Genomic DNA, 287,038 nt, shown 5'->3' with positions numbered 1-287,038 from the left:
TGGCCTTTGTATCTTTTCAGGTACTTAGCTTCAATTCTTTGAAGAGATTGGAGTGTTTCTGGTTGTTTTCTTTCACTTTTGTGTTCATATTTGTATTTTTTGAGCTTCGACCGAAGAGCTGATCGAAAAGTTTTGATAAATTTACAGACCAGATATCTTATAAAAGCAAAAGTCAAAAATAAATCTACAGACTGTACATAATGCGCGCATCAGATTGTTTTTTTTTATCTTTTTTCTGTTTTATTTTTCTGGTCTGGGATTCGAATTTCAAATGTAAACATTCCATTGAAAACGTTCGAAACGATCGTTTTTGCGCGCACATCAATGTCAATCAAATTACTCGCCAAGATTTCCTTTGCTAACCGGAAAGCGGTTGGTAGATCATTAAGCAGACCTATACTACCTGTGGTTTAGCCTGGATATCCAAGCTCAAAATTTTAGAAAAAATAAGTTTTACCTCAGCCAGACAAAGTTCTAAAATTATAGAGCTTGGTTCACCTAGAAATCAGGTGAACCCCTGTTGACAGATTTTCCTGCATGAATCCCATGGCTGCAAATAAATATATGCACATAATGACATGCATAATTGCAAGATGGTACCCAAGCAGTGATAAATCAATTTAGAATGGCAGCCTTTACCATAAAATATAGACAGTGTGGTGGAAAGTCTGTTAGACAGAAAAAGAAAGTGCAAAGTGATTTTTGGAGAAATTTTTTTTTCAAAATCCAACCCAAAACAGCAATACAAAATTGGCAAACAAAAAAGAAGAATTGAAGCAAAATAAAGATATACCTTTAGTTCTTTACACGATGCAACCAAGTCATTATAAGAAGATTAAAACAAGAATATCTAAGCAAGTAGATAATTGAAAAGAAAACAACCAGAACATCTAAAAATTCCCATGTTTTGATCTTCACACTTCTTCCCTACCATTATTGTTATTTTTATTTGGATGCGTGGTCAAACACCCAAGGGAGATAATTAGCTATTCTATTGTTATTTGCTTCGAAAAAGAAAAATCAGGGGGATTTGCAGCGTACGCGCCTTGCTGATCGCCCGCGCGGTCCATCCTTTAGGCGAACACTTCAAGTCGGCTCGCATAATTTCTTATACGCGCGCCACCATTCAGATCTCTGATTCGCTTGGACCAACCAATCAGAATATCCGCATAATCATCCTCAGATGAGAATGCAGACGATCTAGGTAAACCAGACCGTAAACATAAGAAATATCAAAATCAAGAAAAAAGTTTACGGGCTGGATATCCAGGCTACCTGTGGTTTTGTAGAGGTCTGCGATTCAGACTAGGAATTCCCGCGTCTCAACTCGAACCATTTCGGTTTTTGAGCTTCGACCGAAGAGCTGATCGAAAAGTTTTGATAAATTTACAGACCAGATATCTTATAAAAGCAAAAGTCAAAAATAAATCTACAGACTGTACATAATGCGCGCATCAGATTGTTTTTTTTTATCTTTTTTCTGTTTTATTTTTCTGGTCTGGGATTCGAATTTCAAATGTAAACATTCCATTGAAAACGTTCGAAACGATCGTTTTTGCGCGCACATCAATGTCAATCAAATTACTCGCCAAGATTTCCTTTGCTAACCGGAAAGCGGTTGGTAGATCATTAAGCAGACCTATACTACCTGTGGTTTTGTAGAGGTCTGCGATTCAGACTAGGAATTCCCGCGTCTCAACTCGAACCATTTCGGTTTTAAAAAAAGTCGACACTAGGCAAGCAGTCGGGTACATCTAGAAAATATGATCTGTATTGCGCATCCTACATTATGCTTGGATAACATATTATCTGAAATACGATTGTTGAAAGTGGTAGAGTAATATTCTGTGATCTCCAAAAACTTTTCATTCAGTTGAGACCGACTAGACTAGTAGAATCAAAAACCTCCCAGGCAGCATCAGCATGATGGAATGATATCTGAAGTAGACCAGAGGCTCAGGCTCAATTCGGTTTCATTTGTCCTTTTGGTGGTAATGTATAGATTATTTTTTATGACAGACATCTGTTAGTCTAAATATTCATGATATGCACCATCCATTGGCATAGACCTTTTTTTAAAGAGGCCACCACCCTGTTGAATAATTATGTAGTCCAGCAGAAAAACAATGATACAGTCATGCATAATTATTGTATCATGCATATTGTAATAATTATGCATGACTGTATCATTGTTTTTCTGCTGGACTACATAATTATTCAACAGGGTGGCCTCTTTAAAAAAAGGTCTAATGCAATCTGCAATGTCTTCCACGAACCCAACAGCAACACAGCTGATTGGATTGGTTGAAAGTGATGTATTGTGACTGATTTAACGTCACTTTCAACTAATCAGCTGTTTGGGTCTATGGTGTGATTGGGTGTGATGTTGAACTAATTGCTGTGGTGCATATCATGAATACAAATAAGCGTTTGGGTAATTTGTGGAGCATGCATGTGTATTATGAGCCCCCCCCCCCCCGCCCCCCAGCGGCACCCCTAATCATCACGCCATCACACGAAAAAATTTTCTCCATCACGCATCACAAAAATCGTTATATAAAATATATCATCACGCAAAAAATAGCGAAAAATAGCCCAAATGCAAATCACGCATCACGCCTCAAATTTTTGCCCTATCACGCATCACGCCAAAATCTTGATCACGCCATGATGCCAAAAAAAATCACGCCATCACGCAAGAAAAAAGTCCCAATCACGCCATCACGCAATCCGCTGGGGGGGCTCTATTATTTGCCAGTGGTGAAGGCTTCTTCATAAAGACGAAAGACATGTATCTATTTTTCGGATCCGGTATGCAGGAATAGTGTCAGGACCTGCAGGCGACCTGGTAGGGTTGGGTATGGGTGTGGTTTGGGTGTGGTTACATATCAGATTGGCTAGGAATTGGGTTATTATCACTATCAGTTAGGGTTAGGGTTGGAGCTCGAAACAAGCACTCTTTTGTGATTTTCTCTTAATACAGTCTGGTCTGCAGTTTGTACAATATAAATAGCCGTCAGAAGTGCTTTCCTGGCATGAATCCGTGGCACAGTGGATAAGACGACAGGTTTCAAAACATTTCGAACTTTGCATTTAGTGGGTAGGTTCGAATCCCACCGGTGGTGATCTGTCGGTAAGTCATTCAGTAAGTTAGAAAACATAGAAAATAACTCACAATGAACGGAACCAGAAAGTCAAAAACTACAAACAAGAGACTGGAAAGTACAAAATAAGTCCAGATCTGTCTTTCGTCTTTTGAAGAAGCCACGACCTTTGCCAGTCTGGAAAGGAGGGAAATGACAAATGTTACGCCGGAGCAGGCAGCGCCAACTTAACTCGGAAAAGTTGAAGGCAGCAGATATCTCAAACCTCAAATCTACGCCGGAGAAACCGGCGCACAAGCCGCAATTTCCAGACTGGATTATTTGCCAGCTGGCAACCCAACAGCTCTTTAAAAAAGTATACACCATGAGATCGGGTATATAACTTGCATCAGTGGAGGCTAACATGCATAGCCCTCAAATGAATGACCTGGCTGGTCATTAAAAAACAAAGTTAAATCAAAACAAAAATGGTAGGAGTAGATAGAGCTGCAACCGGAGTTGCGTAGTTCATTTTGTTTTGAAATTTTGCTGCTTTGATTGGTCAGTCATTTGATGGCTATGTTTCCCTCCACTGATGCAAGTTACCCGACTTCACTGTATGTTACAAAACAACGCTTTTGGGGGATTTTTATCAGTTTTATCCACTGCTTTATTGTATTTTTCTGATATCAATACACTTCATTGGAAAGTTCCCCTCCTAGAGGAGGAATGTTGCCATGTAGCATGTAACACTTTTGCAGAGGTAAACAAATCCAAAAATGGTGGATTTCTCAAGAGACGACCCTGCTTATTCCCCATACAATACAGGTCAAATGTCCGGGGAACAAAACAAATATTTCTATCCCTGGACATACCCCTCTGTTCTATCCTAGAGAAACATTAAAAACAAGCCAATCAAATTTCTTAAAAGCTGTTTGAAGTTTTAAAAGTAGACTGATTCACTTAACTTGAAAAAGTTTGACAGAGCCTCCATCCGACACCATAAAAAAACATTAATCATGAAATTAATGCTACTTTAGCTACCAATACTACCCATCATGCTTAACATCACCCAATCAAAATGTGCCACAGGAAAATTATCAACTTTGATTGACTTGGTTTTTTTTTGGAAGATCTGTTAACAGCGGCCTATCTTATTAAAATATATGAGTGATTTGTTTTGTTTGTTCACTGATATTTATTCTCTGGCGTCAATCAGTAACATAAATAAAGTCTGGAATACACAGGGACGAGGTTGAGTTTTGATAAGTTTATTATTTATGGTGTTTGACCACGCCGATGTTTCTTTTTAAGTTCTGGAAGAGCCCCTGCGAATGTTAAAATACGCAGTGCGGACCGCACATTCAGTCTGGGGTGTCCGTGGTAAGTCTCAAAAAAGTAATGTTAAAATCCCCGGACGCGCAACAAGAAAATCTCCGGAGTCCGAGGAATCTGAATTTCAAGGAATTTCAAGCAAAAAAAAGCCTAACAAAATCTAACAACTGACTGAGGCAATTTTAAGATCCATCAGAGCTACTACAATGTATAAATACATATCTGATCAAATATTTTCAGACATAAATTGAAATATTTTTCATAATAGGAAAACGAATATGAAAATTTGCATGGGAATAATTCTGTTAAATTGTATTATTCGTCAGGTACTATGTGAGCATTGTATTGCTGTATTGTTGGAATAGGAAAGAGAAAAGAAATCTAGCCTAGCCTATAATCATCAGCTATCAGGGGGTGTTAAACAAATATAAGAGCTTATTTATATAAAAAACGCACAGTTTTTCCAAGCTGATGAATGTGGGGGAAATTTCTGTTTTTAAATAAGTCCTTAAAAGGGGGGCTAAAGTAATTTGACAGATGTGTGCCCACAATATAGACTCCCTAAATCCCAGACTAAAAAGTTAGTAAAATATGAGTTTTTAAAAATAGTCAATGTACGGGTAAAAAAATGGAGGTCTTCCGCGCAAGAAGTGGATATAAATTGTTGTCCTGTTGTCCATGAATGTTTTGAAATCAAAGTATTTATTATTTGGTCTTATAATCCGCGTCATGTCAACCTCAAGTGTATAAAAAAAGCAAGATTTTTTATATATTTTCTCATTCTTTTACACTAATGATACATTTGATGCTCTCAATTAGACGTTTTACTGTTCAATAGGTTCCCGTTTTCGATCAAATTAAAATCGCCTTCAAACTTCCTGAAGAAACTCTCATAAGTGGCAGTTTATTATTTCCTAAAAGCTAATTTTATGGTGAAGATAATCCCATTCTCTTTCATTTGAAGCATAAAAAAGTATTTACAAGAAATTCTCACACTACTCGATGTACTCCTGTGGTTGATGAAAACTAATTAAAATTCCCCTTAAAGATAAATTTAGAGAGCATCAACAATACCATCTTTGTCATCCTAAGTGATTTTGATGCGCAAGCACTGGCGTTTGCAATTAAGGGAACCCTATAGTCAAATCTGTCGCAAATCGAAATTAAACGGCCTGCTTCTTTTCTGTGTTTATGTAGACAGTCCGTAACAACGGTCCTTGGATTTCACAATACGACTAGGGAGATAATAACACATTCCTCAACCCATAGAAAAGGATTGGATATTAAAACTCCATTATATTTTGAACTTGGATTCTTGCGCAATCAATAATTGAAGTAAAGATGGGGGGGTGAAGCAATGGATAAAATGGATGGAGTTAGATAAAAATCTGACAATTTTGTGACTTTCTGACTCAGAAGATTCATAAAAAAATTAAAAATTATCAGGCATTTTCAGTTATAACTCGAGTTTGGTTCAAGAAAATGGCTTGTAGTTTTCAAATCATATACTTCCATTATAGAGTAAAATTTTTACATAAAGTTGACAACAATTTTGAAAGCCAAATTTGAAATTGAGTGGTAGGAAGACAGGCATATGCGTGACGGAGGGGACGCCCTGTCTGTCACTGATTTTTGCTAATATATATTTCAAAGACGAAATAAAATATCAAAAAGTGGCTTAGTCCTGACTGATACTTTCAAATCAATGGTAATAGCTCCTGAAATAATAGAACTTTTGCCATGAAATGTAAATTCCTAACTTTTATTTAGCTTCAAAAAAAAGAAAAAAGATTTGACACCTACAAATTTTCACACCTTGAGCATGATGGCATTCCTGACAGAAAGGTGTCATAAAAATTAACACTGTTTCAATACAAATTTATTTTTTATGTCTTATCGTTTAAATCGTAGTTTATTGAATATTTAGGATAAAATAAGCATTTTAGACTTTAGGCTTAACTTTTTTCTAATACAATAGCTATTTATAAGAAAAAAGGAAATTTTCCGTTTTTGCTCACTTTGGGCATGATGAGCGACGTCATCAAAAAAGTTTTTTCGTCAAAAGTTACCTTATGTGCCAAATTTCATCCAAAAAGACCAACTAGATAAAAAATTAATAGGATCTTCACTGTAAAAAGATTCTTCCCCTTAATTTTCACATCAATGTAAATGTTTAGTATTCCAGAGTATTCCCCTTAACTTTTTTTAAAATTGATTTAAGGGCTCTGGTCATAGTGAAAAATCAATTTCAGAATTTGAAGATAAAACCTTATGTTTTCGCTTCTTTGACATGTTGAAGAACAAACTGCTTTTGAAAAAATGAATTTATGTAGTTGCATCATGACTAGTATTAAGGAATAAGTGTGGCATGGACCTTAATAAAACGTCATAACGACGCTATTATACTTTTCACAAAAAAGCCTAATCTCCTTGGGGAAATCATTTTATTGTTTCAAACTTTTTTTAAGTTAAGACAAATAATTTCTTTATCTCGATTTTTTCGGAAAAATTTTCTATTTGGCTACATCCCAAGTTATAGCTGTTTTCGTAAGGAAATTTAGTGGAGAAAATTGCCAAAAATGAGGTTTTTTGGAGATTTTAAAGGAAAGGTACTTCCACAAAAATTTTCCGAAATTATATTTTTAGATACTAAATCTATTTAGTATCTATAGATTCATCACCTGAACCAAAAGAAATTCCAAAATGTTTGATCTTTACCGAGATCTTTTTCGATTTTTAAATTCTAAAAAGGTAGGTTTAACAGGACATTATAAAAAAAGTTATTAATCTTTTTAAAATGCAGAAATTGCCATTTAAGTTGGTGTAAAATCGAAAAATTGGGTATGTCCAGACCCCTTAAAGTTTGAAGAAATGCAGCAAAACTAAAGAATTCTTCATCAGAGCCCAAAGCATTTTAAAAACACATTGCTTACCACCTCTTTGTGGTTTCACACTTTCTATCTCCATCTATTTGTTAAGTAGCATAAGGTGTGAACCCATAATCGCCACATAGTTAAGATTTTATTGCTTTCAATATAAATGTTTCACGATCATGGTCCTGGAAAATTAAATTTGATCCTTGTTTCCTTTCCTCTTCATTGCTTAGAGTACTTTTAACGGTCTCCATCGTCTGTTTACAAAGATTTCATCTTTCCGAGCACCAGCATTCTGTCTTGAGTACCTTCACTTCGACACGATTTTTCACAATTTCTTGTATATAATCCTTGTCATTGTCGTCGACACATTTTTCCTTCTTCTTTTTGTCCAAAAAGAACAAAATGATAGTAAGCTTCTTCACAAAATATAAACGTTTATACACTTTTCTTCTGTGCCAAAATATATTCTTTAAGAATTTAAACATAAAACTATAGAAATATCACTGAAACATTTTTGTTGTTACAAAGCTAAGATTGAACGGACAGGCTGTTGAAACTCGACTGGAAGACTACCTGGACCTGGATCACCATTTCTCAGATAGATTCAATATTGGGCAGTATTCTTGAGTTTTCCCTCAAGCCACAATTAAAATTTTTGTTTTACAAAAAATGTAAATATAGGAAATTGATTTAATGACTACAATTTATTACAATATTAAGTGAGTAATGCCTCAAGTCAAAGAGTGTGTGGAGTCATAATTTACAGACAGGTCCAAAAGACTTGATCTAGTCTAAGGAAATTTCATCAAATTTTGAACAGAATTGTAGGGTATTGATTACTTTCAAAATCTGAAATTTCAAAATATTGACTAAAAATTACCTGTTTTACCAGCAGTATCAAAAAAGAATTGGAAACATTTTAAAGTTGGATTTCAAAAATGGATAATAAAAATGCTTGATTAAAAAACTGAGTGTCATAAAAAAAAAAGTTCACCCTATTAAATCACTCCAGTGTCAAAGCATTTCATCTGATTTGTCAATATGCACCCAGTCTGAATTTTCGTGTTGTTTTTCAATAATTCATGGAAAGTGCTGACATTGCAGAAAAGGAAAAGAAATTGAAATAAAAACATTGGTTCATTTGTAAAGAAGATGGCTAATGGTTCATAGCTTTTATTAAGGTGGTGATATTTTGATGTAGTTATTGAACTAGAAACTACATTGTTTGTGACTTTTTCACTGACATGAACAGGATAATAATGATTCTTCAAGCACTGTCACCTAGAATAAAAACCCTTTGTTTTGGTGGTATTTTGAAAAGAAAATACATCAAGGAAGCTGTGCTAGGTCATTTCTTCAAAGTGTTTACAGAAAAAATATCCAAAATGATTTTCAGTTAAAAAAAAAAACTTTTTATACACGCAGTAAAAAGTCTTTTTACTTTCTGTCGGACTCAACCTAACAAAACAAGACTTTTGATGTCCCTGACAAAATCAGCAGCTAGCTCAAGGCCTTCATTGAAGAGATTTGATTGCGATCAATGTTTAATGACTTTATAATCGAAGTCAAGCATTTCTTATAAAAATTCCACAATTTTAAGGCATTTTGAATGAATAAGACGATGCACATCTAACATATTTGTTGTCATTAAAATTAATAAAGGTTATCAACTCCAATCATAGGTATAATTGACCATGTTGTTTGTTTGCTTTATGTTTGATTGATTTTCCGTTGGTTAAGTAAGTGTCTATTATTTTTGTTATTAAGAGCTGATTTGCATGATTGAAAAGTTTCTGTGTTATTAAAAATTGGATTATTTCAGTTTCTTAAAAGGAATCTTTCCCTCCTCATTCGATTGAAATTGATATACTGAGACATTAGATTACACATAGTTCAAACTGTTATGAAATGCTTGATATAGATTATATGTTTTCGTAAGAATTAACTGTGAAAAAACGTTATTGCATTCACTTTAAACTATTTCGCCTGTCTAGTAATTTCTCTCTATTTAGTTTTAAAAATGGTTTATGATCATAAACTTTTTAAAGTATAGCAAGAAGCGATGATGCATTTTATAAACGTGTGTTAAACGTAGATAAAGCAGATTTACTCAATCAGTTTTTATTTTGATAAAAAACAATTTCTATTTGAATTGATAACTGGTGTCTCTTAAGAAACACAAGTTTTTACTTGAACGTATTGCAAAGAAAACATTTTTGTGGCAATTATGAGAATGACTTGATAGAATATTTTTGTGATAGGTCTTGCTTTGATTATCTTGCTTTGAACACAAAGATCTTTATCTTACTTCTTTCATTTTATTTTGTAAAGTGCACTTTTACATGAACCTAATTAAAAAATAAAACACCAAGTCAAATGGATCTACCGTCTTCTGGCAATGATCAATATGACTATTTATACAAGATAGTTTTGACTGGGGATTCTGGCGTGGGAAAATCCTGTCTTTTATCAAGATTCACACGTAATGAGTTTGATGTGGAATCCAGATCTACTATTGGTGTAGAATTTGCTACTAGAAGCATCAAAGTTGCCGGGAAAACTATAAAAGCACAGGTATTGTAGGTTCATTAGAACCATTATGTATATCCTTGTAACCATAAAAAGGAAGCTCCAATTACCTCATATTTTTAGGTATTTTACGAAAGAAAATGATATTCAAAGTCAACTTGCATTTAGATTTACCTCTGACTGTCTTAGAGAATGTTAAATTTCACACGGGATTCCTTTACGCCAGCTACGCCTGGCATTTCATGTAATACAACAACCTTTCATCTTTCTGTTTTCTTTCTCCAGGTCTGGGATACAGCAGGCCAAGAAAGGTATCGAGCCATCACTTCTGCTTATTATCGTGGTGCAGTGGGGGCACTAATCACCTATGACATTTCAAAACTAAGAACATTCAACAATATTGAACGTTGGTTGAACGAGTTAAAAGAGCACTCTGACCCTGATATTGTTATAATGTTGGTTGGAAATAAAACGGATTTGAAGCACCTTCGTGCTGTTAATACTGAAGATGCTAAAGAGTTCGCAGAACAAAATAAAATGATGTTCATTGAAACGTCTGCTTTGGATGCTACAAATGTTGAGTCAGCATTTATTTCAACTATACAAAAAGTTCATGAAATTCAGCTGAGTAAAATTAAAGATCAAGTACCCCATGTCAAAACTGAGACCGTTGAACTGTCGGCTAATGGTGAAAAGAAGAACTGTGCTTGTTGATCTTGTTTTAATTTTATGGATCTTGAAAGTCTTTAAGAAATATTTATGAGAATCACTTTACTACTATTCATCCAGTTAAAGCGCCTCTTGAAAGATATCTTTGCGACTTTTGAAATCTTAGGAAATAAAAACTACTATAAAGACTACAGTTACTTCTTTTCAAAAAGTTACATAAAGATCCTTCAAGAATTATTCTCTCTTTCTAGTTCTTGCATAGTTTCTGCAATCTTCAGTTTCCCTTCATAACCTTAGCAAAATATTTCATGTAAAATAGAACTTTTTGTAATATTATCGACATTTTATTATAGTTATTTTTCCATTTTCTTTACATGTAACACGATGTATTTTTTGATATTTTTGGTAGAAGTTTTCACAGCAATTTCAATATTGTGTATAAAAGTTTTAGTTTAATATTATAATTATAGGGTTAGTATCATCATAAATTGGTATTACAACATAGTTAACTGTATTTGAAGGAGTGAACAACCGATCGAATGGGGTGCATTACAATTAGCCTTTTCCTGTCAGAAGTTTTTTTTTTCTAGAAATCTTATTGAATAGTTCGTCCAGTTAAAAAGCATCTTTTTGGACAGCTATCTCTTTTAGAACTTGAATTTTTATAGTTATAAAATTTTATAGAGATAATCTTCTGAATAATTGCAAAACAATCTTTCCTTTCGTTATTTCTAATATTATACAGTGATTGATTACATAGTTACTTTTTGTTCTGCATATATTATTCTCCTTGGAAAAACTCTTCTTTTTTTTTGAATTGTTAAAAATTGTATGTTGTAAATTAATCAGAATAGTTATAGCTCATTTTTACTAGAAATCATAAAATTGTACTGACAACCTCAAAATGACATTTATGTGGCAATAAGTCTTACAAATTCCCTTAGATAGAAAATTCATTCGACCCTTGATATATCATGTTACGAAAAGTAAATATTGAGACTTATGAAAGTATATTGATACTTTTCTTGAAAAGCAGAAAAAGTTTTGATTTGCTGGTATCAAATATTTTGATGTAATAAAACTAAAAGTTTTAATGGTTTGTGTTTCGGGGAAAGTTAATATTTCTTGTCCCTGTTATCAATTTTGATTTCCTTTTACTTTCTTTTTTAATTTTGTTAAGTATAGGATAACCAACTTTCAACCCATCAAATTTTGCTTCAAATAAATAAGGACATCTTGATAATTGTACATTTATTGAATTTATTTTTAGTGCTATAAAAAAAACGAAAAAATGAATGAAAGTGAAGTTTGGACATTTGGATGTACTTGGCATTTATTTCTGATGAATTTGTTTTTATCGCTGAATGATTTATATTGGTAAGAGTGAAAGAAAGCATGGTGCCATGAATCTGGACCTTACATATGAGAGACCTTTCAATGAATGGATTTTTGAATTTCATGATTTAGAATTAACGATTTTTACGAGATCAATAAAGGCAAAAGGAATAATATATCGAGACAATGATATTGTTACAAGAGAGTCGAGCACAATTGAAAGGCTTTGTAAGTAGATTCTTGCGTTGAATGTTACTTTAAGCTACAGTATCTACACTCTTGTTTTAAGAAGAATATAAGCAAAACCTGACTAGTATACGAAACATGTGCAGTGTTGGTCATAGGACACAGGTCTGTCTACTCTAAACCGATGATAGAGCTAGAATGTCCTATTTCATTACCATTACATGCACAGCCATGATAGGCTTGCCCAGAAAAGTGAATTCGTTGTGAAATACATATTTTGTATATAAGAACATCCAAAATATGTGAAGCCTATGTTCTTAACACGTTCTTATTTTCATCTTGTCCATTTATCTTGTCCATATCGAGTGCTTTCTTAGCTTTTGTTCTTATAAAAAGAAGGAGTGTACTTCAAAAAGGTAATTTACCTAATAGATATCGAGAACAGTTTATGGTGTAACTTGTTGATAGTTTCATTGTTATGAAGAAATGCTGTTGTTGTTCGCGATAAAATGTGATTTATCTATTTAAAAATGTACAGTAAGCTTTTCAATCTAAATTGAGATTTTTTAGAAACTGCTGCTAATATCAAGTCCGCAAGTCGCCGATCTTAATTTTATCCTAAACCAATTTTCCAGTCAAATCAACTATTTTAAATATGAATGGCAGTAAAGAAAAAGATTATGATTTTATATACACCCTTGTCGTTCTTGGTAATATTAACACCGGTAAAAGAATCGTCCATGCGAAGATCTGTCACAGGGAGAATGAATCTTGGCTTGGCGATTTTGTTGTATTAAACAAGCAACTGGAAACTGGAGAAAGATTGAAATTGAGAGTAAGTTAAATGTCTTTGTTTTGTTTAGATTTCTTTCCTTATCATGCTTTGCTTGTATTCTAACAGCGCCAATATCTTTACTCTTTCGTAGTACCTTGATCCAATCAAATGCCTTTGATAGCAGGTTGGACATCTCTTTTTTATGTTGGTAGATCAAGAGAAATTAATTTGGTCCTTCTCTTTAATTATATTATAGCTTAGTTTGGAAACTGGTGGCGAACGTTGGACTCACAGATGTATTTCTGACAGAAAGTTTGCTACTTATCAAGGAATATTTCTTGTTTATAATTATTGTTTGAGAAAAACCTTCGACATATTGAATGATTGGCTGGACGCTATCAAGAAAAGGGGTCCAGAAGACAGTATAATTATGATTGTTGGTAACAAATATGTTCACTCAAATATGACAGATGAAAGGGAAGTTACTTTTGAAGAAGGACATAAATTTGCATACCAGAATGGGCTTTCATTTATGGAAATCACTGACCATAATCAGCAGACACTTGTTGACGAGAAATTTATGGATCTGGTCTGTAATGTACACGAGAAACAAAAAGATAAACCTATAGTCGAGAAACAGAGAACCCAAGAGACGCTATCTTCCAATCGCACAAAATGCACTATCATCTGAATTCAATGAATGTCCGTTTTTCACATTGTTCGATCGAAAGGCTGAGGAAATGTTACTCCTGACTACAAGGGAAGATGGCAGCTTTAATTTTGATGTTGAGAAGAGCTTTATACGGCAAGTGTTTTTGCTGATCCAATTCCTTTGGATTTCTTCCTGCAAACGCTCGGATAATTTTTATTTCTGCTCTCCTTTGGACTTAAGTGACAATGAGAAACACGAACAAAAATTATGAAACAAGAACCATACATTTACCGCATAAAACATTCCTTTTCTATGATTTACTTTTTTTGTACGCAGAAAAAAACCTCAATCGTGAGAGAGTTGTCAATGATTTAGATCAACATAGCGAGATGTTTAAACTTTTTCACATCACTTGTTTTTGTGAAGGATTCTAATTATTTTTGCTCGCTCTTGTACATTTATGAAAATATATTGAATTTTGAAAGAAAGCTTCATTTCGATTTCCTTGGGACTGACTTGTTTCTGCCTATCTGGCTGATCCTTATAATATTCATATATAGTTTTCTCTCTACGGGATAAATCCTTTTTGGCTGTTTGCTTTTTTTTTACAGCAGAACTATCTTCTTCTTATTAAGACACACTAAGGAAAAAGCATTCTTTTATAATAAAAAACCGTTTGAATGTCGAATTCTCGATCCTTCTCATTTTGGCTCAGGGTTAAGCCTTCGGAAAACCGACGTTTCGTCAGTGCCGGATTGACGTATAGCCTATTTTTGTAATGACTTTACGTATAACAAAATTCTAGAAATGAATTCAAAGCAATCTTTGCAAAGGATCTACCACAGACAGAGAGCGAATTCGTGTTTTAACAACATCATCAATTTTTTGAAAACAAATCATGTGTTTGTCAACGAGGCAAACTTTGTTCGTCATTTTCGTGTTCATGGAATTGTTTGCTGAAATGAAAGAAAATTGTCGAGTGTAGAAAGATAGATGGTTTTTAGTTTTAAGTTTTGCTACCAGAAGTTTGAAAAACTTTTTTTATAGGTAACAAAAAGTTAATTTTTGGTAAGTTCTTTTCTCTCAATTTTACATATATACAGTAAATACATATAAGCTCAATCAAGTCTGATTTAGAAAACTTGCGAGACTCACCTGATCGTAGTTTTCGTAATTTTTAAAAAGTGTACCTTAATTGCTAATTACGATGTATGTTTAAGTTTGATTAGAGTTTTATAATAATTGCTTTTAATGATAATCAATTTCCTCAAGCAGAAAAAGTAGGAAATCATCATCTCGCATACATGTTACATGTTGTATTAACGTATATCTAACCGTCATCAAAAACTTTTTTTTTTCTTCTTCTGAGATCGCACTTTCTGGTAACTGTGGCGAGAGTTCTTTTGGTAGTTATCGTGTTACATGTTTTTGCTGTTTATTTGACATTTAGATTTTAAATGACTATGACTTTTACATTACAATGCTCATTTAAGCCTGATAAAAGAAGAGATTAGTACTTATTGCGTTTTATGTTATTTTATTTGTCATTTTAATCATTTTTATATATAATGATTATAATTAACATGTCAGCGTTATGAAGGGGTTTACCCCGCCTATTTATGACATGGTCGAGCAGTTTGTGCCAATGTTGGTTGACATAACCTTTCAACTTGTCTTTACATTTGTTTTTGTTTTTTCTGTTTTTATTTATTATTTGTTATTTATTTTTTTTATTTTTTGTAACAGTTTATTGGTATATCAGTAATGGAAGTAATAACATCAGAAAATGCTTAGGTATCAGATGAAGGAAATTAACTTGAATAACATAATTAAACTGGAAATGGTTTGTGATTCATAACCTCATCCAAACTTAGATTCTAACAATGTACAACAGCTAAAACTATTGTTCTTCACTTTACAGAGCCATGAAAAACAACAAATAAAAGATGTGAAATATATTTTAAAAATTCAAAAATGGGGAAGCCAGTATGCGATCGTCACGAGTATCAATATAAATTTGTTCTAGTGGGTGAATCCGGTGTTGGGAAGACCCGATTATTTGCGGAACTGACTGGACGTCCGCATGATATCGGATCACGGTCGACAATCGGTGTGGAATTCGGATCGAAGTTAATCGAGAAGAAAGCAGTTACTCTCAAAGCTCAGGTATAAAGCGTATTTGTCTTGAACGTTTATAACAAAAAAAATGTTAAGACATTTTATTTTAAGGAATTTTTTACCAGATAAATTTGCGAAAGCGAATACCAACATCACATCATTGAATTCTGGAGTTCCTCATTACTGTCCAATCACTCAACTCTTCTTTTTCTTCTTCTCATCAGGTATGGGATACTACTGGTCAAGAGCGTTTCCGTTCCACCATCCGCCCGTATTACCGTGGCGTGTCTGGGGCGTTAGTGACTTATAATACAGCTCAGAAAGAAACATTTGATAATTTAGCCTGGTGGATGGAGGAGTTACGTTCTCATTGCACGACTGACATTTTATTCATGCTGGTAGCTCACAAAATTGATCTTAAGCGGCCGCCAGCCGTAGACCAAGTAGTAGCAAGAGATTTTGCAGACCGGAATAAGATGGTATACGTGGAAACGTCACTTATTGATTCGTCAGAGTTTGAGAGTGCGTTTGAGTTGATGGTCCGCAAAATACACAAGAAGCGTATGAGACAATCGTGTGTAGGTGAAGTGACTTGCATCAAGTGTTTGAGGAATGCAAGGAAAGTTTCTTCTGATGAAGAAAGTGGGGAAGAAGAGGAAGAACAGCCGAAAGAAACCAGCTCTTTTTACGTGTAGAAACCAGGTGGTTCGGTTGTTTCTCATTTGCCTTGGAAATGGTCCAAGATAAATCATGGAATTCGCTCTTAAAGTTACTTTCCCCTTTACTAAGAATTTTAAGATTTTGGACCAATATGTAAACGTCATTGGTTCCAAGATTCATTGTGAGTGTGGTGTGGAAAAAACTTTTTCAGTTTAGTCCAATCAACTTGTTCCCGCTTAACACGAGCATTAGAAATCATGAGTTATGGCGTTTATATTGGTAAACGAAAATGTTGGACTCGCGTTAAATCTAAATACCTTACTGAAAATTGTTATTGAAGACAATTACTAAAAACGAAATTAGAATTAATCAGCTTAAATTCGTGATAACGAATTGGGATATTTTCATTCGTGATAACGAATTAGGATATTTTCATGAACTTCTTGATATCTTCGTGAACTTCAGCTTTATGAACAGCCTCCCTTGTTGGCGTTTACTTTTTTATGATTTTGAGCTATTTTTGAGAAGTAGGTCATGACTAGGATTGATTAGTTTTCTTTTATCATGGTTATGACCAATTGACAATACCCTAACTAAAGAATTGAGCCCTCTATCAGTATTATCGCACGATTGGGGAAGTTCTGGGGCTGGCCGATGAAACATTGTGCTCTGTTGTGGTAAAAATTACAACCATCCAATTTGTGTTGACAATCATATATTTTTTTACAGTTGATTGGATTTCTTTACATTATATCTACTTCAATGTGTCAACTTGTGTCAAGTGAATGCTATATAACGGTGATGAAATACAATCTCTTTTCCTTATGTAAGTAGCTAGAATTACCAACCTATACTTTATTTAAACGACGGGTTGCCATCATCAATTGCTGCCTACCTGTGTCATAATGCGAATAGCTTGAAATGTAAGCGGGTCTCTTTACGTCACTTACTTTATGGTAACATTTATGCTGGCATAAATGAAACATAATATCATTCCAATGGATCCTTTGATTCGATAAAGTGTTAAAGTCAGGCTTGAATACAAGTTATATCCAATAAAAGTAGAGTATAGTCTTTATGGGATATTGTGTGCACCTATTTACTCTCGAACCAAAAGTTGTATCTGGTGAAAATTTTGCGCAGGTTTATTGACGGTAAATACTCGGAGTTGATACCTTTTGTAAGGTCAGGTTTGATACGTTAACTACAATACAACAAATCTTCTCTGTTTATCAGAATAATGTAAATACTATTAATTAAATTTAAAGAATTTTCCGTTTCATTTCGTACTACTTTAGTATGTAAAGATTTTATTTTACGCCCAAATTCTATTTTTGTTAACATTTTTGCTCAATTTTTTATTTATTTTTCTTTTTGTAAATTATTTCAAATTTAACTCGATTTATTACCATAGCAATGATTACTACATTTTAGGGATAAGGAAATGTAGTGGTAATGATACCAGCATATTTCAAGGATAGTATATTATTATGCCAATGGGCTTGATAATTTAGGCCACACAGGGATTATAAGAAAATATTTCTACCAACTTTAACCGCACTTATCGCTTATATTAACCCCTCCGAGAGAAAAGATACAAAGCTTCATTTTCTGAAAATGTTATACTTTTGAGGATGCACTAATTCTTCAAACAAATCGATGTTTGGCTTTTGTGTTTTTTGAGGAACATTTTCTTGCTGTCAGAAATGAGGCAAATCCTTCTGCTTTTAAAAAAATGTTCTAATTAAAGCGTATTTTAAGCAAATTTTTAAAGATAACATATCTACAGCCAATAATAAGTCTCATCTCATCTGGACAGATTCTTAATGATATTTTAGGGTTCATCACCATAAACGAACTTCTAATTATAATTCTCTTTAGATAGATAAGTCAATCGAAGATTTTTAATTAGAAAACTCATTATCAGATTACTCTTAGGTATGTTTCTATGTATATTTGATAATCTTATAGTTAACATTTCACCTTTAATTAACAAACTATTGCCAAAGTGAAATGTCTAAAAGTTGAACATCGCTTCGTCCCCAAACTTTGACACAGAAAACTTTTGTCAAAAGGATAGGCGAAAAAGAAAAAATGTATGCCTTCTTTATAAGATATAGAACTATTGCTTTTAAATACCGAATTTAATTTTTAAGGAATTTTTCCTTCTAATTGAGACCAATGCCATTGAAATACGGAAAAGATAAAAACATGACAATTTAAATTTGATCTATTTTTCAGATAGGCTTATTGCTAACAAATCCTCTCATCAAAAATCAAAAATTCAATCTTCATTCGATAGACATTTGGTACAAACAACATTGGCTTTGATAGAAAGGTATGGTTTATTCTTTATTCTTTATAAAAGATAGCCAGTAATTCATCTCTTGTCTTAGATACTGAACCTTTGGTAATGAATGTGATGGTTTGCTAGATTGAAAAATCCTCAATGTCTGCAAGACAAAGGTGTAAAGCTGTAGAAAAAATTGTTTCTGGGTAATGTGCAATGGAAACAAATACATTGTGAGTTTTCCACAAATTTGGTTACCTTATTACACGAATATTACTAGTCATTTTATTAACACGAATTGAAAGATTTCGTGTTAAAAACCTCCTTAATTAAAACCAGCCGTGGTGTCCTTGAAAAAGCAAATAAAATAATTTTTTTGTGTGTTAATTTCAAGGCTGTTGAATAATTGTCTAGTAATATTCGTGTATCGAGGAATTCGCGAATTCGGTCCGGCTAAAAGTTATTTACGAGTGGAATTTATTTAGGTTAGATAGAAAAGGACTAAAAAATGACTAAAAACCCAAGATTTATTTTGAGACATGATTCCTTAGCTTTATGATAACTTATTGTAGCACATGTGCCAATCATGTTCAATTTTGATCATCATTAAATAAATTGAGATAAACTTTCCAGCTTTTATACGGTTGTCAATAAGGATATGTATTTATTTTGGATTAAACGTATAAAATCGTCCCTTCTTCGAACATTTTGAGTCATAAGGAAATTTGTAAACTAGTTGTGTGAATAAACATCGGAAGAGTTTTGCTTGTTGAAGGATTTCACATTTACCATCATCGTTTCTTGTCAAAACGTCTTAAAAGTTAGTGAATGACATGATTTTGAAATGTCTATCGGTTTTGATGAAGAGTTACAGTTTTACTGGAGGCGTACAACAAGTTCATGTACTGGTTGTGTTTAACTTAACATTACCTTGAGTGATTTTTGGATATATTACACTTTTCTTCAAACCAGTGGTCGATTTTTAACGGGACTATTTGTTAAGGGTTGATTAGTGTTAAGTTAAAGATTTTGTTCTATTTTCCCTCTTTTTCACCTTTAGTTTATAGGTATTGAAACAATGACAGATTTCCACGATTACTTTTACAAGATAGTATTGATCGGAGATTCAGCAGTGGGAAAATCGTGTCTTCTTTCTCGATTCACTTACAATGAATTCAATAGTGAGTCGAAGAGTACGATCGGAGTGGATTTTGCAACGAAGAGCGTGATCATTGATGATAAAGTTGTCAAAGTACAGGTATGCTGGCTCGTACATCATTTTTTTTACGTTATACTGTTGATCCAACATTCAACATAAAGACACTTATAACAGATTTGAATTTAGAGTAGTTTTTTTTCGTTTGATGGTGAAAACTTAACAAAACATGCCCGTCTGACGTTTCTTAAACTGTTACTTCTTCAGATAGGGAATTAGATAGTGGAGGAGTAGAGAGGAGACAGTCTTCCCGTTGAACGAATCTACATTACTCTGAGAACTCGTGCTCGCGACACAAAAACTGAAGATCCTGGCATGGTCAAACCTGTTTTTAGCAACCACACCGTAGAACCATGCATATCTCCTCACACTCTTAGAACATGGTTCCCCTCGCATGGCGTGGGTTGAACCGGGCGAAGGTGTATTCACTTGCCATGTGAATCATAGCACCGAATAGGCATCAAACTTTCTGCACGAAAGTCAAGGCTTATAACTACGCTACAGCGCCTTAAAATTGTTTCAAGAGTTAATCGGAAAGAACTTTAGCCGTACAAACTTTGGCGAGCAGAAACTTTGGAAAGTTCATTGAATTGTGTTATTGCGAAAAGGAAATTATTTGGATCAAAACACCAATTTCTCTTTAAAAATCTTTTTTCAAAATGAATCTTCCTTTTTTTAGATTTGGGATACCGCTGGGCAAGAGCGATTTCGTTCTATATCACGTGTCTTTTATAATGGTGCCCTTGCTGCCATGGTAACGTATGACATCACAAACAGTTCTTCTTTCGCTAATATCACCACGTGGATGAATGAAGTTCGAAAACACACAAGTGAAGAAATTGCGCTAATGATGGTCGGAAATAAGATGGATTTACGCCATTTACGAGTTGTTAACACAGAAGAGGGCGCCGAATTTGCTAAAAACAATGATATGTTATTTATTGAGACGTCTGCGCTTGATTCAACGAACGTTGAGGAAGCTTTCCATGAAATTATACGAAAAGTTCACCGGAAAATGAGAGTGAAAAAAATTGTTGAGGAACATGCAAAGGAAAAGGAAACGGTACATTTAGATCAGGCGGATGGCGCGCCGAATCAAGCAAATGTCAAAACTAACAATTGTTGTTGATCAGTGTTTTTAGTTATCTTTGGAATGGAATCGATTCATATTTACATTTTAACTATCACCCTATGTGATAGAGTCCTAAGGATCTGGTTGGTACGCAGCTTCAATTTTCGTAGACCGAAATGTTCGATTTGAAAAGTGGTTCCAATTTTGTTTTACATTGTCTTTGGAGTGAAAACACACGCTGTCAAAAATCTAGTTGAATTTTGTTTCACTGTAAAACTTATCTTCACAATGTTATTATGTGATACAATAAAGGATTGAAAATTTAATGGAAACGTTTCAAAAACTTATTTGTATGTGGAGACTACAATGTAAATGTGAAACTTTATACCAAATGTCTAAGACGGGACATATTGATATACAGTTGACGCTCTCTAATTCGATTTTCAAGGGAAATTAGATTTTCATCGAATAAATGAGCGTATCGAATAGTAGAGCGTCATTTACGAGTATCTTGTTGACAGTGGCTTTTGTATCGAATATTAGAACGTCGGATTTAAGAGCGTTAATTTTAATTATTTGGAGTTTATTATTGTTTTTGTATGTATTTTATTTGTATTATTTTAATCAGCCTTCAGATTGCTAATACTCATATGGTATCATACACACATGGTATGCCAGATAAACACCCCTCTTTCAGTGACCCGGTGAGATCCACTCTGGTGCTACCTCGGTGAAAAGAATTGCCAAAAACCTATGATTGAAGAGAATAAGCTTTTGATCACTGGTCTCGTTGTAAAAAAAGAACAGAAACCCAAACAGAAACTTAGAACGAAATGTAAAAACCAACCGTTTTTTCTTTGTTCTTTTTCGTTCTTTCTCGTTTTTTCTTCGTTCTTTCATGGTCTCTTATGGTGGTCTCCTTTTGGAGCTTACACTCCCTCCCTCCAAAAATTGAGCTAAAAATTCTCACCCCAGTGAGTTTTTTTGAGATCTCAAATCCAAATCTGGTGAAATTTATTTTTCCTTTATTGCCAACTCGGTAGATTTCAAAGCTTCACCGGGTCACCGAGACAGGAGTGTAGATAATGATTTTTATGGAAGAGCTATGACTTCGAACCAAAAAAGTCGTACTCTGTTTCGTTTTCACGAGTTTAAAATCGCTCACGACACCTAGGTAAAATCAAAAATTCATCAAATTACTACTTTACATTACAAGACTACATTGGAGTCTTATAACTCAAACATACAAACGGGGAACGAAAATTTGTGTCATCACAAGCGACTTTAAATACAAATAAAATGGAACGTTCCAGTAAAATGAGCAATAAGAAACGTTCTTGAACATTCTTGAACATTCTGAACATTCCTGGTCATTTTCCTTTATTTACTACTTTGAGATTTTGTTTTTCGTTTTGTATTTTGGTTGAGTTGCAGGAGACTTTGAGGCCTATTTTCGCAACTATAGACGCTTTCAATGAGCGCCCCGTCAGCACCTTGGACTGACTACCCAATTCCCCTCACATGGCATGGGTTTACCCGGGAGAAGGTTCATTCACTTGCCAAGTGAACCGCTGTGTGTGGGAATCGAACCCTAGTCGCCTGCAGCAACCAAGATCAAATACCACAAAATGTCACATAACGTTCGGGAACGTTCCAAAACGTTCTTATTGAGTTGAATATTAACCTTTGGACGCAAAGAATTCTGGAACGTTCCAGAATCGTTCAGGATCGCTACGAAACATTTTGGAACGTTCCCGAGCGCCCTTAAACGTTCTGGAACGTCTCAAAAACGCTCCATCTAATTTACACTTCAAATCGCTTGTGATGACACATTAGTTCGAGTTATGGAAATTTTGAGATATGGAGTAAGCTTTATAATTGTTAACTGAAGGGGCCTTAAAACTTTCTCGAGTTCAGGAGACTTCGAGTTATAGAGGTTCGAGTTAAAGAGGTTCGAGTTAAAAAGACTCTTCTGTATTATAAAAGATCAGAGTTAATCTGGGTTGGATGTTTCATTTTAATCGTGGTCTAAAATAAGTGGTCAAATTTATAAAGGTGACTTTCCTGCAATGACCTTTATTGACGTCAAATAAAAATTTGTACAAAATCGAAAATCAACTATCGAAAGAAATTATTGTACTAACAACTTTTCATCAGACGAGAGCATTTCTTCAAAGCAAACTCAACCAACCCTCCGAGATGTCGTCCCACCATGAAGTAACCAAAGGAAATATTCTAAAAAATAATCCACGCCTCAAACAAACAAGATTATCAATGGGTCCTGTCGTTTTGAATAACGCCCTTCCCGCAAGTTTCACAAGGCGTGCAACACGGGCGGAAATCATGGTGGCGGGAGCACCCACTGTGTTGGGGCATGATAGTACGACAAAGAAAGAAAGACTTCCCGAACAATGGGTGCTGGTTGATGAGATCAACGTTGAAGGACGCAGTGATAACAAACAGAGATTGGTACATCATTTTCCATCATTTCGATATTTTACATTTTTTCTAATCCATCTTTTTGCCCTTTTTGGTGCCCTGAAACTCGATTTAGATGACCAACTTTCTCTTTTGTGTAGTTTTTTACTAGTTCATGCTTGATGCTGGGACCACAAAATTTTCGCTTGAAGAAGATTAAAAGGTAGCAAGCCATCGAGGCTCTCAGTGAGTTTATAGCCCTGAAAGGATTAGAGATGAATCTTCAACCTTTCTAAAGCAAAAAAAAAAGTGAAGCCTTAATTTTGCCCCGCATTTAGAAATTTTGTTTCAAAAACACTTGTTTACGTGTTCTGGATGGGAAATGAGTGGCGTAATTTTGTTCGAACCTTGAAAGATATTTTCATCTTCTCAATTTCTAGAATTGGAGAGAATGCACCTCAAAACAGATGGATTATTTATCAAAACAGCTGGTAAGAAGCAAAATTTTCATTTTAAAGTTATTCAACTTGTTAGTTCGAATGAATAAACGAAGTTCCTTGAACTGACTTTGCTTGAACTAGCATTTAGCAACTTTCACTAACGGAAAAAAGTTTTCCTTTTCTTTTCGTTTATTTTCAAAAACGATGAAATTCCGTTTTATTATTAAATTAACATTAAAATTACTGTACGAATTTTTCGGCAAACCTGTTTTGCACATTTAACGAATTTTATATTATAAGAAATATTATTATCCATATAGCGGTCATTAAGTAAGCCATTAAAGATTCGAACGGCGGGCGGTATAGGAAGTTTCTATGACTCAAATAGTCATACCCGTGCTGAGAAAACTAAGGCGTTGCGCTTCAGAGGGCTGAAATATCATTAACCGCCCTGGTTATAGGGCGATAACCAACCTCGTCTCCGTGTATCCCAGGCTTTATTTACGTTACTGATTGACGCCAGAGAATTATTATCTAGCACTATCAGTAAGCATCAAAAAGCTGATAATACGCAGGGAACGAGGTTGGGCGATAACGTCATTTGCGGCCCGCTCGGAACTTCATTGAAGTCTTTGCATTGAAGCGGTGAGACTAAACCGATGTCAGAAAAAAACACTTTTTGGTTATTTACGGCCCGCTCGCAAGGGTACTCCAAACTTGTTAAAGTCATTGCATTGAAGCAAAAAGATTTGGCTGACGCTAGAAAAAAACGTGTTGTTTGAATGTTCGATATGGATAATAATAGTAATAGCGTTAAGCTTTCGTTCGTTGTTGTCCTTAATTCTGCCCTTGCAGTTTGATTATTATCCCTCTAGTGCCATTTGCCCAAATGACACTCTCAGGCTAATAGTCAAACTGCGCGGGTAGAAAATAACAACAACGACCTCAAACTGAACGCTATTGTTATAATAAAAGCCCCTCTCTTGAATTATATTTTGTTCTTCATTCTTTTCTTCATTCTTTTCTTCACCAGAGAACATCACTGGCCAAACATCCACATCAAATGCTCAGCAACAAAGCTAAAGAAGAACTAAAGAAATTTTTGTAGTTCGTTTTTAAAACTTAAAATAAACTTACTTACTTAGTTCAAATCTAATTTTATCTTGTGTATATTTTTTTAAAGGGACCAATAAATTTTTACTTTGGAATATGTAAGATTGCTAAACTTTCTCATTTCCGGGATGATTATGCTTTTCTTTCTATGCATACCTGCACACCGGGGTCCACTTCAGGCTTTTTGATAGACTAGATGACGCGATTAAGTGGTCCGGTAGTAAATGACGTGACAGTTCTATTTTTTGAGCTTTTCACTTAACAGCCCACCAGATTCTATCTATATTTTATTAGATCTATCTATTTCTTCTCATCAGAAATGAAAAAAGGTTGGAGATGTTTTCATTAAGGTCAGCCAGACCTTTTTACATTAAGTTTTAAGTCTTGGTATTTTTTCCGCTGTAAAGTTGTGACAGGAAAGACTTACCTGGATTGAGAAAGTTAAAATCATCCTAAGGGCTACGAGGTTCTCCAAAATTTTTCCCAAAAAACTTTCGTTTGATGCTCAGTCTTTGCACCCTTACTGAGCACTTTCTCTCATATTTACAAATTTCGACCCTTACATAGCCCGGGGTCCACTTAAAGCTTTTTTTATAGACTGGATGGCGCGATTAAGTGGCCCGGTAGTATATGGTAATATGCTTTTGCCTAGGTGGACTGTAAAACAGTCCGCCAGATTTATATTGTTTTTGGAAGGTAAAAACAGTATAAAGCAATGTTTTTATTTGAGAATAAGGGATTGCAAATCTGTTAATCCTGTTTTTTCTCATTTTTGATTATATCTTTCAACTCTATGTAGATTTATTGTTATTTGGATTTTTAGCATTTTTTTTCAAAATGGCGACCTCGCCAAATGCTCCTAGTCTACTTCACTGGACTCAGCGTTATAAAAAATTATCAAAAGGCAAAGTTCAGCCAAAAGTAGACTCTAGTCCAACCCTTACAGGGCACTTTCTCTCATCTTTGCTAATTTCGACCCTTACAGAGCACTTCTCTCATCTTTGCTAAATTCGACCCTTACTGTGCACTTTCTCTTATCTTTGCTCATTTCGACCCTTACAGTGCATTTTTCATTTGATCTGAATTCCCACCGGAACACACAGTTTCATGTTTCATGCATCAGTGATGCACCAGGATAATGGGTGGGTTTACATCTGTAAGGGGAGAATCGATTAACACTCCCTTTGTCGATAACAATTCAGAACATAAACAAAAAAAAAGCTCAAAATCACTTTTACGAATTCTTTTATAAACACAATCGATCTTCCCCTCGTTATTGCCATTGTTACAAGAGGTAGGTTTGGGTACCTCTTAAGACAAAAACTTGGAAAATGATTTCGATGACGATGATAACAACTATGCAAATTACTTTTTGATCAAGCTTTACTACGCAGCATGAACTTGTATATGGTGTCCAGTTGAAATGTATAGACGGTTGTTGAATATACAGGGTGTCCCTAATTAAAGTATCGAGTCGAAACACAACTATGAGTAGAAAGTTTTATGTGCGTGTTCACAAAATTGTATTTTAAGCTCTCCCTCTTTTTTCTTTGTCATCACGATTAATTTATAGGTTGTAACTACCTTTTGTAATAAGCCTGTGTGATGGAGAACGTTCTTATATTTTAGCGATAACACACACAAACTTTTCTACTCAATTGCATGTTCAAACTCGATACTTTAATTAGGGACACCCTGTAGAAAAACCATATTCGCATTCTTTAATAAAGTTTGAAACCAATCAGAAAGCTTAGGGAAAATCAATTATGACTTACAAAGGAATCGTGATGGAATCAGATTGTATTTCTTAATCGATTCTCTCCTAGATGTAAACCCACCTAATGTCTAGTAAAAAACCACAAGAATAAGCTTTTAAAATTTCTTCCGATACAATAATCTATGTACAAGTTCAATATGATACAAAACAATATACTATACTTAGTCTGCTCAAAGACCAGTAAAATAATTAATGACAGAATATAAAATTAACATTGATATTAACAAAAACTCACGATAAAAACAACTCTGGTATAATCTTAAATGTACGCGCTGGGCGAACTTTGTAAGTTTCAACCCGACAAACAGAGGTGTGTCCTTGTGACGGCAAAACCATCAAATCAATGCGTTCTGGTCATGTTTCTTTGTGTCTGATTCATCGCGACCACAAGGATTTCGACTTTTCTTTTTAGAAAGTGCGAGCTTCTGTTATGGTATTCAAAGAAGCGTTATTGAATTGCTCGCTATCATGATATCTGAGGAATGTATCACGTCTTGATAACTTTCCGTCTCAGAAACCTTCTGCACACTTTCCCGTACGCTGTAGTTATTTGAACCACCTTATTGGGAATGCACAAGCAATTTGTCCTCTGATGTGTTACTTCCAAAAACAACCGTTTCTCTGCTGTTCTGCTTCTTCAACTGTATTTCGGTGGAGCATCCTGAAATTGAAATTAAAATGATTCTCAAAACTCGTCAATTTTAATGGCATTCTATTTTAACCGCAAAAAATGAAATGGACAAAAATTTTATTTTCAAAACGATAAGGATAAGATTTTTCCAGATTCCCATTTGGACTTAATCTCGCGGATGACACCCGAATCCACGAAATCCACGAAATTTAATCCCCGCGTTAATTTATTCCATTAAAGTAAAAGAAAATAAATAAAAAAAGATGGTCTTTAATCACTCTTCGTTTATTAATAAAGTTGTTGTAAACAAAATTTAGTAAGGCTGTTCGTAAAGGTTTTCTCTTTGGAATTTAGGAACTATTGATAATTATTTTTACTTACATCAGAAGAATGCAAGGACCACGTAAAACTGTTCTGAGTTTTTGTGTTCGTTGTTGAAGATAATGAAGGATTTGTTAGTCCATCTTTACAAGAGTCGATCGAAGATGCTCGTTTAATCCTTGTTGGAAGATCACCTGACATTAGAGTTGCTTCTATGATATGATCACTACTGCTTGCTGGATATTTCTTCGTTTCTATACGCGCGATACGTGGCATCCGCCCATTATTGTTGTTTTGAGGACAAGGCGGGTAGGGTGGAGATGATGAGGCGCTGTGAGATTTGTTATTGACGCCCGATGAGGGGTATATAAGAGGTACATCGAGTTTGTGTAATGGGTGTGATACGATCTGTGCGTAGCATATTAACTGAAAGTTTTGAAAGAGGAAGTGTTTTTTTCATTAAATGGTAAAATTCTAGTTTTTTCTTGTTGAGTTTTTCCAAGATTCTTTGAAATAATACTTCACAGAGACAAAAATATCAATATCTCACGCACGTGCTTCAAATTTGAACTTACTTTCTTTTGTTGTATTTCCATGGTGCGTTTAGCTTCTTCTAATTCATGTTCTAGTTCAACATTCCTTCTGCAATATCGCTCACGTATCCTCTTCTCTTCGTTGAAGTCGTCTCTGTACGCTTTTAACTAAAAGAAAGAAAATTGAAAACAATACACATTTTGACTATACTTGAATCTTCACTGCTACACCATACTTTTTGCTGTCCAACAACTTTCTTATATTTTCTCTCGAAATTGGTTGAGATTAAGTTTCAACATACCTTAGGGAACTAATTTTGGCGAGAACTAATTACAAATCTCCTAAGGTACATCCTTGAAAATACTTTGTGAACGAGAGTAGTCTGAATTGAGTTACAACATTGCACCAATGGAATGTTGCTACACCAATCGCACTCAAGTAGCCAGTCATGGACCATTCTGAAGGCAGGATACGTTCTCAGTACTCAATGTACTTCGTCGAACATTTATGTAACCTTCCTTACAAATCCATCTACAGATTACTGTAGCCTTCCAGTTAGAAGGTGGGAGTGACTTTTGTCTCAGACCTTCCCAGCAGCCTAGGCTCCTTAGGTGTACGTTCGCTCACATCATAATTATACAAATAGCCTACAGACAATCAAAACAGTTTTGTCTTAATTTTCACTTGTGGTTCATGGGGGATTTCCCAAATGACAAATAGTAAAAACCCTTTGAGTATTTTCAAATCAGATTATATTCAAGCCTTACTTGTTCTCGCATGAGATCTGAGTCGAGTGTTTTGGAGTTGAGGGAATCAATATCTTGGTAAGAATTTTGTGTGTTCTGTTGATGATGCCTTTGTTCGTCTAACTGATGCATAAGCCTGTAAAAAAGAAGTTTATATAATACTCCTGTCTCATCGTTGCACAGGTATAATGTATTAGTCAATGGGGATGGCAGGGTATAAGCTCTTTTGGTTTTAATATTGAGTTGATTTCTGTCACATTGTCATTGACGAAAGTCACAAATCTCAAAGAATATTTCCATAAAATGAATTAACAAATCAATTCACCTTTCCCGCAGAATATGCTCTTCCCTAAGTCTTTTCAAATATAAATTGTTTTCTTTCCGTAGATACGTGGTTTCGAGAAACATTCGATTGTTATCACGCCGCAATTCCTCCATTTCGTGTTTTAGGTAGTCTACCTCATGCTGATCGTGTTGTGTAGAAGGGTAGTCTTCTTGGTATGGCTGTTTTGTGTAATGAAAGGTCCGCCGGCGCTGTTGATTTCCGTTGTCCTGTGTACCGCAACTTTTACACGCCATTATTGTTTTTGAGAACTAGAAAAAAGAATAAGAAATGAGATAACTTGGGGTTGATCAGAAAATATATAAAAATGAGCCGAGCTCCTGTTAGCCTTGAAAAAGAAGCAAGATAATCTGATAAGAGCGACAATAAATAAACTTTGAAGTAAGATTTTCCTGAATTGCCCACAAGAGAAGTCTGTTTCCACCGTGGAACCTTGATTATGTCGACATAAACGAAAATTGTTAAAAAGTTGATCAAATTCTCGAAGATTCTACCAGATTTTACTTTTGTATTTCACGGGGATCAAACTCTGAAATCCTATGACGCTATTTTTCCCTCGACCTCATCCTAACGTTTTGCAATATCTTTTCTGTTTGTTTTTTTCACTTTTTTTAAACCGTACGGCTCTATCCCAGAAACAGAAAAAAATGAGATGGGAATTGTCGAAGATGTCAAATTTTAGAACAGAAAACTCGCTTCACTATTCTTGAATAAGGGAATGTTCATGCTAAGTGTTGTAGGATAATTTTCAACCGTCACGTGATCTATTTCTAGCCATTTGATTCGTCAAAGACTGTGACGTAATGTTTGAAAATCCAACCCACCTAGCCGGGCCAGCCCGCCTCCATTATTTAAACAGCCCCTCAAACGATGTTTCTTCTTTGCCTATCTTGGCAACTCTAAGTTCTTTTTTAAGTAAAAAGAATTAAGGATAAAAAAATATAAAATGTTTAACCGAGTGTTTAACTACAACCCTGTAACAGCCAAGCCAAACTTTTTCTACTTCTCAGTCTTCTTCTCGTAAATATACCTACAACAGCGGTATACAACGTGTCCCTTAGAACTTTATTTCTTGATTTCATTGTTCGATGTTTAATGGCCGAAATTTGCGTTTCTCTCAATTCCAAAAAAGTGAAGTTTCAATATAACAAAATACCCTCAAAGTGTAACAAGTAAATAAGAGAAATAATGTTAATCTTCTTCTTAATTTTTTTAGTCCAATATTTTACTTTCCATGACTGTTTCTTTTAACTTTTCATCAAATATAACGCTCCTATTCTCTTTCAAGTTAGCAAGGACTAAAGAACGCCGTTTCTAAATGAAGAAAAGGCTTTTCGAAAATCCTTTAAGAAATTAAAAAAAAAAACTTTAATTAATATTGTGGAATTTCTTCGGTTCTTTTTAAAATTAAAAGTATTTGGCTTCTACAGTTCACTTCGCATTATCAACCAAAAGCTTCAGTGAGAAATTACAGTTACAAAACGTATCTTAAGAAGAACAACAGCTTTTGTACTGTGACTCAGCAACTTCATTTCATTGTTATTGTCTTCGCCTTTCTTTTGTTTCATTTTTCTTTCTACTCTTTCGATGACGTTCAAAATATGCTAAATTCTCAGAATTTTCATTTTATCTTTTCATTTTATAAATTTAAATATTAATCCAGTCTGAAACTACTAGAGAAACAAAACCACGAAATATCTCCAATATTGTAAAAGATTTACCAAAATGTCTTCCCTGGCGAGAGAAAAATTCTCAAATTTTATCCCTCAATGAAACTATAATGTACTGAACTTTTATTACCAGCCAACGTTACTTTAAGTTTGAGAAACCCCCGGAAGGGTACTAGGGTTTGCGTATGAGGGGTGTGTGCGGGAGGACCAACAAAAACCGACTCTTAGAGAGACTTTTTTACAAATTTTTCTCTCAAAATCAAAAATGTTTTCTTAAATTATCGTGAGTCTTCTGACCCTTAGAGGAGTTTCTTTGAAATTTTCTGTTTTTAGAGAGACTTTGGAAGATGAAAAAACAGGCCTGGCACCCGTCTTTGCCTAAGTATCCCCCTTCCTTGGAGAAAACACGCCGTATTTCAAGCTGCAAAACAACAAAACAATTCTTGATATTCATGACGTAATCTTTCATACGGAAACACACGAAAAACACCGGGCGTTTGCTACCAGTTTCATTGTTTTAATTCAAGACTGGTGGCAAACGCCCGGTGTTTTTCAGGTATTTCCGTATAAAAGATTACGTCATGAATATCAAGAATAGATGTAATCTAAAATCCCCCAACGTTAAAATAACATCCATCTAACGTTGGAAAAAAGCTTTCCAAGTAAATAAGATGATCGCACGTATAAAACATTTCATCTCCTTCAATATTTTTCCCACTTTCGCAAGCTGTACATGGAAAAAATGAATTTAGAGAGTGAAAACCACAGTAACTGAAACGTGTTATCATCAAGGAACAGAAACTATTTTTCGTTAATCCTTTTTATCTCTCTCAATCTCACATTTACCCCTCTGGTTGTATTCTATCGAGAAATGAACCTTCCCCTAAAATGTCAGTATCACTCATTTTTACCCGTGTAGTGGACCTGGAATTTCTTTACGACCCTTCCCAGCCGGCACTCGACGTCGTATCAACGTCCATTTGGCATTCATAACGTCCAAATAACGTAAATTGAACGTTAAAACAACGTTGTGTGCTTGCTGGGTTACACGTAACTCTGATACAGTAGAATAACAAGTTCAACATAAGTGAACAAGTGTCCTAATTTTTTGTCTGTTACATTCTTTTCTAATCAATTGACAGGGGATAATTACATAAATCTGTGCAAATGTTCCTTCAAGAAAGAAATTGGCGATAAATGATTGTTTTTCATTCGCCATCAACTTCGGAAAAGAGTTCTCAGCCATAAAAAGTTGATTTATAGTAGTGGTGTAAAAGAAAGAACATGTCCTAAAACGCAAATCCTGTGAAATATGAAAATACTAAAAGAGCGATGCTTGAATTTCGATTACGCTTTTGAATCTTTTCTCACAACCCACAAAAATCTATTCTCGTTAACGTTATCCCACGTAGTAAAGGTCTTAAATGTCTTTTTCACGTATACGAAAAGTTCCAACATTTTATCCCTTGAAAATCCATGTGAAGTTTTAAAGGTGTATATTTAAACATAGTCCAATAATGCTGATTTCATATTTTAAGCTATGCATATTTAGGCCATCTACACAGTTGAAAATTATTTTCGTCCCAATGACAACGAAATCTATTACATCTGCTCTCTTACCCACACAATGAATAGACTTGCTATAAAATAGTCCATAGTCCCTAACAATCAAATCCTCCCTACGTTACTTTTCTTGTACACATGATATTGTCCATACCCCTTACCATTAAATTGCTAAATCTCACTGAATTATCTCCGAACAAATTTCATATCAAAAACCTTTTTGCACGATCCTCTATCATCTACATAGTAAGTCTTGTTTTTGACAGTAACTATACAATCAAGGGGTCAATTACATGGGCATTCAATTCTAAATAATGATAGATTAGCCGTTAAATGTTCCTCAAGTTCAAAAGGTTGAAGGGAAAAATGCCACAGAAGAAAATTATTCCGTTAGAAACTAACTTTAAGTTGACCTTTCAGTTGGTTGGTGCAACATTCCGCAATTTTATCTTTACGATCTCGTGGCTATTTATGAAAGAGGCAATTACAAGAAAAGGGAAGGAAATTCTTGAATACCTAAAATTAACTGTAATTTAGAGTAAAGGAACCTTGACCACGTGATTGACCTCTTAATTATGATTTAGATGACCTTTCTCAGACCTTTTGATAATGTTTAGAATAGCTTAAGATGTAGCTGTAAAAACAACAATAGCCTATAAGGGCTGCTCGATAAAAGGCTAATATGTATCCACCAGGTTCAATGGTATTTTTGATGTGGTCAAGGTTCAAGCACCTGCATCAAATGTTTAGCCAGAAAATTGAAAAAAGTTCCTATTTGAACACCCTTATTTCATAGACCCACTGGGACCCCTTCCAACTGGAAAAATTTTCTTTATCCCGACTGAATTTTTTGACTTGAAAACAATGGAATTTAAATCCCAGTCGTAAAAATATCGGCAATCCGTCCCCGTCGAGTTTCAGTCCGATGGGTCTGTGAGAAGGGGGTGTATTTGACATTGTTATAATTTCACTAGTCACCGAGTTTTATCACAGATATTTTTGCCCCCGCAGGAGCGCAGCGACGAGGAGGCACTCATAGCTTCACGCATATATATTGGACTGGAATCTCGAATCTTTGCGTTTTTGTTTGTAATTTGATTTCCGGCCAATTAAGTGTTCCGCAAAAATATGGCGGTAAATTATACAGCGGTAAATGTTATACACATTTTCATATTACGTTATATGCTATTACCATTATTATATATTACATTTCGTTAGTTTTGATTTAGCATTGAAAAGCTGAAACGAGTGTTATAAATGCAAATTATAGAAAAAGTATATAATTACACCATAACACGAATTACAATATTACTTTTGCAAATCAAATCAAACAAAATGGCAGACTGGTTATGATGATTAGCTGATTCTTTCGTCTTTGACTGGCAAAAGTGTTTTGTATGGCTAATTTTGTTTCTTGTCTTTAAAACTGAATAAATACTGTAATTTAGCGTTCATTTCAGTTCAGTTCATTTCAGCAATGATTTCAATTCTTTTTCTGGAATCTTTAAAGAAGTTTGCTCAAGTTTTCAAATGTACATTTTGTTGATATTTTTGTTCAAACTGTAATTTATCTTTGTTTGTTATTTTATTAATAACTACCTTTATTGTTTATAGAACTTCTTGAGCTTTAAAGACCATTATATGGTCGTAACTCAGGAATGTCTTTCTTAACTTGGTAAAATAAGATACCGGCAAAGTACAAAAAAGTAGAATGTATGCATATGAAAACAAACTTTTTTTTTGGTCTTCAAAATAGATTTACCTCATTAGAGTGTTTTCACTGTTTGTTCAGTGTGGTAAATCTAAGTTTGTATAGGCGTACATTCAACTTTTTCAGTTGTGATAGCCTACGTAATAACTTGCGCTCCAGTAGTTTGGTAAAATAGCTCCAATTCTGGCTTTCCAAGTTAGGAGGGACCTTCCCGAAGGCATTTAAAGGTGGTTAGACTAGGCACACAGACAGTCATACAGAAACACCATGAAGTGAAAGTATATAGCTATAAACTCAAAAAGTCTAGCTTCCTGAAGGCACGTCTCTTCATTGTCTGCGCTGCGATCATCTTAATCCCTTAATGGATTCAATCCTTTCAGATTGGAGAAAAGATTGCATCATGAAAAAGTACTATGCACTTTTAAAAAAATTAGGTGCATTTCAAGATTTCTCGACTGAACGTCTGAATGGACCACAATGGCATTCCTTTATTTTTCTTTTGACCAACAACATAAAAGATTTTGCTTGAGAAGTGCAATCACAGCGTAGGCGAGTGGAGTCCGGGCCTTAGCTAGGATTGATTTTTTTATTTCGCCCTATTTAAGATGGCGCAGAACTTTTTGATCAATTTTATCCGCAGTATCCTCTTGACTATTGTTTATTAGGCAAAGTAGCAATAGAGAATCAATCAATCAATCAATAATTAAATCATACAATCAATAATTAAATCAATCAATAATCAAATCAATTAATTATTCCTGATTATTTTTTATGTTTCAATCTTTAAAGCATTAAAAGCTTTATAAATCTTTAAAGCATTAAAAGCTTTATAAGTGCATGACATGACCTTTCAGTGGGGGCATTTAGTGAAAGCTATGACTAGTTACAATTTCATAATTGGCGAAGTTTCATCGCAGAAATCTTTAGGGACCAATAATGAGAGGAAGAGACAGCCTTGGTCTAAAAACCGTTTATTGACAAATCTCAAATATGGAAACTTTCACTGACTTATTGGAGAAGGAAGTAAAAAAATCAAACAGAATTGTAGACTATCCGAGTGACTGCTTTTAGCGCCGTCTAGGAGTGATCATGAAAAAAGGGCTTGAAAATTTTGCTTATTTTTGGAAATGAAAGTGATTCAAAACGATATGAAAATTGTGTTTGATCCTTTAACCCCGGGTTTACTTACCATCCTGGGGCGTAAATATTGACTAATTTACCTGATTTTTGAAGCGTTGTGAAACTTTCCAAACTTCTCGTCAAAAACAAATTTTAGTCAGAATTTTTGGATCTTTTAGTAAAAATATATTTTTGTAGCGCTTGTAAGAGGTTTTCGAGCTGTAAGAAAGATAATCATTTACGAATCACCCCCAACCCCCCCTGCAACTTTGTGGATAATCTTAACATCAAATGAAGTATCAACTGCATTATTCTATATTTATCATATGTTATAAAATAATTCCAGCTTCACCACAGAAAATATCTACTGGCAGCCAGCCTTTTCATCAGGCAATACGTTCTACTTTCGAGTCAAGAGGCATTTAAAAGACATAATACCAAAAAATTAGGAAAAACTGAAGAGGTCCTCACCACGTTGTAAGCCGCAACTCGAAGCAAAAAGACAATCGAAGACTAAATTGACCTAACACCAAATATTTCACGATTGTGCAATGTTGCTTATTTATTTTAGCATTTTCGGTTGCGACCACCAGAAGCCTCTTTTTGCAGTTTGCGAGTACGCAAAGTAAATTCTAAAGTTTTGTAAGTCGGCTGTGTTGATATATATGAGAATGTTGGTCTAGCTTTAATAGCGTCAAATGAAAGAGAAATTATGAATGCTTGTCAAGGGAAGAACTGGTGTCTCGTGTAAGCTGAACCATCTTTCTCAAATGATCATCTTCTTCATAAATTCGAAAATGATTTTTGATTAAAGGAATTTGGGATTCAAAATTCAAAGGTACAATAAAGTTTCTTAAATGGACCAATGAAATAGAATTTCTGGTCCGCAATTTATACGGATCATTTAAAATGGATTTCTAGAAGAGATTATAAATTGGACCAACCTGTCTGATCTTCTGGCCGAATTCATCGTGGCCACCGTCAATAAGGCTTTCATTGTATGACGAATGTAGTGGATCGAAATATTTCATATCGCTCATGTCAATCGAATATTGCTGAAAAGAAGAAAAACAGAGATTGAAATTACAATTGAAACAGGGTTATCATCAGTTGTCAAAATCTATTGTTGTAAACTCGCTTTCATGCTAAAAGTGTTCGTGTAAAATTTATAGGTTGAATTCTGATCGTGACTAAGAATACTGTGAGTAGAATATTTAAAGATAATTTTCATTCCCAATAAAAATACCCATGATGAAATGAAAAAACACCATTCTTATAAAAAGATATAGTATAGAGAGATAGCAAAGCTTTGTTTTGTCTGTTTGTCTGTTTGTCTGTCTGGACACGGACCGAAATGATGTTAAACTTTCTAAAGATTATTAAGCTCATCTTCTTTCGAAAGTACAGTAAAAGATTTAAAGTATGTTTCAAAGTATAATAGCGTCGGTGAATTTGGAGTTTTATCAGACACACATACAACTTTAGGATGAATATCAAAGTCAATCATTTTAATCGAATAAAACTTTATCACGCAATCACACACTTTGAAATCTTAAATCACGAAACCACGAACTTGAAAAAACGCCAATCAAGCCATCACGAAAACCTTTTGGGCTTCTTTAAGCAATTTATATTTTCATACCGTAAGTTATGAAAAATAAAATATACCATTATACGACAGGTTTTTAAGTCTCCAGATTTAAGTAGGCGTTTCTCATAATAAAATACTTTTGACGAATTCAACTCGGTAATCATTGATATTTTTGATCACTCATTTTTTGAAAAATCTGCCCAAGAATCTTTAAACGCTCCTATATCCCAGCAAGCACTATACACAAAAGAATTCTTCATAAAAATGATAAAAAGGAATATATATTCATTTTACCCCAAATCTTACGTTATCTTCCATCAACTTCAACCACATCGAACAAGAAAATCAAACTTCTTTCTATGATTCTATATGATGTTTGCATGAAACCAAAATATTTCCACCAGAGGATCTTTCGATTCGAAAGCGAAGACTCGAAAGTATATATTTCTCTTTGTCTGTCCGTTTCAATGGATGAAAACTCGCGCTCCCCTGGTAGTAACATTCCTTTCGTTTTCTATTATATTATTTATTCAGATCAGATAAAATATGAGAGTTTCGAAATACGTTGCTGCTTAGTTTCTAGTAGTGACTTTATAGAAAAAGAATTTTCTTTTTATTCGAAAACAAAAGGAAACTTTTTTCGTTGCTGACAATAGACAAACTATGCTTCCTCCTTTTAAAAATCTGATTTCAATCCTGCTTGCTTCTAAGGATCAAAATCGTATCCACAAAAAATTGTTCCGCTCTCAGTGAATAAACACGGGGTCAGCAAAACACTCAGATGTCATTTCAAGTTCTCAAATGTAATCTCTAATCTCCTATGTAATTAGCTCAGCACAGCAAATTATATAGCAGAGGTCATGGAAAAGTGTGTTGATTAGAAGCTTTTCCATGTGATGAAGATAACATTTCGTTAAATCCTTCAAAATCTTTTCCACTATACCAAATTTACATACAACCCATTTTCCTCTCCGTACTTTTCTCAAAAACACTATAAGTTTGATTTCTCTCGGATGTTTCACAAAATCGATTTTTTAAAAGCTTTCTCCAACAAAACATTGGTGGATAAGAAAACCAAACTTACCGAGTTCAGCTGAATCTAAGACAAGCGATACAAGCTCTATCGAAATGAAGAACCCCTTCTCGTCATTAGGAAATATTCTTCACTAAGCATCGTAAATGAATAAACTTTTATAACTCATCCCCATACACATATATATATATATAGAGATACTTATCGAAACTTACTTTAAAACTTAAAGAGGTTTTAAACAACAGTGTATTATCACGCAAATAAGTCATCTTTCGAAAAACCTAACCATCACGCAGCGACCTTTAAAAGACTTTCGAGTGGCAATGTTTTGATTTATACTTTCGTAAGAAAATATATTTGAATGAACCATTTCAGACATGCAAACTTTGAGCGAGTGTGGAACTTAAGTTATCTAGACGGTTTAATCACTATTAGAAGCTAAAGTATCAATAGCGACACGTCCCCCGTCACTCTTAGCGACATTAGCATGAAGCTTCAGCTCACAAGATTGTTGGTTCCACCCCTAGCCGGCTTGCACCTTCCTTAAATGGTATCTGGTGCCTCTCTGCCTGATGTTCAGTAACTAAAGAGACAAACTGGGGTTAAATGGAGAACAGTGGGAGTAGGAGTAGCGTCTTTATGATAGACAGCTAAACAAAATGGATACTCCGGGTTGCTCTTGTTTACAGTCGCAAACTTACTAAGAGACCCCCGTGTCACAGACCCGCTGGGAGCCCAGCCCAATGGAAAGATTGACAAAAATTTCGTTCCCGTTGGGAAAATACCTTAGAATTTCAGCCCCATTTGGAAATTAACTTTTATTTTATTCCCAATTCAAAATTCAATGTTTAACGGTTGGACCGGACCTGATCCAGAATTTTTATCCCCATTGAGGAAAAAAGTTCCACCGGGGCTCCACCTACAGAGGTGTTTACTCTAAGCATCACTTCCTGGCTGAATGAACAATCTATAATAGATATCCCATTTACATTGGAAGAAAAACTGCTGGATACTTATTTCGCCAGCTCAGTTACCTTTCATTCACATCCAAGCCTTTTTCTAATACCATTAGATTGACAGGCTGGAACGAGCTCTAATGTAAAAACAGCATAAAACTGGACTTTATTGTCTAGTTTACGTCTAGTTTCGAAATGTTTCAAATATATTTTGTTCAGTATGGCGGAAAATTACATTTTTTTTGGAAAAAGCGTGCTGTCTAACATGCCTGATATAACAATGATGTTTAGTCAGGCATTTTTCCAAAAAGGTACTTGAAAGTTTTACGTAATTGGACGATAAATATTTGCTTTTGTGTCTAAAGGACTGTTGCAAGGGGGGGGTTTCATGGTTGGCGGAGGAGCGGAATCGGCCGTTTTTTCGGACGGAGTGGCGGAATTTGGCGAAAATTTAGACGGAATTACGGAAATTGGGTACTCTGACGGAGACGGAAAATTAGACAATTTTAGTGTGGAAAAACGGAATTTAGCAGAATTTCGGAATTGGTAAAAGATATTCAAAATTTGCGGAATTTTCGACAAAAATATTGAATTTCAAAGGAATTTTCGGTGACGGAATTTTGGTTCAATTTAAGACGGTTGGACGGAAATTGGAGAAAAAATTGACGGAATTGCGGAATCGGGTACCCCCTGAAACCCCCCCTTGCAATATTAGACATTCCAGACGGTCGAGACACACTCAACTTCACCATTAGACTCCCAGGCGAAGTTTATGTAATAGTGAGTTTATGTATTCGAGATAAATCGAGTGGACAGTATAAAGCAAAGTTAACATGTCTCCAAAATCACCGTCCACTTTGCTCGACGACGGTAAAAACACCAAAATACTGTCGTCTGTTCAGGTGAGCAATTACGATATAGAGCCATACATCGACTATCGACTTTGTTTTGTATCGATTTTATTTACCATCGCCCTGATATCCTCCGATACATAGACTCGGTAATATCTTATTCAACGCGACTTCAGTGAGAACGAATCTAACCATACAGCAATTTCCAAGTTCTTCATTGAAGCCTGAAGGAAGCTAGAAGGTGGTTGACAAGGTTAATTGGCAACGGGCTAAATGTGTAAACAATATTACCTACCAACAACTTCCGCAACAACTAACAAACTGGTCGTTGATTTTTCTTTAGTAGGAAAGTGCTAGTTAAGTTCTTGTCAAGTGTGGATGAGGTTCAATAAAAGTGAAAAGAATGGATAAGAAACGGTCGCACGATGCGACGGTTTTATAAATTTGCATTGCTACATTTTTTGCACTTTTCTTATTTTCTAAGACTTTTATTCTTTGTCACTGTCATGGTTTCACTTTCGTTTTCGATGTACGAAATTATGAAATTTTACTGTATAGTCTAGACATATACAAAATAACTTTTGTATTTTTGGCGAGGTCGCCGTGATAAAAACCCAGACTTCAAAGGAGATTTTAATACACCTTTTCGATCGTAGTCGCGCGGTCGGGCGCGTGCCACTTCATTATTTAATGATCTCCCTAAACTCGATTCAATGCTTTTTTACAACTTTTTCTATTGTCTATAGGTGAGAAAAGAGACTAGGATGGTTTTAGGGGGGAGAATCGGATAAATAAATGCCCGCGCGGCAATTGGCGGCTACAGTCGAAAAGGTATGTTACAATGGAAAAGTGCAAAAGTCTGTGGTCTCGTGTGGATCAATTCAGACTCAAAATTAATTGCACTTTTCAATAGGGTTGAAATTTTCTGAAGTCGGGGATTTTATGTATTGGGAATGATTTGTGGTTGACTAAAGCTTTCGCATGGCAATCAAAAATACAAAAACAGAGAAAAAAATCTGAAGGAACAATCGTTGAAGTTTCAGAATATTTATTTTCGATTGCTAATGATTTTTTTCCATTATCAACAAAACCACAACATAACCTTGAAAAAGGTATCGAAAGATTATTGCATCAGCTTAACACATTTGTGGTTGAAAGGCTTGTAGCAATTATACTTAAAAAATTTAAATTAAAATCAATTACTGTGATATAGTTCAATCGTTTAGTAGTGGATGTTCCCTCAGCAGAGCACCTCTCATCACCAAATTACTTCATATATTAGTCCAACTTGCAAAAAGAATATTGAAAGGTATCCCAAAATCGAGGATGATCATCATGCCAAAAAAAATTGCAATCACTCAAGAAAAAAACAATCACACCATCACGCAAGCCGCTAAGAGGGGCTCGCAGACTTTTTAGGCTGTTCTCTTTGGCATCTGAAACTTTTAGGGAGATTTGTTTATAAAAGATTACATGTTTAGTCGGGACCAGAGATCATATATCACAATAAGATAAGTATCTTCTAATCCTAACATCTTTTTTTAGGAACTATATAATGATGTATCAATAATACTCCGTTTTTAAATCCAAGAACAAATCGATTTCGTGTAAACCTTCCAAAAACACCCTCTTCTCACAGACCCGTTCCGTTCCCTTCCAGTGGAAAAAATGTGCCAAAATATCCAGTGGAAAATTATAATTAAATTTTTGTCCCCACTAAAAGTAATCAAATGAATGAATTTCTTGACTTCCTCAATCATAAAAACACGCGGGAATATCAATCCCCAACGAGCCCGCATTTTTTTTTGTCAAGGAGAAAACTGATAACCTTTAAGAAGAGAAAATAATTAACGAAATTCTTTTAGGCTCTTTAAACATTCTTAGAACTTTGCAAATTTGATCTTCATAGAATTTATAGAAAAAGTTCTTATAAAAATATCGTGTATTACTAAAATATTGGAAAGGAATATTGGACTTTTTAAAAAGGTTTTTAAAATTCACTCTGACCCCTATTTTCGTGACCCAGTAAGAGGGTACGCTTGGATGGGCTCGTATAATGAAGATGAAATGCCAGGATTTCAAATTATATTGTTTATACAGCTGAAAATTAAGTGGGAATTTTAGAAGGTTCATCAATATCGCCCCACCAATGTCAGTTCCAATAACTATGTAGGCTAGAATAAGTTCGGATTAGAAAGTTTACTGTATTCCTAAATTTTGTTTCTTTGAAATTCTTCAGGAAGCAGATTTATTTTCAATGCTCAGTGTTGCATTTTTTAAGTGACCTAGCTACAATCAGAACGGATGACCTAAGATTTAAAAATGAAATTACTTAAAAAAAGACAGGTATATAATAAACCAAAAGGTACAGTAGCGAAACTCGGCATGAGATTAAAATACAAAACTCATAAAATACAGAAAATACACTTTACTAGGTCAAATGATTTATTTAAAAGAAAATCTTAAACACGTACCTCCAATAAAAAGAAAATGGACACATGGACACAGTTCACTCAAAAAAACCATCAAATTCAAGAACCGTTTAAAAACTGTATATCTTCTCTGATATCTTTTAGAAACTTAGTCGAAACTTTCGATAAATTTTGCTTGAGCGTGTGTTTTTATGTTAGGGTTCTACTACTATTTCATGACTTTCTTATATGTCGTAACAAACAAAACAGAGAAAGTGATTTATCATACGGTCATCATTTTCCATGACGTCATTTTTTACAAAACAGTCAATAAGTTAAACACGTACTGTATATTTTTTATAGGAATTTTGAAATGTTGAATACTGTTTTGGACATCGAGACAGTAAATGCAGCTCAGGACGTTCTGCTGAGAATTTGCTTTTGACCTTTAACGTAAAAGCTAGCATTAGCTCTGAATTATAGTGTACAGTCAAGGTCTGCATTGCCAAAATACTCTTATTCCAAACATAGAATGCAATGAATGGACAACACTCTAAATGTGTCTTTGAGATGATGACATAACATGTAAACAAAGCCCATCTTTGATAATGTTACAACCTTTCGAAACGAGAAATGAGAATGTTTCGATTTACTAGAATATGAAATAATTTCTTGTAGGAAATCAGTTTTGTTTCGACTCATGAAAATGTGATTAATAAAATGCGATTATTCGTGCCCCTCTTTTCGATATCAACTTTCGTATTGACCCTAAGGCGAAACAGAAACTTTGATCAAAAGCTGTCTTTATGGCATAGTCGAAGAGGCTGATAGCTTGATGAGTATCATACTTAACCGAAAATCAGCAAAAGCATTTTTAAGAATAAAGGGGAAAACTTTTATTCCTACTCTGGCCTATGCAAACATGAATGCAGATACATTCTCCTCAACCATATTGAATTTGAGATAAAAGCGTATTATGAATGGTGCAGAGTCATTTTCACCACCTTCCGATTTCCTGATGAACGTAGGGAGTATGGGTTCTACTTTGCGAGTATGTTGGTGAAATACTTTGGCAACATCAACAAAAGAAATGACTACATTCAATGCTCTTATGCAAATCAAAAATGTAACCAAAGTCAATAGAAAAAGCGATCTAATCCACAAGCCCGGCCGAACAACTGTAAAAGTGGGGAGGCTGAAGGCTTACCAGCGAAAAAATTCACTCCTGCAAATTAAGTTGTATGGCAACCCTGCCAAGGAATAATATGTTGACACTACCAACACTGCTGGGCCTTTAAGCTGCTTGGGCTTTCTTGTTTTTTGCTTGAAAAATGTCAAAGATTCCTCTCTAGCCCTTTCGGATCTAAACTGAATGGTTACAACCGTATAAAATTCTTTCTAATTGATACTTCAAAGTTTTCCTCTTATCACTCAATTTTCCTCAATATCACTTTAACTTAAGTGTGTCATTTTCTTCTTATCAGAGGTGACTCACGTAAAAGTTCAAAACAACCATCGAAAGATTCCAAGATCGCCTTTTGTTTTCGATTTGTTTTTATCAAGACTCAGACGTATCTGACGTTACGCAAAAAGTATTTGGTTTGTATTTGCCATATGTCGTTGTTTAAACTTATAACCATGGTAAAAAAATGAACATAACTTTATCCATTGATGAATAAAGATTATCCCCTCTCCAAAGTGGTATGGTAGACGATGCTATCGTCCGTTACAGGGATAGTAAAGGGGGGGGGGAAATGTATATGCGCAGAGGTTCAGCCGTATAATAGTGGTATACGGAAAAATGGTAAATCGATGGTAAATTTTCGAAGAAACAACCGTCAAACTCTACCAGCTGTAAACTCTTTTCGACAAAAAAAAACCGTTTGTGAATTCTCTTCAGCTTTCGGGCTTATTTCTGAGATAGGGATTTGTCTTAGACTATAGAATACAATCATGGTCGTAATATTTGAGAAAAAGGGAAATCCACCGGGATGTTTTGAAACCACAATCGATTTGTAAGTGCTCTAAAGTAGGTTGGAAGGGTAGAGTTTTAACTCTGAGTTTTAAGGTGAGACTTAAGGCTTAGGACCTTAGAATCTGAGGATCCAAATGTTCAAAAATGGTCCAATAAGGCTCATAATACAGCCTGGAGGTCTATAAACCTGAGCCAAATTGAAATATCCGATTAAATTTGAGAGATGGCCCAAAATCGACTTTCTCGCCCGAACTCCAATTTTCGAAAAACGAGGAAGCAAGCTTAATTCTCAATAGATTTCGACCATGATTATAGTCTATCAAAATGGATACAACAAACTCCAGGAATTATTTTTAGAATCTCCCTCACGTATTCGAAACTAGATATTTCCTATCCAAGAGTTTCTCTTATACCTTCGGGGTTATTGCTGTAAGGACTTCTTGATCGTCCTTTTTTTTGCTGTTGCGCACTTGGTCGATTTATAGATCAAAATACTCTGTTCCCAAATGAATTTTTAGTTCTTCTAAATTGTGGCTCAGAGTAACAATGTGTCAATAATACAATAGTCGTGAATTTGAATCCAATCCGATCTAAGTTAATGCCCTCCCAATGAATGCATTTTCTCGTCTTAGAACTATACGTATAGCAGATTGTATCCCTATTTTGTTTCGAGAGAATTTCAGGAGAATACTAACCAAGTTGGTTATTAACATGGCTGCTTGACCTAACACAAAAAATGATAAAAAGGATGCAGATGAATACGTAGCCAAAAAACTCATAACACAAAACACAAATCAAAACAATGTGCAACCTCAAAAGTGGAAGACAAACAGGAAAAATTATTCTAAACATGTTCTGCGGCTGACCAATTGGCCATGGCATGTCCGGTCTTTGCAGGATCCCTGTAGAAATTACGTGCTATGATAGATTTGTGTTTTACAATTTATATTCATATGAATGAATCTCTTTAAATGGATTAGAATGGTTTTATCCAGGAAGGATCAGCTTTTGTTTACCCATGGCTCAAATTAATGGACAGGCTAAAAAAGATTAATTAGCAAAAATCTCGTCTAGCAGAGACGTACCCTCTAATTCCTTCAAAAGTAAGTTCATGATATTGTACAACTCTAAATTTTATAGAGCTCCGATCTCTTTTAAGGCTTGGAGATTGATTGATTTTTAGGGGACTATAACTAACATTCTTTATCATTTACTACACCGCATGTTCTTTTAATACGCAAATAACTTTGCATATATGTTCAAAAAGCCGCATGTTTCAGTAATTACTTCATCTAATGACCAACCAATTAATTAGCCTTGCGGAAAAAAACATCAGCATAACATGATGATTGTCGAAAATCTGAATGGAGTTTCTATCTTTTTCAACAATTAAATTAATCTAAGAATTTTCCTATAAACATTACCAAGAAATCCAAACTTTCGTTAAAGAAGAAACTCTTACTTGAGCTGAAAACAACTATATTGGCTCACGGAACCCTGAGCTCAGAATAGTCATTTCAAGATCAGAGATATAGGGATATTCAATCACAAAATAAAATACCCGATTAGGATTTAAACCCAGCTGGCACACAACGTTGTTTCAACGTTTACTATCTAACGTTCACAACGTCCATATGACGTTAGTTGAACGTTGAAACAACGTTTTGTGCCAGCTGGAAACGTAAATATCGGATATCCATTCCTTACAGGATAATCAATTCATATGCAGCATTGCAATGTTTTCTGACATTACATCACGGACCCAACAGCTGATGTAATAAGTGGCGTAAAATCAATCAATACATCACTTTCAACCAATCAGCTTTTGGGTCCGTAGAAGACATTGCAATGGTGCATATCATGAATACCAACAATTGTATTGTTTTGTTTTCAAATCCGATTGTCATATTGAAAAAAGTATGGAGAATACGATTGGTTTTAAAAAAATGTCAGGCCCTTGAGATAAGCGTTGTGACTAATCGTGACACCATCCATATATTTTGTACACTTTTGTATTCTATGGAAAAATTAAACTTTAAGCATATAAAAGGGTACCTGTTTGCAGCAATCCATAACGGCAAAAATAGACTCCAAAATAACTTTGAAAATAATGTCCAACCGAACCTCAATATCAAATGCAAATGCTACCTCTGTTTATATCAACAAGGATGTTTGTATGACTCTTCAAAGAGGAACTTCTTTCACTAACATCCAACTCACAACAACATTTGGCCGACCAACGTGTGAGTTTATCATCACTCCTTCTAATAGTTCTTGAAATAGACCTCCATTTAAACATTGCTAAAAGCGGAAAATTTTCAATCGCGTCAAGTTTTTTTGTCTTTTATCAATATTTCTCTTTGAAAGTTGTTGTTGTGTTATTATTTTTGGTGTCTTGTAAATCCATGATTTTGCAACGAGGAAATTTTACACATCCATAAAATGCGTTTTAGTCTTTACGGATTGGTTTACTTTCCGTTTCTTGTTTCGTTTCACCATAGTATAAGAAAGCCGCGGCTGGAATATGTACCGCATTGTCTTTTCAGTTAATTGCTGTTCCATCTCTGTCTCCGAGCTTTATAAGAACATCAAGATGCTCAGTTTATTATTGGTAGAAAATTTTTGAATTTTTCCTCTTATTTCCCTTCACAAAAAGTTTTTTAATTGCTAAATATCTTTAAATCTGTACCTGATAGAACACTTGAACTAATTTGGACATATTTTAGGGGTATTTTGTGGAACAAATAGTTTTTCGCCAACATTGAAATTATAAGAACCATATTCAAGATGACAACTTTCTTGTCAGTTTGAATGATAAATTTTGAAGGTGCTGTTGAAACTTTCACAGTATTATCTAGATGTACTTTTTCATTGATTTCTAAAAAGATTTCACTGAAATATTGCGAAGGCATTCGAGGCACTTTGTTTATTTTTGAGTTCTTTCAGCCCAGCCATTTTGTGCTTGTTTAGATTTCTTATTGTTGATCTTTCCTTTACAATGATTTTATAATGCAAGTGTATTATCAAGGGTATATCATTAATGTCTAAAACACACTGAGAAGTAAGTATTAACGACAAACCAATAAAATTTACCATTAAAGATGCTACATTACTGATCTCTTGATAAAAAAATAGTCATCAAATACGACAGAGATAGAACAACAGAAGTTCAGATGTTATCATTCCAGCCGCGGCTTTCTTATACTATGGTTTCACACTATTAAACTGTTAAAAGCGTGGGTGGAAGATTTTCTATAACCGTTGTTTTTCTCAATCCAAAATTGGCGAAAATTGACAAAACAATCTGATCACGTTCTGCTGTTGATCAAAAAAATGCCGTGTTTATTTACCCAATAAATACCATTGACATCGTGTGAGATCGCCCGACTTTTACAGTCCTGGCTGCAACTTTTATTTAACCTGATACATAACTAAGTCAAAAGTTGAAGGGCTTTCTCAGTTGGCGTGTGTATGCGCATATTTGCAAACAAACAAGAAGTAACAAGGCGCCAACTTAGAACACTGCTTGTTCAAAAACGGACTTATAAAGACATGCTAATGAAAGACCCAATGTTGGGCCAATACTTTTGCATGAAGAGTGAGCAGGAATTGTGAAAATACCACCCTCTTTTTACCCTGAGATGAGTAAAATGTTGGAATTGGATTTGAAATCAGCTAAGAATTTTCCTTTCCAACACAGCAATATTGAATCTAAACATTGGAAAACAAACAAATATTTGTTTCCTAATTTCCTTGTTATTTATTATGTTCTCATAGCTTAGAAATGCAATGGAGGTGCAATGCAACGAAAACATCCCCGGTGCGGGGGGGAGTACTCATATGGTCTGATAATTGATACTGTAAGGGAACAAATATTTGACTATAAAAAAGCTTATGTTTCTGGGCTTCATGACGCTTTGACTTCTTGCTGTACCCAATCGAATGAATTTGAAAAGTGCGAGGTTAAAAAGATGCCCATTAGAACTTATCAACGCGGAACTGAATTCTCCCAACAGATTGACTATTGAGTAAAAATCAATCAACTGCGGTTCACCAATTTTTGTTTTCATTTAATCCACAGATTTTGCGGCATCGAATTCATTACGGTGTAAACATGTCAATTTGATGACGCAATCAACTACAGGCAAGCGAACCCTTCATTTGGGCACTTTTTTGTATATAATGAAAACGAAAAGCATCATTAAGTTGTGCACTGCGAAAATTGACGTACTGTTACTAACAAGAGAGAACAAAATTAGATAGAGATATGGTGGTTCCCCACCGGAAAATACCATTTTCAAAGTTTAAGAATTTCAATGACTTAGAATGACTGCTGATATGTCCAACTTTTAGAAAAAAGCAAAAAGATTGGTCAATTAGACCTTCTTTGTCCTTTTCTTGGCTAAAATGTAAAGAAAAAAATTTAAACGTGATATTTTCTCCATTTAATTTTTAGAAAGTCTGCAGAAAATAACCCAAGAACGGTTTGAGTTTTTCACTTGAAATTTTCAGGGAATGTTTATATTAGAATTATGCATGTTCCCTATAAATTTCTTTAAGACAGCAAAAAAATTGAGCTCAATGTGACGATTTGAAGTTTCTACAAGTTTTGCCAAATTAATAACTGCGTACTTAAAATAGCATAGCTCAACAAAAAATAGTCCAAACTCTTAGAAATTTATAGGGAACATGGAAAATTCTACATAAAATGCACCTGCAAAATTTGAAAACATTCTGATTGAAATTGCGTCCTCCATTTACTACAGAATGGAGCCCTCTAAATGGTTAATAAATCATGCTCAAAATGAGGAAAATTAAGGAAATTGAAAATTTAAAAAAAAAATAAATTATTTTTACCTCAAGTACTTTCATGTGACCAAATATCAAGTTTATTGGACCAATATTGAGCATTTTAGCATTTCCAGTGGGGAACCCCCTTAACTGCATATGAGGTGAAAACTTAAACACAAAGTACCATAAAAACGAAACACAAAAAACTTTTGAGATACCTTATCGGGGTAACTTTTCACACCCTTCGAAAATCATTCCTTTCAGACTCTTCACTCCCACCATTTCAAGGGAAATTCAACAGAGCAACGCTCACAAAGAAGCGGACCTTCTGTAATACCTTGCGGATGTTTGAAAATATTCCCGTCTGATTTACAACTCTAAGGAAACTAAAGTCTAGACAGTGTGGCTAAATTACTATTTTAAGCCTGTTAGGCAATGTCCAAAACACCCTTATTTTACCCACATCCATATTCTGATTAAAAAATACTGACCAAAAGAAAATCAATTCCTGGTGAAAAGATCTGGTAAAAAAATCACTATCGAAAAATATTTCGGAACATTGTTCTTCTTGTGAAATGGATCAAAAAGACTTTTTGTCGCAGTGACCGGTAGTATTTTAAAACCACCACTTTCGGGTGTCTTGTAAAATTCTTTAGTTTAATTGCAAGTAGAAAAATTTATTTTTTACCGTTGTGAAAACAAAAAACCAAGGGTTGGAGTTTCTGGTACTGTTCCAGTTTTCCCAAGGATACGGGTTTCTATCAAGGTCGATAAATAATTTCCAGCTTCTCCTGGGTTCCAAAATTCCAAACTTTACAGATATTTTAACAGGGCTTTAACTAAAGAAATTATTTCTACTGAGATATTTTTGATCACGTGTTTAGATTAAAGATATCGCCAACATCGCTGAAATTATTCTAACTGATAAAAGCACTATTGATTATAAATGTTTTGAGGAAACGCACTACTTTCATAGAGAAAGTGCAAATCGAAACTTAAGAATTATTTAGATTCAGAGAAATATTATCCACTTAGTTATAATCATATTTTCACTTTCTTGTTTTGGCCTCATGTTTCGTATGTTTCGATTTCTATTGTCAAATATTTTGAATTCCTGTTTCCAGAGATCTTCAAGACCTTCGACCTCTAGAAAATAGTTGAAGAAAACCTTTAATTGCCTTAATTCAAACCGGAGCTCTACTGAGGTTAGTGTGTCCAATCTGGTATCTTGGTATGTCCCCCCAAGCTGTGTCCAGAATCAGAGCATGTTTTCCTTGCACACAATGATATCCTCCGTAAGGATGAGCACATGGTAAATACAAGGAAGTTAAAGTCTGTTTATAGCTATAGAAAACGAAGAGACGTGATGTGTACGGCGACAGCCAGAAGCAAAAGAAGTTACGTTAAGACTTGCAAGCAATGTCAAACATAGCGTATAAAGTCATATAGACATGCTCTATCACAGAAATTTCGAACTTTTCCGTCAATTTATTTTCTTGGGCGAGGTGTCCTACCTTCTCACTCCTAACCGGTGACTACGCCTCTGTCTACCGGAATAAGATTTAGTAAGTTGTTTTGGATTGGAGTGCAGAGTCCACGCTATGATATGGAATGTAGAGGGGCTAAAAGTAAGGTGGCTAAATTTCGAATTTGGCCAATAGACCTTTTTCGTAAATTGCTTCTAGGTGTCTATTGATTTCCAAGTGGAAGACTAGTGATGAATCTCAACCTTTCTCATGCAAGAAAAAGAAACTTCTTGAAATTCGCATTCTAGATGGTGGGTTGTCTGTACGCTTCACGGTGAATGTAACTTCAAATGCAGCGCTAGCATTTGAAAAACATGTGGACCATGCAACTTATGTAGTAAATAAGTAGCTTCAAGCTCTCAGGCTCGGATACAGAGGGAGGCTATATAACCAATGGAGGAGAGTGTACTTTATTATCGTATTACCTTATATGGAAACTAATTACTCTCCATGAATAAGATAGCCTACCTCCTGTATCCGACCCTGGAGGCTCTACATAGGAGATTCATTCTTGTTTTTTTACGCCTTAATATACCTTAAAATGGCCCTATGTCCGACTGACTTTGCCCAGATATAAAGGTATTGAACCATGAATCGTGTGATATCTTAAAAATAACATTTTATTTGGTGGCGTGAGCCTCGGAGGATTCATTGCGTATCCTCCACTCAAGGGTTTGAAATGCTAGAACAAACAAAGGTTTTAAAATAATGTAGTTCTGGTTTGAATCAAGTATTCCTTTTAGATTATAATCGTTTTACATTTCTCCTCACGTTGGCAAATCAAATTCCGCCATGATCCGAGCAAACTTATAAAGGGCTATATATAGATGTCTTGAAATTCTCTGATTTTCATCACTTTAGTCTACGTTAAGAGGCACCAAGCTGAAATTTACAGGTAAGGTAAAGAAAAGATAGTTGGCTTTCTGGTTATTCATGTAGCTCACTGTCATGCGGCAAATGAATGTTCAGAGACATTTGCAAGACATTTCTTCGAAAACTATTTACAGCCAACTCGAACGAAACTCTTTTATCAATGAATCATTTCACTTTCCTGTTTCTCTTGTTTCAGATAGCTTTTTCTCTTGCACGAATAATCCCTCTAGCTGTAAATTAAAGAGAGACAGTTTCTCATCCGTCAGCTGTAGGTCCTAACTTTGATTCTTTCCTGACACTGGTGAAAATGGAACAAGGTTGCATCAGTTTTGGGCTCAACATCTAACAGACGAAATCATGATAGTAATTGTTCGACTTCCTGAAAGAATTTATCAATGAAATTGAGATAAAATTAATGAAAAGCCTTGGGCTAAGCTTCCCCATAGGACTTCTAAATGTGCGTGGGTCAAATCGAAATACAATACAGTGTCAGTTAAACAAAGTTGTTGTCCTTGATAAAAAACTCCGAAAAACATTTGATTGGGCGAATTGCACAAGGCAGATCCTTAGCGCTAGGATTTATAAAGCTCGATGCGTATATCATATTTTGATCTTTTTTTCTAAGAAAGAATCTGGATAGGAAAATTCCAATCAAAAGCCATTTAATGACATTCCTACATGGATATTTTCAGCGTGATAGCTATAAAATAAATATTTTTTTGGAAAATCACTTCCGTTTACGTCAAAAATACATCACAATTCCCTTTTCGGAAAATTTCTTCGCATTTGAAAACCTTGTATTATAATGTCATCTCAAAAAGTGATAGGCCATTTACTTTTGAAAAATTTAGAAAAAACGCTTTTTCTGACGTCAGCATAAAATTAGAATGTTACTCATTCTCAAAATCTCCATCAAATTAACTTTTAATTTTGCCTGAAGATGTCATTGGTTTGTCAAAATAATCACAAAAAAAGTTAAGGTGTTACCAAAAATTAGCAATCGTTTTTCCTGGAAAAATATTGACGCCATAAAAAAATATTAAAATATTTTTTTTGTAGAGAAAGCAAAAGACATTCACCAACTCTTTGCTACATACCAAATCTAGTTGTTTAAAGAGGAGGTTCTTTGGGAGAGGTTATTGGAGTATCATAAACTATAATCAATTCAGATTTTAGGATATGAACAAATCAGATCAATAATTTTTTTGTAAATTAAACGGATATTGAGTGCGGAAAGAGAATATACCGTGGAATACCTTATCGGCCAAAACTTAGTCGGCCTTTAGTGACTAAATTTTGGCTTGGTGACTAAAATTAGAGCCAACTAAAAATTTGGGCAGACTAAAAATTTGGGCCAAATTAACTGTAAATAGAACCTCAAGCGGCCGTTAGTGACAAAATTTTGACGAGGTGACTAAAATTAGGGCCGACTAAAATTAAGGCCGACTAAGGTTTGGCCGATAAGGTATCTTACATTGATAGATTAATTGAGTTCCACACTCTTTTCTTGGACAAAGACAAGACTGAAATACAAAGAGAGAAGATAAAGATGGCCAAGTCGTCAACCAGCAGCTCCTCAAATCTCTTCCCTCTTTTATTGGAGTAAGTTGATGTATCTTAGCTTTCTGGCTTTCCTGATTTCTAGGGAAACTAATTTGTCAGTACACTTTTAGTTATGTTTTCAGCATTTTGATTTGTTGGAAAATACATATTGATGAAAAACTACAACTGTATCGTGTCCTCTTCAAATGCTTGCTACACATTTAAATCAATATTAAAATATTAATAATCAATTATATTATTGTCAAAATTAAAATAACAAATCTTAATACAATAAAATCGCCCATTAACGGACACTCTAAAAGATTAAAGGCGCCGGACACCTCTGATTAGTAGAAAATACTATCTGAATAATCATTCTCTTAATCTGCCAAGTCCTAGTGTCTCTAGAAAAGCACTTCGGACCAAAATTTTATATACTCAATTAATAGTACCTTATACCAAAATTAGAGCACAGAATTAAAAAGTTTTTAAGGGCAGATACTTCTGATTAGCGGACACTAACACTATTCCCCGATGGCGTCCGCTAATTGGAGGTTTCACTACTGTACACGTGTATTAGGCCCGCTTTGACGAGGGGAGGTTGTTGCCTTTCTGTATGCAATAAGGAGAAAATATGTTACCTGTGACAAGCTTGTAGATGTTGAACTACTGTACATCGAATCTACTTGTACGCTCTCCAAGCTGAGCGATTTCTTGCGAAATAATTTCTTTCTTGTATTCGCCATTGTAAGATCTTTGAAAATGTGACAGTTTTTTTTGTGTGTTCAGTGTCCTCGAGGCTCAATGTCTGTAGACAGTTCTATTTTAAACAGGTCTTAAAAAGTAAAATTATTCGAAACAATAACAAGTCAATAAGGAAGGTTTCTTCTATACTTCAACGCCAAGTAAGGTATAAGTAACTTCAATCAAAACAAACTGTCCCGTACCAGCTTACTACTAATTTGAGTTTCTTTACATCAAAAAACAGATTACAAAAATATCTCATCTCAAATAAATTCGAAAGTAATTTGCTGTTTGAGTTTCCATGATGAGGAAGACGAATATTTTGTGCAATTTGTGGTCAGAATTGCCATGGCAACAAATGAGTTTCTTATCATATCCATATTAAAACACTTTCATTGATGAGGTCTGCATAGCTTCGAAAAAATGCATAGCCTGCGAAAAGATATTAAGGCTAATCAAAATGTATTGCTTTTGCTTTTATTCAATAATTTTATTCAGCTTGGAACACCAACGGTTTTTCCAAATTTATGAAAGTAAAAGCATAACAGCCAATATATTATATAACAGTCAAATTTTTCAATTCCAACCCCCTTGGGATACTCATATGCTCCGACCCGGCATGTGCCGCCCTTAAGGGTAGGTTTTTCGAGACCCCGAAATACACTGTGTAAGTGTATTTTTGATATAGTACACTACAAAGATGTTCTTTTAGCTGAATACACTGTGAGGGTGGATTTGTTTCAGGCTCATTTTCAGGTGATTTCAGTAAAATAAGATATCAAATCAAACTACACTGTAAGGGTCAAAAACACGGTCAAAAACACTCGCTAAAGTGCACTGTACGAGGATACCTTTTCCCTGCTGAAGGGCAGCATTGTGAGGGTCCGATTTCAAAAGCTCTTTTTTTGGCGGCACATGTAGTATCGGCCACTAGGGTGCACTGCCCCCTCCTGCCCCTCTACCACCACGCTACTAGACACACGACGTCGTTTAGAAATCGAGTGTGCCCCGGGTTCCAGCCACTGTTAGAATAAAAATAACTCTCAGTCATTGATGGGCCCCTGGTGGGTAAGGTCATCGGCAATCGACAATTCGACTATTCCATATTTTAAACGCTGAAAACAAATTTCTTTTTCAAATGTTACATGCTTGTACACAATGCTCATCCTGGTCGCACGTTCAGACCATTGAAACCGAAGATTTAGTGGCGAAACAGGCAAGAGAAATTGATCCACTTATTTATCCTTACCCTGGATACCAAAGGTCAAGTTTTCAAAGAGAAATTATTAACTATTGTTAAATTCTAAATACCACGAGTGTGTATTGTTTCCATTTTACTTCGTATAAAATTGTCTCTAACTTTTACTGTTCATTTAGGAAAATAAAAAATAGGGATGGTTCACTCTTCATCCTTGAAAGATAATTTACAGATATCTCTTTATGAAGAGAAGTATTATAAAATGATAAACTTGTCTTCTATTTTGTGGATTAAAAGGGCCTTGCTTTTCGGGGTCTTTCGTCTTCATAAAGTATTAAAATGGTATCAAAAGGGACTGAAAAAACATTGCCCTCACTGATCTGGATCGTACGTCAGTTCGGTACAGTTGCAAAGAAAATCTAATTGAGTTAGCAAGCTATCGCTAGTTCCCTACTGACATAATCGTTCCGCCTTTCATTTTTCTCATCACTTGTCTGAAAAAGCAAATCAGACATGATCCGCAACCTCATCTAAGCTAAACGCTGAACTGTATCTACTTTGCGAGCGTTCTTATACAAGATCTTCCTCGATCAACCTCGTCATCAAAAGTCGATATTTATTCGAGCTGTCTCGAGTAAGTTATGGCATGTCTTAACCCTATTAACCCCAACCTTTTTTGACTTTTGTAGCCCCCAAGGGGGGGGGGTAGAATTTACCACCCTCGATTATTTTTTATCTAGAAGAGCTATGGCCATGAAAATTGGTGCAAATGTTCTCCATCATGACACAAACTTCCAAGAAAAAAAATTGATGACGACATCCAAAAAGCGATGACGCCATCACAAAATTTCCACCAGTCGGAAAAAGCAAAAATGTATGGTTTAAAAAAATGCCTCTCACAGTCGAAGCCGAGTCGAAGCAATAAAGATGTTGAGATTTTTTTTTAAATTCTGAAAGAAAAACGGTTGTCTTTTAAACAATATTGCTGGTTTAGTATTTCCATTTAGATTTTTTGTCAAAATCAATGCTGAAAATGAGTAAAAGTTTCAAAATTTGATGACGTCATAAATGATGACGTTATTATTTTCAAAATGTTTTTTTAATTCTTTTTAAATCACATTGTTATTACCTATAACCTGTCAAAATTTGAATATGATTGGATCAAAACTTCAGAAGTTATCGCAATTTTAAAATTTTAGCTTGGTTTTATGTCATGTTTCACAATAAAGTCATTAAACATGACCTAGAGAACCTATGACCCTAAAAATTTGCACAAGTACTTTTAGGCCTTTTAATAAGATTTTATTAATAAAAGTCAGAAAGTTTCAAGTCGTCTCAAAAAAGTTTTTTCCGAGCTATACACAAAAGAACACCAGCGTGGTAGATTCTACCCCCCCCCCCTGGGGCTAAAAGGGTTAAAATTACCATAATTTTTACTAGATCGCATTGCTATTTGCCAAAATGACCAAACAAATGACTGAACATGAAGGGTACTATGGTGAAGTTTCTAACCTAATGTGTAACCTAATTGTTTTCTCGCTGATTTTCGCGAAAAACCGCAATATCAGTTCTATATCAGTTGTGAAAATTACATGAAATCAACCCGGAACACATGTGAATTTCCAGCTGGAGAGGATTTTTCCAGGGAACAGCTATGTATTTCCAGGAGCAAATTTTTTGAAAATTTCCCGGAACACCTTGGCCATTTTCAGCTTAGGGACACTAGGAGGGGTCTCTGGAACAGCCTTTTCATCTTTTGCCCCCGGTGGCTGCTTTCGCTAGCGCTTCGGACTTAAAACTCAATGGAAATCAGGCCTATCTTGCCGCCCATTATTGCTTCGGGCGAACCGCCCTGGATATCAGATATAAATCTCGGGTGACTGGTGACGTAATCTTGTCGTCAACGACGAAACTCGGATGCCGGACCCAAAATAAATGGCGGCAGCTGCAATTTGTTATTTTTTCCCTATTTTTTCTATTTTGCTGGCCCTGGTGATGCTATGCTTGCTCTGATTTCCCACTGTATGGTAACCGTAAGTCTAATATACATTTGGATTGTAGGGTGAGATTCTACTAGATGATAGAGCAGATTATGTCATTATTGTGCATGTTTCCCATCCCATATTACCAGTTACCAGACGATCTCAATCGAACGGAATCGACAATATCGAACCAGCTCGTACCAAATCGAACGCAATCGACCATCAATCGAACGCAATCAAATATCAATCGAATCTAAAAATTGCAGTAATATTCGATTGAGATTTGATTGCGTTCGACAATCGAATTTCAATCGGTCGATTGCGTTCGATTTGGTTCGACTGGTTCGATCGTCAATTCCGTTCGATTGAGATCGTCTGGATATTATTTTTTGTTTTTTTGGTTCTGTCCTACCCCAGCCCGGGTTAGGGTTAGGTAAGATAAAAGTTTAAAGAGCCTAAAAGTCACATGAAGAAATTGAAGCTATAAAGAAGTCTAGAATAAATCAATCGTTTTAAACAGTGGCGTGGTGGCAAGAGAGGTCAGCAAACCCAGGTCTCAAGTGACAAGTGGCAGAAGCAACGAGCCCCCATTTCCCCGAAATATCTGTTTCCCTTTTCCAGGAGAGAGCTTTTTTTGAAAAATGGGGTTAAACAGATCTGATTTTCTAGGAAAGACCTTTTCCTTAAACTATCTGTTTCCCCGCTCCAGCTGATGACGTCATCAGAGCTAAACCCAGGCGGTGTCAATCGAACTGTTCGATTATCGAACTAATCGAACTTCATCGAACCCTATCGAACGATAGCTGTTCGATTACCGAACCCAATTGAACACCTATCGAACTGGGAAAACTTTCGTAAAGTTCGATGACTGTTCGATTATAATGATTATAGTTCAATCAGTTTGATTAAGATCGATGAAGTTTGATTAAATCAATTTATTACCTTGCCGCAGAATTTTTTATTTATATTCCGAGGGCGTATTGGCGGCCGTCCACGAGCCATTCCTATATCTATCCCATCGGATGGGACAAGCTGGAGCTTTTACAGGCTCTTTGGTCGTTAATTTGTAAAAAAAAGATTTTAATTTTTATTACTTTCTTTAAAGAAAGTGTCATCTCTATTATTTGTTTGCATACAGTGCCTGTGTTTTGATTAAAGAACCTCGTAACTTTCTGAAAGGTAAAGAAAAGTAGAATCAATCCGACACAATCATCGAACCACATCGAACTTAGATCGAACTCATCGAACATCAATCGAACTTCATCGAACAAAGAACATCATCGAACTAAATCGAACTTATCTTGATAATATCAAGAAATTTTCGTAAAGTTCGATAGCTGTTTGATCGGGTTCGGTAATCGAACAGCTATCGTTCGATTTTGTTCGATAAAGTTCGATGGTTTGATAAGGAAAATCGGTTCGATAGGGTTCGGTTGACACCGCCTGGCTAAACAGATCAATATTTCTAGGAGATGATATAATAAATTGGGAAACAGATATCTGTTTCCAAAAAGACGATATAGCATTGGACAGCATTGGAAACAGATTGAACTTTCTGGGGGAAAACATATATCAATCACAAAAAGCAAGCAGGAAACAGTTGAAAATTTCCAGGAGAGGGAAACAGATATTATCCTATTCCTTATAAGTTTGGCGGAAGCTTGGGAGAACAGTGTGGAAACAGAACAAATTTTCTAGGGAAGATACTTTGAGATTAAAAATTTAGGTTGTGAGGAGAAACAGATCTTCATTTCTAGGAATAAGAGTTTTGAAACTTTTGGCCAACAGATCAAATTTTCCAGGAAGGCTACTGTATGCCTGGGAAACAGATGCTTAAAAAAAGGGTTGGATGGTTTCCAATTAGCCCCACTAGTTTCATAAGCTATTTCACCGCTTGGTGTCCTTCTTTGAAACTTCCCATCAAACATTTAAAAAACAAAATATAATTAATACTTATACATGCCTACTGTATATAATTATAAAAATATTAGTGCCTTTTTATGTTTCATCTTTATTTTATTTAGTATTTTCAACACTTTCTCTCCTTGAGGTCAGATCTCTGATCTTCACCATATATATACAGTAAAACATAAAAAATTTTTTTTAAGTAGCTCATTTTTAAATGTACATTTCCAGTATTTACAGTATGGAAAAATATATCTACAGTAATCTATCACTATCAGGTGCCAGGCCGCCGCTCTACTTCGAAAGGGGGGGCCAAAAAGGAAAATCTTATTAATTTCGTAAGCCCAGCTAAACAGCGCTCAATAAAATGTGAAAAGGTGCTCAATTATTATGAAATTGCACCCTTGCACAAGTATCTTGTATTGTTTTGGGTAAAACATAGATTTTTTCTGCTCGCTTCCTTCGCCCCCGATTCAAGTTTTAGCTCAGTCTGAGAAATCCTCTTAAGTGCTGGCTTGACTCCCAAAGCTGTAAGTGCGCAATTACACAGTTAAAATTTACACATGTGTTCAATTGCAGGTTGAGATTGCTTGAGCAGATTATAGAGGGTTCAAATTTTTTTCAAAGATAGTCAATTCCGATTTCAACAAAGCGATCGGAAGCAAATAAAGGTTTTTTAAATGACAGACTAGTTAAAAGGAAGCAATTGCAGTTAGTGGAAGTACTTCAATTTGTGAAGCGTCTTTACGTCACATAGAACAAAAGAAAATATCAAAATATTATATTTATTTGTAGAAGTGCTCAGGTCTATTGACCTGTATGAAACAATCTTACATCTTTACAATTTATAGATACAATAGCTTATAGAGTTTTTACAGTTAGACACACACTGGGCCTCTAACCCGCTCTTGTTATCATGTCGTTTCTGTCGTAAATTTCTTTTTTTAAATAGAGTTTAGTCCTAGGACTACCTCTCACTTTCCATATGACTCTTGTCTTTTTCTTTTGATGTTTTTTCTTTTGCTTTATGATGCCATTGTTTTATTATCTTGCGTTCTTTCCTCGAAAAATCGTCTGATACTCTGAGATTATCTTTATCTAGTTTGTGGGCTGATGCAAGGGTTCTAATCCTTTCCTCTTCACTCTCGAGAGTAACTTTTAATAATCTCCATCTTTCATTTGTATACATTTCATCTTTACAAGCACTTATGCGTTCTACCTTGATTATTGTCACATCGAAACCCATTTGTTTTTTCAGCATTATTTTTATAAAATCTTTGTCACCAACTCGTTGCTCTTCTTCGTTTTCGTGCTTGTTTTCACCTAAATCATGCACCATGATGTTGCACTTGGTTGATTTGAGCCAATGCTCCTCTTCCTTCACTGATTTGATGAAACTTTTTATGGTCACCTCTTGTTTTTGTAGATCTTCTTTGGTGACTTCTGCATATAATTGTTTTTTTGTTTGTGCTTTTGAGCTATGTTTCAGATCGTTTGTTGTTCCGTTCTTTGTTGACGTCTTTTTTAAAGCAGAATTAATATTTAGGATTTGGCATTCCAATTTTTTAGATTAAAAATGGAGTTTAATAAAAAAAAGAACTAATTAAAAATCTTGTTTATTTACTTAATTATTTAGCTTTGAAGATTGCTCTTTTTCGGCTCTAAGAAGGAGAAAATTACACCCTTCCCTCTATTTTGTGACGTAGTTTGCGTGGATGAATAAACATAATGTTTTAAAAGTCTGCAGTAGTAAAAAAGAGACAGGCTTGAAAGGAGTTTTACATGAATGTTATATATGATGAATACTCGTCAGAGCTACTGTTTGTAGACGAAGAATCACTGGATCCAGACATGTCTTTTCGTACTTTTCACAATCTCAGAAAACTCTTTTCACATCAAAAACTAAAAATACTCTCTCTTTTTGGACCTACCCCGGTGGGGTGGAGGTACTATAAATTAACCTTCGTTCGTTCGTTCGTTCGTTCGTTCGTTCGTTCGTTCGTCCGTTCGTTCGTTCGTTGTCGTTCGTTCGTTCGTTCGTTCGTTCGTTCGTTCGTTCGTTCGTTGTTCGTTCGTTCGTTCGTTCGTTTCGTTCGTTCGTTCGTTCGTTCGTTCGTTCGTTCGTTCGTTCGTTCGTTCGTTCGTTCGTTCGTTCGTTCGTTCGTTCGTTCGTTTCGTTCGTTCGTTCGTTCGTTCGTTCGTTCGTTCGTCGTTTTCGTTCGTTCGTTCGTTCGTTGTTCGTTCGTTCGTTCGTTCGTTCGTTCGTTCGTTCGTTCGTTCGTTCGTTCGTTCGTTCGTTCGTTCGTTCGTTCGTTCGTTCGTTCGTTCGTTCGTTCGTTCGTTCGTTCGTTCGTTCGTAGCTTTCCTCGTGATTGGCTCATTAGTTTTTTCTGATTTTTTGCACAAAGATGTTCAACTATAAACCCTCGAATGTGACGGAGCCTGATTTTCGAAAAAAAATTTTTGGGCAAATTTGCGCCAAAAAACGGCTAAAAAACAGGTTTTTTGGACTTTGTGAAAAATGGGATCGTTAACTTTTTCTGATTTTTTGCATGAAAGTAGGGTATCATCATAGGTAAAAGATGGCTCAAGCAGATTTTTTCAAAAAAATTTTGTTGGCTCAAAAAACGCATGTTTATCTATAAGAATCACTATTAATAAGCATACATCAATGTTCTTAGTTAAATTACTCATTTTTTTTATGAGATAGATGTTTTTTTTGCTAATGAGGGCTTACTTTTGAAGAATGTGTGTGTTTAGACATGAAATTTTGGTTGCGTGGCGTGTTTTTATACAAAAACTGGCCAAATTTGATATTTATTTATAAGCACATTATCAATTACTTAGGTATTAGCTTTTCTCGAGATTGGCTCTTTGATTCTTTATGATTTTTTGCCAAAGATGCATAACTATAAACCCTCGAATGTGACGGAGCCTGACTTTCAAAAAAAAAACTGGGGGGCAAATTTGGGCCAAAAATTGGCTAAAAACGGGATCATTAATTTTTTTTTGATTTTTTGCCTGAAAGTAGGGTACCATCATAAGTAAAAGATGGCTCAAGTAAATTTTTTCAAAAAAATTTTGTTGGCTCAAAAAACGCATGTTTATCTATAAGAATCACTATTTAAGCATACATCAATGCTCTTAGCCAAATTACTCAATTTTTTGATGAGATAGATGTTTTTTATGCTCACGAAGTCTTGAATATGAAAGAATATTTCAAGAGCATGAAATTTTGGTTTCTAAACGTTTTTTTATAAGAAACAAGCGACTAATTTTAATAGATCATCACTATTTGTATTCTGAATGATTGTTTAATGGTCACGCTCACATAAATATCAATTATATATGTGTTAAATGCATAACCAGGTAGGTCCATAAAAGTATCACTTGTCTCTCTTTCATTTCTCTCTTTTTTTTTGAAAATCTAAAAACCTACTCACGCGCATCATATGTCACACATTTTCTTGCCATGGTGATATAAGGGAATTTATAATTGTCTATTATTCGGTATAGAAAAAGTAAACAACTATGAATTATATATTTTTGGAATCGTGTTAATGAGCTCTTTAAGAATATAATCATAAGTTTCATTGAAAATCGCACATATTAATTCCCCTTTAAACTTATTGACTTTCCTTTCTAGAGAGGTTATTCTCTCGTTGAAACCTAATTTCAATCCATGATGTTCATCTTTATCTGCTTATTTCGTTGTGATGTTACTGCGAGCTTTTTGTCTGCTTGTTTTAATCCTCTCAAGTAAGAGTGTAACACAATTTCCACATTCAAAGCGCCGACTTTTATATTGCAGACAAAGCTGAATCTGATAGGCCGAGAGCTCAGAACAAGCATAATGGACAAGTCTATGACATCTCCTACATTGCAAGGTGGTGTTATCTGCTATGATGGTGTTTGTTAAACAGTTATTGGGTGTGCAATATCCATAATTTTGTTGAATTTCCTTGTTAGAATTTTCGTTGATTTCTGCCATAATGTTGCATTTTCAGGATCGTGGCAGCACAAAAAGAACAAAGGAATTACCCATAGCCACCATTTCACAACCATGGGGAATCGCAGCACAATTTTATGGAAATGGGAATCCTCATATGGAATAAAGCATCTTCTGAAAATTTCATTCTTCTTCCCCATAAATGCAAAAATGAAAAACGAAGAAGTATTCGTTTTCTAATTGTTTTTTTAATCTGCCATGAAGTGTTATAAAATTCCTTATAGAAAGACACATTCTCCTACGCAGAAGCTTAAAAAAATTACGTAGAAAAAAGTTTTTAAAAAGTATGTCATTTATCTTAACAATTTTGTAAACTACGTCACAACCATGGAGCGCTTTCTTTTAGTTTTATGACTTGCTCTCACTCATTTGGTTACGGTAATAAAAAGAAAGTCGTTATTGTGAACTTTGAACATATGCTTAAAATCGAGGTACTTCCACTAACTGAATTGCACCCACATAAATAGCACCCATTCAAATAGTGATAAGCATGTAATTGCACCCTTAAAAAATTCTGCAATTTTGACAGCCGTAATTGCACGTTTCACAGGAAAAAATGTTCCATTTCCAAGGTTGGAAATTCGATATTTTTGGGTTGGAAATTTTGGTTTTATAATTGAAGGTTGGAAATTTGAGCGATTACTTTAAAGTGATTTGGAAAACGTAAATTACCCATAGGTTTTGTAGAATAAACCAATGCGCTTGAAAAATCAAGTGAAAAAAACCAATGTAGAAATGACAATTTTCCAAGGCTGGTTGGAAAACATGACTTTTAGGGTGGGAAATTTTTATTTTCCAAACAGTTTGGAAATTGAAAAAAAAGGTCAAAAATCGATGTGAAAATACATATTTTTGTAAATTTGATACCTCAGGTTGAAAAACTAGACTTTTTGGGTCGGAAATTTGTGTTTCTCCCAAACAGTTTGGAAAATGTTAAAATCCATGTGGAAATTACATTTTTCTAAGATTGAGACCCTTTCTTGGAAAACTAGACTTTTTGGGTTGGAAATTTGTGTTTCTCCAAACAGTTTGGAAAACGTTAAAAATCCATGTGGAAATTGCATTTTTATGAAATTGAAACTCTTTCGATTGGAAAACTAGACTTTTTGGGTTGGAAATTTTTGTTTCTCCGAACAGTTTGGAAAACGTTATAAATCCATGTGGATATTACATTTTTGTGAAATTGAAACCCTTTCGATTGGAAAACTAGACTTTTTGGGTTGGAAACTTTTGTTTCTCCAAACAGTTTGGAAAACGTTAAAAATCCATGTGGAAATTACATTTTTGTGAAATTGAAACCCTTTCGATTGGAAAACTAGACTTTTTGGGTTGGAAATTTGTGTTTCTCCAAACTGTTTGGAAAACGTTAAAAATCCATGTGGAAATTACGTTTTTCTAACCATTTTCTGCGCATGCTCCTTTGAGAAAACCACAAGCGATTTTTCGCTCAAAACTGTTTTGATGTATAGCTAACCTGGATATTAGACTATAATGTGAGCAGTCAAGCTGTAAGTTTCCGTCAGGTGAGGCGTCGCTTCGGAGCGGCCCCGGTCAATCGCAGTGAGTTCGCACAGTGAAGCACATAGGGTACTTGTGTCATAGTTTCAAATAGCGCCCTGCTGAGCTGTGTGAGTGATCTAAGATCAACCACGTATCTGTGCGAACAATAACGAGAGATTGATCGGGAGCCATCGAGCCTAGGCTAGCGAGTGACTGTTCACAAAAACAATAACCTTGTTTAAGATCTCTTTTCCACATCTCTGCCATCACTTTTTGGATTTTGGCTTTTTTCAACCTAGATTTTCGAAAATTCCAACCTTGTTAAATTTGGATTTTGGCTTTTTTCCAACTGAATTTTAAAAAATTCCAACCTTGTTAAAGTTGGATTTTGGCTTTTTTCAACCGCGATTTTCGAAAATTCCAACCTTGTTCAAGTTTGAAGTTTGAATTTTGGCTTTTTTCAACCTCGATTTTGGAAAGTTCCAACCTTGTTTAAACTTGGATTTTGGCTTTTTTCCAACCGAATTTTTAAAAATTCCAACCTTGTTTAAGCTTGGATTTGGGCTTTTTTCCAACTGAATTTTCGAAAATTCCAAGCCATGGAAAATGCAACATTTCCAACCTTGGACAATGTCCCACATTTTCAGGTTGGATTTTCCATTGGATTTTATCTTTTTTCCAACTAAGAAAACTTTAAATTTCCAACCTTGGAAATCGAAAATTTTTTCCTGTGTTTAAATCTAGGAAGTTAAGCGCGCAATTAAGAGGATTTCCCAGACTGTATAGTAGGGGATAGAAGGGACCAGAACCAAAATATCTTTAAAGTACGCCAGATTTTTGCTCCGCAACCCTAGATAGTTTTTCCCAACAAGCCACTAGACTGTTAGGGGAAAATAAGATATGAAATCAAACTACACTGTAAGGATCAGAAACGCTTGGCAAAATGCACTATAAGGGTACCTTTTCACTGCTCAAGGGCTGCACTGTAAGCGTCTGATTTTGGAAGCAATTTTTTTGGTGGCGCATGCCGTTGTTTAGAAATCTTTCTAACTTATGAAACCCTTGAAAAATTTTGCCAAAAGGACCCTTGAAACCCTTGAAAGTGGTCCTATAATATGGGTGGCTACCATGTTCATTTTCGAGGAAGGCAAGTTAAAGGGGGAAGTTGAAAATGGTACCAAGATTTAGCTCATGATAGCTGCCATGATTTATACAAACTTTGAAAGCCCCTGTATATACTTGCTATCAATTGTAATTGAAGGTGATTTTCTTTTGTTCCGCACAACAATTTTTTTTACAGAAAATCAAAGTTGCACATTCCGCAACCCCTCTAATCTCGTTGATTTATCTCACATTAACCTGAAATTAGATCTAAGTCAATTCATAACTTTGGTGTAACAGTTTTGGAAACACAGAGTTTGCACAGATTCTCTAGTTTTATCAAGTTATTGATAACTCTTGTCTTAAATTTGAAAGCAGGCTACACCATCTGCACCCCAAAATGTTGGTCATTATTTACTCGGTTTCTTGTTTTACATTTAAAATAGACAAAAGTGCTTTTAAAACGGATCTCAGAATACATGTTGCTCCAAAAAAAAACCCGTTTGTAGGGCTTGTCTCTTTTAATGGTGAAGAACTAGTTGCTCTGAAACCCAAAACTTGATAGAAAATTTATCTCTATTTTTCGGAAATACTCCCGTTCGTTCGTTCGTTATTAGCTTTCCTCGTGATTGGCTCATTAGTTTTTTCTGATTTTTTGCACAAAGATGTTCAATAAACCCTCGAATGTGACGGAGCCTGATTTTCGAAAAAAAAATTTTTGGGCAAATTTGCGCCAAAAAACGGCTAAAAAACAGGTTTTTTGGACTTTGTGAAAAATGGGATCGTTAACTTTTTCTGATTTTTTGCATGAAAGTAGGGTATCATCATAGGTAAAAGATGGCTCAAGCAGATTTTTTCAAAAAAATTTTGTTGGCTCAAAAAACGCATGTTTATCTATAAGAATCACTATTAATAAGCATACATCAATGTTCTTAGTTAAATTACTCATTTTTTTTATGAGATAGATGTTTTTTTTGCTAATGAGGGCTTACTTTTGAAGAATGTGTGTGTTTAGACATGAAATTTTGGTTGCGTGGCGTGTTTTTATACAAAAACTGGCCAAATTTGATATTTATTTATAAGCACATTATCAATTACTTAGGTATTAGCTTTTCTCGAGATTGGCTCTTTGATTCTTTATGATTTTTTGCCAAAGATGCATAACTATAAACCCTCGAATGTGACGGAGCCTGACTTTCAAAAAAAAAACTGGGTGGCAAATTTGGGCCAAAAATTGGCTAAAAACGGGATCATTAATTTTTTTTTGATTTTTTGCCTGAAAGTAGGGTACCATCATAAGTAAAAGATGGGCTCAAGTAAATTTTTTCAAAAAATTTTGTTGGCTCAAAAAAAACGCATGTTTATCTATAAGAATCACTATTTAAGCATACATCAATGCTCTTAGCCAAATTACTCAATTTTTTGATGAGATAGATGTTTTTTATGCTCACGAAGTCTTGAATATGAAAGAATATTTCAAGAGCATGAAATTTGGTTCTAAACGTTTTTTTAAAGAAACAAGCGACTAATTTTAATAGATCATCACTATTTGTTATTCTGAATGATTGTTTAATGGTCACGCTCACATAAATATCATTATATATGTGTTAAATGCATAACCAGGTAGGTCCAAAAAGTATCACTTGTCTCTCTTTCATTTCTCTCTTTTTTTTTGAAAATCTAAAAACCTACTCACGCGCATCATATGTCACACATTTTCTTGCCATGGTGATATAAGGGAATTTATAATTGTCTATTATTCGGTATAGAAAAAGTAAACAACTATGAATTATATATTTTTGGAATCGTGTTAATGAGCTCTTTAAGAATATAATCATAAGTTTCATTGAAAATCGCACATATTAATTCCCCTTTAAACTTATTGACTTTCCTTTCTAGAGAGGTTATTCTCTCGTTGAAACCTAATTTCAATCCATGATGTTCATCTTTATCTGCTTATTTCGTTGTGATGTTACTGCGAGCTTTTTGTCTGCTTGTTTTAATCCTCTCAAGTAAGAGTGTAACACAATTTCCACATTCAAAGCGCCGACTTTTATATTGCAGACAAAGCTGAATCTGATAGGCCGAGAGCTCAGAACAAGCATAATGGACAAGTCTATGACATCTCCTACATTGCAAGGTGGTGTTATCTGCTATGATGGTGTTTGTTAAACAGTTATTGGGTGTGCAATATCCATAATTTTGTTGAATTTCCTTGTTAGAATTTTCGTTGATTTCTGCCATAATGTTGCATTTTCAGGATCGTGGCAGCACAAAAAGAACAAAGGAATTACCCATAGCCACCATTTCACAACCATGGGGAATCGCAGCACAATTTTATGGAAATGGGAATCCTCATATGGAATAAAGCATCTTCTGAAAATTTCATTCTTCTTCCCCATAAATGCAAAAATGAAAAACGAAGAAGTATTCGTTTTCTAATTGTTTTTTTTAATCTGCCATGAAGTGTTATAAAATTCCTTATAGAAAGACACATTCTCCTACGCAGAAGCTTAAAAAAATTACGTAGAAAAAAGTTTTTAAAAAGTATGTCATTTATCTTAACAATTTTGTAAACTACGTCACAACCATGGAGCGCTTTCTTTTAGTTTTATGACTTGCTCTCACTCATTTGGTTACGGTAATAAAAAGAAAGTCGTTATTGTGAACTTTGAACATATGCTTAAAATCGAGGTACTTCCACTAACTGAATTGCACCCACATAAATAGCACCCATTCAAATAGTGATAAGCATGTAATTGCACCCTTAAAAAATTCTGCAATTTTGACAGCCGTAATTGCACGTTTAAATCTAGGAAGTTAAAGCGCGCAATTAAGTGGATTTCCCAGACTGTAGGGGATAGAAGGGACCAGAACCAAAATATCTTAATAAAGTACGCCAGATTTTTGCTCTGCAACCCCAGATAGTTTTTCCCAACAAGCCACTAGATTTTTAGGGGAAAATAAGATATGAAATCAAACTACACTGTAAGGATCAGAAACGCTTGGCAAAATGCACTATAAATAAGGGTACCTTTTCACTGCTCAAGGGCTTCAATGTAAGTGTCTGATTTTGAAAGCAATTTTTTTGGTGGCGCATGCCGTTGTTTAGAAATCTTTCCAACTTATAAAACCCTTGAAAAATTTTGCCAAAAGGACCCTTGAAACCCTTGAAAGTGGTCCTATAATATGGGTGGCTACCATGTTCATTTTCGAAGAAGGCAAGTTAGAGGGGGAAGTTGAAAATGGTACCAAGATTTAGCTCATGATAGCTGCTATGATTTATACAAACTTTGAAAGCCCCTGTATATTTATATGCTATCAATTGCAATTGAAGGTGAAAAGGTAAGTTTCTTTGATCTTTGACTATTTTCTTTTGTTCCGCACAACAATTTTTTTTACAGAAAATCAAAGTTGCACTTTCCGCAACCCCTTTAATCTCGTTGATTTATCTCACATCAACCTGAAATTAGATCTAAGTCAATTCATAACTTTGGTGTAACAGTTTTGGAAACACAGAGTTTCGCACATTCTCTAGTTTTATCAAGTTATTGATAATTGTCTTAAATTTTAAAGCAGGCTACACCATCTGCACCCCAAAATGTTGGTCATTATTTACTCGGGTTTCTTGTTTTACATTTAAAATAGACAAAAATGCTTTTGAAACGGATCTCAGAATACACGTTGCTCCAAAAAAAAACCCGTTTGTAGGGCTTGTCTCTTAATGGTGAAGAACTAGTTGCTCGGAAACCCAAAACTTGATAGAAAATTTATCTCTATTTTTCGGAAATACTCCTTGATGGGGAAAATGAGCAAATCAACATTAAAAGTAATCACACACTTAGAGGCTATCAGTTAAAAGGGTTTATTCAACCTCAAAAACATATAAATAATTATAGAGAACATCAACTAAAAGCCTACATTTTGGGGTTCAAGTACATTTTGGGGTGCAGACAGTGTACTGAAGATGTTGGTGATAATGAACTATGAAATTTAAATGAGATTTGGGATAGAATCGCCAACTTTTTTAATATAAATTTTTTGAAGATATGTCTCATCATCCATATGAGATTTGAATCACAGATTTGGTAAAAGCTCAAGTTATCCCCATCCTTTCTAGTAAAGGTAGATCAGTTGAACCAAGTTTTAAGTTGGGCTCTGGAGATTCCATCAAGCATCAAAACGGTTTTTTGATTGAGTCAACTGACGAACTGGTCCAAATATTTTGCAAGAACTGTTTTGGAAGTGACCAGGAAGTCTTTTTCAACTTTGGCTAAATCATATGACAAGTGGTCAGATTTGGTCTAATATTTCCAAGAACAAGCTATTGTGGCAGGTACATAATGGATAGTTTAGTAATTTTTCTTTTATATGAAAACCATGGCCCCGTTCTAAAGTTACTTTAGAACGCCATGATGAAAACTGATTATTTTTGCTAGCAAATACCAAAAGTTTTTGATTCAAAATCAACAACTAGATAAGAAGTTAGATTAGAATAAAATATTCTAGCTACATGTTTGTTGTCTTGGTGATAGACTGTTCATATTAATCTGTTTGTATGAAAGTTGCACTGATATTATGATTTGCTTTTTATCTCCTTTTTTGATCTAGCTTGTCCCCTATTTTCAGTTGTATTTTATTATAAATGGATGAATGGTGAATCGAACTAAAAACTACTTATTTTTTATTTTATGAATAGATCTGAACAGATTAATTTTAATTTCTTGATTTATTTAGATCACTTTTATTTTTCACAGTCTGTCACAAATTATATAACATTATATGGTTTGTAAATGGAAATGGGACTTTGATGTTCTACCGTAAAGGTTGTATGTTTTCCATGATCAGATTCTTTAATAATTTATTTGATGTGTATTTGTTTTTGTTTTTTTTTACTTATGATGAATAATCATTTGTAATCTTGCCGTTCAGTAAACCATTTTCCTGAATACTCTCTAGCTTTTTATCTTTTTTTTTGCCAATGTGTAAGGAGCAAAATAAGGTTTAAAATCACCAGGCTGTACTTACCATTGATCTGAATCTGGATTGATGAAAAAGAATTTTAAAAAACAAGGGAAAAGAGATTTTCAATCTCAGAAAGAGAGACTAGCTAGCTTGATGAGGTTAAAGCTTGCTGATGAAAGGCAAGATCGTTTTTTAGGCAAAACTGATTCGGTTTTTCTTTCAAGGAAGAAAAATGAGAGAGTCATATCCAGGTCACAGCGATTACAACAGATATAGTTTAAACTTTCAATGTGCTTGTTTCTTTCTTCATCATAATCGCGTACAACTTCAGATCCAATGTTCTTTTATAAATTCAAAAAAAGTTGAACAAAGTACAATTTGTTGTTCTTCATGAAAAATATACTCAGCCTTCCAAAGACTGCATTGGCATTGACTTTGATGCAAACTGGAAGCATGTTTTTAAAAAGATTTTGCATGCTATATGCTAAATTGTTGTGAGATTCTGAGAAAAAAGCCTCTTTGATGGATTTGATATTAGTCACTTCATTCAAATGCTAAAATAATTACTTATGTAATGATAGCCTACGGTATTTAAAAAATGCTTTCATTTTTTTCTTATCAGATTAATAGAATAGCATCTATAAGCGTTTTAAAAAAAGAAAAGGTCAGCTTTTTTTGTATTTGTAAAAATGAAAGCACGAGATGTACTTTATTTGCAGTTTTTTTGATAATTGAAATACCACTTCAACTCATTTTATATGTTGTTTGTAAGAATTTTTTGATCTTAGAAAAATTCTCCAAAGATCATCAATCTTACTTGCGTTGTAAAATTGTTTTATGGGGGTCCTTCTTATTGTTGAAATGTTGGATTTTAGTTTCAGTATGGTGTTTGTTTCAAAGTCCTGTGTTGACGAGCGCAATTACTAGAGAAGGGAGAAAATGGAGACATTTTCCATTCCAAGATGGATTGTTCACAATAAAGGAATCTCCACAGTAAATATTTAATATATTATATTATTTTAATCATTTCTCCAAGAAATTGTGAAATAAATGACAATGATAATAGACCTTTTCGCCTTCCCATCCGCCATATTGAATTGTATGCAAAAATTATGGTGGCCGAATTGCCGTGGTGAAATTACCTTAGAAAGTATGCAAAACGTATGCAAAAAGAAAGTATTAATGTAAAACTTACATGCATAATTTGCATTATATTAAAGTATAATCTTGTAGAAGAAAGATTAAATTTGCTTCTTTCGAAAACTAGAAATAATCAAATTTGCTCATCTCTTAGAACAAGCACTTCAAAAAACCATAACATTAGACATAAACTCAAGCTGAAAAATCACCCGCGAAGGACAGAAATATTCCTTATTCGGCTGACGGTAAATTATTCTCATGGGAATAGAACCATCAGACGATCAAATCAAAACAATGATCTGAATCCGCTGATTGTGTGACGTCATAATTACTGCTTTCAGTTTGCGTGTTTTGAAAGTTTGATGTGTGTACTCCGTCTTGGTGGAATTCTTTAATGGCATGAAAACAGAATATGCAATGTCTTTAAGAACAAATTTCTAAAAGGCTTTTGTTGTTCTGTAAATATTTCTTTTTGGATTAAGAAATTCCATCTTTTATTGTTCTAATGATTATAATATTTCTTTATAAGATGCTTTTTTGTCTTTTAAATCTTTGTGTAAACTTGCATATGTTTTGCATATTTTCCAACTAAATCCAACCACGGCTTTTTCGTTCCTCTATTTTTGCATACAATTCAAGATGGCGGATGGAAAGGCGAAAAGGTCTATGGTAACATCTATCAGTCTATGATTTGAACCCTTTAGTGTGAACAGGCAACTTTTTCTGTTTCAATTAGATTTAAACTTTTGTTAGGAGTATATTTTTAACCCCCCCCCCCCCCCTCAAAAACAAAAGAAACAGGAAGATATAATATATTTTTGAATTAATATGTATTTATCTATTTTTTCCTTATGGAAGTTTATTGAAGATGTTGTTTTAACTATTTCCTTTCTTCTTTCACTTTTTAATATAAATTGCCTTGTTTTATTTTGGAAAATGAATTATACATGTACACAGATAAGTCCTTTTCTGTAAAAAGTTCTTCTCTTCTTATTCTAATTTCGAGAAAAACGTTAGCAGAAGGGGTCTATGACAAAAAGAGAAAAAAATGTATCCTAAAATGTATCTTTCTATTTCTCCATTAATTTCTCAACTTTCTTCATGTTTTCTCTATGCTAATTTGTATTTTTTTCGGTTGTCGACTTTGTATTTTTGGTTTTTTAGAAGCTTTTTCATATTTGTTGAGTTTGTTTTGTTGCTGTCCTGTTTTCGGTCTGCCGCTTTTGTTCTTGTCACGTTGAGTTGGTGATATGATTTCTTGGTTTCTTGGTTTGAATATCTTTTGGACCTACCCTGGTGGAGGTCCAAAAAGGTTTCTCAGGATTGAATCATAGGAATCTTTTGATTTTTGGTACAAAGGTGCAAAATGGTGATGGCCAAAATGTGACGGAGCCCAATTTTCGAAAAAAAAATTTGGGGGGCAAATTTGGGCCAAAAAACGGCTATAAAACGGGGTTTTTTTGGACTTTTTAAAAAATTGGATCATTAATTTTTTCTGATTTTTTTGCATGAAAGTAGGGTACCATCATAGGTAAAAGATGACTCAAGCAGATTTTTGCAAAAAAAATTTGTTGGCTCAAAAAACGCATGTTTATCTATAAGAATCACTATTAATAAGCATACATCAATGTTTTTAGTCAAATTACTCAATTTTGTTATGAGATAGATGTTTTTTTTGCTCATGAGGGCTTACTTTTGAAGAATATGTGTGTTTAGACGTGAAATTTTGGCTGCTTGGCGTGTCTTTATAGAAAAACTGGCCAAATTCGATATTTTTTTATAAGCACATTAATAATTACTTAGGTTATTGCTTTTCTCGAGATTGGCTCTTTCATTCTTTATGAATTTTTGCACAAAGATGAATAACTATAAACCCTCGAATGTGACGGAGCTCGATTTTTGAAAAATAATTTTTGAGGTAAATTTCAGCTAAAAACGGCTAAAAAAAGGGTTATATTCAAGAAACATTGTGGTAATTTGATTATAATAGGATTGGTACCAACAATTTTGTTATTTTATTTTGACAATATATTTCGGATTATTATCCATCATCAGGTCTAAAAGTAAAATGAATACTGTAGATATAGAAACATGAAAAAAACAGTTAAAATCAATCGTCAACATTTATACATACTCTCTAAAAATTACATCCATACATCTATCCTACATCTTCAACTCTAACAAAAAGTAAAATTGAATCATTTTTCAAAACAAATTGAGAAACGATTCCCAGGCAACTTCTCACCTGGGAATAGTTAAACAATTATATTTTCATTGTTAGCATTCTGCTTTTTTACTCATCCTTTTTATTAAGTCCCGGGTGTATTTCATGAATAAATAATGCCTCTAATGTCATTAGTGAGTCCTCTGATTTTGTTGTTGATGCGAGAATCATTACGTCGTCAATTGTGATATTTACATTGCAAGTTTTGAGATTACTCCCCACTGGACTAGATGTGCGTTGATGCTCTTATTAAACGTTGTAGCATGTGCCGGTTCGTTTGTTGTTTGTGTTCTGAATGATTGTTTAATGGTCACACTCACGTAGATATCAATTATATATGTGTTAAATGCAAAACCAGGTAGGTCCATAAAAGTATCACTTGTTACTTTTAGCTTAATATAGCTTAATTAGCTTTTTCAGATATATTACAGATCCATTTCCAGCTGTTTTAGGACAATTCTTGACGAATACAACAAAACCAACTTTATTAACGAAGATTGAGATAAATATATTTGAGATGGCAATTAACTTTAAACACTGTGGACAGTTGAATGACTTTTTATTTAATCTCCTTTGAAAAAAAACACTTTTTGCCATATTTTTTACTTTTTGGAGAAGAATAACAATGTTCTGCATTGATGATATATTTTTCAACTTCATTATTTTTCAAAGAAACTTTTTGCTAAATGTTTTCATAATATAAATGTCGAGGCGGAAAAGTTAAAATCCAACGTTGGTTACAGAAGGTGCTGACGGAGAGTGTTTCTTTGAAATTATATCTTGTCTTTAACTCTTGTTCATGCTATTTTCTCTAATTATGCAATACAATGAATTTCATAAATTAATCTGTTCCAAACAAAAAAATCATTAATTTATTTTCTGTTGCTGCTTGCATTTTGCTTTTTAATTGATACAGTGTTAATTAAAGATAATTTTTGATGAGTTAGTAATTCTGATTAAACGTCGCCTGTCACATGTTTTTTTATTTTGTTATTATGGTGAAGTTTGTAGATACAGTGTTTTATGGTGATCAGCATTTTTGGACAATTTTGGAGCCTTTTGATTTCAGGAACAGAGTTTTATAATTATTTCTTCGGGAATTTTTTACCTTTTTGCAGTTTCATCAATCTACATTTCAATAAAGAGATGTATGTTTTTTTTTATCTCATATTTTTTATTACAATGCTTTTCAGTTTCAGATTTCAGTTTTTAATTTAGAATTTTCCAATATTCCATTTTCTGAGAAGAATTATCTTTAAGATTGTATATTTTTAAAATTAAGATTGTTATTGTACCCTCTTTTTAGATTGGCTAGAGGTGACTAAGGTGTGCAGGGTACCCTGTTTTGTTAGGTATTTCCTGTTTCGAATTACAAATGTTTTTATTGCGCCTCCATAGTGGGCACCCCTCCCCCCCTTTAGGATTCAGGGGGGCTTGAAGTTTTTCCGATTTTTAAAAATAGGTGGGGCTTGGGTTGATGAGAAATTTCAGGTGGGGGTGACCTTTTTCAGGTGGGGTTGGAGGGTTGTTGCCCACTATGCCCTCTTCTAAAATTGATGTTATAGAATTTGATTTCTATTCATGCAGATTAATTAAGCTTGGCTACGGTCCGAAATAAATCAACTTTTTCTTTTTAAAGAAAATCATGAATAAAAATGATACGTGATTGATCTGACGGACAATTTTTTTGTATTCCTTTGTTTGGTCTGGTAAAGAATGGCGTATGTTTTTCGTAAGCTGCGTCTTTTGATATGGAAAAACTTTATTTTACAGGTAGGTTTTATTAGCTAATTTGTTTTTGATGAACAAAAAAATCAATTTTGATAAAAAAGTACTATATTTTGAACGAAATCTGTACGGCAAATTTTCGAAATGAAAATAACTCGATTTGGGTAAAAGTGATATTTTTACTCTTTTCATTCTTGGTGACTCGAACCTTAGGTTATTCAAATCGGTTTGAAAAAAAATTTGTATCTTTTTATCATTTTCCCTTTTTATTGCAGATTTTTTTTATTTCCTCTCTTTAGATCAGACGCCCCATAGGAACATGTGTCGAATTATTATTACCTGTCGCTTTACTGGCACTTCTCATCTTAGCAAGGTACAGTCGACGGTCTTACCGTACATTGTATTTAACATGGAAAATCCTAGGGTGATTAAAAAAAAAAGGGGGGCTCAAATTTAAAACCCCTTGAAATTAATCTAGTAGCTCTTTCTGAATGTTATTTAGGTACACAAGATCCTTATAATAAATTTTCGTGTTTAGTGAAAATATGGATAGAATTTGTCAATCTAGGTTAATTGCGGAAATGAATTTTCATCCTCATACATACCCTTTTTCATGTAAAATATTCATCAAAAGCCAATCTAAAAAAAAAAGAATATTTTTTACCATATCATAGTACATAAATTGTTTTACTTTTTTAGGATTTCAGAATTTTTTCAAAAAAATCTTGTTATGTTCTTTTTTTTCAGAGAAAATGTCGAAGACAAGAATGTCTGCATGTGTAAGTCCGTATATATTTCCGTTCATATTTCAAATCATTTACAAAAGATACATCTACCAACCATCTGTTCGTTAGTTCAATAGTTCAATAGAATTTTATAAGAGTTATGTGACATCATGATCAAAATGTTCATTTTCCAGCCACATATGATGATGTTTCAGTGGATCCGACACCTGGTATCAAAGAATTGGCATTTGAAAGAAAAACATCACATTTCCATCTTGCTTACTATCCCATGACCGCCCAAGGTAAATACTTTTACAGCCTTCGCAATATATGTCGAAATTCCACAACAAGACATCCTTGATTTTCCATTACCCATCTCCAGTGCTCTTTCGTCTTACTCGAATGCGAAAAGAGACGTTTCTGTCCATATTTGAACTTTATGGACACTTTGTTTTGCTTTGACCAGTGTATATCAGCGAAATTGGAACATGATTACAATCCCTCTTTACTTTTTTAACAATTTCTCAGCACCAATTTATACTGGTAGATCAACTTTGGTTACTTTTGGTCTCTTTTTACCTAAAAAAGGATGCGGAATATCTTTCCAACAGTATGTATAACTTTCAATACAAAAAATGGATGCTGAGAAAGTGATAGAAATTATATACATATTTTGAGACAGACTTTACCAGTAGTATTCGTCATTGTTAGCTGGTAGTGTTTCATCAAATCATCTCTCATTCTTTCGAATTCAATCTTCAAGTATGTAACTAAGAATTTTTTCAAAAGCTAAAAATTCAAGCTGAGGGGTAGGGGCGGTGTTGGGGTTGGAGGTACAGTTAGAACGGATTCGAAACGAAAATACAATAAATTTCAAATTAATTTTCTAGTTTTGAGTATTCTACAGCCAGTAGCATCAAAAATTAATGTGACGTTGACCAAAGAGACGAAGTCTGGAAACGTCTTCACGTCCAAAGATAACATGCTGGACACTGTCAAACAAGCTACTGATTATTATCTAGGAGGTATGTCATTTGTTTACTCTCAAAATCCGGTTGGCTTGGCTCACGTCAGAGAGGTCAATAGGAGAAGTTTTTGCAGCGGAATGACCATGTGACGTGAAAATCAGTTTAAAGCTAATGTATTACATAAGAAGGTGTTTGCTGATCTTTTAAAAAACAATAGAAACTATTTACTCGGTTCATTAAAAATGAAGGACATTCGTTTCAATTCTTATTCAACATGCTTAAAACTTGTAGTTTTAGAAAGAAGATGTTCTATTTTCAAATTCAACTGACGTAGCGCGCGCTATTTTGTTTGACGATTCGATTTAAAAACTGCAATTGTTTCAGGCCGGTCTCCACTTTCGCGCGAAAATGAGCGAAAACTTTTTGTCAAATTATTTAATACGTCATCAAAAAAGTTTCGAATGAAAAAGTAGAAAGTTCATAGAATTTCAGCATTTTTTAACCGACTTATTTCGCGTGGAACTGGAGACCAACCTTTCGCAAGCTCAGCATATTCTTCATAGCGATTCAGACTTGAATTGAAACATTGTTAACCCGACTTTAATATCTTATCCCCTTATTCAACTTTCATTTGACCTTTTTATAGCAATCACATTTGACAATGTTGAAGATGGTCAACCCCTGCCAAAGAATGTCAAATACAGTATACGCCTTCATCACTCAACGCCAAAGAAATTGGGAGATAATCGCCGAGATAGCTGGCAAACACAATTTGTTTATCCATTCTTTCAAGCCAAAGGACCTTCTGGAAACGAGTAAAAAAAATTTCTGATCTCCTATACAGTAACCTAGTTTTTGCATTCTATGCTCTGGTCTGACCATTAGCACGTTGGCACACCTATAAATCTCAAAGCATAAAGAGACAGGGCATTCTTTAGGTCCCTTTTCTATGGTCGTTTGTATCTTGGTTTGTTTTGAGATGATATAGGTGGACATTAAGATCGTCACATGATCGCAATTCAAAAAGTTTAATTCATATAGTTTTTTTAGTTTGAGTAAGTTTTGACGTAACTACCATTTTATAAGAAAACTTTCGTTTTTGGTATGGATTTAATAATTTCGGTAAGCAGTCAGCTCTTCAAGTTTGAATTTTTTTTTCCATAATGGTTGAAATTCTTAAAATTACACAACGTTTTCAAATCTTAAAGACTCAAATCATCCCAGAGCTGAGTTGTGTAATCCAGCACACGTCACGTTTACTTTATCACTTTCGGATAATAAAGTCATAAATCAATCGATCGTACAGCCTTTAAGAATCTCTGATCTATCCTTTATGTGATCTCAGAAGCATGACAAACTTCGTAAAACTAATAAGAATGCTTTAAAGTCAAATATGGTTAAGGTGTGATGGTGTGGTGAGGGGGAGTTCGAGTATCAAGTATCAAGCTATACGCTATCACTCGGCAGCATGCATCAGTAGATCCGCAATGCTTGGCTACTTAGTGATTCCAACTTCTAATTTATTGGACCCATTCCCATGTATATATCTATCGATCTGTTAAGTCAAAATTACTTTTGGTTTCATTTCATTGCCATAATATTCTTCTTATTCTTTAGTTTGTATGAGAAGATATTCATGCCACTTCAGTATTTGATCGACTCCAGTATCATTCAACAACAGACTGGAAACCCCTCAACATCAGCACCCAGTCACGTCAGGGTAAGAATGAAACACCTAATTTAAAATGAGCTTTTCCAGAACCCATTGGATATTTTCCAAATAAATTTTGTCGGATAAAGATTGTTGGATATGTGTAAATCCAGCGGATCTCAATAAAGATATAAGAGATAACTTACTTCGAATTCCTTACTCAAGTAGAAAGGCTCATAAATTCCATAAATTACAAGACTTGCCTCGTTTTGAAACATGTTTCGATAAATAAAATGAAATGATGAAGATAATAAATCGAATGAAAATTTATTTAAGAGAAGTTGTTGGGAAACATTTCTTGGTGAAAAAAAAGACGTTGTTAATGTCGTTTGTAATTTTTTTTTACTTTTCAGCATTTTCCTTACCCGAACTACCGAGAAGACACTTTCATCACGATCATTTCGTCCACTATGCCTACAATATTTATTTTGGCTTTCATTTATACAGCTGTCATGATAGTCAAGGTATGTGGCCGAAATTAAATACATTTTCTTAATTTTAAATTATTGTGCGATCCATGGATGAATTGACAGAACATTTTGGCTGAGGCTCGACTGTCTTCCCTTCATGCTTTATAAAATGTTCTTGTACTTTTATTGATGGATTTAAAAAAGGCTTGAAGTCAACATTTTCTTCATTATATTTTGAGACTAGGATTGTTCTTAAAATTTGTACTTTGGTTTTGATAAAATTATTCTTACAAAACGCGTTTCTATTTTGAAGGAGTTGGTAGCGGAGAAGCAGAGCCGTTTGAAAGAGAGTATGAAGATGATGGGGCTTGCCAATTGGATGCATTGGGCAGCGTGGTTCGTCAAAGTCATGGTCTTCTTTCTCATCGTTATCATACTGCAAACCATTCTGTTGAAAGTGAGTGAGCTCATTCGATCAGAAAGTGCTAATGAAACAATGTGTAGCAGAGTCGCCATATCTCAAAATCTTGAACTTGGACAAATCTTTAACTTCCTTAATTAATTCATTAATTAACCCCTTTATATCATTCAAAATCTCCAGAACTTGACCAGCTATTGAAATTTTTCTTCATATGTGATCGAATTATGGAGACATGTTATTCGTAATACTTCTGGTAAATGCGATACTTGAGAATGTTATTAATTAGTTCGTTCAATTTCATTTGGATAATCACTAGAGACACTTTCATACAAGCCTTTTCAAAACAACAAAAATAAAGTGCTTCTTAAAACCACTATCCAAGTGTAACTGGACGGACTCTTTCGAAAAAAGGTTGTAAAATTTATTTTATTAAAGTCTTATCAAAATCAAGATTTCCAGCCTCTAGCCTGTGTACATTTTTTTTCTTTATCACTCCTGAATTTACAGACAGTAAGGAGATGAACAACTCACATTTTTGAATAATTATTATTTGTGTCATCTTCAGGTTGGAAGGATTTTTGAGTTCGCCGATGCATCAGTGGTCTTTTTCTTCTTACTTTTTTACACATTGGCATCTACATTCTCCTTGTTTTTCCTGAGGTACGTTATTCACTCTTATCTTTGCTGTTAGGTTTAATTTTTATGATATAGCGTCGTCGTTGATCTTTCTTTCAAAGAATTGACATCCCTAAAAAAAAATAGGGTGCTTCCGTCTGTACACTAAAAGAAATTTATTCAAAGTAGCTTCTGGGGTACCTGAATAAAAGTTTCGTGTGGACGGTGCTGTAATCGAGATATTTGTACAATATATCTGACTGCTATGATTTAGTCCTCTACCATTTCGAAGCTTTCGGGTTTTCACACGATTGTGATGTTTTGGTACATTTTAATACACGTTTTATTCTTCTTCTTACAGTACACTTTTTTCGAACGCCATTCGTGGTATGTTGTTTGCAGCCGTCTTATGGTTTGGAACGTTGACACCTTTCTTCGCGATACAAGATCCTCAACAATACGAAAGTTTATCAAAGTAAGAAGCCGTAGTAATGTCTCATTATGTAACTTGGTTATCTAGACTGTACATTTTCAAAGTGTTTCTTGTTTACCATAGTGTGCAAGGGGGTTCCAGGTCCCACCTGAAAATTCAGGTCCCACCTTATCCTAAAATTCCCACCTTCAGCCCAGACTCCCAGATCCCAGCTAAACACAAAAAAAAAATACTAATTCGAGGAACAAAACAAAATTTGAGCCGTGGTTATTTTCGAAAACCCTGCCTTTCGCGTTAATAAATTCTCGCACTCATTTTACCCGCGTACTTTTACTTGACTAGTTATATAAGTGTAATAAGGTAAGCAAAAGTAAAAAAGAATCATTCTTAAAGATATTTATTCAAACACCAAATGACCTGTAATAATAAAAAGAAAAGTTTAGCATGGTAAAAAATTATTTATGAAATATATAAAAAAAAAATATCATAAAATCTGAAAATAAGAAATTTTACTTTAACTTTTTCCAAAACACCCAAAGTCCCACCTAAAGAAATCAACTCCTACCTTAACTTGTTTCTCCCACCTAAAACCTGGAAAACCCCAAATCCCACCTGAAAATTTTCGACCCAAATCCCACCTGAAAATTTTCGACCCAAATCAGCAAACCCCCCCCCCAATATTCTGGGGGGGGTGCACACTATGAATTTACTGCTTTGTCTTCCTAAGTTGAAATTGTATTTTATAATTGAAAGTCAAGACATCATCATTTTGTCGAACAAAAGTTTACAGCTTCGATATCCAGGCTTCTTCTTACATATATACACACTGTAGAATGATCGTCGAATCCATTTACAGGAGAGGCTCACATGGCTCACTAGGCTGTAAAGTCTAAATAAAAACACTGCTTAACTGGTCACCTCATTCTAATTCTAACTATTGATATCATTCGGTTAATCATTATTGACTTTTATAAAAGTTGTTGAACCGATGAAATCATGAATTTGAAATGGGAGGATAAGTTATCGTTTTTAAATACGATAATGGAAATTCTTTACCCGAATGATAATGAATGGATACTAGTCGCAAAGAAATTATTTCAATCACGAGTACTTACTTTTATATGATCGATGATGAGGCACGTTCTTGATAAACAAATCTAACTCAACAAGTTTAATTGGATTAGTAGAATGCACAGCCCAATACAACATATATCAACTACTATGATATATCAACTATAATATAGGAGATAGGGGGCTGGGTTAGAATCTACCAAGTGGGGTTAACAGCAAATGTCTGAAATTGTTGCATTTATGCTCTCAACTCGATTCAAACCTTTTGAGATGTTTCGGGTTAATTATGTGCATTCAAATGATTTGCTTTTTCTTCCATCAGTGGAGCGAAATTCGGTTGCTGTTTGCTTCCGAACACTTGCCTTGGTATAGCCATCCAGATTATCTCTCGAAAGGAAAGTTCACAAGTTGGAATCAGGTGGAACACAGTATCTCAAGCTCCTTCTGTTGACGATGATTTCTCACTTGGCAACTGTTTTGGTGTTTTGATTTTTGATTGTTTCCTCTTTGGCTTCTTAACTTGGTAAGAACGTTCAGTTACTTTTCTATCTTGCAAACGATGTTTTTTGCAACGTTTATCTATCGTTATTTGAATGTTTACATGAACGCTCAAGCTTCGGATAGACAATAAACCGATATCGCATGTCTTCATTTTAGCCATTACTAGCCATTTTTATAAGAAACGGTAGAAAGAATATTTACAGCATGATTAAGTAACATCGTTTGGACCTGCGCATAGTTTTTTTATAGTTTTTAATTTATTTATGTTTTGGGGTGAAATTTATGTCAGTTAGGAACAGGCAGCGAGTTTGAGGTTTGCTTAAAGATAGTCCCTAACTGGATTTTGCCAAATCGGTCTATAAAACAACGTAGTATGCCATTTTGTGTAGTTTGCTTTTATTGATTATATTCTTTCGTCCTCTCCGATTCCAGTAACTTTTCTATTTTATCTATACTTTTATATTGTATTTTTAAAGCTAGACTGCGCAAAAATATGCTATAGCAATGTTATCATTTTGAAAATGTTTTATTAGGAATAAGAAGCTCTCCAAAACTTATTATGATGCAAAGAAGTATTGAGACTTTTGATGATTATTTCAAGGTACATTGAGAATGTGTTCCCTGGTGAATTCGGTCTTCCCAAACCATTCTATTTCTTCTTGACGCCATCTTATTGGTGTGGCTCATCCAACCATCGACCGGGAAGTGTAACCGATATGAATGGCAGCAAATCAAAAGGACCTAACTTTGAAGATGAACCTGAAGGCGGAGAAATTGGAGTTTCTATTCAAGATTTGAGAAAAGTTTATAAGGTAAGGGCAATTCATTTGGTAATCTTATTTCTATACTCTCTTATGAAACTCGTTTCACTTTGTCTAGTTGATATCTAGCGAGAGAGCCTATACTAAAATGGGATCTAGTACAGAGTCTGGAAATTGGATCTCTCCTCTGGGCTATCCCGAACAATGCTGTATGGGTGAGTTAGGACTGGCTGAGCAAACTTTAAGGTGAGTCTGCTAAATTGCGTGGGTTGCGTGGGTGCGTGGGTCAATATTTTTGCGTGGGTTAATATTTTTGCGTGGGTCATTTTTTTGCGTGGGTGCGTGGGTCAAAATATTTTTTTTGCGTGGGTCAATTTTTTTGGCGTGGGTCATTATTTTTTTGCGTGGGTAAAAAATTTTGCGTGGGTCATATTTTTTGTGTGGGTCATATTTTTTTGCGTGGGTCATTATTTTTTGCGTGGGTCATTTTTTTGGCGTGGGTCATTATTTTTTTGGTGATTTTTTAGCCAAGTTGTTTTTTTTTACCAAATTAAAACTTTCGAGTTAGCTAAGACGTTTTTTTTGTCAAATTAAAATTTTCAAGTTATCTTATACAAAAATGTGTTGTGTATATATATCTACGAAAACTAAACAAAAGCTCACAGTTTTTATGTAGTAACACCTTGTGGTTTATTTTACATAGCTGCACTTATTTACTATAACATTATAACAAGTACAATCAACACATACCCGTCTAATTTTTGTAGACACACTTCAGGATCACACTTTTGAATTTTAGCATGCTATATTTCAGGATTCCAGTGTCATGGAAATAAACACTATAACTTTAATTTTTTCCTCCCTTTTTTATTGCTTTGAAAAAAAGTACAGCGTCTTTATTTCGTCCAATTTTTTAAATTGGCCTTTAATGTACTTAAATCAGAGAAATTACAAGTGGGGTGGACGAAATAATTGACAACGATTAAATTGTTTAGTAATCGGTCGCCTAATGAATATAACTTTTGTAGAAAATTTTTCAGATTTTGTCGCCATTTGCTTTGTTCTTTAACACTCAAAGGAAACCCAAAAGATTAACGCGTGCTATAAGAAGCTTTAAAGCTTCTAAAAAGATTCTATAAAGCTTCCTCTTATAAAAAGACAGCTACAGCTATGCAAAATAAACAAAATAAACCAAAACGTGTTATGTAAAACACATCCAACATTTTGGATGTGACCAGTTCGAATTTCAATGGAAGGCATTTTTTCGAATTACAGAGAGAATTTTGACCAACGCAAAAATTTTGACCCACGCAAAAAATAATGACCCATGCAAAAATATGACCCACGCAAAAACTATTACCCACGCAAAAATTTTGACCCATTCCAAAAATTTGACCCACGCAAAAAATATGACCCACGCAAAAAATTTGACCCACGCAAAATTTTTGACCCACGCACCCACGCAAAAAAATGACCTACGCAAAAATATCGACCCACGCACCCACGCAACCCACGCAATTTAGCAGACTCCTTCAAGGTTAACACTGCGAAAGTGCTTTACCGCATTTTGATTTATCCCTTAGCTGAAACGTACTGAGCTCTGTACCAGAACATCACCCGTTCGGTTATTTTGAATTGATATTGTTTTGATTACGATTTTTATATCAACTTAAGGGCGTATATAGGAAACGATCACTTTTCGAAGGCCTACTTTATTCCCAACTATTCTTTCTCGCAATTTAAATATGCTTACTGTTCTATAAACAAAGCTCTCATTCGATTTTTAGGGAGCTACTGGCAAGAAAGTAGCAGTGGATTCGTTGTCATTGAATATTTACAAAGGACAAATTACTGCATTGCTTGGTCACAATGGTGCAGGTAGGACATATTTTTCAGTACAAAAGTGACAAATCCCTTCATCGTTGATAAACTGTTTTATAGGATTTTTTTATAACCTTTGTTCTTTTTCTCGTAATGTTCAATATCTCATCAATGAAAATAAGTTAAAAGTGAAGGACCGAGTAAGCTTTACCGCCGAAATATTTCAACATCCTCCTAAAGATTCACCTGATTGCAAATGGTCATAATGGTCAAAAGTTCTTTCACTGACAAATACTTTACACTATTTTTGTATTAAAGTCTTGTATATGGAATTTTCGGTTCAATGAACTAATACCCACAAATTCACATTGAATTACCTTTTTTTCTATCAGGCAAAACAACGACCATGTCCATACTTACCGGGTTGTTTCCGCCTACGGCTGGTACCGCATACATTAACGGAAATAGTATTTTGAGTAACATGGACACTATTCGTGAAAGTCTTGGTCTGTGTCCTCAACACAACGTGCTTTTTGATCGGTTAACTGTTCAAGAACATCTAGAATTCTTTACGGCGCTAAAGGTATAACGATATTTAAAAGTTCTCTTCCCTTAATACACTTATATGACTACTCAAGTAGCGTGAATTAGTTACTCTTATGTTAAAACCTTTTTTAACAATATTTGAGCCTATATAATTTTCAAAAACCCCACCTTTCGCATTAATTAATCGACAAATAATTGTCGCACTAATCTTTCCCGCGTTAACTACTTTCTTAGTTGTACTGGGTTAAATAAGCTATACGTCACGGCGTTTTAAAGTTACTTACCTTACTGAAAATTTTGTCAGAGCATCATTTCTTCCATAAAGAAAGACATATTAAAGGTTTTGTTGTTAAATAAGAGTGATATCGTTTGCTTACTCATCAATTTTATTCACAAGCTTTTTGACGTTGGATTGACACGAATGTGGAGCAAGATGACCAGAAAGAGTGAAAAAAAAAACGTTTTTTGTTTATATCAGTATAATATAACAATAGGCAGACACTGTCCTGATATGAAATATGTGTCTGATATGAAACAGGAACACTTATGTAAAATAAAACCTTTAAATGTTATTCTTCGTACTTCCATTTGTATTATATTATATTTTATATTTTTGTAATTTCAAAGTTTTCCATGTTCCAGCTTTTAAGCTTTTGTTACTTCTAAACCTCTCTTGGGTTTCACGAAGTTATAAGGTGGCTTTTAGTGTATCTCCTTTGTTATTTATTTTAGGGTATTCCGATCGCAAAAGCAAGACCTGAAATCATGCAGATGATACAAGATATCCAACTGTTCGATAAAGCCAACTCGCAATCACATACGTTGTCCGGTGGCATGAAGAGAAAACTGAAGTATGTTGTAATATTTTCACCATAACTAATTGCGTTTACCTGTTTCAGATTCAGATTCCGTCCTAACCATTTGAAAATCCCCACTACTTGATCCTTTACAAATCCCAACACAGATCCCTTACTGTGCTTTTAACATATTTAGGATGGAATAAATACAATTGACGCTCTCTAATTCGATTTTCAAGGGGTATAGGATTTTCTTCGAATAATGGAGCGTATTGAATAATGGAATGTCGTTTATGAGAGCTTCTTGTTGACAATCAATTTCAATATTATCGAATAATGAAGCGTATCAAAAAGTAGAACGTCGATTTAGAAAACATCAACTATATTCGTGTTTTATGTTTACTTTTGTTTACTTTATCTAACACAGCTGCGCAATCGCATTGATTGGAGGTTCAGAGACCATTTTCCTTGATGAACCAACGTCAGGGATGGATCCTTACGCGAGACGGGCAACCTGGGATTTGCTGCAGAAATATCGTGCCAACAAAACCATCATTTTGACGACACATTTCATGTTAGTTCTCACCTAATACTTCTTTTGTTTAAAGCTTTATATAGGGTTGATTTGTCTGGATCCATAATATTTAATGTAAACGGGTTGGTTTTTTCAAAACCTCGAGCTGTTTCTAGATACTAGGATATTTAATTGAACCCCTTTACATAAGAAAATGAAACAATTTAGTAATTACATTTTTATTCAGATCAGCACCAGTTTACCTGTTTTACTCTTGAACTTACGGGTTGAAAGTTGTTGCTTCTCGGGTTTAATGCATTAAAGTGAAAACCTTCTCTCTTTATTTCTTTCTCATCATAGGGACGAGGCTGATTACCTTGGTGACCGGATTGCCATCATGGCGGACGGAGAACTAAGATGTTGTGGTTCATCCATGTTCCTTAAAAAACGGTAAACCCCTTTTCTTCCCCAGGCCCCAAGTCTTCTTCGCGTTCTACTGCACATCAAAGTCTTGAATCGTCCTTGTTATTGTGTCTGTAAATCGAAATTTTTAATGATTTTCAGCTTCCCTCTTGAATCTATTGTGTCTATTAGACGCGTCAAATCTCAGCGAAACATAGGTCCTACTAAATACATACATACTAGGTGTTACTAAAGCTACGATATGATAAAATACAGTGTAGTTTCTTTAATTCGAACCTCTATAACTCGAATATCTCCTTAACTGGAGTTTTATGGTCTTTTCATTTGCCATATAAGCTTACTCCATAACTCGAAATTTCCTTAACTCAAACAAATTTATGTCCCCCGTGCGCGTGCAAGTTATAGAAACTTCACTGTAGTAAAATTTAAATTTGATTTTTAACGATCGATATTTATTGTTTCTTGATATTCAGATACGGTGTCGGATATCACATGACCATTGTCAAGAGTCCAGAGTTCGATGAAACCAAGACTTGTAGTCTCGTCAACACTACCATCCCCTCTGCTAAAATGGTAGGGAACCTGGGTGCTGAGATGAGTTACATCTTGGAAGAATCAAGCACTAAACAATTCAAAGGCTTATTCGAACAGTTAGAAGGTAATATTCAGGAAAATTTTTATCTTCGAAAGTGGAATTCAATTTTTTTCTGGGAAGGGGTACTAGAGACTTAGAGACTGTCAGTTGTATATGTGAACTGAATTTCTAATATTCAATCCTTAGTAAAATTTCTGATGCTTAGCGAAAAATTGGAGACCATTTGAGACAAAACGCTTGAAATAGTGTCTGTGGCAAATGAAAAAGTGACCCCAAAATCGTTCATTTATTTTTGTGAAATTTGCGATACATAGGCTGTGCTGAAAGGACATATACATATTGGCAACCTTTTCATCAATGCATTGGTTTAGCTCATGATTGAAACTGTTGAACTTATTTTCAGATAACAGAGAAGCGTATGGAATCACAAGTTTCGGTGTTTCTGTGACCACACTTGAAGAAGTCTTCTTGAAAGTTGGAGAAGGTGAAAGTCTCAGTGGACTTCAAGATGAGTGAGTTTTATCTTTTACTTGTTACGAAACTTAAAGCTTTGGATATCCAGCGGCTAATAGTATTTAACATGTCAAATTGCATTTTTATACGAAACTCTGTACGAGGTTTTTGAGAATGGCGGATATCATGGGAGTGTATAGGCTTTATCAAAATAAGCTAAATATTCAGGGGGTTGGTGATTGTTCTTAATCCAGGGGGTCATTCGTCAAAACTCATGAATATTCAGGGCTCCATAAAAATAACCATGTCAAATTGCATAAATCTAGAAATCAGGCGTAAATTGAACACCTCAACGTCAACACCCCAATTGTTCTTTTTACGCTATAGATCTGATCCGATAAATCTTTCCAACGTTTTCTGCCCATTGTTATTTAGAACGGACGGGCAAGGTGACAGAGAGAAATTACAACCTCAAAGACAAGATACTTTTATGGATCGTGATAGTAAGTCCCTTATTCTTTCTAGATAGCCATAACCGGCGAAATAATAACTGTTTTAATTGAGCTTCATCGGGGAGAGCTTGGGTCGGGTGAAAAAATTTTTTTCAACCAAACCGAATTTATAATTACGCTTTCTAACCAAACTTAGTCTGGCTGAGTTTGCCGTTTCAAGGGACACCACAAAATGAGGTACTGATTGAAATTGTTTAAACTTCACACACCCCCTTCTCACAGATCCGGTGGAACCATTTTCCACTGGCTGAAAAAAAAACCCACCGGGTCTTTGAGAAAGGGGTGTCTTCACAGAGCACTTTTAGCACAATGTTGTTTTAACTCGTCCTTTCGCTCTTCTTCAGCCTTACTATCAGGGTGTGCATTATTTATATCACAATTCAAAGCCATGTTCATCAAACGTTTCTTGAACTCCAAACGTCAAAAGACGGCAGCCATCACACAAATTGTTCTGCCTATCTTCTTGGTGGTGTGTGGTCTAGCTTTGATGAGTTCTTCTAACGTCGACGAAGATGATCGATCCAGAGAATTGACTCTATCAATGTTAAAAGAAAAAGAAGCCACACTGACTACTTTCTTCGCTGATTTTAGACCAGGGTCTGACCCTCATTTGAGAAAGGTACCTCTTTGTTTTTTAGTGAAGAATCTTATTGATTTTTTACGTTCATGTTGTCATAAGTTTAATAAAACCTTTAAACGTGTCCATGAATCTCGCCATGAGTTATGGGGACACACATGTCCTTTGTTTCAAAATTGACCCCCTCACCTAATTTGGGACACTATGTAAATGCTTGCGCTTGATTCTCCGATCGATCGATAAGAAAGCCATGAGAAACGAGAATCGTATGTCTCTCTACTCATGTTTCTTCATGTTTCAGTTTGCTAGTGACCATTACTCATCGGTCGAGACTGACATGGAGGATATTACATTAGATTGTTATGCCATACAAGACAATAACCTAAATTCACAAATCTCTGTCAAATACGCCAAAGATCCTGTCAACACGACCATTGGTGACCCAAAGAACTGTTGCAAATATCCATTCTTGGTTTTGAACGAAAATTGCCAAGATGCGGTAAGGAATAATTACTTCACAGGACTTTTTAAAATACTTATTCTGCCTTTTTTGTAAAGTATCACAGTATCACTTTACTTTTTAACATTTTCCTCGCAAACACTACAATCAAGGTCATAATATTTGAGAAAAAAGAGAAATACACCGGGAAGTTTTTGAACCACAAGCAATTTGTAAGTGCTCTAAAGTAGGTTGGAAGGGTAGAGTTTTATCATGAGACTTAAGACTTAGGAGCTTAGGATCTGAGGATCCAAAAGTTCAAAAATAGTCCAATAAGGCTCAGAATATAGCCTGTAAGTCTGCCAACCCCTTCCGAATTGAAATATTCGATTAAATTAAAGAGATAGCCCAAAATCGACTTTCTCGCCGGTACTTTAAATCTTGAAAAACGTTAAAATAACCAAAATTATCAAATGACCTTTATTGTAGTCTCGTCGGAAGGATAATTTGGAGAAGAATAATCTAACAGATTAAAGATTTTTGAAAAATTTTAAAAATGAAGAGTTTATGACAGATTATGACACTTTAAAAAACCTTGCTTCTAATTCTGTATTTCGATTTCCACTTGGATAAAAAGTAGGCCCGTTTTTGCTTTTTTTGGTGATTTTTTACCGATTTGATACCTTGTTTTAAAGGGTTGCATTAGAAAAGGTGTGAAAATCTGAATACATATTTGCAATCGATAGGTGCTAAGAAAGTGTTAAAAAAGTAAAGCATGTCTACATACTTTTGTTAGGGACGGGCTTAGTTTCACCATTTTCTTGGTCTACTCTATTTCTTATGATGGTTTACAAAATTTGATGCGTACACATGTACACACGGAGGGGAATTTCTAAAGTTCATTAAAAGTTCATTCATATAAAGAAAGATCGTCGGTAGTAAGTTTGTCATGAAGAATATAATTACTGTAGATTAAATGATTTGGAAATAACACAAATTCCGTATAAAATTTAAAAAGGGAAGAATCTTATAAAAAATGATTCTAGATTTGATTTTATTAGGCGTACAAACTCTCGCGAGCAGAAACTTTCGCGTGGACGAAAAATCGCGAAATTCACGACATTTACTTTCGCGAATTTAACGGAAAAATATATTTCGCGAGCATAAACTTTCGCGAATCAAGACGTATAATTGAGAATTTTCACATGAAAAAATTGGCTTAGAGGGACAAATACTTCTTGGATTGGCTTGAAACTCTTGCTCTTTGACTTATTAGTCTTTTAGCAGGCTAAAAAGTGCCATCAAAGTTACATTTTAATCAAAGTTTGAAGTTTTACAGATTTTCTATTTTGTCAAGAATTTTTCGCGAGCATAAACTTTCGCGAATGACCCTTCCTAGAATTTTTAAAGAAATTTACTTTCGCGAAAAGGGCCAAAATTCGCGAAAATCGCGAAAGTTTCTGTTCGCAAAAGTTTGTACGCCTTAAGTATTGTCATTCCGCCACACAGATCATGTACGTTTGATTTTCCACCTTTCCCTCATTGCTTTCCTAGTGGTGTTTTTCGGCTAGCAGAAAACTCCATAAAATAATTGTCCTATGACTTCATATTTAATGTTGTGGTCAGTTCCGGCGAACCTTTATTTCTGAGAACATCATCCGTCCATCGTCGTCATAATCTCCCCACCAAATACAATCAAACGCTCTCTCGTTCATCAACGCATCAAAGGCTCCATTAAGACTGACATGTTGACAGTTGTGAAACCACCAGGCTCCTTTAAATAGTTGAGCGCAATGCCGATTGCCATCTGAGTCGTTGTCTTGGTCGAATGTCGAAAATCGTTCCCCATTGTGATATGTCATCAAATCACGCACATTACCTCTATAACCACGAAGCTTTAGTTGGTATTTTGTTCCTTCGTTACCTAGTTCGAAAGTTGAATATTCAGCCCAAAGCTTTCTTCCACTGCTTCTCCTGATCAACTCAAAGCGTACAGTTGATCCTGTGAGTAAAGCTTGTCTAGTTAAAAGATAAATATTTTCATTTCCTAGCCAGAACTCCCTCTGTAGATGACCAAATCCATTTTTGTATGATTTCCAATCACGTTGAAAGTTGGTGCTTCCGTCAACGCGGCGTTGAATGACTGTCCAGCCGCCGGAACCAGTTGTGTGGTCACAAAACACTTGAGTCGACGCTCCTAAAGAGAATAATTTTGAAAATTACGTTTTGATTGCAAAATAAAAATTGTCTTTTTTATGCTCATAGATATGAAATCTAAACTGAAAAATAATAATCATATGTTGAAAAATGTTGATGAAAATGAAATTTGTCTTTGGGGTATGGTATACAGTAAAACCTCTAATTAACGGACACTCTAAAAGGCGGACACCTCTGATTAGCGGACAATTTCATTTTCCCCGGCCGTTTCCTAGTCAAATTCTCATAAAAAAGTTTCTAAAAGGCGGACACTCAATTAGCGGACCCTCTGATCAGCGGACAAATTTTTTCGCACGAAATGGCCAAAACCCCTATTTTAGCTCTCCAATTAGCGGACATTGAACATCAAACGGGTCACAAACGTCCAAAATCGAAAAAAATTGTTTCAGATATTTTTATTTCAAACACTTATTAGTCTTATTATTCAAATTATTTCTAAAAATTTCCAGTTTTTCCTTGATCCATTCAACGAATTTAGGTGGGCCAAAGAAATCATAAATCAATGGTACTTCAAGTCCGTACCCACCACCTCGATTTAACCTCTTGCCAGTCACTCGAGCTGTTCTTCTATGGCCTAGTGTCTGCAGATAAGTACTTTAGACCCCAATTTTGTATTTTCGATACCCTGGGATAGCCTAATTTCAAAATTGGAGCTCCGAGATCAAAAGTTTCTAAAAAGCGGACACTTCTAATTAGCGGACACTAACCCCTTTCCCCGATGGTGTCCGCTAATTAGAGGTCCCACTGTACCTTGAACATTGTTGCTGATGAGATAAACGCCATTTATTCTTTCGCCATTTGCATAATGCTCTTTGCAATCCCGTCGTTTTGGTTTGTTTCGGCAATCGCAGTAGAACTTCTCGGCTAGATTGTAATCTTCCTGACAGAAACAATTGCCACATGATGCTGTCTTGATCCGACAATATCCATCTTGAATTAAAATTTTTGTCTTAAGAAATTCCAACTGATGAATCTTCAGGGTTGCTTGGTTCAATTGTTGGTTCTTTTGTGAGAGCTGTTGACTAAGTTGTGTGATTTGCTGAGAAAGTTTTTGGTCAGTAATTGATAAGTTGTGGTCAGTGTCTGAGAGTTTGGATGATAACACTTTCACCTCTGCCTTCAATCGACTGATGTCGTTGGCTATCTGCATAAAACCTGGTGATATTACTGATAACAAGATGATAAGACCTTTCATCTTTGCCCTGCCGGAGTAACCTTTTACTTGATATGACCTAGACGAGGTCTATTTATATGCGATAAAAGTGTTTTGAAGATCTGCATAAGAACTGAATGTTAAAATACTGTCACTAAGTACTCAATAAATTCTTGGAATTTCTCTTTTGTTTTGATTTTTAGTGCTGATGGATGTCGTGGGAACCACTCAAGACATACTTAAAAAACACTCTAGCCGGTCTGAACCGATAAATATTTTGCAAGACCTGAAAGGTTATACTTATATCACTCCACTATACCAGACAGTCACTATTAGAAATTCAGAAAGTCAATCTCTTATAAAAGGTTTTGAGAAGCTCCATGCACGGTCTACATCTCCCTGATCACACTGAGATATTGTTTTACCAAACTTTGCCTTAAAACTTAATGCAGCAAGACCTGTCTTTGTCCATTATCACCTGAAAGCTATAAGAGAATATGATGAAAATTATTTCGGAAAACCTCAGAACTTGGAAAATGTTTTTCTTACAGAAATATTATATTTTTTTCTTATAAACTTAGTTACTAAATATATCAGACTTGAAAATCTCACTTACCTTATTCTGGCTACAAGCCAAACTACAAGATAAAGAGTTTTCGGTATTTTTTGGGATCGCATAGAAATCTTAGGATGCTATCATCAGTCAAAAACTTTTAAAAAATGTAAAACTTAAAGTTTCATGCTTACCATTATGAGCTACGAACTACGTAGCGACCATAGCGACTGTAGCGACCGTAGTACAGTGGTAGAGCATCCGGCTACGGTTCGCAAGGTTGTGGGTTCAACCCCCAGCCGGGTCATAGCAAAGATTCCCAAAATGGTACTTGATGCCTCTCTGCTTGATGCTCAGCAACTAAGAGAAGGATCAAGGGTAAGTGGAGAAATCCAGGGAGAAAGAGTGGCGCCCTCCCCTACCTTCGGGTAGATAGCTATCGAAAGAGGAGCCTTCGGGTCGCCTCCGACTGCGGTCGCAGACTTACTTTTTTACTTTACGGACTACGATAGGTTCATCTGATTCATTTCATTAAAACGTTGTGTATGTATAAGTCTTAAAACTCCTAAACAACCCCATCTTCAAAGCTAATGAATCTGAAATTATTCCTTGTTGGAAAGATAATTTAAAGAAAAGATTCAAAATAGAAGATGAACATTAAAGAAGACAAAACTAAAGACTATACATTTCATATTGATAATTCACATTAGAATAAACTTCATTTCGTCTTTGCAGCTTGACACGACAGAGAAGTTGGTTCAAACGTGTACGAACGCACCAAAGGAATTCGGATATCGATATTGCATGGATTGTGCTCATGACGCAGCGTGAGTAGCTTTTTAACAATACACCTTAGACGTTAAAACGTTAATTTATTTTAAAAAGAAAAGTTATCTTTCAATCCATCAAACAAAACAAAAAATTTTCAAATGAGTACCCAGCTGGCACACAACGTTGTTTCAACGTTTTTCTAACGTTATGTAGACGTTATGAACGTTAGAAAAACGTCGAAATAACGTTGTGTGCCAGCTGGGTACACTTGACGAAAAAACCTGCAATCTACACCGAGCCGAGCCTTAGGCGTCTAACCTTGATTACAAATTTAATTTAGCCTAATTATTTTAATACTTTCTTTGCACGCTCGAATATCGTAATTAATTCTTTTGTTATTTTTTACGCTTATCGTCCAAAATTATTTTTTGTTGTCATGCGTTAAATTAGAGAAATGACGCTACTACAGCAGCCCCGAATATTCATTTTGAGTCTTTGTGTGTAGTTGTGACTTTTCGATAATTAAATAGCTTATCTTTATTCCACCAGTACTCCAGGACAGCCATTCAAGAAGCCATGTGCAAAAGATCCACCGCGAGCAATCGAGGATACAAACTTGGCAGAAGCTACAACGTTCTTTGAAGAATATGTTCTCGAAGATTCCAGCCTAAGTGTAGATGATGACTATTTTAACAAGAAAGTGGCTGGCTTTTCGGTCGATGGCCAAGGTGCCAGAGTATGGTTCACGAGAAGTGTAAGTTGTACATATAACATCATGTAAAGGAACCAACCAACAGTAGCGTAGGGGCGCTAAATTGTGTAGGAGAACAGATTTTTATGCCACTCAATTATCTTTTTGCATTGTGAATAGATAATTATAGTATCATAAAAATCTGCTCTCCTGCACATATGTTGCGCCCCTCCTGTCTACGCTACTGAACCAGCGCAAACTGTGTGATAGTTTTTAAGCGTTGACCATGATCTGTCCATACTTTGAGATTTCAGCTAATTTTAAGTTTTAATTTAAAGGGTTTAATATGCCAGATAAATCTTTTTTTTTAATTACAGGATGTTACTTGTGTTTTCATGCAAATGAGATTTTTCTAACTATTTTTCTAATTATTGAGACATTCGTTTCAGTCATGGCACGGAATGCCGAGTGCACTGAGTGCTGGATCCAACATCATGCTCAAACTATACACCAATGACAGTGCTTATGGAATACAGACCTCCAATCATCCTTTACCTAAAAATGCATTGGAAAAGGTAAAAGTAGAAGAAAAGCCTTCCGCTTCTAGGATAACTTTCGATGACGAAAGGGACATTTGGAGAAAACTTTTTGGGTCGCCTCTATATGGGTTCTAGCAAACAGTGCATGGGTAGGTCCCACTGGTAATATTTATCCAGTATCCAACATAACATAGCCGTTCCTCTTGGATGACTGTGAAGAGCCAGAATATCTTTAAGGCATGGGAGATATAAACAAATGTTTATGAAGTTCATATTGATATTGTTGTTGTTTTCTTTACTATAGTGAGAGTGTTCACTGAACCTCGACCCTAATTTTAACATCCTTCTAAAAGTCCTCCTTGCATTCTTTTGTGAAAAGCACTTCAGAGGGATAAGTCCAACTAAGCTGCTGACACGCTTTCCAAAACAAAAAAAAGTACGCGCTCAAATAAAAATCTATCAAGTTACCTTACCTTGATGGCGCTGAGTTCAGTAAAGTAGACCAAAGGATAACGCCATCTTGAAATTTTTCACTTTTGTTTTTAAAATTCTAAGAAAACAACAAAACAATCAAATTTATTCTAAAACCCCATCAAAGTTTATGAGACTCTATATAGAAACATAAAAATGACTCCCAAATTTGAACAAAAACGGTCATGGTTTTCTGTTTGTGTTTTTCTTAAAAAAGGGATGGATCTAGTGGCATGGAGTTGCTACTACCTCAAGCAAAGCCAAAGAAATCGAGTCGGCCAAATCATACCGGGCCACTTATCCGCGCAATCTAGTCTATCAAAAAGCAATAAGTGACCCCGGGCTACTTTTACGCAGCCTCTAAGCATTCGTACAATTCTTTATCATGAAAGCTCTGTTATTTTATTGATGAATTTCCCAACCTTCAGATCATTAGTGTGTCGGAAGAAAATTTCTACATCGAGTGCCAGATAACAATTATGTATCTTGAAAATTGTTCTTTTTCTTTTTTAGTCATCAGCATCTTCTAGCAGTGGCACGTTGAACTTGGCAAACTTTTTGGCGATGGCTGCTTCATTTATTGCTGCTAGTTTTATCACTTTCCTTGTCCAAGAGAAAACATCCAAGGTTTGTGTTGATAACATCCTTTATAGATACCAGTCCCCCCAAAAGCCGACACCTGATGACGTCAAATTGTCTGTATCTGTAAGTGCTTCAGAGGTGTGACGTCATTCAACCTTGGTAAAAATGAACCCAATTCCTTTAATGTTTCTAACACAAGGTTGGCAAATTTGGGTCAAGCTGGAGTTTTTACAAGGTTTTCGATAATTCGGTTTATGGTTGAATCTTGAGACAAAGGATTTTATTGCTTTTTCTAAAGAACACGTCATCTCTATTATTTCAAATGACCAATTAGTGAAGTATCTTATAAAAACTCCAGATCATCTCGCAGATTTGGGTCAATTTGTGTCTCAGAAATGTTCACTTTACATATTGTAATTTATGTTCCTGTTTCCCGACTCGGACTGAGAATTGGATCGAATTTTGTAGTATCCAAATAAGTAAATAATTTTGAATTAGCAACAATCCATTATTATATTATTGCATTTCCTATTTGTTCTTCAGGCCAAGCATATTCAATTTGTGAGTGGTGTTAGTTCAGTTTGTTATTGGTTGGCAACGTTTTGTTGGGATTTCATCAATTACTTGGTGCCAGCTATCATTATCTTCATTCTCTTCGCTGCTTTCAATCTTGATGAATTCAATGGCGAACTCGGTGCCATCTTTATTGTATTGGTAAGGGCAATTTCTTTTCTTTTAATACATGTGTTGAGTGTTTGAATAGAAGGTTACAAACTAGAATTATGATGCCCAGCCGTTTAACCTAAGAGAGCTTGCCGAACTGTAGAAGACTCCACCGATGTCCCTAGGAACATTTTGTGATATGATTCTACAGAATAACCAAAAATAGCTCGTGCTAAACTAAAAGACTAACTAACGTTTTGTAGTTCATTTTTCAACTAGCTTCAGTCCTAGACCTTATGGAAAAGATAAAAAAACTAAATTTACAGTACATTAAGATAATGATAGAATTTGATAATCTAAGAATAGTATTCTCTTTACTTAACAAAAGAATCGGTTGGTAGTTTCACTAACCCTATTCTTCAATTGTTATATCACTCAATATATTTGATACAATCTGTAGTATTCAGATCAAAATGAGATTCATTTCACCAAAGATTAGCGAAAGGAGCTAATCTGAGCTTGAAATGAGAAATTAGTCAAAAATACCCCTATTTCTTGTTTTAGATTCTGTTTGCGTGTGCAATGTTACCGTTTGTATACATGATGAGTTTTGTTTTCACAAGTTCTTTGATCGCTTACTCAGTGGTGGCCCTCATCCTTCTCGTCATCAGTCTGGTAAGTCAACAATGAAACTACACTAAAGTCGTTTATAATTCGTTTAATACAGTATTATGGGTGTTATATGATTGTTACGGGATAATATCAGTTTGTACAAATTGCAATTTGCCCTTTCCGTGATTTCTTGCTTATTTTCTACTATGGCTAAATGACAATCTTGAAGCATCCGGCTTATCTTACACGTGATATTAAATTATCTATAAATCTTAACTTAACACGTTCGCTGCCGACTTCTCTCTACCCTACACTAGAGAGTTCCAATTGTAGAATTTTCATTTCTTCTTTTAATGTCAAACTTTGGACACAAAATCCCTTTGAAAACACTTCAAATTTCTCTTTTCGTCATTCACAGGCGATGGTTATTGCAGTGTTTATTTTGGATGCTACACAAGAGTATGATATTGCAGACGCGCTCCATCATGTCTTCCTCCTACTCCCCTCTTATGCGTGAGTTCCTCTAATTCTAGACTCTAAAAGTAGATGATTATGTAAATCCTCTATTTATGAATTTGCGTTTAAAAATATCACAAAATTTCATTTCTTTGTGTCACCGATAATCCAGTAATCGGAAGAAGACGAAAGCTCGCGAAATATTTTACTATTTCCGAACTTTTCTATTTTGGAAGTATAAGTTTCCGGCTAAAATAACGAACGTTTTTTGCTTTTATTTGTGATAGATTACCGAAAGCTGTGATGGACATTGGATTGAACAAACAACGAAGAGATTCATGTAACATCGATGCATCGTAAGTCAAACAACAACAGAATGATTTTAATACGCTCAATAACACTGTTCAGGAAATCCTGCTTCTGTAGACATTGAATGACTCATATGATCATATTCATCGACTTTAAGGCCTGAAGGTCTTTTGATAGCCTAGACGGATTTGTTAGTCACCTTTACTAAATTATTCTAGACTACTTCACTTAACTTATTTATCAATAAACAATAGTTCAGCCACAAATATACCAAAGTTTACGTGACATGTAACAAATAGCTTCGCCGAAGAGCTTCTTAGAATTTCGCTTATTTCACTTCATTTATTTTTGAATATTTTCTTTCAGAGCTAAGCGAGAGTGCGTTCGTTTCAACTTGAAATACAGAGACGATACGTTTGATATGGAGGGGCCTGGTATCGGGACACATTGTTTGTTCATGTTTTTAGAATGTATTGTCTATTTCCTGATCGTCATCCTGATTGAGGTAATTTCACTGGTCTACTGTCGCTTTTAAAATGTATGACTTAATGTGTCATATTGTGGCCAGGTAGCTCAGACGATATAGAGTGTTTGCCCTGCAATCTGTGAACTATAGTTTTAATCCACGGGCACCAGTAACTCAGCGAATGAGTAGCTTTAATTGGGTAATCTGTTCTCAGTTGTTAGTAGCTGAGAGTAGGTTTCCGCGCTCCACCCCATCAGTCGATCTTATTGGTTTAGCGCGAAAAGAAAAGAGACTTAAATTCTTTAATGACTTAAATGTCTCGCTGACATCCCACATCGAACAGATGACACTTCCTTAGTTTGCTTAATACGTTGCAATAGACACTAACCCAACACTAACACAAGTGTCGCACAATTGTTTAGTCCTCGACATCCCCAATTCTTATTGTATTTACTATTAAAATGGCAGTTTTGTCAAAATTATCGAATGTTATTCATAGAGAAATATCCTTAACTAGATATGTTTTATCATTTCAGGAGGGATTTTTCTTGGGCAAATGTTTCGGTGGAGGGCGCTCGACTACTTTCTCCGTCAACGCTCGAGAGGTAAGGATAGGAAAAAGAAAATTTTATTAACTTTATTTCGGACGGTGATAATGTCAGCTAACTAGAGCCTGGGGAAAGCTTCATCATTTTTTGTATTCCCACGCGTAACATTTTTGAATGTGTGGATGTATGTATCATATACAGGGTCTTGTGTCTCGATGTCTCGGTTTCCAATGCTATATGCTTTCTGAGCGTTTTACAATAAGTGATTCCGAAGTATAATTTTTAAACTTGTCAGCCCGAACAGTAATTTGTGCGGGTTCGAAAAAATCTTTAAAGTGGGATTTGGTTAGGATTCATTTATAAGGCGGTTAAATCATGTGGAGTTTTTTCAAAAAGGACACTCTTAAGATACAAAGCGATCCAAACAAGAGATTATTTATTATTTTTACAGGATATGGACGTACAAGAAGAACGTAAAAAGATACACAATATGGCACAAGAAAATATCAAAAATTCTGCATTGGTCGTCAAAAATCTCACCAAGGCTAGCCATTCTATCTTCGCAAAAATATCCAAATTTAGATAAAGTCGGGATCGCAGAAGGGGTGAAAAATGGCTGATAGGATTAGAAAGAAACTTTGTTTTTCTCAATTGAAATCTCTGTATCGAGGTTTCGGCTCTTTTTATACTTTTTACGGTTTTCAGAAGAATTTCATTAGACGTGAAAGGTATGGGTCCAAGTCCTCAATTTAGATTTGGTCTGATTTTTTTGAGACAATTCGTTACTTGTTTTCGAAACTGTAATCTTAAAAATGAGGCTGAAAAGACTTATTGTTTACTTCTGTTAAGTCATCATCAAATTTCTTTTTTTTTCTTTAGGTATATCGCTCTAGTGGGATGATGGCAGTTGATCATTTATGTTTCGAAGTTCCGAAGAAAGAATGTTTTGGTCTGCTTGGTGTTAATGGTATGAAAGTTTGACCGGTCTAAAGAAAATCCCTCCTGTCATATGTTAGAGTACTAAGGTCTTATATACTCCAATGTCAAATTTACAATCTATTAATCAAGCCAAACTTTAATGATTTCCATTGGCGCACTCACATATACGGATATTTTGTCATTATGTGACTCTTTTTAACTCCAACGTAGCCTGTTAGGCGAACGAAACTGTTTTTTTAATAAAAGATTTGGTTGATAGAAGGTTTCTGGCTAACCCGAACGTAGTCCTCTTGGAGCGTTGGAATTTGATAGGTGTTTATTTTAACAAACCGCTTTACCACCTACTTTCCAATTTGTTCGGATCCAATCGGTAATAATTTTTCATCCGTCTCTGTTGCCAAGGTTAACCAAAACTGTCAGCCATAAGTTACAAACTTTCTTCTTCCTAGGTGCTGGTAAGACCACAACGTTTGGCATGTTGACCGGAGAGCTTGGTATTACTGACGGTACTGCTTTCCTTGATGGTTTCAATATCCAATCTCATCTCAAAGATGTTCAGCAAAGACTTGGCTACTGTCCTCAGGTAAGGCTATCGAGATTAAAGATTTGGATGATGTGTATGGCTTGAGATCTTTCTCAATCCTCGAATGTAACTTATTTGAAACGTCTACTATTAGTCTATTGAGAAATAATGTCGTAGTATTATTAGTTACACGGTCTTCTCGAGGTGGGATACGGGATATACAGGTTCAGTAAAAACCGTATTGGTGACGAGGCTTGCCGAGTCTCAAGAAAAGACTCAAAAAAAGTAAAAATCAAAATAACTTTTTCAAAGATTTTCTATTTGTTGACTTTCTCAATCCCAACCATTTCTATTTCAAGCCTTTTCAAAACAAAACATTCGAATCTTGATCAAAACATTCGAAAGCACATTCGTCAATATGCAATGTCTTCTTTTTTTCTCAATCGAACGCGAGGGAGACAGGATACGGTTTATATTCCACCTCCACGTGATGTCTTTTGACCAATGAAATCGCGAGAATCTTACTGATGCGGGATAAATTCTTGTATACGGTCAATCAAAGAAATTTCTACCTTATTTCGTTTTGCCGAGAAAGACTGTTCTTTTTTAATGGCACCGTTACTGAAAAACTTTCTGTAATTGGAACTTCGTATGTAAGAAGATGAAGATATAATCAAAGACTGGGAGGGGATCTTCAACCTCTCCCGTCAATTGAAAGTTGTTAGCTTCACTACTAATATTTTTTCTATCCATTTTTGTCTGCAGTTCGACGCATTGATAGAGAAGATGACTGGCCGTGAGATGTTAAGAATGTTTGCTCGATTACGTGGATGTCCTCCACATAAACTGGAGAATGTGGTCGATGAAGCCATCGCTCAATTGAACCTTGGTAAATGGGCTGACAAAATGTGTGGAGATTACAGGTTAGAGATAGTTGAAGGGTAGACCTTAGTCTAGAGATTTTAGTTTCACTGTAGTTTTGAAACAATCTCGCAGGAAATTGCTCAATTTTTCCGGTGTTTAACTTTGACTTTGAAGCGAGATCGTTCCTACGCCTGTTAAAAAAATGGCCTGTGGTCTGGAAATCGAGACTAGCTAGACCTTGCTTTTTTAGTGAAAACATACTTTTACTTATTTGAAAGTTTTTGATTTACGCAAATTTATAGCACTCAAAATTACTTTACTGAGTTGTTTTTTGAATTTATGTTTTGCAGTGGTGGCAATAAAAGAAAGTTGAGTACAGCTATCGCATTGGTTGGTGATCCGCCTATTGTTTTCTTGGTGAGTTTTTTTCAGGATAGTTTGACGTCTTCTTCGAAATCAGGAGAAAAAAGGATACATTATTGATAACGACAAGGAGGATTGGTGATTACCTCTTAAATGCGGAGGGCCGGCCCAGTTCTCACGTATGAGATTCCTTTTAATACCAATTACACTTGTTCATCGTTCATTTATTTATTCATTCATTCATTCATTCATTCATTCATTCATTCATTCATTCATTCATTCATTCATTCATTCATTCATTCATTCATTCATTCATTCATTCATTCATTCATTCATTCATTCATTCATTCATTCATTCATTCATTCATTCATTCATTTTTTCAGGATGAACCAACGTCTGGTATGGATCCGGCATCTCGAAGATTTTTATGGAACACTTTATCTGGAGTATTGAACAGTGGACGATCGATTGTTCTTACTTCCCATAGGTATGATACATTTTATAATGCTGAATAGTAAATGTGTCAATCAGCATTGCTTGAGAGTTTTGACTGGATTCAAAAGTGAAACCTAACTTTATACACGAGGAAGAAGACAAAGCGTAAGAGTTGCTACAGTGACCATAACATCTTTATCCATTGACAACAATCGCCAACACCTTACTATCAGATGGATTTTTAGACTTTTAGACAACAAGACTCGAATTGTTGATAATTAAAAGACTTAAACTAAAATAGATAAAACTTCAGTGATATTTACTGCTTTCTAGCATGACTCATGGCGTTCTTGATCTACCACCTCGACTTGGAGATATTTTATAGATTCTAAGAGTAGAAAAGAAACTCATTCTTGTTATAATACTTGACTTAACTGCTAACACTCACCTCTCACCTATCTCCTGTTTTTCAGTATGGAAGAGTGCGAAGCGTTGTGTACCAGGCTTGTGATCATGGTGAACGGACAATTGAAATGTATTGGAAGCATCCAACACTTGAAGAGTCGCTATGGTCAAGGTTACACCCTCATGATGAAGATAGGATCATCAAACCCTCAACAACAACAAGCACAAAATGATACCATTTATGATGGACCGAAAGCAGAACACCAAAATGGTATGTTTTGATCACTTCATTCTACACTTCACATATTTTGTTACTTTTCTTGCAGTGGAATAGTTAAGAGGGAGGGTTTGAGGGATGAAATTGTTCTATCACCAGGGATGAGTTTTCCACCTAAACTCTTCAAAAATGTTACTTTCTTAAATTTCTACACTGATTAAGATTTTTTGGGTTCTGCTTTTTTGATATTTTATGTGAATGTTTTAATTTGTTTTGCTATGTAGAGCGGTTGCACCTTTTTTTGCATATTACGAAGTGAAATACTTCTCTAGCACACGTACATAGATTAACGTAACGCGTAATTTAACTAAGTTTAACGATGTTTAGATTCTAGTTGTATGATTTGATTTTTTTGTGTTTGTTGTTGTTTAATATCTGTGTTGTGATTGAATTTGTCTTTCACTGTATGTCTACGCTCCTTTTTTATAAGAACTTATTTTATGAGAACAACTAGGCTCAAAAACTAAGCGTTTGAATTACTGAATTTCAAACAATTTTTAAGAGTAGTAAAAGATACATTGACATCACGTAACTGTTGTTGAGGCGATGGACTGAGACGGAATGATAGACTTGGATTCTGGTTTAAAAACATCTACTTTTCACTTTGATATGTGTCGAGTTACCTTATTGTAGTTGGCCAATCGGACGCATTTGTGACACGTGATCGGACGTTTTGTGACAGGTGACTTTACTGGACATTCGACTTACTGTACACGACCGTGAGCACATTTTGAGGTTGCACATAATCTATTGTCAGTCCACATATTCTGTATATTTGTTTTTGTGTCTATTTCTCCTGATATAGGTCAATCGTCGCAAAATTACGAGAGTAAGTGTTCTTCGCTTATGTTTGTCGTGTCGTTGAATGTTGGTAAAGTTATATTCCACTGTTTGTTAGTAATTCGTATCGATCAAAATTATGTCAATTTATTTACGGTCTTTCAAGTGTGTCATAACATCGCATCAATAAAATAATCACTATTATTTCTATTACATATTTTTTGTGGGTATTACAAGTCTTTATGACCCTGGATATACGGATAATTGTCTGAGCCTGTCTCAGAAATTGGCGGTTAGGTAAATTAAAGTTTCATAATAATTTTCTGGTGTACAGAGCTAAAAATATTTCTCTTTATACTTCACGGGATAGACAATATAAATGGTGGTACAAACAACATGAGAACAAAAACAATACACCAATCAATAATCATACGAATCTTATTTCCACTCGTTTAGGTGTAACAAACCAAGCATACAGCGGTGATAATGTTGACAAGCTGCAACCACCACAAAACAACCCGCTGCATCGAGTTCCTTCAGCGCAAACAATCGCTGACAACACTACCAAAGCTATGACGTTCATCCAAGAAACTTTCCCTGGAGCTTACCTCATAGAACAACGACAGGTAGGATTTCATTAAAAAAACTCAGAAAAATATTCTGATGACAAATGCGATAAATAATACTCTCATTAAAAGTCTTTTACTTCAAGCGTTATCATCCGAGTGTAAAAAGTGTCCAACTCTAACGAAAAGTGGTACTCTAATGGTAGCCCTAATTACCGTCATTGGACGGGTGTTCAGTAAATCCAGGGGAGGGGGCTTTCCCAAAAAAGCCTCCTCAACATAGGATAAATCGAGGGGTAAATCACTTGAAAAAAAGGTGTACGATACTTTTTGACTTTTTGAATTTTCATTTGACTTTTTTACTTTTTTTTTACTTTTTTTTTACTTTTTTCAAACTTTCATTTTGACTTTTTCCGACAAAAACGCCCACCGCCTTCGGGCGCCTAACATTTTCCGCCCAAATCTGTCCAAAAACGCCAAACCGCCCATGAATTTTGCTCCACCCATCCGCCCATTCAAGAAACTTTTTGACTTTTCAAGACTTTTTCAAGACTTTTTTTTGACTTTTTTCTAAGAATTCTTGACTTTTTTTTTGACTTTTTTGACTTTTTTTTTGACTTTTTGTAGAGGTGTACGATAATTTTTCGAGTTATTTACCGCTCGGGATAAATTTTGTTTCTGGAATAGCCCATTTCCTCCTTTCTTCTGTATTAACTGGGCCCAAAACTTCCATTAAAGTCAATAATTTTTCATTACATATGATGTCATGAACTAGACCTTCTCTAAAAGCTGTATCACCCCAAGTTAAATATTTTTTATCCTCTCTTTCAGGGTTATTTGCATTACCAAATCTATAACCCTGAGTTTTTTATCCTCTCTTTCAGGGTTATGTGCAGTACCAATCTATAACCCTGAGTTTTTTATCCTCTCTTTCAGGGTTATGTGCAGTACCAATCTATAACCCTGAGTTTTTTATCCTCTCTTTTAGGGTTATGTGCAGTATCAAATCTATAACCCTGAGTTTTTTATCCTCTCTTTCAGGGTTATGTGCAGTACCAATCTATAACCCTGAGTTTTTTATCCTCTCTTTCAGGGTTATGTGCAGTATCAAATCTATAACCCTGAGTTTTTTATCCTCTCTTTCAGGGTTATTTGCAGTACCAATCTATAACCCTGAGTTTTTTATCCTCTCTTTCAGGGTTATGTGCAGTACCAATCTATAACCCTGAGTTTTTATCCTCTCTTTCAGGGTTATGTGCAGTATCAAATCTATAACCCTGAGTTTTTTATCCTCTCTTTCAGGGTTATGTGCAGTATCAAATATATAACCCTGAGTTTTTTATCCTCTCTTTCAGGGTTATGTGCAGTACCAATCTATAACCCTGAGTTTTTTATCCTCTCTTTCAGGGTTATATGCAGTACCAAATCTATAACCCTGAGTTTTTTATCCTCTCTTTCAGGGTTATGTGCAGTACCAATCTATAACCCTGAGTTTTTTATCCTCTCTTTCAGGGTTATGTGCAGTACCAATCTATAACCCTGAGTTTTTTATCCTCTCTTTCAGGGTTATGTGCAGTATCAAATCTATAACCCTGAGTTTTTTAACCTCTCTTTCAGGGTTATTTGCAGTACCAATCTATAACCCTGAGTTTTTTATCCTCTCTTTCAGGGTTATTTGCAGTACCAAATCTATAACCCTGAGTTTTTTATCCTCTCTTTCAGGGTTATGTGCAGTACCAAATCTATAACCCTGAGTTTTTTATTCTCTCTTTCAGGGTTATGTGCAGTACCAATCTATAACCCTGAGTTTTTTATCCTCTCTTTCAGGGTTATGTGCAGTACCAAATCTATAACCCTGAGTTTTTTATCCTCTCTTTCAGGGTTATGTGCAGTATCAATCTATAACCCTGAGTTTTTTATCCTCTCTTTCAGGGTTATGTGCAGTACCAATCTATAACCCTGAGTTTTTTATCCTCTCTTTCAGGGTTATTTGCAGCACCAATCTATAACCCTGAGTTTTTTATTCTCCCTTTCAGGGTTATGTGCAGTACCAATCTATAACCCTGAGTTTTTTATCCTCTCTTTCAGGGTTATGTGCAGTATCAATCTATAACCCTGAGTTTTTTATTCTCTCTTTTAGGGTTATGTGCAGTACCAATCTATAACCCTGAGTTTTTTATCCTCTCTTTTAGAGTTATGTGCAGTACCAATCTATAACCCTGAGTTTTTTATCCTCTCTTTCAGGGTTATGTGCAGTACCAATCTATAACCCTGAGTTTTTTATCCTCTCTTTCAGGGTTATGTGCAGTATCAAATCTATAACCCTGAGTTTTTTATCCTCTCTTTCAGGGTTATGTGCAGTATCAATCTATAACCCTGAGTTTTTTATCCTCTCTTTCAGGGTTATGTGCAGTACCAATCTATAACCCTGAGTTTTTTATCCTCTCTTTCAGGGTTATGTGCAGTATCAAATCTATAACCCTGAGTTGCGTTGGTCACAAATCTTTGGTGCGTTAGAAGAACGTGTTCGTGATTTCGGTGTGGTTGATTACAGTGTCAGTCAAACTTCACTGGAGCAGGTTAGTTTGAGCTTATACAGTGGAGTCTCCATAACTCGAGCCCGCACAAATTTGTTCAGGTTAAGGAACTTTCGAGTTATGGAGTAAGGTTTGTAGGGCATTGTTAAGTAAAGGAAAGAAGAAAAAGTAGGGTAGATATTCGAGTTATAGAGGTTCGAGTTAAAGAGACTCCACCAATGAATTTTTCGTTTAGCATTAAGCAAGGTTGAAATGTTGTTTCTCTACTTTATAAGGTTAACCCTTAAAGCTCTAAATACATATATTTACTGACACTCGCTTCAGAACTACTTCTTAGACTCAACACGTTTCCTGGTCCCTTCAGGCTACAAACCTTTATAAAACAAGACCCTATTTTAATTCGTCCTACGTGTTGGAGGAATGAAGACTTATTTGAAAAAGCATGTGTGTTTCCTAATGGAGTGCTTATACCAGAGCTGATTATTCCATGAATCTTGGAGGCCTTACACAGTCATCTCGAGAACTTTTTTTTTCCTCTTGTAGGTGTTCATCAACTTTGCAAAGGAGCAACACGCTGAAGATCGGAAGTTTAACAAAGGTTGTTGTTCATGCTCCTGTTTCTAACATGAAAGAAAGAAAAGCGAAATTTTTCATAACTATTATCCTAAAACAATTGTATATAACATAAAACGTATTAAATAGAAATTTTAAGTTTGTCCTTAATAATGAGGTCCAACTTTAGGATATTTATATAGCCTCTAAAGAAAGCTTGGCTAATCTAGATTGCCCAAGTATAGAATACTTTCTAAGCTTATACACGTTTTTTTTTTATAAGGAACCTTAACTTTGCTCTGAGCCTGGAGTTCCTTATTTTTACAGAGAATTTCAGTCTCAAAGTTCCTTATCGAGTTCCTTACTACATAGGAAATTTTGAACTTTTTCCCCTTGAAAGATCAAAATTTGGTCAAATTAGTCCCAACAAGGTACATTATTTTCAAATCCACTTATTCTCAGCCTGAGCAGTTCCTTAACAATTCCTTATTTTTTAGACCATTTTCAGCCTCGAGTTCCTTATAAACGTGTTCCTTATAAAAAAAAAACGTGTAGACAATAAGCATTTAATTGATGCGTATCCCGCAAATGCGGAAATAGATACCTCCTAAAAATACTCTCATATATTTGAAATGAATATTGATAGTTGCTTTCATATTGTATATACTACCTATTTGTACTAACAATGGGCTATTTCATTTAATATTCATGAAGAGGGGTGTGGACGAACCTTTTCATGCCAAAAAGATTTCTTGAAAATATGTGGATACCCTATAGAAAAATGGCACGATTTGCATGATAAAAAGACCTTGAAGTAAGGGTGGGCGAACTAAAAATTAGTCTTTTACCACATGGGAATATTATAATATCTTAAACCCCCTGGAAATATTCATACACCCCCTGTTTGGGAATGAGATGGGAAAGCCCAATACAGGATGTATCAAAGTTTAGTTTTATATTAATGCGAAATTTGTTTGTATTTGTATTTGTGTCTCTATTTATAATGAGGACCAACTGGGATGATTTAGTTTTCGGCTGCAATTAAAAGATTGGTAATTTGGAAACAATGATTTGATCTAGATAGAAGTGCACGACTTTCGAAACTCTTTGAAAAGCGTTGAAAAGTATCTTTCGAATTATCTACCAATCTGATTGATTGATTGATTGATTGATTGATTGATTGATTGATTGATTGATTGATTGATTGATTGATTGATTGATTGATTGATTGATTGATTGATTGATTGAATTATGGCAGTTGGATCCTCGATCTTTTTGTAACCTTACTTTTCTTGGTGTTTGAAATTTTGCTTGTATTTATTCGAATGTCTTTTTTAGTTGCGTAATATTTTTTTTTATATCGCTGTTTTTATGTACCTGACAATATTTATTGTATTTTATTTTTATGTTGACTTTCAACCTGGAATATTTGAAGACCTGTATCTAATATTGTTGAACAATAATTACATAACCATACCTAACTTAAAAAGCTGCATTCTGTCTCAATTTTTACTGGTGAAAGATTTGTATACATATCATTACCATTATATTCTGTGGGTTTTTTCAGAGAGACTGCAATAAGCTGAAGGAAAAATACCTCAAGAAGGAGGGGAGAAAGTTGTTATTTCTTTTGCCCGAAAATGTTGTGTAAGCAAATAGTAGGACATGCATTAAAATTTGTCCTTTACCTCCCCTTATCTGTGTATTGGGCGCTAAGATCGTACTTTTCTTTTAATTTTAGATAAAAACTACAAATTCAGAAAAATATAAAGAAAAATAAACGAAAAACAAACGACAATGGATATATCGCTCCGCACAAAGTGATAATGGATGGTCATGGCTCAAACCAACTTCAAACGTAAGTTTGAACACGAGGCTTAAAACTTTTTACTAAATCTCAATACGCAATCAATTATAGCAAACTATAACAAAAGGCTTCGATGGCTAAAATGTTAAGAACAAGTTAAGAACACTTTGATGCTTGCAGACTATTATAAAACACCCAAATTCTGAGGAAATTGCACGAAAGTACTCATAAAATGATGAAAATGAGAACATATTTTGAGGCATTTTTAGGCTCAAAATTCAAAAAGCTAAGAACGTTCGAAGACTTTTTTAGATATTCTTATAAAAAAACATGTATTAGGGTATTTCATCCAAAACTATACTTCAAATTATATCTTTCTGTAGAGTCACAAGAAAGATTATGTACAAGAACAAATATCTAGAATTCAAAAATTGATTAAATCAATAACTTAGTAGATTTATGATCATAGAAAAAATCACAATGACATTTTAGGGAAACACATGACACACTGTAATCTACATGGCCCCCGTCAACGGGAGGGCGACATATTTTTTCGGCACCCTCAATTCGATTCGCACGCCGGGGGCCATGATCTAATGAACACTTTGAGCTTTTGACCGTGCATTAACAAAAGTTGTATCATTTAAAATGTCAGTAAGATTTCTTTATTATTCCTGTAAATCAATGCTTGTAGATTCAAATCTCTCACAAGTCACTCCTTATATTATCATCTCTCTATTTATAAACATTTCAAAAATAATCATCAATCGTCAATACCACATTTACAATATAGGTAACGAGCCAAAACGTTTCAGCTTAACATTATTTCTTGTCTTGTTCTTTGTATCTGTATCTTTTAGTGATTGTTCTGCAGGCTTATAGCTTTTAGTTGTGCTGCTGAAAATATGTTCATTATCTTTAGTTTTGTTGTATTGTGAGTTATTGTTCTTTTCAGTATCTGTATCCAGTATATTGTTTGCTGATACACTGCATCTGATTGGTGGAAGATCATCAAATGACGGTTGTCTCACTTTCGATTTCTTTCTTTTCTTCTTCATTTTATTTAACTTAGGAAGGATGTTAATTTTACGCCAAAAATTCATCCATTTTGCATCGTACGCTCCTTGAGACAATGAACGTCTTTTGCTGGTCGATACTTTCGTGGTTGTATCTTCTTCGTCGGAAGAGTAATGTGGATACGTCTTTCCACGGTCTCTACTCAATTCATTCTTAGCCCAAGTTTTCGGTGACGGTTCTTTAGAAATCTTATTTCGTCTCAATACTAAAGGACTGCAGGTGACCGGTTTTTCTTTTGGAAAGAATTTCTGTAAAAATGCGGATGAATCTGTGGTTGAATTTGAGATACTGAATTTAAGTGCAGGATGCTGATGTCTGGAGCCTTCGTACGATTCATCAATGAGATCTGGGATACTATAAGATTTGGGTTTATAAATGACCGGTAGATCGTCGTCAATTGTGACTCGTTTTTCTTCATAGTCAGAACCATAGTCAACATCAGCCTTGTTTTGATGTAAAGAATTTACATTGATATTGTTCGCGACTTGGTTTGCATGCTGGTTGAAACTCAACTCTGTCATATTATTTCTGTAGTGATGTCTTCTGGTTTTGCTTTCCTTTCTTTTGTTTTTATTTTTCTAGTTGTACTTTTTGCTGTAACGAAAAAAGAGAAAGATATAGAATATGATCGTCACAGAGTTTCATTTACAACACAATTTACATTACAACATATTGTTATAGAAGGCACGAAATTTATCTTCAACCATACATTTTGGTCGTGTGATAAAAAGATATGTCACTGTATTAAATATCAAGAACAATGGATGCCAACAAAAGAAGGAGCAAGAAACCAAACTCTTTCACGTCAGCTTACCAGAATGTAAACAAACGAAATGAAATAATCTTATGATGAAAAACTAGGCAAACTCTTGTTGTCTGATGGAATGATTTTGTTTAGATAAAGTCTTTAAGACGTTTTATAACCCATCCATGCAAAAACAAATAGGGAAATTGAAAAACGGAATCAACAACTTGAGTTACAAAGGTTCATCATGAGCAAACGCAATTTTAATACAGTATCCCACATTAATCAAACAATTTCAAGTTGGGCTTCTATAGCCCATGTTTGCATCAAAGCCTGCCGGCAGCCGCTTCTCGAATTTTCATGATATACAGTAGTTCAAACACCTTCAAAAAATGGACTAAATCTATTGCTTTCTCAATACAAAAAAACAACCGAAGAAAATCAACCTAAACTTGAAATCACAGTTGAAGTTGAAGTTATCAATCTGTAAAAATACATATGACAGATGATGAAATTACAAATTTCATTTACACACACCCTTATCGCCTTAATAAAATTTCATCCAAAAAATTAATCACTCAATGTCTCCAAAACTCAATCAATTTACCCTGAAAATCAACAGCTATCAATCAGTGTGGACCTTTCTTGCTTGACGAACTATATTTTTAATCTCTTAAAAGTTTTGTACCAGGTATTACATTTCAAAAACATGAATCCTCTTTCTCATAAACATGAATTTTCATGATTACATGTGAAAATCAATAGAAATGTATATCCTGTTAAATCCTTCCTTCCATCAAGTGTGATCTTATTGTCATTCTATCACCCTCAAAAACACTTAAACTCTGTGAAGGGGCTCTTTTTTTTCGAGCAGGGGAGCGTTCATCACCTAAACTAATTACCAAACGTTTTTTTATAAGAACCTTAATATGTTTTAAAGCATCCTGTTGTTCTTAACTTATAATGGCCTTAGTATGTTCTTAAAGTTCCTTAATTTGCCTTGAACTTTTCTGTCCTCATATAAAAAACGTGTAGTACATACACGTTTTTAAAAGGAACCTTAACTTTACTCTGAGCCTGGAGTTCCTTATTTTTACAGAGAATTTCAGTCTCAAAGTTCCTTATCGAGTTCCTTACTACATAGGAAATTTTGAACTTTTTGCCCCTTGAAAGATCAAAATTTGGTCAAATTAGTCCCAATAAGGTACATTATTTTCAAATCCACTTATTCTCAGCCTGAGCAGTTCCTTAACAATTCCTTATTTTTTGAACCATTTTCAGCCTCAAGTTCCTTATAAACGTGTTCCTTATAAAAAAACAACGTGTAATGCTATATTAGATTCGACTTAGAAAATGTGACCGTAAAGCCACATAAGCATCCTGCAATATATAACTCTTTCATCAGCGTCTTATCTACACCCTCACCATAATAATAGTATAAATCTACAATTCCAACCGCCATTCTGATGTGTTTCTAATGAATACTCTAAACAAATTTTTGTCACTCAAGCTTGGCATTCCTCAGCTGTGAGAAGTTCTCTTCTCAAGTTGAATAATTGTCAAAGTTATTCACACACTTAAAAATCAACAACAACAACAACAACAGAAAAACACATCAAACCTTAGATACGAAAAAACCGCGCGGTCATCAAGTCCAAAATAACCGCAACTCAAAGAATAATATCCTTTCAAAAGACAATAAGCAACAATAACACACTGTATTCATTTTTATGCTGTGAAATGATATTTTTTTGCTGGCCGTTCGCTGCCGTTCTTACATCAGTATCCAGGATAAAACGAAAAACACCTACACGAAGTGCCACACCATGTCGACCGGTTTAAGTAGCTCTCTTATAATAATACTGTAAAACAACAATGGTTTCTCTTTACTGCAGCCGAGCACAACAAATGATTCGGATACTTCATTAGTCATTTCCCTATCACTTCAACTTTTTTATAAAAATCGCTTCAAAAGATCTCCAAAAGCTACAAAAACAGGAACCATGTATACCACTACCTCTCTTCCAATTCAATACATATCTCATATAGATTATACTCAAGATTCATATCCTGGGACTTTCAATGTGTCGCCACTAGAAATCGCCAGATCTTTCCTTCAAAGACTGCTGTTCACAATAAACCACTTCTCTAGTAAAGGCAAGATCCTTCTTGTCCATTATATAATGTAGTCTGACTTTAATGCCATACCCCTTTTTACCTTCTCAAATTATGACTTCATTGCCTCGACTTAATCTAATTAGATGCTTTGATATTAATAGAATAGTAAAGTACAAACTCTTCCTTACGTCATAGATTTTCCCCTGTTCAAAGTAATATCAAAGTACAGGCATTTTCCCTCTTATCCTTGAATCTGATATCAGAAAGCAGATAAAGCAAATGAATTCAGCATCATTGAGAAAGCTCTATACTTAATCTAATTAATGCTATAGCAGAAAATAGCCTTTATCAATACATTCATGTCACAACGATGGATTAAATATTCTGTATTTTACCCTCTCTTTGATGTGACGACACACAACGTCATCATTGATGGACGAGAGAGTCATCTATTCTAACTCAGATTATAATTAAGATTATTCATGCGGTGAAGTTGAACCATAAATAAAAACCGCTGGAACATGTCCTGTACTCTAATAAAATTATGATAAACTGACCAATAGACCTAAATTATTAGATATACTATAAATCAATGAATAATGCGTAGCAAACATCCAAAGAGTGCACAATACAGTTGTAGTGCTTCATAAATATGTATTTTCCAAAAATCAAAATGTTAAAAACATAACTAAAAGTTTCATGCACTTACGTACAATCATCAGATATACTATAACTACAATTTTAAACATCCTAAGGTTGAAAAATCTTTTTGAAGATTTCTGTGAGTTTTACCTAGTCCTTATGTTATTTTTGGTTTTCCGTTTAAATCTACCGATTTTCAATTCGTATCTTTCCCAACGTTAAAGTCAATTTTTCCCTTGTATGAAACACTGCAGTCTCTGATATACATTTCGTATAATGCTTATAATAGAACATACAAACTTTATCTCATGAAAATTCGTCAGGGCTTGATAGCCTGTCGTCATCTCGTGTCCTTACTTAGCTGCTATGTCAACCTTATCAAAAACACTATGTTTCATCCTGACTGCATCAATTATAAACGTGATGTTTTCTAAACGCCTTATTGGCTGTTGTAGAATGCATTACAAGGTGATTTAAACATTCTGACTAACAACAGGTACCTATGAATCACCTGTGTAGCGATTCCATCTACTGCTACATGTTTACCTCATTTGCACTCAATTACAATTATTTGGAGAGAAAACTTCTTTCAAACTATCAGACCATGGCTATATCAATCTCTTCTTCTCTCAATAAATGCTAGTGTTTCTTCCACAACAAAAATGTCATATATTTACGAATCCCCTGGCAATAGAAAAAGACATTTTCGTCAATAATATCACATTTTTTTCGTCAAAGCTCAAAGCAGCTTTTTAAATTGAAAGAATCGTATCAGCATGATAATGCCTTTGTCTATTACCTCACTCAGCGACTTTACAAAGACATCTTTCTGGCAAAGAAATTAAATTAAAGACATCTATCATTTGGCAATTTATTTCTCTCTCTGTGCGATGAACGTGTTTGGACGCGCTATATCTTCATCTGTCATAATCTCGCTGTCAAAACTTCCCTATGAAAACAGTAAATCAAACAGCATATGTCTTTGTTTTCGACAGACATCAAATGGAAAGAAAGAATACCGTATAATGAGTGCCATCAAATTTTTCAAAACTTGAAATATTTTGAAACATTAGATTCATGATGATGGTCTGAAAATGTTTCAATTCCAGATTCGCTTTGCCCACTTTAAATATCTATTTTGCGTTGAAAACCATAGTGTATTTAACCAAAGTTCAATCATACATCCCAACGAAAACATCTCTACAGATACAGCAGAAAAAATTTCATCAAATAAGTTTTCAATTTCTGATAAACTACATTCTGTGACATATGATAACAGCCATACAGAGTGCTAACTACCGAATATAGATACTATGTTTCCTTTGCTCAATTATGATAAAATGCCATTCGAAAATCCTCGACTTCCGGACGACCCACATATCTCTTGGAATGCGTCCGGAACACGCAGGAATGTCGCAACTGTGTATGGAATTAGAATTTAGATTCCAAAAGACTGGACACACTTACTAAAAAAATTTACCAGTAAAATCTCTGTTACAAATAAGTATCGTGTGTGTTTTAAATTAATATATATTTGCTTTCCTTTTTAGTGCAGGGATGCAAGATATCTATATTCAGCAATGCTCATCGCAATATTCTGTGCGAATTTCGTAACACTTAAACCGACATTTTCGTTTGTGTTATCTTTTTTGTATTTGATTTTGACGGTATTTAAATAAAAATGAAGGTTGAAGCTAATCTTAACAAGGATTTGACAAAAGTGAAGCCAGACATCGTTGTTTGATGTCTTTGATGATTTTTTCTTTCGTTTTCAGTTTAAACCGAGCTGTTTACCTGTTATTTGTCGTTTTGAAAAGGCTAAAATACCGACTCCAAGACTCTTGGTCGTTGATCCAGTGACCATTGAATAAGTATGGGAAATTTCCAAAAACTTTCCAATGGTGCCAAAAATATTTCCAACTCTAAAAGTACAAGACTCTTGCTAGTTTGAAGTTCAGAAGAAGAAATAACTTTACAAAAATACAGCAAAGAAAAAAGGTCAAAATGGCTCTTTTGCAAAACCAGATATATACATCATAGAATACATCAAGTTTCTACACAGTTTGTAGAACCAAAAACTTACGACAACTTTCCTGAAAATATTTGCTAACAGCTTTTATAAAAACCAAAATGTTAACTCTTCAAGAAATACGGTTTTTAAAAACAGTTTTTTTTAATTTGCTAACTTTACAATAGAGTTTAAAATGTATTGCACAAATTTGGGTTTTATTCAGAGATGATGCCAAAAACTTATCCTGTAAAACGGCACAATTAATCACTCGCATATTCGCCTTCCATCAGCACATTACCAACACAAATATCTCACTCTCATCATAATTAATCAAGAAAAATACTAATCCCTTAGTTTTCTATTCTTGGATTAGCTTTTCCCGTTAGTTGAAAGTATGTATTCTGTTAGAAATGAATTAAACAGAAAAATGCAGCCAACTATAAAAACTGCCAACCCACTGCAGCAAGACGTACCATGGTACATTCACACAACGTCAAAAAGATGTATCATAAATATCATACTGTGCTGGAAATTCTCATACAGCAATGACCTCCAACCGGGACAAAGATGTTCTATACGTTGCAGACATAATGTGTCAATCTTTGTTCGCATATAGAATGTATTATCATAGCGTAGGCTGTGCGTACATCACTCAATGCTTTTGACATGTACTGTTGTATATCATTACGGTATTATAAAGGATGGAAAATAAAGCCTATTTGATGAAATCATTTTGTATACAGCTATGACTCACTGTCGTATTTACTTCGGCTACAAAGCCGGAAATACCGACTGTAATGTGATATGGGCTTTATTTTTTCATTACGTAACGCTACTTTCCTTATAAGGAGATTATCGTCATTACACTCTCGGTTTTTAACGAGGTTTGTTATTCGCAAGAAACAAATTCCAAACTACGGCATAATCACAAGAGGTGACTATGACTACAGTAGTCTATATCAGGGTACCCTCGCTGCTTCAAACGCCTCATGAATTTCCTCGATTTTGGGCCTGTGTTCCTTGAAATTCCAGATATTTATTGTATTCCTAAAGTCACTGACAGCAGCCTCGGATACAGAGGGAGGCTATAACCAATGGAGGAGAGTGTACTTTATTATCGTATTACCTTATATGGAAACTAATTACTCTCCATTAATAAGATAGCCTACCTCCTGTATCCGACCCTGGACAGGACTACAAGACCTGCGCTAAAGTCGTCTATATGTTAGACCCAAAGCGTGTTAGATCCAGTGCAATAAGGTAGTGTGCAAAACTTAAGGTTTTTCTTGTTCAAGTATCTAGTATCAATGTTCTAGGAGTTTTATGGTCAGAAATGTTCACGCTTATGGGTTTCATAGGCTGCTACCTAGCGCTGGGACCTTCCAATTTAATGACTTTTCCTTCCTTGTCAAACTTTTTCGTACACTACTACAGAAAGTGTTTTCAAGAATCCAACTTTTGACAGTTTTTCTGTCATGTAGACTTTCTGTCATTTGAAACACATTCGAAAAATGAATAAACAACACATGAAATGTTTTTGTTGTGTTCATCATTCATTCACTTCAATGACGACGGATATATCAACCGCTTGTCGGATGCACTTTCCGTCTTGAATAACATTACTTTTGAACCCTAGCGACCGTAGTACAGTGGTAGAGCATCCGGCTACGGTTCGCAAGGTTGTGGGTTCAACCCCCAGCCAGGTCATACTAAAGATTCCCAAAATGGTACTTGATGCCTCTCTGCTTGATGCTCGGCAACTAAGAGAAGGATCAAGGGTAAGTGGAGAAATCCAGGGAGAAAGAGTGGCGCCCTCCCCTACCTTCGGGTAGATAGCTATCGAAAGAGGAGCCTTCGGGTCGCCTCCGACTGCGGTCGCAGACTTACTTACTTACTTACTTGAATGTAAATCCCTATGTGAAATACCTGGCCGCGTGATTACTCAAAAAAGGACGCAGATAAATCTTTGCATAGAACCTTACTTTAACTAATGATAGGGTAGTATGGTTTGGAAGGTCTTTGAACTAATTTGAAGCTTTTTTAGTTCACTTCCAAAGTAGTATTTCAATAAAGAGTATTGTTATCGTCTGGTTAAAATGTAAAGATATTTTGTACTACTCAATACAGTAATGCTTAAATTCTTCTACTATTCTTTATTCTTTATGTCCTGCTAACATCCTTGCATATACGCGATCCACTGAGCAGCACCCAGCACCTCATCAACATCAAGCATTTAGAAATGAATATCTACAGTATGTGGCCCCCAAAACGTCGATCAAATTTAAAATTTCTCTCAAATCTAGAGGAAAAGAGGTTTTACAAAAATTTTTCCTGCATGAAAAACTTTAACATCTCTACTTTCTTTTCCCAGAAATTCTTTTTCAAAATTTTCAATTTTAACAATATTTTTCAATCGCTTAAAGATAGGTAGCTTTTTTCTAATGGCCCCCAAAACGGAGGTTTGCAATTTTAGCGATTTCTCGAGATATCTTTAAGATATGAATACAAAGTTTTGATCATAGTTTGGAAATGTGATTTAGAGGGTTTTGGGCATGAATTAGTTTGATAAAATTTTTACAGTATACCCCTGGTTGTCAAAATGCAGGTTTAGGGCCCCCAAAACGGAGGTGTAGTTAAAATCAAATTATTAAGCCCATTGGTAATACTGTAGGGGGAAAAACTATGAACATATTTGTGTTTTCCCTTAAATTTACTACCCGATGGATGTAAAATTTATGATTTTTATTAAATATTTCAAGATTTTCGATATTGCAAAGTTCAAACTGAAAATTTAGAAATTTTCAAAATGGCAATTTTGATTTAACAACGTCTTAATCAAGTTTTTGAAAACAAATCTCTTTCGAAAATAGTCCCATTCATGTGTGGAATAAGCTGTGAAAATTAAAAAAAAAAAGATTACCTAAAACTGAAAATATTAAGCTTCAAAGATATTTTTCTCCTATATTTTGCAAAAAAATGACAGAATATGCCGTTTTTGCCGATTCAGCGAAAAAATTTATATATAATGTAAATTTTTTGTTATAAACTATTAACTCAAGCTGATAGGTATGGAATTCCAAGATTTTTTGCTGTTTCTCATATTTAGAATTTTCGGTTTTATCAATGCTGATTCTAGGGCTCCAAAATACTGGTTGACCTTCGAGATGCTATATCTTTTACCCAGCCTCTAAAGTCACTGATGTATCTGCATTTTCTGAACGGCATTAGGTGTAGAAAGTTTCCTATACCCCGTTTTCATAACTTATTTTCAATATCCAGGGAGCTAGAGTGAGTTATATGCCATTTTTTATCTAACTTTGGTGTTAAAATATTTCCTTTAGACACAAATATGTTATTTTGAATCTGTCTCAAACCAGCAAAAACATGCTCATTTTTAAGTATAACCATCATTCTTTCAAAATAAACAAAAATTGTTTAATTCTGATAAATCTACAAGTCAGAATCTTCATTTTAATGACGACCTCCGTTTTCGGGGCCGTTTCCGTTTTGGGGGCCATACATGTACATTAAAAAAGCCTGCAAAATCAAAAGGCAGCCTGTATAAACCAAAGACTTGGTAGAAAGTGAAATTGGTTGATATACATATAGATAAGGTTTAGGGTTATGAAGAAAGTTTCCAGTTTTCTGTTGAAGCACTAAAGAATAATAAGAGTACAATCATAAGTGGGGTTAAGACTGCGTTGTTAACATTTCTGGTACTTTTAGTACCAAAACACTAAAGATATAAAGGAAAGTCACTGTCTGCCCTCTACCAAGCCCCCTACCAAGGAACTCAGAGATTAAATTCCATAAGCCAGAGATGACAAATTTCAAACAAGAGAAGAATCTCAAAGACTGGATTTTTAATTAAGACAAGTAATGATTATAATTCATCACTCTGACATCAAAATAGTTTTTAATTAACCAAAAACAATCTTATAATGAGCATGCCATTATATAATTTATTAACTTGTAATCTCCACAAAAAATTTTAATCAACTCCATATTTAGGCATTTCCTTGTCATTAAAAAAAACATTTCAAAAAGCGTGGCGAAAGCTATCTGAAATGGATCTGGCTAAACAATGATTTATTACTCTGCCAATCATGCAAACTAATTTAGAAATATCTGATGTTATAAAGAATTTCCAGACAATATTTCCAGCTCAGGAAATAAGTGACATCCATGGATCGTTAAAGCGTCCAATATGGACTCAAACATACCAACTGATCGCAATTTCCTTTAATTATGCCTACACTATTAATATGAAAAATGATGATTTTACACTTCCCATGCTCGCGTATTTTTACTTCTGATCGCCAGTTGAGGTGACTGCTAACAATTGTCTCACCAAAGAAAGATCAGACCATTCAAACCCAGTGCAGTATTCTAATTTAAATTCAAGGAAGTTTTGATCTATCTTTTAACCTGTATATGCTGATGAAGTCACGTAAAGATGACGAAAACTTCTAAATAAGCAGTCGCTTCATTTTTCTGTTCTACCAATTTGCTGCCGCTTTTACATTTTAAGTTTTCTGTCTGTAACCATAACCCAGCTGGCACACAACGTTGTTTCAACGTTCACTTAACGTTATACGGACGTTGTGAACGTTAGATAAACGTTGAAACAACGTTGTGTGCCAGCTGGGAATATGCCATGTGAAATCTTTCCAAACTTGACGTAAATAAAACCAACCTGCACACGTATCACCTTCACGGGACAATATATAAAAAGCTCCATCATGTATCTTCGCTAGTAATCGTGTCCAAAGCTGTATGTCACCTGACGTTTTTTTAATACCCATACCGTCGACATACTGTAGCGTTGTATACAAGCTACGATGTTACTTTTTTTTCAGTTTGACAAATTTCACGTGGCACCACCTGCCATCACAAAAGAAGACACGAATCCCAAATCAAAAACACCAACAGACAAAACCAGCAGCAATTTGCAACGAAGACAAGAAGATAATCCTTTCCCATCAAAACATTTCATTGCTGCAATTTGATTGGATATTCTCACTGTGATTGTTTTGGGAAATAAGATGCTAATCATTCGCCATACCAACCAAACTTCTTCGCATCTCGAAGTCAAATTAATTAACAGTAATAATTGCAATTAACGGTGACAGCAGCATTTCTTTTAAGAACTTTTCTTTCAGGCTCCAGTTTCATGAAACTAGAGACAGCTCTGGTCCTGATCCTGAACTAACAATTGACCATAATATCTTTCTTCGAATTCCTGCAATAAAAACCATGAAATTGAATCAAGAACCAAAGATTTTCTGACCTGAAACTCTCTGTGTCACATCTTGCTTATAGAAAAGTTAGAAAATAATTTTAATTCTTCAATCTTTGTTAAGATATTTTGTTACGTGAAAATTTAATTTTCGCTAATTGACCTGTTTTTTACTTTTTTCTACCCAGGATGATTTCTTACTACTGGTCGTCAAAACGATTGCGTAACCTTTGGGACGTCATTTTAACGACATATGGATGTTGAACACACAGCTAATCATCTGAGGTTTGTTTACTTTGGTACATACTCTCTACAAGTCTTAGAATCGAATAGGGGGCCATAAAGAATTTCGAACAATAGCAGCTTCCAGGACGGCTCTGGTGCTACATAACCAGAGATAATTTAACATTCTAAGGCGCCACGAGAAGTTTTCTTTGTATTACATGTAGGTGCGAAGAAACAGTCTGTATTGCTTCAACTTGAAAAGTTTAAAAAAAAGGGTCTTTTCAATTTTCAACATCAGCTTTTTTCAAGTTATCTATCAATTTATGACAAAACCCTGGAAGAATTTAGACAATTTTGATATTTTCTCTTCTTAGTCTGCGACCGTAGTCAAAAAAAATGCTACACTACTGTTGTTCTCAGGCCCTCTTCTCTTGATTTCCGATTCCCAGGAAAAGTTTTCAATCTAGTAATCTATTACAAAATATTAATTAATCACTTTTTAATCAGTTTTTCACCATTTTTTGTTTGTTTTATCTACATCGCCAACTGTTTTGTTTTTCTATTCCATAAATCAGTGGAACGACTCACTCGGGAAAACCGGTGAAGCTTTTGTCAGGATTTTATACAATTATGATGCTGCAATTGTCTTTAGAAATGAATTTGTACTTAAAGCCCTTCTTAAGGAGACTGAAGGAATTGGGGATACTAATTATAATTATAATAATTGGGAATATTTTTGGTTTAGTAAATATCGACATTACAGATATCTCAGTAGTTCAATAAAAATAAAGATTCGACTTCCGAGTTCATTAACAAGTTTATTATGATTTTGAGATTGCATGAATGAAAAAGAGTAACGGCCAAATTTCTTAGTCATCCACTTGAACTGATCCACGCGAACGACTCTATTCAATACTCATAAACAGGATGTATTTGTATATGCCATCGGAAATGATTCCGTTATCTTCGGTCGCGAGTAGATGAGCTGTTTGATGAACTCATTTTGTGTTCCTTGGGAGACTGGAACTCAATCCTTTATATTTTACTTATTGTGATTCTTGTATTGCTCACGAAAGATTGTAACTTGTCCACCATTCATGAAGTTGGGAGTAAAAAATAGTATGATGACTTTAAGATATTGGAATTCGACTATAACTTCGGCCGAAAACGTCAGAATGACCTGTCTATCCCGAAAGTTTAACTGGCATGTATTCACTCTAAAAGCCATGGCTCCGTAAGAGAATCTGCCCAGGTTGGCGCACCGTCGATCTTTTTCATCCAGTTTTGGGACGAATATTAATTGAGATTTTGAGCGCGCTGATTGGCTAAAGCAAAACAATTGCACCAAAATCAAAAGCCAATCATAAACATAAACATCAGAACCCAGTCGTTTTCACTTTCTTTTTCAAGCAAAAAACCACGTGGTTTTGAATGTTTTGGCTGAACGACCATGACAGATCGTCATATTTGCCATATCTCTTTAGAGCAGAGCATGTAATGCGCAAAATGGATGATCTGTTATGAGATTAGTTGTTTTTACTCCCGATTTTCCTTGAAAGGTTTAGATTCGTTACAATGGATAATGCAGTCCTCAAAATCAACTTTTAATTTCCTTGAAATGCAATCAGTCATTCAAACACCATCCTTAGCTTAAGAAATGTAAGGTATTTGCAGTAATTCCTGGTCCGTATTTGCTTCAATTGATTAACTTTCTGGCCTTTCGAATGAATGACAAGGAAAGAAATGTTTTAGCAGACGGGTTTGCATTAAAACGTTATAGCAGACGGGTTGACATTTAAACATTCCAAGACTTGTTTGACTCGCTGACCCTTGTGTTTTATGGTAAATTAACTGGATATAAGACGAGACATCGAGATAATAAGAGCTTCATGACGAAATTTTATCAAAAAACTTGTTTGGATTATGTGGTTGTTTTTGTTGGGATTACATTCAGTTAGTAGAGTGAGTAGAACATTGTTGATTTCAATTATGAATTCAGATTTTCGTTATTCTTAAATCATTTTTTGATTTGATTCTACTTAAAAATATCTTTTCAACGAGGTATTATTTTTGATGTGCTACCTTTTACCCATCAAGGGCAGTTTTCAAAAAAGTACAGATTGTTTCAACAGACTTTATAAAATTATGGTAAAAAAGATGTCTCAAAGATATTGGGCCATTCCATTTTATATCCGTTCAGGGGTTGGACGAACATTTCATAGGGTAATCTGAGAAAAATTTCTAGGGGGTTTTTATTCATTTTTCCAAGGTGGTAAAAAGTTATTCTAAAATTTGCAGGGGGGAAAAATGATTTGAGTTCGTCCACCCTCACTTTAAGGTATGAAAAGATTTTTTCCATGGGTATTTTTGCAAATTTTGCCATTTTCCAGTGGGTTTCTACACATTTTCACCCTTTATGGATTTTAATGGAACAGCCCTTTTCCATCTAAGTAGAAATAACACTTACGAGTGCTGGAAGCAGCCAACTCCGACACTTGGTCAACCAACTGCATCTTCAGGAGGAACCCTTGTTTCGGCCCCTTTTCCTCAATTGTCGAGCTGAATTGGCGGGGCCCCTCCTTTCGAGGAGGTGCATTGTTATGGCTGATTGTTGATGACTGCTTTCTAGTTCTCAAGCCAGTTTGAATCCTCTCCTTTCACGCACCAAAAACCAATGAGATGACCTTTTTGCTGTCTCTTGAAGGTCTTTGACTGCTCCCCTCTTCCTGGTTGGTACAGCAGAAACGTTTCTTTAACATGCTCACAAGCCTTTTTTCGATGTAGCCTCGTGTTCCAACTGCCATATATGATAGTCGACTGACCATCCTTTTTCTTTACATTCCTCGATAATTCCAAGATAACGGTCTGCTTCCCGTTCTTTGACTTGCTTGATGTTCTCCTCTCATGGCATATCGATAAGAAACGTGCCTCAGAATAAACAAATCTCTTGAAGTTTGTGTTCGAACGGCGCCGAAATGAAAAATAGTTGTTCTTTCTTTTGTTTAAGAATGTTGTACAAGCAAATTGTAAAAGGTACGTTAAACGTCCCTTAAAACCGTATACTAAATCTTGACAATCTTGACAATCTCTTAACATCTCTTAACACAAATCGAAGAAGTCGACATCAAAGTGACATTAGTTGTTAGTCTGATTAGAAGTATGGATGAATGATTTTTGAAACCTTCTCCACAGTTCTCAACTACGGCGATGCCCCCTCTACGGCTTGTTGCAGCGGCTTGTACTTTTTTTTATAGTTAAGGGCTCTGACCATAGTCAGAAAATTGATTTTAGTATCTGAACATAAAAGTTATGTTTTAGATTCTTTAACACTTTTAACAAAGAATTGTCCTTATAAATTGCTTTTTAGTCAAACCCCTAAGAGTAATTAAGAACTTAATTGCAAAAATGACGTTATGAACTTTAAAAAGACGTTAATAATATGTTGCATCACCTTCTTTTATAAAAAGTGCTAAGTTTTAATGGGTAATTAACCTTTTTGTTTCGAGCTTTTTTCAAACTGTCCGCAAAGAATTGAACTATTTTAAATTTTGCGGAAAATTTTTCTAAAAGATGTGTCAAAAGTTATAACTGTTTTTTTAAGCAAAATCCAGATGAAAAATTGATGAAAAACCACTATTTTGAAGATTTCGAGAAATTTTCAAAATGTTTTTTCTTCACCGAAACTAAGCTCTTCAAATTTGAAATACTCTTCCTCGCAAAAGTCTTCATTGTCGTCTTCATCAAATTTTTTCAATGCAATTTTTAAATTTTCAGATTCAGGAATAGTTTGTCTAACAGAAAATGTATAACATGCCATAGTTTTGTTGGTTACATCAGTCAGAAAACCCATTTTAAACACGGCAATTATGAAAAATTCACTATGGTCAGAGCCCTTAAGTCTGTGACCAGTTTTACCGTCGATGTCTGCTAATTAAGTAGGAAAAGTAGGGGTCTGGCCATTCCGTGCAAAAAACTTTGTACGCTTATTGGAGGGTCTGTTAATTAAGTGTCCGCCTATTGGAAAGTTTTTTGTAAGGATTTGACTAGGAAATAGCCGCGGAAAATAGAACTGCCCGCTAATTAGAGGTGTCCGACTTTTAGAGTGTCCGTTAATTGGAGGTTTTACTGTAGTTGGACAGAAATTCTTTTTTTTTTACATATAAACGATTTCGATGGTTTTTCTCGGAAGAACCACATCTTTCTGGTCCTGGTTTTCTTGAAGAGATTAACTATCTGACCTTTCAATTTGTTGTAGAGAATTAGTCGGAACAAAATGTCTGGCTAAAGAAGTTTTATCAGACAGGCAAGCATTAAAACATTCTAAAACTTTATTTGACTCGCTGACCTTTGTGTTTTGATAGTAAATTCACTGAATAAATAGACTGAGACATCAAGCACAATTCAACCGCAAAATTTTCTCTTATCACTGATTAAAATCTATATGCAATTTGTCAACTATAAGTTTTATGATGAAATTTTATCATAAACGCTATACTTAAGTTGTCTGAATTACTTGGATTTTCTTGTCGGAATATAGGTATGTCAGAGAGTTTTGTTATTGGTGTCAGTAATTGTAAAATTGACTTGAAGTGTAGGTACCTGGAAGGGGCATTTTTGCGATACTGAAGGTCTTTCCTTGTAGGTGTATCCTATATCCCAGGTGGTACACAACGTTGTTTTAAGGTCGATCCAATGTTAAATACACGTGGGGATGTTTTGTCCTTTAAAAGTCAATGGAACTGTTAAATCGATACGATAGTATTGATTCTCTTCCAGTGAATTGACAATCTGAATGTAAGACCTCTTCCAAAGCCATCGGTAGTATAAGAAGCAAGAATCCGTTTTTCGATGCCAGGAGTCTAGTGAATTGAGTACACTGATTTTCATTAGGTGAAACCCTTCGCCTAACCCCAAATTTGTTTGTACAACTGCTGTTAAGAGCTTCGATAAAACCTTCCATAGAGTTATCCTGTACGAAAAGCTATCTTACGTTACTCGTAGCAAGGTACAATGACAATTGGACCTCTAAGACGACACTTCCGTAGTTTAGTTAGTACAGACACAAGGCTAATGAATGCTGTGTGACATAGTGGGAAATTAATCAGTTAAAGCGCCAAGAGAGAAATGATCCATCCAGGGTATTTAGAATAGCTTTATCGCCCCAACGGTTTGTGTGCATTTGTGAATGGGCTTGAATTGAAAAACTTTGTGTGAACAGAAATAGCGTGAATTTCGAAAAAGGAATTGTGTGATTGCGTTAGTTGAAGATCCGCTTGGAGTCCTCCTTATCCATGGAATACTAGGAAAAGAGTACTCTCAAGGTTTCTGTTTTGTTTCACTTTTCAAACGTTTTCTAACTATTTCAATACGTGATGTTGGGATATCTAAGTATACTAAGCTAACACAATCCTAAAGCAGGTAATAATCTCTATAGGGGGTTGATAATTAACGGCTAATCCTTAAGTTAATTTTTTTTCTTTCTTTGTCGAACTCATATTAATACATTCTTTGTATGACGGTTGTAAGTGACATGGTCCTCTTAGCTTTAGGCTAGCAACCATATTGAAAATAGCACAGAAAAAACTATTTATTCATGATGAATGAGAGGAGGGCATTTACGCTCTCTAATAGCTTAATGATGATCAACAAAATTGGTTTAGGACCATTTAAACTATTTACATGTTTGCAAAATTGCTTTGTTGTGAGTGTTTGATTTTACTGTGTCATAATATTTCATGGATTCTCGTTGTTTTTAAACATCAAATGGACATCTTTGAATCATATCATTCATTCTCCATTCTGTCAATGAGACAATTTGTTCAAATGAGGTTATCGATATGCTTTTTACGCTTTGAAGTGGTTTGGACAAAAATTATCATTGCATTGATAGAACTTACAGCCCCGGTGAGGGGTGGGTATTAGGTTTACGAGATGACGGGTATGTCCGCGAGCCAAAGTTCGAAAATCGACCCTGAGAGAGACTGAATTTCGAAATTTCGTCCATTTCGTCCCCAAAATTTCTGCCACGATTTTCTAATTTTAGTCTAAATTTGAAGAGTTTATTATCCTTCGAGGGAGTTGAATTTTGAATTCCGTAATTTTAGAACCCTTACAGAGACTACAGAGTATTTGGTTTTTGATGGTTTTGTAGGGGTATATTTGATGGACTTTTGAGAATGTGAAAAAAGAACCCTTATGGCTTGCTGATACACGGCACCCATTTTGAGTTTTGATAGTGTAATCATGGAATATTAGATAGAAAGCTTGATAGAAAAGTAAAACCAAGAGATTTTACTGGTTTTTGACCCAGCGTAGCGAAAAGGGCTTTTCAAATAGAAGTGTCTGTGGTTTGTGGTCTGTGGTTCGGTTCGCCAAAAGTTTTTGCGATAACATCGTCTTGTTTTTTTTTTCAATTTCATAACTCTTGATAGACGGTGATATACCTTTCGGTAATTATTTCTCATGAAATAAACAAGGGGTGGCGCACAATATGAGCATATTTATTTTTCTTATAAACATATACTTTATAAGAATCAAATCAATAACTCTCGATAGACGGTGATATAACTTTCGGTGATTAGTTCTCACGGAATAAACAAGGGACGGCGCACAATATGAGCATATTTATTTTTCTTATAAACATATACTTTATAAGAATCAAATCAATAACTCTTGATTGAAGGCAATATACCTTTCGATAATTAGTTCTTACAAAGTAAACAAAGGATGGCGAAAAAGATGAGCATATTTATTTTTCTTACAAGCATCTACTTTATAAGAATCAAATCAATAACTCTCGATAGACGGTGATATACCTTTCGGTAATTAGTTCTTACAAAGTAAACAAAGGATGGCGAAAAAGATGAGCATATTTATTTTTCTTATAATCATATACTTTATAAGAATCAAATCAATAACTCTCGATAGACGGTGATATACCTTTTTTATTTTTTTCGGACATTACTAGTATACATGTTTTTTTTATAACTTATTTATAGCTAAGGACATAAAATTTCATTGGCCAAATTATTTAAAACAAATTTAAGAGTATTTTATATGATTTGAGGGCTCTTTATTAAAAACACCCAATTTAAATGAAGATTGTACAAATAAAATACTCACTAAATGGAGAAAATAAGAATATTTGTAGAACATTTTAGGCATTAGAATACACAGTGTTTAGAACTCAAAAAGTTAACATCCAAGGAAATTTTGTTGACCTATTTATGAAAAAACACAAATGTGAAGCTTTTTTGTTTCACTCAGTTTAAACCGCAGTTTATACTAAGTTTATACTGTTAAAAAAATACGTTGAAATTCATACACCCTTCACTCGTTCGACTGACCCATCTCACTTACCTAATTGGCTCCTTTTTACGCCGGCCCTTATTACGATAAAGCTCAATTCTTTTCCATTTTTAGCGCGTCCCTAATTCATTTTCGATCCCTTAAGCTGTTCCTTATTACGCCAGCGACGAAAAAATTACACCAATAAGGGCCAGCGTAAAAAAGAACTAATAAGGTATATAACTTTATAATTACTATTAACATTCTTGAAATCCGTAAATGTTTTTAATGAGCGTTCATAGGTCATTGTCCACCATCCTCATTACCAGGCCTCGTTACTTATATTTTTCCTTGATAATAATAAGATTTGTGCTGCATCTCATCATTTCATTACAGCTATGATAAGTTACTGAATGTCTCTTCCTTTCAAATAAGATGACTGTCGTCCATTCAAAACCATAACATGTGTCTTCATCAACAATCAAAACATTCCCTTCTTGAAGAAATTTGTATGGATTCTCCTTTTCTGTGAAATCGTTTCGATGTGTAACGTACATTTTCCATTTCCCCCTTATCTGATTGTAAATTTTGTCATGGTATCTAGGATCGATGACTAAAATTCCATCTTTAGTTCGTCTTCGTGCTTCTTTTATCGCATTTCCAAAGGAATCAACAAATATTGGTTCACAGCCTGCTGGGAAGTTGTCCGGTGGCATAACGATACCTTCTTTGTATTGATAACCATTAATGAACGCTTGAAATTTTGTCATTTCAACGATCTTTCGCGAATTACGAAAATTCTGCGAGAGATCGAGAAAGCTGAATTCGTCTTTCCACACTTTAAAGTTTTTGTAGTATAAAATATCAGTCGAAGGGACGATCCACAAGAAATCGACCATCTTCATTATTTTCCTCATCGATTCGTTGTTTTTGGTGTCAAACTCATCACAAAACAGGGCTTTGATGCCATCTTGATTAACTTGTTTGATCAGTTCCTCGTGGTTAGTTTCCTATTAAAGATTGAAAACATAGATATTATTGTTAATATGAAGTTAGTTAAAAGCCTATTCCAAAATATTGGCAGTCTACGCATTTTGATACGTAAACCTAAAAAGAAAAATGTCCAATTAAAAGAGAAAATGAAGATGAACTTACTGTATTTTGAACAGTGAAGACGGAAGGTTAACCAGAAAAAAGGTAATGGCGTATTTAAGAGCTATATATTGTAAAAAGTCTTTCTCCTTAAAATGGCTTTTAAATCTAACTGTGAAAGTCAGATAAAAATAATATACCAAAACCTGACCTGATCATATGTGATGATTTCTTCGACTTTTATCCCGTGTTTTTCCTCCAAATCGACCTTCATTCGAAAGTTTAGCATGGTGTGCAAATGAGAAAATCTTTCTCCCAGTGCGTACATAACTTTGCCTTTATATTCCGGTTGTTTATTCAGTTGTATGGCTTTGTCTCTCAGCAATATACTTTTACCCACACCAAATGGGCCAGAAATTATCAGTCTGTTATAACGTGGATCATTGTTGTTCAACGCCGCCATCTGTTGGTTGGAATAAAACAAAATGTTGTCACTAGTTGAAACATTTTCGATGGCGTCTTGGATGTACTCTACCCAGTTTGAGCTGGTTATGGGTGCAACGAGGTCCTTCTTGGAAACGTGAATCGAAAACACGATAATCTTCAACAGCTTTTGAACTTGATCGAGTGGAGTCGGTTTTTGAGTGATTTGGACGATTGGGTAATTATCGAGAATGCTCGCCAGCCATGGTTTGATTACAGTTTCCATGGTGATGAAATGATTACTAGCGATTGAGATGTAACTGTTTTGGACACAGACAATGGGGAAGAATGTCCATCCAGGCTGAAGTTGGTCACCTAATCTTTCCTCGAGTAATTGATGGTTCGAATCCAATTGGTCGAAAACTCGATCGTTGGTGAGTTCGCGTTTCATCTCTACGGAAATGATGAGTTTTCTTTGCCATGAGATGATTAAGAAATCTGCTTCTTTATGCACCTTGTTTCGAACATTTGTTAGAAAATTGACTGACGAAAGGATAACTGTGTCCTGGAGAATGTCATCTTTTAACGGTAAAAGTTGATTATAAAACCAATGTTCTAGTTGTTCTCCCAACTCTGACAACTCTAATTCGAAGATCCATCGAAGGTTTGATTCCTGTGGTGGGTTCTCCTCGATCTTTTGTTTAAGAAGCTTTTTGAAATTCTTTTTGCCTTGAGATTCTTTCAGAAAAACCTTCAGTGCTGGTTCTGGTGTGGTCGAAGGGATTTCATTGATGCAAGTTTGAATGAAACTTCCTCGGTCTGATACAGTAGAAAGCAGATTAACTTGCTCACTTTTTAGAACAACAACAAGATACATGATTTTGAGATTCACAACCCATTGGTCAAACGCGTTCGTGTCAATCCGATTAATATCATTTTGTGTCTGCATAAAGTTTTGTAATTCTTTGGTCAGCCAATAATCTGGTGATTGTACTTTCAAATTATCCAAGAGTCTGTCCATATCTTTCTTGACTTCATAATCCAGAATGGCAACGGTCGATTTCTTTGAGTACTGTTGTGAAACAAACGTTGGGGGTATGAAGACAGCTTTGTGTACATCGTTCTTGAAAAGTTCAGAATCGCCGTACTCTCTTTGAAGGAGGAACATGGCAGCTTTAATCGGGTCAGTAAACGTGCGGGTATTTCCCAAATTGAATTGTTTGGCTTGACGATTCGATACAGTTTGGTTGTTCCTGATGATCTGCCAATACAATGATTTATTTGGATGACATTTTGTAGGATCAATTGGTTTTGGTTGCAACATAGATAATTTCTGTACGATAGTTTGGACACCAATAGCACTCGCCATCTTGTTTTCAAAATAAAAACACACAACACCAACTTTCTCTCTTACAGTATCCCCACTCTCTATCTATCTTTATATGATCGACCAAGCGATTTAAAAAAAATGGCATTATGTTATGTTTGGCCCAGCGTAGCGAAAAGGGCCTTTCAAATAGAAGTGTCTGTGGTTTGTGGTTCGGTTCCGCAAAAGTTTTTACGATAACATCGTCTTGTTTTTTTTTCAATTTCTCTTGATAGACGGTGATATACCTTTCGGTAATTAGTAAACAAGGGATGGCGTACAATGTGAGCATATTTATTTTTCTTATAAGCCTATACTTTATAGGAATCAACTCAATAAATCTTGATAGACGGCGATATACCTTTCGGTAATTAGTTTTCAACTTCAGTTGAGCTACAATCTGACAATGTCTGTGTGTCTGTCTGTCTGTCTGTCACAAAAACTTTAGAGCAGTCTGGAGACTTCAAAAATGCTTGGATTTGGCTGAAATTGGCTGAAATTTTGCACACTTGTTCCTTGGGTGAATATCTAAGGGTCTACAATTGGGCCTTTGAATAATTTGAAGCCACTGAAGTTGAACCCAGTGCGTTGCGCACGTTTGACTATTCTTACAAAGTAAACAAGAGATGGCGCACAATATAAACATATTTATTTTTCTTATAAGCACATACTTTATAAGAATCGAATCAATAACTCTTGATAGACGGTGATATACTTTTCGGTTATTAGTTCTTACCAATTAAACAAGGGATGGCGTACAATATGAGCATATTTATTTTTCTTATAAACATATACTTTATAAGAATCAAATCAATAACTCTTGATAGACGGTGATATACCCTTCGGTAATTAGTTCTTGCAAAGTAAACAAGGGGTGGCGCACAATATGAGCATATTTATTTTTCTTATAAGCATATACTTTATAAGAATCAAATCAATAACTCTTGATAATCGTTGCAATAGCTTTTAAATAACCTTCAGTGAATTTACTGAATTTATGAATACTGTCATGATCAATTTTGTTAATTTCAACACCGTTCTATAACAGTCTAACTTCCTCGGTGATTTTAGTTTTCAACCCCATCAAGGCAGGCCTTTTCTTCTGCCTACATATTCATAATTTTAAGTTGCTGGGCCTTCACGCACCACGGGCTTCTTGTTCACTGTAAGGGTCGAAATCTTCAAAGTTGAGAAAAATTTCATTATAAGGGTGTAAAATTTCAAAAATCCTGACCATATTTTGCCTGAAAATGGTCAGAAATTTTCAAGAAAATGCACCGTAAAAAAATTTCACAAACATTTTTCTGCACTGTAAGGGTCCGATTTCAAAGGCCTAATTTTGGGCCACACGTATGGTCATTTTTGAATCGAGTGCTCCCCCCAGGAATTAGAAAATATTGACTATATGGCTGATGCTAGATTTCACCTACTTGAGATTTTGAAGCTTCAAATTTTCAGTCTTTATTTCCTTGGAGTTTTTCTAAACTTCATTCGCAGTATGCACTAATAATTGTAATTTGTCGTTCTTTATTTTTTGTCTATTTTTAGCAAATGTAGGATTTTCACTGATTTCTTTTTTAAAGGGGTTCGCCATTATAGGGAATTCTTACATTTGGGGGGGGGCAAGTGATCACTTTCTTATCCCCCTCCATGTTTTGCTGAATGCTGGAACTGAGAAATCCTTCAGATGAGCAATTAGCATGAATCATTAGTGGTGGAGATATAATGACTTATTAATGTTCTTCTTCATCTACTTCAAAGTAGAAGTATTTGGAAGGTGGTGCTCTCATTATTTAGCCAGCCAGTTTGAAGATGGGACGTACACAACATCAGGGGGGCTTCCCTCTCTCTATCTATAGATAGATTGAGATGTTAGAAATGAGGTTGTTAGGGTTTGAAAATTTGCTAGTTAATTCTAACTAAGATACCCCGAAGTAGTCACTGGCTGGCTGAATGATGGGAGCACCACCTTTTAAATACTTATAATTAAGATTTTGATGACTATACCACAGCCCCCCATAGCCTTTCAGATTTTGATGATTATAGGCAGTCAAGTTCCCACTTACGGTTCCCACTTACGGTTCCCAGGTTCCCCATCCCACTTTTCCGGTATGCCAGTCAAGTCTTCTTTATAACATGATAAAGTAAAAGATTTCTTTGAGTTATAGTGATGTTCTGATATTAAAAACTTGTAAGCAGAAGGTAATTGACTAGATAGAAAGTTTTATTCGCATTTTTACTGTTTTTGTAAGTATCGAGTGGTCATGCATTCTTTTTAGAATCTCCTCCCTTTTAATTTGATATAACTGAGTTCAGTATTCTTTCAGTAAAATCATCAAAAACAGCTTTTTCAATAGTGTCACCGTGGAACATGCAAATATTTAGCAGAGTGCACTGCTTGATCTATTCAGCTCTCGAAAGGTTAAGGAAAAAAATACGTCAAAATCTTGAAAATGATGTCGCTCTATTAAAACAACGTTGAAGCTGTTGTAAAATCAATCACATGTGAAAAAAGTAGATTTTTTTGCTAGATGGGATGAACTTATTCTTGAAAATTGAATTGTGGTTTATGGTTAATAAATGGTGATTTTCTGGAATTCACTCCCTGTGATGAATTTTATTTTGTTAAAAAAATATATATTCAAATCTAAAACATACTATCCTTTAATATATTAATCAAAGTGAAATATCAAAATGTCACTTCACCCTAGGGATATTTTCTTCTTAAAAATAACTTATTTATGAAATTTGAACCATACTTAGTAATTTTAGTATAAATATATTTTAAAGGGGTAGAAAACGAAAAGTGGATTGTCCTTTTGAGCTGTCGGTGTTAGTTTTACGATTTTCTTTCAAATAGTTTTAATGAACCAGGAGAATTGATGAACGGAAGATTTCTTGTGGAGACTTCGTTGATTTGTGGACACATGGTCATTTTGCTTCGTGCTTTGAACTTTATCAACCCTTGTCTCGCTCGGAATTTTAGGATTAGTTTTTTTGGATTATTTTTCTGTAGGTTTGGGGTTGATCTAGGGTTATAAATGTCAGTATTTTTGAAACACACTATCCAGACAATTGTAAAATTTGCTTTTGGACAATTTTTGCTTTTGGACAAATTATGGTAAAAGGAGGCACTTTTCCAGAGATGTTAGACTCACATAGAACTTGCGAATTAATTGATCCTTTATACAGTTCGACAATGATTAGTGATGTGGTTAGGTATCAATGAACACCCCCTTCTCACGATTCGGTAGGATTTTTTGAGCCAGTGGGGATAAAAACAGCAGAATAAATTTCGATGGGGATTGATATTCCCATATATTTTTTATAGCTGGGGATTTGCATTTTATTGTTTTCAAGTCAGAAAATTTAGTGGGGATGGGATAAACAGCATGATATTTTGGGGTGAGGCTTGGTTTATTTGATTATTTTCAGTGGGGACAAAAATTGGAGTACAATTTTTCACTGGGACGATTTTTTGGCCAATTTTTCTAGCGGGAAGGGGGGGGCGTACGGGTTTGACGGTGTGACGGTTTTAACCCTTTTTTCTGTCGGTGTTTCGGTGTTCGAAGAAAAAAGTGACGGTATTTCGGTGTCAAACATGTCATGTGGTGACAAAAAAGGATTTTTACCAAATTTTGCTGTCGGTGTTGACGGTAATCCAAGAAATATGCGTCGGTATTTCGGTGTCTGCGACCCCCGTACGCCCCCCTCGGGAAGGGTTCCCAGTGAGTCTGTGAGAAGGGTGTATCAATGATAACAATAACATGATAACAATATCTTAGTAATGTTTTTGAAATTAACAGAATTTCACTCTACCGTACAAGATAGTAATGAAGTCTCTAGGTTTCCCATTCTTTTACAATTATATGTTTGATTAAAGTACTGAAAGAAAGGGATTCCAAAAGACCCTATGGGAAAAAGGAAATTTGATAGATATTTGAGGGAGAATGTCAAAAAGAAACTTTCTTCAAAAATCATTTCTGAGAGACACTTTTCAATAATTATTAAGTGTCTTTTAAGTTTTCTTTGGAGAGAATCGCAAATTTGAATTTTGCGGATTTTTAAAGTTTACGAATTATAAACCTACTTAGGGATGATAACATTTTAAAGATTTTTTTACTATTCAAAATAATATATTTTACATCGTTAAAATTTGCTTCATAATTAATTTATCAATACTTTTCAAAAAAAAAAGTTTTTTCCTTTATTTTCTTCATGTCCAGTCTTTCTTCTCAGCTTTTTTTTATATTTTTACTAAATTTTCTTTGCGAAAATATTTTTTTTCCAATTTTTTTTCTTTGGACACCCACAAGAAACTTATATACCTCCCCTCCGAGGTTTATTCTTCATTATTTAACAAACCCACTGAAAAGGCGAGCAAGGGAAATTTCTATGACCCTTTTATCTTCATCTATTATGAAAGAGTACTTTCACTAGTCTAAATTTGCACAGTAACGTTATGTAAAATTTTATCTCAACACATCATCTTAAAGCCTTTTGCGACTGGTGGAGGACTTTATAGAAAAGGGGATTATTAAAAACTGCAGAAAATGGACCTGGTTTTCAGGGTCATTTTGGAGGGTTCAATTCAGGGTCATTTTAAATTTTATTTGAATTATGATTAGAACAGCCCCTTCTTACAGACCCGGTGGGATTTTTTCAGCCAGTGGGGGTAAAAATAACGGACAAAAACTCGACGGGGATTGATATTCCCATGTTTTCCATTGTTTTCAAGCCAGAAAATTCAATGGGGATGGAAAAAATAGCACAATATTTATTTTAGCAGCGACAAAATTGGAGTATAATTTTCCACAGTTTTGGTCCATCTTTCCACTATTTTCTTGATTTGTTGATGTTGTTTTGGTATAGAATTCAAATACAGATAGGCAGATTTGAAAGTTGACAAATCATTCCAACAGTGGCGTTGTGGGAAAATTTTTCTGGAGGGGCCAAAGTCAATTTTTTTAGAATGGTGCACCCAATTTTCCAAAGTGACGCACCCACCCACCCACCAGTTTCTAAACTTTTACTAATTCATTTGCCTAGGCATAATAAGGGGGGGGGGGCATTATTCAGTGGGTAAGAGTAGATATATCTTTGATAGATGGAAAAGGGAAAAACATGCCCCACCATAAATCTGACACTTGCTAGAGTGGAAGAAACTTAAAGAAACAGTGTAATGCGAGCGAAGCGAGCGAAAAGATTGATGTTTTATGATGTAAATATTGTTGTCAGCAAATTGGTTTTAGGGTGCAGTTAGATTTTCATTTAATAATGCTATATTGTAGTATTGTACACAAAAAAACTTGTCTAAATCTTAGCTAGATTGTAAGAAGTTACTAATCAACTTTATTGCGAGCGAAGTGAGCGAAAAAATTTGCAAGTGATTGAAAATTATCCCAGTAAAAATGGTCTTGGGGCGCAGTTAAAGGCGCATAAAGTATTATTTTTAAGATTGGGGTGTTTAAAAAAAATCTCTTTTGGCGCCCCTTGCTCTTTGGCGCCCCTTCAAAAAAGCTCCGCTGGGGGGACATGCCCCCCCCTGCCACAACGCCACTGATTCCAAATTCTATAAGTTTTGGTCAATCTTTGAGACTCTTAACTTCCTCTCCCCCAGGAACTTAAGGAAACTGGGATCTCTGGACATGCGGAACTTCATTATAACAAAAGAACTTAGAACTCATCGAAGAACCTGGGATTGAATCATAAGTCCCGAAAGGTTCAACAATTTAACTTCTTTATTGTGAACCAGCCCTCCTTTATCAACTTATTTGGACATTAGCGTCATTTCCTTGTCCATTAATTATTAGTAGTTATACAACTTCGAAATTTTCCACCTTATTTGTTCTCAAAGGAGACTGTTTTTTTGGGGGGGATGTTGAATCAAAACCCATATGCCTTCATCAAAAAATGGAAACATATGTGTTATAGTGTAATACCCGCCCATTTTTTTGGACTACTTCTTCATTTATGATTTCAATAATTTGACATCATGTAATCTGATGAAGCCAAATGAAGTTTTTCAAAGAAAAAGGGTGTAGATTTCAGTACAGGTTTTTTTCTCGAGACGAACTATAGAAGTATGCAGGGTGTTTTTTCTTCGATTGGGTTGTTGATGTCTGAGCCCCGTTTTATTATCCAATTATGAGCTGCTTTATGGTTTGCGAGCTTTTCTAAAAAGGAGGGGTTGATATCCAAGTAATTTTAATCCTGTGTCAAAAATATCATATTCCGATCAATTTCCCTTATGTTTCTATTTTACAGGAACTTTACAAATTCTTCGAAAAATTTTTGAACGATTGCAACATCAAGCAGTGACCAGATGATAACCTTTGTTTGACACTTGGAGGTTCCAGATTTCATCTGATGAGAAAGTGCTGTCAATGTGCATTGTCTAAAGCGGAAATTTGAAAAAGGTTTTATACCTGATGGGTTAATTACTTTGAAAATTTATCTGCTTTAAATTTCAAAAGCAAAAGAAATCAGTCGATAAAAAAGCACTTCATCGTGTCTGTCATGGTGCAAACTCCTTGGTCACTATTTCAGCATTCCATCATTGACTACAATTACAAAGTGATCAAAGTTGATGAAATATGCCAATAAACCGTGGAATTCTTCGAAGCACTACTCAAGAAAGCGGTACGTCCCGTTCATTTTTACTTTTTTATTCAAATCCAAGGCAGAGAGTAGGTAGCTCAGTCGGTAGAGCATTCACCTTACATTCCAAGAGTTGTGGGTTCGATCCCCGGTCACCGCCAACCGCTGGAGTAGGTGTGGAGCGCCACCTCAGCATTTGATCCCCCAGGTCTAGCGCAAATAGAAGGGGGTAGACTCCCTTACTCCCTTACGGCTCCATAGACTGCCATCAGATGAATATATTTACCTTTTCGGCACTTTTTACGCCGGCCCTTATTCCGCCAAAGCCTAATTTTGGGCTCACGCCAATTAGGGCCGTAAATAACGCCAAAACTTGTAAAAATCGCTATTCAGGCTTCGAAAAAGTATTAACTAAAATTTACATTAAAATGTCATCTTTCAGTATTAACCTGTTGAGAATTCCATTGAAAATGATTGAGTTTTAGATATAGAGTAAAAAAACGGATAGTTTTCATCCTAATCATTTCTAAAATCCTTTAAATTGAGAAAAAATGGTCAAAGATTAAAGCCTCTTTTAGGTAAAAAATACAAAATTTTGGCCCTTTTTAAACCGGCCTTTTTAACACTGGCCCTTATTACGCCACGAGCCCAAAAATAACGCCAATAAGGGCCAGCGTAAAAAGGGCCGATAAGGTACTTACTTTAGAGCAGGGGATACGTCTTTTTCCCCTTTTTACGACTCGCGAGTCATGGAAGGATTTGGACATACTAAGAGAAAGAAAACTCAACCCATCATTGAGGTGACTGTATAATAGAAGACTTTTTTGGCGAAGATAGAGGATTTGATGCTGGGAAAAATCCTTCCAAATCATGAGAGAACTATAGGATCTATTTTAGCTGAACCACAAGTGAAAGGTAGAGCAATCTGCTATGGTGCGCAAAGTCGAGGTTTCAATGACTCATTAATGGTGCTTGATGTCTCCCATGTCTCTCTACCTAATGCTGAATAAACAAAGAGAGAAAAAATTAAAAATTAAAAAAAAAATCAAATTTAAAAAATTAATGTGGAACAATCCAGGGAGAAATTCCTTGCGATAGATAGCTATCGAAATTATTGTCTTTCGTTCGCCTTCTACTCAGTTCTACTGTGGATGCAAGACTACTTGCAGGATCTATCGATTTTCGGTAGCTACTCCAGAGTGACACTCCATCGGTCTGATACAGAGTAGTACAATACCCTGTACAGTTTTTCTCATTGCTGCTCCTCGAGCTTTTAGTTTTGTAGGCGCGTCGAAAGACACAGGGCGCCAAAGTGTTTCCTTATGTTATGAATTTTAGCTACTTTTACCCGCAAGTAAGCAGTATTTTTTGTAAAAGAAAGTGGAAACGTTGATAAAAGAAATATGCTCACGATCCTTTTTTAACAAACTTTTCCTAGTTAGATTCTAACCCAGACAAAAAAAGCAGCTGGAGTATACATATACTCCCGTGTTAAATCCATTTTTTCTGGATTCCTATTCCAATTCCGACTTTTTTTGCTGTCAAACTAGTGTAGACGTCTAGTGAGTTGTATCCCGGTTAATAATCAAAAGTTCGCTCAGCAAAATCTCTCTTTTCTTGGAGGTAACTCAATTTCATCAGACTGAAAGAAGAATATATATTTCCTCTACTTTTCCAAATAATTTAGAATCTTCTAATCCCCTTCCGACATATAAAGTTATTTTCACTCAAAGAGAAGTTCCAAAAGATATTTTCCTGGCAAACCCGATTTTAACTTAAAAACGGGGTTTAATGCGGTCAAGAAGCTGATTTTTATCTTGTAAAAATTTAAAATTGAATGTTAGTATAGAAAATTTTTGATCTAGTTTTGTGAGTTCTGTGACCAATAAAACTTCTTGGAATATCTCAGCAATGTTTTATTGGGCTTTGTAACTGTATGCTGAGAATATATATAAAGTCATAAGTTTTTCTTCTTTTTTTTCTATTCGTCGAATTTTTCGACATTTGTTTTTGAAAGATCTCGACAGGCAGTTATGATTTTTTCATCTATCCAAAAATAAGAGGAAGATATCTCCTGTTGTAGTTCTTTTAAAACACATTGTAAAGAAGAAGAAAACGAAAACGTACTACTATCATTTTTTCCTTCAATTTTTACGCTTTTTTTCGAAAGAAATATGGTCAAATATCCAACGCGTATAAGACTAAAAAAGCATATTGGATCCTAAAAGAGAATAATTTGTGATCAGAAAATTTATTCAAATTTTGATGGACGTGGTTACTTTGAAGTACCATAAGTTCAAACAAGGAAGGCAGGAGAGCAAAAGTAAGTACATGATGTAGATGACCTCGAGAAAAGGACACGAAAAAGCAAGTATTGAAAGTATAAAAATGAAACACAAAAGTTACTTACTTAAACTTTACTGATTACACGGAGAAATGAAGGACTGCTTCTAGAGTACCGCCAGATACACCTGCTTGAGTCCATAGTCATTATAATGACTATGTTGAGTCCAAACTGGTTTGAAAATGCACTATGTTGAATTACATTTTGAATTACAATTTTCTTCAAGACCCTCCATTGTATCATTCTTTCTCAAGTTCACTATCTTTGATGCTATGATTTGCTAGTGATTTAAATTTGGTTAGATGTCACGAAGTAAGTGACACAGCCTTAACCATGTGTGTTGTGGTTGACAGACTCAAAGATCTGTTCTCGTCCTTATCGAGGGAGATGCTAACCTTCTCTCGGCTCATACAACACGTTACAAGACTATAAGCTTTTTAGAGAGATATCTGGACACTTTTGTTCTAATATCCTCTTGTGGTTTTCCGAAATAGACTAATTTGTGTAGCAATACTATCGTTCAATAAGTATTGCTTCTCAAGTGGGTTTTATCTCTTTTTAAATGCAATTCTTTTTCATGAAACATAAATGTTTGAGTATTTTTATTCACCTCGCATAATGGATCCATCAAGAAGCCACTTTTTACATTATGGTCAATCTACTTCCGCAGATTTCGAATAGGAGGACATTTTTACCCAATAAAAAAGTCGAGAATAATGTTATATTCTCAATATGATCTACGAGAATTCTATTTCAGTTAACTTTATTTGTTGTAATCTCGCTTTAAAAATCTGCAAGTCGCAATACGAGCGGTAAGCAGGGCTTTGTGCTTTGGGTAAAGAATAGAGCATAAAAACTTTGCTGATTTTGGTCTACCCTTTAGCTCAAAAGGAAAATCAAAACTGATAATGTTAATGTTATGTTTCAGATTTTGAAGTGGAAGTTGATATAACAGACGATACATTCAGTGAAACAAGAAACGGCCACGTCTCCTGGCAACAAAAGAAAGGTTGGTATTTCTTCTTCTACTTCATTTCGATGTTAAAGTGATTAAGTGAGACGCAAAATTTAAAGTCTGGTCGAAGTACTCTACGTCTAAGAGGGCTTTTAAATCAGTGGCATAAAATGAATGAGCTACCATTCAAACGACGAGGATGGACAATCTCTTGCTTTTACAATGGACGAGAATCTACGGAACTTAAAAAAACTTAAACATGAAGGGCAACAATTCAGAGATTTTATAGGGGAATTAGAGTTCGGTGTTATTTCCCGATGGATATTAAATATTAGGGAATTTTCCCCACAAGGAAGATATTTTTCTATAGAGAGAGAACATCACAACACCCCTGTGTCACAGACCCGCCGGGGCCCCAGCCCCACTGGAAAATTTGGCAAAAAACTTTGTCCCCGGTGGGAAAAATACCCCAGAATTTTAGCCCCACTGAAAAATTGACTTTGATTGCATCCCCATTCGAAATTCATTGTTTAGAAATTGCACTCCTAAACCATCCCCACTAGATTTATTAACCTTGGAACAATAGAATTTCTATCCCCATTGAGATACAATCGAAATTTTCATCCCCGCTGTAGGAAAAATTTTCACCGGGGCAGGATCTGTGATACAGAGGTTTACTCTCGGTCCCTATCAAAAATCTTCCGTTTGCTGCTGGTTGAACATTTGTTCCATTGGTATTTATTTTGCTTGGTAAATATTATGATATAGGATTGAAGTGACCATAGAATCTTGATTGAGGAAGAAGTAACCACGGTTTTTTTTTTTATTTATCAACCTAAATCATATCCATCAATTTCACTCCCTGCTTGTGTTTTCGTCTGACGCACTTTCAGCTTGCGCAAGTGATAAGATATTTTAGCAATTATACATTAGGATATTTCATTAGTTAAAAATATGGTTCAAGACTTCGTTTTATCACGTACAGGTGCTAAAATCTTTCATTGGTGATATTTGTTATTATCCTATGTGCAAAGAAGTCGATTAGTCCCTATAGTTGTGTAGACTGAAATCTGCAATTTTATTGTTCGAAGATTTTTGAATTTTAAATATTTTGGAAAAGAAATTGAAGCAACCTGAAGCAAACAGACCGTAACTGGTAGAGTTTTTTTGGTACAAGGTTTAGTCAACAAGAATGCAAAAGATTTTATGGGGGGTTGAGAAAGACTTTTGTATGTTTTAGTTTGGCATCAAGGTGTTACTTTAAGAGTATCAAATTTTTATTAATGAACTTTTGCCTCGTTACTTTTTTTATTGAAATTTCTTCTAATGGAGGTGTTACGAATTCAATATCATGTGATGGTGCAGTTAAGTGTGGTCGACATTCCTCCGAATACCTTATCAAGTGCGCGACTAAAGTAAAAGTTGTTATCATTCGAGAGAGTGCTGCACGCATCGCCACCTTTGATCTGTATGAAATCAAATCAAACTGGGCGTCTGAAGCTTAACAAGAAAGAAAAAAGGAGCAGGGAGTTATTTATGTGTAGATTACTACACTGAAAAATGTATAGTGATGATCACTTAAGTGCTTAGAGACTTTTAAAGAACTCGAGCACTTTTGAAGGAGTCTTTTGTTTGACTGAGTAAACCGAAGAAAAAGTCCAAAAATTTTAATCCCCTCTCAATACCTAAAAGTTAGATTTGACAGCGCAGTTATATCCACGTCAATAGAAATGATTCAATGTGCTGGATATTGTTTTTCTTGTAATCAGAGATTCGGTATGTCTCTCTTGAATTAAGTACGGAACCGCTGAAATGCTCACAGCACATTAAAAAGTTGACATATTTTAAAATTTTAAAGCTGTCTTGAATAGAGCTATTTTGATTGGGATGAAATTTGAGAAATTTTAAGGGTCAGGTCTCTTATTTTTATTTAGAGTATGCTTATTTTGAAAAGGGGTTGTCGGCTTTGTACAAATTTTGTATATCTATCGAGTGTGCTCGATATTGAGTCAAATGAAGAGAGAACGTAAAATCAAAATACTTTTATAGAATTTCTGTAGTTTCTCGTGCATTAACATCGTATGACGATTTAAGACGAAGGTTTGCGTGTCAATCGAGACTGGATTGAAATCGGTTACAAAAATTGTATTAAGTTTTTTTTTAAAGAACATAGACAGTCAGTTATTGCAACGGTTTACCACGCCAGCTTGAGAAAGATATTTTATTCAAAAATTTCGATTGAAAAATATCTCATCGTTTCCAGATCTTTCTCTGCGTCTCATTGCTTTGTTTGTCGATAAGATATCATTGATGACATTCAAGCATGATGTGAAGTTATATCAGTAGTTTGTTAACTGTGGTCGAGAATTTCATTTTCAAATCTTCATTTTGTAGTTTAAAAAGAGTTTTGTGAATAAAAAGTATATAACAAAGTCTTGAGAAAATTGAACGAGATATTTATCACCATCTACGTCAAAATATATTGGCAGTTTTGGTTATTTCCTCGTTTTTAGAAATTTGAGTTCGGCCTAGAAAGTCAGTTTTGGGCTATTTGTTAAATGTAATGGAATATTTCAATTTAGATTTTATAGACTTCCAGGATATATTCTGAACCGTATTGGACCATTCTTGAAGTGTTAAGTCTAGTGTTAAAACTCAGAGTTAAAACTATACCCTTACAACCTAACTTAGACAGTCATTACCTTTAGCAAAATTAGGAACATTTTTCTTACTTTTACCATGATTCCTAAAAAATTCCTAATTAGGAAGAAATATTTAAAAGTTTAATATCTACATTCGCAAATTCCAAGTATGACCAATAGATTCGGTATACCAAATATGATAACTGTGCAAAAAATTGAAAAATTTCATTCGCGGATGGTGGAATTATTAACGCCCCAAAAAAATAATTCCAAATTAGGAATTAAACGAACTGCCGTTTTTATTATCACGAAGAAAAACAGAAAGAAAGTTTCCCGCGTTTTATAAATAAATGTCAATTTTGAAGTGAAGTTTTTTCTAGGGATTATAGCTCGGTCCCCCGAGCAAGTCAAGAGCTCAATCTTTCTTTCCCACCTAAATGGAATGGTAAGAATCTTATGAAGTACTTTTTAACGTGCGATTTTTTCTATTTTTGGAGAAAATCTAGGTATTTGCTTCATATTCCTAATTAGGAATTTTTTCTTCCTAATTAGGAATACTAGTAAAAGTAGGAAAAATATTCCTAATTTGGCTAAAGGTATTGACTGTTAGAGCACTTCCAAATCATTTGTGGCTGTAAGATTTCGTGGGAGTTTCCCTTTTTTCTCAAATATAATGACTTTGATTGTAAGTGCCCTCAGGATCTTCGGCCATCTTGATGCTCCTTCTTGGAACAGAATTTAATGTTCATTTGTTATTAGCGAAACAATTTTAAAAGATATACGGGCAAATAAAAAATAATTCGTAAAAAATGTCTGGTAAAACCAACCTTGGTTATGACAATGAAGGAGCGACAAGCTATAAAGTCAGTAACGGGAAAACTGATATCACAAGTATGTATCTTGATGCAAGTTTCAGAAACATGATCTAAAGATCGATACTCTCAGTCCCTGTAAAGCTGTAACCTTTCAGAGAATTCTTTCAAAAGTGAAACACTCGTAGTACGAAAAATTAGAATCATCTGTCTACACACATCTTGTTAGACTGGAGTCGTTTATAATGCGTGTAATACTAATAATAATAATAATACGGGATTTAGTTTGTATAAACGACTGGAAGAATCCGGTGTTCCAGCCTTATAGATACAGGGGCTAGCTACGCAGAAACTTGCGTAGCGAGAAAACAATTTATCAAGGACAACAACAAACTCTCAAAACGAAATCAACTCAAATGAAAAACTTTCAATACACAAATCCACACATATTTTTTTTCTCAAGAATTATTTTGAGCAGGAAAAAATTATAATTGCAATATTGACACTTTTCTTTTGTTTGGAGTTAGTGCACAAAGGTTTCTAGACGACTAAAATTGTTCCATTCGTTACTTTTTGCTTTATTTCTACTATGTATAAATTAGTCGTCTAGCTTGCTAGACTAACATCTTGTCAACTTCTACTTCTTCAAAACTACAACTATTTCTCATGTTTTTGTTTTCAGCCAGTGGAGGTCGGAAGAAAGGATGGTTTCGTCGGACCAACATCATTGTTCTTGTCTTCTTAATTCTCATCTCAATCACCCTCGTCCTCGTTTTCACACTAGCCCTCAAAAAAGACAGTAAGTATTTTCTAGATCAGTCTGGTCTGCAATTTATACTACTATCATTGTTCTTGTCCTCTTGATTCTCATCTCAATCACCCTCGTCCTCGTTTTCACACTAGCCCTCAAAAAAGACAGTAAGTATTTTCTAGATCAGTCTTGTCTGCAATTTATACTACTATCATTGTTCTTGTCCTCTTGATTCTCATCTCAATCACCCTCGTCCTCGTTTTCACACTAGCCCTCAAAAAAGACAGTAAGTATTTTCTGGATCAGTCTGGTCTGCAATTTATACTACTATCATTGTTCTTGTCCTCTTGATTCTCATCTCAATCACCCTCGTCCTCGTCTTCATACTAGCACTCAAAAAAGACATTAAGTATTTTACTGACCAGTATGGTCTGTAATTTATAATTCATGTAGTTCCCGGACCAACATAATTGTTCTTGTCCTTTTGATCTTATTTAATCAACCTCATCCTTGTTGCTTCAAATTAGCTCTAAACAGAAAGTAAATATTTTAATGAGTAGTCTGGTCTGTAATTTATAGTTTATCTTATTCCAAGACCAACATCATTATTCTAGTCATTTTTGTTTTTATCTCAATCACCCTCGTCCTCGTTTTAATACTAGCTCTCAAAAAAGACAGAAAATCTTTTACGGGCCAATCTGTCAAAACAAACAAAAGAGATTCCAACAAATCAACCTCATACCCAGAGTCCATTGAACCACTTTTTGATTTTACTCATGAACGTGTTCGTTCAACTGTGAGAGCTATCATCGTAATCATAAAGTGAACAAAGGGAATGGGTTCGAGTTTGTCTAATAAACAAAACTCTAATTCTCAAATTTTCAGAAGAATTGAGTTCGGAAACGTTGATCAGTCCAAACAGACGATTTACATTAGACGAAGTTTTTCTAAGGAAATATACACCACGCACTGCAAGCATTTATTGGGTGTCAGGTAAGATAATAATCTAAGTCCTGGAAATTCTACCTATGATAATAATTATTAGGACAATCGCTCCATGGACAATCTTATATTGTAATTTTTTTTCATAAGATGGAGAGGTGATAACACTAAAAAGTTAAAATATTTATTTTCTCTGTCTTTGGAAATATTTTATGAAAGGAGCTGCTTCAGATAACAAAATTCCGGAGTAGTTTCCCGGGCGAAGACAGTCAATCGGGATGACGATCCTTATTATCTGGGAAAATGATTTGACTCATTTTGGCTTTTTTTAAATATCAACTGCAACAGCTAAACAATCTTAATTTCAAAATCCTTTCTTTCAGATGACAATTACTTAGATTTTTCGGACGGCATTGTCCGAAAATCGATCACCAATTCAACTTACTCTGATCGGATTCTCACACGACAAGAAATGGTAAGTTAACTTCTTAAGGTCGGAATCCTGATAGAGATTGAGATTTGAAAACTAGTCGAAGTCTCTCGGTTTACGCTACCATCTTAAATGAATTGATATGCACTCCTTGAAAGGAGCACAAAAAAAATGGCCTTGGTTTTTAACATATTTTTTCTGTGGAGATTGTTGGAGCATTAAGTAGAAAAGATGAAGGGCCCGAGTCAAATTTCGAAAACCTACACTGAATTTAGGCTTTTCGACATGTTTTCATAGCTATATTTCAATAAATCTTCAACAACATTTTCACTATTATTGTTAAATTGTTAAATTCAGTTGTGGACAGTAAATGTGAAAGCAATTAAAAGAACAATCTTCACATTGTTTCAAATCATCTTATTTTATGTTTTAGGTTGACAATAGAATCAGTCGTTCACTAGCCAGACTTTCGCCAGATAATAAATGGGTTTTACTAGCCAACAATACTAAAAAGGTGAGTGAGGACTTCAATCCCATTATTTGGACTCGAGATATTTATACCCATCACGTGACTCAATGAGCTACAGGCTACCCTGAAGGAATGACAGACACCCCGAAAAGAATTCGGTTTTTCTTCTAGAACAAAGAAATGAAATGAAACTCGTTTTCGGAGCAAGTCAGCATCATTTTTATGGCGTTTATGTAATGACTTATAATTGATTGCCTTCTTTACAGCTATATCGACATTCCTTCTACGCTGACTATTATGTAAAAGAGAGATCTACAAATAGGTAATATTATTTTGTTTTCACAAAAACAAGTTATTAGTTAAATACACGATTAATCAAAAGGTCATCCTTTCATTTAAGCATGGGCTTAACTCGGTTGTTCGGTTGAAACTTTTTTTTTCTTTTTTAGAGTAATCAAACTACATAGCCCGGACGGAGATTCGGATGAGCAGATACGACTTTGTACTTGGGCAAACAATGGAAGTGCTATTGTAAGAATGTGTTATTTATTTTAATTCCAATCTCTCATCATTAAGCATTGTATTATAGTCTCTGTAGTATCTTTATTAACAGTTACATTTGTCCCTTATTTATAAATGCACTCCAGCATTATAGCAAAGCTTAAATCAAACTTATATGGTACTCGATGTTTTTTTTCCGACACGCTGAAGGTCGGAAAAACTTTTCATATCTGGATATTTTGCCTGGTCATGCAACAGAATTGTTATTTGGAAGTCTTAGCCCTTGTTTTGGGGATCGTTGAGTCCAACCGCAATTTTCCGACCTTAACACGGGCAGTTGAATTACCCTCCCCCACCGTTTGGCACACTCCTTCAGCTTCTGTTTGGATGGCTACTAATACACCATTGGAGTATCAGATGTATTTGGAATTTGAATTCAACGAATGTAGTGAGCCCCATTGCAAGCACAAGCTGCAGTGAAATACTGCGACGTAAAATTTTACAATTTTAAAATTCAAAGTCGTTAGGTTAGATAGTTAAAGCGTCCCCTCCTGAACATATAAGCTTTGTCTTCGCAGGTTTTCGTCTACAAATGCAATGTGTATTACATTGCGACTTTGGAAACAGAAGACATCAAGTATTACCAGTTAACAACCAGTGGTGTTCCCAAATCTGTTTTCAATGGCGTTCCTGATTGGGTTTACGAAGGTAAATAAAGGTTACCGTATTATTTTTTATTAAAAGATTTAGTCGGCTTCAGAAAGACGAAATTACGTTAGGTTTCTTTTATCAAGATCCCGAGTCTCCTTGCATGGGTAGATTTTAACTATTTTGTCTACAGCCTGTCCAGAAAAAAAGTTGAACATATTGATGAAGTAAAATCTTTAAAACTCATTTTTTCATTCTATAATAAATTGCTCAAAAAAATAAATTTTGCTCTGTTGGCACAATTTTGTAAGTCCGTGACAGTGATATCGTTGAATACCGAAACGCGCATGTGTCGTTGGTATCCTTTGGGATGGTGATTTTATTCATCCTACGCTACACGTGGTTTCTGGAGTGATCGAGACCCGACGCTGTTCCCGAGTGGGCTTCCAGTGTGGCGTTATGGAGCGCCAAACCAGTTAAGGCTGGGTCCATGTCAACATATTTATTTAAGTTTTACCCCGAATATCGGCCTGGCTGACGTCAGAGAGGAGAGACAATGACTAAAGTTAATTTCGATCAATATCTCATAAATCCAATATGTTAGACATGTCGAGAAGTCGGGAACGAACTATTAGCGAGTTTATGTATTTGCGCTTTTGAGGACGGTAAAGTGACTGAAGTGATTTGGAATAACCCGTAATTCTGCCCCGCAAAATCATGGACGATAATAGTGCTGATTTACCGTCGTCCTCAGTTGGTCATGATCTAGTCAAATTAGAACCTTACCGTCTCCGTCGCTGAAAAACACACATACATAAACTCGGTATCGACTCTGCCTGGCCGGTGCCATTTCCGAACGAACTCTTTACTCTCTCCTCTTGGTAGCAGGATCTCTTTTCTCATTCCGATCAACACGATACTTCCCGACGAGAGGACTTGCCTCGTCCAAGTGTTTTCTCTCCTAATGAATTCCCTATCTAACGTGCTCAAAGTGAGCTTCCATCCAAAGGTTTCCATTACAATAAATGTGAATATAAAAATTGTGTACCGTGCCCTCATGACAGTGGGCTTGAAAGCTCAGTCGATAGAGTCGTGTTGGCGCATAGATTCTATTCCACTTTTTTCCGTACACAAAAGATTTAAAATACAGAGGAGAATTTTTCTGCTCTTCTCACTTTTCCATTTTTTCTCATTTCAGAGGAGCTGTTGTTTTCTGGGAAAGCTTTGGAGGTTTCAGCTGATGGCAAATATCTCTCTTACGTCAAATTCAACGCGAACCAATCGTATTTTAGTTATGCCATTTATGGTCACCCAAGTAAAAGCTACCCAGATATCGATCGAATCGCTTATCCGAAGGTAATCAGGTCAACATTAATGCATTTTTGGACCTACCGGGAGGTCCTTTAATTTGACCGTTGTCCGTTCGTCTGTTACAAGCTTTTCTCGGGATTGGCTCATTAGTTTTTTTTAATTTTTTGCACAATGATACAAAATGGCAATGCCTAAAAAGTGACGAAGCCCGATTTTTGAAAAAAAATTTTGGGGGGCAAATTTGGGCCAAAAACTACCTAAAAATAAGGTTTTTTGGACTTTGTGCAAAATTGCTTCATTAGTTTTTCCTGATTTTTGGCAGAAAGATAGAGTGCAAGGTACCCTAAAATGTGGCTGAAGTAATTTTTCTCGGAAAATTTTTTTCGTCGTCAAATACGGATTTTCGCAAATTTGGGACAAAACTACCTAAAATAAGGTTTTTTGGACTTGGTGCAAAATTGCTTCATTAGTTTTTTTCCTGATTTTTGGCAGAAAGATAGAGTGTAAGGTACCCTAAAATGTGGCTGAAGTAATTTTTCTCGGAAAATTTTTTTTCGTCGTAAAATACGGATTTTCGTTTTTTTGGGGAAATTCCCTTTTACCATTTTCCTGTTAGCAGCTTTTCTCGGGATTGGCTCATTAGTTTTTTTTAATTTTTTGCACAATGATACAAAATAGCAATGCCTAAAAAGTGACGGAGCCCGATTTTTGAAAAAAAAAATTTGGGGGGCAAATTTGGGCCAAAAACTACCTAAAAAAAAGGTTTTTTGGACTTTGTGCAAAATTGCTTCATTAGTTTTTCCTGATTTTTGGCAGAAAGATAGAGTGCAAGGTACCCTAAAATATGGCTGAAGTAATTTTTCTCAGAAAATTTTTTTTCGTCGTCAAATACGGATTTTCGCAAATTTGGGCCAAAAACTACCTAAAAATAAGGTTTTTTGGACTTAGTCCAAAATTGCTTCATTACTTTTTCCTGATTTTTGGCAGAAAGATGGAGTGCAAGGCACCCTAAAATGTGGCTGAAGTAATTTTTCTCGGAAAATTTTTTTTCGTCGTCAAATACGGATTTTCGCAAATTTGGGCCAAAAACTACCTAAAAATAAGGTTTTTTGGACTTGGTGCAAAATTGCTTCATTAGTTTTTCCTGACTTTTGGCAGAAAGATGAAGTGCAAGGCACCCTAACATGTGGCTGAAGTAATTTTTCTCGGAAAATTTTTTTTTTTGTCGTAAAATACGAATTTTCTTTTTTGGGGGAAATTCTGTTTTACCATTTTCCTGTTAGCAGCTTTTCTCGGGATCGGCTTATTATTTTTTTTTCATTTTTTGCACAATGATACAAAATAGTAATGCCTAAAAAGTGACGGAGCCCGATTTTGAAAAAGAAATTTGGGGTAAACTTGGGCCAAAAAAACTACCTAAAAATAAGGTTTTTTGGACTTTGTGCAAAATTGCTTCATTAGTTTTTTCTGATTTTTGTCAGAAAGATAGAGTGCAAGGTACCTTAAAATGTGGCTGAAGTAATTTTTTTAATTTTTTTTTCGTCATAAAATTTTCAAAAAAGACGACCAAGTTACACAATGATAAAAGAAAATAAATCAGACGTTTTTGCATTGTTCTAAAACTTATTGTGTTTGCTCAATACCAATAGTAAAATGTAGAACGCCTACTTTTATCTGATTTTGATCAACAGGTAGGTCCATTCAGCATGTTGCTTGTCTTCCTAATTTTAATGCATCGTATCAATGGAAAAAATTTCACTCTCTCAAGCTCTCTGGATATTGAATAGATCTTTCCCTTATGGAAGTTTTTATAGCCCTGTCTTTCAGTAAGGATGAAACTACTCACATGGTACTGCTTTTGAAAACTTTTGCTTTTCTCGGCAAATGACCTTATTGTTGTAGCTTCTATGCAATCTATTGAGTTTAAAGCCCTAAAGTGGCTGGAGAGAAATCTTTAACCTATCTCAAGCAAGAAAAAGTGAAACTTTAAGATTTGAGCCGCATTTAGAATGACGAATTGAATCTAGCCCTTTCTTTGTTTTTGCGCAACCGGGCCTTTAGACCATGTTCACACACTACTGTTCCATTTCGCTCAGGGATGATTTTCGTTACGGATCGAGGGTATTCGTATTGGTTTCGGAACGGAGCAGTTTCGTTCCGATGAAAAAGTGGAGCGAAACCTTTTTGATCTGTTTTGCTTTGTGACGTCTTCTTTCTTGATGTTTCGAATTTTGACGTTCACACTTGTTTCGGAACTGTTTCGTTTCGGAACGGAAAGAAACCGTAACGTCTGAACATGGTCTTAAAGTCAATGATATAATCCTGTAGTATCTTTAACTTCCTTTTTTGACGATCGGCGTGGTGTTCAATGTTAGTTTTATTATTGTTCTTCCAGGCTGGTTTTCCGAACCCAACCATCGAAATCAAAATCATCAATCTGCAGAGTGTCTTGCAAGAAGATAATAGTGTCAAAAATTTCACCCAATATAAAAAGATCCTAAGTCCACCTGCTAAAATCTCAAAAGGGTGAGTCCGTGATTGAAGATTAACTCAAATTCAACACGAGAACATACCGATGTTGCAGGGGAGGATAGTGTCCTTTCCTTTTTATATCAATTTTCAACAACAGCCCTCCTCCTTGCATGATTTGAAACTGAAAGATTAAAATGTCTTCCCTCTAAGCTATTAATAGAAGAAATGATATGGAAATATTACAGAGGATTAATTGAGATGAGTGTTTCCTTTTCATTTCTACCAGTGATTATTATTATTGCATTATGACTTGGAGTCCTGGGAACGAGTTGTATGTCCAATGGATGAACCGTGCTCAAAACGAGACTGTTTGTATGAAGTACGATTCGACAAACGGACAACCAACAACTGTAAGTTTATGAAAGTACTTCCCAGCTGGTACACAACGTTGACTCAACGTTCATCTAACGTTATATGGACGTTGTGAACGTTGTGTGCTTACAGTTGATTCTCGCTAATTCGAACTCGAAAGGGGAATATTGGTTTTTTCGAATTAAGGAGAAATTCGAGTTAAAGCATGATTATTTCATAGAGGTCGATAGACCTGGGAAATATATTACTGTAAATTAAGTTGAGAAATTAAATTAAGAGGGTTTCGCCTTGACGGAAATTGGGAATAAGTTCGAATTATAGAAAGATTCGAATAAGAGAAGTTCGAATAAGCGAGTCCAGTGTATTAGCCAGGGCCCAAAACATTTCAAATTCAACGTTGAGTGATTCTGATTTAAACGATAAGAGTTAAAAATGGAATAAATCTTTTTCAGCTTCAAGAATACAATACACCAGGTGGATGGATAGACGATGATGTAGGTGACATTACTAATTCATCATTTTTCAATCTGCTGCTTTTTTCCAGTACTAGAAATTGTTTTCTAACAATCTCGTTTTGCAACGGGGGAAAGTGCTTCGTATGTTTTGTATGTTCAGGTTTCCAAGTTTCCAACTGTTTTAAAGAATAAGAAAAACAATGAACATCCAGAAATGTTTATCTAAGGGTCGTAATTTTCAAAAAAGCAACAAAAATGTTAAAAAACTCTTTTGGAGAACGTCTCCGTAAGTAGCAGACTCTGCCTCTTGTCCGGCATCCTTCAAACCTAATAAATTCCGGGTATTTTGCATTCCTTATTGTAAACAAACTTAAAGAGGTCAACGTGCATTCTTTCAGTACACCAAACCAAAGTTTGCCAAAGACAATTCCAATTATATCACGCTATTGCCACACGAAGATTTTCGACATTTGGCTAAAGTCTCGATGAATCCCAAGGTATGAACTTAATTTTTCCTTCTATCAGGAGGCTAATTAGCTAGAGGGATGCTAGCAACCTAACCGTTAGGATTTTTAGGGTTTTAACCGTTTGATTTTTACCAGAACCTTTTTTGACGGCCGTTAGTCACAGAGGATTGCTTTACTTAGGCAAAAAGAGATACAGGGATAAACGAATGACCTGGGGAACCGTTTCAAATCCGTCAGACTCGAGCATAGCTTTTGAAAAACACAAATTAAAAAATTAGCCTCTTTTAGCCTACCTTTTTATGAAAAACCCATCAGAAACACACCCCTTGAATCGACAAGGATAGTCCCTTAAGCCCCCCGTAAAGGCCGTAAAATCCGAAAGGAGAAGTTTGTATTTCACTAGCCTATAATAATTGTTTCCGCGTTTCGTTTAGAATGGCCCTGAAGTGGAGTTTTTGACGGATGGAAAATTCATGGTTGTGGATATCAACTGTTACAACGCGGATGATCAAATTTTGTAAGTTGGACTCATTTCCAAACCACCTTCAATATATTACTTCAAGAGAAGCATGAGAAAAATTGTAAATCATTTTCCGCTGTCTCATTTTTTTTCAGATATTATCGAAGCACCCAAGAATCTCCTGCACAACGTCATGTCTATCGAATCAATTTACAAACCAAAGAAAACAGTTGTATCACTTGTGACTTGTTGAAAGGTAAGACATGCAACTTTACAGAACTCTTCTAACTGGTGGAACAACTTTAACACGGAGGGCTTAAAATGCTTAATACATTCGCTTAAACTTCTAGACTGATTCCCTGACCTCTAAGGATAAATTCCTAAATAGAAATTATAACCGTGAAGTTTTTTCGTTAGAGAATGGATAAACTAATTTTTAGCTCAAATAGTTGGATAGAGTGTCGTCCAACAGCCTTCTTATTTCTGCCGAGAAAATTTGAAGAATACTGAAAGCAGAACAGAAAGCTCAACCCACTTTTCGTACTTTTGGTTAATTTTTTGAGCTTTGTGAGTTATGATAACGCGCTTAACATGTCTATGTGAAAATTAGGTTGTTAGGTTATACAAGTTCATCTGTGCATTCATTGAGCAGAGTCTTTTAGTGAGTTAAAGCATGGTGTTTGTTTTTCCTTTCTGGTAGTTTACATATCTCGTTTGCAGGCTTGATTACTTCCGCGATGAAGAATAAATGTTTCACCATTTCTGGTCTGTATTACAAAGGGACGAGATTTCTGGATTTCTAATATATTTCTATTGCATTATTGTAGACAGTGATGGCACCAAATGTACATATCACGATATTGTCTTCAGCAAGAAGTGTACGTATGCAACCATCAACTGCAAAGGACCTTACGTACCCGTATCTTACATGGTCAATATGGAAACAATGAACGTACAAAACCTAACGTCTAATGAACATGTTAAAGACTTATTAAGTAGGAAAGCGTTACCGACAGAGAAATTTTATACTATAAAATCTGATGGGTGGGATATTCACGTTAAAGAGACACGCCCTGCGGGATTTGACCCCAAGAAGAAATATCCGGTGTTGTTGAGTGTTTATGGTGGTCCAAGCACGCAAAAGGTAAAAGAAATTTTCTTTGGAAGTTATTCCCTTTAGGTGTTGATTGGCTTAATAATTATATGGAGAAGTAGAAAATCCCTTTGAAGCTATTTCCTTACAGGGATGCTAGAAAGCCTGTAAAGTATACAGAAAAATACATTTTGGCTTTCGGAAAGAAAATTAACCTCACGGTCTGTAAAACAAATGGTTCTCTACCAGCCAGTCGGTCTGATGACAATAGCTTGAAAAATTTAGCAAAAAAAAATTTAGCCTTTTCTTATTCAAAAAGTTCTCAATACACGTCTTGAAGGTTGTACTGTAAATGCAAGGTGTTTCTGATGGACTGATTCTTTACAATCCTCGCAGGTGACAGATCGGTACAGTTACGGATTCGATCACTTTTTGGTATCTTCGCATGATATTATTCTCATTAACTTCGATGCTAGAGGAGCTGGTTACTATGGTTACAAGTATGTTCGTTTAACATTAGCGAGGTTAATTTTGACTGTAAAGTGCGATACCGTAGGCCTGTATATAACTTGCCAAAGCAAATCATACAAGTGAAATCTTATGTAAAGGCCTACGATATCTCATTGAAAGGTCTAAATAAAAACTACTCAATTCTGAAAGGAAATAACTGTTTCACGCTGAAATATTGTGGTAGCATGACATGCATGTCGTTTATTTTCATTCAGTTTATTCAAAACAATCTCAGTACTACAGTTAAGCAAATAAAGACTAAAGTCAGACTAGATCCCGATTCCATATTCCTCCTTCTATTGGTATAAGTCGTACCAGCGTACTTTACAAATTTGAAATCTATTTTCGATTTATAATTGGATGCTCTGACGTTTTTCCCGGACAATTCAACTTTACGCTCCCTTTTCAGTAGAAGTTTTCCTGAGCTAAATTTAATGTGTAAAAGTTTACTTTCTGTTCCTTTCTTTAGGTTTATGTACGCAGTCTACAAACAACTTGGTCATTATGAAGCCGTCGATGCCGTTAACGTTGGCAAGTAAGTCCACTTGTGCTTGTATATCGTTGCTTGGGGCTCGAAAAAAGATCCCGATCATTTATCTATTGGAACTTTAGTAAAGCAGGGTTACTAAAACCCAAGTATTTGATCATTGACACGGGCAATTATTCATGAAGAAATAGATAAAAATCAGCTTCCATTCGATGTTAAGTTTGGAGATGTATACCCAGCATTCTATTTTTTGCGTGTCCCTGAATTTTATACATGACAGTCCACAAATCTCAGAATTTTAGTTCTCACTTTTGTAACAAAATAAAGGTTAAGGCCACTGGACTTTCATATTTCATTTATTCACTTTCCAGGTACTTAAAAACACAACCTTACGTTGACCCAAAGAAAATCGCTATTTGGGGCTGGGTGAGTAAAAATGTGCTTGTTAATCCTACTGGCATCAAACATTAAAGAACGGTCATCTCAGGTCCATCGAAAATATCAAAAAACGTTCTTCTAACATCAGCAAACCCGAACTAACGTTGAAACACAATCTCGTTCCCTGTGCCATCAGTAAGCACCAAAAAGCTGATAATACACTAGCGTCAACCAGTAACGTAAATAAAGCCTGGGATGCACGGGGACGAGGTTGGCCGAAACACTGTTATGAAACAAGTTTATAGAAAAGTGAAAAAGTTTTCAATCTTGATAATATTTCTTTTGTTCATTTCAGTCGTATGGAGGATTCTATTCATCAACTGTGATGGGAATGGACAGTGACGTCATCACGACGGCCGTTGCTGTTGCTCCAGTGACTGATTGGCGTTACTATGGTAATTCTTATTTCATTATTATGATAACGCTACTGTAGCAACCAATTTTACGATGTTTTTTGGTCGAAAGAGTAAGATTTCTTTAGATTACAGATTCTTTCGTTTGATGCGACTTTTGACCTTATTAAAAACTTTCTGCGTAGGCCTCCGATTTCCTCAATTCAAAATTTCCTCTACTGACCTTACATACCTTAAATTTCCGGGAAATTGTATATTGATGACCTAACGAAAACTTCCTATCCAGTGGTGATTTACCTCATCTTTCATAAGTACGAGCTTTCAAAATATGCTCACACTTTTTTGAAAAATAACCTTTTTTGGCCTTATATAGTGATCATGACCTATTGACAAATGGCCGGTTTGAATAAATGTTTGACGCGCATGATCCATTAACAATCAATCCCAGGATCTTATACTTTTGTTTCTACTTTAGATACTGTTTACACTGAAAGATATATGGGACTGCCTACACCAGAAGATAATATTGCTGGGTATCAGGTTAGTAGAGTGGCTCAGTCCGGAAGAAGCCATATAATCCTATTAACTTTCGTCTATAAAACCGAACTGACCAAACTAAATCTAAAGGTGATGTCTAAGTTTTCTTGAGTGGAGTTTAACTCTTGCATGATTAGAATAACCGTCGTAATATTACGTATTTTCGAATCTATGATAACAGGAACATTGATATCTTGATTTTTACTAGAGTACGAGTGTCTTGAGCATGACAAAGAACTTCAGAGGGAAGAACTTTCTACTGATACATGGCACAGCAGATGGTGAGAAACCATTTCATTGTATAGTGCTAATTAGTTTCATACTCGTTTACAGGCCTCCCAGAGAAGTCACTGATTACGCAATCACACCAAAATAATCCAATGACGATCTTGTATCGTTTTTTTTTTCATCAAAAATCTCTTACATCAAATTTCTTGTCCATTGAACTACTTTTAATTCAAAACTTTTATGCACTTCTAAATTTTCTTTCGTAGATAACGTCCACTTTCAAAACGCAGCTCAACTATCTGCAGCTTTGGTCAGAGATAAAGTCAAATTTCGAGGACAGGTGTGTTTCACTTTTGCCAGCATCGACTGGTATTTTTAATGGTTATTTCAATTGTTAATTTGCGATCTTTTCTCTTATGGAGTTAAATTTAGACCAAAAAAATTGAAATGAAAATTTTAATTCTCCTACATAGAGGTTACTAGCTTTATCATTTCCTTTTTGGTTTTTGGTGAGTTGACTATTTTATAAGAAGCTTTTCAATGTTCATCATTTTCAGTTTTACACGGACAAGAGACATTCAATACAAACGAGTCATGTTTATTATTTGATTGCTGACTACCTTATGGCGCATCTGAGAAATGTTGAAATCCCCGCTGATTCAGTATTCGGACTAAAAAATTACCCACTCAAATGAAGAAGAAGGCTAGTCAAACCTGAATTAAAGCATCTTTTGTCAAATTAAGAACTTAAAAGCAGATAAAGTTTAGTTCGAAGAAAGTCTCCGTGGTGGACAATGGAAAGTGTTGGCGGGTAAGAGACCATGGTGAAGCCAGGACATCTAAAGATAAAGAGCTCCCACGCATTTGCTTCGATGTTGGGAGGTTATCATACTGAATGCAGAATCGATGAATGCGCTTCCAGGTTGGTTATTCACTTAATTAAGAAAGAGGACGAATATATTTGAAAATCCAATTTTGGTTAATGACTGCAAATCTGCAAATTGACATTTTGTTGGGTTGGCAATAATTGAGGAAACCAACGAATGTTGTTTTTCGAAGGTTAAATTTTGATTTTCTTATAAAATAATGTAATCGAGATCAAGTGCTAAAAATCATTCAAAATCTGCTTTGAAACGAAAAAAAGAAAGTGATATTTCGTTTCAGCTTAACTCATGCGGAAATCCTACGTTATATACACATTTTTGCTTTTAGATAAAAATACTTCAAAACTGCATTGCAAAATGTGAAACTTTAAGGAAAGTTTATTTTTGAGTTAAGTACTTCTGGTGTTCTCAAACAAAGTATCTCTCCTGATTTCCCAAAGTGCAGTGATAGTGACAAGTCATGTTCATAATCCTAAGGCTGAAAAGGATTTGAAACAAGCGAGGGGTAAATTACTCAGAAAACATGATTTTTTAAAAAGAATAAAAGAATCGTACCAAACCTTTGTGATTGATCTCCCCCCCCCTCGGTGACATAGAAATGTTTTGGCACGTACGTAGACGATGCTATCGTCCGTTTAGAGGGTCAGTAAACGTGAGAAAGTACAGAGTCAGGACATCAGGGCGGTTTACGGGGAAAAAGTGGCGGTAGAGTTTTGGAACAATGTTAGACAATAATTTTTACACTGTAAACACCTCTGCCACTGTTTACTCCACCCCAAACTAAACTCGTTCTCAAATTTATCCCGCTTCCTGGATTATTCCCTTTTTCAGTGATAATGTGTAGACGATAGGATCGTCAGCACGTACTTTGTGACATTATCTTGTATAATTTTGATTTTTTAATTTTGTTTAATAATTGTTTATTATTTACTATGTGTAAAAGAAAATTATATTGTGTAAATTGAATTTTAGATGCCCGAACAATACCCGCTAAATATAATGAAAGAAATTATCGTCACTAAATCGAAAATTTTTTACTGGTTTGAATTTTTTTACCAGCCTACATGACGAAATCTTTTAAGTAATTTTATCAAAGCCTTTTAATAAGGTTTTTATTATTTGCCCAATTTATTTTTGATCTCTATTTTAAGAATTTCACGGGATCTGCATCAACAACAGGAAGGACCGAGCAGCGGGCATTCAAAATCGACCGTACGCGCGCCCCAAAATTAGGCCTTTGAAATCGGACCCTTGCATACAGGGTAGAGAAAATCTACCCAAATTTGAGTAAATCTGGGCGAATAATCGACTTTTAACCTTTCAAAGCCGCTAACTTTTTTGAAAAAGGCCAAAAATTTCATCATTTTTTTATGTAAATTTATTTTTTTTCTCTGAATCTCAAGTGGTCAGGAGTTATGACCAAAAGACTGTGTATCGGTAAAATGACCTTTTCAAAACGTATATATACGTGTTTCGACTCCTAAGGGTTAACATAGACTCAATTATTTTTCCTTTTTCATTTAAAATGCCTTTATCTACTTTCTCTTCTTAGTACCAATAGTCATTTTGGACAGTTTAGACCAGTTTTAAAGAATTAAAAAATTTTTATTAACCTTTCAAAGCCGCTAACTTTTTTGAAAAAGGCCAAAAATTTCGTCATTTTTTTATGTAAATTTATTTTTTCAAAGGCAATTTCTCGACCAGGACAAACGATTCAGTTATCAACTTTGGTATCGTTGGAAAGCTCTTTCTCTCAGCTACAAAAAATAGCGGATTTTTTTTCTCTGAATCTCAAGTGGTCAGGAGTTATGACCAAAAGACTTTTTTCAAAACGTATATATACGTGTTTCGACTCCTAAGGGTTAAGGTGCATTTTATTGAAAATCTTTTACCATTTTTATACAAAATGTGTCCAGATTTTCCAAAATTTTCACCTTTAGCCTTAGTGTGCACTTTGGGAAGCTTGGAAAAGGGACCCTAAAGGGCCACGCGTACGGTAGGTCCTTTAGTGCCCCTGCCCTGGGAGCAGCCTTGAATGTAGTGCTTTTTTCAATCTTATCTTTTATTTAATAGTTTAAGTTTTATTTAGTATAGGGCTTTTGAAAACTTGTATTTTCAGTCAGTTTGAAATAGAGTTGAGACGAGAACAAATTTCAAAAAAAAAAATTTCAAAGATTTCAAAATTAGCGGGTCCAACACTGCAGCCTTGTGTAGTATCGAACGGGACTTCGCGACTCCGTCACGTCCAAAAAAAATTTTTCTTGAAGTTTTTTAGACTGGAGTCGTTTATACTGCGTGTAATACTAATAATACCAATACTAATAATAATACGGGATTTAGTTTGTATAAACGACTGGAAGAATCCGGTGTTCCAGCCTTATAGATACAGGGGCTAGCTACGCAGAAACTTGCGTAGCGAGAAAACAATTTATCAAGCAACAACAAACTCTCAAAACGAAATCAACTCAAATGAAAAACTTTCAATACACAAATCCACACACATTTTTTTTCTCAAGAATTATTTTGAGCAGGAAAAAATTATAATTGCAATATTGACACTTTTCTTTTGTTTGGAGTTAGTGCACAAAGGTTTCTAGACGACTAAAATTGTTCCATTCATAACTTTTTGCTTTATTTCTACTATGTATAAATTAGTCGTCTAGCTTGCTAGACTAGAAGTTTTTTGGTACTGTTACTTCCAGGAATTCCGTTCCGTCGTTACGTCATGCGGTTTGTTTTGATTTTTCTGCTGATTCAGCGTTTTACTAAAGAGGAAGAATATTTGCCCGGGGGTTAATTATACAATAATATGCACGAGGTAAGTTTGAGAAAGAAAATTTCGTTGCGTCAAGCCTTTTAATTCAAAGATTTGTAAATTATTTTACTTCTGTTTTTGATAAATTTCTTCTTATTGACAGATACTGCTAAATTTTAGTTTTTTTAAAAAGCAAAATCACCCCCGGATTAGAAATCGAAAGTGCTCCAATCTGTACCAACATGGCCGTGAAAAAATCTCAGGTCGAAACCACGGAAAATTTTGAAGACAAGAAATGCCGAAGGAAGTTTTCAAATCAAAACATTGTAAATAGTTTCATTTGATGGTTTGATTGATAAACATGCCCAATGTTAGTTATGTTTAAGAATTAGATATGGAAATGTATTTATGAGAATTGATTGATATTAAAATAAACAGACAATAAAATGACCTCGAAAGGATACCGAAAACTTTCCATTGAAGAAAAAGAACCAGCAGAAAAGGGTCCATTTCTTCAAGAAAATACCGATAAGGACAGCCAAAATGACAAATCAAAGACTAAGAAGTTTTCAAGAAGATATCATATATTATTTGGTCTGTTTACCGTTATGATGTTTGGAGTTGGTTTAACTGTCGGTTTGGTCATTAGACAAAAAACAGGTATCATATGAATTTTAATGTTTCATAAGGCGGTCATCGAAAAAAAAATGCTCTGTTTGCGTCGCAACGGGTGTTAAAAATGCATGGGGGCGGACGGGCGGTCAAAAACATTCCCCGGGTTTTTTTAAATCATGCCAGTACCGTAGCTTGGTCTAATGTCGACATCCCTCGTCTAAATTCGACACCCTTTTAAAGAGCTGAAAAATAATAGAAAGGTTGAAACTATTTTTCTTTGCTTATAGCCAGACGATGTCAATCGAACAAATCGAACGCCGAATCAATTGAACGCAATTGAACGCAATCGAATGATTGAAATTCGATTGCCGAACGCAATCGAATGCCAATCGAATATTACCGCGATTTTCTCGATTGATTCGATTGCGTTCGATTAGTGCCTGGATTCGATTGATTCGATTGTGTTCGATTGATTCGATGATTCGACTACGTTCGGTTGGCTTATGCATTCGACTGGTTCGACTAATTGATTCTGTTGATTAACGTTGATTCTCGTTCAACATTTGAAGAGTTAAACGAGATGATATGAATCATTTTAGCCTGGATTCTAGAAAATGCAGATCATGCAGGCCCACTGCCCACATGTTTACTGCAGGTTGTGTGTCAAAGCCCGTTCTTTGCGTTGATTTATCTATCGTATCGATACTTAACCTCCCTAATAAGAGGCGCTCGAAATTGAAAGGAATTGAGGTAAATTGGAATCTAATTTAATCGACCACCCGTCGAACGCAGTCGAACGTAATCGAATATCAATCGAAACGTAATCGAATATCAATCGAACGTAATCGAATATCAATTGAATCAATCGAATTTTACCCAGAATTTTGCGTTCGATTGATATTCGATTGCGTTCGGCAATCGAATCGCAATCATTCGATTGCGCTCGATTGCGTTCGATTGATTCGATTGGAATTTTCGTTCGATTCCGTTCGATTGACATCGTCTGGTTATAGTAAGAGAGGAAAAATTCTTTTTCAATCACCGTTTCCAACTTTCATATTATTCCTATCTCTAAAGAAGGGTGTCAAAATTAGAAGAAGGATGTCGAGATTAGACCAACTTACGGTAACTCAGGGGCAGGTGGTAACGCGAGTAAAACAATTTTTCGATGGTCATCAGAGCAATTGAGAAAAAAGCTATACTTTAAAAGAACAAATTGCTTTTCCCAGATTTTTTTCCGCATCGTCCCAAGTTAGAGCAGTTGACAGTAGTTTCCATAAGCGATTTGTCATTTTGTCATTTTTATGTATGGATAAAGCAACCATCGAAAAATTGTTCTATTCGCGTCACCCGCTGGCATTAAATTTTCCGCTGATTTTCCGGTGCGGAGATGCAGGAAAAATCTGGAAACCTGCCCCCGACTTACTGAAGCAATTTTAAAAAACCCGGGAATTTTTCCGACCGCCCGTCCGCCCGCCCGCATGCATTTTTAACACCTGTTGCGACGCGAACAGAACAATTTTTTGATGGTCGTCTAATGAGTCTTAGGACCTTTTAATACTTAAAGTTTAGGTAGATATAGATCCAATTTTTCTTCTATTCCTATCTCTAAAGAAGGGTGTTGAGATTAGAAGAGGGATGCCGTCATTAGACCAAGTTGTGGTATCTGTTATATATGTTCTTGCGAAGTGTAGCTAAAATGATGCTGTTCTCCCTCATAGTTTCAATCTAATTTATCAGGATTATTTGTTTTGTTTATGTGTTTGTTTGTTCGGCAGAGGAGAGCTGGGGAGGAAAGCTATACATTGAAAGATCAATTTGTTTTTTGCAGATTTTTTCCCACTTCTCTGTGCATCAGAAAATCAGTGTATAATAAAATGCGGGCACAGGGACGCGAACAAACAATTCGAAATTTCAATCCTTAAACACCTTTACCAATAGGCCATTCCAGAAAAAAAAAATTAACCCCTAATGGATGACATCAATTTTTGAAATAAATTTTGGCACGGAATTCCAGGCAAACTTTAAAGAGAAAGTATCGGAATTCCACGAATTTTACTTAATTTTGCATTAAAGTATTGGAATTCCATGATTTTTTTAGGTTACAGTAACGGAATTCCACTGTTTTGATAGGTATTTTGTAAATTTGTTACAGAAATTCCGGACTTTCTTGAAAGCAATTTGCTACGGAAATTCCATGTCGTCCATTGGGGGTAACGAATAAAAACTGGAATGGCCCAATGGTTGTTTTGGAGAACACCACAGTCTATTGAATAACACCACAGTCTATTGAATAACAAATTACTGGACATACATAACTTTCTCTCAACCAATACTTAAATGTGATAATCATCTTTTCCCTAGGAAGCTGCTGTGTTGTAAGACAAATCTTGCTTAGATTCTTCCCTTGAAAAAAAAACAAGTAACCAAAAGTGGCCATGCATGTCCTTAGCAACTTTAAGTCATTTTTAAATTGCAACCTTCTTTGTGGGTTATCATAACAAACATTGCAATGATAAAATAGACCCTTTATTTCCTAATCATAATTTATTATTCAACGTTATTCATATTCAATATTCCCATATTCCAGTCATCTTGAAAGAACTACTAAAAAGAGATCATTTGATGTTAATTTTCTGTGAATATGATGGTCAAAGGTTACACATTTAATATGTAAATTGTTATTTATACAAAAAAAGTGTATTTTGGATTTAGAATTTAGAAGTAAGGCGAGGCCAATTTAATATGTTGTTTTACGGGCCCGACTGACCCTATTTTTGCTCAAATCAAAAAAATAATAATATTGAATTTCCACTACAATATATTTTACACACTAATTATTTGTAAAACTTAAATTTTAATAAAGCTGAAAATTAATTCAAGAAACTGAAAAGTTTAGAAAATCAAGCATTCCATAACACTAAAAATTTACTTTTATCTTTATCAAAGATAAAAAAAAGTGAATTTTTGATCCAGATATTTTTTGGAAAATATTTTCATTACCTTACCAAACCTGATAAATAAAAAATTTATTCTTATTTTACCGACCGACTGACCAACCCATATTTTTCTAACGATCTGCCCGTAGAACAACAAATTAAATTTATCTCGCCTAACTAATTAATAAAAGATTTATTTCAGTTTGATGAATTTTGAAAAAACTTTTATAGTCATGAATGATGATGTCATCAACCTTAAGAATAATAAAACCTTTTTAAGTTTTTGCAATACCCTTCTCATCAAATGTAAATTTTCTTGGCATAATTCTTACTTGCAATTTTAAATTTTAACTTTTTAGATTGGCTGACAGGCACAAGTATAAAAGTTAGCACTGGAGTCGAAAGGCTGAAAAGAGCGGACAATAAATTTGCGATAGAAGATGTCATGGGTGGGAAATATTCTTATTCGACTTATGGCTTGACATGGGTTTCAGGTTTGTTTTTATCCCATTTAATTAATTTTAAATTAGTCCTGCTTCTTTTTTCAAAAACAATTGAAATGATTGAAAATGAAGAATTTTTTTGGAATTTTTTGGAAAGTCTTTTGTTCTCATCTTAAACTAGTTCTAAATCTATATTTTCAACTGGGCACATTTTATGTTCTTTATAGATGATTCATATTTGCATTCTGAAGGAAGTGTTCTTAAATATAATATGAGTAGCATGGCTACTGAAACAATCATCGATGCTACTGATAACGTAAGATGCTTCTTGAAGAATCTCATAATTTGATAATTTTCTGTAAAACAGAAAGATAATCCAAGCTTGTGACACTTATCTTGGGATCCGTACTTGCTTGTGTTAGATTGCAACTGTATGAAATTTGGAAAACACTATCTTTTGTTTTGTTATAATTCAGGAAGTCTCTTTTGACTTTACAAATGAAAATGATGTTCAAAATGTTGAAAATCTAAAGACTTATAATTTTTTGATAATCAATCTTTCTCTAAATAACTTCTAAATGTGACTTTCTTCTAGCAAAAGAAAAGTGATAATTAAAAATGTGAAGTTTAAGAAATTGAGCTAAGTTTCATACGATAGTGTCAATTCTCTTATCAGACTCAAAAGCTTAAAAAAGAGAGTAGAAGCTAAAACAATGATTTCTCCTTTAAGTTGATTGTACATTTTATTAGCTAATAAAAGCATCCAGGCTCAGAATTTATAGAAAACACAACATTGCTGTCTCTTAGACTTCATGAAAATACTTAGCGACAAGCCCAAAATAATGCTGTAAGGTTATTTAAGTTACTTAAGTTCAAATAAAGGACATGTGTATTTGCTTTACATTTTTAGTATAGACATAGCTATGGTGATTATGAATTATCACCCGATCAAAAGTGGGTGTTATTATCAAATAATACCAAGAGAGTAAGTGATGTTATTTTCTTTCTTATTTAAATATTTTGTTTCCAGAAAAAGATCAGAACTACATGCTTTTTTTTATAAGAATACACTTTATAAGAATATCCGTGATGAAAATGGCCAAAAATTAAGAATATGGTAAGAATTTCACCATCATGGAATTTAGCAACTGAACGAACCTAAGAATGCCATTTTTAATGCATTTTAACCTGTAGATTGCCAATTTCGATCTTAACCTAAGTAAGAATACCGTAAGAATATTTCTGGATGATTTTCGCCAAAATGTCAAGAATATCCATGATGAAATAAAAAAACACCATTCTTATAAAAAAAAGCGTGTAGATGATAAATTTGAATGTAATGTTTGATATTACAAAGATGACTTTGGGGCTCGAGCAATAGCTTGGGTTTTGGTTTGCTTGGAGCAAAAATCATGCTCATGTTTTCATAGAACTACATAAAAAATTATTAGGGTTCTTTTTCATTTGACAAATATAGTATAGAATTTGTTTAAAATGCATGCTGGATACTTATGAGAATTCTTTATTAAAGTGACTTTTTATCATGTTTATTAATTCTTTTTCATTTTTTCATAGCTTTATAGACATTCTTCTTATGCTGATTACTATATTCAAGATTTACGTTCAAATGCTGAGCGCAATAGCAGGTAAAGAAATTCTAAGTCTTTTTTATCATATCACAATTCATCAAGTTACCAAAAAGGTGAAGCATTTCAAATACTGGAATCTGGTTGTCCATTTTTTTCAGAAATGTATTTTGGGTTTAGCAAAATGATTTTAATGCTTCATCCAAATTATTAAGAGCTCTTTGAATTTGGTTCCACGAGAGTTATTATATTATTTTAAAAACTTCGTTTCAGTAAACCTCGAACGATAAAGCTTGAAACACCAGATAAAGATAAAACTGAGCAGATTCGATATGTTGGCTGGGCCAAGAAAGATAATGCTCTGGTAAGACTCGTCAAGATTGATTTTTTATACCAGCTTCTTCTGAAAGAGTTTTTTTTATGTTTAAACAACGAGGCCCGTCCGGATACCAAAGGAACAATTTTTGAACATACACAATGTTGTAGATTTTTAAAATTTTGTGAATATGATACATTTTGGAAAGTTTTGTTTTCACTGATTTCAAAAGTAAAATGTAACTTCTTTTGAAAAAAACCTTAAAAACTATTTCTTGACTTATATTTAGGTGTTTGTTTACAAATGCAATATTTATTACGTTCCCGCCGTCCTGGAGATTACAGATCGATATTATCAACTGACAGACAATGGAATACCAAAGAAGGTTTTTAATGGTGTTCCCGACTGGGTATATGAAGGTATAAAAATCTAATCATTCAAACCAAGAAATTCCTTGATTTAACAAAATTCTCAAACTTTCCCAAATGTTGTATGTAACTTCCCATCAGTGACCATTTCTTTAATATGATGACAACAAATTTCAAGTTACGTAAACAAAAGTTATAATAAATCATACCTACTCACTATTCTGAATCACAACAGAAAAGGCCTTCAAAATTTCAGACTGTTACCAAAGATTGAACAAGACAGAAATATACTCTCTCTCACAACAAACTTCTCTCACATAAATTTTGTTCATTCTTCATCTTCTTCTTCTTTCAATTAATTTTACTGATCATAAATGTTTGATAACCCTTTTTAGGTTTTCCATTTGTTCTCTTTTTGTTTTTGTTTTTATCTTTATTTTTGATGGAATCAGTTTGAAATTAAAAACACATGTCATTTTTCGAAAAGAATTTACTGTTAGCACCAATATTTTTTAAGTGTTTCATAATAATTCGAATTCAATTTTAGTATTAAGAGATTTCAATTCAATCGTTAAACACACAGCCTTTTTTGGTCTACACCAGGCAGGAGACAGTTCCAGAGTTTCAAGCTCGAAAGGAAGGAAGATATGACGTAGCCTATAATCTTTTTCAATACGTTGATTTATAAATTATTAGGACTTTTCTAAGTACCAGATTCTGATCTCATCAATTTCATCTTTATAATCTGCTTTTTTAATATTTCAATTCGACCATCTTTCCAGTTGGAACATTTGTGACCACAAGGAAGCCATAATATAACCATCACCACCACGCTAATAATTCAAATTAATTGATGGTCTACTCTTCGCTTCCTCGTTCATACTTCTCTTTTAATAGTTTGCTTCAAAATTTGGCTTTAATGAGCAGACCGATTTAACTACCAACTTATTAAAAAAAAGTTGCTGACATATTTTTCAATGTGTGGCTACATTTCTCTCTGATTATTTTCTCATCTAAAATGAAGAATAAAAATCTTCTATGAAAGGCTAAAAATAATGAAGAACGTTACCCAACTTTTTCATGCACAATTTCTGACATTTTTTTATAAATTTTGTGGTTAAACCGCCAGTGAGAATTCTGAACGCAGTGTGGACAAGATCTAGATAAGGAAGAAATGCATATTCCACTTTGCTACCAAAATGAGTGCATATATCGTGACAGAAATTCTCGTTTCTTGTCCAAACTCTAACTATTTATAAAACGATGAATAAATCAACATTCGAATCCCACTAATTCGCTTTTATCAACAGAGGAGATCATCGCTTCAACGCACGCCATCGAAGTCTCCAAAGATGGCCGATACATCGCTTTTGTTACATTCAATGCTACGGATGTTCCCTTCTTCAAGTTCCCCGTTTACGGTTCCGTCGATCATCAGTACACAACTATTGATAAAATTGCTTACCCAAAGGTATAGTAATGTGTTCCTCTGGTGATCCCTTTATTACATAGTCTCCTAAATGACTATCAGTTCGATTTTATCCCTTTGAATGGAAGAGCTGAGTTTGGAATTCAATTTAACTCTGCGCCGACTCCTCCTGTCTTTTTAATATCATACAGTAGTTGGCTTTTATATTATTGACCTCGTTGAATCTTTTTTAGTATACTTGTGGTGATCTCAAGTCTGTCAAGCAAATTACTATCAGAAATGTCAACTCAAAATAGATATATAACTTTTTTACCCGTTCCAAAAATTATTAATGAAATCAGAATTGACATGGATGTCAGAATTATGTAACTTTTTTCATTTTCCCCATTAGGCTGGTTACCCCAACCCCACTATCAAGTTCAGTGTCATTGACATGGAAGAAGTTTTGAAAAGCAAAAGCAGAGAATCTAAACGATCACATCCAAAACCACCTGCGAAAATCTCCAAAACGTAATTTTGTAGCTAATATTCTTAAAAAGAATGTTTTAGTTTTTTGAGTCTGCTTGAAATCCTTTAGAGCTTATTATACCATTTTTGCCATCCTTCCAAATCACTTTCTATAATAAAAAACATGATTTCTTTGAGCGACAGTACAACCGTTAGAAAGATTTTGGCTAAAATTGAGTGACCTAAACTGGAGAGGCAAATTAAAGAAATTAGGAATTCTAGTCGTCTTAGAAATAAAGTTTCTTAAGGATTTTATGTAATGAACTAATCAAAGCTAATTTTGGACTATATTTTTCAGTGATTATTATTACGCCGTCATGAAATGGACGCCTGGGAACGAATTATTCGTCCAATGGATGAACCGCGCTCAAAACGAGACTGTTTGTATCACATATCCTCCTGATAAAGACGAGGGAAAAACTGTAAGACTTGTCGTATACAATTGATGCTCTCTAATTCGATTTTCAAGGGGAATTACATTTTTATCGAATAAAGGAGCGTATCGAAACGAATGGTATAACGTCGTTTATGAGAGTTTCATGTTGATGGTAACTTTCAATATATCGAATAATGAAGCGCATCGAATACTAGAACGTCGAATTAGAGAGCGTTAACTATAATTTGTAATGCGTGCAATTTTAATATTAAAACCTCTATTTTTTCCACAGGCGACACAAATCGATTTTCCGATGAAAATACAAGGAAAAGTATTCCAGACTTGTTTTTTTTTCTATGAGTTTCGGTGTTGTCTGAAGATGTTTAATTTTGTTTTCTTTATGTACAGGTCGAAGAGCATTCAACGCTGAACGGGTGGATTGACGATGATGTATGATGGCTTCATTTTTTCTTCTCCTTCTTTAAAACAGTGTTAAAAGTATTTCCGTACCTGTGAAATTTAAAGGCTTTTCCGTTTCAAGATTCTGTATAATGCACCAAAATTTCAAGGATATCCTGTCCTGTCCTGACTTGCTGTGTAAAATCCATTTTGACCAAAATAACATTGACCACTGTTAAAAGGGGATTTTCTAAACCTCTCTCGTTCGTATTCTGCTAACGTTATAAAGTTCAATAATTTTCCTTTTTAGTATGTGAAACCGAAATTTTCACCAGACGGCAGCTATTACATCACAATGCTACCCATTGACGACAATCGACATTTGGCGAAAGTCTCCCTGACCAGTGAGGTATGATATAACTGTATGATTTGTAAAGTTTTTATTGATTCGTAGGAAATTTTATCAATCCACAATTAGTGCCATAACATATTGGCACTTTTGGCTAATTTACCATTTTTCGAAAATTGAAGTTCGAGAGAGAATGTCAATTTCGGGCCTTCAACTTGATTTCGATCTGGGAGAGAGTTATTGGTTTCTAGGCTATATTTCAAGCCCTACTGGACCATTTTTGAACTTTTTGATCCTCAGTCTAGATCTTAAGTCTAGCGTTAAAACTCAGAGTTACGACTCTACACTTCGAACCTACTTTAGAGCACTTACAAATCGATTGTGGTTTCAAAACACCCCGGTGGATTTCCTTTTTGTGCCAAGTTTTTCGTCACCGATTGTAAATTCTGATTAAAAGGTTCATGACCGACTCATGTCCATGATATCTTGAGATATGTTCCGGCCATTTGCAGTTGAAATTAATTAACCAATTCATTTTTCTTTAGACACCATCCATAGATTATTTGACTCGTGGGAAATATTGGGTTCAAGATATCAACTGTTATAACAGTAAAGACAATTTAGTGTAAGTCAGAAGTTTCGTCAACGAATTGTTGTCAGAAAGTCGACGCGTGGTTTTAAAACAGATTGCACTCCTAGGATAAAGAGTATCCTTGCCATTGAGTTTGAAGCCCCGAAGGGCTAGAGATGAATCTTCAACCTTTCCCGAGCAGGAAAAAGGGAAACCTTGAGATTTGCACCGCATTAAGGATGACGCATTGAACCTAGCGCTTTCTTTGTTTTCAAGTGGCAATTTTTCCAATGGGTCCACGTGGGTCAAAGCGTTGAGCGGTTCAAAAAAAAGTTCTTTACAGGTATTGTATGTGCTCCATAATTTGATTGTATGTTCTTTCGTGGTGTCAATTTCAATCTTTGAATCCACACTTCAGACACCACATCATTTTCGACCATTTCTTAAGGAGGGCTGCTTGGATATTTTTCTAGATACTTTCGAAGCACAGAACAATCACCGCGCTATCGCCAGGTTTACAGTATCGATGTCAACACAAAGGAAAAGAAATGTCTCACTTGTGGACTGATCAAAGGTACTACACATTTTTATCATTATTAAAAGCTCGCATTTCAATAAACGTGGTAAATGCTGCAGTTTGGTTTTAGAAAGAATTTCTAATCTGATAAATCAATTTTGAATCTTGCCGAAGAAACTTTTGCCGAGGAATGTTTTGATCCATAAATAACGAGTAAAAGAGCCGCAACACGCTTTTTCTTTTATAACAGTTTATAAGAATATTCATGATGAATTTTGCCCAAAAGTTAAGAATATGCTAAGAATATCATCATCACGGAATTAGGCAACTGAGCCTAAGAATGCTATTTTTAGGGCATTTTGCTCGTAAATTGCTCTAAAATTCCCCAGCCATGCTAAGAGCTTTCACAGAAATGCAAAATTTCTGCTCATATTAGATTTAGGATGAGTTTGGATCCAAACTGCAAGAATATTATAAGATAATTTTTCCCAAAAAGTTAAGAACGACAGAACATTAGTTCATTCCCCTTCAGGAGTAGACAGATTTTGGCTAGCTAGACACTTTTTTAAACAACAAATTTTCTTTGTGAAAAATTCCTAAGCCGTTTTTCATAATTTATTGTGAGATTTGATTAAAAATTATCCGTTACTTGAAATATTGTATTTTCACTTTTAACATTTTCTTTGATTCTGTCGCTCGGCAAAACTATCGTTCTCAGTCCGGAAAATATTTTATTCTCATTTTAACTTTTTTTACCGAAACTCGCTTATTATTTTTCAAAATGAATTTCTGAAAATATCTCGATACAAAAAATATACAATAGCCATAACACCTAAAAATCTGTAAATAGTTTACTTTATATGGAGAGATCAACAACCCAGCTGGCACACAACGTTGTTTCAACGTTAACTTAACGTTATATGGACGTTGTGAACGTTAGATAAACGTTGAAACAACGTTGTGTGCCAGCTGGGAACCCTCGAAAAGTCTACCGTGCGTGAAAAATTCAAATAACGGTCTTTTTTAAGGTTTCAAACTTTTAGGCTTTTTCAATCCAGCTCGTGATTTTAAAACGAAAAACCATCTAACATGCATAAACACCCGAAAATGTTGCAGGGACTTGCAAAAATTTGCTTTCCAACTATGGGAATGGTCCTTTTGCTAATCCGTCCCTTAAAGAATCTTTAGAATTTCTATAATCACCCTTCGGGTTTTCGGCACTTGGGATGAATAATAAATCTTCCTGATTTTTTCGTGCATTTTTGTTGATTTAGTCCCTGTAGCTATCAATGTGTTTTTCGCATAAGTAATTTATTTCTGTTTTATTTTGGGATCCTTAGCCTAGTTGTTAAACAAACCCTTATTTTTATAGACCCTACCACCAAACAAGAGTGTACGTACCACTACCCAGTGTTCAGCAAACAATGTAGCTGGGTTTCATTGATGTGCCAAGGTCCATTCCTCCCTACTGTTCAAATGTTCGACGTCAAAAACGAGAAAGTCTATCAAATGTTGGCGTCTAATGATAAATCTCGTGAGCAACTGAAAGAGAAGGACCTACCAGTCAACGTATATTACACCATTAAATCTGATGGATACGATATCCCAGTGAAAGAAACACGACCTCCGACCTTTGATGTCAATAAGAAATATGCTGTCTTATTTGATGTCTATGGTGGCCCAAATACTCAAAAGGTATAACATTTAGTATCTTAACAAGATTCGAGTAGGCATTTCTTAGTTATTTCTGTCCAAAGTTGATCTATAAGACTTGACTTTTTATGACAACAGAACCTTCCTTTCTGCCCAATATACCTCATCCCCATGCAGTAAATGGTTTTTTCACATGAACCAATCTTTCATTTCATTCTAGCTCCTTATTTACCTAACCCAAATACTTCCCACTCTTTAACCTTTCCCTCCCCCAAACTCGAGCACCCTTAACCTCTCCCTTTTCAAACCCTCAACTTTAGGTGACAGACCAATACGGGATAGGCTTTAACGATTTTTTCGTTCTTGGACATGACATAATCGTGGTCGCTTTCGATGCGCGTGGAACTGGCTTTCTTGGGTATAAGTAAGTAATGAAAAGAAGTCCACCCAGTGATCGAGCTTAAGCTCATGCTTTGTTCATTGTTTGTTTTTCCAGCTTAAAATGTTTTTTCATGTCCTGGGTAGGAAGGGTAGGGAAACTTCTTGCAGTAAAATCTTTGTTATTTGCTAATTTTTGGTATACGAAAGTAAAATTTTAGAATGAAGTCGTAACCCTCCACTGTGAGAGTGCAATGAACAGGGTATTAAGAGCAGCTCAACACTGATACATATCCAAAGAATTTTTTCGATAAAAACTTATCGACGTTTTTTATCTCAATGTTTTGTCTCAAAGTTTTCACTTTTTAGAACTCCAGAGTAATTCATTGGATATGTATATTGGATTTTAATCTTCTTCGTTTACGCTTCCTTCTTCTATTGTTTCCGTAATTTTTACTTTAGGTGTTAGATATGTTTTCGTTGCACTTCAATGAATACTTATGCACTAATTTCGATATTCTGGTCCTGCAAATTGATGCTCGAGGCTCTGGTTACTATGGTTATGAGTAAGCTTAAAATCTTAAACTTTAAACTTTAATATTTACGTAAAAAATGTAATATAAAATTGTTAATTGATAAACATAATTGATAGACATTGCTCTTATTTCCAGACATGAAAATTGAAAATATAGATTACCCTTCTGTTTCAGAATTTCTTTTAAAGGTTTTGTTTTTAAATAAGAGTGGTATCGTTTGCTTGCTTATCACTTTTGATTCACCCAAGCTTTTTCACATTGGTTTGACACAGATGTGGAGCAAGATTGGTCAGAAAAAGGAAAAGAGAACATTTTTTTGCTTATATCAGCATAATGTAACAATAGGCAGACACTGTTTTTATATGAAATGTGTCTGATATGAAACGGGAACACTCTAGTAAAAATAAAACCTTTAGATTAATCTTTAACCTATACATAAATATGCTAAATGATCCTAAGTCGGTTAACAGTAATATTTTTGTTATATAATAGTACAATAATCGTAACGGGATAATATCAATTTGTTCCTTCAGTTAAATATTTTTTCTGAATTATAGCATGCTACACTATTAAACATGATAAGCTTGATACTGAATAACTTTGGTTTTGTTTTGATTTTTGATAACATTTCTTTCACCACCTTCTATTTCCAGATTTTTACATGCAGTTTACAAGAAGCTCGGATATTATGAAGCCATCGACGCCATCAATGTAGCAAAGTACGTTTCCCATGTTTTCATTTGGTCTTAACGTAGACTCTCCATTTCAACATTGCGCTCAAAAAATCGCGTTTGGGATAGAGATGAGAGGCTACTATGATAATACAAACTTTTAAAAAGACTAGGCGGTAATCGCTAAATTAGGCAATCTGATAGTTGAAAACCACATAACTGAAGCAAAATCTTTCTCAAAAATGTTAATAATATCCTTTTTGTAGATATTTAGGAGAACTGGAGTATATTGATAAAGACAAAATGGCCATTTGGGGATGGGTATGTCCTTCAAAATCAACTTTATTTTATTATAAAATTTTAATTACTATCATGGCGAATGATTATACACGATATTATCGACGCAAAGTGATTCCTTCAGCCTAAGATATATACTTGTTTCACAAAGCCTTCGTCTTGATTTCTTGTCACGACGGTCCGCCTCTATTATTTATTATTTGCCGTGTATTTAACACATCGTTTGCCTTATTGTCCCAGTAATTTTGCTTTTGATACAGTGCCTTTTTACTCGATGGAAAGCTCTAAAATTTTTATTTCTTTATTTCAGTCATACGGAGGATTTTATTCAGCCATCACGCTCGCCATGTCCAATAACACGATCAACACAGCAGTCTCTGTGGCACCTGTCACCGATTGGAGATATTATGGTAAGGTTCCTTCCCAAAGTTGCGAGAGTTTGGAACATTGGAGCGCGTCTGTAGCGACCTGTAAACGTTTCAAAAACTACCCGCTTTGCATAGAGAAATTTGTAAAATTCTCAAAAGTTCTCAAAAGTTCTTTTCCATCAGAGATTTCCTGGCTAAGACTATGTTCGCACGTAACTTTTCATTTTAACGAAATGAAGCCCTTCTATTAGTTAGTAGTGACGTACAAACTAAATTTAACCGATAGAATGGTTCTATTTTGTTTCTAAGCAAAACGGAACCGTAGCGTGTGACGTAGACGGTCTAAGGGCTTTCTGCGGTGTTAATTACTTTCACTTTCGATTTCAGATACTGTGTACAGTGAGCGATATATGGGTCTACCAACAGTTGAAGATAACCTAGCTGGATATCAGGTATTCTTTTATCCTTGTTACCAAGTAATGTTTTCTGCCATAGAGACTGTTTTTACTTGTAGAGATTATTTACTTAGAATATTCGAGATATTTTACCGACCTCGATTTTGCGGGACAAAACCGCGGGATGATCCAAACCTTTTCAGTCACTCCTCCATCTTCAAAAGGGAAGAAACATGAAAAGAAAAAAATTAGTAGAAACTCTTAAAACAGAGGAGACATTATATTTTCCTTTGTTTTCATTTGTTTTCATTTCGAGTGTAGTCCATATTCAAACCACCCAGCCTAACATAACTTTACCTCTTTATATTTTAGCTGATAACTTTAGGACCTCAAAATAACTTTTAAATTAAGGGATTTTCTTTCATGCCCTTTGCATGGCTCATTTTCAATGGAACTTTGGGCGCCAAAAAAGGGTAGTCTTATTCTGAGATTTTCTTTCTTGAATTTCGAAATTCACCATGAACGATAAAACCAAAGTTATGTACTATGGAATTGATGAAACTTTAGGATTGTTATTTTCTTGAAATATTCTTTTCACACTCACTACCAGAAATGTTTTATCTCGAGAAGGGATATACTTTTTGTGAAGAGTCTTTTGTCTTGGCCTTTGAAACTTGTAGCCGAGAATCCCAAGAGTTTGAAACCACAAGACAAATATACAAAAACCACTTCTCAATTTTATTATTGTTATATTATCATCCCTACCACCACATGGTGTAAGAGAAACGAGAATAACAGGATACTAAATGGAAACCAAAAACTTGTGATTAGGATAGGTCAACTTGTTCAGCAGCTGTTTTACGAACCCGACCACCGACCCTTGAATCAAAATGAAAATAAAACTAACTTTGGGAGAGAATTTTTCCAAGCCTTGAAAAAAATAATTCAAATTGATAAACCATGGCTGGAACCCCCCCCCTGGCCTGAGGGGGGGGGGCTAAAAGGTCGAGCAGCAATTGGTACCTGATTTTAGCCTGTGGCTAGGGGGGACTAACCATGTTAGGGGTCACCTAAATTTTTTTAGATGGACGTGGGGGCTAGATTCTATGTTTGGTGATTGAATTATAAGTAGCCTACCAGACCATAGGTTGGCACTTTCTCATCTTATATTTTAATCTAAGCAATGCTCAAAAACTGATAATTTGGTATCTAATATATTATCTGCAGTGCCGTAGCAACTGGGGGGCACCAATAATTTTTCAAAAATGGTTATTTTGCAAAATGCAAAGTTTTTCTTTTTTAATTTGTCATAATTGTCTTATAAATGCATGTTTTGAGTGCATTTTCAAGCAATCTAGAGCTCAAATTTTCAAAATTTTCCCCCTTAGGCTAAACCATGGTTGGCCCTCGCAGTGTCACTAAACTTCATCCCCCTTAATATGAAAATGCTTCCTACTGCACTGATCTGTAAAAATTCTTTAATCCTGATGCATTTACTTAGATAAAAGATCTGTCTGGCAAGGGATCTGCACGCCTGACTTGAACCTTCAGTACTTAGCTTATCTCTTATATCTTAGGGTATTTATTCTATTTAGCAATAAGCTAAACTAACTGTTGTATTTGTTTGATTGTTTGAAAAGAATTTTCGAAAAAATTTGACGTGTCATTGGCTTAGAGGTCACCTAAAATATTTGGCAACCAGGGGTTACCTAAATCTTAGGGGTCACCTGAATTCTTAGGGGGAACCTAAAACCTGCTGCCAAGCCATGTCTATAACAAATTCTCTCGTCACTTCTGTTAACCTGCCTTGTGCCTTATAAACTACACTTTATAACTCGAGCAAATTTGCGTTCTCTCTGTCTGCTCGAGTTATGAAGACTCCATTGTACTTTTCTTTAACCATGCTGTTGACATTCGTATGATATTGACCCGCTGATATTGTTTCAAACTCTCTATACGTGTTACGTGTTACGTGTTGTGAATATAAAGGGTGTTTAATTAAGGGAACTCTTCCTCTCACGTTGTTACGTTACGTAACTCTCGCGTTGTTACGTTGCGTAATTTGTAATGAATTTCCCAAATTCTTCGAAATATTGCTTTTTCTATTCTTCAGAGCACTAATATCATGTCAAAAGCTGAGAAATTTAAAGGAAAGAATTTTCTACTGATGCACGGAACAGCAGATGGTTAGTACTTCAAAGAATCCAACTAAATATACCCATTCTTTCATTAGACTATAAAGTACCCCCCTGTTACAGGCCCGGTGGAAGGCTGAAGGCTCAAAATGAGATATGAGAAAAAAATCTCATTTGCTCAAAAGTGGGGAGGCTGAAGTCTCCCCGCTTCCGCCGGGCCTGTGTTAGGCTAGTTATAGTTCATTTTTATGCTGCTTTCAATTTGGCCTCTAACAACGTCTGTGTTGAACTGTTCTCATAACAGATCATCCGTTCTCCGCGCATTACACTCTGTGTTTTAAAAAGTTGCGGCGAATGTGATGATCTGATCTACTTCTTCATCATCAACAACAAAAAACGCGTCGCTTTTTATTTTGGATAAGCTGGAGTTTTTACAAGCTCCTATTTGATTTAGTTGGTCGTTAACCACTAATAAAACGATTTTATTACTTTTTCTAAAGAACGCCTCTTTTACTCCAAAAACCAATTATTAAAGTATCTTATAAAAACTCCAGCACATTCCTTTTATTTGAACGCGTATACGAAAATCGAAGCGGAGGCGACTTGGTTGTAACGATATGTTTACCATTGACTTAATGTTTTGATGTGATCGTTTTATCTCGGACAATCACTGCGCTCAAAAGCTCGCTTACTCTTTTCATTCGAAATCTTATGTGCACTGGTTGAACCTCTTTTTGTATTGTGGAATAAAGGGGAGATGAAAAAAGATCCTATATGTACTCTTATGAAATTATTTAAAAAAACTGTGAAGTGTTTCACCAATTTTTTTACTGATTTTGAAAATGTTCTCTTCTTTTTTTAGATAATGTTCATTTCCAAAATTCTGCACAATTATCATCCGCTCTCATTAAAAATAAAGTCAGTTTTAAAACACAGGTATGTTATTACTGGATTTGTCATAGTTTTGTAGAGTCATTTTCATTAGTAACATTAACTGATCTTCTTCCCTGTTCACTTTGTCAATTTCTCATAAACGATTCCAGAAAACAGTCGGACCTGAAATTTTTTTGCCAGTTGAGATTGATTTTATATTACTGTGGCATATGACTTATAATCAGGGAACTTTTTAAGTCTGTAGAAATGGCCCCGTATCTCGCTTATCCAATAGTTTCGTGAGGGAAATCTCAAATAGAAATCTCTTCGAAATGAATATGACGTCAGGAAATAAGCGCATTACTGGCCTCGGTTCCTTTATCTGAAGAAAACTATAAATTAAAACACACGTTTGGCCTGAGAAATGTTTTCAATTATCTCTCTTTATAACCCATACTTCGACTTCTGGAAAAATCTCATCTTTTCATTGTACTTAAGGAGTTCTGCTACATTTCGAAATCTTCCCTGTGAAGATATCAGTTTTGATCAAATATCTCACTTTCTTAAAGATTTCCAAACCATTCGAAGTACGCTTTCTTTTTTGGGTAGTTCTTGGAAAACATTTCTGTGTTGGATTTTTAGTGCCTTGACCACTCATTTCTTAAGTTCTTCACGGGAAAAAAGGATATTTCGCTTTGAACAATGGAAAGATTTCCCTTCAAGCGTTCACGAAATTTATTTGTCTAATGACCCAGCTACACGAGGGAAGGTTATATTATAAGTCTTTCCGACCGCTGCCAAAAGATGTATTATTAACCATTCTAAAAACCTTTCCTTCGAGAATAAAAATCGGCTCTTATATTTCCATGTCTCCAAAGGATATAATTCTTTTATTTTATTCAATTTTGCAGTATTTCCCAGACCGAGACCACGGTATAGAGAGTGATGGATTTATTTATTATAAAATTGCTGAATTCATTCTGTTACATTTGAAAAATGAGCAACTCGAACCCTTGAACAAACCTTTTGGATTTCATTTCCGTCCTGACCAAGAAAAGTAGTATGGTATGTACCACCCTCCCTCATACCCTTGCCCCCTCCCAATCCTCCTTTACCCCTCCCAATCCTCCTTTACCCTCTTCCTCCACCCCTCAAGACCATACAGCCCCTCTGTTGTTAGACTATCTGCTATTCAATTCTGAAATTAAAGAAAGAAGAAAGTTCATAAATTAAAGTTTTCATTTTTTTCTTCGATAAACACCCAATCAGACGTTCGAAAAAGAATACTTGAATTATTATGTTCCTGGACTTTCATTTTGGTTCACACCTTTTTTCTCAAAAATTTCAAAATATTTTTATCATTAAAAATTATATTTTTGGAAGTGTTTGGCGAAAAAAATCGAAACAACTCATTAGTCTTAATGATGGTTAAATGGACTTTTCTTGAAAATTCTGATATTCACTCCTGTGTCTTTTATATTTCAGTATTACCCAGACAAAGATCATGGCATCAACCCAAGGGATCATCTTTACCAAACCTTCGCCGAGTTTCTCATAACAAAATTGAGATTAGAAACTACTTAGAAACGAAGAAGACGTAAAATTTAGGGAAAAGTCTTCATTCTGGTCATTTTCCGGAATTCGTGAAGGATGTGGGTTGGAAAGAAAAGCCTGTTGTTGTGGATTTGCACTGGCCCCTTTTAAGGAGTTGCGTACAACAACTGTCTTGGTTGTAAGTGAGAAATAAGAAAATGATTGAGATAATAATCTGTACTAATTAAGATTTTTAAGTGATTTATGATTAAGGGCCAGACGTATTTCTATCATTCGTATCATTCATTCATTGTGAATGTTTATGTCGAACACTGCAATGTGTCCCAAAAAAAGCGAATACATTTTTGATCCTCAAAACTCTTTATCTAAACTGGGCTTTGAAGAATTGAAATAATTTTTAAATGCTCCATTCATACACCCCTGTGTCACAGACCCTGGGAAATTTGGCAGAAATTTCAGTCCTACTGGGAAATTGATTTTGATTTTATCCCCATTAGAAATTCAAAGTTTAAAAATTGCACTCCAAAACCATCTTCACGGAGGAGAAAAGTTCCACCGGGGCTGTGAGACAGGAGTGTCAAAATATATTCAACTCCCAAGACGAATGAGTAAGTTTTTGAGATTGAAATATCAAGTATGTAAGTCATATAATTCCGCATAAATTGTGAAGATTTTACTTGATATGAAAATTGGTGTGTTTTTTTTGGGACACGCTCGACACGCTGTATTTGTTGTAATGGGGAAATACAAAGTCAACCTTCTTAGAAAGTTTCTTTTTTGAAGCTCAGTAGCTATTATCACTTTTTACCTCGGAAATCGTATTGTTGTATTGTATTTGTTTTTTTGGGAAATTTTTGGGATTTTATGATATTTTGGGTAAAAAATTCAAAATGTCATTTTTATTTATAATTGGAAATAAAAATCAAAAATAATTTCTTTCATGGTCAAAATATATATTTTTGTAATAGATTCGTGTCATATTGTATTTTTGCACCGTTTTTGTACGACAGTAATTTTGTAATTCAAATTAGTTTCTTATATTTTTATGAAAACTCAAATTTCAGTTTTACTAAAAAGACTCGAATCTCTGCGGAAACAATTCGTGCTCATATAATTGTGGTTGAAATCATCCAAATGTTGAGATTTCTTTTCTCAAGTTAAAAAAAAGGTGCGAGAATTTAAAAAGTTAATGTTTTAAAAAGTTTTTGGGTCCATTTTACATATTGGTCCCATAGTTTTTTTAAATATTCTCTTTATAAAAAGGTAACTTCACTTTTCATTGTTTGTTCTTTCTCATTTTTTCTAGTCGTTCATTATTTATGAGTTCTTCAGTAGTATATAAAGCTTGGAACCTTTCTCGTTCCCAGCAAATATTCTTTAATTTGGTTGACTTTATTTATTAACACAAGCTCCTGTAAATAGATCTCCGTATTAACCATAGTGTTATTATTTTTATGACATCGGAGCATTTTTTAAATAATTTTTCTAAGCTCTAGTTTGTAGTTTCTTTAATTAATGTCGTGAAAGATTTATATTCGGAGAAATCATTTTCGTTTATCATAATGTTTCTATGAAGGAGGGATCACAAAATGGAGGCCCGGAAAACCAGAGTTGCAAAAACTCGAGTTACAAAAAGCCGAGTTACGACGAATGTGACGTCACAAGTCTCAAATTATGACATCATAAGCGGACTTCTTAACTCGAAAAAGTTTTTTACTGTTGTTTTGTAACTCGATATATTTTTTAAAAATTTTGTTTTAGAGTAAATTTTGAATTTCATTTTTCGAGTTCTAAAACAAAATTTTAAAAAAATATTTCGAGTTATGTAAAAGCGCAACCAAGTTGGCCAACAATTCTAAAAAGCGCTTTTTTTCTTTTAGTTTACGAATGGGGTTTTTGATCTATACAACTAAAAGTAGAGAGGAAGGGGGTAAAAATGAAAGGGGACAGTAAACAATTTAATTTTCTGTAATTTTCTTGAATCTTATATACCTCTATTTTGATGGGAATTTCTGAAGGTTTTGTTGGGTGAAGTAGACTAAAATCTAAAAGATTCGATTACTCGAAACACATTTTGTATTCCACAATCTATATTTGTTGGACCTACCCCGGTGGGGTGGAGGTCCTATAGATTAACCTGTGTTTTGTTTGTCCGTCCGTCCGTTCGTTCGTCTGTTACCATAACTTTTCTCAGGATTGAATCATAGGAATCTTTTGATTTTTGGTACAAAGGTGCAAAATGGTGGTGGCCAGAATGTGACGGAGCCCGATTTTCGAAAAAAAAATGCGAGCAAACTTTAAACAGTTGCTTTCAATAGATAAGACCTTTCTGAACACAAAATCATCAACCGGACAGTTTGAAAATATTTACTGGACGCGTCCGAAAGTATTTTCGTATTTGATGACGTCACAAGCAAAATGAAAATTTTTATGAAAAAAAGCATAGACATATTATATACCAACCGACGCGTTTTTTGACGTAGATTAAGAAAAAGGTCAGTAACTATGTCTAAAAATTTGATAATAAAAAGTTAAAAGCTTACGAAGTTTTGATGACGTCATATTTACACTTTCTTTAGGATTGATTTTCTCGAGTTAGGTTGAGAAATCATATATATCCACTCAAGAAAGTTCAAAATCACGTTTATGACGCCTGCTCTTCTGGTCTATTATAATTATTGTTTTGTAAATTAGATGATTTGACGCTGTTTCTAACATTTCCGCTTTAAAATAGGTTTCTATTTTAATCGGATCTATTGATTCTTCTCGAAAGTAATATAATGGTGTATATTTATTATTAATATGAATTCTAGAATTATTGCCCGACTCGGTTTCACCAGAAGATAACTCGAAAGTTCAAATAATGTACTACAATTTCAAGTATCGTAACTCGAAAAATGAAATTTGAATTTTATTTTTAAGTTGCGTAACTCTATAACAAAATTTTTAAAAAATATTTCGAGTTACAAAACAACAGTTAAAAACTATTACGAGTTAAAAAGCCCACTTATGACGTCATTATTTGAGACTTGTGACGTCACATTCGTCGTAACTCGGGCTTTTGTAACTCGAGTTTTTGTAACTCGGGTTTTCCGGGCCTCCTCAAAATGTGCGAAATATTTCGATTTTTTCTAACTTGAAAATATAAGAAGTCACGAAGTGGGAAATCTTCAATTGTTATCAACATTTTTACTGTTCATTCCTTTGGGTAACATTTTGTAAGGCTTGGGTGTTGGCGCACAGCTTGACCTTCTTTGCAACCATTTTTGCAGATTTTCGATTTCCCGTTTCTTTAAATGTGTTCATTTTTCAAAATGTTCATAGCCACGAATCTGCCTCGTGACTTCTATTTTAATACGAGTTTTTAGACAGCGAAAACGGAATCCTAAATATCTCTGACTTTCACTTGGGCAAATAGTTTTCATTGACGGCAAAGTTGCCTGGCAGGGTGGCCACGCATGCTGGAAAAACAGGAAAGCTGGAAAAACTGGAAATAGGTAATTTTCCAAACAAGAAAACTGGAAAAACTAGAAAAATCTTTTTGATATTTGATTTTAGCTCTCTATGTCAGGAATATTCGTTAGAATTATTATTACATACATAATTTCGTTATGATGATGTTACAAGATGCCAGTATGAGTTTAGTCATTTTAAGATTTTTATGAGCTTAGATCTGTTTGATCGATAAGAAGGAAATGTCTTTTGAAAATCTAGAAGTAATAAATTTACACTCTCCTGGGTCATTTGAATAAATGTGAAATATGAGAATAATAGTTTACTCTGACTTTTCAGTAGAAATCACAATAAATACGTTCTCGCTATGAGTCGTGGCATCTTATTCTTCATGGTCATACTAGTGGCTGCGTCCACCATCCTCAACACCCTCGTCATTTCCGTTCTAGCCCGTGAACGTAAACACAAATTCCAATTACGTCATGCGCTTCTGATCAGTCTTGCCGTGACCGACATCGTGACTGGTTTGTGTGGTTTCACACTGGAGTCGTTTAGCTTCTCAGGAGACACATGCATCGCTGCCGGCTTTTTGGTCACTCTTTTATCGCTTGTTTCAATCGCTCATATGGGGGCGCTTGCCATCGAGCGTTATCTTTCAATATCGAAACCATTCATAAGTATAAAAATATCACAAAGCAAATTCTATGCTATTCTGTTCATTGTGGCCAGTTGGGTTTACGGTAGCATGTGGGCGCTTTTCCCGTGGTTCGGATGGGGGCGTTACGCGTACGAGTCTCTCACAAACCATCGGTGTAGTATCGACTTGGTGTCGCGATCACCAAATATCGTCAGCTACAATTACACACTTTTGGTGTTCTGTTACATCGTTCCAATAATCATTATGATGACGTCATTCTGCATCATTAAACGAGAAATAGCCGGCATGTTACAAAAAGTCAAAGATTCGACCGGAAAAAACTCAAAGTCCGCAACGGCTACCGTTAAACAAGAACGTACGTTTACCGTCGTGGTTGCCGTAATGTTAACGTCGTTTCTTCTTGCGTGGACTCCTTACGCACTCTGCGTATTCCTTGTTTCACTAAGGATTGAAATTTCGCCAGACTTTTTAGACGTTTCTGCGTATTTAGGGAAAAGTTCCATCATTCATAATCCGATCATCTACGTCTTCTTATACAAACAATTCCGAACGGGATTATTGAGATTGTTCTTGGCATGTTTTCGGATTCCACCGAACAGTGTTGTTCCAGAATCTTCTTTTGTTGGTAGCCAAACAGAACAAAATAATAGAACATCTAAAACTGGTTTGTAAAGCAAGGGACACCCCAGCTGACAATCAACGTTCATTTAAACGTTAATATAATATTCACAACGTCCATATAACGTCAGATGAACGTTAAAACAACGTTGTGTGACAGCTGGGAATGTGCAGCACTGAATTTATTTGCGGTTCCGAAAGATATGTCAAGAAAAAGTCGTTATGTAAATTACTAATTTGATGATAAGATTTCGCGTGTTAATAAAAGTGGTAGCTATCTCCTAGGCTTCTGCTCATCCTCCAGCGAAAAGATTTCTTAGAGAAAATATAGGAAGTATATCTATAGAGGTCTGCGATTCAGACTAGCTATTTCCAAACTCATCACACGTCTTTCAAACTCTCTAGTATATTCTCAATTTTTCCGTTGCCCTTTTTAATATAAGGGAGAAAGGATATCGTTTATCGTTTTTTGTTGTTTTTACGGATCAGAGGGTGCAGTATGAGTTCATATATTTTACACTGTGAGGGTGCAGCAGGAGATGATAATGCGAGGGTGCATTGAGAATTTGTCTTCTATAAAAAGCTCAACGTGAGTGAGAATTTGATATGAACTAAAAAGAAGTGCCTAAGAGGGCCTCAATTAATTTAATTTCAAGTAACATTTTAATTTGATTTCTTCCACAGGAACTGGCAAAGGAAAGTAGTGTTTTTTATCAAAAAGGAAAGTAGGATATTTTTGACAAAAACAAAGTAGGGTAATTTTGAAAAAAATAAAGTAGTGTTTTTTATCAAAAGGAAAGGACTGTTTTTATCAAGGTGTATAATTTCGAAAAATTAGGTCTATTTATGACCTCAAGTATATTAATATCTGTAATTGTAGTGAAGAATATGGTGTTTATTCAATTTTGACAGTAGGAAAAGTAACATTTTATTTCGACATATCCCAAATGAATTACCAAAGGAAAGTAGTGTTTTTTATCGAGGTGTATAATTTTGTAGAATTAGGTCTATTTAGGCCTATTTTCTACGCGAAAATCTGCAGAACTGTAAACGTAAATTGCAATTAAAAAAAAAAGAGTAAAAAAGTAAAAATAGAATCTCTATATAATTCTTAGTTGTGCAACTTCAAGAAAATTGTAAATAGTATTTCAGACCTCTAGATCTTCCTAACCCTTTGATTCAGCAAAAATAAAAGTAAAGAAAAAAATGTTAATTTCCAGCTTAAACTTCAGTTGAATTCTGCCGAATTATATCCGTTGAAAAATATTTTGAAAATTAAAAAAATCTACATTATTTTTAAGAATAAAATTTTGAAAAATGATGAACTAATTAACTGATGGAAAATATCCTGAACAAGATGAAGTGAGTCGAAAATTATAATCCAGACAAGTGGAAAAGAAGTTCGCTTATCTCTGAATAAGCATTGATCAATTTCGTGTCCCGAAGTGGACCGATCGACCGGCGACGATTTTTCATTTCTTTAATCAATTTCATGAATCCACCACACACCCTCCCTCATATCATTTCTTTAAGTCATGAAATGCTCCCTCCCTCTTAATTGTAAAACTTTTCATTCATCAAGCAGCTTCATAACTCATCATCATGTTTCCCTTTTCCACGGCCCTCTCCTTCCCAGTCCCCCTCATGCGCGTCTTCACGCGGATACATTTCAAGCTCAGTCAAATCTTCAATGATAATATTCATGGCCATGTGAATTTGTTGCAGCCCATATTTCATGTTCATAACTTTCTTCTTCATAAATGTATAAAACTTTTCGTACACTGGCATCTCTTTCCACTTCTTTGCCGACTCCAACTTCTTTTGATATTCTGACAACAAAAATAGAAAATGTATTGGAAGAGCCACATCACATGTGCCATGCGCTATAAATCTTCTCCTTTGGTTATAAATCACAACACCTCAAAGTGGGTCAACTTTTATGTTAATATTAGGCTCTTTTAAACATATTTAGAGTTAAAATAGTTGTCGAATGGAGAATTCAAGAAAGTGCCTCCTTTATACTTTTGAATAAACTTTTTTTAACAATGACATGATTTCTACGATATCAACAACATAAACCTTTATCGACTGTCATGGTTGAAAGATTGAAGGTTGAAAGGAACTGCGGGTAATCACGACACTCTAAGATCGGCTTTCTGTTGATCTAAAATGTTCGATGTTTTTGCGTCTAACCGACGGGAAGCTGTTACTAGAACGCAATCAGTCCTGATTACCCATAATTCATTTCGAACACGAAATACTCGATTAAAGCTCACATCGTGAACATCGAGAATGATACTCAGCAAAAGGCTGTTTGAATACCTGTATCAGACGCCAATAGTTCTTCATCAGTTTTATCAACCCAACTTTCATTGTAGTAAACATACATATAACACGAAGGATCATTGGTTACTGTGTGAATCACGTGGGTTTCATCGCTCGCCAAATTCAACGTTTCGTTCACTTTGACAGTCGTGTTGTGGTCATGTTCTGATTGGACAATCACTTCACCTGTGTCGGGAGTAAGGAAGGTTTATATTACACTCAAAGTTTTAATAACAGGTCGTAGTGAAGAAAGTTAAAAAAGGACCAGTTTCTGGGAGCGGCTAAAATCTAGCCCCGGAGAAGGTCAACCGCTAGCTTACTCGTACTGAAGGGGTCAACACTACACACAAGGATTGACGAATGAATGTTAATTGAATAAGGCATAAACAGTCTGTGAAAACTGAATAAAGAAATAATTTCTCATAAACGTAATACCTTTGAGAACAGTCACATTAGCTTTGATCTCAGGTGCTATGTAATTCTCAAGTGACAAACCAGGGAAATCTGCTACGAACACAATCTCTGTTGCATTATTCACTTCGAAGTTCGCATTACGGATTTGTTTAAGTGTGCTTCTCCATGAGGAAAGCTCAACAAGAAGAGGTTGCATCCATTTGGTGTGTGTGAAAGGGTCCCATTCTGCAGTCACAAGGTCCACCGTTGGATCAAGCTAGAAATGAATTTTAAATGAAATTGACGCTCTCTAATTCAAGGTCGTACTATTCGATACGCTCCGTTATTCGATAATATTGAAAGTGAGGGACGCTCTGCTATTCGAAATCCCCTTATTCAATGAAAATCCAATTCCTTTTGAAAATCGAATGAGAGAGCGCCATTTGTACGCCATAAGCCAATTGGTCTGAGTTCAAAATTATCTTGCTAGACTTTGAAGTGGGCAGTTATTTATTCCTCTTTCCCATTGATACTTTTCAAAAGATTGACAAGAAAATAAAGTGAACTAAGTGTAGAAGCCAACAAAAACCATTCATCAGTCAAAAGATTGCTTAGAAAATAGCACACGAAAACTTTGGTAAAAAATTGAAAGAAAATTCACACAAAACTCATCTACCATGCGTTGTTGGTATCGACCATTCATGGATTTCCACACATCCACGGTAATTTGTGGATGTTGAATACCCAGTTCATCCATTCCTTTGACTCGATCAGCCAAACAAGTTGCGTATTGTTTCAACATGTCTGGATGTGAGAAGATACGATTCTTTGAATCTCCGTATGGGAAAAATGCCTAAAAAATATGTTCAAATGATGATCAAAGATGTAATGCGGTTGAAGACATATGAAAAGTTGTCGTGATATTTGATACCGAACATCGAATATTTAGCTCATAGCTTGCCGGCGTAACCCTTACCTAGATTTCAAAATAACTAATTTGGTTCCCACAATGAAAGTAGGGATATAGGGATTGAAACTTGATTAAAGTTGGCAAAGTAGAGCGAACAGAAAACGACCGTTACTGCTTGTCAACTTACACCAGGTCTGAGATATTGTTCTTTGTTTGTTATTTGATCGGTAACCTTGACGACCACGTGTTGTGTACTCCACGAATGGATCATCATATCCCATGAGTAACCGTATAAACCTTGTGTCCATGAATTGTAGCCCTGTTGAAGCAAAAAAATAATGTATCTTGAAATCATGTCTAAGCTGTCACTAACTGTTTTAGAGCGATAGCAGCCTTAAAGAAAAGGCCTGGGATAACACTGGGAGATGGAGATTAGTCATAGGAGAGATAATAAATATATAACAGTTATCACACGGTACAGACTACAATATGGGATATGAATCGACGGATCCTGCACTAATGTACTTCCCAGTTTTCTCAAAGGTAACGAATCGAGTGGGGATTGAACCCACGACCTCTCGCTTGCCGGGCGATTGCTCTCCCAACTGCGCTATCGGTTCGTTGCTATTACACTAGTTCGTAGTAGACGAGGGGAACAATGTGCTCAATGTTCACCATCCGGTACCTGAATTCTACGAATCAATGGAATTGCCACGAACTGAGACACAGCTAGTGTCCAATCCCCAACCAACACGCTAACTTTGAGAGAACTGTTAAGCTATGTACATTGGGGAGAGGCATTAGCCCAACGGAGCTCCGATCTCGGACAACTAGTCCATCAACAGTCACTGTGTGAAATCAAGTGCGTATTACTTATGGGTAATGAATCAACGGATCCTGCACTAATGTACTTCCCAGTTTTCTCAAAGGTAACGAATCGAGTGGGATATATGGGATATATTATTCGAGTTCTGATTTTTCGTCATATTTGTAGAATGTAGGAAAACCTTCCATGTCAAGAAGAGGGAAATGGAAATCACTTTACCTTTGTCAAGAAATGAGAATAAGGTAAGAATAACTGTGCTGCAACATAATGTAAACATAGTAAATTCATGAACAGATTGTTCCAAGTCCAACTTCTTGGTTTCAGTTTCTTCTTCTTGGATGGAGGTTGTTCAATCAATGTGCATGATTTATTGTCCACCGAATCTTCAGTCATAGGTAAGACTTTCTGTAAGAACGACGGTAACATTTTGATGATTTTCTTTGGCCATTCCGGTCTGCAGAATATCGGTATGACAGCCATACACATGTAAGAGAACATACCAATGTTGAACATCACTGCATTCATGATATGAAAATTGTAACCGAAAAAGAAACCTAGCGAAAGAGGTAAAGAGATGAAGACGTTTGATTAAATCAATCCTGTCTAATCTTTTAGAAAGTCTGTGAAAATTTTGACCGTCGATGACGCTAAATAGAGAGGAAAAAGTATAGTTTTGGCCATTTCGTGCAATAAACTTTGGTCCGCTAATTTGTGGATACGTTTGGCTTTGACTAGGAAATGGCCGGGGAAAATAGGATTTTCCGCTTATCAGAGTTATCCGCTTGGCTAGAGTGGCCATTTATTGGAGGTTTTATTGTATACCTTATCGGGGAAAAAATGTCGGGGGAAAGTGACGAAAATTTTGAGGGGGTGACGAAATTTTCCCCGACGAAATATTTCCCCGACATTTTATCACCCGACCAAAACTTGTACCCGATTTTTTTATCCCCGACCAAAACATTTACCCGAACTTTTATACCGCAACCAAAATTCAAATCTAATTTTTTTACACCTTTATTTACCGAAATTAGTGCTTTAAACGTCGAATTACAAGATCTATTTTCGAGCTAGTGAAGGAAATCATTTCTTTTGGACAATTTAGTCGGGTGGAAGTGATGAATTTGAAATTTTTGTCGGAGAAAAGTGACGGAAATGCCTCTAGGTGACGAAATTTTTCCCCGACGAAAAAAAAAACCAACTAAATAAAACACATTTTTTTTCCCGATAAGGTACATTCTATCAAGACGTTTCTTAAATCTTTACATGAAAGCCAAACCAATACATACCAATTGGTCGAGTGGTATCAAAAAACAACATAAAGCCTTGGACCAGGTCGAACATCAAGCCACAACAATGAACCATATAAAAATCAATCTGCTCATTCGTCAAAAACGATCGGAAAGGATCGAAGACGAATTCCCTCGATAAGCCAACCATGGAATAGCCTGTCATCCAATCACGATCCAGCTTCTTCAGACCGGCGTAAAAGTATAACAGGAAAACCTATAAGTAGAAAAAGCATTGATACAGCCCCCTAACTCTCATTTACATAAGTATTGAGACTTTGATTAATTGAATCGTTCACTGGTTTAAAAAACTAAATGTGTAATAAGCAGTGGCTAAAGTAACCTGAAATTGGCTTTCCACCCATAAGTAATGTCAGATTCTTAATAAAATTTCGTTGAATTTTGTGGTAAATGCTATTTTTTATACATTTCTGGGACGGAATTTCGTCTGAGACGGAAACAGTAAAATTAGATCGATTCTTTTGAGGGTGATTTCCAGGCGGAAACCAAAAATGGTGCAATCTGATCGTGGATGGATTTCAGTATATGAAATATAAATGAAGGAATTTGAAAATCGCAAATTTGGGACATAAATTTATGAGAGGTAGATAACTTGAAAAGAAACCAGTAAAACTCTATTGTGGAAAGGACGGGAAGACTTCTACAATTTCAATTGGAACCACGTGCTCAAGTCTTAACATAATACTGTTAGTAGATGTAAAATGAAGGGGGGGGGGGCTACTTACTTGAAATCTGACAACCCCATATTGCCAGAGGGGAATCTGTTTATTTCTTATCGATGGCCAAATCAAACCATCTATTGACCTTAAAATAAAGAAGATAACTGTATTATCCAAAGTGGAAGGCCAAAGTCAGGATCCCGAAATACCGAAAGTTTGGTCACTTCTGGCCAGTGAATTATTCAACAATAAGACTGTCAAATAACTTGTGAATAATTTATTGCTTGCTTGCAACATAGTAAATACCTTAAGAGAAGAAATTTTGGCGAATTTGGCGAACTACCTAAAAATTTCGCCAATATTTCTCTCCGCCAAATTTAAATTCATAGGTCATTCACCAAAAAAGAATTCCCGCCAAATTAAATTTTCTTTCAATTTAGTCTTCATTTCTCCTAAAAACCCTTCTTTTCCTCTTTTTTTTCAGCTAAATTATTGAACAAAAATGGGTCGTTCGCCAAAAATAATTATCGCCAAATTTAGAAACTTTATTAAATCGCCAAAATAAATTTCGCCAAATTGCACCAAAATTGGCGAATGGGCTCATTAGCTAAAAATTCTTCTTGCCAAAAATTCTTCTCTTAAGGTAAACATAAAAGTGAGCCATCGTCGTATTTCGTTAGTTTCTATCAGACTTTTTGTCGTAAATAGGTACTAGTTATCGCATGACTTCGAGTGCAATACGAGAAATATTTTACGAGTTCCGAGATTTTTCCGTAATATTTTTCCGAGCCTTTAGGCGAGGAAAAATATCGGTAAAATCTCGGAACGAGTAAAATATCGAGTATTGCACGAGAAGTCATGTGATAACTAATTTATTGTCGACTCAAAAAAATTGTCCTCTTTTTGTTTTTAAACTTACTTCCGCTTTCTTCTGCTTCTGTGTACTTTCGAATGTTTTTATTCGAAAATCTAATTCGAACGTTAGATTCGAACAAAATAACATTCGATAACTTCCCGCTAAAAATATTCACACAAAAACAAAATAGAGAAACATTTTTCGATCATTTTCGATCTAGAAGTTTTGTTTTGAAGAGTTGCAGATTTTTTAGAGATGTATTTGAAAGTTTCTAGATTGATAATTCAAAATGCAGATGATGTACAGTATGGTTTCGATAGAGAAGAAACCCTCCATCAATAGATTAATCAGATTGATAACATTCAGTCTTTTTCTATGTTTTTGTTTCGGTGACATGGCCATGCATGGGAAAGAATAGCAGAGGAAAGGAGTCCCATGATGGAAATGTATGCTTGTAAAAATGGTTAAAGAACAACATTTTTTCAACAGCAAAACAATTTGGATACTTTCTTGATTATCGTCAAGCTCTAAATGTTTCGAATTTTAGAAGGAAGACGTATAATGATTGTTGAGTTGAAAAGTCAAGGACGTAGACTACGTTGTTGTCGAGAACGAGAATTAGGAGAGAACTTTTATAAAAATCACTCGTCATTTGGTTAAATACAAGACATTACACTTTCCTTGTTATGTTATGAGAAATTTTATTGGCAAACATTCAAGAATCTCAAGTTTTTTTGTATGCATTGATAAAAAACTGTTTGGCTATCACACGGACAAGTTTGCCAAAAGTTGTTTTATAATAAATTCTTAGTTCATCAGATTTGATTTTAGTGTCTTTTATTGAAGAACTCCAAAGTAAAAATTAATCTGAACATATTTTTGTTGCGTTTCCCCCTTTTGATTTCCAAGTCAGTTTCTCCGAAAGTCAGTTCTTTTCGGCTGTTTTGTTTTGATTTTTCTCCCGCCGCTTACCCAGTCCCCCAAAAGTCAACGCGGTCATATTTCCAGACTAAAGAAATATGAAATATCGCAAATATCTCGATGCTCTCGACCAATCAAAACGCTGATATTTTTTTGGGTCGGCAATAATACCTAAAACCTTTTGGTAAAGAATAGTCATCAAGAATAACAAATAATCGTTGTCTAAAAGATTTGTCGGTTGTCTTTGCCAGCGAGTTTTGAAAGCAAAACGCTGTCCGCATGGCTGGGATGGTAAACTCAATTCTCATTATGTGAGCCTTACCAATAATAATTAGCGTTGCTTAGCAACAAAATGATGGATATCAATCCATACAAATATGAATGATTATTCCAAACAGTTTTATCCAGGAAAAAGATGTACCAATAACAAGACATGAAACAAAAACAAGACAACTTGAAGAACATCCCAATCATTATCCCAAATGCTGACATCAGCAAAACCAGATATACTAAGTATAAATATTCGATTGATAATCGAGGCATATTATCGAATAGCGGGAAGTAGCAGGATGAAGGGTCGCCATGCTTGATGGGTAATCGAGACAAACCACGTTCGTCAAAAATGTCGATAATCATTAAAAGTCCTGGAACAAAAAAAGAACGTTCGGTAGGTGAAAGTGATCACCAAAACTGGTCATTTGGGAAAAATGGAAATTTTAAGCATCTCTTCGAAAACGGAAAATAAAAATTCGATATAGTTTTAAAAGAATCGCTTTGAAAAATCTATTCCATTTTTAAAACAATAATTCTTAATCATTTGATCAAAGTTCAGAAATATCAACCATCTTTGACGAATTCGTTTTGAATATTTCCTAGAAAAAAGTATCACATCGGTTTAAACAAGAATGGAAAACAATAATCACTTACCATAGCAAAATCGAAGAACACCCAATGCAGCAGGGTCACGCCCTTCGTTGATTTTCAGTAAAATTCTGTCTATGTAATTTCTCATTTTTATTATTGTTTTTTAATACATTTGATATTTTTTTATAACATTGTTTTCTTTTTCACCTAAAATACACAAGAAGTTGCAACCGTTAGATAAACGTCATTGTGCAGCAAGTTAAGCATAGTTAGTTTGCTAACTTCTACACAGGGTTAAAAGGAGTACAATTTTAATCTTATTGACGTTCTTGAAATTAATTCCTTGAGTTATAAAACGGACCCTCAATTCGAACAAATCTGCTCTAACTGATTCAACTTTGGAAAGTTAAACGAATTACGGCAATTACGAAAATTTCTTATGAATTCAGACGATTTGGAAGAAATTTTCAGGATAGCCAGGTTTTACGATGTTATTATTTTTTCCCAAAATTTTAGCCTAAATGCTCTTATAAACTGAGTTCTATAAAAAAACAAAAAACGTGTAAGGTAGCAAGAGTGATAAGCTTTCACGGAATTACAATAGGAAGTAATGGGTTGTGCATCCAGGCTAAATCATAAAAAAAGGTATTCGTCAAATTGATAAAATTCGTTTATTCTTTCTTTCAAAAATACAAATCATTACAGAAATAAAATCTTTCAGTTTGAAAAGTGATGTAGTTAGTAACTAAGGAGTTAAGAATAATATTTAAAAACTACAAAAACAAGTAAAATAATTAAAACAAACAGACACATACCTACATAATTTATATAAACTGCTTTTTAAAAAGGTTTTTTAATATTTTTTAAAAACAATTATTTTTCAAATATAAAAACAAATGCATGTAATGTATGAAGTAGGTAACAAAGCAAGAAACATTGCTCGAAAAGTGTGACTAGGGACGAAAGTTGTATGTATTACAAAGCCTGTACAAACGCAAACAAAGCAACTTCATCTCAAATTACCAAAAGTTCGTGGAAATTGACAAACTGAAAGATTGACTACTTTCAACACAAATAAGGGAAAGACAGAATTATTTGCAAAATAAACAGCATGGTCGAATATTCAAGAACGGACAAAAGGTTTAAAACTATGATCCGAGAACAAAAACAAAAACAAATAGTAATTCAAGTAATAAAGTAAATACGTATACAGTAGTATTCTTAAACCAATTCAATCCAATAGGCGAGCATTTTACTTCTTTTTAGCTCCGAAGAAAGTTGGAGCTAAGAGGATTGGTTTCTTGGTTGCATTTCCAGGTGCTGGAGATGAATTTTGGCTTCTGTTGCTTGAGGCTGTTGAGAGAGCTGGGGAGGATCTTGAACTGTTGCTAGGTGACGGTTTGGCCGCTTGTGTTCTTGTTTGAAGCAGTGGTGATGAAGATGATTGTGATGCAGAAGCGCTAGAATGCGCCGCAGTTGATTGTTTTGGTATGTTTACCTGCTGTAAGGAAGGAGACGGATTAATAAATTTAGAGTTGGTTATTTTTTTTGTCGCTGGCATTATAAGGGCCGGCGTAAGAGATGGGAATTAAATTGGGGCCGACGTAAAAAAAGGTATTCTATAAACTGGTGTCAAGCAAATGGTTTAAGGTTAATATAAATTTTGAAATCATATGCATATAACATTAGAGCCTGCTAAGCGGAAGAGCTTTTTTGAGTCTGATTCGCATCCCTTGGAACAAAAACCATGTCAGGGATGCGTGCAGTTTAGGAAAATTCTGGAATCGGCTATAAAAGGATTACCTGGGTAGGTCTCTCTTGAATCATGATTGGTTCAGAAGCTGTTTGATGTAGTGGCCTACCGACATTATTGGTTGGCGGTGAGGTCGAGGAATTTGGTTTGATTCCTATCAGGTTCATGAGTTTCATGTCATCAGTGAGTTGGTTCTCCATTGAGGTTGCTGTAAGTGCTGGTGAAGATCTGGTGACACCAATGCTTTTCAGAATGTCTTGACCAGGAGAATCTGGTGGTTGAGGTGACGTTGAAGGCTTACCAACTATTCCTAACATCTTCTTCAGTTCACCTTCACTTTGCTGCATGGGATCAGGGCTAGATCTAGCTTGGATACCTAACATCTCTTTGAGGTCACATTCGGCCTTGACGTTGATAGGTGGTGGCGGTCCATGAACTTCGGGTTGCTTGCTTTCTTCCCACTTTGTATTTTTGACTGAGACCTGCTCACGAGGGTAAAAGGGTTAGAAAGTAAATCAACTGATTAATTAATTGTTAATACTAGACAATCTAAGTATAGGTTTCAGGTTCAAAAGGAACCAGCAAAGAGCCTCACACCAGTGTTCTTGTATCTCAAAAGACGTATTAAGTAAAACGGATAGGGATAGTGAATTAAAAGGTGAAAAGTTATCATAAGAACATTGCATCCATTAAAACAACGAAACTACCGGGTGACCCACAAAAAAGTTCAGACGTTTTCCGACGTCTTGAGGCCGAACAAATGTCCCAAAGTGCTTGGAGTTTTGATATTTAGAAAGTAGATATCCTAACTTAAAATTTGAGCTATCACTTTTTAAATTAGACCAACTTGCTCTCTGCTTATGAGCTTTTAAAGTCAAAATTCACTTTACGGAAAGTGTAAAAAACACGTAAAAAAGGGGTATCAAATTTGGTATTTTTAGACGTTCTTGATATACAGTTTTTGAAAAAAATCTATGAAAGCGCCAACTTTTATAAAAACTAGTCTTGTTTTAAACAAAAATTGCTTTCAAAGGTGTTTTTATTAATTATTAATGTCATAAAACTCGTTAAATAGGTCAATTTGTAAGTGATTTTCTAATTGATTGCATGAATTTGATACCTCTTTTTTACGTGTTTTTTTACACTTTCCGAAAAGTGAATTTTGAGTTTAAAGCTCATAAGTAGAGAACAAGTTGGTCAAATTTAAAAAGTGATAGCTCAAATTTTAAGTTAGGATATCTACCTTCTAAATATCAAAACTCCAAGCACTTTGGGATATTTGTTCGGCCTCAAGATGTCGGGAAATGTCTGAACTTTTTCGTGGGTCACCCGGTAGGAAAATCTTAACTGGTTGCAACCTTTCTTTTAAACCTAATCATAAACCCCAACCTGTTTAAACCCGAAAAGCAGAAAAGCCCTGATAAAACACCGAAGAAAGGCATCTCTCGACCAAGACGGGAATAAAAATTGCTACCCTCAACTTTATTCGGAGGAGATGGGGGTTGACAGTTGACTGAATTGGAGCTGAAATACCCTGAGATACTCTGGCAGCCGAGTGGTTGCTGTTTATATTCAGCAGACCGTTTCCAAATGCGAAAAGAAGATAATCTAAATAAACCTGGTGTGGCACGAACGGGTTCGGGCGTAACGGTGTTTTGTTTTCTTTTGTTGATGATAAATTAGAATCCGATTGGCTCTATGATGGAAACAAACAGTAATGCATTGCAATTTTACAGGCAATGATGATGTGATAGATTCTGATTATCGATAACAAAAATTCGAGACCTAAAAGAGTCGGTTCACTTGGAACATTTCTAAGAAAACACGTTTTACAAAAAAATTAAACTTTTTGAAGCCTTCACTTGTTCTCAACTTTTTAAGTTTTAAGCCTAAAAAGGTTCTTCGAATGTTCTTAATTTCCCTAGAAAAATGAATTCGAACGAGAGAAAATTATAAGACGAACCTGTCTTATTATATTATTCTGTGCAGGAGACGGCTGTCGTTGCATGTGATAATTAGCCTGTGGTTGATGTTGTTGCAGTGATGGTTGAGGAGGTTGGACTACAGGCTGAACGAACGCCGGTGAAAAGGCTGTCGCTACACCAGTCTGGTAAATGAAAAAAAGCTTTATAGATGATATTTGGACACAGTTTTGCAAGTGATTACTTATTGAATAAAGAATTCCTTATACACATGAGACAAGAAGTTTCGATCAATGGCCCAGCAACGGGCCTTGCGATAGCATGTTGATGTCCGTGGTGCTATAAGCGTCGCTTCGGATAATCAATAATCAAGCATACACATTACGAGCCAACATTGGCTCGTTGTTTAATTTTATTAACGATAAATCTAGGGACTGAATACGTTTGTGGAAGGCTGAAGAATAGGGAAGAATTTGAAACATGTGATTGTATGATTGGTTCTTACTAATTGTTGGAGAGCAATTGTGGCCACGTTTTCCATGGCTTGTTGTTGAGTGGGACAGATCTGTCCGCTAATATGGCGTCCGTCCAGTGAAATAAATGCTTTGAACCCCTGTTTAAAGTGAAGAAGACAAATGATATTAAAAGTAATCAAATCCGAAAACTTAGTGTAGCGCTCCATTTCAAGACAATCACGCTTCTTTGTTGCCATCCTCAGCATATGTATCTTTTAGTTTCAAAAGTAGCATCACTCTGAATTTGCAAATACTCCATCGAATATTTTGCATAGAGGACGATGGTCAACCCCTTGGGCATCATGCTTCGTTTCAGCCTTTTAAACAAAAGAGATAAATACCTCAGGATGTTTAGTGAACAGATAATTTGGTGGAAGTAATTTTCTCTGGTTACAACACTGTAGTAAAATCATCGATGGTTGCATGCTATGAAAAAGAAAACAAAATATTACAAATCTAACCTGACCTTCCATAGAAAGTTTTTTTGACTTTCCAAAAAATCACGAGTCCTTTCAAGTGTTTTGACGCAAATTCGATAGTTTCGCTCTTGCGAGGAGAGCTTCGAACGTTTAGTGTGACGTGAAAAATAGAATGTTTAATTTCCAAATTCGTTCATCTGTTTGGAGGGGAGTAGAATAGATTGAGACATTTTTCATTTAAGTTTGGCGTTCACATATTTGGCTAACCCATAATCAGTTTTGGGGAAAATTTAGTCCCCTGCTAGTGATAAACTAACATAAACTATAAATAGGGTTGCCGGCAACCAATATCTGTAGGGCGGGAGGGAGGTAAAAAATTTCTGAGACTTGAACACCGCCATCTTAACCTTGTTTGTGCTTTCAGAGTATAGCCAATATCGCACGGAACCAATGGAGAAGTAAGGCTACTTGCAGGCGGGACGCCCCGGTAGTACCGCAGGCGGAATAAGTGATTTAGACGATTTAAAATTAAACTACGATTTAACTACTTATTGTTAAATAAACATTTACAGCCCAAGAACCCGGGGTTCCAAAAATTCGAAAAAGTCACAAAGCCAGTAGAACAGATGTTATTGATGCGTAGTTTGTACTAGGTTTTCCTATGGTAGCAATAGTGTGAATTTTCCATCAAATCTTTTGTTTCTACCAAACAATAGAAACTTACAAAGGAGGCAGAGCGGAACCAGGAACCATCGCGGGGGCTGAAATAAAGAAAATTTGAAAGGTGGACTGGATTTTGGAAAGAAAGAACAGAAAATTACTGAGCATACAAAACTTCGATTAGGTTTCGGATTTGAGCATTACCAGTCCTCTGACAAAGGTAGAGGAGGTAAATCAACCATTAGTTTGGAAGTCAATCTGACAATCGGGAAAATCTATAAAAAATCTACAAAGAATCTATCAGTATTTACTCACGATGTTGGTGAGTTGGTGGTTGATAAAGCGCTTGTGGCATGCGTTGTTGCATAGCAACCATTTGTTGTGGATGTTGCATCTGTTGAAGCATGGCGATGGTTTGCGGTTGTTGTGGTCGTTGTAAGAGTTGACGAATGGGTTGTTGTACAGATGATTGCGGAGGGGTTGTGACAACAGGTTGTTGTGACGTCTTGTTGATGTTCAAGAGTTGATGAATAGCTGTCGTCGCGTCCTGTGAAAAAGTGAAAAACCGTTGATAAATAAGTCTCCACGAAAGCTGTTTAAATCTGGTGCAATATGACTTTTTTTTTATCGTAAATTCAAAGTATTTTTACACCCATTCTTGCAACTTTTGATACTTTATCTAGGTTGCACTTTCTCTTGTTCTTAGAAAGAAAGGCTCAAATACTAAAAGCTTTTAAGACGGTGTTTACCTGGTCAACGCTTTCCTGTGGTTTACCAGACGATTGAGTGACGAATTGTGGTGTCGTCTGTTGTTGTTGTGAGGGCTGAGGTTTTTGCGGTGTGCTTTGATTCTCTTCCTTCTTCAACTCTTTCCACATGTTCAGAAAATCTGTTCCACTCGTTGTCGTAGGAGGTGTTCTAAAAGAAAGAAGCACTGAATTAGTTTGGTATTCTTTATATGATTTGCATTTTTGACATCAAACATCCAAGACAGTATCTAGGACCTGTGACCAAACTATTCACTCTGTTTTATACGGCTTTCCAAAGGCTTAACACGGAATCAAATTTTAGGTCCTGAGCTTTCCCAGGACGTTTCGAATATGGCAAGACTGTTTTAAAACATTAGGATCGATCGATGTGGATCGAATCAATGATTTCACCGTCATCAATGACGACGTCGTCATCATAAATTTCTACCATGAAAAAGAGGTTGTGGTCGAACGTTAAAAAAAGTGAATTTGATTTTTAATGGACAGGACAAATACGAAAACTAAAGAGAGCTTGCTTACGCTGTATTTTCTTTCTTCCGCGCACCGCCCGTTCCGTGTGACTTATGACCACTACCGTGAGGCGATTGCTTCCCTCTCGGTGATTGATATTTATCTTTCAACCAATATTGAGGTGGTTCGGGCGTTCTCTGTTGGGCGTTGTCTCTGTTTGGTCCCAACCGCCCTCGGTAAGGGCCCTTGTTGTTGGGTGTTGAAGATTTACCTAAAAATACAAAAACCAAGCTCTTTTACGTTTCATGTGTATATAAATTACTACTCTAGAAGATCGACTTTCTGACATATCTTTTTCAGTCTTGACGTCAGCAGAAAAAAGACTGTCTCAAGTCAATACCACCTTTTTGACGCCATAACAATGACTTCTTGAAACTACCAACCTTCTCTACACCGAACGGAGAGAAGGCAGAAAGCGTTTTAGCATTGGTAAAAAATAAGCAAATAAATTTCTCTCAAAACTCAGGCTATTTCCCTAGCTTAGCTAAAGGGTAATGACCAAAGTAACAGGATTACTGTTTTAAACAGATATACTGTACGTCTGTACCAGTAGTTTTTGAAGGGTCAGTGATTCGTTTCTTGAACTCTGTCAAAGGATCGATCGGTTGAGTGTTGTCTTTCTTTCGAAGTTTTCGTTCGCCATACGAAAGGTTGAGCAAAGAGTAACCATACATAAAGTATCCGCGCTCTTTGACATGTCTATAGCATGAAACAATAATATGGTGTAAAGAAAAAACAATTCGAACTCATGGGATAGTATCTCCTTTGAGAATGCTCAAAGGTTAGCTGTTGGAATTTTTTAGGTCCAGTTCGAATTAAACCACTCGTAAATTCTAAGATTCAAAACAGTTCATTTACTGAAGTTCACCACTTCACAAGGGGTTGTGAGACTAGTATTAGTACAAGACTTCTGTTTTATTCAAGATTTCAAAAACACCCAATAGATTGTATTTAAGTGGTTCACGATCAACCGATTTGTTTTATATGGTAAGTTATAAAACATATTACAATTATCTTATAGGTGAAAAGTCGATATTCTACAGAGTCGATATTCTACTTGAATAGCCCTGTGATAGAAGACATTTAAAAAGTATTTCTAAAGTTTTCACAGGCTGGGCTATTTAAAAACTGACGTAACATCGGAATTACCGAGGTTCGACAATGGGTTGACGACTTAGCCGTCACTGCTTACCTGACGTCGTTTGCACCGAGAAATTCTTCATCAAACATCACTTCGTATCGGATTTCTGTCGGTGAAAATTGATCATTCTCATCGATTGGTACTATAACAAAGAGAAGAAAGAAATGTAATGCAGAAAGATCCTGAAGCTAAAGACATATAAAGAACTCAACGAAAATGCTACTAAAAAGTAAGAAAAAAGACCTTTGGATTTATCACAACAAGATCGCTTTTCCCAATCCACTACAAGGACCAAGCGGAAGAAAATGAAGGTAAAATTTAGAGGACTAGAAACTATACCAAATTTCTATGTTGTGGGTAAATTCGGGGATTCTTTAAAGTTTAGTCACTTAAATAACCGGGAAGTTGTTTTAATTATAAACATGCCAGAAATGACAAACAGAATACCGCAATGTGTAGTTTTATCATTTAGCTCCATTTAAAACTCAGAGATACATAAAAACTGATTAATTTCTTTAATGATGCCAATTAGCGTGAATTATGAAAAATGACAGATTGGGATATGTTGGTTGGGAGGTCACATTTACATCTGTTTTCATACATATTGCATGAAGCTGTGCAGATGTTATGAATCATTCTTACTGCTATAAAAGGTTCTCGGAAATGGAAGAAAATCATTCAAAGTCAACCAAAGTTCAAAACTTCAACAAAACATCCAAAGATAGCATTTCGACATTTCAAGGAAGAAATTTTTTATCCAGCAGGAGAGATGAAGATGACGAAATTAATTGTCTTGTTTGTTGCAATGCTTGTGATGGTGAAATGTAAGTTGTAATGATTCAGTATTCTAAACTCCAGAGGGTAACGAAATTTTGATGGTAAAAATTTATCTATCACGATATTGTTGAGGAAAAAAGATTCAAGGGAATTCTGGTTAAAAAGAAGATTTCTCATCTGGTAGAAAAGGAGGATTTCTCTGGTTGAGGAGCTGAAACTCAGGCAAATAATCACGAGAAGGAAAATCACATCTAATGGGTCCGTGACAGAAGAAAATCATAAAAGGGTATTGTAAATCATAAATCAAGAAGGGTCGAGGTTATTTTTCTCTTAGTGACGAATCCTTGATTATAATAGGTTCACCAACGACAACAGAAGAAGTCGAGGAGAAAAGAGGAGAATTTTCTACAGAAGACACAGCTGTGGAAGATGCTTTGGAGAACGTTCAAGATGAAGATTTGAGTGATTTGGATGACGAAGAGGATGAGGATGAGGATGAAGATGCTGAAGGTAAATTGAAATGAACCTACATGTTTTTTTATAAGAACATCCAAAAATTTTAAAGCCTTGGGATGTTCTTAACTTTTTGAGTTTTAAGCCTTAAATTGTTCTTAACATGTTCTTATTTTCGCCATTTTTCGAGTATTTTTGACCATTTTCCTATGAGATTCGGTGTTCTCTAGAATCCACAAAGCCTGAAAGTGTTCTTTAACTTGTTCTTAACATTTTGGCCATTGAAGCCTTATGTTCTTATATAGTTTGTTCTTATAAAAAACGTGTACATCGGGGATGTGATAAGCTTACTAGAGTTAAATGTTTGTATTTTTGTGTGCATTCTTTATCACCATTCCGCCTCTAGGTAAACTCGAATCCAGTCCTGTTTTGTAGTTTTCAGTGTAAGAGTTAAAAGGTACGAGGTGTTATGTAAGGGACGCGTTACCACTACATTCTCTGTTTCAAAGTCAGTCATGAGAATTTGGAAGTGAAGGCTTTTCCAGATCCACTTTCTCCATACTGGGATCCCAATCTTTTTGTCTCGTAAGAACAAACATCCTAAGATCTACTTATCACTTTTTGGGTCATCTATTCTAATTTTTCTCGATGTTAATTGAGTGGTTAGTGGTCAGTTGTTGGTGGTGCCTAGTAACTTTTTTGATGCTTTTTACAAGAAATTATTATTATCAATGCAAAAAATTTGGATTCATTTTCAGAAATGGAAGACCCTACACACTACCGCAGAAAATGCCGTTACGTTCGCAAATGTCGCTCATCAAAGAAATGTTCGCGTGTCCGTATCCCCGCAAAGCACGCCGGTAAAGGCCAATACAAGAAGCCACGTTATCAATTACGTTGCAAACCTGTCCGACGTTGTCGACGTGTTCGCGTCTGCCGTAAAGTCAGAATTCAACGTAAATACAGATACAGATATTAGAAAATGAACTGGTCAAGAGTTACTGGTCGATTAGACGACCGTCAAGTGATGCGGACTAAAATTGATTAATTTTATCATATTATATCTTATATAACCTACTTATCTTTTCAACATTTTTTACATAAACTTTTAACCTAGGTGTTTTTCCGGAACAAGACATTTATATAACATTCATGATATCCAAGTCTTATAATTGAATATGTATGTCACAAATGCTAACATAAACAAGGCACTTCCAAACCAATGAAGAAAAAAATATGACATACGTTATCTAAAATAATACCAATATCAACACGAATCAACCCTTGCGTAAAAAATCTACATGTAAGGGGCTGGGTCTTAAAATATTAAATTACTAAAAAATTAACTCACAGATATAGACAATTGACGTCTATCTATCACATTCGACTCTGCATTCTCTGGCAGCTTTGGGTTTGATAGTTGTACTATTTTCATTTGAGATGTACAGCACCTGACCCCGAGAATGTAGTAAACCCCGAGAATGTAGGTTTCTCATTTTTTAGCATTGTAGTCCTAACGATAGTTCAACTTCATAAAAAGTTGTTTCAGAGCATACTGTTACATCTTACTGATTATTTCTGGACATAAGATTTTAACTTGAATTAATTTTTTCTAACGAAAATTTAAATGGAAGTTGATTGGATACTACCCGAATTGAGACATTTTTTTAAATAAATCCTCTCTAAATCGAAATCTATTGGAATTAAGTTATGATGATAGGGTATTTTCTTAGTCCTAATGAACTAAGGAAATGGGGAAAATAGTCCATTTCAATATTTATTGTTCTAAGTTAGATATTTTGACGAAAATGTTTGACCTAACTTTTGGGGTTAGTTGACCTACAATTTGGGGGCCTTTATAACCCGACATAAAAAGTCTGTCAAATTATATAAAACTTGTTTGTTGTACTTTCATAACATGAAAGTACTACCTGAGAGATGATTACTGTTGACATTTTGAGCTTTTACGACGTGTCCAAGGCCCACTGGGACCCCAGCCCAATCAGAAAATTTGCCTAAGTTTGGAACAATAGAATTTCTATTCCAATTTGGACTTAAGTAGAAATTTTTGGACCCGCATTGGGAAAAAGTTGTGTTGTTACATTATTCACATCATTTCAACACAAAATTTTCAACCTACAAAATGTTACATTATTCACATCATTTCAACACAAAATTTTCAACCTATCTTGTCTCTTGATTTCGTCCCTCCTTTTACTTTCCCTCATTTGTAGCACGATAAAATAAATATCTTTGTTAATTTTTTGTCAGAGTATATTTCTAAAATATAAATTTCACTTAGAGAACAATAATTTCCGATGAATACCGAGATTCCATTCTCAACAACCGAATCTTTTTACCTACATTCTGGGGGTTAAAAAGGGAAAAAATCAAATTTTCAGAATAACAAAATGCTCTTTAGAATATTGTTTTGGCATAAAATATTTCTAAAATTTGCAGTTAGAGTTAATCCAATTGAAAAAATATCAACATTTTACTATTACTAGATATAAAGCCATAAAACCAAACCTACATTCTGGGGGCTATAACGAAAATGGGAGTCAACTTCAAAGACCAAATAAATTGGGCCATCTATCAAAAATAATGAAACTAACCCCTGGGAAAGGATTTTGGGAGTTCAAAATTTCGTTGAAAAGATTCAAAATCTATTAAAATGCAAATCTACATCTTTCAGGTATGATTCAAATTTCACCTACATTCTCGGGGTCAGGTGCTGTATATGATACTTAGACTAATTAATAGACATGATGCATCACAATAGGTATATAATTATATCGTGGTCGAAATGAATCATGAGTAACTAGGACCAGTGATTCCAGTTTATCCGAAAATTAAGAAGATTTTGCATCTGTAGTCCAGATTACCCATGATTCATTGCGATGAAATGACCTATATATAGTAGGGAGCCAAGCCTGGGGTTCCGTGACATCTTTTCTACGACCTAGCCATTTTTAGTCTATTTCAAAGAACAGTATATTACAAGATATCTTTGATATGGAGGACGCGGATTAGGCTCGGGAAAACCTTTTATGACCAAAATAGTGACGCCATAGGCAAAACTGCAAGGGAAAATAAGGGGTAGAGAAATAGCTTATTTTCAAAAGTCAAAATAAACAAAAATGATTGGTACCATCTGATAGAGGATGAAATTCTGAGAAAAAAATTGTATTACAACAACTCTCTGACTAAAACACACAAAGGAATACAGCCGTTTTAAGACCACTCTACTGTGATTTGACGTCAAATCTTGTCTTGATCGTACTGACGTCGGTATGTTTTTGAACTTCAAGCGGCTGTATTTTTTGTGTGTTTTAGTCAGAGAGTTGTTGTAATACATTTTTTTGCTCAGAATTTCATGCTCTTTCAGATGATACCAATCATTTTCGTTTATTTTGACTTTCGGAAATCAGCTATTTCTACCCCTTATTTTCCCTTGCAGTTTTGCCTATGGCGTCACTATTTTGGTCATAAAAAGGTTTCCCAAGCCTAATCCGCGTCCTCCCTCTTAAAAATATCTTGTAATATACTGTTCTTTGGAATAGACTAGATCACAACAAGATCACTTTTTCAATCCACTACAAGGACCAAGCGGAAGAAAATGAAAGCAAAATAAACCAGCCGAGGCTGGAAGGTCAGCCAAAAGAGCTAAGAGGGTTAAGGGTTAGAGGGTCAAAGGGGTTAGAGGGTCAAAGGGGTGAAAGGGATAATTTTGATGAGATGCGAGCAAATGTTAGATCAGCGTTCGATACAATTGCAATTAGCTGCCGGTTGAAAAGTGCAGGAACCTCGCTCGTTTGGGATGTTAGTTAGTCTAGTGTAATTAAACTTTTTGTTCATTTTAGTCAGTTATAATACATTTTTTCTGTTGGGTGTAGACAATATCCATATCTGACCAAAGTGTTATACTACAAATAAATAAGAAAATTGCCAAAAAGTCAAACCCAAAATAAAGATACATGCCATAATTTTAGTGTAGAACCATTTTTAGTTTTCATTACATAGAAACTGTACTTTTTTTGTTTACTTGATAAAACCCCAATAACACTTTGTCGTAACTCTCTGCAGCTTCTTCTAAAAATTGTAACTGACTGCCATAGACCTTTTTTCAAAGAGGCCACCCTGTTGAATAATTATGTAGTCCAGCAGAAAAACAATGATAAAACCATGCATAATTATTACAATACATACAAAATATAATTACTGATACAGTAATTATGCATGGCTCTATCATTGTTTTTATGGCTAGAGTACATAATTATTCAACAGGACGTCCTTTTTAAAAAAAGGTCTATTCCATATCAACCATAGTTGAAGCCAAAAACGTGCGCAAAGATCAGAAAAAACTGTATATATGTGAAGAAGAATTTCTGTCCAACTATCTTCTTTCAGGAGATTTGGGTGGCAGAGCAGCATATGCATTTCGTCCTTACTAGGACTCGTCAGCACTGCATACTGCACCCTGGCTAGGCAGATCGAATTGCCTAGCATCTCACGCCATAAAACTAATTGTGTCGTAGACTGAAAGAAGAAGTGGACAAAGGACAAATATTGATCAAATTCCAAAGACCGTTTTGTTATAATTTTGCAAGTCCAATAATAGGAGATGTGATCGTCATCATTTGGTTCCCGTCATCTGACCGACCCTGATTTACGTCTATGTCTATGTCTATGTGGTTGAGTTGCAGGAGGCTGAGAAGCCTATTCTCAACTAGAGACACCAAGTTAGTGTCCCGTCAGCACCTTGGACTGACTACCAAATTCCCCTCACATGGCATGGGTGGACCCGGGCGAAGGTTCGCTCACTTGCCAAGCGAGCTGCCGTGAGTAAGAATAGGACCTTGATCTCCCATACAGGAATCAAGGTTGATGACCACTGTACCACGGCAGCAGGTAGTTACTCTACCTGCTGCCGTGGTACAGTAAGTCTGAAAGCTTTTCCGCTGCTTTACTGGATTCCCACTGTCAACCTCTGCACGCTCTGTGTTTACAAGTTTTCAAATCGAAGTAGCGAGCCGCGTGCTATAAGGGAGAGTAAACCGAAAACCAGTTTATCCACGGTTGACGGTTTCTCAATTTTTTAATTCGGACAAGTCCACGCCGATTCCCTTTCAACAAGATGTAGCTGCTTCTTTAAAAAGAAAAATATTTTCGATCGACCGACCGGACGACCCACTTTTTAAAGTAGAAATGACGGGAACCAAACAATTTCCGGACATTCCGGTGCAGTTTGTCAGGTGCGCAAATATATGGATAAATCACTGGACAAAAGTTCCGGTGTAGTGTCTGGTGTACTTTGTTTCCTCCGAGAGAAAAATGTACCAGACAGTCCGGTGTAGTCCGGTGTGCACTTTTGAAAATTTAATGAAGAAAATACCAGACAAAAGATAACGCCGGAATGTACGGTGTATCGGCAGGGTCGTCTGAAGCCAAACACGTCCAAGTCCAAAAAAACACGCCAGTCTTTATCAAATTTAGACAGTAGCTGTACTTTTGTATACTTTATCAAATTCCAATAGCATTATAACACCATCAATCCCCCCTCTAGAGGCAAACAAAAAAAATATGTTTTTATTGCAAAAACTAGCTACAATAAAAAGTATCAGAAAATTCAACATAAACAAAAACTTGAGCAAACGGCTTTAAACCTTCAAAAGATGTAGAAAAAGAATCCTGTTGATGAAAATAATGTGTTTGATTTGCCGAGTTAGAAAAATAAATGACAGAAATTGAAGCTTGCAACAGACAAACAGATTCACACTGGAAATACTTTGGAACAACACTTTATCGGCTTGAACCGCCATCTTGAAACACCACATTATGATCGTTAAAAACAACACACGCTAAAAGTGCCCAAAAAGTTAACCCGATCGGAAGAAAGTTTAGAAATCAAAGTGAGATCGGTAATCGGAAATCGGAAATCGGTTTTAAAAGTTTCAAAATTTTGATCCAGAGCTTCACCAGCGGAAGAAAAATCGCGGAACCGATTTGAAGGGTCACCGAGGCTGACCAATTAAGAGGACTAGAAACTTAACCAAATGTCTCTGTTGTGGGTAAATTCAGGAAAGTTTAGTTACTTAGATAGAAGATAACCGGGAAGTGGTTTTTAATTATAAACATGCCAGAAATGACAAATAATGATAAACAGAATACCGCAATGTGTAGTTTTATCATTTAGCTCCATTTAAAATTCAGAGACACAGACAGTAATTTCTTTAATGATGCCAATTAGCGTGAATTATGAAAAATGACAGATTGGGATATGTTGGTTGGGAGGTCATATTTACATCTGTTTTCATACATATTGCATGAAGCTGTGCAGATGTTATGAATCATTCTTACTGCTATAAAAGGTTCTCGGAAATGGAAGAAAATCATTCAAAGTCAACCAAAGTTCAAAAGTTCAACAAAACATCCAAAGATAGCATTTCGACATTTCAAGGAAGAAATTTTTTATCCAGCAGCAGAGATGAAGATGACGAAATTGATTTTCTTGTTTGTTGCAATGCTTGTGATGGTGAAATGTAAGTTGTAATGATTCAGTATTCTAAAATCCAGAAGGTAACGAAATTTTGATGGTAAAAATTTATCTATCATGATATTGTTGACGAAAAAAGATTCAAGGGAATTTTGGTTAAAAAGAAGATTTCTCATCTGGTAGAAAAGGAGGATTTCTCTGGTTGAGGAGCTAAAACTCAGGCAAATAATCACGAGAAGGAAAATCACATCTAATGGGTCCGTGACAGAAGAAAATCATAAAAGGGTATTGTAAATCATAAATCAAGAAGGGTCGGGTTATTTTTCTCTTAGTGACGAATCCTTGATTATAATAGGTTCACCAACGACAACAGAAGAAGTCGAGGAGAAAAGAGGATAATTTTCTACAGAAGACACAGTTGTGGAAGATGCTTTGGATAACGTTCAAGATGAAGATTTGAGTGATTTGGATGACGAAGAGAATGAGGATGAAGATGCTGAAGGTAAATTGAAATGAACCTACACGTTTTTTTATAAGAACATCCAAAAATTTTGAAGCCTTGGGATGTTCTTAACTTTTTGAGTTTTAAGTCTTAAATTGTTCTTAACATGTTCTTATTTTCGCCATTTTTCGAGTATTTTTGACCATTTTCCTATGAGATTCGGTGTTCTCTAGAATCCACAAAGCCTGAAAGTGTTCTTTAACTTGTTCTTAACATTTTGGCCATTGAAGCCTTATGTTCTTATATAGTTTGCTCTTATAAAAAACGTGTACATCGGGGATGTGATAAGCTTCCTAGAGTTGAATGTTTGTATTTTTGTGTGCATTCTTTATCACCATTCCGCCTCTAGGTAAACTCGAATCCAGTCCTGTTTTGTAGTTTTCAGTGTAAGAGTTAAAAGGTACGAGGTGTTATGTAAGGGACATGTTATCACTACATTCTCTGTTTCAAAGTCAGTCAGAAGAATTTGGTAAGGGAAGGCTTTTCCAGATCCACTTTCTCCATACTGGGATCCCAATCTTTTTGTCTCGTAAGAACAAACATCCTAAGATCTACTTATCACTTTTTGGGTCATCTATTCTAATTTTTCTCGATGTTAATTGAGTGGTTAGTGGTCAGTTGTTTGTGGTACCTAGTAACTTTTTTGATGCTTTTTACAAGAAATTATTATTATCAATGCAAAAAATTTGGATTCATTTTCAGAAATGGAAGACCCTACACACTACCGCAGAAAATGCCGTTACGTTCGCAAATGTCGCTCATCAAAGAAATGTTCGCGTGTCCGTATCCCCGCAAAGCACGCCGGTAAAGGCCAATACAAGAAGCCACGTTATCAATTACGTTGCAAACCTGTCCGACGTTGTCGACGTGTTCGCATCTGCCGTAAAGTCCGAATTCAACGTAAATACAGATACAGATATTAGAGAAGAAAATCTTGATCGGCAGCCGTTAAGTGCGCATTGATGTGGACCAAAATTGATTCATTTTATCATTATATATCCTTTATTTAAATTCAGCGTATCTTTTATATGAAATACTTTTATAACTTTTTTACGATTTTAATTTGTTAACATTTTTTACAATAACTTTTAGTTTAGGTGCTTTTCCAGAAGAAGACATTTATTCACTATCCACCACTCATGATATCCAAGTCTCATATTATGTCACGAATCCTAACAAATCATAATTATTTAATGCCGTCAATCCTAACTACAACCATGGCGCTCAAAAACTGCATGGAAGGGATTTGGTCTTATGATTCTCAAATCTCTATAAGAATCAACTCACAGATGTAGACAATTGACGTCTCAATAAACTCGACTTAATTTCTCTGACAGCTCTGGGTTTAATAATTGTACTATTTTCATTTCTAACGAGACAAGCTTATGCTGAATCGACCTACCTGAAAATTAATGGAAAATAGAAAATAAGATAACAACAATATGAAGATGCAAATTAAAAAATCTGATTTTTACGGCCAAAAGACGATTTTCAGAAAAAAAAAACGGTTTCGACCACTTTTTAGAGAACCACTCTGTCTGTGTTTTTGTAAAATATCAGAAAAAACTAATGAAGCAAGCACAGTCTAAAAATACTATTTTCTAGGCACTTTTTGGCCCAAATTTGCCAAATAATTATATTTTCACAAAGCGGGCTTCATCAGATTTAAAACATTACTATTTTACATCACTAACAAAAAAATCAGAAAAAATACCAAGTCAATCGCGAGAAAACCTGATAACAGACGAACGAACAAACGAACGAACGAACGAGCGAACGAACGAACGAACATGGGTTAATCTATAAGACCTCCGAGGTAGATTATAGCCTAGGTAGGCGATAAAATGGCCTATACGTGAGAGTTGCTTACCATGATATATCCCTACAACAGAACCACGCAAGCCAAGAGGAACGGTGAGACCTTTATCCACGTTGATAACACGATCCAAAAGAAAGAATTCCGCTTTGGGGTCTGGTGATAGTTTCCCGAATTGATCGGTCGGCCGGAAAATACAGTTTGGTTTCACTTTCACTTTTGTCACTTTCTCTGATTTCTTGCCCTGGAATGAAAAAGGGAATGATTCAATCAATGAGTAATCGATTACGTTCGAAAGACGGGCTTTTCTAAACCTCTATTAGACTTTCACGGCTTTTTTCCTACGCGGTAAGGAAAAAAATAAAATTTGCTTAGTGGCGAGGTAATCACCAGCTTGACCATTCGACATTAAGCTTCGTATTTGCAGAGGCCTAAAGGCTCGGAAAAATCCCGGAACTCACAAAATATTTCTCGTATTGAACTCGAAGTCATGTGGTAACTAGTACTTAATCCGAATTTTGAAAAGCTTTATAATATTGAATATCATGAAAAAGTAAAGGCAAAACACATACTTCTTTGAGGGCTGTGACTTTTTCGTTCAGCCTTTGAATGACGGGTTTATCCAAGACGTTGCTTCCACACCGGACAGTCTCTGTTTTGTTACACGGTAACGACTTCAAAAAGCCTTTCACGTCACCCAAAAAGTTCTTCCTAAAAAATACGGAGGAGGATATTAAAGGCTTAACAAAATGACTAAAGACTTAACTTTAAGAAGTTCATTGAAAATTCTCATTGAAAATGTTCATTAAAAATAATAGAAAATACTCGTCGACTACAAAAAGAAACGGGGTCGAGTTGAGACGCAAATATCCCCCTGTGAAATTTTCTTCCGAAACGGAAAGATTTCAACATCTGAGAAAGGTTTGAATTATGGAATTTCACCAAGCCGTGTTTGAAGAGATGGAGCTAGATCCCTCGCGTCCGGGGATTGGCGGATCCAACCAAAATATTATCAGGTTTACGTGCAAGGACCGTTGAACTAGAATGGGGATGTGGCATATCAAAAGCAGAAAACCACTCCTCTCCGATGGAAAATTTGCCCCCTCCTTTAAAGTTTAAACGTGGGCAGTCACCAATCTGCCATCAAAATATTAGATAACTCGTGAGCGCGCAAATCCAAGAACTTCAATATGTTTGACATTATTCGCTCTTCGCCCTTAAACGTTGATAGATATACTAACCTCTTACTGAAGTCAGACACCAGGAAATTGTCTTTGTGACCACGACGACCTAACGTTTCGAAGACTTCGGGGAAGCGGTCGATGTATTCACGTACGATGTCTACGGTGACGGGAGAAAAGGTCCACGTGTCATTAACGCGACGTGCAAAACCAACAGCCTGGTAAAGAAAAAGAAAAGGATCTTTTTGAAGAACCCAATTGGTACAGAACCTTATAAACAACGTTGTTCTAACGTTATACGAACGTTGGAGACGTCAAATGGATGTTGTTATGAAGTTGTTGTTGGAAAGAAAATATACCTTAAAGAGACCTTTCACAGGGGCATGGAGCCTAGTTGAAATCTGTCTTTATAGAAGAAGATGTTCGAATTTGAAGAGGTGACTTTCTATGCGATTCGAAGTTCTTCTTCCATAATGGGAAAATTATCCTAGTTACTTAACCAAAACCTTAAAAATTTCTTCTAAAGTTTTTCCCAATTTCAATTGCTCTCGTAACAATAAATCCAATTGTAAGCATTTTTCATGTATTTTCTTCACACCTTTCTTTCGTACATGCGCAATATTACTTTTCTTGCCTCGATGGTGGAGACGACACCTGCAAATTGCATGACTCTGAATTCTGGCAAATCTCGCCGGATCAACAAGGCTTCTGATGAAAGGTCAAAAGATAAAATTATTCACTTCATTGCGATAAGAAGAATGGCAAGATTACAGTTAAAAAAATAAAAGATATAGTTAGTAATTTCTTTCGAGCCTACCTCTTTATTTCGGCCACTGTATTTAATTTTCAGCCCAATATTGGTACCACTCGACCGGCTTTCATGTTCGTGTTCATGTATGAACAGGTCGCCCGTAATACGGTTAAGAACATAAGCGGAAATGTGGAGTTTTTGGACGACGATGTGTTCATGTAGATAACATACGGACAGGCGGTCGTAATCTTGGATGACGTCATCGTAATTTGGTTCAACCGGGGGCTTCAATGCCACTCGTACTTTTTGTGTCTCCTCTTCAAAGTCGAAAACCTTTAGAAGAAGTATAAAAGCTGTTGCACAGTTTGTTTTTTAAGAAATAGCTCACACTCTCACTCTAGTGCTGTTAACTTACAACTTACAGACCAGCCAAAAATTGATTTGTATTCAAGATACGGCGATGAAAGAACCAGTAAAATTTTGCTGAGGCTCCGCTGTTCTTATTCTTTTGGCACTTTGAGCCTCAAATAGTTCTTATTATCCTGTTCTAATTTATGGGGTGTAATTGAGGTTATTTCAGGCGTCATACCAAATTTTTACCACTTTGACCCTTAAATTGTTTGAAATTGAGTGATTCCAGGCTCAGCATTGTTCTTATTTTTTGGTGATTTTGAGCCTCGTTGTTCTCATAAAATTGTTCTCATAAAAGAAAAAAAGTTTCATCGAACCGAAACGAGAAATGATAAAATATGACCCATTCTGGTTGTTTAGCAAGGTTGATATTAGGCTGTACGTATCCCCTCTAATCGTGTATAAAATTCCCGTCCGAGAGATACCCCAAATTTGGGGTAGCCTAATTGAATTTTCTTGAAAAGGTTCAGGGATTCAACGATTGAATTAACCTCTAGCAATTCAAATTTTCAATTCGAATTTAATGTTATTTAAAGATCTCTCATGTGTATAAAACTAATCAAGTTAATCAATTTTCTAAACTCAAAAACACAAAGATGGGGGTAACTCTCGGACGGAAGTTTTATATAAGATCCGCATCCCCTATATCAAAACATATCGGAGGGGATGCGTGCGTGCAGTCTAGGTTGATATCTTAGCTTGACAAAACAAAAAAAATTCGAAAACTTTTCTCCTCTCTCACCTCACCAGCACAGCCGTAGAATTCAGAAGCCATCATGAAACACGTGGAACCGACAGGATAGAGCGATTGAACTGTTTTGTATTCTCTAGAGGAACTCTTGTGCACCGTCAGGTTCTAAGGGTGAAGAAAAAGTAAAAGATTAAAGTTAAAAGTTTGTTTTGAGTGTTTTGTTACTAACGAATATTTGCACGAATGAACGAAATAAAATCCAAAAGCTTTGCGAAAAGTCGGAACCAAGGAAAGGTTGCATAAATTTTGAAAGATGGATAAAAAGTTGGAATAGTTTTTCCATCGTTAGTTCAACATTATGAAATTGATGAAAACTCATTTTTAAAAGGTGATGGTTATTATAATAGTACCTTAACGACAGTTTTAGCAGCATAGAAGCTCGTATTCTTCGAATATTCACGTTCGAGTTTGACCGAACCGTCCTTAGTGCAAAAATACCTGAAATATAGAAGATGTAAAAAGAATTTGATTTCAAATCAACTTTCGTACGTTCAGATCCTCGTTATTATATCAAAATAGGAGCACAATCTTTAAATTTTTCACACATTTTTAAGCCAATAGATAATTTACTTTTAAGCTTTTCGAGGTCGACAGGATCTTCTAGTATGCTTAGAAGATACCTTCATTTATAAGAACAGCCAAATCGAGGTATAATAAAAACTGAGAAATAATGAAAAAGAAAGCTGACTGACCTTTTACCAAGAAGTAATTTGGCTTCCACCAATACATCACAATCTCCAATATCGATCCCTTTTCGATTGAAAAGAAATGAAGAAACAGACTTCATTTCTCGTTTGACCGTATCATAAGAGCCGTGCTCCACCAGCTCGGAGGTTAGTTGTCTTGTTTCGTTGTCCATGAAATATTTGACACTGTCATTGGCTACAGAAACAACCTTTGCTTCCACCAAGTACGGCCATTCGACATGCGCAGATTGACCGACCAATGATTGTGCTAAGCGTTGAAAATCCTGATCAAAGATACAAAGGAAAAACGTGAAAAGTAAGTATGGACGTATCCCATTTAAAACTTGGCGTGATCAAATTTTGATCTCTTGAATATTTTCATTCACAGAGTTACTTGCTACCAGTTTTGACAAATCATATCTTGTAAGTTGGGCAAACTGCCGACACAATAGTTTGTTTTTGAGATGAGCTGTGAGGGAGGGTAGTTTTTATAAAACGTATAGGTGACTTAGGAAGAGGAAGAGTACGTGTGATAGTTTGATTCAAAACCAATATTACCTCGTGTTCGTTGCCAATCAATTTGACGATGGTGTTTTCACTTCGACTGTTGTACTGGAACACTTTCACACCTGCTTTCTTCAGGTAACTCTTATGTCTTAAGTGCCGCATGGTTGGAAAGCCAGGGAAATATACATCCAACTGTGTACCTTCCATTAGACCTTTCTTCAAGTAGCGCGTGTCCAGATGAAACTGTTCACGGTGGATATCCTCCTTGTGCGCTTTGCAGCGGTTGACGTCTTCAAACACACCAGGGTAGGATGTCGGGTAAATGAAATTGAGGTTAGGATCGTACGTGTATTTGAGACACTTTCCGAAACTGTTGCGTTCTTTTTCTTCGTCTGTAAGGCGTAGATAGCACTCTTCCATTGCTCTTAGTAGGCGTGTCTATGAGTAAAACAGAAGGATAGAAAACCAGAACATTGTAGGCTTTTAGTGGTTAACGACATTGGCTAAAACCTAATTAGCTATTGAATCATCGAAATCTGTCGAGTGTAATAAAAAGAAACCCGTTTTACGCCGGTTTTCGGCTGTTCTGGCGAATTTTACGGAGTTCCAGGTTGAAAATATTTTTTTTTGGCAATAAAACTTTTTCATTTCAATAGAAATAATCAAGTCAAATGAAAAAATGTCACGGAATTATGAAAAACGGCGATCTCCAGCATATTTCCAGTTGTGAAGACCTGTCAAATTTTTTTCTCAGGAAAATGTATTCTACACATTCATGGTTGAACTAATACGCATTTTTGTACAAAAAATCAGGAAAAACTAATGAGAAAATATTGAGAAAATCTCAAAAACAAATTTTCCGGGACATTTCCGGATCTGGCGACCGGAAAAGTTTGTTTTTTTCGAAAATGAGGCTTCGTCACATTTAGGGAATTACTATTTTGCATCTTTGTGCCAAAAATTTAAGACATCCTATGAACCAATCCCGATAAAAGCTAGCAACAAATGAACGAGAGGTTAATTTATAGGACCTCCAGGTTGACAGGTGTATTTAGGGCTCCACGCGGTTTGCATAATGGTGTAATTGAGAATTTTTTGGTGGGATTATGTGATTAAAGAATATGTTTTGGCGTGGTGGGGCGTTAAGAATATGTTTTGGCGTGGTGAGGCGTTAAGAATATGTTTTGGCGTGGTGAGGCGTTAAGAATATGTTTTGGCGTGGTGGGGCGTTAAGAATATGTTTTGGCGTGGTGAGGCGTTAAGAATATGTTTTGGCGTGGTGGGGCGTTAAGAATATGTTTTGGCGTGGTGGGGCGTTAAGAATATGTTTTGGCGTGGTTAGGAGTCTTTACATATGAAAAGATTTACCTCGTCAATGAAAGGGATGAGTACAACGGCTTCCCATTCTTGTTGTTTACCATTCAAATCTGTTCGAAAGTCGGGCGGGTAGAAGTCAATGATCGCTGAATTGTCCATTACCATCAAATCCTGACAAAGGAATAAAATAAAGTTGAATTTTTCAGCTGGGTAATTCTATGATTATTAGATGGATAGATATTGTATTTTAATGTCAAAAGTTTAGATGTTTTCATGGCAGAAGAAAACTCAATGCTAGTTTAGGATTATTGGGCAGAGTGCTGGGAAAAAGTGAAATCCATTATTAGAAATCCACCCATCAATTGTTGAAAGATTGATTTTAAAACCAATTTCTATAGCCGCCTTTTTTGCTACTTATTGTATTTAAAGTTTTATCATATGTATAATTTTCTTACAACGTCTAATAGTCGGTTAGGCAGTAACTTTCATGGGGCAGTAATTAAAGATAACATTACCTGAAAAGCCTTGGGTAACAATTTGCGACTGGCTGACGGTAAAACAGCTAAAAGTTGTTCGAAAGGTTTGAAGGGGTGACCGATCTCGAAGTGAAGGTCTTGAACGATGAAGTTTGCGACGTCCGAAATGAACGGTGCATAATGGTACGGATAATACCTGTAATATGGAGGGAGAAGGGCTGGTACAGTTAAATAAACACGGAAAAATCCACGAATCCACAAGAGGGGAATGGCGACCTAGAGAGGAATGTGAATTCTAGAAAATAGAGAGAGGGAAAAAACAGCAGTATAAAGGTGGATTTTTTCCGAGAAATCGAGATTCGGTAAATTGCAATGTTTTTTTTCTCCATCAGGCTCAGGAAGGGCCTGATAATATATGGTTGAATTCGAAATATCGTCCTTGAATGAGTTTGCTGTTATTCTCTTTGTTGTCTACGGCAACGGAAAAGGAATTGGAAAACCTGGCTACTCAAAATCAAAGTTTGTATGAGAAAAATTTATTTCGTAAATCGAAATTTGTTCTTAAATTTTGATTACTTTTTGTAATAAAAAATTGCTATTACCGATTCTCGGTATTTCGGGCTAATTTCTTGTATAGCGAAAACCGCCATCTTTCGATTTCAAAGAGTAACTTACGCAAATCGAATGGCGTAAGTTACTAGGTCATTTAGCCCAAGCTGAAAAAGAACAATTATTATTGCTTTTGCTTTTAGTGAACAAAAATAAGGAGACAGAGATGAAACTGATGAAACAGATGTATAAGAAGAGGAGGATGAGAAAATATTTTCCGTATTGCCCGAAAAATAGGATGTAAAAGCAAGCATTCTCAAATACTGAGAATGAAAATGGAAATGCGGATTAAATGGACGTGATCATTAAAACGCACTACTAAACCTGACTAAACTGCTATTTTCTAGGCGCTGTCACTCAACATTGCATATATTTATGAATTGTTTTTTATTTAATGACAATCAAAAAAAAACGTCTTGATGGGAAATGGGAAGAAAAGCGGCGCAAGAAAATGGATAACTGAGTACACATCCTCAAAAGGATTCATTTTCTTAAATTCACGATGTTACTTTTCTTGCTTAAGGTCTCTGAAGCACAAAAATTGCTAAGAAAGTGAAAACTCACATTAAAAGTTCGAAAATTTTGATTAAATAGCTAAAAACACAAAGAAACCACCCCAAAAAATTAAAAATTCATCAAAATACCACCTTATCAATACTTTGATGTCATTGGTTCAGTTTTGCTCGCCTTATATTTTAATTGTTTTTAAATGAAATGTATTTAATTAGGATCGCGAAAAAAAACAAGAAAACTATATTACTCCCAAAACGATGCTTAAAAATTTCATTTTGATTAAATTTCCTTTGAGTGTTTATTCTTCATTAAAATTCTTACTATTGTTTTTAATGGATCGCACTTTGAATTTGTCAAAATTTTTGGTTTTTTTTACATAACTTTTTCAAGATAGAGACAACCGGTTTTAAAGTTTTTATACCAAAATTTAAGTTAAGCTTCTGCAGAATAAAAAAAAGAATCAACATTAAGTTCAAAATATCGTCACAAAACTGAATAACTGAATGATACTTACCAACTCCACGATTGGAGGCCGTTGAAATAGTAATGGGCAATCCATTGTAAAGCACGGATGTATTCCAAACAGATCTTTTGGATGGCAGAGCTGAAAGAAAGTACATCAATACCGTATCACAGAGTTTTGTTACAGTCTTACATCTGCTATACTACTGTAGTTAGGTATTTACCTTTACTTCGTCTAGCGACACATAAGAATTGATTTCGTGCGTGAGTCAAAACATTGACTTAGAAATAACCAAGAAGTATCTATCTGAAAGTCATATAACACCTTCGACATTTGTGCTATTGTACGTTATTGGAAGTAAAATTCAAAACAAACTTTAGAGAGATTACTTTCAGATGATCTGATTTTTTAAACATACAGCTCGACTTACTCTTCAACAATATCCATATCGAACTTTTCCATGTAATAATGGCGTTTGTGCTGTTTGAATTCCAACTGGAACACCTCCTCTTCATCCATATCTTCAATGTCAACCTGGTGGATTAGAAAGTGTAAATGTTGTATGAGAGATCCCGTTGGTGGATTAAAAAATGTAAATTCTAAAAGAGGGGTCCATCTGGTGGATTGAATGTTATGAGAAAGGATCAAAATAGTGGATTGAAAGCGTTACTGTGTGAGAGGACCCTTCTGCCAGGCGGTCGGTACTCCTTTGACGAAGGTCTACCTACAAATTGAGCAATTTCCTTGCTTGGTGTAACGATGAAATTTTGAATGCATGGTATTAACAAAATCAAATGCAAATTGCACTTGACTACCCTATCTGTGAAAAAGAGTAATAAACTAACCTCAGGATCGAGACTAATCTTCAAAGGTTTCTTTTTCTGCTTTGGTGGTGTTTCCAGTAACGAGAAGTCATCAAATGCACCGGACACATTAGCGAGGGCGGCGTACGGATTCTCTGTTCCGACTGAGTTTCCCTTACTATCGTGCCTTCCCTGAAAGAAAACAAGCAACATGCTGAATGGACCTACCTGATGATGAAAGTTAGTTAGCAATGCGAAAAGAAAAATGAAAAAATCAGTCAGAAAATATAGCATTTAGCGAAAATACACAACACAATAAATTCATCATTGATTGTTGATGGGGGGAGAGAGAAGGGTTGCAGGGAAAAAATAAATAGGAAGTTCTGGTCGCAAAAATCAGTTTTATTGACAATTGAATCATGCTTGATGGTGAGCATTGTTATCAATAATGTTTTTGTGTGAAAAACATAGAAATACAAGGAAAAAATCCAATGAAAATCTGCAAAAACGACGATTTCCGGCAACCGGAAAATTTTTTTCTCAAAAATCAACTCGGCCATCTTTTGAGCATTGCGAATACGCATCTTTCTGCAAAAAATCAGAAAAAACTAAGAATGAAAATTCGAGAAAAAGTCAAAAAACCGGTTTTTCCGGCATATTTCCGGCATTTTCGGCCGGAAAAAAATGTTTTTCGAAAATCGGGCTCCGTCACAATTTAGGTATTGACATTTTGCATCAATGTGCAAAATTTCATGCAAAAACATAAAGTACAGCTCAAGAAATTCAAGAAATACCGTTTTTCCGGCGAAAATCGGCTGTTCCGGCGATTTTTAGAAAGTTCCGGCTTCAAAAATCAATTTTATTGAAAATTGGAACATGCTTGATGGTGGGCATTGCTATTAATAATGTTTTTGAATGAAAAAACAACCAATTATATGGAAAAGTTCAACGGAAATCTAGAAAAACGGCGATTTTCGGCATATTTCAGGCATTTTCCGCCGGAAAAAATTTTTTCTTAAAAATCGGACTCGGCCATGTTTTGAGCATTGTTAATACGCATCTTTGAGCAAAAAATCAGAAAAAACTAATGATGAAATCTCGAGAAAATGCCAAAAAAACAGTTTTTCCGGCATATTTCCGGCATTTTCGGCCGGAAATGAATTTTTTCGAAAATTGGGCTCCGTCGCAATTTAGGTATTGACATTTTGCATCAGTGTGCAAAATTTCATGAAAAAATATAAAGTACAGCTCAAGAAATTCAAGAAATACCGTTTTTCCGGAGAAAATCGGCTGTTCCGGCGATTTTTAGAAAGTTCCGGCTTCAAAAATCAATTTCATTGAAAATTGAAACATGCTTTATGGTGGGCATTGCTATTAATAATCTTTTTGAATGAAAAAACAACCAATTATATGGAAAAGTCCAATGAAAATCCAGAAAAACGGCGATTTCCGGCATATTTTCGGCATTTTCGGCCGGAAAAAATTTGTTCTCAAAAATCGGACTAGGCCATGTTTTGGGCATTGTTAATACGCATCTTTGAGCAAAAAATCTGAAAAAACTAATGATGAAATCTCGAGAAAATGCCGAAAAACCCGTTTTTCCGGCATATTTCCGCCATTTTCGTTTTTTTTGAAAATCGGGCTCCGTCACATTTTGGGCATTGCCATTTTGCATCATTGTGCAAAAAATTAGAAAAAACTAATGAGCCGATCTCGAGAAAAGCTGGCAACAGACGAACGAACGGACGAACGAACGGACGAACGAACGAACGAACGAACGGACAAGGGTTAATTTAAAGGACTACCTTAGGTAGGTCCAAAAATAGTAATCAAAGTAAGTGAAACAGCTAGATATGATTGAGAGAAAAATCTAGGAAAGGCTGGTAAAATAGCAGTGTTAAAATAAATTTCAATTTACAAAAAGGTGTTAGTTTGATTCACTGGTAGCCACTTTCTAGCAATATAAAAACATCGAACATTCGAAACTTCACAATGCCTTCTTTTAACAAATAATGACAAAAAATCCAAAGGGAAACAGGGATGATTGATGTAAAAATTACACGAAAGAAAAAGAGCAAAGCTAAATGCTAAAAGAACTAAACTGGAAAGAAAAATCATTGTTGATTCGACACATAAAAAATATTTTATCACATTATAATGAGCTCACCCTTCTCTTATTTGGTGTCCCTCTGGGATTGTTTTGGTGCGAATCTTCCAGCATGTCCCCCGTTTTCTTGCTTTGTAACCATTTAAAGTCCTCATACTTTTCCTCAAAATTGTTCAAATCGAACTGAAAATTACACAAACAAAAAGAGGGTAAAGTGACTATATGCAAACTTGAAAACTTTACTTGTTTTTATCAAATTCAGTTTTTTTGTTATTTTCATCGTTAACCATGGATTGAATATTCCAGTTCAACCTGAACCATTTCTGACTACTAGGGTACTAGAATATAATTTTTTTCTTTTCGAACAGTTCTAATTTTTCCTTTTTACGTTATGATTTTCGTTATCAAAATCTTATATCAAATTCGATCTCGCATTTCGAAACATTATAAAGATGGACCATGTTACCTTGCTTAGAAACTCGAAGAACTTTTTCATTCGATGCAAATTGATATATCCACCGTTATGCAAATAGCCTGGTTTAAAAGAAGAAAATCAAATGTCAGATTTCTCATGATTTGAAATAAATTGAATGCAATTTGAAAATACGGCTTCAAAAAAATTAATATTTTTTACCCCAAAATGTTCAAACCGATCAGGATTAGTAAACCTGAAAAACTACTTACCATCCGTGGTGAGGAGAAAATCTTTGTAAACACCGTACAGATATGGCAATGCATCATGGTTAATATGAAAGTTGGGTAAATGAGGTACGAAATCGTTTCCGACAAGAAAGCCAAGGAGAATCCAATCATCAATGATATTCTCAATGTCATACTGAAAATGGAGCTTGCTCTAAGAAGAAAAGAAAAAGTTTTTAACTCTCCTTCTGTGAACTTTCAGGAATGAAGTAAACACGTTGTCATTAGTGATTTTAATTTTTTTAATGACTGAAATATATTCCTTTGATTGTTTTTATTAAAATTTTACTTTTAAAGATAGATTAGCTAAAATAGCGACCGTAGTACAGTGGTAGAGCATCCGGCTACGGTTCGCAAGGTTGTGGGTTCAACCCCCAGCCGGGTCATACCAAAGATTCCCAAAATGGTACTTGATGCCTCTCTGCTTGATGCTCAGTAACTAAGAGAAGGATCAAGGGTAAGTGGAGAAATCCAGGGAGAAAGAGTGGCGCCCTCCCCTACCTTCGGGTAGATAGCTATCGAAAGAGGAGCCTTCGGGTCGCCTCCGACTGCGGTCGCAGACTTACTTACTAGCTAAAATTGTGTGAGTCATCGAAAACAAGCCTTACCTTTAAAGCACCAAATTCAAACTCGAGATATTCTCGTAGAAGTGATAAATGGAGCAAGTGAAAGGTCTGTTGTTCAGGTTTCGTTATCCTTTTAGCTTGTTTACCAAATCGAACTTCTTCTCGAAGTAAAGCAAAGTGAGGCTCGTGGGAGGTCAAGCCCAGCATAATCTGAAGAGGAAATGGAATTTCATGATACTTGGTAATAATTTAGAGTTTGGATAAGTAAAGAACATGTATCAAAATAAAGCATTCTACTCCTATTGCTTGAGAATAAATTAAAGAGTAAGTTAAAGTGTTAAAGTCGATATTTGATAGTTATTATGAGAACAAGGAAGAAAGCAAAAGGCTTCAGACGATTTTTCCATCTTTTTTCAAAATTAGGGTAAAAACGGACATCTGGTCTGATGGGCTTACCAAATCAGCATCAAGACCATACAAGCAATGTCTTGTGTTAGGATCATAACCAGGTTGTGCTTTGCAATACCGAATGAAATCCATTACTTTGTGTTCTCCCTCTCCTGGTACCTGAAAAACATTTTCAAACATTCTCATCTTGATGGGGTATCTTTTCAATTGGTAATCTCTCTCTTCTTACTGTGCACTCCATCATACTCTCTGAGGCACAATTTGCTAAAACTGTCACATCTAGCCTATCTGTGTACTTAAAGTGATCTTCTGGGGAGTTTCCAGAAACAGGTCAAAAATCTATTGGATTAACCTTCCAATATAACATGTTTTTGACAACGGGATATGCTAATTTTTTCTGGAACAACTTACATCATGCCCAGACAAGTAAATGGTACATTCTTGCCACATTGGATCTGTTGAGATCTTCATGTTGACAAAGTATTTCAATTGATTGTTCAACCTTGCCATAAATTCAGTACCTTTCAAAAAAGTAGAGAGAAAAATATGAAGAGATGGAGATCGTTATAAAGCATACTGAGACCGATTTATCAGATCAGAACCTTAAAAAAAGGTTTTTCTACTGGTGGAGAGTCCAGTCCATGGACTTAGCTCATTTGGATGTAGTTTGAAAAAATACCTGGTGTGATACAGTTTGAATCAATCATAAATAACAGACAAAATCGGGGGTGATGATTCTAGACATATCCGGGGGTATTAATCTCGAGGGAACAATAGGTGACGCAAGTACCTAAAATAAGACATTATTACCGACCCCGGCCCGTACCCGAATCGTTACCGGAACCCATACGGTATTACATAATTATACTATGAGATCTCATAGAATTATTATTAGACTTTTTAATTTTCAATCAAATGAATTATCAGTGGGAAACCGTAAAGATATCACTCGACGACTACTGGATACCAACAATTTGGGAAGACGCTTATCCAAACGCTCAACCTCATAACGAAGCAGACATGGCAGAATTAAAGCAGACACAAGACATCGTTGATGATGAATGCTACCAAGACCCTGAAAACCTTATGGACGATGATTTTCCTAACATGGACGCTGAAATGGACAAACTTGTTGCAGACGAAGAGGTTAGTTATATTCCTGCAATTGATGATGTCTTATTAGAAAGTAACGTATCTATGCGAAACATTGACTATTTAATTGATACAGTAGACGATGGGTCAGAAGAATGTAAAAATATCTTAGACGAAGGCCGAAATGTTACTTTTGATGCAGCCTTCTACTTCGCTTATTTGAACATTATGTATTCATTTTTTTGGAATTTTAAAATGAGTAACCCGAAAGAACTATTTAATATGAAAGGAGTCTATAATACTGATAATAGACGCTATCAATACGAATTTGAAATTGTACCCTGTATGGAACTTGACGATGTGATTATTTTTCAACAGGTCAAGCGAGTCTTTAACGAGGTAAAGGCCATGTCGAAAAGCGATCTATACGATGCCTTAAAAGCCGGTCACACAAACCCCAAGATGCTAGCTTTACATTTCACTGCAATACAAGAAAAGGGACTTGTTTATTTAGACGATGTCTACAACCCCGAAGTATCAACACCACCTACAGTTATCATTCACGCAATTTACCCCGGACTCCATCTTTCGAAGAAGAAACTCGACGCTATCAACGCAGAAAGGTTACTCGTTGCCGAACATTGGTCAACCGAATCCGACACCTCGGCATACGCCTGCGAAAATGCCCTTAAAAACCAGTTGCATACACACGACGTCCTTCTTATCAGCGCAACCCGTCACAAGGGGACTTGGCGTGAGAAGACGGATAGGAGAACAATTCGTCAATACGTCTGGCAGCACCTCCAGGACATGTTCTCCAAAGCTGTTGATAGAGGATGTGTCACCTATTCCACACAGCAACAGGCTAAGGGATTCTGCTGCAACGGAAAACCTGACGTCTCCGGAGAGTTACAAGAAAACGTCCCTGCTGTCCACCCCCTTTCAACCTATCCCTCTTCCTCAAGACTGGCACGTCCGCGATTACGAATTGTTTCAATTACGTCCTCTGAAGAAGAGTACATGGTAAGGAGCAATTCGAGCGTCTCGCCGTCATGTCCGTCAACCGCCAGAATGTCATCCGTGAGAGAGTGGGCTTCCCTGACCGAGTTAAGCTTGATTTCTTCAAGCCCATTGAGACGAAACGTAAACGAGGTTATGACGAATGGATTTCAAAGGAGACAATATCAGAGGGATCAGAGGGAGCCGTACAATCGAAAAAAAACCGTCCGACGCCAAATCTTGGAACTCCTGAAGGAGAAGTGCATCAGAAATAGTAAGCATTATGATGTTGAACTATTGACTAATGAACATTTACAATTTTTAGAAGGTTGTATTATGCCGTCTGCTCTTAACAATGTAAAAAGAATTGCTTTTAATCAGAATTGTTATCGTCCAATTGTACCTTATTTTGAGCGGACTGAGTTTGGGTGTTTTGATTTATCAGATCAGAACCTTAAAAAAAGGTTTTTCTACTGGTGGAAAGGGAAAAATTCCAGTCCATGGACTTAGCTCATTTGGATGTAGTTTGAAATAATACCTGGTGTGATACAGTTTGAATCAAATCGTTCCTCCTTTGGTAGAGTTTGTCCTTTCATTTGAGCTTTTCGAATATTATTTTCTGCTTCTTTTGCAGTCCTGAAAGAGTCAATTCATTCTTTTTATACAGAAAGGTTTAGATCTTGAATTTTAAAGTTTTACATCATCCCTTTACGATTTCTTATGTGATGCATTTGAGCACTTAAACTGACCAAAAGGTTTTTTATTCACCATTATTCTTAGTGAGATAAACCAAAAACTCCCTATGAATTCAGATCTGACATGTTTGGAGACAAAAACTTCAAACGGTCTTCAAAGGTTTGTATAAACAAAACTAGGCCCTTCATAAGTAAGTAAGTGAAGCCTACCTGAATCTTCTACTTCTCTGTTGATTCATTTTAGCTCTTGGTGCACACCCATCAACAGCCATGAAGAAGTTCTTCTTTGGTTTGATGATTCTGAACAAAACCTACAGTGAACCAAACAAGGAAACATTCTCAACTCATCAACGCATAAAAGACATTTTTTAAAGTCCATATGGGTCCAGAGAACCCATATCATATTGTGAGGCTAAGGTCCAAATATGAAAAATGGATACTTATTCAAGATACCTCAAAGAAATCTGACTAGAAACTGTCTGAAACTGCAAAAAGCTCAGAAGGATTAAAAAAAATTGTCTATTCATTTTTTATATAAACTGCTCGCTCTATCAAGTATCAAGCAGTTTATTTGATAACGAGTCGAATTTGCAACAGTTTAGCTCACCTCAATATAATTGAAAATATTTCGAAAGATCTGTTCCTCTGTAATCCGAAAATGTGGGTCGTCATCGTTTGGATGTGAGCAAGGATGAATGATTCCATTCATGTCCAGGTATAGATTGTCAAATTCTGGAATCTACAACAATAGAAAAGTAAATACAATAAAATGTGTTTCCCATCAATTCATAAAGAGATACCCAAGCAATGCAAGAGTTGTGAATTGTAAAAATTAACATAAAGATTGAAAACTATTGTAAGTATGAGCATGAATCTGGTAATGTGGCCCACTTTTCGATTTATTAGTTTTCCTACTTTGAGGCTTTGGTGAAATCTCTATAGGTATATAGTCATATCAAATCTTATTGTTTCTGGTCAATCTTGACATGGGCAAGCTTAAACAGTCATTTTTTCTGATATAACAGGTACTCAAATTTTCCTAGAGGGGGCTTTCTTTCAAAATGTGAACGGAAAATAAGGTTTTAAAAAAAATGATCAACATCATTGTATAATAATTCATCAACAACATGCTTTCTCCAGCTTGGTTTTTGTTGTTCTCACAGCCAGAGAATATGAAAAATGAAAAACAAAGTAAGTACCGCCAAAAAAAGTTTTTTTGGCATATAAAGTCAAAAATGTTGCGGACATAACTTTTTCCGTTCACAAAGTTATGTCCGCACAGATTTGACACAGAAAAAAATTGAAAAGCTTTAGCTCACTGGTTTTTACATTTTAAATTCTTCCCAGATAATGGGAAACTAGAGCAAGTTGCAAAAAAACGGCAGTTATCTTGGTCAACGCTTAAAATTATTTTGAAGTGAACAGTGTCTTGTTTCCGTTCACATTTTTGAGTTATGTCCGCACACTATTTAATCCTTTAAATTTTTCAAGGAGTTATCCTTACTCAGCTGAATCATTTTTCTATGTCAAGGGTTACATTTGGGGTCATTTTATACAAATTTGAAGTCTAAAAGGCTATTTATTGGGAGACAGTGAAACAAAACAGTTTCTCCAAAAATCAGTTATGTCCGCAACAAAAAGTTATGTCCGCAACAAAGCATGAAGTTTTCTCAATCTCCAAACACCAATTTTAGGTTTCTTTGACAAATTATTGCATCTAAGGTCATTTTAAGTTGGTTACAACTAGAAAAAAGTTTCATAATTTTCTATTGGCAAGATTTCCAGTTTATTTACCTCTTTCATATGTATTTCATGTTGCGGACATAACTATTTTGTCTAAAATGTTGCTGATCAAGTGTATTTGCAAGCTGGCATGATGTTTTATTATATGGAAGTAATGCTTAGGCTATTAGAAATAGAAAACAAATACTCTGATGCCAAGTTAAGGTCCAAAATGAAAATTTTAACAGAAAAATAAACTTTTTGTTTCTTTGAAAATGATGGTTCTGAACCTGTGAGCTTGAATAAAGGATAAATTATGCATTAATTTGCATATTAAATCCATTGTGTAGTGTTCACACAACATAATCTACTACACATTCACTTACAGACTAGTTAGAATTGCTCCAATAGTTCAAAACAGAGTCATATTCTGTAGCAAATTGTATGTTGCGGACATAACTATTAAAGTATTTATCAGATTTTTAACCCTCTTAAGCAGTTATGCTAACACTTTGACAATACTAAAGAGTTACATTTGTGAGTACCGTGCATTTCCTTGCTTTTCAATTTTTTGTGTCCTCTAGGGTCGTTATTCTACTAGAAATATTAGAAAGTTTTAATATCATTGTTGAGTCTTCTTTTGTTCTTTTCAAAGAAAAACATGTAATAACTGAAATCAAACCAAACCAAATCTTTTGGTTTTATATTGATTTAGTCTCAAATATTCCTTAAATTTTGGTAACAGAAAAAGACACTCCAAAATTTTAAATAAAATGATGTAAAATGTTCTATGGTTCTACCCTGGAAGTAAAAAAGTTATGTCCGCAACATAGCATTATTACCCATTTAACCCTTTCTATTGAAAAGGATGAGTGGCTTTTCAAGGAAATATCATATTTACTGATTATGAAGATGTACAACAGTTAATGTCAAGCTCAAAATTTCACTTTTAAAATTAGATTATGACAAAAAATGATATATATGATTGGATTCTCTTTTACAGATAAATCTTCAATTTTCAGGAAATCATAGTTACAAAGACCTTTCAAGACAACAAATTTCAATGATTAAATTTTGGTTCAAGTACAGCAAAGTATTAAAAGCCAAATAATTACTCAGTTTAATGTTTATTGCTGATTTTAAAGTAAATTTGACAAAAAGTTATGTCCGCAACCAACAAGGTTTCATTTTCTAATTTTTTATTGATCAACTGAAATATAGCAAACTTTTGGTTTTTTTGAAAGCTTATAATGGGTCCTTCAAATCTAGAATGAAGTTACCTGATCATAGCCAGTTTTCTTTTCATGAAGTCAAACTTTATGGGAATATTTTTTAGTATTTTAGATTAATTCTTCTGGAAAAAGTGTCAGAATTTGAAAAATATGTCATACTGGACGGTAAAAATTGCTTTTCAATGCAGCTTATTATATTAGCCATGGACTGAAATCTAAGACAAGTATTAGATTATGCATATTTTATCTCAAATGAAGTGTAAACTAAAAAGAGTTTTTTGCCAAATTTGTCTGATTATAACTACTCTAGGTAAAATTTCTGGACCAAGCCAGTTTGATTAAGCCCTGATATTTATGTTTTCTGAAAATTGAAGTCATTAATAAAAAGATTATCCAGGAATAAAAGTGAAATTCAAAACTTTATTTTTTCCAAAAATTTTCACCTATTTGGGTGATATTACCAGATTCATGCTCGTATGGCTTTCTGGAAGTAAGATATTGTGTGATAGTTTTAAATAAGTCATCAAAATGGTAATTCAAAATATTTACAATTAGATTTCTGTAAGAAAGACTACCTACCTACTTATCGTAAATTCCCTTCAAGCTCTTCGCTTTTCATTTCAAAATTACCCAAATGTAAATTGAACTAATCAGATAAAAAATTTTCCAACCCAAATCCCACCTCCAAAACCTAGGATTAGGTGACGATAAACAAGAAATTTTTTCACTTCAGCCCCATATGATATCTTTGTATCTTTCCTTTCTTCAAAGGAGGGCAAGAAACTCATTAGGGGGGTCAGGGTAGTTAAAAATTGACAAACTTAGGGTATTAATTGTTCTAAAAGATTTAATTTAAAAATAGTGATATAAGTGATGTGAAAAAAATGAATTATGGAAAGATTTAAAACCTGATGTTCCTTGATGACTTGGCTGAGACATGGATATCTCTCTGACAACCATCTGTAAAACTTTGGTACTCCCATCTTGTATTTTCTTTACTTTTCAAGATTTTACCATATATTTTTCAAATTTCAAATTTCTAAAACAAAAATTATAGTTTAGAATAGATATATCATTCAATACAAAAACATTCAATCTAGTAATACTAAAACCTTTAATATGCAATGTTTTAACTTGAAATATTGCAGTCACATTTAAAAAGACACACAACAAAGAAAGTATTGAGAGCTTTTAATTTCTAGATCTTTTTTTCATAAAAATACAAAACTAATAATTGAATACAACATTTGTACAACCACTTTCCAGAGAGGCTAAATTGCCAGCAGTATCACCAACTTGATCTTGTGTAGCCAGATACAAGTCCTTTGTCAGCATAGTCGCGAAACTCTATTCTTGATATTCTGTACTTGACAACATTTCCACGAGCTCTGTCAGTCAATGTACATCTGCTACGGATTCTGATCCTGTTACTATCTGCTGGTAGCTGTGATAAATCATCTGCTGCTTGGAGGCGTACAGAGGCTGGTAAAATGTCTGATTTTCTAATCAATGCCAGATTAGTTCTCTCGTTTTCATATTCCCTGAACATTTCTCTCCTCTTCACATCCCTTCTTGCGTATCGTTTCAAATAGTTTTTTTGGACATAATATTTTTCAAGTTGGATTGATGTTGAAAGTGATCTTTTGAAAACACATGGAAGTGTATTCATTTCCTAACAATTTGTAATATTTATTAAGAGCTAGAAGAAATAATATATTCAGAAGTTTTCTTGTCCAAAATAACAAATACTTGTGTCATGTGGTAAAACATTTGACAGAAAATTTCTGTAGGACTGTCCTGGATATATAAACTATAAACAAAACAGGGGATATACTTTGGCTGGCAGTTTGTGGGGTTAAGTTTTTATTAGGGCAATATTTTTGGTTTTTCTGAAGCACATCATGAAAATCTGAATAATTTTCAAAGTGCTTCATAAAAAAAGCTGACTCTGCAGAAAAAAGAACAACAAATGGAAATTAAAACCTTTATGGCCGTTGACTGGAAGTTAATACATGTGGGTGATGTTTTGATGTGGTTTTTAGTAGTTTATAAAGTTTTTACAGCTTGTTAAAAGGTTTTTAATCGCACAGTGAACTGGCAGTCTAGACTTAAACTCCTATATCAGGATAAGAGATTAGTCTTACCTCTTTTATCTTTTCTCTTTGATCATTGACAACAGAACACATTGACAAGATAGCCCTATGAAAAGCTTACATCCAAATCTGCAAGAAAAATGAAAGTGGCCTATTCTACTGATTGCTTTGCAATGCACCTTCACGGACTGTTTATCAAAGAAGAAGAATTGGTGCGAAAAAGTGAAACATGGAAAAGTTTCATTTTTTATTGGTTTAATTGTAGAACATTTTGAATATATTTACTACTTAAGGTAGAGGAGACACCTCTTTTAGGTGGGGACATACGGGACTTCCAAAAACCTATAAACCACGCAAAAATAGCTCTTTAGCCGATAAACAGACAAAATTTATCCCCTTCACTGACACCGACTTTTTTACTCTTCCTTCAAAAGGTATGTGACTCTTAAGGCAGATTGCATGCATCCCTGACATTATTATGAATGAAACTAACACATCGATCCCCAACAGTTAGGGAAACCATCTAGGATTCTGCCATTCTATAAGCCAGCAAAAACTAAATGACACTTGTAAACTTAGGTTTCTTACCATTTTCCATCGAAAACAACCAAAAACATTGCTACTTCCCAAAGCCAGAGACCAAAACAAATTATCTTCCCAGATTATGGGGCCCTTTTGGATCTATTGTTAAGGCCATCTAAAATGGTGGAAAGAGTTGCGGAAAGACAAAGGTGCCCGCTGCGTCGAGGGTGGTAACGCCAAAAAGCCCAATATGATCTTCCAACAGAAGGCGAGTTAGTTGCCGCGCGAGTTACGTCATGCACTCCATAGCAGCGCACAACGAAGCGTGTTTAAATGAATATCATTAATTATAAGAATATCTTATGTGCTTACCTTCAGTAAATTTCAAGTGCTTCATTGAAAATGAAGAAGGTAAGAAGATAAAAAATGCGCTGGATAATTTTCATTGTAACAGTTTGGTCAATCATCACTGAAAGTTTGAAAAAAAATTTCCGACGCAAAAGAAAATGTCAGCCAATTAAAAGCACAGTGTGCTTATACTTACTATGGTTGCTACATCGTCTAGGATAAAAAAAGTACGAAAAGACACAAACGCCATTTTTTAATGAGTGACATTATGATTTTTTTGATAGACCTTTTCGCCTTTCCATCCGCCATATTGAATTGTATGCAAAAATTATGGTGGCCGAATTGCCGTGGTGAAATTCCCTTAGAAAGTATGCAAAACATATGCAAAAAGAAAGTATTAATATATATAAAACTTATATATATTAAACTATATATATTAAAGTGTAATCTTGTAGAAGAAAGATTAAATTTGCTTCTCTTGAAAACTAAAAATAATTATATTCGCTCATCTCTTAGAACAAGCACTTCAAAAATCAATATTAGACATAAATTCAAACTGAAAAATCATCAGCGAAGGTAAAAAATAATCCTTATTCGGCTGATGGTAAATTATTCTCCTGGGAATAGAGCCGCCAAATAATCAAATCAAAACATTGATAATGTGTGACGTCATAATTACTGCTTTTCAGTTTGCGTGTTTTGAAAGTTTGATGTGTGTACTCCGTCTTCGTGGAATTTCTTAATGGCATGAAAACAGAATATGCTATGTCTTTAAGAACAAATTTCTAAAAGGCTTTTGTTGTTCTGTGAATATTTCTTTTTGGATTGAGAAATTCCATCTTTTATTGTTCTAATGATTATAATATTTATTTATAAGATGCTTTGTTGTCTTTTTAATCTTTGTGTAAACTTGCATATGTTTTGCATACTTTCCAACTAAATCCAACCACGGCTTTTTCGTTCCTCTATTTTTGCATACAATTCAAGATGCTCTTTGGGCTGCAAACTTTGAATTTGGTGCCTGGGTTATAGTTAAGCTTTTTTAGCTGACAATTTCGAGTTGTGGACAAGAAAACTTGTTTGAGTTAAGGAGACATTCGAGTTATAGAGGTTTGATTTAAGTAAGGAGACTCAACTGTATAGGAAAGATCTAGCCAGTTAGTCACACTAGGAAATCTAGCTTTCAGAAAAAACAACATTAGTCATCTACAGGATGTATTTGCACAACAAGGATGAGAGTTAACTTAATCAAGTTCGCAAGACAATTAATTAAAACTTGAAAGTTTGAAACAAAATAAAACGTGCAGCAGCCAAAATCAACCAACCTAAATTTGTCATTCAATTCCCGAGACAGCACTTCGATTTTTAAGGCCTGGTTTATACGCTAAAGTAAAAATAATCCCGCATATGTAAATGGGTCATTATTTGAGGTCCGGCAAAAAAATTTCCGGGAAACCACCTATCCGGCGGTGCGCCGATCTAGGTGGGTTCCGCCTCCCCCGTAGATCTTTTTCTTGGGAAGTTGATCTTCAAATTAGTTTTCAAGGTTGGCTTGGCTCAAATTTTTTCATCTATGGCTCAAATTTAAGGCAATTTCTCAAAGTTTTTGAAAATGTTAAAATTTCATTAAAAAGCGCCGGGTTATTTTTTCATGAATCCCTTTAGAAGTTTTGCGCCACATTTTTTTGCTTGAGAGTCAAGTAAACAATAAAGCGCTTTCGCAGCATTAATCTTTGATACGCATTATTTGCAGCTATTTTGCTAAGTCTGAAACTATACTCCCACACCTCGGTTCGAACCACCAAATGCAAGCAACCTTGGTTTCCAAACCCGACGCCTTACCACTTGTACTATCGTCGCACAGCAAAATCACGCAATTCAAACATATTATATATACCGAACTGGCAAAAGACGGGGGTAATGTTATTATAATATGGGTAAAAGTACCCCTTTTTTAAACCTGACTGAAATTCGAGCCGTTACTAGCAACCCTGCGGGGCCTAAGGCGCCGAGTATGCACCCGGCACAGTGACAAGCCGTTACTACTAGCAACCCTGACCCTAACTAGCTGACAATAATCGAATCCTGACCCCCGGAAAATTACCACGGACTAGAAAGAACGAAAAAAATTGAAGGGGCGGAATTGCTGATTGAAACTAGTTTTCACCAACCACTGCTGTTCCCCTCAGGCAAAATCGTCGATTCTGTAGAGGTCACGAAATTGCCGAGTACAGACGTCAAAAAAAAAAAATTCAAAATGGCTGCCGAGCGAGCACTGACAAAAACAAAAAATTAGGAGTTTTCAATTGCCTACTACAGCAGAATAAGACAGAGAAATGCAGTAAAATAAAAAGTAAACAAACCTTGAACCTTTTGTTTGTCAAAATAAGGAAAATATTCTAGCTGCAGTAATGTTTACATTCAGAAATAAATCCATTTTCCACCAGACCTACAACAAGGTTTCAAACCACGCTGCGGCATTACTGGCAATGAATTCTGACTTAAAAAATGTTGGTCCAGTTCCCTAGAAAGGGTATGATTACACTTCCAAATGACTTTTTTTTACAATAACATTTGTCTTCTCACAAATCCAAAAATAAAGGTTATAAAACCAACACGGGGGTCAACATTCTTTACAACAAACCGTCAGATCAAACTTTATAAAGATCAACCACGGTAAATGTCACTTGTTTTCCTGATATCTGAATAATATTAAAACCTTTCTGTATATATTTGGTTCTTCAAAACCATTTCCCTTTCCCGCAGCAGGCTTTAAAGTTCATGTTGACCCCCGGTTTTATTTGCGCGGTAATCTAGAAAGGCCTTTAGTGCGGTATAAACAAATGATTTCATTGGTTTAAAAAAGTCAAAACATCAAGCTATATCACGTGATCAGAATCATGATCGGACTAAACGGAAGCCGTGGTCATATGTCATATGATATTTTCGCGCGTTTTAATTCGGCAAAGTTTAGTAAACTCGACCACGTATCAATGTTTTGATTTTTCAAGCGGGGATTTCTGTAGAATGATAAAATATGGCTTGGCTGGAATGGACACCATAACAGCAGTGCAACTGTATAGGAGAAAATTCTGCATTTTCTCAACAATCCCTTCACAGATAAACTGAACAAAAACAGCTCAATCACCGACACCATGATGTTTTCCCTTCACCAATGTCCGCACCAATTTCAAGCTCTTTCCCCAATAAACCTAAATTGGCTAGAAGAGGATTGGCAGATACCATGGTGGTGGGACCATGCATTCATTGTCACACAATTTATATTTGTGATTGTGGCCTCAAAATAAAAGCCAACTTAAAGCCAAAGCTGCTGCTAAGTTCATTGCCATCATGAAAACAAGATTGCATTCAGCAAACGGGTTTTTGCTTTACCAGAGTGTAAAAAAACTTCATAGCAAAAAAAAGAAAAACATCCAAAAAGTGCAAAAACATAAAATTCTTACGTTCCCATCTTCCATCCTAAAGTCACCTCTTGTGGTGGTTATTCAGTTTTTCTGTGATAACTTCTGTTCTAACTTAAAAGATTAAGTCGAAAAGAGCTTTGGCCAACTGTTGAAAAGTAAAATAATACCTTTACAAAACTGCCGAAACGAGGAGATTACGAGATTACAAACCGTGGCGTAAGCCGGTGATGTAACATTTTTCGTGCGCCATGTTTGACCAGGAGCTGAGAACATTGACCACCATTTATCTCTCGAAAAAATACGTAACAAAGCAACACGTCCAAACGCATTTGGGAAAATATCATGAGAAAGTTAATAAAACGCTAAGCTATATCAAATACCGGTGCATAAATTCCGGTCATTTGAGCCCGGTCAACACCCGGAGAGGGGGGTCCTTGCCGACCACCGACGGGGGTGCTCCGCTGAAGTTCGAAAAATGGACCCTACGTGGGACCACCCTCGACCCCATGGCTTATCTAACCCCCTTCTTACGCTAATGATGGTTCTGATGGACGCGTTGACGGGGGATATAAACGATTCCTCCAATTATACGGTACTGGCCTCTTTAAGTCGCAGAATCGTTTATCGGCCCTGGCTCGCGAGGGTGACGTGGGGCTCGTTTTTTCAAAACTTTTGCCGAAATTTGCGAAAAAAGTGACCCTGAATGGGGCTGAATTTCCAATATTTTCTCAAATTCTTTACTTTTTCCAGGGTTTGCCATTTCTAAACGACGGCAAGTGCCGAAAAAAAATCGGACCCTTACAGTGCAGCTCTTTAGTGCATTTTACCGAATGGTTCTTACCCTTACAGTGTAGTTTAATTGATTTCAGAACCTTTTTTTGCTGAGGCCAGAGTAAATGAGCCTGAGATGTCGACACTATGTGCAAAACAAATTAAAATGGGTGCGAGTCAAAAACTATAAAGAAATATCAGGTTTTTCTAACAGACTTGCGACTCAGCAGTCCCCAAACACATCATTACATTATCCATCAAAAGAAGACCCTTGTAGTGCCCTCTATCAGAAGTACACCCTTACAGTGCATTCCGAGAGTCTCCAGTAGCGTAGACAGGAAGGGCGCAAAATTTGTGTAAGAGAGCAGGTTTTTATGACACAGTAATTATCTTTTTATATTATAAATAGATAATTAGTGTCATAAAAATCTGCTCTCCTGCACAAATTTTGCGCCCTTCCTGTCTACGCTACTGGGTCTCGAAAAACCTATCCTTAAGGGCGGCACATTTTTGAAAAGAAGGTTAGTACAGCATAATTAGGACAAAAGAGGGAACTTTCAAAAACATTTTGATGATTCCAAACAAGAATTTGATTTGCAGTGGTTCAGAGCATTTTGTTTTGCGTCTATAAATGTAACAAATAATTTCTTTTACCGTTCTTTTACAAAACAAGTTATTGAGAAATCGTCAGGAAAACATCAAAGTACTCCATCCTTCACATACGACTCTTTTCATTTCAACCGTATTATTTTTGGTTGGTATCAAAATATATTGGTTCGTTTGATCCATCAGTTGTCCGTATTCATTCCAACCCCAAAAGTATACTGAGCCATCTGTTGTTATGCCAGCAGAATGTCTTGATCCAGTGGAAATAGTTTGAAAAGTGACATCCAGAGGGGTATCCAGAAGAGTAGGTGAGAATATTAGTTTTGGGATGTCTTCCTTGGTCAATGTTCTGTTGTTTGTGTTATGGTCACTATGGATACCGACTTGTCCACTTTCATTCCAACCCCATCCGTAGATATCACCCGAATCTGAAAAATTCACAATAAGTTGTAAATTGGATGAAAAAATTTCCTCCTAGGTAGTGTATAAGCAAATAGCAGACGAACATAACTGTTACAGCAACGTCGTAGACGTTTGCATATTTAACAGATATTCTCTTACAAGGAGATTATCTGTAAAACAGACCCAGTATCTTTAAAGATTTCAAAATGCATTGCCGTAATAAGAGTGCAACACTTTGGAACATAGCAAACATGGGAGAAAAGACAGGGAGTATTTTCTTCTTTGACAGTTGAAGAATTCCCAGTTCCCATGCCAATCAACCAGGTTGTAAGACGGGTCACCTCTCGCATCGTTAATCGCCCGATGTGACAGTCAGGGTCATGAGGAAAGACCGACCCTTAGGCTCGATATGAGGAGTTCGGTCTCTGAACATAAAGTTTTACAAAAAAGTCTGACTATCATGTTGATATATGCAACCTTATGCCAATTTGTATTACCTGATAGAACAAGCGAGTGCCACCCACCAGCTGCCACCTGTACAAAACGTAGTGGTTCTAGCACCTCTACCGGCTGCAAAGTGTCATGACTTGCAGTACTTCCTTGGCCTAGTTGTCCACGTGTTGACTTGCCCATAGTCAGTACCTGACCTTCCTTGGTAAGAGCGATCAGATGTTCTTTTCCACAACGTATTTGAGATATACGAGATGGATATGGTAGAACTGTCAAAGCCCAAGTTGACGACCTAAAATTAAAAGTTTAAATTTGCTCTTGTTTTCCTATTTCCTATGCAAATATTTTCGTCAATTTGAGGATAACTTCAATCTTTCGATTGTCACTTAGATTATCTATGTATGAAGTAAATGGTATATAACCTAACATCTAGGTAGGAGAAAATGAGTTGTAAAGGATCTAGAAATACTTTGAGGTTATGTGGTTATGGGTTATTTTGTCCCACAGGTCAACAGGGTTAAAACTTTTAAACGGGGTTAAGAGCAACAAAATCAACAAATCTACCACAAAGGAACTAGCACAGTCGACAGAATCAATCAATAAAAGAGTCATTTTGTTGGTTTCAATATTAGATATTATCAATGCGTTGATGGTAGTGTAAGTGTCTCCATAATGGTGTCTGTCAAACAAAATGTCTATGGCGAATATCGGAACTTCCAATTGTGCACTTTCTTTTCAAAGAGTCGGTTTCTCCAAGGAATTATTATAGACACTGGAAAAACAACTAGCTGATTTTTGCCAATTTCGGCGTACTGTATTTTAAGAAATAAAATATTTCTAGAAATAAAATATTTCTAATTTGTAACTTAAGAAATATTTTATTTCTTAAAATACGAAAATGAGAAATACCCTTATAACTTATCAATGGATGATCCAAATGACATAACACTCCACTGATGTAAGGCACAGGTATTGACAGTTTAGAACACAAAAAATTGACTTCATATGCTGACGTCAGCAAATTCTGCTAGAACATTACTTAAATTACGAAAATGAGAAATATAATGAACCCAAATGGTATCTGCACGAAATTTTGCTCACAAACTTGTATTGGTAGGAGGAGGGCTTCTGAAAAATTTTCATCTCGTTTGCTGACGTTAGCACTTTTTATAAGAATATTTTTTAAATTCGTTAATTTGAGAAATAAAATATTTCTCAAAATACTAATTTAAGAAATATGCTCGTAACTTTTGATTGGAAGATGACAGCAAATTCAAATTTTGCAGTCTTGTACCACATCATACTCCGGAGTCTCGGTCCAAATTTGAAATCAATCCAATGACGTCATCGATTTTTATATGGCAAAATTCATAATTTTCGACTTATGCAGCCAAACGTGTAAGCTTGGCCAAAAGCTAGAACGGCCATAAATTCTGAACTAGGAATAGCCAGTCGCCAAAATTTTGCTCACAAACTTGTATTAGTAGGAGGAGGGCTTCTGAAAAATTTCATCTCGTTTTGCTGACGTTAGCACTTTTTATAAGAATATTTCTTAAATTCGTAATTTGGGAAATAAAATATTTCTCAAATACTAATTTAAGAAATATGCTCGTAAACTTTTGATTGGAAGATGACAGCAAATTCAAATTTTGCAGTCTTGTACCACATCATACTCCGGAGTCTCGGTCCAAATTTGAAATCAATCCAATGACGTCATCGATTTATATGGCAAAATCATCATTTTCGACTTATGCAGCCAAACGTGTAAACTTGGCCAAAAGCTAGAAATGGCCATAAATTCTGAACTAGAGAAATAAAATATTTCTCAAAATACGAATTTAAGAAATATTCTTATAAAAAGTGCTAACGTCAGCAAAACGAGAAGAAATTTTTCAGAAGCCCTCCTCCTACTAATACAAGTTTGTGAGCAAAATTTTGGCGACTGGCTATTCCTAGTTCAGAATTTATGGCCGTTCTAGCTTTTGGCCAAGCTTACACGTTTGGCTGCATAAGTCGAAAATGATGATTTTGCCATATAAATCGATGACGTCATCGGATTGATTTCAAATTTGGACCGAGACTCCGGAGTATGATGTGGTACAAGACTGCAAAATTTGAATTTGCTGTCATCTTCCAATCAAAAGTTACGAGCATATTTCTTAAATTAGTATTTTGAGAAATATTTTATTTCTCAAATTACGAATTTAAGAAATATTCTTATAAAAAGTGCTAACGTCAGTAAAACGAGATGAAAATTTGCAGGAGCTCTCCTCCTACCAATACAAGTTTGTGAGCAAATTTTCGTGCAGATACCATTTGGGTTCATTATATTTCTCATTTTCGTAATTTAAGTAATGTTCTAGCAGAATTTGCTGACGTCAGCATATGAAGTCAATTTTTTGTGTTCTAAACTGTCAATACCTGTGCCTTACATCAGTGGAGTGTTATGTCATTTGGATCATCCATTGATAAGTTATAAGGGTATTTCTCATTTTCGTATTTTAAGAAATAAAATATTTCTTAAGTTACAAATTAGAAATATTTTATTTCTAGAAATATTTTATTTCTTAAAATACAGTAAGCCCCAATTTCTCATGTACAAGCCTTGTCCGCAGTAATGACATTATTGTTCACCCTCCTTCCACCATTAAATGATTTTTCGTAATATTTTTGCAGTTCCTCATTAAAGAGCACTTATCCAATTCCCAAATGAGACTTTAAGCTTTCTTCTGAGATTCAAACTCAGCTAGCTAATTGCTAATGATATGTCGTTATGACGTTTTATATTGTGAGAATAATGCAAAAACATGCTATGTATAAGAAATTGAATATTGACACCAGAAATTTTCAAACTTCAACCTTAAAAAAAGCACCGTGCCACCACGTGCCACCAAAAGATTTTCATATCACAGTGGAGCTATGAGACTCACGTCTAACATATGTCAATCTCAGCTCTTCTCGGAGAAATATTGGAAAGATATTCCCAATTCAAAATTTCGTGTCATTATAAGCATTTTGTTAGATTTTTCTCCTCTGATGATTTTGTTCTCACACCAGATTTCATAAATGTATTCGTTTGGTATTCTAGCAAACTTTTGGCCAGCAAAAGTACGAATAGAAAAAGTTAGAAAACTTTTTAGAAATAAGGCGAACCCGAAAAAATTTTTTGTTTCCGGTCCACCGGCCGGGTGAAAATTTATTTCGTCGTCACCCGGCCGCATTTTTTTTTTGTACATCATTGTTAGGGCTAGGGTTAGTTTGTTTGTTTGGAAAACTTTAGTGAATCAGTTTTTGAGGCGTGTGATTTATCGCACGTGATATTTTATATTCTACTGTAAAATGCACGCCTAGAAATCACTTGGAATGAAGGTTTTATCCTGATCATTGTTATAGAAATGAAATTTTATTCATCTCAAACTAAACCCTGCATTGTTTTTGTTTTAATTCTTGCTTGCAACTCAACTTTTAAGAATGTTTTTTTATACACTTGGTTTTTATAAAAGAATCATGCTGATTGTGAGTAAAAAAAATAGAAACATCACAAAGTGGGGGACTTTTCAGTAAGTAAACAGCTTTGTTTTATAAATGGAATCATGCTGATTCTTGAAGTAAAATAAAAGAAACATTCATAAGTGAGGATTTAAAAAATTGGGAAAATGGAAATTTTCTCTCACTATATTTTCTCAAAAAGGTTCACTTCGTAATCACAGTTTGGAGCCTTTAGCAATTGAAGATAAATATTCAAAATGAAAGAGAGTGTCCAGTTCTTAGAGATATTGTAACACAATTGAAAATATAAACGATGAAAATCAAGTATTTGAATAATCGCACGCCTAGACCACTATAAATCAAAATCTAGGCGTGCGATGATCACACGTGAATTTTTCTTATGCCGAAGCCTGTAGCAGTGTCAAGTTACTACAGATTTAAGGTAAAGAAGACCATCATTTTAACTTCTACGAGTGCTTTAAAAAATCGAGTTTTGGGATCGAAATTTAGCAAAAAAAAATTTTTTGCGGCCGGCCGGGTGAGTGGTTTTTTCGTCACCCGGTGGACCGGAAACAAAAATATTTTTAGGGTTCGCCTAAGAGTATTAATCATTTCTCAGAATCAGAGTCCTTCGAGCCGCCATGACAGTTGTCCTTTGCGGAAAAGCTTGTACATCGATTGTTTTCTGAAACAATGGAAATACAATACTTCGCTCTCCACCGTTTCATTCGATGTTTATCCTGAGTCTGTATAATAAATCCATGGTTTCTCTTAAAGGTCCAAGTGGCAAGTGAAAAAACATTGTGTCTTCTATCAATCTGTAAGATCAAGTCAACAAAAAGCTGTACTTTTATTTATCCATGAGATAAAATGACAAGGTCTGGTAGAATTCTCACGTCAAAAAACGGTCTACCCTTGAAGGTAATATGTTGCAAAAATTTCGCAGATATTTTATAAGTGCACTTAGTTAGGCACATCTTTTTAGGCAAGCTTGAAAATGTATCCTACTTGGCAGCTGATGACGTCACCGGGAAAGATGACCGACTTGGGGTCATTTTGTATTATTTTAAGGGGCTTAATTGATGAAATTTTTTGAACGATTCCCATATTTTGTTACCTGTTTTACATGATTCGAAATTTTGATTTGGGTGGTTTGCTAATACTGAAGGCTCAATACCATAGAAATGGTTCAATTTATTTATAGGTAAGTAGACGGCTGCCGAACAGGCTTGTCTTTAGGGTAACGGGGTACGCCCAACCCACCAAAACAAAGATAGCGGTGGCGGATCAAAAAACACCTTGCTATTAAACATGATTGTATGTCTCCCAATTCTGGCCGTCCAGCTGGTATCTATGAAACGGCCTTACAGCATAGGTGTACAAGCTCTTCTCGTAGAAGTCAGGAATCTCACTCGAATGGCTGCAATTTTATTTGTATTCTGTTTGACAACCATTCTACAGTATGCCGACCCTTTGAAAGTCAATATTATCGCATTTTCCACCTACATGACACCAAGCTAAATGTCACGCATTCCTCGTCACCGAAAAGTTCTCAATAATCACCAGAATGATTCGTAGAATCCAACCTTCAAGTTGATCCAAACTAATCTTAGACAATTCGTTTCGAATCTTCTGTCAACACAGGTCAGGTCCTATATACAATTTCATATACAATGGCAGTAAAAACTGATGTAGACTGATGTGTTTCGGATAGAATTCCGAGATTTGAACAAGAAGGGGAGGATTGTATTTGCAATTTGGAAGGGGCCAAACAAGCAGATTAGGAAATGACTGGGCGCTGTAGCAAAACCTCCCTCGAAGTGGGAAGGGTTCATTATAAAGTATCCAGTACTGAATCATTTTTCTGTACAACAAAAACGGAAAAAAATAAAGGCATTTGGAGGTGAAAGATCTCCTCCGACACAACCCTACGCTCACTTCAATACCGAGTTTATGTATCGGAGGATATCGAGGGGGACGGTAAGTGAATTCAACACGAAACAAAGTCGATAGTTGATGTACGGCTCTATATCACCTTTGCTCACCTAAATAGACGACGGTATCTTGGTGTTTTTACCGTCGTCGATCAAAGTGGACGGCGATTTCGGGCCCATGTCAGCTTTGCTTTATACCGTTCCCCACGATTTATCTCGAATACATAAACTCGCTAATGATTCACAGAAGAATACACCCAACTCGTATTTGTGTAATACAAATAGAAACATACCTTGAATTCCAATTTTCAATTTTCCATATTCTACCAAGATTGGTTAAAACAAATCCATTAGTATCAGTTCCAGAGATATATTCAACTATTTCGTTTTCCTCAAAAACATCGAAGGAATAAAGATCTTCCTCCGTTGTGTTCAGTTTGGATTGGTCTCTCCATCGTACAACTTCCTGTTGCCGAACATTAAACACTTTACAACAAACCAATAAAATCAATGTCTCATGTACTGGCTCAACGAATATTTTCTCGATTTGTCGCCCTTCACCTAAATTAAGATGAATCTTTCTCGGACTGCCACGCGGTGATAATTTCATTAAATTGTTGTCTACATCTAGGTAATAAATTTTACCTTGACTTAAACAAAACGATGAAATGTTTTTGAAATTCAATTCTAGTTTGACTGGGAAATTTAACCCTTTAGAAGTTCGTAATATATTATCGGTAAAACCACTGTTCGGCTTTTGGAATTTGACCTTGTGTAGTTCCCCATCAAAATAACCGCAATAATGACCAATTGTGAACGATTCTTCGTCCAAAGGTTTTCTACCGTCCATCTTTCATTCAAAGTTTGATTTGTTTTTATTTTTAATCTTTTCTAAAAAGAACAACAAAGTACTGGATTATCTGGTGTGAAATCCCCAGGTGAAAATAATATTATTGTAGTTTGTAAGATATTACTTTAATTGAATAAAATTTTGCTGGGATTAAATTTCGCGGATTTCACGGATTCGGATGTCATATAAAGTCAAATAAAATACTTTTTAAATGTTTACTGGCATCAAAGAAGCGCCAATAAAGCGTATTTCAACAACCAACATGCATGATTTGGTAGTAAAAGGCGCAAAATCGTGAAAGTGTTGTCTCCCAATAGTGCCTAGCGCGAAATTAAGTCCTTGCGGAATCTTACAATTTTGCAGATAAGCTCAACCGTGAAATTTTATCCCATTTAAGTCCACTACTACTCGAGAAGTGACGCTTAATTTTCGATATTTCACTTTTAGTCAAATTTATTGATAATTTTCTTGTACAAACACTGGAGAGTTTGAGGCTTCATAAATAAAATTAATATAATCTACTACATAAATTTGGTAAAAATGAAAACACATTATAATCTCCATTAATCAGTAGCGTGGTGGGTCGACCAAAACTGGGGAGGCAATTTTCGAAATTTGAGGTTTTGGTGCCCCTTTGAAATCAAATGATCTTTGTAAAAAGTGACGCGAGCGAAGCTAGCACGAAAGCTTCACGTTTTATTTCTTTCTAGCTGGAAACTGCTAATTCTAAGGCGTAAAAAAACAAAGGGGCGTTAAAAAGCAAAGGGCCGCCAAAACTAGTAATCATATGCGTCTTTTTCCAACCATTGTCTTTCAGCCCCCCCCCCCCTAAAAAAATGGCCCTTGCCACCACGCCACTGATCTCTCAATTAAACCAAATATTTTTATAACTAAACAAAACATGGTGAAAATAAAATCCGTTATCAAATTTTTTTAAAAAGTTTAAAAATTCTCTAAAATTATTAATTTGATCATTTATGTGGTTGCTTATTCAAATGAAGGGTTATTATTATTCTTCCGAGAATAAAGGTCACGCGTTGACAAAAAGAAGACATTCATCAAAAAAGTGACAATATTGCAACATTTTTATGATCAAGACCTGGAATCGGAAATTTCCCCCAAAGTTTTAAAAAGACGAACGAAGACTGAACGAAGACTGAAAACCCTCTAAACTCTTTGCAAATTTCATGACTTTTCTTTTGGCTGCTTTAGCTTTCATTTGGGAAATAAACAGATGTTGAAGGAGCTGTCCAATGATCTCAAACTTGACCATTTTTACTTTTGTCAGAGCCGAGACAATTCGATTTGAAGTTTGCACTTCTAAAAACTGAAAAAAACATCGATTTCATCAATTTTTACGATATAGAAAGAGTTAATGAATGAATGAGCAGCCCTCTATGTCAGGACGAGGGAATTTCAAAAAACTGACGGCTTTTCTTAAGATCTAAAGTAAAATCTGTATGCAAAATTATATTCTTCCTAAAGAATTAGCTTTCTTTTTCCCAAACATATTAATATATTTGCTGCCGACTACGACTACGCTCTTTGTAGGGGGGGGTCAATTGGTTATTAAAATGTGCAAAATTCACAAACAGAAAATGTGTCGATTGGTGCACAACTTGGAGGTATTTGAAGAAAAAATTAGGGCCACAATTTTTCGATTTCTGAAAAGGGTTTGACAGTGCACGTGTTAAAGAATTTCAAGTTTTGACAGTGGATCCAAAGAAATGGAGGTAAGACTTTCTTAAAACGGGACGAGTTTTTACAAGCTCTTATTTGATTTGGTTGGTCGTTAACCAATAATAAAACCATTTTGCTACTTTTTCTAAAGAACGCGTCATTTTTATCACTTCAAATAACCAATTATTAAAGTATCTTATAAAAACTCCATCTCATCTGCTTAAAATGATCCGTTTATACTTTAAAATTTAAAAAACTAACTAAAATTTAAATTTTTAATACCTCAAAGAAGTTTCAATAATACGTACTTTTGATCAATTTTCCAGACCGATAATCGTAACCAAAACGACAAAAATAAACTAAGGAAGGATCAAAGTCCGGGCTTGGCAAAAGGCGTGACCGGTGATTTTTTACTTCCGGAACTACGACCAATTTCCGGTTTCTTTTCTCTTCCCATCGTTGCTTGTGTGCTTTGTATCTTGAAAGAGACAAAAAAAAACTGTTTGAAATTTTGAATTGCGGAGTTTGTATTCTAATTTTGATTGGTAGGTGGATGATTTAAAAGTAAGCGAAAATTTATGAGAGTTACGAGATGCGGGTTACAGAATAAAAAAAAATGCGAGGGCTCGAAACTTTATAGAGTCAAACATTATAACTGTTTGTAACAATTGAAAATGTAGATCAGTGTAGAGCGTTACCTACCAAATCTATTGATATGAAAGAAACGAACATTACCTATTATATTGGGGCAGAGTGATGACATAACATCGATCAATGATGCATGCTACACTGTTATCGTCTTTATGGCGAGATGCAAAGACTTCCATCTATGACGAGAAAAGAAAAAAATGATTTATTTTGATTTGAAGTAAATTCAATCAATGATGTAGTTCAGGTTCAAGTCAGCCTATTCTGCCAGTGCCATCCTCTTCTCAAAAGGGATGCGGCGAATGTTGATGACCTGCTTGTGTAGCCTAAATATTTTAAAACAACCTTATTCCCTTTTGCATAAAATCGAGATGTTGATGTTTATGATTGGCAGAAGCTTTTGGTGCCATCTTTCACTTTGAGTTCGTTTAATATTCATCCTAGACAAGTCAATATTCATCGGAATGAAAAACAAAGTTAACGGATAAATCCAATATGGTTTCGAATCTCCTACTGCATTACTTCGAATAGCCGACCCCTCTAATAAACGCCCCTCGTAAAAAAATTAAAAATTAACAAACGCCCCGGGTGTTTATTTCAAGTAATACGGTATGTAGAATTTGTAGGAATGCGGCGTATGTGAAGTTCTGACCTACTTGCTCAGCTAAAACATTCAAAAGCACGTTATTCCCTTTTGCATGAAGTGCGAATGTGGCTCAGGTCTTATGTTTATATTCATGATTGTTCACTGCCTTTAAAAAGTTAGTTTATAATATTCATCCCATATCAGGATGAAAATCACCTTAGGTAAATTTTACGGGGAAATCATCTGATGGAGTCAAGGTTTTTGGAGCAAGTACATTTTGACTTCTTTACTTCGATAAGCTTTTTAGTGACCGGAGAGTTTTGAGGAAATATTCTAGTCTAGATTAGTAGTATCAATAAAATTAAAGGACAAGTAAAAAAGTACGATTTTTTTCTTTAAAGGATTTAAGAGTAATCTTTGACCAAATATTACAAAAAATTTTCCAAATCTGATCTTTTTTGTATCTAATCTTTTTGCTGGTTTGAATGATAAATTCCTGTTTGCTTCATCACTGAGCAACGTTTTGACAATTTTGACACAATGGTTAAATAGTCTCGGAATAAATTTAAACAGCTTTTTTATAAGAACTATTTCATAATTACATGAGCATTAGATTTCAGAAATGGATAAGAAGAAATGATTAACTTTTTTTTTAAGTACATCCAAAATTTTTGAGGCCTTCCGCAGGCACGACGGAAGCTTTTTATATCTGGTACGGCAAATGAGGAAATTTAAGCGATTTTATAGCGATTTGACCGACGAAGAGGAAAACTTCGGTATTTTTGTGAAAATTACGGCGGCCGCCGTACCTGCCGACCCGTTGCGTCGTGCCTGACTTCGGATGTTCTTTTAACTTTTTGAGTTACGAGCCTATGTTCTTTATGTTCATATTTTCACGATTTTGTGGGCATTTCTCTCGCGTGTTTTAGAGTCCGCAAAGCCTTAAAATGTTCTTATCTTGTTCTGAATATTTTGGCCATCGAAGCCTTATGTTCTTATATATACTGCAGTTAATTCTTTGCCAGGGGAATATATAAATATGGTCAAACTAAATAGAAGGTTTTAAAAATTCATGACTGAAAACAAATACATAATTAATTTAGACCAAAATAGGTAATATATTAATACGTTATACTAATTGAATTTCCAATTTATATACTGTATCCTCCCTCAAAAAAAATATTAGAACTAAAAAAAAACATTTTGAACATTTTAAAAGTTTTAATTTCTGGATCATAAGCAGACGTGAAGTGTAACATAGCTTCAAACTGTTTCAAAAATGTATTCAAGCATTTTTCTGACACAAATGGCTTTGGTTTACGCTAGATGGTATACACAGGAAGAAACAGAAGGAAACGTTGGCACGACAACCAAATCGAACATTATTTCGGCAAGATCACCAATCGAATGTACATTGAAATGTCAAAGAAAAATGCAGAAAAGTTTTTATGTGCCGGAGAAAGAGCAATGCCACTGCATGAGAAGTTGGGAACATGATGCTGGAAGCGATGGAGTTATGTTTGAGGAGCATGATGTAATCTTCTAACTTTAGATAAATTTATTAATGATTACTAAACTTCGGTTTCATTGAAATCGTAAACTAACAAGTCACTGAATAGACATTTTTTCCAAACACTTTTACTTGTTATTTATTTAGCGCTTTGAACCCAGCTTTAGATTAGAGCCTATACCCTTTGCAAAGGGTAGGTTCGCCTCCTCTCCTTTGTGCAACGTCCTTTGCGCAAAGGGAAGGTTCACTTATCTTAGATTCTTTCTCTTTTTAGAAATGCACACCATTCCAATCTTGCAAAGAGGTGAAAGAAGTCTGTCCTGAGTGTGAATCAGATATTTACGAGTTGGCAATCGTAGATGGTGACAAAAAAACTACAAAGGCGTTCTGTGATTTAACCACAGATGGCGGTAAGTACATCATCCATCATTTAGCCATGGTACCAAAATTCGTAAAAAAGAATGAATATCTATTCAGACAAAAGTGGGGAAAGTGTGAGGTTGTCCGTAATGCTATCATCAACAAGATATTTACATTTAGGTAATTTCTTACAGGTTTTAGAACTGATGCAAAATTTATTTTAGTGAAAAATTTGACAGAGCAGATCAAAAAGAATAATCGACATTAAGTAGATCTGCCATTTCTTCACTTTCAGGCGGATGGTTGGCCGTTGCAAACATGACATTTGAGGACCCCTCAGATATCTATCCAATCCTCCTCCAAAATCCTTCTACAGTATCTCAGCTCCAAAACATCCAAAGTGGCCATGTCCTACTCCACCATGATCTTCTCCGAAATCTGTTCGTCAACCACGGATGATACACTGAACTACGAATCAAATGTTACAAACCATGGCATGGACGCACTCTCCACACAATCTTATACGGAGACAAAATCTTCAGATTTATCAACAAAGAGCAAAACTCTTATATTATAACGGGAATATGCAATAACGTGCGGTTCTTACCGGATGACAGCTCAAAGATGTCAGTGGCTGATTGTGCGAACCTTTGGATAGGACATTCGCATTACGGTCATCTATATTACAATCACGTGATATTCGAGTATGCAAAAGGACAAGTTATCCTTAACCAAGCAGACTCCAGGTTTGAATGTGATGATTGGGAACTACACCAAGGTTACGAACCTTCTGGAAAATGGCTTTTTTTCATCCGATAAATGATGTGGATTCTTTTCTACAACGGTTTTACAGGTTTATTAAAACCACTTAACTTACCGTCAACTGCTCTAACTTGGGACTATCTGACAAAACATGGGACGGCAAACGTCTGAATTCGTAGAGGCAATCATATCACTTTTAAAAGAGCCAATTGGTTAAAAGTGACATAGGAAGAATCAGTTAAGTTATATCATTTCGTGATCATTTTGATTACACTTTTTGTTTTTGAAAGAACCAGTATTTTGTTTTAGGCTTTGTTGTTCTTATTTTTGACATCATAGTCTCATATTCTTCTCATGTCGTTCGTAATTTTAAAATGCAAAATTGTGGTGATTGAAGCTTCCTACAGTACCCTATTTTGACTACTACGAGGATGAATTTGCTGAGAATGAGATTTGAATCGTTCCAAATTCAGGTTTGTTTTGTACATATTATTTCTGCCCCAATGTTTTTTTTGAAAAATCGTTTTATTAAAAAAATTTGTATCATTTGCAATTTCTTTTATTTGTGTATTCATGATATGCACCATTGCAATCTGTTTTGACGATTGACTGATTTTACGTCACTTCCAACCAATGAGCTATTGGTTCCATGACGTAATGTCAGAAGACAATGCAGTGGTGCATATCATGAATTGGACAATTGTTCAAATCAAACTTTAAAACAATTAAAGTTTTTGAAAAATGTTTGAGATGGATCATTGAAACAATGAGCGGGTGGTATTGGTAAATATAAAATTGAGACTACGTGTAAAAACGATGTAGAATTCATGATGTTCATGACGTAATGTTTTCTACGGAAAGACCCAGGTTTTTACCAGTAGTGGCAAATTTTATACAATTTTTGTCTAGTTTTAATTTGCCACTACTGGCAAAAGCCGGGGTCTTTCCGTAGAAAACTTTACATCATGAATATCATGAATATGATATACAGCGTGACCATAACACATAACTTTCAAACTAAAAGCAGAGAGTGCTTCTTTTGCTTTCATCCCTTTTATGTGAGGTAAGTGATTGCTCTCCATAACATAAGGTTTGAGCAACCTATGTAAGTAACAGTGTCTGTATAACTGAAAAATGTTTGAAATCTTGTTGGATAATAACACTAGAATGTGGCTTAAATTTGAAAACCTTTCGGAAAGATCAATCCTAAAATATAAAAGTTTGGTCAAGGAGAATAAGAATAAATACACGTTTTTTTTATAAGAACAAACTATATAAAAACGTTGGGCTTAAATGCCAAAGTCTTAAGAAAAAGTTAGAAAATTCTAAGCCTTTGCGGATGCTAGAACACTAAATTTAATAGGAAAATTGACAAAAATACTCAAAAAAAATGGCAAAAATAAGAACATTAAGTACATCTTTAGGCTTGAAACTCAAAAAGTTAAGAACATCCCAAGGCTTCAAAAATTTTGGATGTTCTTATAAAAAGACGTGTAGTATAAACTGATCTAACCTCGTCTCCACAGATGATATCGTTCCCCTTTGAAATCGTTTGTGTCGGTTTATAATACCATTGTACAGACATCATCATTTCTCCTTTGTAAGGTCCTGTATGTAAACAAAAACAATAATATTTTAGTAGTTAGTGCACTTTACACCTGAAAGGTCATTCAAATTGAACATTGTAGCAAGTTCACTTCTCGCTTCGATGATGGTCATCATCACAAAATAATTTAGTAAACAAAAATGATTATATTACTCTTAGGTTCCAAATAGAAGTTCCCCCATGCTTGTTAAAACCCTTGCCGTGCCGATGTCGTATATATCCGACATGCAAATTTTCACTCTACTTGCCAATGTCGGATATATCCGACATCAAATTTTTTTACCTAATTGCCGAGGCCTTTAAAAAAGAGGGAGCTCTATTGCCGAGAAATCAGCTTTTAGGAAAATGGTTTTCTTATTTTGCCAATGTCGTATATATCCGACATAAAAAAATCCAAATAGTAATAGTGACAGTATATATTAAGTGCTCAAAAGATTTATTTCAGGTTTATTTTAGTCTATCATAAAATATAAAACAAATGTCAAATACAAATGTCAAACATTGGCAAATAGGAATAAAATATCCTTGTCGTATATATCCGACATGCGGCAACACAAGTTAAAATTTGCATGTCGGGTATATACGACATCGGCAAATCAGGTTACTAAAAAAAATTACCCCTCGGCAAATGGATTGGGGTACAAAAACAAGGTAACGGCACGCAAAGGGTTAAAGAAGCTGCTTGTCGAAAATTTTCCAACAACCAACACCCCCCCCCCCCCGACCTTATAAGAACCCCCCGTTTATTAATTTTTAAGAATATTTTCAGCTGTCAAAGAGAAGGCCTCTTATTTTGCTCTAAATAGCCTGATCTTATTTTTGGGTTTTCAGAGGTACAATTTCCAACCCACCCGGCAATTAGGGAGCGTCTCCAAATATTGTTTCATTTTTAAACGAAAATGAAACGAAAGCTTCGTTTATGTTTCGTTTAGCTTTCGTTTCGACTTCGTTTCGACTTCGTTTCGAATATATTCAGATAATGATGTCTGATTAACTTTAATTACTTAAGAAAAGAAGATAATTGAACTGAAAAAAGATAATATTTTGAAACGAATGGTGAAACGAAATAAATATTTTCTCTGGATTTCGTCATCCAAAACTTTTTAGAATTTTTAGCAATAGTCTCATTTTGTTACTACAACAATAGATAGTTCTTACTTCCTCAAAATGCGTAATATTTTTTTCGATGTTTAAAGGGATTCAGTTTCTGAAGTTTCTTGCTTTCAAGCTTGACAAGTTTTCTAATATCTTTTGCCCTCGATTTAAGAATTCTTTTAAACCTTGTTCTGATAAAAAATAAAAATTATGGTATAAGGCTGCGAAGTTACTTTCCGACATAACAACCCGAAACACTTTGCAAATTACTTCAATATAATTCATATGGGAATACCGTAGTTAATTAAAGAGTTGGCAAATTGAGTCGGTAACACCTTTAAGACCTGTTAAAATTGTTGCACTAATTGTATCCCTGTTAGCTGATAGCCCCGTTCCGAACAGTAAGAAAAAACATATTTCTGAAAAAGTCTACATCATAAAATACGAAAGCAGACTTCAATTTGGATTGATCTTCAACCAAAACATTCTGTTGAAAATAAAGTTCAGTCATTAAGATATATTTCTAAAAAAGCGTGCATGTGAAATTAAACATGAACTCCCTATCCTATCCGTTTCACAAATTTTTAAGTGAGAAGTTTCTCTAAACGAAATGAAACGAAATAGAAAAAACTCAGAGATAATATTAGATAATTATCTCTAAATTAGAACTAATTATGCATTTCGTTTGAGCTTCGTTTGAACTTCGTTTTAAATCGTTTCATGAAACAATTTGAAACGAAAAAATTGAAACAACATTTGGAGACGCTCCCTTAGGTCCCCCCTCCCCGTTGATTAAAATCTCGAAGATTTTCCAACCCATCCGTTTATTCTAACCCTCCGTTAATTTGGAACCTAATAGTACCTTAGGGTTTATTTCATTTCTCTCTTCAGTTTCTGCAGAGATGGTTCGAAAGATGTCAATTAACTTTGAATTTCTTCATTCTTCATCATTTTACCCTTTCTTTTGTCGTACTTCTTACTTGTACGTTACCGGTGAAAAGAATTCGCGAAAAAATTATCAAAATAATTTATGAACTGACTAAGATGAGGGTTGTGTCCTAATCTTTGGAAGACTAATCAAATCTTTCAGAAACGAAGTTTTCTCCGAAACTATTACCCGAAAGCAATTACGATTAATTTTTCTTAATGAAATTTACACCAAATGATTACTAGTATTTACAGTGTTAAAGTGTTAAAAATGAAATGTTGTAAAGGTCGACTGTGGTTTAGACAGGCAAACTATTTCCTAACCTGCTAAAAGTTTCAAATCTTTGTAAAAGGTTGAAAGAAGTCATTGTATTGGTGTCAAAAGAAGTCATTACATTGACTTTAGTTAGTCAACTTCCTATCGATTTTCGTCAAAAATGAGGATATAAAAATGGCGATATCGTCTAAACCACAGTTTTTGATAATCTAACGACCCTAATCAAAATGACTTTCAAGGTTGTCCAGTTCAATGTTCACAAGGCGTAGTTGTGTATGTTACTAGGGGGGTGTATAAATAGCAGTGATTTTAGAATCTACCTTTATTATCCTCCCAAAAGGAACTGATCCTGGCAACATATCCAGAATCTCGATCGTCCGACTTTAGAACAACTGCATCGTACACTCGTATCACTTTACAACGATCGCGACATATCATCGGGAAATATCTCCTTCGCACAATTTCCCGACCCTGAAAATAAAGATATGGAATCTCAAAATAAGACGATTGATTGATTTATTCCAAGAGACTTTTAAATCACCAAAAAAGGCGATTTAGTAGCACAAAACTCAGACAATTTACTTGATTTTAATACTTAATTGGACTTTTCCAGAAAAATATTGAATATAGGCGGCGGGGGGGGGGGGTAGAGGTATAATATTACCCCCAAACAAAGCAAGTTTACCCCCCGGACAAGGCAAATTTTGATTCTTCACTACCACCGGACACTATACTAGGAACATTTTCTGGAAAAGCCCAATAAAAGCCTGAATTTCAATAAAACACTTTGATATTTTGTCATTACCACATTGGTATTTTCTTCTCTGTGTGCTCCTTCAAACCGCCAACCGTGATCATCTGCTTTTTCATCCGTATCAATACTTTCCTGAAAAAAATGAATGACCGTCTACTATCGTTAAAAGAGCACTACAAATTAATCTATCACTTGAAACAACCAATGGTACCAATATTTTAAACCTGTATGGGCAGGGATGAAAAATGAACTGTTTAAAGAATAAGTGATTTGTAAAAAGAATATTTTAAGAGACTACAACGTGTTGATTTAAAGGCTTTATACTTTTAAAAAGATGTAATATGAACAGTGCGATGGAGAATATCTTTCAGTAAACAAAGGTAATCAAAAAGGTTCAGTTCACACTCAAAACGAATACTCTTGACTTCAAAAATCTAGCTCTAATATGATTTGATACTGTATAGGAATGTATTGCATAGCGTCAGCCTGGGTTTAGGTCCCAGGCAAAAATTAGGTCACCCCTGATTTTTAAGTCCCCCTAAAGATTTATGAATTTTTTGTTAACCCCCAGGTCTTTTGACACTTTCAATAAATTGATCCCAGTAAAAAAAGTTTTCCCAATGTAAATTGCGTTTATGATAAGTTTAAGATAAAATATTTTGGACACTATCTATAAACATATTGCGCCGCAGGCGAAAATTTTTCAGATTCATGAGCTTCAATTTGAGTAATTGAAGCCAACTATTAAGCTGAATTACTTTAGCCCCCACGTTACTTTAGCTCCCCCCCAAGTACATAGGTCCCCCAAAAAAGTGGTGTACTTCCAGCCCCCTTCTTTTTCGGGAAAATTTTAGGGTGTAGCCCCCCCCCCCAACCAGCAGGGGGGCTGACGCTATGTAATGTTATAGCAATGTACATAAAATTTCCGTTCGAGAATTACCCCCGTTCTGTTTTTCAGTTTTAGAAACTTGATTAGCTTGATTAGTAAGATCTTTATGTGATTTATTTTTTAACTTCATTAAATCTGAAATATAATTTGAATGGCTAGAGGTTAAAATACAACCATTGGATTTCTAAACCTTTTGAAGAAAATTCAAACAGGCTACCCTAAATTTGGGGTAACTCTCAGACAAGAATTTTAAACACGAGTAGCATTCCCTATATCAAAATATATGAGAGGGAATGCGCGCAGCCTATTAAAAATCTTACCTGCTTTTTGACTGGCTCTTGCACCTGAGCTTTTTCTTTAGTCTTCTTTTTGTAACTTTTCTTTGCGACTTGCTTATTAGTAATGTCCTTTTGGTAATTGTCAGAAGTTGGTATGGATATTGATATTGGTTCACAGTGAAGGGATGGTATAACTAGCCTCTGCGCATTTTTCTTTTGATCGATCCGCTGTTGGGCTAATTCCGCAAGTCTCTTTTTCTTTTCAATGGCTTCTTTTTGAGCTGACATTTGTGCAAGTTTTGTGCATTCTGGGTAGTAATTATGTTGAAATAGGGTCCTAGAAATACATCTATCCAACATTGATGTTACGTTTGCAGTAATACCTCCTATGTTGGTTAGATTGTGTGTGTTTTCAGTTTTTGGACATTTGTGTGTTTTCACTATGGGTAAAGCTACCGTATATGACGGTGTATGAGCTAAAACAGTGGATCTAATGTGTATTGGAAACCCAGATTCAGTAAAGTTTGTTTTGACATGCTGATGTTTAAGTTCATTCTTCTTATTGCTAGCGTAACACGTGCATAGAGTCTTCACTGTAGAATGGTCATCCACAAATATGACTCTCTCAGTCTGGACACTTTTACAATGATGGATATTTTCAGTTTGTATGGACTGTGTGATCATTTCTGGCGGTGGAGTTGGAGGATCTGGTGAAGGACACACAAACACTTCTTCATCCTCCTCCTCCTCATCTTCAATAACTGTCACCTCCTCAGCTTTCATTTCACGTGTTTCACATACAGTCTTACTTTCAATCTTCACATCAATTTTATCAGTTTTCTCTTGTTTTTTATTATTAGATTTCATTTCTTTTTCTTTTTTAATATCAACAGTATCAACATAGGAAGACTGCTCATCTATAATGTCTTTCAACTTTTCAAATCGATAAATGTCCAGAACTGCATTGACTTTAGCCAACGCATTCAGACTGGCCATACGAGGTTTTCTTCTTGGCGGTTCAGGAGATATGGGCTTCTGTTCTTCTTTTATAACAACTGGTGGAGTTGGATCCCGTTCGGTCTTAGGTTTCTTGGCAATATTCTCAACAGTGTCAGTTTGCAAGAATTCAGTTTTTCTAGGTCGCCCTCTCTTCCTTTTTAATGGTGGCACTATAGTCAATTCTTTGGGAGAGCTTTTCGAAGGTTCTTCTTCATTCACTGTCCCCTCGTGAGCTTGTTCTTCACTCACTGTCCCCTCGTGAGCTTGTTCTTCACTCACTGTCTCCTCATGAGTATGGTTTTCATCTTGATTTGAGTCCTCGTTTTCATGATTTCTCTGTGTAACTTCTTGTACATTATTTGATTCATTATCAACAACTTTACTCTCAGGTTCCTCTTTGACGTCTGGCTCTTTCTTAATGACCTGGAAGTCAATATTTTCAGCTTCAGTGATTGTATCATCTTGCTCATTGCTGGATTTATCCTTCTCAGCTTTTGGACTTCGTACTTGCTTCTTAGGTGGACGTCCTCTTGTTCCACGAGTTGTTTTCTCTTTGTTTGGTGTGGTTTTCTTTGTCGAATCTAATGATAGGAAAGGCTCTCTTTGTTTAGAGCCTCGCAATGATGCAGAATAACTTCGAGTAGGAATGACTTTGATTTTGGCTTTAGAACGTAATGCTCTTGATGACATGGTATTGATTCGATTGTGGCTGAAATGAAATCATAACAAAACATTGAGAGCATTATTGATTAGGAAATGGTATTTCATGATTATGCAACTGGTTACAAATTGGTTTAAATTTATAAGCCAAATAGCAGTTTTATTTGCTTGGACGCTCATGGGATTTCCCTATCCACAAAAAACAACTCCAAGAGTACATTTTTCCTGCATATGTGCTAAAAAGAAGAGTTGTTTAAGAGAGACTTAATTAAAAAATCGATACTTAGCAAATTTCATAAAATTTTATTTTATTATTTTCTCCGATTTCTAATTTTAAAAAAGAAAATAAAAAAAATTTAAAACATCAATTTTGTTTTTTCTCAGCAACAAAGTTAGTTAGTTGTTTTAGAAGTCTTTTTTATTTAGAATTACTTCTACTGTCTAACATAATTTATTTGCGATAGAAATATTTAATCAACAAGTAGACTGGGAGTGTAGAGTAGTTTGTTTTGGTAGACCTGTTCTTTACGCTGCGATCCCTACACAATAGTCCAATTCCGGCGTCTTTTAATGAGTAGCACCAAGTTAATTGGAAACAAAGAATTAATTAATAACATTAAGAAACAAAGCAACTGTGCAAATTTTTCTAAGAAAGCGGTAAATTTTTAAATTTATGGCTGCTTTTAAGAATAAAAATTTTCCATTATTGAGGAGCCTCTGGAAGCTTTTGTATGTGAATTGAATGTTAAAAAGATATTATAATGATGTTATGTCCTAGTACTGCCTAGTATATTAAGATTACGGCAAGGTCTTAACGATTACATGCGTCTGAATGAAATGAAATTCTGCAATTCTATAACAGACCTGCCTTTTTGCCACAAAGTCAAAAGCATTGAAGGTTGGGTATTTAAGATAAAAACGGTAATTATTGCCTAAAACAGCAATTTTTTCAACCATTAAATGTTGAGTCAGCAAAAATGTGATGTTCTTATAAAGGCAAAGTTGTCAGAGGTGTTTGAAAATTATAAAATTATTACTACATTGAGGAAAAGGTTTTTGGGATTTTAAAAAGTGTTTTTCTCAATTTCATTTGGCTTACTGTAATAACATGGAAAGTTCTAAAATAATCTGTAGTAAGATCCTGCATCGATGCAAATGAGACCGAGTTTAGAAAAAGGGGTTACGCGCAATTTACGTTCCTCCACTCTGTTTGCGTTGCAAATAATACTGAGCACTGAGGTAATCCAGGATAATCACGACGATCGGTGAAAAATTTAAGGCTAGTGAAAATAAGTTAAAAACTCGAAAAACTTTGACCCACGCAAAAAATAATGACCCACGCAAAAAATATGACCCACGCGAAAAATAATGACCCACGCAAAAAAATATGACCCACGCAAAAAATATGACCCATGCAAAATTTTTTACCCACGCAAAAAAAATTGACCCACGCAAAAAAATAATGACCTACGCAAAAAAAATGACCCACCCAAAAATATTAACCCACGCAAAAATATTGACCCACGCCCCCACGCCCCCACGCAACCCGCGCAATTTAGCAGACTCATTTGAATCTTACATAATATGGTCTTCTTTTTATTCTTTATCCCGTTCCCTTTTCTCGTGGTCTTTTCCTATTCGAAGCAGAATTTTTCTGGATCGTTTTTTGTACTGTTATACAACTTTGTGAATCAAACTGGTATTTGGAACTTTGAATTTGTCTAATGAAAATATTTAACAATGGATGATGATAAACCAGGAAAGGTAAATAAAATTAAATTCTACTATTCCTATGATGTTCCTTTAAAGACATGATAGCTAGACTTGTTTGTTGGGTATTTTGGCCCGAACATGGTCCGAACAAAATGTTCAGGCCGATTCAATAATACATTTTTGTGGCCCGAGCATGGTCCGAACAGGCCCGAACATGTTTGGGCCATGCCGTGGGTCGTTATGCGACAAAGGTACGTCCTTGACTTTTTGAGCATCTCGACAATCATTACAGCTTGACAATAATCAAGAAATTATTCACATTGTTTTACTGTTTCCAGAGACCAAAAGGTGGAGAGCATCAAAATAATGTGCGCATTAGTTTTATGAATTACGGGAAAGGTGAATTCAAGGAGGACTAGAAGGACAAGGATTAAAATTAAGGTGAAAATGTTCAAAAATAGCCCCTTTTATTTGAGAAAATTTTAATTTGACGGGAATTTGATTTGGCAGATGGCGGGAAAAATTAAATTTGGCAGGAACTTAATTTGGCGGATTATGGTTGGCCAAAAAACCGCCAAATTTTCTTTCCGACAAAATTTCTTCCTTTAAAATCTTCATTGATCTTCAACAACAACAAAGATGGCGGACGCACGCACGCGAATTCAAAATGGCGTCCGATTTCTTTGAAATGCTTTTAAATAACAAAATCAAAATCTAACAAAACAACAAACAACATCTTTACAACACTTATAAACGCTTATCAACTACAATCATGGGTGGAAGCAAGAGATCAACCAAAAAGAAAAAACAAATGAAAAGCAACAACAACAACAATAATGATAGTCAACAGCTGAATGCATCTATCCTTATGTCTATGTCAACACCATCCCAAGAATTCTTACCAACTCATCTAAAATCACCACCACTGGCTCTGTCCCCTGCTGTTGTGGATTTAAACAAAAAGTTCGAATCGATCCTCAACACTGAAGGCTTAGATGGTCTACCTGACGTATTCACTACACCTGTACAATCTCTTGATCGAGGACAAGATGGAAGTGACAAAGAGGTGACATTTGACATGATTCTTTCAATCTACAAAATAAACAAATGTATCATGGGTAAGATCGCCAGTCTCGAACACTTGCATCAAAGTAGATTTGACCAAATAGTCAGTGGCATGAAGATCTTAAAGGACGAAGTTGAAGACATCACAAAATCCCAAAGTCTTATTAATTCTAAATTTGAGACTCAAGCAAAGGAGATTAAAAACATCCAGAATAAAATAAAATCTATGGCAACTGAAAACAAACAAAAGGATAATGAGATTGATCAAATTAAAGAAAGACTACGTAAACTAGAAGAGAAGAATAAAGAAAGTAGATCAAAGATAAACGAGCTTGAGCAATATGGTAGAAGGGAAATGTTCAACATTTTTGGGGTCCCCAGGAAAGACAATGAAAACACTGATGACATTGTTTTTAACATTGCAGACCAACTTGGATTTGACCTTTATGAAGACGACATTGAGGTAACCCATCGAACCTCTACCAAACCAACCGCTCCGATTATTGTTAAATTCAATAATAGGAGACTTAGAAATCTAATGTATGAGGCTCGTTGGGACCTCAAACGTATAACAACAAAAGATCTTGGCTTTCTAGAAGAAAATAGCATCTTTTTTAATGAGAGTCTCACTGACACAAACAGAACAATTTTTAAAGATGCCTGGAGAAATCTCCAACAGACTAAATTATTTGATCGAGTTATTACTCAAAATGGAATCACGTATGCTTGGAAAACTTACAATAAGAACACTAAAAGCGAAAAGAAAGTCATTCTCTCGCAAAGTGATATCATAAAGTTAGTTCCAACCTCCTGATTTTCTAATGTTTTTATTACACTTTGAGTATATATTTTTTTCTTTTTACATTATGCTATCTTCACATTATTCCCATTTTTTAGCTCAGAATGACCAGCCCTAATCTTGACTTTTTACGTGAGACATCAATTTGCCACGTCTGTAGGACCTGCGTCTTTGACAATGGGGTTTTTTGTGAGATCTGCTACACGTGGCTTCATATTAAATGTATTAAAATCACACATAAACATTATAATCAACTTGCTAATTCACCACTACCTTATTACTGTCAAAGTTGTATTTCTAAAACCCTACCATTAACTGATGTAACTAATCATAGCCTTTCACTTGAAACCTTTAACTCCAATACAGTTAAAATCAACAATAATGCACTAAAATCATTGGTTATGATAAATTCATTCACTGTAAACTTGGTAACCATCTTTTTCATATAAAATGTTTACGTCACAGTAAAAACATTAATGAAATCAACCGTAAAATTTGGTCATGTGATGACTGCTTAAACTTTCCTTTCCAGTGTTTAGAATCTAATGACATCATAAATGAACTCAAACCTATAACAAAGCCAATAACCCATAAGGTTAAATTTGATAATAACTTCACACAATTTAAACACCTCCCAGCCCTTAACATCACCTCAGGTTTGCCCAATGATGAAGATGACTTGATAAACTTTGAATATTACAATGTTGACAATTTCTTGTATTTAACTAAACGAATTGAAGATGATTAATATCTCTGTCCTTCATAAAAACATTAGATCTCTTAACAAAAACTTTGATAAACTTGAAGCCCTTCTAACAATCTTGAAGTATGATTTTGACATTATAGGAGTTTCTGAGACATGGGACAATGATAACAAGCTCTTTGTTAAACCCACAATCAGTGGTTACCACCCTTTTGAAGCAAGGTCTGGAAACAGTCAGAATGCTGGTGTTGGTTTATTTATCAAAGAAACCTTGAATTACAAAGAGAGGAATGATCTAACTTTCTCATCAACAGGTAAGAATTGTGATTTTGAATGTCTTTTTATTGAACTTGACTGTAAGATTCTTGTAGGGGTAGTATATAGACATCCTGATAACAAAATACAAATTTTCAATGATGAGTTTGAGAAAAGAGTTCTTGAAAGAATAAAAAATGAAGATAAGAAGGTTATTATTATGGGAGATTACAAGTAATTTCTTTGACAAGATGGTTTCATTTAATTTTCTTCCATACATAATCCAACCAACTAGATTTAATGGTAACTCTCACACTCTTATCGACAATATTTTTTATAACGACATTTCCAATGAATGTATCAGTGGTAACTTAATTCCTCATATCACTGATCATTTGCCAAATTTCCTTTTTGTACCTCATTCTGATAATAAAATAACACAAAAATTAAAAAAAATATCAAAAAGAGACTTCTCTGATTTTGATATCTTACGCTTTAGGGAAGATCTTTCAAATATTGACTTCACCAACAAATTCCTACAGATGGAAGATACTAACCTAATGTATGAATTTTTTCATAAAGGCATGAATCTTTTATTTGACATACATGCCCCATTTAAACTATTGACAAAAAATCAAAGAAGAAAAGAAAACAACCCCTGGATGACCAATAAGATTCTTAACAAAATAAATATAAAAGATGCACTATATGGGCAGTTTATGAAAGACAAAGACCAACAAATTTTCAAAGAATATCATGAGATCTTGCGAGAGTTAAACAAAGACATACGTAAAGCAAAATTCTTCTACCTCAAAAACAAATTTACACAATCAAAGAATGACATCAAAAAATTTTGGAAAAAATATCAACACCTTCCTTGGTAGAAATAAGACCAATCATTACCCAAGAACTATGACTCATCAAGATAAAACATTTACTGACTCTCATCAGATTAGTGAAGCTTTTAATAAATACTTTTCAGAGGTTGCTCCAAATCTTCTCAAAAAAATTCCTAAAAACACAACTCTTAAACACAAAAACTACCTTACTAGGATGCAGTATAACAACTCTAGCTTCTTTTTCCAACGAACAAATAGGTATGAAGTCTTAACACACCTTAACAACATAAACAGTAATAAAGCCAAGGATATTTATGATTTCCCTACACGGATTATCAAAGGTATTGCTGATCTACTAGCTGATCCTCTTGCTATTATGATAAACAACTCCCTATCCACAGGTGTTTTCCCTGAACTTTTAAAACATGCTAAAGTAACTCCTCTCTTCAAAAGTGGACTTAGAAATGATATAAAAAACTACAGGCCAATATCTGTTAACTCCCAATTTTTGACAAGATCTTTGAAAAAATTGTTCATGAAAGAATAACTAAATTTCTCAACAAAAATCACATTATATTCAAAGGACAGTTTGGTTTCCAAAAAGGTAAGTCTACATCTTCTGCAGTTATTCATCTCACTGACATTATAGCTAGGTGCAAAGCTAAAAAAGAAGTTGGATGTGCAATTTTTTTGGATCTGGCAAAAGCTTTTGATACTGTAAATCACAAAATTCTCATTGACAAGCTTGATAGAATAGGTATCAGAGGCCCTGTACTATCCTGGTTTCAAAGCTACTTGACTAAGAGAAAACAAAGTGTCTCCTGTAATCATGTAAAGTCTGAACCCAGGTTCATCTCTCATGGTGTACCTCAAGGCTCAGTTTTAGGCCCCCTCCTGTTCTTGATATATGTCAACGATTTAGCACTAAGTTCGTCTTTCTCACAAACATTGTTTGCTGATGACACATGTCTGTTCATGAGTCATTCAGATCCTGAAATACTTCAAAATCTCGTAAATACAGAACTCAAAAAAGTATCTGACTGGCTTGTTGCAAATCAACTAACTTTAAATATCTCCAAGTCCAACTATATCATCTTTGGTGAAAACAAAACAGCTAACTTTCATGTCTCTATTTCAGGTCAATCTCTAAACAAGGTTAACGAAACAAAATATCTGGGTGTTGTTATTGATCACAAGTTGAACTGGAAAGAACATCTGAAAAGGCTACATACTAGAATCAAGCAAAATACAGGTATATTACGAAAGGTAGGATGGTTCCTTCCACGAGAGAACCTTATATCTCTATACTTCAGCCTTGTTAATTCACGCCTAATCTATTGTATTTCTTCCTGGGGCTCTCCTAATACAAATGGTTTAAATATCATTAATGAAACCCTTTCTAATGCATTAAATATATTGATCATGTATGTCCATCCATTGATAACAATAAATTTAACCCTCTAACTGCTGATAAACTCTTTAAATTGGAATCATGTAAACTTGTCCATCAGTATTTAAATGATAACATCCCTTCAGCTTTAGTTAATCTATTTCAAAGATTTAAATCAGACAGTTTAATATCAAGAAAAAATTCTAAGAATAATGTTGCTACCATCCATTATGATCAATCTTTTCATCCGCTTATGTTTTATGCACCACAATTTTGGAATCAAGGAAAATACTACAAATCTGCAAGTCTTTCCTTTTCAGCTTTTTCATCTTTCATGAAAAAAGAGCTTGGGAAATTGGATTAAATTAGAGTTTTTAATGTATTTATTGTATATGTTGTCAATAGGGTTTGTTCTTTATTTTCTCTACATTTATCGCTTATAGTTTTCATGCATCATGTTTTCATTTTTGGTAATCCTTTAATTAAAGTTTAATATTCAAAAAATTTTCTTTCGTTAACCTTTAGCAGCCGAGAGACGTACCACGTACGTCATATATACAGGCCGAGAGACGTACCACGTACGTTTTGATACTGGGGTCCTTTCAAAGTTTAATAAAATAAAGACCAGTTTGAATTTTTTTATTCTGTAAAATTTAGCAGACAGGATAGGGGTGAAGGTTCATTCATTCAAAATTTTACGGGTCCTGCTTTTATACATCTCGAGATATCGGAACTCAATGTCGGTGTATTTTTCAAATGTCAACAAAACATCGTTTTAGTGGTGGGCAGAGGGTGTTTGATGGATTTTTGGACTGAATAGTCATGTTTATGTCTGGTTTTTTCTTGCTTTCAGCATATAAATATCATTATATGAGATAGAGAACCTTTATTGGCAGTTTCTATGTGGTTTGAAGGGGTTTTAGGGGGTATTTCCTGACATACATGCCTCCATCTCTAGCTCCAACAACTCAGGGCTGTTTTGCCTCAGTTTTTCCACTATTCTGGTGTTTTATTGCTTGAATTTACATGATAGAGAGTCTGTTATGATTATTGTAGTAATTTTACAGGCTTAGGGTAAGTGCAGGGCCAATTTTAGAGCAACGGGACCACTAAATTTACCTGTTGTGGCCAGAGTGTCGATTTTGGTGGAAAAGTGTGCTTCACCGAAACTTAGATTCTGAGATGAAATGAGCTTCTTCAGCCCTGAAATTTCACACAATGGTGGCTTATAACATAAACTAAAACAAAATAATTTTTCTGGGACCAATCTTTACATTGTACCCACTTTTTTCATTCAATTTGTCAAAAAAAAGAAAAAAAGTGAAAAAATCGTAAACATGGAATTTTTACTGTTTTGATTTGAGGCTGTGTAGTCAGGTTTAAAAGGGTGATGAAAAGTCTTTTTGGTATTATCTGAAAAAATAGATCCTTAGCTTTTCAAAATGGGTTTACTTTTTACTTAAGCTTTAGCGGTTCAGATTTTATGACATTTTCCGCGAAACCTCCATTTTCATGAAAAAAACAGCGGCAGCAGCGCGCGGTGTTTTTAAAAACAGCGGTGTCTAAAGGTTAAAGTGTTTTCTCTTTTATTACACACTACTGTAAATACTTGGTATTTTGCTGACTTTACCCATAGTTTTTAATTTTATTTTGTCAGTTACATCAATATGCCTTCTTACCTGTCTTTAAAAACATAAATAAAAGTAATCACGGAAAAGGACGCGGAAAAAGAAGACATAAGTGTGAGAACAGATAATTAAACTCGTTAGAAAAAGTACCATTAGAAGTCATAAAAAATCAACCTGAATAAATGCAATCGAAATTCCAGAGAGCTTCATAATTCCCCAAACAACATTACATTACTATGTAGCCTGGATATCCAGGCTGTAAACTATTTCACAGTCTAGTTTTTGATATTTCATGTTCTGGTTTACAGCCTGGTCTCCCTAGACCGATTTGCATTCTCTTTAAGAGAATGCAGTCGGCTTGCTTGCGCTCACTTCGCTAAAACCGTAAGGGCCGATCTACACGGTGTTGAGCAATTCTAAAGCAAAAATAGAATAGTCCTCCAGTTGCTAGTGAAGATAGGGCTTTCTGTTACATGAAAACATGAAAAAGAAGAAAACAGAGGCAAGTTCATTTTCCAAAAAAACATGGTTGGTCATGATAATGCATGCAAACTTTTTTATGGACTTTGGTGTAATCTTTGGATGTTTTAAATAGTTTTAGATCTTGTAAGACTGCTTTTTATTAATTTCTGTTTTGCTGCCCTGGGTTGGCTAGGAAACATGGGTTTTCACTTTCATTCTCTAGGGAGACCAAGCTCTATAATTTTAGAAATTTGTATGTTGAGGTAAATTTTGCTTTTTCTAAAATTTTGAGCTTGGATATCCAGGCTAATTACTATGTCAAACTCCCATCACATAAATTTTACAATTACGTCAGAGTAGACTACGCTCGCCACCGAAGAGGTTTATTTGGAAAGGGTAATTATATTTTATTGTTCACTTCTTTTTTAAAGATTTGCCGGGTTGGAAAAGTATGAATTTCTTTGTACATATTTTACCTACCCTAAATATTTAAGAGGCTGAGTTTTAAACGAATCGTCAAGTTGAAACGAACGATAAATGTATCAAGGTCTATTTTATTTACCCCCTGGTGACTTAACAAAAGAGACTTAACTCGATGTTACAATCCAATTATTGAAAGTTTGTCTCTGCCTTTTTATAATGAGCGAGACATACGTTCTTTGATTACGCAATTTTCATATTGACATTTTTGAGGCATTTTGATGTAACTGTTTGTTGAGGACCCTGCCGACGCACCGGACTGTCCGGTGTATTTGTCCGGTGGCAAAAAGTATCCTTTCGCTACACCGGACGCAATAAGTCCGGTGTTGCATATAGGGAATTTTGAACGCCGGACATTTATGAAACAAAAAATTAAGAAAACACCGGACGCACCGGACTGGTCATCATGTCCGGTGTTTTGATTGTCCGGTGGGAAAAAATATCCTTCTCCGACACCGGACATCCGACTTCCTTAAGTCCGGTGTAGAAATTGTCCGGTGGTAAAAAAAATTCTCATTTTACACCGGCCTTTCGCGTGTCCGGTGTTCGTTAAGTCCGGTGCGTCGGCAGGGTCCTGTTTGTTGTTGTTTTTTGTACTAGTCTTGTACTAGGTTTTTAAGGCTTAACTGTGAATGACTTAGAAATCCTCATATAGGATATTTTTATTCCCAGACTTGTATTTATATTTAACGTTCGTACTATCATAAAGATAAACAAATTGAAATTGAAATTGAAATTGAAATTAACTTAAAAAAGTTTAGTGTATCAGAATTTAGGAGAGTATAAACCATAACAGCAACAAACCTTTCAATGATGATTTAAAAAAATGATATGCAATGTAAATGGTGGATTGCCAGGAACTTAAAAATGATAACTTTGATTTTGACAGGTACCAAGGGCAAACTAAACCAAGCAAAGTTGAAATCCAAATCAAGATGCAGCTTCCTAAAAAAATTCTTCCAAATAAGCTTTTGGATATCACTTTTCTCTTTTTTCTCGCTACACGGGCGGTCTGTAGGCTGTTTTGTACGGATTTTAACGCACGCCTCCCGTTGTATAGTGGGAACAGATCAAGAAAAAAATACCGGCCCAAAATAGCGGCCGAAACCCATTGATTTTGGTATTTGGCATAAAAGTTATGTTTCACTTCAGGGCTACTTCAGGTTCCTTTACACTTTTAACAAAGAATTGCTGCCTTTACAAATTGCTCTTTGATCAAATCCCATAAAAGTAATTCTAATTCTAATTAAGAATTTAATTACAAAAATGACGTTATGAACTTTAAAAAGACGTTAATAATATGTTGCATCACCCTCTTTTATAAAAAGTGCTAAGTTTTAATGGGTAATTAAACTTTTTGTTTCGAAATTTTTTCAAACTGTCCGCAAAGAATTGAACTGTTTTAAATTTTTCGGAAAAATTTTTTAAATTGATGCATCAAAAGTAATAGCTGTTTTTCTATGAACAATTGGGATGAAAAATAGGTCAAAAAGCACTTTTTTCAAGATTTTGAGACAAGTAAGCTTTTAGAAAAATTTTCCGAAAAAATATTTTTAGTTTCGGTCAAGCGAGGAATTTGAAATAAGCTCTAACTTTGCTTACAAATATTTACATTTTTTGACGTCGATGAGAGCTATTAAAGGAAATTTTAGTCGCAGTGCTCTGCCCGCTCGTTGAATGGAAACCCTACCCTGAGTATCAGAGGTTAAGTTTTCAAAGAAAATGGTAACCTCTGAAGACAAATAATAGAAATTTTATCGTACATGTGTCAATCTAATCACTGTAGAAAAAATCAAAGATGAAGAGCAAATAGTACCATATTAATGTCTAGCAGACTGTATCAGTATGCAGTTTACTATTTACGAATTTCCCAGAAACCTCCAAGAAGAGACATGCGAGGGTTTTAAAAATGGTAGAATTTTTCCAAAACAACATCTCGGGGCCCCCCCCCCCATCTCGGGACGAGGACTCTGGACATTAACCTTACTTACATATACTTTATAATTTCTCTCATGTGATGTGACGACGATAAACGGGGAAAACAAGACACGAAGGCCGTAGCCGATACAGCAAACGACTAACGATCAAATGGGCGAATTGGATATACAAAACCAAACGATACGCGAGTCATCACCGGAACTTAGACTCCAAACGATACGATAATATACCGGAATGTGGACAATTGAGGTTCAATATTACCACTAAACAAACTATTGAGATATTGTTAATTACAAAAGAGACTTAAGAATAGTGCCTTAACCCTCGAGGACGCGACCGTGCATTGGGACGAGGAATATGTATATTTCCTCTCATGAAGGGGTTTGTGGTGCATCCGGCCGGTTCGCAATCACTATTCATTTTGATAAAACAACAATGACATTCAAGCTAGAAAATTTTTATACTGTACTCAACGAGCAAACGCCTTGTATTTTATTCGCTGTCCAGAGTATCCTCAGTGCTGACAAAAGAACCCGAACGTACCAACATTTAAAGAAAACACTGTGTCTTTTCTTTTTGTGGGTAAGGGAGTTTAAGGGTACTGTTGGGGGTTACTATGGTTCAGAGTTAGAGGAGAACAGCAAATTTATTGTTTTTGTCAAATATATCGTTCAAACCGTAATATATTGGAATATTTAGGATAAATTAAGCTCAGGGAGCTTTTTTTCTAAATAAAGACTTTGTTTATTTGCAATAGGTTTTTAAAAACAACAAAGGAAATTTTGGCTCTTACTCATTTTCAGCATGATAAGTGACGTTATTAAAAAAGCTAAGGAGTGGTACACGAAATGTATTGATAAGGGGGTGTCTCCCATGTTGCACTGATTTGATAAGAATATGTGATACAAGACATACAATTTCATACGTAGAAGTTTCGTATACGTTTCGTATACGTTTCGTATAGACTTGGATAATGATGTTTAATTATCTAACTAATTATGTAAATGAGAATCTACGAAGTAAGATATACTCAATTCTAAAACTAGGAAAGTTGAATAAAACTATAGTGAAAATTGAATAAAATTTTAAATTCTATATATTAGCTCAAGCCTAGACGCCTTTTGTTTATTCCTTTACATTTTCTCCCGGAATAAAAGACAATTTCCAAAGAATGATGGCGGGATGGGAGATTGACATTCTTATATTTTTTATGAATGGGATTTCAATTCTTTTGTTTTCAAAGTCAGAAAATTCAATGAGGATGGGGATAAAAAAAATAATAGATTTTTGGCAGTGAGGATTGGTTTATTTGATTATTTTCGGTGGGGACAAAAATTGGAGGATAATGTTCCACCGGGGACAATATTTAGGCCAACTTTTCCAGTGAGAAGGGTTCCCATTGGGTCTGTTAAGGGTGTCAAAAGTAGCGAATCATATACGGAATGGTACATAAGGAGGTAACCTTGAAGAGAATGCTTTTTCTCGAGGGACAGTCCATTTCTAAAACAATGATAACAAAGGCTTTCATTGAAATATGTATAAAATATCGACCCTTTATTCCCTTGATTCGAGCTAAGCTTCATGCCATCTGTTGGTTCTCTTCGAAGCACAGAAAAATTTGCCAAAAGGATACGAAAAACAACCAAAAAAGAGACAACTTTTTAAAAATGTTTCGATAATAAAATGATTAAGGGAGGGATAGAAGATTCAGTTATTATTATAACAAAGAAACTCTACTACATGTTTTTTTATAAGAACATCCAAAATTTTTGAAGCCTTCGGATGTTCTTAACTTTTTGGGTTTCAAGCCTAAAAATGTTCCTAAAGTCTGTCCAGATATAATTGACAGTGGAAACAAGAATGCCTGTAACTTTTGATAGTCAAATATGATTATGGAATTTTTTTTTGCTTGTTTTAGAGAATCAAAAGCGCTATATTTAAATGTATTTTTGGTTGAAAAAATCGCGATTTTTAGCGGTTAAATTTGCGATTGTAAAAATTGAGCTATTTTTCTACTTATGCTATAACGTTCATTTTTACACCAGTGGTAGTTCAACCTTAGGTTAAGAAATTTGTAAAATTTCAAGGCGAACAGAAAAGTCCTTCGGAAGATATGGGACCCGAAATCCCCCTTGGTAGCACTTTTCTGTGAAATATCAAATCTCCAACTTATTACTAAAAACGGGGGTTATGTTATCTTTTTTGAACAGTGCAATTAAAAGTTGGAAAGTGTTAAGTGCTGGTGCATTAGCATTATTGGTATCATTGATTATTTCGAAACGAAGTAAATCACAGTATTTTTAATTGTTTTTATTGAAAAGTTAAGCAAGAACTTATATTGCCTTTGTTATTTTTAAGTCATTAAAGAACTTTGCTAATTCCCAAAACACTAAACACAGTTTGGCTATGAGGTCATTAAAGAGATCGTAAAATGTGCTATGATCGAAAAACTGTTTTATCATATCACTACCCCCGTTTTTAGTAATAAGTTGGAGATTTGATATTTCACAGAAAAGTGCTACCAAGGGGGATTTCGGGTCCCATATCTTCCGAAGAACTTTTCTGTTCGCCTTGAAATTTTACAAACTTCTTAACCTAAGGTTGAACTACCACTGGTGTAAAAATGAACGTTATAGCATAAGTAGAAAAATAGCTCAATTTTTACAATCGCAAATTTAACCGCTAACAATCGCGATTTTTTCAACCAAAAATACATTTAAATATAGTGCTTTTGATTCTCTAAAACAAGCAAAAAAAAATTCCATAATCATATTTGACTATCAAAAGTTACAGGCATTCTTGTTTCCACTGCCAATTATATCTGGACAGACTTTAAATGCTAAAATGTTCTTATTTTCTCCATTTTGTGACCATTTTTACCAATTTATTTTTTTCTTCAAATTCGGGTGTTTTCAAGTCTGCTAAGCCTCAAAATGTCCGAAACTTGTGCTTAGTATTTTAGTCAACAAGGCCTTATGTTCTTATATAGTTTGTTCTTATAAAAAAAACGTCTATAACATTTGGTAGACAAATGACTACAGGTGTAAGAGGTTTATTTAATTTTTACCACTTTCACAAAAATTCAAAAAATTACAAAGAAAAAAATTACAGAAATTACTTATTGACACTAGTATCGTGATCCAAAAATCCGAAAATCTAACAAAAATTACAAAAATTACACACGACAATAATCAAACTTTACAATCTTTTAGTTATGTTTCTTTGAAAGTTTCAAAAGGTTCAAATGTTTCTCAAACCAGCTCTCTTTGTCATTTCCGAAGCGTAGAAATCTAACATCTCCGAAAATGGATCTCTTTTTGCTTCACGACACACATATTTTGGGCTCGAGAAACTTCCTTCGTTGACACATCTTCTCATTGAGCCGGTATAGGGATTCCCTTCACGGCAACATCTCCCATTGTTTCCCTCACAGCCAGCGTTTCCCAGTGGAATACAGCTTCCTCTTCTTGTAAATTGACCACGGTAGTAATCACTTAAGGGATCTCTTTTTGCTTCACGACAAACATATTTTGGGTTCGAGAAACTTCCTTCGTTGACACATCTTCTCATTGAGCCGGTATAGGGATTCCCTTCACGGCAACATCTCCCATTGTTTCCCTCACAGTCAGCGTTTCCTAGTGGAATACAGCTTCGTCTTCTTGTAAATTGGCCACGGTAGTAATCACTTAAGGGATCTCTTTTTGCTTCACGACAAACATATTTCGGGTTCGAGAAACTTCCTTCGTTGACACATCTTCTCATTGAGCCAGTATAGGGATTCCCTTCACGACAACATCTCCCGTTGTTTCCCTCACAGTCAGCGTTTCCTAGTGGAATACAGCTTCCTCTTCTTGTAAATTGGCCACGGTAGTAATCACTTAAGGGATCTCTTTTTGCTTCACGACACACATATTTTGGGCTCGAGAAACTTCCTTCGTTGACACATCTTCTCATTGAGCCGGTATAGGGATTCCCTTCACGGCAACATCTTCCATTGTTTCCCTCACAGTCAGCGTTTCCTAGTGGAATACAGCTTCCTCTTCTTGTAAATTGGCCACGGTAGTAATCACTTAAGGGATCTCTTTTTGCTTCACGACACACATATTTTGGGCTCGAGAAACTTCCTTCGTTGACACATCTTCTCATTGAGCCAGTATAGGGATTCCCTTCACGACAACATTTCCCATTGTTTCCCTCACAGCCAGCGTTTCCCAGTGGAATACAGCTCCCTCTTCTTGCAGATTGGCCAAGGTAGTAATCACTTAAGGGATCTCTTTTTGCTTCACGACACACATATTTTGGGCTCGAGAAACTTCCTTCGTTGACACATTTTCTCATTGAGCCAGTATATGGATTTCCTTCACGACAACATCTCCCGTTGTTTCCCTCACAGCCAGCGTTACCCAGTGGAACACAGCTTCCTTGTACTTTTTCAAAAGCCAAAAGTGCGAAAAGTATCGTCAGTAACATTGTCTTCATCTTCATATAATTTAAAACCTATAAAGAATAATTGACATTTTTCATAATAATCCTTAAACTGTGTTACAAACAGTACATTTGATTAAACAACGGTGATATATTGCTATAACAAGAAGGTGAGAGACTCCTACCTATAGGTTCTTCACTAGTCTCCTTAGTGCTATAATTATTAATGATTTGATGCCGAGTGCCGAATGCCAATATGTAGTGTATCTTTAAAAGAAAAGTGACTACTAACTTCACTGCAACTTCAACATGTAAAAAATCTTGCAAAAACTGCAAAAGATATCAATCTAATCTAATCTAATTAGAAACCTCCCTTTTATTATTCAAAACAAATGTTTGAACTCTTTTTTATGTGACAAACATGGCCAAGGAGTCAATGGGTACGTAACAATAGGAACAAAAGGTTAAACCAATTTTTGATAATTGTTCGTATTTATGTCAAATTAGACAGCGCTCCGCAATGCATACGTCATAATTATTACTTTTCATTTTTTTGACATTTATACGAGTTGCAATCCCACAATTAAAAGATACGTGCAAGTCGTTATATATATCTTTTATTAAATGATGATGCAATTAACGTGCAAAAGAGATTATTATACAAAGGCTATGGGATTTGAACTCGTACAAAGACATCGAGAGTAATAATTATGTTAAAAATATTCAGCGAAGTGCGAATTCACATCTTACAGTTTTGTCAAGCCTGAAAGGCTAGACTCGAGACTCCTGGTTGGAAAATGTTCACCTCCATTAGTTCTGGTCGCAAAAACACAAACTGAAAAAATCAGGCCCTTATAGGTTACCTGCTTGGTGAAAAGTAGGAAGAATTTAGGGATTTTAGCCCCTGCAGAGTCACCTTGCCAATTTTGGCAAAAATCTTCAATAAAAAGAGTACCGTGCAGAGTCTCTTTCAAGACTGAGGGGAGGATATCAGTCGATCAGTAGTCTTATACCTCTGGCTTGTCACCTCAACATCATATGTCAGATGAACTCTTTAGACCAGCGGCCGAGGCAGTGGATTGTGTCACTTCGTAGGACACCCCTTAGATCAGGGCAAATTTTTGATATTATTCTCCTAATAGGGTGTAGAATTGACAAAAAAATTTGCCCTTCGAATCTCCTGCAGTTTTCGAGTGAATCGATTTTTTGTTAATCGATAGAACTTATCAAGGGTCCCCCCTTTACTAACAGTTTTTTCGAAGTCTGAAAATCAAATATCTGAGACTACCAACGGATTCAGAGTGAAAAGTTGATGAATAAAATGGGGTTATTTGTTAAGTTTCGACCACCTGGTGCCGAAAAATGGCATTTTTAAGGCAAAAAATAGACGTTTTTGGCGTTTTCCGATGACGTCAGCATTTTCCTAGGAGCATTTTCAGAAAAGATCATTCCCACAGCTGGATAGCCCTGAATTAGTAGTATCCAAAAATGGTATCGTTTGTTAACTTTCGATGTCTAGTCTCGAGATATTTTGGTTTAAATATTGAAAATTATCGATATTTTTTGCTGAGTCAGCAGTTTTTCAGCATATTTATCCACCCTAAAAATGAATTATCTCGAGATCGATACATTGATCACACAATTAAAACAAAAAAACTTTTCCCATCTAGAGAGACCTTACCATTGCTCTAACAGCTCCATGAGCACCATTATCTAGATGGTAAAATAATTCGTGACTTCAGTTAATATTCATCATATAAATGTAAACTAGATATAGCTTACACTAACTGCCACCTTTCAAATAATGTTGAAATATTATTACTATTATTTATTCATTTACTTATTTTTATCCTTTTATTTCTAGACGGAAGAACCCTATTTTCATTTTAGGGAAGTCGATTTCTCGGTCGATTTTATGATGAACAAGTGATACTTTTATGGACCTACCTGGTTATGCATTTAACACATATATAATTGTTATCTACGTGAGCATGAACGTTAAACAATCATTCAGAACAAAAATAGTGACGATTTATTAAAATTAGTCGTTTGTTTCTTATAAAAAAAACGTTTAGAAACCAAAATTTCATGCTCTTGAAATATTCTTTCATATTCAAGACTTCGTGAGCATAAAAAGACATCTATCTCATCAAAAAATTGAGTAATTTGGCTAAGAACATTGATGTATGCTTATTAATAGTGATTCTTATAGATAAAGATGCGTTTTTTGAGCTGAAAAGTTTTTTTACAATAAAATCTGCTTGACCATCATTTAACCTACTTTTACCTACTTTCATGCAAAAAATCAGAAAAAAAAACAACGATCCAATATTTCCAAAAGTCCAAAAAACCCTTTTTTAGCCGTTTTTTGGCCCAAATTTGCCCAAAACATTTTTTTCGAAAATCGGGCTCAGTCACATTCGAGGGTTTATAGTTATGCATCTTTGTGCAAAAAATCATAAAGAATGAAAGAACCAATCTCGAGAAAAGCTAATACCTAAGTAATTGATAATGTGCTTATAAAAAAATATCGAATTTGGCCAGTTTTTCTATAAAAGCACTCCAAGCAACCAAAATTTCATGTCTAAACACACATATGCTTCAAAAGTAAGCCCTCGTGAGCAAAAAAAACATCTACAATCAAGGTCATATTTGAGAAAAAAGGGAAATCCACCGGGAAGTTTTTGAACCACAATCGATTTGTAACTGCTCTAAAGTAGGTTGGAAGGGTAGAGTTTTAACTCTGAGTTTTAACATGAGACTTAAGATTTAGGACCTTAGGATCTGAGGATCCAAAAGTTCAAAAATAGTCCAATGAGACTCAGAATCTAGCCTGGAAGTCTGCCAACACCTCCCAAATTGAAATATTCGATTAAATTAAAAAGATAGCCAAAAATCGACTTTCTCGCCAGAACTTTAAATCTTGAAAAACGTTAAAATAACCAAAATTCTCAATATATTATGACCTTAATTGTCTTTGGGAATCAAAAATGCCAAATTCTGCTCTGCTGGGAGTCTAATTTCAAACTTAAGTCATATTTCCCAGTTAAAAATATCCCTTTCTTCGATTTAACAGCCAAAAACTTTTAAAAAATAGAAAATTTTCTCAATTGCCTTTAGTGTCATACTTTGATACGAATGTAGATTATAATTTAAATAACATTTTAATGGTCATTCTGTATATATTTTTCGTGTAAACAATATTTCGACCTGCTTGGTGCAGGTCTTCGTCAGGTCTAAACAATACAAACGGTTGAAGGCGCTACCTTGACTTTTTTTTGACGTCAAAAAAGTCAATGTAGTGTCTTCTCCCTAATGTGCGAGAGCATTGGCTTCCAAAACCTAGATGTCACATACTGACCATCGTCTAAATTAAGACCATGGTCACTATGTGGCGCCGTCTGACGGAATTGGATTTCCAATGCCTCTCGCACTTTTCTATCAAATTTGTTCTCTTCAGTCTTTAAAAGCCTAGCTTCGTTCCAATTAAGTCCTTGGGTACAGTCTTTAGCATGGTTAGTTATACCCGAAATGTCCCATTTTTCATCTTCAACGTTCTTTTTGTGTTGGCTGACACGTGTGGATATCTTTAACCCGGTCTCGCCAACATATCTTTTACCACATTCGCATTCTATCATATACACACCAGGGTGACTGTTAGGTGGTAGTCGGCTTTTGTTCTTAGAAGTTAGCAAAGTTTTTAGATTTGAACCACTCTTGAACACTGTTCTGTACCCAGCATTTCGGAAGGATTTCCTCAGTTTTGGGCTCAGACCAGGTATCCAAGGTAATTTAACGATTGGTAGTTGCTCTGGATCATTTCGATTGTCGGTTGTCTGGTTCCTGGTTCTGTCGTAATCGTTTGCGATACGGGTTAAAGTGTTACGATCATAACCGTTCTCGACAAAGTTATTTATTAAGAAATCAATTTCTTCCTGACGGAATCGGTCATCACAAATTCTGTACGCACGATTAAGAAATCCAGAGAATATACTCTTCAACACCTTTGGGTCATGAGCTGAATTAGGTTTAACTTGCACGTTAGTGATCGCATTTTTACGGTGGATTTTCAATTCATAACGGCCATTGTTATTTCGAACGTTCACGTCTAGAAAGTTCAAACTTTTTGTTGTATCCTCGGTTTCCATAGTGTATTGGGTGTGTTCATTTTGTTGGTTGAGAATTTCTTGGAACTTTTCAGCTTGATGGACGGTTTGGAAACGGGCATGGCTATCGTCGACGTAACGAACGAAGGATTTAGGTGCAACAGGAGGGTCGTGTGCGTTGGCTGCTTGAAGTGCGTTTTGTTCATGATATTGTAGGAAAGCTTCTGCGATTACGACCATTAGTGCTAAACCGATCGGTGCCGAATTCTGAAGTCGGTACAGTTTATCATTCCACAGGAAGTAACATTTCGATAGACAAAGTTCAATCAAAGTTCGGATGTCTTCAACCGTTAGCTTTGTCCTATTTGGTAGGTCGTGATCGTTTTCAAGCATCTGGACGATTATGTTAGTAGCTTCCTCTACAGGTACTGTCGGATAGAGGTTTACTACGTCATACGACACTTGAATTTCATCGGGGTCAACGTCCCAGGATCTAGTGAGCTCAGCGAATGTGTACGAGTTTTTGAGCCTTGTGTTGTTTTTGTTTAGAGTTGGTTGAATAATTTTCACAAGGTATTCTGAAGTTCCGTACGATGGAGTACCGATAGTTGAAACTACCACTCTCATAGGGTAATTCTTTTCCGGTTTATGAGCTTTGATGGTTCCGTACATTCGAGGTGGTATCGGATTGGATGGATACAGTTTTTTGTACTATTTATCAGTGAACTTCCCAGCTTGGTGAAGGGGTCGAAGTGTATTCTGAAACTTTTGTGCCAATGTCGATGTTGGATCTTGTGTAGACGATGCTATCGTCCGTATAATGTATTATTATGATATAACATAGTTTGTATATTATCTAAAACATAATATGTTTCACGGCGGATAGATGTGTTTACAACAGACAACAGCTACCCCCGAAAAAAATTCCCGTCTTCACGTTTGTTCCTCTTAGATGAAACTCGTCTTAGACTATAGCATAGTCTAGATCTTGTGTGATGATTTCCGTGTTGCCGAGTTGTTCTTCTATTTTCGCGATAGCATCATCTCTATCGATTCTAACAAGACCAGCACCTTTGTCAAATGGGTAAATAACATTCTGGTTATCGGATTTAAGTTCTTTGAGTGCTTTTCGTTGTCGAGAATTGAGATTGTTTTTAGGTGGTTTTGTCATTTTAAGATCGCGCAACACGTTTGTCGAAGTTTCATACAAAGTGCGAACAGAATTTGTCGAAGTGCGTACAGAATTTGTGATGACCGATTCCGTCAGGAAGAAATTGATTTCTTAATAAATAACTTTGTCGAGAACGGTTATGATCGTAATACTTTAACCCGTATCGCAAACGATTACGACAGAACCAGGAACCAGACAACTGACAATCGAAATGATCCAGAGCAACTACCAATCGTTAAATTACCTTGGATACCTGGTCTGAGCCCAAAACTGAGGAAATCCTTCCGAAATGCTGGGTACAGAACAGTGTTCAAGAGTGGTTCAAATCTAAAAACTTTGCTAACTTCTAAGAACAAAAGCCGACTACCACCTAACAGTCACCCTGGTGTGTATATGATAGAATGCGAATGTGGTAAAAGATATGTTGGCGAGACCGGGTTAAAGATATCCACACGTGTCAGCCAACACAAAAAGAACGTTGAAGACGAAAAATGGGACATTTTGGGTATAACTAACCATGCTAAAGACTGTACCCAAGGACTTAATTGGAACGAAGCTAGGCTTTTAAAGACTGAAGAGAACAAATTTGATAGAAAAGTGCGAGAAGCATTGGAAATCCAATTCCGTCAGACGGCGCCACATAGTGACCATGGTCTTAATTTAGACGATGGTCAGTATGTGACATCTAGGTTTTGGAAGCCAATGCTCTCGCACATTAGGGGGAAGACACTACATTGACTTTTTTGACGTCAAAAAAGTCAAGGTAGCGCCTTCAACCGTTTGTATTGTTTAGACCTGACAAAGACCTGGACCAAGAAGCAGGTCGAAATATTGTTTACACGAAAAATATATACAGAATGACCATTAAAATGTTATTTAAATTATGTCTTTAAGTAGCTTTCAAAGACGATGAGATAGCGCGTCGTGTGCAAAAGACCGCGTAAAAAAAGCTTTTTCGAGTAAAAAGTTTTGTTTGCAAAAATTTTTGCAAGCAAAATCTGTAAGGCCGAAAATGGGATTTTTTAGAACTTCTATCAATCATTATGATTTTCTATGAGGGCTAATCAAACAATTTTTTTTTAAGTTAGTAGATACTGTTGTGAATGGGTTTAAACCATTTTTTCATAAAAAAAATTGTCATTGAATGGCAAAAAATTGCTGTGTTCAATTTTTTTTTCTGCCTTTCCCTGGTCACGTGACTCGCTGATGACGTCATTTTGCAAATTTCTTTCTATCGAAATGATCCTCATACTATAAGTGAAAAAGGGTGAAAACTTGAGAGGCCTAGGTTTAGTAATTCCAGAGATATTGAAGCATGAGTAAATGCATTCAAAAACTCATTTTACGGCTCTGGGAAAGTAGCTGTGAAAACTCTGGGACTGAAAGGGTTAAGGAGATTTGGGTGACAAAGCAGATGTATGCATACATGCGGTCCAGGCGCGTGCCACTTTATTATTCAATTTTTTACCCTAAACTCGATTCATGCCTATTTTTACACTTTTTTACACTCTTTAGGGTGTGAAAAAAAGACTGGGGCGGTAAACGTTTCATTTTTCCCCGGTCTCTTGCTTGGACGAGTCAACCAATCATTAACGTTTTTGAAAAATATTGTGGCGACGCCCTTTCTTGGAATGTTCTCGAGCACATGATTCAGTTCAATACGCAGAACAAATGACTCAATACGGGTGTATAAACAAACACAATAATGGCGGTCTCGGCATGGTTCAAAATAATATTTTTTATATCAATTTTTTAGAGCTAAAAGGAAGTATTTCTTTTTTTGGCCATCCAAAGGATGTTTGTTGGAACAAATCAACAAGCCAGCTGGTTTTGGAGTTGACAAGCTTTGATAAAGTAGGTCTGCTACCTTTTGTGCTGTTTTTCTTATATTCATTCAATAACAATAAGGTGATTATTAAAAGGCAAGAAGGAAAGGATTTTGTTTTGTTACTTTATGGGATAAATTTTCGCGGGGATTAATTTTCGCGGATTTCGAGGATTTGGGTGCCATCCGCGAAAATAAGTCCCATTGGATATTTGAAAAAGGCCCATCCGCGAAAATTAGTTTCCGCGAAAATTGGAATTTTTTTTTGCAATCCGCGAAATTTCTATTTATCGTTTTTTATTTTTTTTCTACATGGGCATGCAACCCTCGAAAAAGGTCAAATCCTCGATATGCTTGTTAGCAAAAAATCGTTTTCCTCAAAATTTTCTTCACAAATTTACAAACTTGGAAGCTGTTGGAAGAGGTATTGAAAAATTTTTTATCAAAAGTGATCGCTTATTGTTAAAAGCTTTTCAATGCAAGAGGGTAATCCAACTGGATTAAATTAAACATTTAAAAGGATATGTAAGATTTTTTCCCAAATAGGCTGTGAAAATTTAGCTCCGCACCATGGAAGTTCAAATTCAATTTTTGATAGTCCAGGCGTCCACGCTCGATAGGATCGATCATCAGAACGGCTGCTCGATGACGGATCGATATGTGATCGATGGATTACTTAACGATCGGGATAGGAGATCCATAGAGGATCGATACTCAAGATTTTTTTAAGCTTATGATTAGTTACCGTGAGAATGGGTAACTTGCATCAGTGGAGGCTAACATGCATAGACCTCAAATAAATGACCTGGCTGGTCATTAAAATACAAAGTTCAATCAAGACAAAAATGGTAGAGTAGAGCTGCGAGTGGAGCTGCGTAGTTGTATTTTAATGACCAGACAGGTCATTCATTTGAGGGCTATGCATGTTTGCCTCCACTGATGCAAGTTACCCATTCTCACGGTATCGGTTATTTATCGATCTATCATCGATCTTTTATCGATCTTAAATCGACCCCGATCGACTCATACTCGATTTACGATTGATAACAAATCGATTAACGATCGATAACAAATCGATTAACGATCGATGACTAATCGATTAACGATCGATGACGAATCGGTATATATACTCAATTGAAATACTAGCTCGATAATGGATCAACGAAGGATCGATACTCAAGACTTTTTAATGGCTGAATTTTCCATCGATCTCCTATCCGGATCGTTAAGTAATCCATCGATCACATATCGATCCGTCATCGAGCCGTTCTGATGATCAATCCTATCGAGTGCAGACGTCTGGGATAGTTGTTATACATATCTCCTCGCCCTATTCCAAAACACCCTCTTATTACTTGAAAAAAAAATTCTTAATTTTCCTGGAAAATTTTTATTTCAATGTTTTGACCCTTTCCAAAAATTTTAATTTGTACCCCAATCCGCGAAATTAAATCCCCGCAAAAAATCAGGAAATCCCTCATCCGCGAAAATTAATCCCCGCGAAATCTTAAAATTTCGCGGATGAGCTCAACCGCGAAATTTAATCCCTGCGAAAATTTATCCCATTAAAGTATGTCGTGTTCATGTGTGTTGTGTATAGTCAGTCCAATACAATAGTCAGGGAAATCGGTAGTTTTCAATCTTGATTAGCCTACAAAGGCTTACTGTGAGATTGGGTAACTTGCATCATTGGATGGTGGAGGCTAACATGCATAGCCCTCAAACGAATGACCTGGCTGGTCTAACATTTTGAAAGTGAGTGGAACTGGTTCACTTTTTATTTGGACATGCTGTAACTTACTTGAGATGTAGCTAGAAATAGAACCCACAGTATGGCCCAAAGATAGCCCAAACATATTCTGGTCATGTTTGGGCAGAAATAGCAAAACATTCTTTTGGCCTGAACATTAAATGAGGCCCCCCAGCGGACCCTCAATTCACGCAATCACGCAATTTTCGTTCAAAATTCATGCACTCATGCAAATTTTCCTTGAGTTTCAGGCAATAACCCCGATTCTTCAGGTTTTGGGAAAAATAGGTTGAACATTGGAAAATCGGTGGAAAAAAGGGAAATTCACGTGTTCACGCACAAAATAGCCCAGATTTCACGTTCACGCAAGTTTTTTCAATTCACGCATTCATTTTTTTTTTTTCAATGGGTATTCGATCAACCTAAAATGCCCATTCACGCATTCACACAAACCGCTGGGGAGGCCCTTAAATGATCAGCCCAAGTTTGGGCTACAAAACTTTGAATTTTCGCCTCTGAAAAACCTGGTCTGAACAAACGAAGGCCAGCTTTCGGGCCATGTTTGGGACTTTTCCAAGTGAACCTGTATTTTAAAATACAGACACAACTTGTTGATATCATATGGCACTTTTCCTGTGATGGATATTGTTATTTTTGATTTGTCTGAATCTTTGACTGAGGATAACACTTATCAGCACTTTTACTTCTTAGTACTCATTATTCTTGCTCGAGATTTTCATTTTTGAAATTCTCTTTGCAAAATTTCTGAAAATTTTCAATTTTATATGTTAATGTTATATATTATTGTTATTATTTTATTTCTTTTATCTTGGAAAATGTGCATACGCACCCTTTGGATTAATTTTTAAAAATAGAATAATAATTTAATGGTTACAGATCTCTTTACTTTACTGGTTATGTAATATAATTTTAAAAATTATTGAAATAATTAAAGAGTTCTTGCACTTAAAGTTCAAAAGTTAAGTCTTGGGAGTAGCATAGTTCATGAGACCCATTTTGAGCTTTGAATAGAAGATGTGAAAACTCCAATGAAAGTATAACATGAATTTCTGTTTTTTATTTTGAAATGGATGTCAAGATATTATATATAATGTTGAGAAATGTCAAACGAACTAATAATTTAACGTTGATGATTTATACAGTTCTGCTTTGTCAGAGAAAGATTTGGTCAACCCTGCATATTAATAAAAATTATATCCTTGCAATCGTGACAGAAATCAGTATTACAATGATAAACAAAAAAGCTAATGATGGAGAACAACATACTGCAAATATACCAATGACAAAATTTGTATCTTGTGAAGACAGTGACACAGACTATGAAGATGCGCCAAATAGTGTGAGTATGAATCGTACAAAATGTTTCAAAATCTATCCTGACTTTTGTATTGTTAATTTTCTAATACTATACATTTGAAAATTTAAACTGCTCGTTTTATTGTTATTAATGAAAGAGTAAATGCTAAAGGGTAAATTAGAGTGAAAATTGGACCAATAACCTCTCATTAGTAGCAAGACACACGAGTGATGCCTTTCCCAGCTACTAATATTGATAGATTCAATACTTTATATACTTAAGATAATTTATCTCTGTATTTGAATTTCTTTTTAGAACCCTGTCAATTTTTTTGAAAGATTTAAGATTTATGGAGATGTCGCATTAGCAATATCTAATGGAAAAAGGTACTTTGAATAAAGTGTAAAGTAAGAACGCAGGGATTTTCATGAATAACCTTATCAGAGTTTTTTATTTTTCTAAAAAAGCGATGCATTGTGGGATTGTTTCGAGTGTATTCCAATAGAAATCTCTTCTTCTTCTTTTTCAGAAAAGTCAAAAACTCCGATAAGGTCTATTTCTTAAATTTTAGAGCTTATTTCATATGTATTAATTTATAGACAACGTAAAATGTTGAAGCAACAAATATAGAGAACAAAAACGAAGCGACTGCTCATGTAGAAATTTTCGTTGTCTTTCGTGACTTCATCAGCATATAGCTCAACAAAAAATGATATCCTTTTTATAATGGAAGCTAGAAATTTCACAAAAATGTAAATAATAAAGACAATTTAAAAGCTATAACTATGTACAATAAAATATCAAAAAAATTCTATTCGATTGCATAATAATACCGCAGTAATAATACAAAAGAAATGGCTAAAATTGAAAAATCAGATATTATTCAAAGAAAATTCGCAAGGGAATATGCACGCAGACTTAGATTGAAGTATAAAAACGAAAACATCGACTAGAACTCCCTTCTGGGTTTTTCAGAGAAATAGTCTAAGATAAGTAAAACAGAAATCTAATTACATCGGATAAAACAGTAGATCACATAAAGTGTATAAAATAAGCAAATATGTCATAAAATACAACTCCCAAAGGGTAGCCCCCCTAAGGAGTCAACACAGTTAAGTGTAGCGTATTAATTAATTTATAGAATATCCAGAGACTCCAAAGATGGAGAAGAAGAAGATGAAAAGAAGACAGTTGAACAAATAGAACCTTCTCTTGTTAACACAAATGCTTATGGTCAGCTGGAATTTTTAAAAGCCAGCAGAAAGACCATAGCTAAGGTAGTTTTCTATAACTCGATAATAGCCACAATAATGTGATGTGCTGTCGATGAAGCTTCTGGGAGCAATAATTTTCATTTTAATATTAAGCAGATATTCGACAAGAAAAATCGGATATCGAATATTATTCAGTCGAGCTTGATGATGAATAATTTCGATATCCGATTTTTCACGTCGAATATATGGTTTATCGTTCACCAATGAGCAGGAAAGCATTTTAATTCTCCCTATCGTGTATTGCATCCAGTCTTTTCTCTCTTTATATGACATTTTCGAACGTTTTATTATCTTGTATAGGGATGTCAATTTCATTGTGTTTTCCTCTTTGATTACAAAACGTTCGAATTTCCTTTCTCTTTTGTTAAAAAATATTCAAAATTTCAAAAATTTCAAAAGCCAAAACATTAAACTATGGATTGAAATCGATTAAGTACCAATCTCTTTTAAACTGGAACCAGCTAATATTACATACTAAAATCGATCTACAACCATTATCTGGATATATGATCAAAAAAAAGATAAGCGAGTTCCTTCAAAATTGACCTCTTGCATACCAGAAAAATGAAAGTCCATATAGATATAAAAATACTCTAATTTGATTTATTAAAACAAAAGATTACTTATATAACTATATTTTCTTTTGTCGATAGTTACGTTGAGTTTTTTTTTTTACTTTGTTATTTGGAATATTGAAATATTGTTACTCTAATAGTTATATCAACCCCACAGAAAAAAAATCTGCGTCCAGGTAGCCATTCCATATGATTAGACGGAAACGTCTATTGGATGGACTCCTGGCCTGCATCCCCTCCCCTAATTTATACAAAATTAAATATGTAAATTTTTAATGATATGCAGGCGAATAAATAAGTTTTGAATTTGAATTTGAATTTGAATTTGAATTAAAAAGAACTTCCTTTTTATCTGTTTTTATATATGTGACATTTAAATAATTATTTGATCAAAAAACTATTTTCTTTATGCTCGCTGCTACATAAGAGATATTTTGCTATCGGATATCTAAAAATATTCGACAGTACGTTTTGCCTACAGGTGGACGATGACAAGGATTATAGTTATACCTCAAATATTTGGTCTATTCTCAAAACCTAACCTCTTGTTAAGAGGGGGCCTAATTGATAGGATGTTGTGCCTATAAATACCCCAAAATAAGATAATTATAGACCAGGCTACTTAGAGTTAAAGGTTTTGTTTTGATTGAAAGGTCCGATGATGCTGATGTAGTAAAACAGGTGCGACAAGATTAGAAAAAGATTTTGGAAAATGAAAATGTATTGAATAAAAATGCATTCCTCAAACAAAGGGATTTTTACTGATACTCTTTCGAATGTTTTTATGTTTATAATAAATATAACGTTTTCTATCTTATAATCAAAACATTCGATTGTAAATTTGCTCGAAATCAACTTTGCTATTTTTATGTT

The 287,038-nt window shown here is 35.1% G+C and overlaps 19 protein-coding genes, 1 long non-coding RNA gene and 2 other non-coding genes across 38 annotated transcripts in view; 13 read left to right on the top strand and 9 right to left on the bottom strand.

The window, feature by feature from the left end:
- The first annotated feature begins 9,462 nt into the window (after window positions 1–9,462).
- LOC136820581 (ras-related protein Rab-11B-like) lies at window positions 9,463–10,597 on the top strand. The gene is made up of 2 exons (XM_067076775.1): window positions 9,463–9,868; window positions 10,109–10,597. Exons 1-2 carry the CDS (start codon window positions 9,671–9,673, stop codon window positions 10,535–10,537), a joined length of 627 nt encoding a protein of 208 aa, XP_066932876.1. The 5' UTR covers window positions 9,463–9,670; the 3' UTR covers window positions 10,538–10,597.
- A 1,169-nt stretch (window positions 10,598–11,766) lies between these two features.
- LOC136820607 (uncharacterized) lies at window positions 11,767–13,945 on the top strand. Of its 3 annotated transcripts, none has more exons than XR_010848624.1 (3): window positions 11,767–12,055; window positions 12,649–12,848; window positions 13,045–13,945. It is a non-coding gene; the product is annotated as an uncharacterized lncRNA (long non-coding RNA). The 3 variants fall into 3 exon arrangements; XR_010848623.1 differs by having other exon boundaries at window positions 12,584–12,848; XR_010848622.1 differs by lacking the exon at window positions 11,767–12,055 and having other exon boundaries at window positions 12,510–12,848.
- Window positions 13,946–15,354: 1,409 nt separating this feature from the next.
- LOC136820606 (ras-related protein rab-11.1-like) lies at window positions 15,355–17,773 on the top strand. The gene is made up of 2 exons (XM_067076800.1): window positions 15,355–15,606; window positions 15,783–17,773. Exons 1-2 carry the CDS (start codon window positions 15,415–15,417, stop codon window positions 16,251–16,253), a joined length of 663 nt encoding a protein of 220 aa, XP_066932901.1. The 5' UTR covers window positions 15,355–15,414; the 3' UTR covers window positions 16,254–17,773.
- Window positions 17,774–18,465: 692 nt separating this feature from the next.
- LOC136820595 (uncharacterized) lies at window positions 18,466–21,574 on the top strand. 2 transcript variants are annotated; one of them, XM_067076786.1, is made up of 3 exons: window positions 18,466–18,556; window positions 19,569–19,766; window positions 20,404–21,573. In XM_067076786.1, the coding sequence occupies exons 2-3, from the start codon at window positions 19,587–19,589 to the stop codon at window positions 20,851–20,853; spliced, it is 630 nt and encodes a 209-aa protein (XP_066932887.1). In that variant the 5' UTR covers window positions 18,466–18,556; window positions 19,569–19,586; the 3' UTR covers window positions 20,854–21,573. The 2 variants fall into 2 exon arrangements, with proteins under 2 accessions (XP_066932887.1, XP_066932886.1); XM_067076785.1 differs by lacking the exon at window positions 18,466–18,556 and adding an exon at window positions 18,678–18,741 and having other exon boundaries at window positions 20,404–21,574.
- Window positions 21,575–22,942: 1,368 nt separating this feature from the next.
- On the top strand, window positions 22,943–24,810 carry LOC136820608 (uncharacterized). The gene is made up of 3 exons (XM_067076801.1): window positions 22,943–23,265; window positions 23,655–23,705; window positions 24,688–24,810. Exons 1-3 carry the CDS (start codon window positions 22,996–22,998, stop codon window positions 24,760–24,762), a joined length of 396 nt encoding a protein of 131 aa, XP_066932902.1. The 5' UTR covers window positions 22,943–22,995; the 3' UTR covers window positions 24,763–24,810.
- A 1,822-nt stretch (window positions 24,811–26,632) lies between these two features.
- LOC136820580 (uncharacterized) lies at window positions 26,633–53,750 on the bottom strand. Of its 9 annotated transcripts, none has more exons than XM_067076765.1 (7): window positions 53,373–53,750; window positions 36,127–36,237; window positions 29,102–29,370; window positions 28,798–28,912; window positions 28,072–28,197; window positions 27,557–27,922; window positions 26,633–27,205 (listed from the first exon to the last, which is right to left on the bottom strand). In XM_067076765.1, exons 1-7 carry the CDS (start codon window positions 53,475–53,477, stop codon window positions 27,182–27,184), a joined length of 1,116 nt encoding a protein of 371 aa, XP_066932866.1. In that variant the 5' UTR covers window positions 53,478–53,750; the 3' UTR covers window positions 26,633–27,181. The 9 variants fall into 9 exon arrangements, with proteins under 9 accessions (XP_066932866.1, XP_066932870.1, XP_066932873.1 ...); XM_067076769.1 differs by lacking the exon at window positions 53,373–53,750 and adding an exon at window positions 46,055–46,259; XM_067076772.1 differs by lacking the exon at window positions 53,373–53,750 and adding an exon at window positions 42,088–42,238.
- A 21,390-nt stretch (window positions 53,751–75,140) lies between these two features.
- LOC136820583 (phospholipid-transporting ATPase ABCA3-like) lies at window positions 75,141–107,966 on the top strand. Its single transcript, XM_067076777.1, has 43 exons — window positions 75,141–75,272; window positions 75,527–75,600; window positions 75,975–76,006; window positions 76,147–76,254; window positions 76,843–76,977; window positions 77,567–77,735; window positions 78,538–78,640; window positions 78,985–79,095; window positions 79,355–79,498; window positions 80,028–80,122; window positions 80,439–80,552; window positions 81,904–82,104; window positions 82,684–82,894; window positions 84,631–84,721; window positions 85,057–85,247; window positions 85,943–86,061; window positions 86,435–86,581; window positions 86,882–86,971; window positions 87,418–87,602; window positions 87,943–88,051; window positions 88,428–88,495; window positions 88,849–89,123; window positions 89,383–89,580; window positions 94,179–94,270; window positions 94,764–94,968; window positions 95,355–95,480; window positions 96,429–96,542; window positions 97,041–97,211; window positions 97,725–97,835; window positions 98,191–98,285; window positions 98,516–98,584; window positions 98,904–99,042; window positions 99,540–99,608; window positions 100,003–100,095; window positions 100,431–100,518; window positions 100,940–101,073; window positions 101,779–101,936; window positions 102,228–102,294; window positions 102,625–102,728; window positions 103,150–103,352; window positions 104,595–104,764; window positions 107,158–107,283; window positions 107,785–107,966. Exons 1-43 carry the CDS (start codon window positions 75,216–75,218, stop codon window positions 107,863–107,865), a joined length of 5,442 nt encoding a protein of 1,813 aa, XP_066932878.1. The 5' UTR covers window positions 75,141–75,215; the 3' UTR covers window positions 107,866–107,966.
- LOC136820584 (angiopoietin-related protein 2-like) lies at window positions 91,062–92,980 on the bottom strand. The gene is made up of 2 exons (XM_067076778.1): window positions 92,488–92,980; window positions 91,062–91,717 (listed from the first exon to the last, which is right to left on the bottom strand). Exons 1-2 carry the CDS (start codon window positions 92,930–92,932, stop codon window positions 91,143–91,145), a joined length of 1,020 nt encoding a protein of 339 aa, XP_066932879.1. The 5' UTR covers window positions 92,933–92,980; the 3' UTR covers window positions 91,062–91,142.
- Window positions 107,967–109,532: 1,566 nt separating the features above from the next.
- LOC136820603 (uncharacterized) lies at window positions 109,533–146,096 on the top strand. 2 transcript variants are annotated; one of them, XM_067076796.1, is made up of 6 exons: window positions 109,533–109,651; window positions 121,053–121,299; window positions 121,621–121,717; window positions 138,093–138,467; window positions 141,698–141,778; window positions 145,861–146,096. In XM_067076796.1, exons 4-6 carry the CDS (start codon window positions 138,422–138,424, stop codon window positions 146,040–146,042), a joined length of 309 nt encoding a protein of 102 aa, XP_066932897.1. In that variant the 5' UTR covers window positions 109,533–109,651; window positions 121,053–121,299; window positions 121,621–121,717; window positions 138,093–138,421; the 3' UTR covers window positions 146,043–146,096. The 2 variants fall into 2 exon arrangements, with proteins under 2 accessions (XP_066932897.1, XP_066932896.1); XM_067076795.1 differs by having other exon boundaries at window positions 121,053–121,318.
- Window positions 128,878–131,928, bottom strand: LOC136820591 (uncharacterized). Its single transcript, XM_067076783.1, has 2 exons — window positions 130,248–131,928; window positions 128,878–129,954 (listed from the first exon to the last, which is right to left on the bottom strand). The coding sequence occupies exons 1-2, from the start codon at window positions 131,826–131,828 to the stop codon at window positions 129,280–129,282; spliced, it is 2,256 nt and encodes a 751-aa protein (XP_066932884.1). The 5' UTR covers window positions 131,829–131,928; the 3' UTR covers window positions 128,878–129,279.
- Window positions 141,056–141,186, bottom strand: LOC136820609 (U6atac minor spliceosomal RNA). Its single transcript, XR_010848625.1, has one exon. It is a non-coding gene; the product is annotated as a U6atac minor spliceosomal RNA (small nuclear RNA).
- A 49-nt stretch (window positions 146,097–146,145) lies between the features above and the next one.
- LOC136820601 (dipeptidyl peptidase 4-like) lies at window positions 146,146–159,233 on the top strand. The gene is made up of 23 exons (XM_067076793.1): window positions 146,146–146,215; window positions 146,815–146,922; window positions 147,255–147,346; window positions 147,735–147,815; window positions 148,037–148,092; window positions 148,220–148,301; window positions 148,850–148,979; window positions 150,118–150,275; window positions 152,626–152,756; window positions 152,989–153,112; window positions 153,527–153,568; window positions 153,928–154,026; window positions 154,431–154,513; window positions 154,612–154,712; window positions 155,284–155,600; window positions 155,946–156,049; window positions 156,529–156,594; window positions 156,918–156,972; window positions 157,280–157,379; window positions 157,813–157,877; window positions 158,083–158,155; window positions 158,369–158,442; window positions 158,660–159,233. The coding sequence occupies exons 3-23, from the start codon at window positions 147,344–147,346 to the stop codon at window positions 158,795–158,797; spliced, it is 2,082 nt and encodes a 693-aa protein (XP_066932894.1). The 5' UTR covers window positions 146,146–146,215; window positions 146,815–146,922; window positions 147,255–147,343; the 3' UTR covers window positions 158,798–159,233.
- A 2,744-nt stretch (window positions 159,234–161,977) lies between these two features.
- On the top strand, window positions 161,978–181,341 carry LOC136820604 (prolyl endopeptidase FAP-like). 2 transcript variants are annotated; one of them, XM_067076797.1, is made up of 24 exons: window positions 161,978–162,401; window positions 165,655–165,789; window positions 165,966–166,054; window positions 166,649–166,723; window positions 167,314–167,384; window positions 167,598–167,688; window positions 167,930–168,059; window positions 169,319–169,479; window positions 169,829–169,947; window positions 170,243–170,366; window positions 170,729–170,770; window positions 171,030–171,128; window positions 171,614–171,693; window positions 172,113–172,213; window positions 173,529–173,851; window positions 174,130–174,233; window positions 175,377–175,442; window positions 175,661–175,715; window positions 176,002–176,101; window positions 176,447–176,511; window positions 178,568–178,640; window positions 179,452–179,525; window positions 180,374–180,527; window positions 180,948–181,341. In XM_067076797.1, the coding sequence occupies exons 1-23, from the start codon at window positions 162,188–162,190 to the stop codon at window positions 180,521–180,523; spliced, it is 2,541 nt and encodes an 846-aa protein (XP_066932898.1). In that variant the 5' UTR covers window positions 161,978–162,187; the 3' UTR covers window positions 180,524–180,527; window positions 180,948–181,341. The 2 variants fall into 2 exon arrangements, with proteins under 2 accessions (XP_066932898.1, XP_066932899.1); XM_067076798.1 differs by lacking the exon at window positions 180,374–180,527 and having other exon boundaries at window positions 162,090–162,401; window positions 180,948–181,144.
- Window positions 181,342–185,091: 3,750 nt separating this feature from the next.
- LOC136820602 (opsin-1, short-wave-sensitive 1-like) lies at window positions 185,092–185,872 on the top strand. The gene has a single exon (XM_067076794.1). The coding sequence runs from the start codon at window positions 185,095–185,097 to the stop codon at window positions 185,797–185,799; it is 705 nt and encodes a 234-aa protein (XP_066932895.1). The 5' UTR covers window positions 185,092–185,094; the 3' UTR covers window positions 185,800–185,872.
- A 1,082-nt stretch (window positions 185,873–186,954) lies between these two features.
- LOC136820600 (vitamin K-dependent gamma-carboxylase-like) lies at window positions 186,955–195,013 on the bottom strand. Its single transcript, XM_067076792.1, has 10 exons — window positions 194,870–195,013; window positions 194,265–194,586; window positions 192,232–192,310; window positions 191,486–191,702; window positions 190,419–190,753; window positions 189,561–189,692; window positions 189,140–189,316; window positions 188,506–188,740; window positions 188,068–188,256; window positions 186,955–187,574 (listed from the first exon to the last, which is right to left on the bottom strand). Exons 1-10 carry the CDS (start codon window positions 194,952–194,954, stop codon window positions 187,333–187,335), a joined length of 2,013 nt encoding a protein of 670 aa, XP_066932893.1. The 5' UTR covers window positions 194,955–195,013; the 3' UTR covers window positions 186,955–187,332.
- Window positions 189,921–189,993, bottom strand: Trnaa-ggc (transfer RNA alanine (anticodon GGC)). The gene has a single exon. It is a non-coding gene; the product is annotated as a tRNA-Ala (tRNA).
- A 445-nt stretch (window positions 195,014–195,458) lies between the features above and the next one.
- Window positions 195,459–231,575, bottom strand: LOC136820598 (5'-3' exoribonuclease 1-like). Of its 4 annotated transcripts, none has more exons than XM_067076790.1 (35): window positions 231,437–231,575; window positions 228,182–228,313; window positions 227,785–227,885; window positions 227,418–227,515; window positions 225,200–225,309; window positions 224,837–224,947; window positions 224,423–224,590; window positions 223,800–223,968; window positions 223,582–223,649; window positions 223,176–223,298; window positions 221,051–221,200; window positions 220,636–220,739; window positions 220,257–220,346; window positions 218,660–218,816; window positions 218,196–218,315; window positions 216,879–217,265; window positions 216,327–216,604; window positions 215,985–216,072; window positions 215,626–215,739; window positions 214,539–214,805; window positions 213,782–213,939; window positions 213,113–213,251; window positions 212,595–212,784; window positions 202,548–202,638; window positions 201,903–202,054; window positions 201,365–201,566; window positions 200,825–200,993; window positions 200,391–200,622; window positions 200,140–200,176; window positions 199,338–199,422; window positions 198,987–199,094; window positions 198,523–198,666; window positions 198,178–198,255; window positions 196,610–197,041; window positions 195,459–196,307 (listed from the first exon to the last, which is right to left on the bottom strand). In XM_067076790.1, exons 1-35 carry the CDS (start codon window positions 231,509–231,511, stop codon window positions 196,059–196,061), a joined length of 5,376 nt encoding a protein of 1,791 aa, XP_066932891.1. In that variant the 5' UTR covers window positions 231,512–231,575; the 3' UTR covers window positions 195,459–196,058. The 4 variants fall into 4 exon arrangements, with proteins under 4 accessions (XP_066932891.1, XP_066932889.1, XP_066932890.1 ...); XM_067076788.1 differs by having other exon boundaries at window positions 195,978–196,307; window positions 201,365–201,568; window positions 201,899–202,054; XM_067076789.1 differs by having other exon boundaries at window positions 195,978–196,304; window positions 201,365–201,568; window positions 201,899–202,054.
- Window positions 203,026–204,882, top strand: LOC136820597 (uncharacterized). The gene is made up of 3 exons (XM_067076787.1): window positions 203,026–203,320; window positions 203,631–203,783; window positions 204,485–204,882. Exons 1-3 carry the CDS (start codon window positions 203,266–203,268, stop codon window positions 204,703–204,705), a joined length of 429 nt encoding a protein of 142 aa, XP_066932888.1. The 5' UTR covers window positions 203,026–203,265; the 3' UTR covers window positions 204,706–204,882.
- A 6,700-nt stretch (window positions 231,576–238,275) lies between the features above and the next one.
- Window positions 238,276–245,459, bottom strand: LOC136820588 (E3 ISG15--protein ligase HERC5-like). Its single transcript, XM_067076780.1, has 3 exons — window positions 244,862–245,459; window positions 239,193–239,437; window positions 238,276–238,721 (listed from the first exon to the last, which is right to left on the bottom strand). The coding sequence occupies exons 1-3, from the start codon at window positions 245,416–245,418 to the stop codon at window positions 238,375–238,377; spliced, it is 1,149 nt and encodes a 382-aa protein (XP_066932881.1). The 5' UTR covers window positions 245,419–245,459; the 3' UTR covers window positions 238,276–238,374.
- A 1,833-nt stretch (window positions 245,460–247,292) lies between these two features.
- Window positions 247,293–268,747, bottom strand: LOC136820587 (uncharacterized). Its single transcript, XM_067076779.1, has 7 exons — window positions 268,588–268,747; window positions 256,833–258,498; window positions 255,675–255,755; window positions 255,190–255,340; window positions 252,478–252,572; window positions 247,834–247,925; window positions 247,293–247,576 (listed from the first exon to the last, which is right to left on the bottom strand). The coding sequence occupies exons 2-7, from the start codon at window positions 258,477–258,479 to the stop codon at window positions 247,393–247,395; spliced, it is 2,250 nt and encodes a 749-aa protein (XP_066932880.1). The 5' UTR covers window positions 258,480–258,498; window positions 268,588–268,747; the 3' UTR covers window positions 247,293–247,392.
- On the top strand, window positions 249,549–250,729 carry LOC136820592 (uncharacterized). Its single transcript, XM_067076784.1, has 3 exons — window positions 249,549–249,866; window positions 250,117–250,252; window positions 250,498–250,729. The coding sequence occupies exons 1-3, from the start codon at window positions 249,612–249,614 to the stop codon at window positions 250,659–250,661; spliced, it is 555 nt and encodes a 184-aa protein (XP_066932885.1). The 5' UTR covers window positions 249,549–249,611; the 3' UTR covers window positions 250,662–250,729.
- A 15,490-nt stretch (window positions 268,748–284,237) lies between the features above and the next one.
- LOC136820590 (transient receptor potential cation channel trpm-like) overlaps window positions 284,238–287,038 on the top strand; it is a gene marked incomplete at its 3' end in the record, with an annotated part of 7,180 nt that continues 4,379 nt past the window's right edge. The window contains exons 1-3 of the mRNA XM_067076782.1: window positions 284,238–284,358; window positions 284,632–284,702; window positions 285,458–285,593. Of these exons, the coding sequence (XP_066932883.1) occupies window positions 284,248–284,358; window positions 284,632–284,702; window positions 285,458–285,593 (318 nt within the window). The remainder of the gene's footprint in view (window positions 284,359–284,631; window positions 284,703–285,457; window positions 285,594–287,038) is intronic.

This window comes from Clytia hemisphaerica, unplaced genomic scaffold, assembly GCF_902728285.1.
Source record: "Clytia hemisphaerica strain Z4C2 unplaced genomic scaffold, Clytia hemisphaerica genome assembly, whole genome shotgun sequence".
Classification (NCBI taxonomy): domain Eukaryota; kingdom Metazoa; phylum Cnidaria; class Hydrozoa; order Leptothecata; family Clytiidae; genus Clytia; species Clytia hemisphaerica.
This window is presented reverse-complemented; position numbering and strand designations above follow the sequence as displayed.

What these genes read in the sequence shown, in the direction of transcription:
- LOC136820581 (XM_067076775.1), top strand. Translation starts at nt 9,671, where the DNA reads ATGGATCTACCGTCTTCTGGCAATGATCAATATGACTATTTATACAAG. An exon ending in GGAAAACTATAAAAGCACAG is followed by an intron (nt 9,869 to 10,108) that starts GTATTGTAGGTT and finishes TTCTTTCTCCAG; the next exon opens with GTCTGGGATACAGCAGGCCA.
- LOC136820606 (XM_067076800.1), top strand. Translation starts at nt 15,415, where the DNA reads ATGGGGAAGCCAGTATGCGATCGTCACGAGTATCAATATAAATTTGTT. An exon ending in CAGTTACTCTCAAAGCTCAG is followed by an intron (nt 15,607 to 15,782) that starts GTATAAAGCGTA and finishes TCTTCTCATCAG; the next exon opens with GTATGGGATACTACTGGTCA.
- LOC136820595 (XM_067076785.1), top strand. Translation starts at nt 18,718, where the DNA reads ATGTGCAATGGAAACAAATACATT. An exon ending in GCAATGGAAACAAATACATT is followed by an intron (nt 18,742 to 19,568) that starts GTGAGTTTTCCA and finishes TTTCACCTTTAG; the next exon opens with TTTATAGGTATTGAAACAAT. An exon ending in ATAAAGTTGTCAAAGTACAG is followed by an intron (nt 19,767 to 20,403) that starts GTATGCTGGCTC and finishes TCCTTTTTTTAG; the next exon opens with ATTTGGGATACCGCTGGGCA.
- LOC136820608 (XM_067076801.1), top strand. Translation starts at nt 22,996, where the DNA reads ATGTCGTCCCACCATGAAGTAACCAAAGGAAATATTCTAAAAAATAAT. An exon ending in GTGATAACAAACAGAGATTG is followed by an intron (nt 23,266 to 23,654) that starts GTACATCATTTT and finishes CTCAATTTCTAG; the next exon opens with AATTGGAGAGAATGCACCTC. An exon ending in ATTATTTATCAAAACAGCTG is followed by an intron (nt 23,706 to 24,687) that starts GTAAGAAGCAAA and finishes TTTCTTCACCAG; the next exon opens with AGAACATCACTGGCCAAACA.
- LOC136820580 (XM_067076765.1), bottom strand. Translation starts at nt 53,477, where the DNA reads ATGGCGAATACAAGAAAGAAATTATTTCGCAAGAAATCGCTCAGCTTG. An exon ending in TCGGCCAGAAGATCAGACAG is followed by an intron (nt 29,371 to 36,126) that starts GTTGGTCCAATT and finishes TCTTTTTTCTAG; the next exon opens with TTCTCAAAAACAATAATGGC. An exon ending in GAGCATATTCTGCGGGAAAG is followed by an intron (nt 28,913 to 29,101) that starts GTGAATTGATTT and finishes TCTTTTTTACAG; the next exon opens with GCTTATGCATCAGTTAGACG.
- LOC136820583 (XM_067076777.1), top strand. Translation starts at nt 75,216, where the DNA reads ATGGCGTATGTTTTTCGTAAGCTGCGTCTTTTGATATGGAAAAACTTT. An exon ending in TTCTCCTTGTTTTTCCTGAG is followed by an intron (nt 80,123 to 80,438) that starts GTACGTTATTCA and finishes TTCTTCTTACAG; the next exon opens with TACACTTTTTTCGAACGCCA. An exon ending in CAATACGAAAGTTTATCAAA is followed by an intron (nt 80,553 to 81,903) that starts GTAAGAAGCCGT and finishes TTCTTCCATCAG; the next exon opens with TGGAGCGAAATTCGGTTGCT.
- LOC136820584 (XM_067076778.1), bottom strand. Translation starts at nt 92,932, where the DNA reads ATGAAAGGTCTTATCATCTTGTTATCAGTAATATCACCAGGTTTTATG. An exon ending in CATCAGCAACAATGTTCAAG is followed by an intron (nt 91,718 to 92,487) that starts GTACAGTGGGAC and finishes TATTCTCTTTAG; the next exon opens with GAGCGTCGACTCAAGTGTTT.
- LOC136820591 (XM_067076783.1), bottom strand. Translation starts at nt 131,828, where the DNA reads ATGGCGAGTGCTATTGGTGTCCAAACTATCGTACAGAAATTATCTATG. An exon ending in AAATCATCACATATGATCAG is followed by an intron (nt 129,955 to 130,247) that starts GTCAGGTTTTGG and finishes AATCTTTAATAG; the next exon opens with GAAACTAACCACGAGGAACT.
- LOC136820603 (XM_067076796.1), top strand. Translation starts at nt 138,422, where the DNA reads ATGCCAATAAACCGTGGAATTCTTCGAAGCACTACTCAAGAAAGCG. An exon ending in AAGCACTACTCAAGAAAGCG is followed by an intron (nt 138,468 to 141,697) that starts GTACGTCCCGTT and finishes GTTATGTTTCAG; the next exon opens with ATTTTGAAGTGGAAGTTGAT. An exon ending in CTCCTGGCAACAAAAGAAAG is followed by an intron (nt 141,779 to 145,860) that starts GTTGGTATTTCT and finishes TTTTGTTTTCAG; the next exon opens with CCAGTGGAGGTCGGAAGAAA.
- LOC136820601 (XM_067076793.1), top strand. An exon ending in CAAACAATGGAAGTGCTATT is followed by an intron (nt 148,302 to 148,849) that starts GTAAGAATGTGT and finishes TTGTCTTCGCAG; the next exon opens with GTTTTCGTCTACAAATGCAA. An exon ending in ATAATATTGCTGGGTATCAG is followed by an intron (nt 157,878 to 158,082) that starts GTTAGTAGAGTG and finishes GATTTTTACTAG; the next exon opens with AGTACGAGTGTCTTGAGCAT.
- LOC136820604 (XM_067076797.1), top strand. Translation starts at nt 162,188, where the DNA reads ATGACCTCGAAAGGATACCGAAAACTTTCCATTGAAGAAAAAGAACCA. An exon ending in ACTGGCTTTCTTGGGTATAA is followed by an intron (nt 174,234 to 175,376) that starts GTAAGTAATGAA and finishes TTCTATTTCCAG; the next exon opens with ATTTTTACATGCAGTTTACA. An exon ending in CACCGATTGGAGATATTATG is followed by an intron (nt 176,102 to 176,446) that starts GTAAGGTTCCTT and finishes TTTCGATTTCAG; the next exon opens with ATACTGTGTACAGTGAGCGA.
- LOC136820602 (XM_067076794.1), top strand. Translation starts at nt 185,095, where the DNA reads ATGGGGGCGCTTGCCATCGAGCGTTATCTTTCAATATCGAAACCATTC.
- LOC136820600 (XM_067076792.1), bottom strand. Translation starts at nt 194,954, where the DNA reads ATGAGAAATTACATAGACAGAATTTTACTGAAAATCAACGAAGGGCGT. An exon ending in ATGGGGTTGTCAGATTTCAA is followed by an intron (nt 191,703 to 192,231) that starts GTAAGTAGCCCC and finishes TTCTACTTATAG; the next exon opens with GTTTTCCTGTTATACTTTTA. An exon ending in ACTATTGGCGTCTGATACAG is followed by an intron (nt 187,575 to 188,067) that starts GTATTCAAACAG and finishes TTTTGTTGTCAG; the next exon opens with AATATCAAAAGAAGTTGGAG.
- LOC136820597 (XM_067076787.1), top strand. Translation starts at nt 203,266, where the DNA reads ATGAAGATGACGAAATTAATTGTCTTGTTTGTTGCAATGCTTGTGATG. An exon ending in AATGCTTGTGATGGTGAAAT is followed by an intron (nt 203,321 to 203,630) that starts GTAAGTTGTAAT and finishes TGATTATAATAG; the next exon opens with GTTCACCAACGACAACAGAA. An exon ending in TGAGGATGAAGATGCTGAAG is followed by an intron (nt 203,784 to 204,484) that starts GTAAATTGAAAT and finishes ATTCATTTTCAG; the next exon opens with AAATGGAAGACCCTACACAC.
- LOC136820598 (XM_067076788.1), bottom strand. Translation starts at nt 231,511, where the DNA reads ATGGGAGTACCAAAGTTTTACAGATGGTTGTCAGAGAGATATCCATGT. An exon ending in CAGAGAAGTAGAAGATTCAG is followed by an intron (nt 227,516 to 227,784) that starts GTAGGCTTCACT and finishes TGACTCTTTCAG; the next exon opens with GACTGCAAAAGAAGCAGAAA. An exon ending in GTGTCTGACTTCAGTAAGAG is followed by an intron (nt 213,252 to 213,781) that starts GTTAGTATATCT and finishes CGTATTTTTTAG; the next exon opens with GAAGAACTTTTTGGGTGACG.
- LOC136820588 (XM_067076780.1), bottom strand. Translation starts at nt 245,418, where the DNA reads ATGGACGGTAGAAAACCTTTGGACGAAGAATCGTTCACAATTGGTCAT. An exon ending in ATTGAAAATTGGAATTCAAG is followed by an intron (nt 239,438 to 244,861) that starts GTATGTTTCTAT and finishes TTTTAATTTTAG; the next exon opens with GTCGTCAACTTGGGCTTTGA. An exon ending in GCACTCGCTTGTTCTATCAG is followed by an intron (nt 238,722 to 239,192) that starts GTAATACAAATT and finishes TGAATTTTTCAG; the next exon opens with ATTCGGGTGATATCTACGGA.
- LOC136820592 (XM_067076784.1), top strand. Translation starts at nt 249,612, where the DNA reads ATGTATTCAAGCATTTTTCTGACACAAATGGCTTTGGTTTACGCTAGA. An exon ending in TTATGTTTGAGGAGCATGAT is followed by an intron (nt 249,867 to 250,116) that starts GTAATCTTCTAA and finishes TTCTCTTTTTAG; the next exon opens with AAATGCACACCATTCCAATC. An exon ending in TGATTTAACCACAGATGGCG is followed by an intron (nt 250,253 to 250,497) that starts GTAAGTACATCA and finishes CTTCACTTTCAG; the next exon opens with GCGGATGGTTGGCCGTTGCA.
- LOC136820587 (XM_067076779.1), bottom strand. Translation starts at nt 258,479, where the DNA reads ATGTCATCAAGAGCATTACGTTCTAAAGCCAAAATCAAAGTCATTCCT. An exon ending in GAGAAGAAAATACCAATGTG is followed by an intron (nt 255,341 to 255,674) that starts GTAATGACAAAA and finishes CTTTATTTTCAG; the next exon opens with GGTCGGGAAATTGTGCGAAG. An exon ending in CTTTTGGGAGGATAATAAAG is followed by an intron (nt 252,573 to 255,189) that starts GTAGATTCTAAA and finishes GTTTACATACAG; the next exon opens with GACCTTACAAAGGAGAAATG.